This window comes from Staurois parvus, unplaced genomic scaffold (assembly GCF_062004578.1).
Source record: "Staurois parvus isolate SC_StPar_1 unplaced genomic scaffold, SC_StPar_1.0 ptg000114l, whole genome shotgun sequence".
NCBI classification, from domain to species: Eukaryota; Metazoa; Chordata; class Amphibia; order Anura; family Ranidae; genus Staurois; species Staurois parvus.
This window is the reverse complement of record NW_028317910.1, coordinates 2,339,114-2,627,471: the sequence shown is the minus strand read 5'-3', so window position 1 is coordinate 2,627,471 and position 288,358 is coordinate 2,339,114. Positions and strand designations below refer to the sequence as shown.

The 288,358-nt window shown below is 43.1% G+C and overlaps 5 protein-coding genes and 1 non-coding gene across 30 annotated transcripts; 2 read left to right on the top strand and 4 right to left on the bottom strand.

Annotated features, from left to right (window-relative positions):
- Positions 1–5,986: 5,986 nt before the first annotated feature.
- On the top strand, positions 5,987–7,313 carry A4GALT (alpha 1,4-galactosyltransferase (P1PK blood group)). Its single transcript, XM_089671877.1, has one exon. It carries the CDS (start codon positions 5,993–5,995, stop codon positions 7,040–7,042), a length of 1,050 nt encoding a protein of 349 aa, XP_089528003.1. The 5' UTR covers positions 5,987–5,992; the 3' UTR covers positions 7,043–7,313.
- Positions 7,314–20,338: 13,025 nt separating this feature from the next.
- Positions 20,339–46,164, bottom strand: LOC149467367 (poly(U)-specific endoribonuclease-A-like). Of its 2 annotated transcripts, XR_016311935.1 has the most exons (8): positions 46,029–46,164; positions 27,139–27,238; positions 26,927–27,038; positions 25,626–25,747; positions 25,430–25,542; positions 24,171–24,324; positions 21,424–22,501; positions 20,339–21,260 (listed from the first exon to the last, which is right to left on the bottom strand). XR_016311935.1 is itself a non-coding variant. In XM_089671731.1 (7 exons), exons 1-7 carry the CDS (start codon positions 46,046–46,048, stop codon positions 22,238–22,240), a joined length of 885 nt encoding a protein of 294 aa, XP_089527857.1. In that variant the 5' UTR covers positions 46,049–46,164; the 3' UTR covers positions 20,339–22,237. The 2 variants fall into 2 exon arrangements, 1 of the variants encoding a protein (XP_089527857.1); XM_089671731.1 differs by having other exon boundaries at positions 20,339–22,501.
- A 108-nt stretch (positions 46,165–46,272) lies between these two features.
- CYB5R3 (cytochrome b5 reductase 3) lies at positions 46,273–76,472 on the top strand. Its single transcript, XM_089671730.1, has 9 exons — positions 46,273–46,420; positions 63,810–63,941; positions 67,795–67,867; positions 69,894–70,000; positions 70,944–71,073; positions 71,571–71,654; positions 71,944–72,029; positions 72,372–72,471; positions 74,593–76,472. Exons 1-9 carry the CDS (start codon positions 46,400–46,402, stop codon positions 74,763–74,765), a joined length of 906 nt encoding a protein of 301 aa, XP_089527856.1. The 5' UTR covers positions 46,273–46,399; the 3' UTR covers positions 74,766–76,472.
- A 4,396-nt stretch (positions 76,473–80,868) lies between these two features.
- REP15 (RAB15 effector protein) lies at positions 80,869–82,062 on the bottom strand. The gene has a single exon (XM_089671875.1). The coding sequence runs from the start codon at positions 81,970–81,972 to the stop codon at positions 81,250–81,252; it is 723 nt and encodes a 240-aa protein (XP_089528001.1). The 5' UTR covers positions 81,973–82,062; the 3' UTR covers positions 80,869–81,249.
- Positions 82,063–91,737: 9,675 nt separating this feature from the next.
- PPFIBP1 (PPFIB scaffold protein 1) lies at positions 91,738–259,392 on the bottom strand. Of its 24 annotated transcripts, none has more exons than XM_089671704.1 (30): positions 259,269–259,392; positions 185,225–185,312; positions 181,300–181,508; positions 156,193–156,279; positions 155,573–155,686; positions 153,468–153,599; positions 153,003–153,104; positions 149,936–150,028; positions 148,120–148,212; positions 143,319–143,433; positions 140,039–140,071; positions 137,436–137,497; positions 132,901–132,985; positions 130,697–130,848; positions 128,948–129,078; positions 125,194–125,247; positions 120,222–120,276; positions 117,940–118,114; positions 115,771–115,803; positions 111,723–111,864; positions 111,422–111,553; positions 108,686–108,836; positions 106,938–107,049; positions 106,480–106,568; positions 105,039–105,161; positions 103,205–103,330; positions 100,626–100,814; positions 99,057–99,236; positions 97,866–97,931; positions 91,738–94,873 (listed from the first exon to the last, which is right to left on the bottom strand). In XM_089671704.1, the coding sequence occupies exons 2-30, from the start codon at positions 185,286–185,288 to the stop codon at positions 94,787–94,789; spliced, it is 3,186 nt and encodes a 1,061-aa protein (XP_089527830.1). In that variant the 5' UTR covers positions 185,289–185,312; positions 259,269–259,392; the 3' UTR covers positions 91,738–94,786. The 24 variants fall into 24 exon arrangements, with proteins under 24 accessions (XP_089527830.1, XP_089527833.1, XP_089527832.1 ...); XM_089671707.1 differs by having other exon boundaries at positions 111,723–111,861; XM_089671706.1 differs by having other exon boundaries at positions 130,697–130,845.
- Positions 240,800–240,903, bottom strand: LOC149467364 (U6 spliceosomal RNA). The gene has a single exon (XR_016311945.1). It is a non-coding gene; the product is annotated as a U6 spliceosomal RNA (small nuclear RNA).
- Positions 259,393–288,358: the final 28,966 nt, after the last annotated feature.

Sequence of the window (288,358 nt, the reverse complement as noted above, 5' to 3'; positions counted from 1 at the left end):
CCAGCACTAGCTGACAGAATAACTAGAGCTAAAGGCTGCTCACTCAGCTGCTTCACAAGAACTTTGCCTATTGTTCATACTCCTTACTTCGCCCCTTCAGTCTTCTCTCGCATTACTAACCTACTAACTGACATATCGGCATGGATGTCACTCCACTTCCTCAAACTAAATCTTTCCAAAACTGAGCTCATACTATTCCCTCCAGCCCGTGCCCCCTCCCCTGACTTCTCCATCAAGATCAACAATACAACCATCAGTCCCTCCCCTCATGCCAGGGTACTAGGTGTAATCCTAGACTCCCATCCTAGACTCCCATCTGTCCTTTCTGTCCCAAATCCAATCACTGTCCAAATCTTGTAGACTTTACCTTCTGAACATTTCCAAGATACGACCATTCTTAACCTCTGAAACTACTAAGCAGCTTATTCACTCCCTTGTTATCTCTCTCCTTGACTATTGTAACTCCCTCCTCATTGGCCTACCTCATCGCAGGCTATCCCCTCTTCGGTCTATCCTGAATGCTGCTGCCAGACTCATCCACTTTACTAACTGTTCTGTATCTGCCATCCCTCTCTGCCAATCCCTCCACTGGCTTCCCATTGCCCAACGGATAAAAATCAAAACATTAACAGAAACATGTAAAGCCATTTATAATTCTGCCCCAAATATCACCCAAACCGTCCTCTCCGCTCCTCCCGCAACCTCCTGCTCTCTAGCTCCCTTGTTTCCTCCTCCCATGCTCATCTCCAGGACTTCTTCAGAGCCTCCCTCATCCTCTGGAACTCTCTACCCCAGTCTATTTGACTATTGCTCACTTTTAGGCAATCTCTGAAAACCTATCTCTTCATGGAAGCCTATCCTGACTTCAGCTAATAATCAAATCTTCTATTCCTCCTATCAGTTCATCCCCCACAGTTATTACCTTTTGTACCACCAGCCCCCCCCTCTTATATTGTAAGCCTCAAGGAGCAGGGCCCTCTGAACCCTCTTTTATTGAACTGTATCGTTGCTGTATTGTCTCCCTTTATATTGTAAAATTTGAGCAAACTGTTGGTGCTATATAAATTCTGAATAATAATAGTAAGAGGTACCTCTTTAGGGAGTTCTAGATTTCATTGTCGACTTTCAAATGTAGTGTGCACTCTAAAGTGGATATAGCCTACTGTTTACAAAGGGGTTATCACAACATTGATTATCATTGCTGTTACCATTTTCAAATGCTATTACTTATTACTGATTTGGGGATTGCCAAAAAAATTATTTTTTAAATGTATTCTTCAGATTTTTTTAACATATAAAGTCATTTTAACATATATTTTTAAAAACATTTGTAAATGCATTCCAAAAATGTAGATTTGTATTTTTAAAGACATACAGTATATTTGAAATTTATTTTCAAAAATATTTTTCATGTATTTGTAATAAACACATTTTAACATGCAGTATACATATATATATATATATATATATATATATATATATATATATATTGAAATATATTGAATATGGCCAAAGTTGTAGCATTTCAAATATATGGCAATATATCTGGGAGGAATATTTTAAAATATATTTCAAATATATTTTTCTTCCATATGGGCAGCCTGCTCTCCTCCATTGATCAGGCTTGTGCTGACACTTCCTTCCTGTACAGTCTTTCACTGGGAAGATCAATATGCTGCTGTTTCTCATCCTCCAGCTCTTATGTAGCTGAGAACAGAGCTTGTGTGATACAAAAAAGAGGGAAAAGGTGTATATAATGTTTGTTTATCTATACACAAATGTTTTACCTTTAATTTCTATTTTAAAATGAATGGGTTGTTTTACTTTTCATTTCTTGGCTGATGTATTACTAGCTAGTACAGGGTGGTTATTGTTACATTGTTGAAACAGTCAATACAACACACAGAATGTTGCATTCCCAATTACTACCAAAAATAGCTTGCATTCTCTCTAGCACAAGCATTTCCCTTGTTTTTTTTTTCCTGACAAGGTTAGTTTTTTTGTAGCTTTTGTAGTGATTACAGAATACAGTTACAATTTCTATTCCATCAGGGCCAAAATAGGTAGCAGACAAGGCATAATTGAAGTAGGCCTTTCTATAATGTACAAATGAACACATTCTTGACATGTTACAATATGATATAATATAAACAGTCTAATATAAATATAAACAGTATCATCTATAACATTATTGTTCATAACTTTGTAGCAAGTCACAAAGTGAGAGGCTGCTTTAAGGTGCAGATCTATGGGCTTTCTGGTAAAGTGGTTCTAAAGGTATGACATGTTTACAGTAATGCATTCCCTGCATCAGGGTAAAAAAAATCCAAAATCCTCTGTATTTGTATCCCCCGCTCAACTCCCTTAATACTTACCTGAGTCTTTTCTTAATCCAGCGCTGTGCACATCTGCAGCAGCCATCTCCTCTCTCTCTCTCTTTATTCCCAGAAGACAATAAAGACAGAGACAAATCCTGTGACAAGTGAGCAGAGGGGCATGGCCAAGCTGAGCTGTGTGCAGGGGCAAACTGACCATTCAGGCACTCGGGCAGTGCCCGAGGGCCCGGGGTCGGTAAGGGGCCCCATGAGATGCCCCTGGTACCTGTCATAGGCTTTTTTGAGTGTGGGCAAGGACACAGGGGCCCCATGATTCCCTAATGCCCGGGGGCCCCATGAGTTGCCAGTCTGCCCCTGGCTGTGTGTGTCAATAAATACACACAGCCCGGCTTGGGAGTGAGCTGCACGATTACGGCCGTATAAGAAGCTGCTTTCTATGAGGGCGCACAGAGAAGAGGAGGAGCCTAGAGTGCCGGCGGGGGCCCCAGAAGAGGAGGTTTGGGGACGATCTGTGCAATACCATTGCACAAAGCAGGTAAACATAACACGTTTGTGTTTTTAGAAAATAAACAAAAAAACTATTGTAAAGGCCCCCATTCCCCCGTGCTCACATGCACATTGGTCCCGCACAGATATGTAAACTGCGATCGCACCACATATGTGAGGTATCGCCGCAAACATCAGAGACTGATAACTGGTAACCTGTAAAGGCTTTTGAAGCAACGCCTATGGAGATTTTTAGGTTTCATAGTTTGCTACCTTTTTATGGGCATATGCAATTTTAAAGGGTGACATGTTTGGTATCTATTTACTCAGCATAGTGTCATCATTTATATTTTATCAAACAATTGGGTATTATATTGTGTCTTTGTGCATTAAAAAGCATTAAAGTGTATTTTTTCCCAAAGATTTGCATTTGACACATTGCTTTACACATTGCTTATGCTAGGAGGTACCTGTCAGTGGACATTGCACCATATTCTTCACATTCTCCTAGTGTGCACTGTAGACTAGTTATAGTATTATTATTCACATTGCAGTTCATTTATTCCAGCCTAGTGGTACAGAACTCTATTCTATGTTACTTTGGCATAGTGATTGTACTGTCTAGCAGCCTGTCTCTCAACCTACCTTCTTTATGCTCATTTGTGCTCAAACCACCATTTATTCAAAAAGTACCAATATTTACCACTAAACGCTCTTGTGTCTATTTCCAGATACTAATTCACAGTTGTGTTAAAGGGTATCCACACTTGTGGTCCTAAAAGTGATTGCAGCAGTTTTCATTTAACCAGGTGCATCAGAGGAGATGAGGGTTATTACAGAGTTGGAGCAACACAACAGAGGACCCAATCTATCAAGCAGCTCCTTTGGGGGTAGTGCTAAATTAATATAATCACAACATCTAAGGCAGTACTGAGACAAGGTCATTTAGCTCTCAGGGTGAAGATGCTCACTTTCCCTCCCTTCAAAATATATGAGCATTATGTGTCAGAAAAATCCCCTCCCTCCCCCCAAAATAGAAATCAAGCACTAATCTGTATCAATCTAAAAATGCCCCCTCTTCCCAGGATTACAAATGCACCCCTGATGAAATCCTCCCCTCCCAGCACAAATTTTTGGCACCCATTACCCCAGCAACCCTTCTAGCACAACCCCCCAAATTCCCCCTCCCAGCACAAATCCCTACTATCAGCACAAATCCTTCCTAATCCCCCCACCTAGCACTAATCCTCTTCTTCCTCCTGCTACTAGCACAAATACTCTTATCCTCATCTCAAATGTTTGTTACTTTGCCCCCTCCCCATGCCCTCAGTGCAATCCCCCCTGCTGCCAACACACATACCACAGACACAGTGCTGCAGAAGGCTGTGGGATGTCCTTCCTCCCAGGTTTCTCCTGATTTTGACATGTTATAGTTGAGAAGGAGCCTAGGAAAAGCTGACTTCTAACACAAATGACAAGCAGCTGGCAGAGAGAAATGCACATGTTGCAAGGGATCGAGGCTCGGGGGTACCACAGGCTGTTAGATTGGGACTTTAGGGTTTGCTTACCTTCCCACTACCTACATTCTTTTCTGGGAGGAGAAGGGGATGGGTAAACAAACCTGAACAGTCTCAATCTGACAGTACTTATCCAGGAGAGCTGCAGTGGCAGGACTGTGGAGCTGGAGGGGAGAAAGAGCACAGCCCGCACCTCCTCCCGGCTCTCTCCTCCTCTCCAGATCTGGCTTGTCATGTGCAGCACTAAGCTGGCACAAGTAGTGATGCCAATGTCACTACTTCTGTCACCTTTTAGAAGCATTAAGTCTCCTCATAGTGACCCCCCCCCCTCACATGATACCAGCTCCCTGGGCAGCCACTGCTCCTGCCCACCCATTTTCCTGACCCTAATCTAAGGACTGGCAATATATTATACTTTGTGTTTTTGGATTTAGATATGCTTTATGGTTGCTTGAGTCTATGTCTGCTTTTAAACATGAATAAGATAGTCTACACTATATTGCCAAAGGTATTGGGACGCCTGCCTTTGCATGCATATGAACTTTAATGACATCCCAGTTTTAGTCCGTAAGGTTCAATATTGAGTTGGCCCACCCTTTGCAGTTATAACAGCTTCAACTCTTCTGGCAAGGCTGTCCACAAGGTTTAGGAATGTGTCTATGGGAATGTTTGACCATTCTTCTAGAAGCGCATTTGTAAGGTCAGGCACTGATGTTGGACAAGAAGACCTGGCTCACAGTCTCTGCTCTAATTCATCCCAAAGGTGTTCTATCAGTTTTAGGTTAGGACTATGTGCAGGGCAGTCAAGTTCCTCCACCCCAAACTCACTCATCTATGTCTTTATGGACCTTGCTTTGTGCACTGGTGTTCAGTCATGCTGAAAAAGGAAGAGGCCAGCCCTAAACTGTTCCCACAGGGTTGGGAGCATGAAATTGTCCAAAATGTCTTGGTATGCTGATGCCTTAAGAGTTCCTTTCACTGGAACTAACTACACTTGGCACAATGCAGGTAGGAAAGTATCGTTCTCCTGGCAACCACCAAACCCAGACATGTCCATTGGATTTCTAGACAGAGAAGCATGATTTGTCACACCAGAGAACACGTGTCCACTGCTCTAGAGTCCAGTGGTGGTGTGCTTTACACTACTGCATCTGACACTTTGCATTGCACTTGGTAATGTAAGGCTTGGATGCAACTGCTTGGCCATGGAAGCCCATTCCATGAAGCTCTCTACACACTGTTGTGGTGCTAATCTGAAGGCCACATGAAGTTTGGAGGTCTTTAGCTATTGACTCTGCAGATAGTTGGCGACTTCTGTGCACTGTGTGCTTCAGCATGCGCTGACCCTGCTCTGTCATTTTATGTGGCCTACCACTTCCTGGCTAAAATATGGAGTAATTGAAAATACACTTAAACCTCTGATATTCTTGAGTGACCATGAAATCTTGAGCTAAAGTCATGTAAGATAGGTCAGTATTGATTGGCATAATGAAGGACAATACATGACTGGTTGAAATGGGCTATCTCACCTTGCATACCTTAAGTTTCACAAACCATTATTCTTATGTTAAGTTGAATGGTCACCATGTATGCTTGCTTTACATTTTTTTTTTATCTTTCAGGTTCCTGAAAATGTATTGATGTCAAAGTAAAATGGGCGCTACTAATGTTTTTTCCCCTTGCTCAGCTGTGAACTTCAAGTCCTGGTTATTCTCTTTGACTACTTTTACCTCGCTATCTTTTTTTATACTTATGATATACTTGAAAAAGGTCTATATCTCTGAAGAAGAGGCAATAATTCACCTTTTACCAAAAGAGGTGGTGTGTCCAAATACTGTACCCTTGACACTAAATATGTCTCAATCCATGGGATTTCGTGGTAGAATCTACTTTGTGGAGACCTCGAACAGGACCAACCCAACCTTCCAAGCCATGTGCGCTGTGGAATCTGCAGCAAGAGCCCACCCAAAGGTTAAGGTTATTTTCCTGATGAAAGGTTTAAATGGCCACGTAATGCAAGAGAAAAATTTTGGCATTTCCCTTCTTAGCTGCTTCCCCAATGTAGAATTTTCACCTCTAGACTTCAAGAAGCTCTTTAACAATACTCCACTAAACACATGGTACTCTAAAGCAGAAAGTCAAAGGGAATTATTAGACTATCCAACACTTTCTGATGCTTGCCGCTTGGCCATCCTTTGGAAAGAAGGTGGCACCTATTTGGACACAGATTTTATTATCCTCAAAAATTTTGAAAATATCACAAATGCAATGGGTATGCAGTCTTTATATACACTTAACGGAGCTTTTCTCAAATTCCGACCACAGAATAAGTTCATCGAGCTTTGCATGAAAGACTTTGTTGGCCAGTACAGTTACTGGTTTTATGGTCATCAAGGTCCTCAGCTCTTGACTCGAGTATTTAAGAAGTGGTGTTCCATTCGAAGGTTACGGGACAAGAATAGTTGCCGAGGAGTCAATGTGCTTCCAAAAGAGGCCTTCTACCCTGTCGACTGGCAGGATTGGAGAAAGTATTTTCAGGTTATTGAACCAACTGAAATGGGAAAGGTTTTGAAGCACAGCTATGGTGTTCATTTATGGAACAAAAAAAGCCAAGGGCAGTCACCAGAGGTGGGAACCTTTCTGGAACAACTTCAAGACAAACACTGCCCAACAACAAACAGAATAATGAAGATGTATGTCTAAATCCAAGGCCTCCAGAACTGGATATGTAATAATGTTGACATATTGCTAAATACATGGGTTGACTTCTGAGATGTTGCATTTTACAAGACTGAATAGGAACAAAGATGAGCCAATGTGGCCTACAGTGTTTGAAAATGCATTTAATCCATTCTGTGGGGAAGGTTTACCAGCTTTACCATTTTTGCCCATCAAGGTTATGTGGCTGGTTGCTTATGATCCTCATTAAATGTTATTCACAAATGAGAATAAATTCCAAGGTTCAGAATCCAAATTTCACCTTTCTGATTAATATAGAATAATATAGAGAAAGAAAAGAGAGAAAAAGCAATTTGGTAACCCCTTTTCTATGTCTGTGTCCTGTCAAGAAGGTTTCACTTCCTTGCCTAGAAACACAGCAGCAATTGAGAGGAATAAAAGCAAGAGAATATCCCATCAAAGACTGTTGTCACCAGAACAAGTGAAGATTTCCTCTCTATTCCTGTTCTGGTGACAGCTAAAACTTCTACGTTCCCACTCACAGTTCCAGTGACAATAGTCACCAGGACAAATAAATAGGGCAAATCTCCCCAGCTCCCCAGTGCTATCAAACACGGCAATGAAACTTTGAACATTGCTCTATCAAAACCAAACAAAAATTCTGTATCTGTTCCCTGCCGGCTCTGCACAGACAACTGAGTGATCAAACACCGTAATTGCTCAGTTCTCCCCCTCCGCTCTGAGCAGAATGCCATAACTGTCAGTCTCTGGCTCTCTGCTCTACCCCTCCAGCCCTCACCGGAATGCTGAGCCGGGTAGGGGGCAGGAGGGGCTGGCTCACGCTCTCAGCAGATCACTGAGAGGCTAAGCCAGGTGCTGGTTTAGACTTTTGGGTGGATCCCGACCATATGGTTGGGATCTCTTCAGAGCTTGGACCGGCTCTGTGTGACGTCAGCCGACAGCGGGCTTTAGCTTGCTGTTGGCTGGCTGTAAATGGGTCAGAACTAACTGCACTCCTGTGATCCATAGGAGAAGTAAGCCAAAATAGCTTTGGCAATACTTCTCCTTTAAGACGTTCATCTCTAAACTTGTAAAATAACATTTTTTTTTTCTTTTTTTAGCATACCTAAACCTTGGCAGGGGCTATGCTCAGTATTGGCCCCAGCTCTCAAATGTAAATTTGTAAAAAAAAAAAAAAAAAAAGTTACATAATACTAACTATCTACCTATTTGATCCCCTGCAGATTTTGTAAGTTTGCCTACTTACAAAGAAATTAAGGGTCTATCATTTTTATCATAGGTGTATTTTAAACGATAGAGACAGAATATCAACCAAAAATCCAGAAAAAAACACATGATAAAAATGTTATAAATTGAGTTGCAATTCCATGAGTAAAATAAGTATTTGATCCCCAAGCAAAACATGACTTAGTACTTGGTTGACAAACCCTTGTTGGCAAGCACAGAGTTAAGATGTTTCTTGTAGTTGGATGCCAGGTTTGCACACATCTCAGGAGGGATTTTGGTCCACTGTTCATTACAGATCTTCTCTAAATCCTTAAGGTTTCTTGGCTGTCTCTTTGCAACTCGAAGTTTCAGCTCCCTCCATATATTTTCTATAGGATTAAGGTCTTGAGCCTAGCTAGGCCACTTCTTGACCTTAGTGCACTTCTTCTTGAGCCACTCATTTTTTGCCTTGGCGGTATGTTTTGGGTCATTGTCATGCTGGAAGACCCATCCACAACCCATCTTCAGTGTTCTGGCTGAAGGAAGAAGGTTCTCATCCAAGATTTTACAATACATGACCCCGTCCGTTGGCCCCTCAATGCGACAAAGTCAGCTTGTACCTTTAGCAGAGAAACAGCCCCAAAGCATAATGTTTCCACCTCAGTGCTTGACTGTAGGGATGGTGTTCTTAGGCTCATAGTCGGCATTTATCTTCCTCCAAACACGGCGAGTCAAGTTAATGCCAAAGAGCTCAATTTTGGTCTCATCTGACCACAGCACTTTCTCCCAATCCTTCTCTGAATTATTTTGATGTTCATTGGCAAACTTCAGATGGGCCTCTACATGTGCCTTGTTGAGGAGGGGGATCTTGCAAGCGCTGTAGGATTTCAATTCATGGCGACGTATTGTGTTACCAATGGTTTGTTTGGTGACTGTGCTCCCAACTGCCTTGAGATCATTCATGAGTTCCTCCTGTGTAGTTTGGGGCTGACCCCTCACTTTTCTCATCATCATCCTTACCCCATGAGGCAAAATTTTGCATGGAGTTCCAGACAGAGGGCAGTTAATGGTTATTTTGCATTTATTCCATTTGCGAATAATCTCTCCAACAGTTGTCTCCTTCTTACCAAGTTTCTTGCTGATGGTCTTGTAGCCCATTCCAACCTTGTGCAGATCTACAATTTTGTCCCTGACGTCCTTTGACAGCTCTTTGGTCTTGCCCATGGTGGTGAGGTTTGAATGGAAGAAAGAGATTCTGTGGACAGGTGTCTTTTATACACATAAGTTGTCGTTAGGAGCACCTTCTTAAATTGACAGAACTAATCTGTGTACCACATGAGCACATAGCCAGTCTGTGGGAGCCAGAATTATTGTTGATTGGTAGGGAATCAAATACTTATTTTACTCACTGTACTGCAACTCAATTTATAACGTTTGTATCATGTGTTTTTTCTGGGTTGGGTTTTTTGGTTGATATTCTGTCTCTATCATTTAAAATACACCTATGATAAAAATTATAGACCCTTCATTTCTTTGTAAGTGGGCAAACTTACAAAATCTGCAGGAGATCAAGTAATATTTTTCCCCACTATATAAGTGATGGGAGTTGACTTTCTGGAGAAAAAAAACAGGCATTTTTAGTGGGAGTACTTTGAACTCTGTGAGAGGTAATAAATGTTTATAAATGTAACATTTATACAATACATACTTAACATTCTGTAGATAACATGAAAAATATATTTGATGACAGTTCCACTTTAAAGAATAAGTTCACCTTTGGGAACATGTTACATGTCCCACCCGTTTTTAGGGTGGATCATGTAACATGTTCCCACTGCTGCAGCTGCTGTCTGCTGCCCTCTCTCCCTGTGACAACAGTATGGGGAGAAGTTCCCTGTACTAGCTGTCACTTTTTGAAAACAGAGTGGCCATGCGTGTCTCCGCCCACACGGCCATTTTGGCTGTCGGCTTGTAGTTCTCGATAAACTACCACAGCACTGTTGTAGTTCATTGAGTCTTCCTGTCAGTTTGCTTGCCCATACGGGATGTACGGGCACAAAGATACACTGACAGGTCTGTGGGGGGTCCTGCATGGCATCAGCGATAAGTGAACTTACCCTTTAAATCTTTCTCATTGAATACACCTTGTCTGGTCTCTGATGCCTCCTACTGGACAGACTAAAGTGTAACACTCATTCGAGAAGTTTTCAAAAGCCAACTAACAGGCTGGGCAAGTTATTTACAATACCTCTCAGTGCATCTACGTTTACATATTTTTCTATTTGAGGTTTACAAAAAACAGTAATACAAACAGTCACTAAAGATAATAATATTTATAAATATAATAATATATACGGTCTTTTGCATTTGGCTTCTTTCGTGTTTGTGAATTAGTTTTGGAAGGATCTGGAATACAACAGGTTACTTTACTGAAGGAGTAAAGGGTTTTTTTTATGTAGTAAAGTGAATTGTTACTTAGCTTAGTAAATAGGGTGAAGCTGTGTTTATTTTAATACCCAACCATGTGCAAGGAAAGCAAACAAAAACAGGATTTTCGCTCACGCGCTTCAGCAAAAGCCTTATTTGCCAGGCTAAGTAAACCTTTAGTATTTGAAAGTTTATAGAGCTATGTACATTTGTACCGTTTCTGTTTTGATGCGTAGCATTGGTTTGTGTTTACTTCTCTATACAAGTTACTGTGAATACCTCTTATTCCTCGGAGCGTGATGCTAGCATAGGCCAAGCCTCAGTGGACTTTGTGACATCACTTTCAGAAAGTGATAGAAAAGTGGCTCTGAGGATCTCATCAATGAAAGTTACCCAACTCGAGATAGGACTTTACGCTGCATCCTTGTATTGTATAATCTGACAATTACATTTTTTACGTGTGTGTTTGTGTGTTATACATGCATCAGAAATTTTCCAAAAACCGATATGATACAAACAACTGGGACATTTGTAAACCAGTAACATATGGCTTTCACCAAACATTCCCTGGTAGGGAAATAAGCACTGAAAACACGTGAACCTGGATGATTCACCCACAGTGAATGTCAGAATTGCTGCTTTATAAACATACTCTGTGTATGTAAGTTTGTTTTATAGAAAAAAAAAAGCCTGAGTTCAGTGAAAATGTATTTCATCAGGCAAAGACAGCTGAATTCACAAACTAGAAAACAATATAATAGACATTGCAGTCATTTCAACTAGCTTTTTTATATGCTTTTTACAAATGCCGACACCCTTAATTAAAAAAGCTTCCTGGGTCATTATTATTGGTGCAGGAAGCTGTCAGAATTGGCGGGCACCACATTAACTAAGCATATAGACTTGCTTCAGGTGTGTCTGGGCCACCTAGCCAGTTTCTATTTCAGAGTGAAAAAGATAATAACGTAGGCCTGCCCGTAATTTAGTCTAGGTTCACATCTATGCGTTTTCCGCTGCGTTTTGTGGAAACGCACATCAGATCATTTAACATGATTTCCTATGGGACAGGTTCACATCTCTGCATTTTCACCCGGTGCGTTTTTTTTGGAAAGGGTCAGGGACTTCTTTAAATGCAATACGTTGCGTTTTTTGGTTTTATAGACTTCAAAGGAGATGATGCAGAAAAGCATGTACTGCCTTTTTTATGCCTTTTTGATGTGTTTTAATCTGCCCAGCAACAAGTTAAAAAAACGCAAAATGCATCAAAAACACAGCAAAAATGCATGTGCAAAAATGTAAAAGTATCGCAGAAATGGATCAAACTCAAACTGCACAGGTGTGAACCTAGCCTAAAACAGGGAATACGTCAGTTTTCCTCCAGGTGTGACCAGTTGTATGGAATGTGAGCTGTCTCATACCTCTCTCTACACCTGTGCAGTGAATCCACTACGTGAGTCTGCAGGGCAATCTTAGAAGAAAACCTGTTAGAGTTTGCAAAAAGACACGAGACTGGGGTGGAGGTTCACCTTTCAGCAGGACAACGACCCTAAACATACAGCCAGAGCTACAATGGAATGGTTTAGATCAAAGCATATTCATGTGTTAGAATGGCCCAGTCACAGTCCAATTGCTGTTCACAGATGCTCTCCATCCAATCTGACAGAGCTTGAACTATTTTGCAAAGAAGAATGAGCAAAAATGTCCCTCTCTAGATGTGCAAAGCTGGTAGAGACATCCACTAAAAGACTTGCAGCTGTAATTGCAGTGAAATGTGGTTCTACAAAGTATTGACTCTGGACACCTGAATACAAATGCACTCCACACAGATGTTTTTCAGATATTTATTTGTAAACAATTTTGAAAACCATTTATCATTTTCCTTCCACTTCACAATTATGTGCCACCTTTGTGTTGGTCTATCACATAAATTACATTTACGTTTTTGGTTGTAACATGACAAAATGTAGTAGCTTTCAGTGATGTATTAAAGTGGAATTAAAACTAATAAGCAAATATTTATTATATTGCAGCCTACTAATTCTTAGATGTGATGGCTGCATTATTTTTCTGGTTTTTCCCTTTCTTTTATTTATCCCTGGGGATCTTGCCAGCAAATATGTTTTTCAAAAGAACAGGATGCAGATGTAGCAGTTAGAGGGTTGAGACAAACCTTTTACTACTGACAAGGATGCCTTTAAATGATCAGCTTTTATTTGTGAAAACTTTTATCCCAAAAAGGTAAAAAAAAACAGTTTGCTGTAACTGCTTAAAAAGTCTGGAGTTTGGATTCAATTTGTTAGTGTATCTACAGTATCTCACAGAAGTGAGCACACCCCTCACATTTTTGTAAATATTTTATTCTATCTTTTCATGTGACAACACGAAAGAAATGACACTTTGCTACAATGTGAAGTAGTGAGAGTACAGCTTGTATAACATGTAAATTTGTTGTCCCCTCAAAAATAACTCAACACACAGCCATTAATGTCTAAACTGCTGGCAACAAAAGTGAGTCCACCCCTAAGTGAAAATGTCCAAATTGGTCCCAAAGCATCAATATTTTGTGTGGCCACCATTATTTTCCAGCACTGTCTTAACCCTTTTGGGCATGGAGTTCACCAGAGCTTCACAAGTTGCCACTGGAGTCCTCTTCCACTCCTCCATGATGACATCACGGAGCTGGTGGATGTTAGAGACCTTGCGCTCCTCCACCTTCTGTTTGAGGATGCCCCACAGATGCTCAATAGGGTTTAGGTCTGGAGACATGCTTGGCCAGTCCATCACCTTTACCCTCAGCTTCTTTAGCAAGGCAGCGGTCATCTTGGAGGTGTGTTTGGGGTCGTTATCATGTTGGAATATTGCCCTGCGGCCCAGTCTCCAAAGGTAGGGGATCATGCTCTGCTTCAGTATTTCACAGTACATGTTGACATTCATGGATCCCTCAATGAACTGTAGCTCCCCAGTGCCGACAGCACTCATGCAGCCCCAGACCATGACACTCCCACCACCATGCTTGACTGTAGGCAAGATACACTTGTGTTTGTACTCCTCACCTGGTTGCCGCCAATCACGCTTAACACCATCTGAACCAAATCAGTTAATCTTGGTCTCATCAGACCATAGGACATGGTTCCAGTAATCCATGTCCTTAGTCTGCTTGTCTTCAGCAAACTGTTTGCTGGCTTTCTTGTGCATCATCTTTAGAAGAGGTTTCCTTCTGGGATGGCAGCCATGCAGACCAATTTGATGCAGTGTGAGGCGTAGGGTCTGAGCACTGACAGGCTGACCCCCCACCCCTTCAACCTCTGCAGCAATGCTGGCAGCACTCATATGTCTATTTCCCAAAGACAACCTCTGGATATGACGCTGAGCACGTGCACTCAACTTCTTTGGTCGACCATGGCGAGGCCTGTTCTGAGCGGAACCTGTCCTGTTAAACTGCTATATGGTCTTGGCCACTTTGCTGCAGCTCAGTTTCAGGGTCTTGGCAATCTTCTTATAGCCCTGGCCTTCTTTATGTAGAGTAACCATTCTTTTTTTCAGATCCCCAGAGAAATCTTTGCCATGAGGTGCCATGTTGAACTTCCAGTGACCAGTATGAGTGAGAGCTTTAACACCAAATTTAACACACCTGCTCCCCATTCACACCTGAGACTTGGTAACACTAACGAGTTACATGATGCCGGGGAGGGAAAATGGCTAATTGGGCCAAATTTGGACATTTTTACTTAGAGGTGGACTCACTTTTGTTGCCAGCAGTTTAGACATTAATGGCTGTGTGCAGGGGTGGACTGACCATTTGGAAACTCAGGCACTGCCCGAGGGCCCGTGGTCAGTAGGGGGCCCCATGAGATGCCCCTGGTACCTTTTTCATAGGCTTTTTTGAATTTGGGCAAGGACACAGGAGCCCCATGATCCCCCATTGCCCGGGGGCCTCATGAGTTGTCAGCAATTGTAGCAAAGTGTCGTTTCTTCAGTGTTGTCACATGAAAAGATAGAATAAAATATTTACAAAAATGTGAGGGGTGTACTCACTTCTGTGAGATACTGTAAATCTGCTAGTTCATCTGTCACTCCCCTTCCTCCAGACTGTCCAAAGGTGTCTCTTTTGCCCCTTCATCCAGAGTGTAGGCACTCTAATACAGGAGGCATGTTACTAGTTAGATCAACAGGTGAAAACAATAGGGGAAAAAGCCTAAAGAAAGAAAATTATTGCAGTCACCACATCAGATGACTGATAAGCTACAATATATTACATTTTAGTTTTGGGTTTAATACCGCTTTAAAACATGTGTAATCCCAACATTTCATATTCCTGATATGTGCCTGCTGTACCATTTACTTGTATGAAAAAGTACCCTGTTCTCTTTGTTTTGCTTCCTTTGTGTAAAATCCTTGGTGTTCCTGCCAGTCCCTCTGCTTTCCTATTATAAACTGACCACACTAGGGAGAATGCACCATGGGCAGTTCTCTAGCTATGCTGGGAACTTGGCCCGCTCTCCTCCAATGATCAGATTTGTGCTAAAACTCTTTCCCTGCACGGCCTTTCACTGGAAAGATCGATGTACAGCTGTTTCTCCTCCCCAGCTCTTATTCAGCTGAGAATAGAAGGTATGTGCTCGCTTATTTAAAAAAAAAAGGGTAAAAAGGTGTTTATAAAAAAAAATTTAATCTATACACCAATGTTTGCCTTTAATTTATCTTTTATATCTTTTAAACTGAATGGGTTGTTTTACAAGGTGAGGATTTTAATACAAGCAATGTAAATATCTGAATGTGACACGGTTAGCCTCTTCCGGCCCCTGTACAGCATGACTGGTACATGAGAGGAGAAAGGAGCAGTATAATGCATCTTTCACATGGGCATACTTAACAGGTAGTCCATGCATCCCATCACATTCATGTCAACTAGGATGCAGCGGCTGCACAGACATAGCCACTTCTCCCAATTTGACATCCGTATTGGTCACACTGTCTGCGTTTGGGACCGGTCTAATTGAGAGTAGTGGCTGTGTCCCTGCAGTTGCTGCATCCCACTTGACATGAATGGGACTGCCTGCATGTTGATGTATGGAAACACCTGTACATCCCCATGCAGGTAATCATGGCCCTTCATGGGTGTACGCTTAAGTATGCCCTTATGAACGAGGCCCAAGAGGACAATCAGTTCATGTGCTGAAAAAAAGCACACTGATTGGAGAAGACAGCACAGTGATAGGGGGATGAGTTCATCACTGTGCTGCTTCTCCTTTCACTGTCCAGGCAAAGGCTGGGATGTCACAAGGATATCTAGGAGTAAAAAAAAAACAAAAAACAAACACAAAAAAACATAAAAAAAACTGCAGGTGAAGTCTCGAGATTGAGGGCTAATAATGTTGGTTTTCTTATTTTATCAGTTAATGAGCTATTAATTTTTATCTTATTTATGGCTGCAGTTCTGTTCTTTATTTAATGAATGACAGTTTATCAGTTATCAGAAAGTGTCAGTATTAAATCCCTAATACTTGTCCCTAATATATGTTCTTTTAGAACCACTGAAACTCATTCTAGAAATGTACATTTTTATGTTGAGTGACAGAAAATTATTTCAGTTACAAAATTTGTATAGCAGATTGTTGATTCATAGTCAGTTTGTGCTGTAGCTATTTTTTTTTTATTTTACCACGAGAAAACCAACATTCATTTATTAAAAAAACAAAAACAAAACACCACACTATTTGTAGAGATTTCTCGTCACTTCCTGTAGATTCGCTGGGATGAGAAATGAAGGCAAAAAGGCAAATCTCCCCAGTGGTACACAAAGAGCAAAAAAACCCCCAAAAAACCCAAGAGCTTAAAGTCTTCTTTTCTCTATCCAAAACTAAGACTTGGCTGTACATGCACTTTAATTTTATGCCCTGTTTACCCTTGGATGTAATGGAAACGCGGGCAGAAACGCACATTTTCTGCAAACGTGCAATGTGCCTATGGTGCCATTACTTCTTATTGGCACCTCAAATGTGGATAGCAGTTCTCCATTATCCATGCAATAATAAATGAGCTTTGCTCATGTCCAAAGTTTTGTACATGAGCTTCTGTAGTATATTCTAGAAGTGAAGGGAGACCCAGTCAAAAGAATGTTGCAGCTCCAAACTAAAAAGAAAATAAATGCAACACAGTAGCGTTGCACAAGTGCGAATGGGGCCCTAGTTCACACAGTTGAGTGACACCTTGCGCAGCATTTTTGGGTTTTTTTTTTATGTGTTTTTAGAGCGACACCATTTATTTCAACAGGCCTCCCTCCACTCCCAAAACATGCTAAAGAAGCCCAGGTACCAAATTTTGGACATGAGCTAAGTGTGTTTTGTGTGCTTGTGTTGAAAACGCATGGCAACACGCAAGATTACTACTTACATTTGGGGTGCCATTAAAAAATAATGGCACTGCAAGCGTGTTGCGCATTTGCAGAATGTTTCCACCATGCCCAAATGTGAACAAGGCCTAACTGAAGTATAGCATTATATGTATGTACTATTATGTTTTGTATGGATTGGCTAGTTGAAGTTTCCTTTCTTTGCACACTTATACATACCATTTATTAAAAAAGGATTGTGTAAGTGGTATGTATTTTATTACATCTGAATACATTAACATCAAAATAGATGATTAAATACACCAACTTCTATCATTTCCATTTAGTGTTGTCTTTTCTTTGACCCATATCTAAACCCAAGAATGAAAATGTAATCTAATGCATTTTACCAGTCTTTAGATGTAGTGGCTGCAATAGCTTTCCTTTTTCAGGCCTTTTTGCAATTCCTATCATAGGGTGACAAAGCTCATGCAATGTACTGTATCTAAGAAGCAGCAATGTTGTTACTCTAGGATGGGACTACAATAATCTTCCACCTTGCCTTCTCCTAAACATAGAAGGGAGGGGTTCTATAGTCCACAGAGATAGCCAAGAACAATGTTACGAATATAAGTGCAGCAAAGGAAGACAGCACAGCTCACTGGATTTTTGATATGATTAACAGGTATTTTTTGCCCTTGTCTAACTGACAGAACAAAACTGTTTCAATTGTATGTTTAAAAGACCAAAGGGGAGCAAATTAGAGAGGTTTATTGTTAGGCTTTACATCCTGTACACAATGTAATGTCAGTTTCCTACCTCTAGGTCAGAGGTTCTCAACCTGTGGGTCATGACCACTTTGGGGGTCACGACCCTTTCACAGGGGTCGCCTAAGACCATCGGAAAACACATATTTCCGATGGTCTTAGGAACCGAGACACCGCTCCTCTATCCGTCTCCAGGCCGGTCCGCCCACATGCAGATAGAATCTATGAGGTAGTGGTGAGGGCGGCTGGAGGGTCTCGGCAGGGTGCCCCGCACTCCCGACTTGCTGCGAGCCTCTCACGCAGCAGGCCAGGCTGGAGGCTCCTCTCCTGCAAGGGCCGGGTCGGTGGTACCCCGCTGACGCCCATTGGCTGCCCTTGCACCTGCTGCATGTTTCCCCGGGTGGGCAGCTGCTCACAACAGCTGGATAGATGTGAGCCGGGCCCCCCTTTGTCTCCAGGGAGGGGGAAGGGGGGATCTGGTTACCCACAGAGCATGTGTCCTACAGCGGCTCACCTCCCACGGAGGCTTCTCCTCACAGCACTTGTACGAGGGCTGGCACCAGGGCACACGGCTCGCTAGAGGGAAGTACACAGCAACCAGCAATCCCAAACTTTCTGGGGTCATACAAGGAGCCTCAGGACAGACAACTTGGTGAGGGAGAGGGCTGATATCACTGGGGGGGAGGGGGGGGAATACTGGCCATACACACTTCAATTTTACTATCAGATCCAATTGGCAATCAGATTGACTTCCGTTCCCATCAAATTCCTTCAGTTGATTAACCAGGGCGCAAAATGATCGACCGTTTTGCATCGATTGGCCGCACTGACATGCTTTTTCCATCAATTGTACCATATTTCCATCAATTTATGAGATTGCATGGTGAGAACAGAGATGTGGTCCATAATCTGAGATTGTATCTTCCAAATATCGATCGAAATCCACGTCACCGTCCGTGGCTGATCAATTGATCGTGTTATTTGTAGTGCTGCACCGAAATGAAAATTCTGGTACTGGAAAAAAAACCGCTTTCTGATAATCTGATCGTTAGTACTCCGCTGTCAAGGGCTGGTCATGACAGTTCATGCGAAAATATCCAAAGGCACAAGCACAAAAATGTTCTCGTACAATCACGGAAGGAACTATTGAAAATACATCCTACATATCAGATATTTACATTACGATTCATAATAGTAGCAAAATTACAGTTATGAAGTAGCAACAAAAATAATTTTATGGTTGGGGTCACCACAACATGAGGAACTGTATTAAAGGGTCGCAGCATAAGGCAGGTTGAGAACCACTGCTCTAAGTAAAGCAGACAGCGCCCTCTGCTGCCAAATAATGTGGCTAACATTTTTACATCCTGTCAACTTTACACACAATATTCTGCCCATAGATGAGTCTTTTTTTTTTCATTCAACCAGCGAGTTGAATAAAAAACAAAAAAACAAAAAAAAGGACTTGACTTCCCCATCCATACTCTTGATGCGGATAAAGGAATCTTCCCACTGAGCTATTTTATTCTGACAGCAAAGAGACCACACCGTCAAAATACCTCAATTAACACTGCTGGCTATAGCCAGTGGCACTGATCGAGTGGGGAAAATCCAACAAGGTGGCTGTACAGAAGTCAATTGGTATATCAACTTCTGTGCAACCTCCCTGTCCATACAAGGAACTAAATTTGGCCGGTCGCTGCTGAACTGGCTGAATTTGTGATGCACATATGGACTGCTCAAAGTGGTTCTAAAGGCAGAAGGTTTTTTTTACCTTAATGCATTCACTGCATTAAGGTAAAAATCCTTCTCCATGCATCCCCCCTCTCCCCAGCCCCCTAAATATGTACCTGAGCCTGATCTTGATTCAGTGATGCGCACAAGAGCATTGGGGATCTCTACTTCCTTGTTGAACAGATAGGCAGCAGTGGGAGCCATTGGCTCTATCTGCTGTCAATCATAACCAGTGATTTGAGAGCAGGGCTGAGCTGCATTATGTGTGTCAACGGACACTCAGAGCCAGCTCAGGCGCGAGCATACAGAAGTGCCGTGCTAAAATGCAAATAAAAAACAATAAAAACTCATATATGATAGAAATTCATGTGTTGAATGTAGTCATGAGTTGACGGGCCCCTTAATGATAATAATAATGAGTGCTGAAGTGACAGTTCTGTAATAGATTCCAGTGCGGTATCCAGTGAGAAAATTATAAGATTGCCCACTAACCAGAAGCACAAGCACAATCTTAATGTCTTTATTTTGCTTGCTATTGAAAGGTTTTGTGGTTCCTTTTTTAGTGCATTTAGCTGCTCACATATGCGCTCGCTAGGCCTCTACACATTTTGATACACAAGTGCCCACAGAGCAAGTGGCTTGCTAGGGGGGCACTCAGCAGGGTGGAGGAACCAGGAGCACTGGTGCAGGAGGGGGGACTGCAAGATGCGAGAGGAAGATTGGGGCTGCCCTGTGCAAACCCATTGCACAGATATAACAGGTTTGTTATTAAAAGAAAAAAAGTTACCTTTAGAATCACTTTAAGTAGGTTTTTAACTACACCAACTCAATGAATACATTTGCATTTTTTATTGTTTTTGAAATGTATATTGTTTTTTACAAATAAGGTACTTCGCAATAAAATCCAACACTTCACATTACATCTATGATTCACGGAAATTTCTTCATTAGAAAGCAATTACCGTTTTAAACTTTCTGAAATGTTTACAAGGCACGAGGTGAAAATCTTTGGTCTGTAAAGAAATTCGTCAAATAAAAACAATAAGAAAAAAACATTTATATATATTTATATATATATTTAAAAATACACACTGGCAGTGACTCATCATGCTATTTATAAGGGTTCTAAATTGTCCTTAAGGCATTTTGAAAATGCTAGAGAATAATGTTGGTTGAAGACCTCTTTGCCATGCCCTATGTTTGAATTATTTCCTCTGTTTTTATTACTGTAATCTGATAACAACAATAAACAGATGACACTGAAAGTGGCAGTGTACCTCTGCAGGCTTTCATTTTTTCCAATAAAACCTCCTGTCAGCATGTGATCACACTGTCAGACCTGACAAAGTGGTTAAGCGATAAAGAATCACAATGATTGGTCCCCAGGCCTCCGTGACAGGTGTCACTGAGACCCACCAAAGGATCGAAGTCCTCCTGCGCTATAAAGGAAGAGTGCCTAACCTAAAGCTGCCAACACTCAAAAAACTGATACCCAAACAGTGTTAATCATTAATATAAATAGTGTAGCGCTCATAACAAATAATAAATACAAAATAGAAAATAAAATAAAAATTCATATAGTGGAACTCATCACTGCGATAGTGCTAAACATGTATAGTGTCAAACCCAGATGAATAACAGTATCTGTGCCCCTCGCTTAAAAACATGCACACACATAAGGAGATCCACTGGAGGAAGAAGGTTGCTGGCCCATATGATTTAAGGATCCAGGGTGATCCTGCAAGCGTGTTGGCCCCTAGGGGTCACAGGGAGGAGGTGAGGAGGCAATTCAGCCGCAAACAGAAGAAGTGTGTTGGCACAATCACAGAATTGTTAAACACCATTGCACATTGCATGATTTTATCCATCACTTATACACTGTTTTTGGACATTGAGTATAATTTTTGAAGTGTGGACACTTTATTGCACTGTAGCACTTTTTGTTTAGCCCCTTGTTTTGATTTGAGGGGTTGTTGATATATTATTTAATATATTTTATTAAGTGTGTGTGCACGTTTTTTTTAAGTGAGAGGCACGGTTATAGATACTGTATTTATTTGGTGTGTGTGCACGTTTTTAAGCGAGGGGCACAGATACTGTTATCTGGGTTTGACACTATACATGTTTAGCACTATCGCAGTGAAGAGTTACACTATATGAATTTTTATTTTATTTTCTATTTTGTATTTATTATTTGTTATGAGCGCTACACTATTTATATTACTGAGACCCACCAGCTGCTTTGTTAGCTTGTGGCTCTCAAAGGGTGATTAATAAATGTATCCCCAGCATGAGACATGTTTGGAGAGGTTTACATGCAAATGGTGGGCAGGAAGGGGTTAGACACTACTGTAGCTTGATGAATCAGTGCCAGTGTGAAAAAATGAAATGTTTCACACCATTCCCTATTACAGCACCCTGATAAAATATAGTAACTGGCCTCACTTTTCTCCTTGTTTAGGATACATCTTGAATAGTACTGTCACCTGAATAACATTCAGGAACCACATGCCACTACCAAGGTGTTAGACCTGAAACACCTCAATAATATCCCTAGTTCCTAGTGAATTTATAGATTATTTTTGTATGGTTATAAAATAATGTCTGAGCGCAATCATGGCTCCTGTCATTTAGTTCAGGTGACAGTAGTAACTTGTAACAGTCTCCAAATATGCTATGCTACATTATATTGCGTTTCCTGAGAATGGCCACTAAAGGGCAGGACACAGGTTTTCAGTACAAATCTGGATTGTTACTGCTTAGCAGAGCTGGGTAGGCTGTTCCAATGTGCCGGCCATGGCGGTTGACAACAATCTGCAGCTCGTACTCCTCCACCCGCACAAGTTCCTTAGTGACCTTCTCCTGCGACTTCAGGAACACGATGGTGTAAACAGCGAATTCAAATTCAGGACTGACTCCAATGAAGCTGCTGCCCACTGGTTTTACCATGTCCTTCCAGCTGAACTGCAGGTTTAACACTTGGTCATCTTCATCAGGCTGATAGAAGAAAGACAAAAAAGAAAGACCCAACAGTGAGTTCGAGGACCTTGACATGACAGTCCTGTTGATGTCACAGGGGGCTTACCATTGGACCACCTAAGCCTGTTTGGATCCTTTAATTTCTTCTGCTTCTTTCTTTAGATACTGTTTGGTTAGAGGTTAGGTGTCAGGTGTAAACAGCAATTTGGTATATTAGGATATGTTACAGATATATAGTTTGGTAAGGTGGCTCAGTGGTTAGGCATTTAGCCTTGCAGCTCTGGGGTCCTAGATTTAAAGAATATGTAAACCCAATATTCCTATGCCTGATATGTGCCTACTGTACCATGTACTTGTATGAAAAAGTATCCTGCTCTCTATATTGCTTCCTTTGTGTGAAAACCCCGGTGCTTTTGTTAGTCCCTCTGCTTCCCTATTAAAAACTGACCACAATAGGCATGAGAGCTCTATGTGGTCAGTTCTCTAGTTATGCTTGGAACTCAGCCTGCTCTCCTCCAATGATCAGACTTCTGCTGACGCCCCCCCCCCCCATTAACTGGGAAGTTCAGTGTACTACTGTTTTTCCTCCCCCCAGCTTTCTGAACTCCTTATGCAGCTGAGAACAGTAGGTATGTGTTCACATATGAAAAAGGGGAAAATAAAAAATAAAAAAAATAAAGGTATTTATAATTTTATTTATATCTATACACAAATGTTTTGCCTTTAATTTCTATTTTAAACTGGGTTGTTTTATAAAGTGAGGGTTTACATATATTTTAAATCTTACCAGTTACATTAGCAGCTTTCTAATTTCTTCCTCCCTCCCAGCCCTGCTTCTAATGGCTTGCAAGATTTCAGAAATTTGTGCTTCCTCCCTAGTCTAGGGAAAGACTGCGGACTTCACACATCCAATGACCAGCAGTTGTTTGCTTGAGCTGTCCTCACACTTTAGCATTATCAGAATGCTTAGCAAAGTCATCAACATGGAGAAGGTGGCTCCAAGCACTTAAAGGGTATGTCCAGGGATTACCCAAATTTACCCCTAAACCTCCCTTGATCATGTCCAAGCATTATTTTTTTTCCCTACCTTGATTTTGTACCTTTTTTACCATTAGCAAGAACCATTTTCCATTTCTCCCCATGTCCACATCACCAGGCTTGTAAAATTCTTGCAGGGACAGCTGCTGCTAGCTCTGTTTCAATTGACGTATGCATGCCTCCAGAACTACATTTCCCTAGAGCTCCCGAAAACCCTTTCTTGACATACAGTGTGAGGGCAGGCTCTCAAGAGTCAAAGCAGCAGCATTGCTTTACTGGGAAAGGAATTAATGTATGAATGTGGGGTTATACACAAAAAGGCAAGGAAAGGTGGAGAATATTGCTTGGGATTTCACAGCAGATGTGTTGCCAGCTCACTACACAAAGTAAGAAGCTTAATGGATTTCTGGCAGATCGCCAGGTATTTTCCTGTACTGCAGCTTTTTAAAGGCATAGAACATGGGGAAATGTGTGCCTACAGCAGATATGTAGTACTGCATATTTTTGTTTTTGCTCAGATACACATGTTAACAACAAACCGTAACGCTTAATCTGATTAGAATTTATTTTTTTCCTGTTGGTTTAACTTTTGGAACACATACCATAAAAATCTGGTCCCCCCCCCCCTTTTTTTTTTTCCAATTCTTACCCGGTTTTTGTGCTGCCGGGCCACAAAACCCTTGTAGTCTATGTTGTTTCTCTTCTCCTGCAGGTAGAACTGAACCCAGTTGTGAAGGCCCATGATTTCCTGACCACGCTTTGACTCGCCCACAAACACGTGTTCAAACCCGCAAGAGTCTTTTCTGCAGTAAACATAAAAAAAGCAATATTTGCTTGAAATTCCGAGTAAAACTTTTACATTTTTAAAATCAATTAAAAAAAAGGTAAAGATATGACCTTCGCATGTTCTTTTATATTTTTCTCATTGTGGTAAATCTACAGGTTTGTAAATTACTTTCTTACAATGCAAGTCTATGAGTCAGCTGACTCACTGAAAACAATGCACTCCCTGGGCAGCTTATATCTAAACTCATCAGAGGTGATGTGACTGCAACAAGAACTCCCTCTAGTGGCCAAACTACATATCTCTATATTCAATACATAGAAACGTGACAGCAGAAAAACAGACCAAGTGGCCCATCAAGTGTGCACTTTGTTTTTTCTTTTTTATTGTTTTTTTTAATTTATACATGTTTGTTTTTTGTTTTTTTATTTGGTAACTTTTTTTTTTTTATAGATCTATGTTTGTCCCACACATGTTTGAATCCACTTACAGTTGACTAACGCACCACCTCTGCTTTAAGTTTGTTTTAAGCATTAACTACCCTTTTGGTAAATTAATATTTTCTAAGACTAGTTTTTCCTCCTGCTAGTTTGAGGTCATGTGCCCGTATTCTTGATCTTGGCTTCATATTAAAAATACTGCCCTACTGAATACAGTACCAAAAATGTGGTAAAAAGGGTTCTGAAAATGTGAGTCATATAGAACACTGCAACAATAACTCTGAATGTATCACTTTAATTATATATATGTGTCTTGTTTATTAAAGTAAACGTGAAATGTATTGGTGGCATTTTTACAGAACGCAATTCTCTAGTATTAAGTCAGTTTATAACAATGATATTTAGTATATGGATTGTAAGTAGGAAGTCCAGATAGCAGGGGCGGACTGACCATTTGGAAACCCGGGGTCAGTAGGGGGCCCCATGAGATGCCCCTGGTACCTTTTTCATAGGCTTTTTTGAGTTTGGGCAAGGACACAGGGGCCCCATGATCCCCTATTTCCCGGGGGCCCCATGAGTTGTCAGTCTGCCACTGCCAGAGAGTCAATAATAATGATAATATTGCAGAGTTATGTACACTGTTCAGTACTGTGTATGGCATGTGGTGTGTAAATCCCGGCTCACCCTTTCCCTGGTTCCCGGCTGTACAGCTGAAACCAGATGTTGTACAGCTGAGATCTGAACTCTTTTTGGCTCGGTTTTGCCAAATTCTTCTTAACCAGATATTCATGAGTAAGCTGAAAGGCCAAGAAAACAAATTTAAGTCACCTCTGCCACAGGAGGTGGGACTAACAAAGAAAAGCGTGTCTTGCTGGTTTACCTTCATCACCTTCGTTTCCAAAATGGCATCCAGGAAATGGTTTATTTCTGCCACTTCCTCTGCCGTGACCACTTCTGCCACACCAGTGGACATCTCATAATTGTCCAAAAGAGAGATGAATGCTAAAAGGTGAAGAAAAAAAAAAAAAAGGAAGATTTAGACCATAATCAACATTTGCTTGTCTCAGATGGACATTCAGGGTTCGGGTTAAAGTGAACCTGTTCAAAACCTGCCAAAATCGAAAGAAAGCATGTGAAGAAAAAAACAAAAACAAAAAAAACACCGAAAACAATAAACAGAGGTCACCAGGTATAAGCAGATCTCTATCAGTACACTTTATGTAAGGGGGTACTCTGATAGGGAAATCTGATGTATGAGGGGACTATGATGGGGACACATTATGTAAGGGGGCATCCTGATGGGAACACCAGATGTATGGGGGCACTCTGATGGGGACACTTTTAATGGTGCACTCTGATATAAGGGGGCACGCTGATGGGGACACTTTATATATGGGGGCACTCTGATGGGGAAATACGATGTATGAGGGGACTGTGATGGGGATACATTATGTAAGGGGTTATCCTGATGGGAACATGGGGGCACTTTGAAAGGAACACCAGATGTATGGGGAAATCTGATGTAAGGGGGCACTCTGATGGGGACACATGATTTAAGGGGGCACTCTGATGTCATGATGTAAGGGGGCACTCTGATAGGGGACACATGATGTAAGGGGGGCACTCTGATAGGGGACACATGATGTAAGGGGGGCACTCTGATGGGGGCACATGATGTAAGGGGGCACTTTGATGGGAACACATGATGTAAGGGGGCACTCTGATGGGGACACATGATGTAAGGGGGGCACTCTGATAGGGGACACATGATGTAAGGGGGGCACTCTGATGGGGGCACATGATGTAAGGGGGCACTTTGATGGGAACACATGATGTAAGGGGGCACTCTGATAGGGGACACATGATGTAAGGGGGGCACTCTGATAGGGGACACATGATGTAAGGGGGGCACTCTGATGGGGGCACATGATGTAAGGGGGCACTCTGATGGGGACACTTTATATAAGGTTGTTCTATTTTCTTTTACTTGAAATGTGGATGTGATTGGCCTACCTTCATGTTTACCCCTGATGTAGGACATTGACCAGCAGGAAATTGAACCTGCCTTATAGACAAACCAATGTCCAATCAGACAGGCCAAAGTAACCATCTAACAATTCACAATTTACCTTATGCCACTTGAATATGTGTCTGAAGGCCTACAAGAACCTAGAGACTTACTGGCAAATGTTTTCCTGCTTTTCAGCTTCTCTTCATCCACACACTGGAAGAGCGGGAAGTGGGCACTGTCTCTGGCCTGTTTGCTCCCGGCTGGTACATATCCAGCTTTCCCCTGTAGCAGTGACAGTACAGATATCAACAATAATTTGTACAGTGAATGTGTGGTTTACGTGTGTTACTTTTATCCTACATTCTGACATCAACAAATGTACCTGCAATGAGATGCGGTAATCTTTCCCAGGATTCATGCGATTCACATCGGCATCCCAAAGTTGGTTGAACAGTTTGGAAAGCTCATGGTTTAAACTACCCCTAGGAAGTAAAAGAGAAGCAGCAGTTAAATAGACCTTGGATCAAAGCTGACTCTACCTTTCAACCTACCATTGTGTAGTCCTACCCCCAAGGACAGTAAACTGGCCCTTTGCTTACAACGTTTGGCAATCCCTGTTCTAGACAACGCCAACCCAGAGATGACATCTAATAATGGCCAGGTTTCAGCACCAGCTTCTGTATTCTGATAGAGGGAGGACAGGGTGGCAGGAGGCCACACGCTCACCCAGAGGGTCTTTGTGTAGCTACTATATTACAAGAGGCAAATCATGCTTAGTCGGCATGATGTGTACAGTAAAGCTGCTGTATAAGCTGGATTCCTGCTTTAATATACAGTTCAGTTCAAACATTTGTTTCCTTTGTGTAAAAGTGCCATCACAGATATACTAAGGGGCACAAATGACTTAATCAGATTACCTTTTGTAGTCTATAATTAAAGCCTGAAGTGCAGTAACCCGGTGACCCCCATACCATCAAGGCTTGTCACACAAAGAGGGTCAACGCCAGTCACACAGTTAAATAAACAAATACATGTAGAATTAACACATGTACAGTGCTCAACATAAATGAGTACACCCCTTTTGAAAAGTAAGATTTTAGTCAATCTCTCAATGAACACAAGAATAATTTCCAAAAATTTGACAAAACTGAGTTTTATAGAACATTTGTTTAGCTCATCACATGAAAGTAAGGTTAATAATATACCTTAGATGACAAAATCTTTAGTTTTACTCAAATTAGTTGATGCAAAAATGAACACCCCCCACAACAAAGACTACTACATCTAGTATTTTATATGACTTCCATGATTTGTGAGGACAGCATCAAGTCTTCCGGGCATGGAATGAATAAGTTGGTGACATTGCACCATCTATTTTTTCCATTCTTCAAGAACAACTTCTTTTAGAGCCTGGATGCTGGATGGAGAGTGTTGATCAACTTGTCCCTTCAGAATTCCCCATAGGTGTTCGATTGGGTTCAGATCAGGGTGTAGCAATTGTACGTACAGAGATGGATGTGAACCTCCATTTTGCCAAAGGCCCTCCATCTTGTATCATTTCTACTCCAAGTCAGCTCCCCCCTCCCTCTCTGTTGAGTGACACGTGGTCCCTGTGTGCTGGGTTCAGAAGTGCACAGGCATCAGACACAACAGGACAACTTCATGGTTATAAATCCCAAATTAGCTGGTGCCCAGGTGTCTGTTAGCTTCTCAATCTGAGATAATCATAAAGCCATAAACCAGTCCTTCACTGGACTTCAAGCGCATTCCGAGATATCCGTAAAACAGACATCACATTTAAAACCCACTTTCCCGTATAAATTCTTATCTTAAGATAGGAATTAATTACCAGAAAACCAAGCATATATTCGGATAGCTCAGTTTAATGCGAGTCGTCTGAAATCTTACACCCCTAGTCTACAGGAGAGCAGAAAGCCATATAGTTCTAACTGGAATAGTGAAATATGCCATATTTGATGTCTAGACATTCAGAATATCGTTCTGCATATTAATCTACTAGTGGCTAGGCTGCTACATGTCCCTAAGGAAGGTTATTGACCATTGTATAACTTGTGAGGGATTTGGTCATAGCCTACAGGAGAGCAGAAAGCCATATAGTTCTAGCTGGAATAGTGAAATATGCCATATTTGATGTCTAGACATTCAGAATATTGTTCTGCATAATAATCTACTAGTGGCTAGGCTGCTACATGTCCCTAGGGAAGGTTTTTGACCATGGTATAACTTGGGAGGGATTTGGTCATAGCCTGAGTTACCCGCCTACAACACCCCTCCCCAAATGAGGCGATTGGTTCTCTGCTTTAAAGAGACACCCTGCTGAGTTCCTAGAAAAGAGGTTGTCAGATTCGGGGAAGTTGAAGAATTCTCCCCTTTTAACATCAGGAACCAACTTGGGAGACGGTACCCTTTTGTTCAGGAAACTTGATCTGCTTTAACCAAGGCTGACAGCAAGTATTCTACCTCTCTAAACTTATTTCTGTTATCTCTCTGTTGTGGTATTGCTCTCTGTATTTATATATAGATTGGCTACATCTTTGTCTGTAAATATTTTGATTGCACCCTTTTGACCTTTTTAGTAATAAATCCTGTTTTCTGAAAAGTGTTGAACTGTTTCTAAAGCTCTTTAATGCAAACTAAGAATCCCTGTCTCTGAAGAGCGCTACTGTTTGTTTTTAAACTTCTGCATACATCTGTCTGCGGTGACATTGTGTATACAGACGCTTATTCAAACATCATAGTGTTATTGCTAATATTGGCGAGTTTCCTCCTTTTCTCTACAAAAAGGCGGTGGTGGCAGTGTGAAGGGTTAATTGCGTAAATAACCTGACCCAGTAACAATCGCTCTCAGGCTGCAGGTACATAGAGTGTGGTTCATTAGCTGGAAAATCTTTGTGCAGGGTGCAGCTGAGCGTGGCATTGTTACGCACGTGACAGTGCGGTTTTAGATTGGCTAGTCCTTCGGTCATGAGTTGGTGAGAAGGGCTGGGGGTCTGACGCCACAACCGTCAAACAGGGGACATACTTGGCCACTGAATCACTTCCACCCTGTTCTTCAGAAATGCAACAGTGGCCTTAGATGCGTGTTTTGGATCATTGTCATGCTGGAAAAGTGCACGTGGACCAAGGGCACGGAGTGATGGTAGCATCTTCTCTTTCAATATAGAGCAGTACATCTGTGAATTCATGATACCATCAATGAAATGCAGCCCCACAGAAGGACACCCCCACCACCATGCATCTTTCTTTATACTCCTCACTTTTGTGACGCCATACAGTTTTGAAGCCATCAGTTCCAAAAACATTTATCTTGGTCTCATTACTCCAGAGTGCAGAGTCCCAGTAGTTTTCTTATTTTTCAGCCTGGGCCCTGGCTATGGACCCCACGGGTTTTAGGAGAGACTTCCTTCGTGGACGACACCCATGAATGCCATTCCTCTGCAGTGTACGCCGTATTGTGTCACAGGAAATAATCACCCAAGTTAGCTTTCTACTTCTTTAGCTAACTGCAGTAAACTTGCATGGCAATTTTCTCTTGTCAGCAGAAGACGCTCCTGTCGAGGTGGTAACGGCCTGGACGCCTCTGTGAGATGGTTGCAGTTCCATCATTGTTAAATGTTTGTATCACTTTTGCTACAGTATTCTGACTGATAAGTAAAGCTTTGCTGATCTTCTTGTAGTCTTCACCTTACTTGTGTAAATAAATTATTTTCTTTCTCAGGTCTTGTGATATTTCTCTTCCATGTGGTGCCATTGCTGACAGCATGAAATGGGAAGGGGTTTTCTTTGTTAAGTAACACCCTTTTATAGTCAACTGTCTGCTGGACACCTGTTTAATGAATAATTAGACTCACCTAAAGTTGAATTCTTAATAATTAGGATTTTTTGTTTAAAATTTAGCTTTGCTCCTAAGACTTTGGGGTGTATTCATTTTTTGCAATATGGTCTTGAATGAGTTTGTTAGGAAAAATACTTTTCTGCGAAATGCAAATGAACAAATCTTGTTTGCAATCAATAGCCCGCATTTGTCGAAGTATTTTGTAGTATAGTGTCTCATAGAAAATGTTAATTCTGAAAGGAAAGTAAAAGGTTTTGACAAATCTGTTGGGGTGTACTCATATATGCTAAGCATTGTACTCTCATAATCCTTTCTCCTCTGTTGTGTCATATAGCAGAATAGTAAATGAGGCAGTAATAATTTTCAGACCTTCTTCAGGGTTTATGCCACTGCCCTGCCTTCTGTCATCACCACATTACCCATCTGAAGCGCACTTGTGCACCTCACCTTCAGAGAGGATCTCTGTTCAGAACAAGCACTTTGAGCTACCAAAACATAGTCCATGTATTTGAACAAGAAGATCTAAATATCTAGATGAACTAGAAGGTGCTTAGTAAAGTAAGAAAAATGGGAAACAGATTACAAAATGAGAACAGAGAAAGAGAGGAGACGGTAAAAGGGAAAAGAATAGAGGAAATGGAGGAGTGTATGAAAAGGTAAAGTGAAAAATGAAGGGGGGGGGGGGGAGTTGAGGAGAAAAAGGATGGAAGGAATGGTTGAGAAGGAAGCAGAGGAAAAGACAGCCTAGAGGAAAAGGGAGAATGGAGAACAGAAACAGAGACCAAAGATGGAAAGGAAAGCCGACAAAAAGGACCGGAAAGCAGAAAACTGGAAAACAGAGGAAGACCAGAAATTAAGGAGGAACAAACAGCAGAGACAAAGTGCAAAAGGGGAACAGAGAAGAGGACTGGATGGCAGAGAAGAGGACTGGAGGGCAGATGAGTTGAAAGCACAGATCAGCACTAAAAAGCAGAAGACTGCCTGCAGCAAGCAGGAAAAAGATAGCAGAGGAGAAACAGGAGTGCAGAGAAGGGGACCGAAAAGCAGAGAAGGGGATTGGAGGGCAGAGACGAAGACTGGAAAACAGAGAAGGACTGTGAAGCATAGGGGAACAGAGAACAGGGAAGGAACAGTAGAGGAGGAAGAAATGGTGTGAAAGAGGACACAAAGGAAAGCAAGCAAGAAGAAAGAATGGATCCAGAATGGCTCCAAAGGGATAGCATAGGAAAAAGTAAGAAGGGAAGAAAGAAGAAAAAGAAAAAGCAGAGTAACGGAGAAAAAGAAAAGTTTAAAGAAAAGGAAGCAGCAAATGACCGAAAGGACTGCAGAAGAGGAAGGGCAAGGGAGTAAAAGCAGAAAGAGAGATCAGAGAACGTCAGATTAGGGACCACAGGTTAGGCTATGGTAAACACAGGGACATTTCAACAAAGGAATAAAGAAGGGAAAAAGACCATGAAAATGAAAAACAAAGTACAAAAGAAGATCCAGTAAGCAAAATATGGACACATCCATAAGAAAAATCACACAGTAAGATAAACAACTATGCCTGAAAAGGCTTTTGCTGCACATAAGATGAAATGAACTGGTCACCAGCAGGCTGCAGACCAAACCTGGAGGTAGAAAGTCTGATGGACTCTTATGTAAAAAGTTGCTGGGTTGCTAATCCTATTCTACAAAGAAAAGGGACTGGGACTCATTGGGACCGAGGCAAGAAGAATATCAGTATCTGGTCCCTAATGACATGGTCATATTTTTCAGTGTGATCTGCAAAGGGTTTGTGGCTGCCACTTTTATACAGCCCTAAGCATGCTATTCAAACGGGTCCAGAACCATCCAGATGTCAACTAGTCAAAAGTAAAGTCAGGAAGGGCCGATAGCCCCCTACTTATCAGAGTTAATAAGTCCTCTGACTGCCAAGTAGAACACCTGTCCAAACTTTAAATTATTACATTTTAAACTTCATTTACACAGCCAATGACATACACATTCTATGCATGAAGGTAAAAAACCTTCTGTGTGCAGCAGTGCGCCCAGCTCCCTCAATACTTACCTGAGCCCCATCGTGATCCAGCGATGTGAATGAGAGCCTTGGCTGTCCCGGATCTATGCCTCCTCATTGGCTGAGACAGCAAGAGGGAGCCATTGGCTCCCACTGCTGTCAATCACAGCCAGTCAACCAATGAGGAGAAAGGGGCGGGACCAAGCAGTGGCTCTGTGAGTGAATGGACATGCTGCTTGCTGTGGGGGCACCCGACAGAAGGGAGGGGCCAGGAGAACCTGTGGGGGACCCCGGAAGAGGAGGATCCAGGCTGCTCTGTGCAAAACCACTGCACACAGCAGGTAAGTATAGACATGTTTTATATTTTCCAGGAAAAAAAAATGAACCTTTAGAATCGCTTTAAATGGATGTCCTTTAACTACAGTTCTGTGACTCTTCCTAGGCTGGGATGATGTTATTAGTCTACTGCAGGCAGGAGGAAGCATTTCCTCAGTCTCCTCTCCCCCAAAGTTCACACTGCAATATTGTAACTTTGTAGTAAACCACAAAGGGGCTGATCTGTGTCAGGCATTTGTGAACACATAAGAACTGCACAAACACCAGGGTTTACGTGACTGTGTCATCTATTATCTGGCATCAGAGCCCATGTTTTAGATGGTAACCCTGGATGATGTCTGAACAAAGATGATGCCATCCTTTTAGAAAGAAAAGCAGAAGGCAGCATTGTCAGCGGGGTTTGGGATCTCCGTGAGAAGCAATAAGACCTGGAAGTGTTCCACTGGCATTACTGAGCATGCATTCACTTAATATGACAAATATATCCAATGACAGGATCACGTTAAGGGTTCATGTACACTGCAGCTGATAAACTGACATTCAGGAGCTTTTCTGCAGTTGTTCAGCAGCCCCTGAACTCTCCCTAATGTTTTCCTATGTGTCCATGTTCACTATGTCATTTTACAGTCGTTTACAGGCAGTTGAGTTTACAGTCAATTTTTTGAATGCACCAAACTTGTGTTCAGTAGATTTTACCGGCGTTTCAAATGCCAAATGCTTGTAAACGCGTGTAAACGCGGCTAAACGCATTTATAAGCGTTTGCGTTTAAAAGCGTTTTTTAACTGTTCCATGTCCAGATGCTGTCCAGAGCCTTTTTTCATCATCAGAAATGCATGCAAAGCATTTTCCATGTATTCAAATGGACCCGGTACACCAGCGCAGTCAGTTTCAGGTTTTGCGTGAAGGAAAAAACAGTAGAACGTTCCGTATTATGCTCATGATTGGATCCATAGTGAATACAACAGAAAAGACAGGTCATCTCAACACATACTGCTGTCTCTGCTTCTGCTCTCTCTATTTATCTCAAAATGTCTGAAATAGTTAATTTATTTTACTGATTTTCAGTACATTTTGGGCATTTGGGAAGGTCTCCTCAGGTTATCTTTTAAAAACGCTTCTAAACGCAAACGCTCATAAATGTGCATAAACGCAGAATGCAAACGCGGCTAAACTGACGTTTTTTAACCTACGTTTTCCAGCAGTCAGTTTCCATCGTTCAGAAGAGTTTTCCAAATGCCCCGTGTACATGAGCCCTAATAGTTTGAGTAAAAAAAGTATGTTTCCTGTCTTTACAGTTTAGAAAAGAAAGAACTTGTGAGAACACAGGCTGTAGTGTAACCAAGTCAGAAAACAATGACACAACACACATGTGCAGAGACAGGAAGTGCCAGGGCGGTGTCAGCAGCTCTATAAAGTAAAAAACCCTCAAAAACCACATAAAGAGTGGCAGGAGCTCCGGTCATGTGAGCCTTCCACACTGTGCAGCCATTAGGAGGGGACAGCGGAATGTGGAGAGCTGCAAGATGAAGGCCTGTGATCAACCGGCTGGTCTGTGTCTGATTAGAGAAAAGAAAGTCATCAGACAAAATCCTGCACATTCTAAATGTGGCCATACATGCATCCATTTATGATTTCACCAACAAACCATTCGTCACTGATTGAGATAACGAATGATACGTTATATAGCGAAAATAGCATCTGTCAGACATGATCTATGCAAAATGGACATTTATGTCCTGTTAACACTGAAAAACGACCCACATTAGATTGCTTTTAAGGCTCTCTTCACATCTGTGCATTCTGTGCGAAAGCGAATATTTTCTTGCATGTTAACAGAACACGTGGAAAACGCGAGTTGCCCTTGTGGTGCCATTCACTGTTAATGGCACCCCAAACGCGGCCAGCAGACGGGCATCTTTGCAGATGACAAAAGGCGCAAAAATGTGCAAAGCTAAATGCCTGAAAAGGCGCAGGAGCTTTCTTAGCACATACGTCGCATGCAGTGCAGCCCACTCCAATGAATGTGCTGCCCTAGGCGTGTCACACAAACATTCCAAAAATAAAAAATAAGCGTGAAACAACACATGTTCATACAATGATCAGATGTGAATGGGGCCTTAGAGGGAATTTGGCAAGCAGCGAAGGGGCATTATGTTGCATCTTCAGCCTGTTTTAACTCTTAAAAACCCACATCACTGGGCTGCAACCATGTAGTCGCGGGGCAGCCCAATTCAGCTCAATGGATCGTGTTCGGAAATGAGTGCAGGTGTGTTTTGGGCCCAAGAAAGTTTAATGGGAGCACCTGGAAAACACAGGAAAAAGGGTTTTGCTTAGGAACTAATTTTCCATAATAGTTTTAAAAAGGCAATGCTCAAAAAAACCCAAAACAAACAAAAAAAAAAACCCAAAATGACCAAAGATGTTCAGCTGCTTGTTACAAATAGCCGCATGCAGACTTTCTTTGTTTTGACACTAGGAGACACCAACCTTGTAGGAATTGGTTCACCTGCCAAAGTATTTTATATCTCTGTCCATCCAGTCTGGAGATTTATACAGGGCTGCCACATAGCACAGCTTTGTCTAACAGGGCAGGAGACCTGATTTTCTCTGATGCAGCTCATTAACACTTACAGGTCTTGTCCCTCCCCCCAAGCCTATGAATGGACAGTGAAAAGACTGATGAGCTCATCTGTCGCTCTGCTCTCGCCTCCTATCAGCATGCTGAACAACTGATTAGCTCCTTGGGCTGCTTCCACCTCACCCAGCCTGAGCTCTATTGTACAGGAGCGGCAAGATACCGACACCAACTCACCAATCACTAGTTCCATTTATTCATTCAAGTAAATCCATACACGTATACCAACAGACAGATCAATCACCCACTATGGCCAATAACAGTTGGATTGGGAGATGGCATTCCTGGAAGAATTAGCTTGTATCTGTATTATCCAAACTTGTCCTTGAAAGAGAATCTGAGAGCAAAGAAACCAGTTTACAACAAAAAACACGGAAATGGCCATAGGGGAGGGAGAGCCTGCAGAGCAGGGTCTAACAAGACAATGAGCCCAGGCCCCCTCCCCCCCTCGGTCCTGACCAGGGAAAAGACCTTATTTGCTAGCTTCATAGGAGTTATAATGAAGAGGAATGGAAATAAACATTTCTATATACAGTCAGCAATGTGTTTTGGGGTGACAGCACAGCGGTGGCTGGAGTTTTCTTGCTTAGGAACGAATTTTCCATAATAGTTTTAAAAAGGCAATTCTCAAGCCTGAAACTTGTAAAAACATAAAAAAAAAACCAAAACAAACAAACAAACCAAAACAAACCCAAAATGACCAAAGATGCTAAGTTTCTTGTTGCAAATAGTCACATTCAGGCATTCTAATGTTCCACATGCCCACCATCCAGGGGTGGACTGACCATTTGGAAACTCGGGCATTGCCTGAGGGCCCGGGGTCAGTAGAGGGTCCCATGAGATGCCCCTGGTACCTTTTTCATAGGCTTTTTTGAGTTTGGGCAAGGACACAGGGGCCCCATGATCCCCTATTGCCCGTGGGCTCCATGAGTTGTCAGTCAGCCCCTGCCACCATCATTATTTTGTGTCTACTTACTGTAGATGTTAAAGGTTATCTGGAGCTGATGTTAGATTGTAAGCTCCCAGGATCAGGCCCTTCTAACCCTCTTGTATTGTTGCTGTATTGTCTCCCTGTATATTGTAAAGCGCTGAGCAAACTGTTGGCGCTATATAAATCCTGTATAATAATAATAATAATAATGGTAGCCTGCCATTTACCTCTGAAGTATCATTACGCAGGACACATTTGCTCCAAAGCCCTAATGAAGTTGATGTGATGCCTGAAATGCGTTAGAAACTCTCAAAATAATATTTTATCATACAGTGAAGGAAATAAGTATTTGATCCCCTGCTGATTTTGAATGTTTGCCCACTCACAAAGAAATGATCAGTCTAAAAATCAAATGGCAGGTGTATTGTAACACTGAGAGACAGAATAGCAACAAAAAATTCAAAAGAAATGTATGTCTAACAAATGATGCACTGATTTGCATGTTCATGAGGGAAATAAGTATTTTATCCCCTATTATTCAGCAGGTGTCTTTCATGAAGGTAACAAGCTGAGATTAGAAGCAGTCTCTTAAAGGGAGTGCTGATAATCTCATTTTGTTACCTGTATAAAAGACACCTTCCACAGGAGCAATCAAACAATCAGATTCCAAACTCTCCACCATGTCAAAGACCAAAGAGCTGTCCAAGGATGTCAGGGACAAGATTGTAGACCTACACAAGGCTGGACTGGGCTACCAAACTATCGCATAGCAGCTTGGTGAGAAGGTGACAACAGTTGGTGCAATCATTCGCAAATAGAAGAAACACAAAACAAGTGTCAGTCTCCCTAGGTCTTGTGCACCATGCAAGATCTCACCTCGCAGAGTGTCAATGATCATGAGAACAGTGGGGAATCATCCTAGAACTACACGTGAGGATCTTGTCAATGATCTCCAGGCAGCTGAGACCACAGTCACAAAGAAAACAATTGGTAACACACTATGCCGACAAGGATTGAAATCCTGCAGTGCCCGCAAGGTCCTTCTGCTCAAAAAAGCCCATGGCCAGGCCCGTCTGAAATTTGCCGCTGAATATCTGAATGATGTAGAGGAGGACTGGTTGAAAGTGTTGTGGTCAGATATGACCAAAATCCAGCTTTTTGGCATCAACTCAACTCGCCGTGTTTGGAGGAGGAGGAATGATGCCTATGACCCCAAGAACACCATCCCAACTGTCAAACATGGTGGTGGAAACATTCTGCTTTGGGGGCGTTTTTCTGTTAAGGGGACAGGACAACTGCAAAGCATCAAAGGGACGATGGACGGGGCAATGTACCATCAAATCTTGGGTGAGAACCTTCTTCCCTCAGCCAAGGCATTGAAAATGGGTTGTGGATGTGTGTTCCAACATGACAATGACCCAAAACACATGGCCAAGGCAAAAAAGGAGTGGCTGAAGAAGAAGCACGTTAAGGTCCTGGAGTGGCCTAGCCAGTCTCCGGACCTTAATCTGATTGAAAATCTGTGGAGGGAGCTGAAAGTTCCAGTTGCCAAACGTCAGCCACCAAACCTGAATAACCTGAAGAGGATCTGCCAAGAGGAGTGGGCCAAAATCCCTCCTGAGATGTGTGCAAACCTGGTGGCCAACAACAGGAAATGTCTGTCCTCTGTGATTGCCAACAAGGGATTTGCCACCAAGCACTAAGTCATGTTTTGTGAAGGGGATCAAATACTTATTTCCCTCATGAACATGCAAATCAGTGCATCATTTGTTAGACATGCATTTCTTTTGAATTTTCTGTTGCTATTCTGTCTCTCAGTGTTACAATACATCTACCATTCGATTTTTAGACTGATCATTTCTTTGTGAGCGGGCAAACATTCAAAATCAGCAGGGGATCAAATACTTATTTCCTTCACTGTATCTGATCACCGTATTGATCTGTTGAGGTGCTTTGTGATTTGTTGTATTTCCAGGCTTCCTACAAAGTTTGTAGAGAAACTTTAAAAGGTGCTGCTCCAAGCTGGAGACAAAAGAAGATCAAATCTTTTTCTTTAGTAGAGGATGGGAAGGTTACAACCCCGTCAGATATTTTTTTTTTGTCTGTGTACCTGCTGCAGATTTTCCCTCACTTCCTGTTGTCACCAGAACAGGAAATGATGGTAACACCCCGGTAACACCGATCCGACTTTGAAATCATGTGACCTCCACTAAAGTTGCACGATTTCAAAGTCGGATGGTATTCCGACTTGCAAGACATCTGCGGCTTGCAAGACACAGATGTCTATGCAAGTCGCACCTAAAGTAACGCATGCACTTCTCTAGAAATTAGTGCGGCTGCAAGTCAGAATTGCACCGATATGACTGCTGTAATTGTGCACAATAGGGTGAGACGTGCCATGCGAATTGCAAGTCTCATGGCATGGCAAATCACATGCCAAGTCACACGTGGTATGACCGGGGGTCTTAATTTCTCTTATGGAGCCCTGAAGAGCAACAAAAACCCAGCAGGAGTTGAGACCCTTCCCCACTCCATCAAACACTAGATACGTTTTTGCTTGGAACGTACACTTTTCCTCTTCTAATGGCAGCTAGAGGTGGACTGATCCTTTAAGCACATAGTTGCTGCACTGCCCGCAGTATCAACTAGATCATAAAACGTATGAAAAGTATGACAACAATGTATGGAAATGGATTTTCATCCAAGCCACCAGCACTTACTGAAAAACCGGAAAGACCAGTAATGACTATAAAGTACCCGGATGGCATTTACTGAGGAAGAAAGGTCTTGGCAAGGGCCCAACACTGCGCTGATCCCAGACTGTTATTCTAGTAATAAATCACCTCATCTCCTCCTTTATTAAACAATCCGCCAGGACCGTGCTGAGAACACGCTCCCAATGTAATGGCATCATTCACAGGTCCCCAATGTTGCACACTAAAATAAAGGTCATGTTTGGACCCAGTTCAGGGGATAATGCTCTGCTCTGCTTGTCCCAAGAGCTTGCACTTCGATCTTTAAGGCCAGTACAGAAACATGTACACTATATTGCCAAAAGTATTGGGCCAGCCCTCCAAATCATTGGACTCAGGTGTTCCAATCACCTCCATGGCCACAGGTGTATACTGTACAGTCAAGCACCTAGGCATGCAGACCGCTTCTACAAACATTTGTGAAAGAATGTCAGGGCCACAAAAAAAAAAAAATAGAGAAGTGGCCCCATAGGGTTGTCACCCCTATCACCCATTTGTTTTTTTAATATAGATTTCACTCTTAATAGAGGGCTATGATGGTTGTTAATTCCATGTCTCTCTATGGCTGTTTCGCTGCTTCTTTCTGCTTTGTGTTTTAGGTAACAAGCTGCCTGCTGTTGCTAGGAGGATTTACCTCAGCTGCTGAACACTGGATTAGTGACAAATCTTTAGGCGGGAAACATCTAGCCAATGAGTGTAATCTTTCACTTCTCTCCTCTCCTGTCACTGGGCGGAGTCAGCATTTACTTCAGGTCTTCCAGCTAGACCAGGGGTGGGCAAACATTTTGACTTGAGGGCCGCAATGGGTTCATATATTGGACCCGGGGGCCGGACCAAGAGTAGATGAATGATGTGTATGTGTCATCCATAGTAAGTATAGTAATATTCCCCCATAGTAAGCATAGTAATTAATCCCCCATATAGTAATTCATCCCCCATAGTAATTCATCCCCCATAGTAAATCATCCCCCATATAGTAATTCATCCCCCATAGTAATTCATCCCCATAGTAATTCATCCCCCATAGTAATTCATCCCCCATAGTAATTCATCCCCCCCATAGTAATTCATCCCCCATAGAGTAATTCATCCCCCATAGTAATTCATCCCCCATATAGTAATTCATCCCCCATAGTAATTCATCCCCCATATAGTAATTCATCCCCCATAGTAATTCATCCCCCATATAGTAATTCATCCCCCATATAGTAATTCATCCCCCATATAGTAATTAATCCCCCATTGTAATTCATCCCCCATATAGTAATTCATCCCCCATAGTAATTCATCCCCCATATAGTAATTCATCCCCCATATAGTAATTCATCCCCCATAGTAATTCATCCCCCAGAGTAATTCATCCCCCATAGTAATTCATCCCCCATATAGTAATTCATCCCCCATAGTAATTCATCCCCCATATAATAATTCATCCCCCATAGTAATTCATCCCCCCTATAGTAATTCATTCCCCATATTAATTCATCCCCCATATTAATTCATCCCTCATGTAGTATTTCATCCCCCACAGTACTATTCCCCCCCAAGTAGTAAGCCAAGTCCCCCCTGTGTCAATTCACTTACCTTTGCTCCGCGCGTTCCTCTCGCCGTGTTCCCGCGCCGTTCCGGTCTTCAGGGCGGACTGTGAGAGGAGCCTAGCTCCCCTCACGTTCGTCACGCTGCCCCACCTACACATCCTGACAGCCAATGTATCACGCTCCGCGGGCCGGATTAAAGGGTCCGCCGGGCCGTAGTTTGCCCATTGCTGAGCTTGACTCACCTCTGGATTCTCCTCAGCCAGGGGCGGACTGACCATTTGGAAACTCGGGCACTGCCCGAGGGCCCGGGGTCAGTAGGGGGCCCCATGAGATGCCCTTGGTAACTTTTTCATAGGCTTTTTTTAGTTTGGGCAAGGACACAGGTGCCCCATGATCCCCTATTGCCCGTGGGTCCCATGAGTTGTCAGTCCGCCCCTGTCCTCAGTCTTCCTTCTGGATCTTTTGATGTGCTCTTCCACCCCTTTGTTAATGTTTCCCTCGTCACGCTCCACCATGTGGGTCATGTCGCTCACTCTGTGGGTGTACATTGGTTGGTACACGGCTTGTTGGTTGGTATGAGATATTGCTGCTTCAGTCTAGGTGACTAAGCATGTTGGTCTGTTATTGGTTAACAGCGGTTCTGTTTGATATTGAAGGTCCATCTTCATGAGGTAATGTTGCCCACTTTGTGGGTGGACAGTGGCTGGTGAACTGTTATTTGTTTGGTATAAAATATTGCTGCTTTTGTCTTAGTGTCTAAGCATGCTGGTCTGTTAACTATAACAGTGGTTCTGTTTGGTGTTAAAGTTTATTTCATAATTAAAATTGTATTTAAACCCAATAAAGGGGCCTAAACTTTTCCACAATCCTTGTTGCGTGTTTATTTTATTATTTAGGTATGATGGGTGCTAATGGGGTGTACAATCCCATGGGTCGCTCTCAGGAGCTCAGTGAACTCAAGCGTGGTACCGTGATAGGTTGTCACCTGGGTAATAAGTCCATTTGTGACATTTCCTGGCTACTAAATATTCCACGGTCAACTGTTAGTGGTATTATAACAAAGTGGAAGCAACTGGGAACAACAGCACCTCAGCTACCAAGTGGTAGGCCACGTAAAATGACAGAGTGGGGTCAGGGCATACTGAAGCACACAGAGCGGAAAAGTCCCCAAATGTCTGCAGAGTCAATAGCGAAAGACCTCCAAACTTCTTGTGGCCTTCAGATTAGCACAACAGTGGATAGAGAGCTTCATGGAATGGGTTTCCATGGCCGAGCAGCTGCATCCAAGCCTTACATCACCAAGTGCAATGCAAAGCGTCGGATGCAGTGGTGTAAAGCACGCGCTACTGGACTCTATAGTAGTGGAGACGTGTTCTCTGGAGTGACCAATCACACTTCTCTGTCTGGCAATCTGATGGACGTGTTTGAGTTTGGCGGTTGCCAGGAGAACGGTACTTGCCTGACTGCATTGTGCCAAGTGTAAAGTTTGGTGGAGGGGGGATTATGGTGTGGGGTTGTTTTTCAGGGGTTGGGCTTGGCCCCTTAGTTCCAGTGAAGGGAACTCTTAAGGCGTCAGCATACCAAGACATTTTGGACAATTTCATGCTCCCAACTTTGTGGGAAGAGTTTGGGGATGGCCCCTTCCTGTTCCAACATGACTGCACACCAGTGCACAAAGCAAGGTCCATAAAGACATGGATGAGCGAGTTTGGGGTGGAGGAACTTGACTGGCTTGCACAGAGTCCTAACCTCAACCCGTTAGAACACCTTTGGGATGAATTAGAGCGAAGACTGTGAGCCAGGCCTTCTCGTCTGACATCAGTGCCTGACCTCACAAATGTGCTTCTGGAAGAATGGTCAAACATTCCCATAGACACACTCCTAAACCTTGTGGACAGCCTTCCCAGAAGAGGTGAAGCTGTTATAGCTGCAAAGGGTGGGCCAACTCAATATTGAACCCTACGGACTAATGCAGGCCATAGATGGGTTGAAAATCGCCCACTTTAAAAAAAACAAACAAACGAAAAATCGGTCGTTCAATCGGCCGACATTACCACCAACGGTAAAAAAAAAAAAATCGACCACTTTTCGTCCCGTCTACATCCGGCATTTTTACTTCTGTCCTTTTCAGAGAGCTCCGCTATTATATTTTACATGAAAAAGTCTTGCAGTTGCAACAATGTATCTATTTGTATCCATTTCGGATACAGATGTTTTTATTTGGATACAAATAGATACATTTGTTGTAACCGCAAGACTTTTCATATAAAATATAATAGCGGATTGGAATTCTTCTTTTTCTTCTTCTTGCAGGTCACGGCTCATGCACAGATTTTTTTATCGGTAAAACGATCGGCCGATTTGCCCATCATTGCCGGGAAAATCGGCCGATCGTCAAAATCGGCCGTGAATTTTCCAACTTTACCAATAAAAAAATGTACCAAAACCCCGAAAAACGGCCGACCAATTAAATCAGCCGAATTTTTTTCCGGACGATTTTCGACCCGTCTATGGCCTGCATAAGACTGGGATGCAGTTAAAGTACATGTGCGTGTAAAGGGAGGCATCCCAATACTTCTGGCAATATAGTGTATGTGTAGATAGATTTTGCTTGCCCACACACATACAACTTGATAACAGCAGGAGATGCAATGACCCAGCATTTGTAAGGAAGACCGGGCAATGATCAGGCTGTACAAAGTACTGTTGCATGTGTGAAAAATGCAGCAGGGTCCAAATAGCGTGTGGGTTTACACTGTGTACAAATTCTTATAAATCACTATTCAAGGGGGAGCCGTGGTTTATGTATGTAAAATACTGACCAATAAGGTTTTTTTTTTTTTCACTGATCTAAACGCAGTGTTAGTTTATTGATATTTACACGTCTGTGTGTACAGGTCCATTGAAAGCAATGAGCTGCATTCAGATTAGTAAAAAATAAATTAAATAAAATGCCTACAAATGTTGTGTTTTTGGCGCCTGTGTACAAGAGCCCTAATGCTGGACTCCATTCCAGTGTGACATTAGAGTGCGACTTTCATCCGACTTTACACTCTCTGGCGCTCAGTCGCATCAAAGTAATGCAGGGACCTTTTCATAGTCGCTGAGATTTTAAGTCACAGATCCAAATAGGTGCCATTGAAATCAATGAGCTGAGACTTGTCGTGCGACTTTATGGGGTTTATTTACTAAAGCTGGAGAGTCCAAAATCAGACTCCCTTCTGCATAGAAACCAATCAGCTTCCAGGTTTCATTGCCAAAGCTTCATTGAACAAGCTGAGGTTAGAAGCTGATTGGTTTCTATGAAGAAGGGAGTCTGATTTTGGACTCTCCAGCTTTAGTAAATAAACCCCTATGTGTCCAAAGTCGCATGACAAGTCACACAAGTGTGAATGGAGCCTTAAAGTCAGCATTTTTTTCCCCCTGCCAGACCTCCAGAAAATTCCTGTCACTTCCACATACAGAGACCATGTGACCTTCCTCCATTCCCCCAATGTATGGTGTCTAAGCAGCCAATCTCCTTTAGATCTCCCATCAACTATACAGTGCACAGATGTGCCTGACAAGATGCTGATTGAAAGGATTGCTCAGGGTTGTCTTCATATTACATACTCTGGGGAAATCTAAAGGAGATTGTTCGATCAGATTGTAAAGTGTATGATCAGCTTTATATCAGATGGAACAAAAAGGTTTAATAACCCGTCTGATCACCCCCCCCCCCCCCAGATATTTGTCTGCCTTCAATTAGTTGTAAACCCTCACATATACCCTGTGGAGTGACTGGCCTCAGGTGATACACAGAGATGAAACAAATCCTCCTACATAAGTTGCACCTGTTTATCTGTCGTCTTCTCTTCTCAACATCTGTTTAAAGTACAGAATTTATAACGCTTGTTTGAGCCTTCAGACTAAAAGGGGTGGAGAGCTGAAGTCACACTCTGCATAGCTCAGTGAGGAGAGCTCTGAGAGCTGATTGGAGGGAAGAGACAAACCCCCTGCACACAGGAACAGAGCTGAAACTGTCAATCTGCTGGAGGTCCCTCCCCTGTCACCATTTTTCTCTTGGTGTCAGGAAAACTTGTCAGAAGTGATTCATGCTGATAGGAGAGGAAGGAAGCAGCAGAGATGAAATGACACTTAGTGCTCTGGATTGAGACAAGCAGACACTATAGAGGGATAAGCTTTGTTTGTATTTCATGTCTGAGGTTTACAACCACTTTAAAGCTGACCTTCCCCCTAAGACTCCATTCATACCTAGAGGCAATGCGCAAACATGCCAAAGAAGCCCCTGCACCTTTTTCGGCATAGAGCTTCTTTCAGGGTTTCATCGTGAGCTTCTAGTGTGTTTGCCGTGTGCGAAAATGTGAATCTGCTGGCTGCGCGTGGGGCGCCATTATGAATTTTCACCCATTTTTCACGTTCCTGGAATGCACAGATGTGAAGTGGTTCTGCCTCTGCCTCCTCCTCCTCCTCCCTCTCTTACCAATGAACTTTTTTTATTTGTGTAAAGCAGCATTTCCACTCTTCTCTCCCAGTTGAGGAGAATTTGCTAATGGGGAAGATGGAAGCCTTCCCTGTCTGTGCGCATGCCTGGCATTTACATGGCACATGTGCTGACGGACTCTGCCAGGACCTAAAGGCTAGGGCCAGGGTGGTGGAGGCAGACTAGAGTCCTGCTTTAAGTTGGTCATACACTCTACAATCTAATTGTACAATCTATTGCACATTAAGGCCCCTTGCACACTGCAGCTTGAAAAAGCTCAGTATACAGTTTTTAACTGATGTAAAATGCAGCCTATTGTTTACAATGTGCCTGTACACACAGGGGTGTAAACAAGCACTGCGTATTCTTGAGTTAAAAAACTATGTAAAATCTGCTTTCCTGGTCAGTACTGTGCATCGATACAGGCTTATGAGCAGAAATCTCCATGGATTTCACATAGGAGTGTATTACACAAATGTGCTCATAAATGCACACAGATAAGTGCAAAACAAACATCAGTACCTTGTACAAGAGGCCTGCATCAAACAACCCTGGACACTCCATTTATACTGGAATAAACCAGGCAGACCCCTGCACTATACAGTTGTTGGGAGATCAATAGGAGATTGTACAACCAGATTGTATGGTGTATGGTCAGTATACCAGCACAGACATGGGACTGTCACCAGATCATGTATACCATCACTTCCAGGGATGAGCGGATCACCCCGGGCACTCACCTGACTGCATCAGTTGCCATTCTGCTCCTCTGATCTCCCCGGAATAATCACACAACTGCCAGACACTGCGCTACTGTGCCAACTCATCCAGCCAATTACAGCACGCATCCTGGACCCGCCCAGATGCAGGGAGAGGCTCTGACAGACATCCAGGCCAGCGAATCACTGACCTGGCCCTGCCTCCCCTCCCTACTCTATAGAAGGGCGTGGTCTAGGACTGACGGATACGCCTCCGTAATTTGATTGGTGTTGAGGTACAGAATAGGCGCTGGGTGGGCGGGGAAAGCTGCCATTCCAGACTGCGCGTGTGGTAGGATTGCTGGGTGCTTCTTTTCCAGTGCGAGAGACGGGGAGCCGAGCTCACCGGCCACATGGGGGCGCACGTCAGTACGGTAAGTTGGGGGTATCGCTGAAGGAGAGGTGTGCGGGGGAAGTCGGGGAAGACATGACACAGCATGGTGGGGTCGGTGCTGCCCTCAACCGCCGGGCCTGGGATGGGCGTGACTCCTGCCAGGAACTCCGAAGAACTTTCCCGACCAGGATTCGCCCTTATCCCCGGTCTGCCCCCCCGAATACCCCAGGATATGGCTTCTACCGGCCGAGCTTCACTGGCCCTCTGACCTCCCGGACCTTCCACAGCAGGCGGGGGCTGCAGAACAAAACTCCCCAGGTGGAACTCACTGACAGGTATGCAGGTCATGTGATCGTTCAGAAACGACTGACAGGTCTGCAGAACCTGAGTCATGTGACCTTCCAGAAGGGACTGAGAGGTCTGCTGTATAGGAGGTTCTGCAGCAGCTGCTCTGCTCCCCTCTCCTGGGCCCGACTGTCATTCCATTCCGGCAGGATTGACAATTTATGAGCAGTCTCCCCATCAGAGCCTCATCCCCCCCCCCCCCCCTCCCCAATCAGTGTCATATACTTCCTTCACTCCCCCCCCTCCCCAATCAGTGTCATATACTTCCTTCACTCCCCCCCCCTCCCCAATCAGTGTCATATACCCCCTTCACTCCCCCCCCCCAATCAGTATCATATACCCCCTTCACTCCCCCCCCCCCCGATCAGTATCATATACCCCCTTCATCCCCCCCGGTCAGTGTCGTATACCCCCCTTCCCTCCCTCCCCCCGGTCAGTGTCGTATACTCCCCTTCCCTCCCTCCCCCCCGGTCAGTGTCGTATACCCCCCTTCCCTCCCTCTCCCCCCCTCCCCCCGGTCAGCGTGGTATACCCCCCTTCCCTCCCCCCCCCCCCCGGTCAGCGTGGTATACCCCCCTTCCCTCCCTCCCCCCCGGTCAGCGTGGTATACCCCCCTTCCCTCTCCCCCCCCGATCAGCGTGGTATACCCCCCTTCCCTCTCCCCCCCCGATCAGCGTGGTATACCCCCCTTCCCTCTCCCCCCCCGATCAGCGTGGTATACCCCCCTTCCCTCTCCCCCCCCGATCAGCGTGGTATACCCCCCTTCCCTCTCCCCCCCCGATCAGCGTGGTATACCCCCCTCCCCCCCGATCAGCGTGGTATACCCCCCTCCCCCCCGATCAGCGTGGTATACCCCCCCCGATCAGCGTGGTATACCCCCCCCCCGGTCAGCGTGGTATACCCCCCTTCCCTCCCCCCTCCCCCCCGGTCAGCGTGGTATACCCCCCTTCCCTCCCCCCCCCCCCCCGGTCAGCGTGGTATACCCCCCTTCCCTCTCCCCCCCCTGGTCAGCGTGGTATACCTCCCTTCCCTCTCCTCTCCCTCTCCCCCCCCTGGTCAGCGTCGTATACCCCCCCTTCCCTCCCTCCCCCCGGTCAGCGTCGTATACCCCCCCTTCCCTCCCTCCCCCCGGTCAGCGTCGTATACCCCCCCTTCCCTCCCTCCCCCCAGTCAGCGTCGTATACCCCCCCTTCCCTCCCTCCCTCCCCCCGGTCAGCGTCGTATACCCCTCCCCTCCCTCCCCCCGGTCAGCGTCGTATACCCACCTTCCCTTCCTCCCTCCCTCCCCCCTGGTCAGCGTCGTATACCCCCCTTCCCTCCCCCCCTTCCCTCCCCCCCTTCCCTCCCCCCACCTTCCCTTCCCCCCCCTCCCCCGGTCAGCGTCGTATACCCCTCCTTCCCTCCCTCCCTCCCCCCGGTCAGCGTCGTATACCCCCCTTCCCTCCCTCCCTCCCCCCAAATCAGTGTCGTATACACCCCCCTTCCCCCGTGTCGTATACCTCCCTCCCCCCCCCAATCGGTGTCGTATACCCCCGTTCCCTCCCCCCCCAATCGGTGTCGTATACCCCCGTTCCCTCCCCCCCCAATCGGTGTCGTATACCCCCGTTCCCTCCCCCCCCAATCGGTGTCGTATACCCCCGTTCCCTCCCCCCCCAATCGGTGTCGTATACCCCCGTTCCCTCCCCCCCCAATCGGTGTCGTATACCCCCGTTCCCTCCCCCCCCCAATCGGTGTCGTATACCCCCGTTCCCTCCCCCCCCAATCGGTGTCGTATACCCCCGTTCCCTCCCCCCCAATCGGTGTCGTATACCCCCGTTCCCTCCCCCCCAATCGGTGTCGTATACCCCCGTTCCCTCCCCCCCAATCGGTGTCGTATACCCCCGTTCCCTCCCCCCCAATCGGTGTCGTATACCCCCGTTCCCTCCCCCCCAATCGGTGTCGTATACCCCCGTTCCCTCCCCCCCAATCGGTGTCGTATACCCCCGTTCCCTCCCCCCCAGTCGGTGTCGTATACCCCCGTTCCCTCCCCCCCAATCGGTGTCGTATACCCCCGTTCCCTCCCCCCCAATCGGTGTCGTATACCCCCGTTCCCTCCCCCCCAGTCGGTGTCGTATACCCCCGTTCCCTCCCCCCCAGTCGGTGTCGTATACCCCCGTTCCCTCCCCCCCAGTCGGTGTCGTATACCCCCGTTCCCTCCCCCCCAGTCGGTGTCGTATACCCCCGTTCCCTCCCCCCCAGTCGGTGTCGTATACCCCCGTTCCCTCCCCCCCAGTCGGTGTCGTATACCCCCGTTCCCTCCCCCCCAGTCGGTGTCGTATACCCCCGTTCCCTCCCCCCCAGTCGGTGTCGTATACCCCCGTTCCCTCCCCCCCAGTCGGTGTCGTATACCCCCGTTCCCTCCCCCCCAATCGGTGTCGTATACCCCCGTTCCCTCCCCCCCAATCGGTGTCGTATACCCCCGTTCCCTCCCCCCCCAATCGGTGTCGTATACCCCCGTTCCCTCCCCCCCAATCGGTGTCGTATACCCCCGTTCCCTCCCCCCCAATCGGTGTCGTATACCCCCGTTCCCTCCCCCCCAATCGGTGTCGTATACCCCCGTTCCCTCCCCCCCAATCGGTGTCGTATACCCCCGTTCCCTCCCCCCCAATCGGTGTCGTATACCCCCGTTCCCTCCCCCCCAATCGGTGTCGTATACCCCCGTTCCCTCCCCCCCAATCGGTGTCGTATACCCCCGTTCCCTCCCCCCCAATCGGTGTCGTATACCCCCGTTCCCTCCCCCCCAATCGGTGTCGTATACCCCCGTTCCCTCCCCCCCAATCGGTGTCGTATACCCCCGTTCCCTCCCCCCCAATCGGTGTCGTATACCCCCGTTCCCTCCCCCCCAATCGGTGTCGTATACCCCCGTTCCCTCCCCCCCAATCGGTGTCGTATACCCCCGTTCCCTCCCCCCCAATCGGTGTCGTATACCCCCGTTCCCTCCCCCCCAATCGGTGTCGTATACCCCCGTTCCCTCCCCCCCAATCGGTGTCGTATACCCCCGTTCCCTCCCCCCCAATCGGTGTCGTATACCCCCGTTCCCTCCCCCCCAATCGGTGTCGTATACCCCCGTTCCCTCCCCCCCAATCGGTGTCGTATACCCCCGTTCCCTCCCCCCCAATCGGTGTCGTATACCCCCGTTCCCTCCCCCCCAATCGGTGTCGTATACCCCCGTTCCCTCCCCCCCAATCGGTGTCGTATACCCCCGTTCCCTCCCCCCCAATCGGTGTCGTATACCCCCGTTCCCTCCCCCCCAATCGGTGTCGTATACCCCCGTTCCCTCCCCCCCAATCGGTGTCGTATACCCCCGTTCCCTCCCCCCCAATCGGTGTCGTATACCCCCGTTCCCTCCCCCCCAATCGGTGTCGTATACCCCCGTTCCCTCCCCCCCAATCGGTGTCGTATACCCCCGTTCCCTCCCCCCCAATCGGTGTCGTATACCCCCGTTCCCTCCCCCCCAATCGGTGTCGTATACCCCCGTTCCCTCCCCCCCAATCGGTGTCGTATACCCCCGTTCCCTCCCCCCCAATCGGTGTCGTATACCCCCGTTCCCTCCCCCCCAATCGGTGTCGTATACCCCCGTTCCCTCCCCCCCAATCGGTGTCGTATACCCCCGTTCCCTCCCCCCCAATCGGTGTCGTATACCCCCGTTCCCTCCCCCCCAATCGGTGTCGTATACCCCCGTTCCCTCCCCCCCAATCGGTGTCGTATACCCCCGTTCCCTCCCCCCCAATCGGTGTCGTATACCCCCGTTCCCTCCCCCCCAATCGGTGTCGTATACCCCCGTTCCCTCCCCCCCAATCGGTGTCGTATACCCCCGTTCCCTCCCCCCCAATCGGTGTCGTATACCCCCGTTCCCTCCCCCCCAATCGGTGTCGTATACCCCCGTTCCCTCCCCCCCAATCGGTGTCGTATACCCCCGTTCCCTCCCCCCCAATCGGTGTCGTATACCCCCGTTCCCTCCCCCCCAATCGGTGTCGTATACCCCCGTTCCCTCCCCCCCAATCGGTGTCGTATACCCCCGTTCCCTCCCCCCCAATCGGTGTCGTATACCCCCGTTCCCTCCCCCCCAATCGGTGTCGTATACCCCCGTTCCCTCCCCCCCCAATCGGTGTCGTATACCCCCGTTCCCTCCCCCCCCAATCGGTGTCGTATACCCCCGTTCCCTCCCCCCCCAATCGGTGTCGTATACCCCCGTTCCCTCCCCCCCCAATCGGTGTCGTATACCCCCGTTCCCTCCCCCCCCAATCGGTGTCGTATACCCCCGTTCCCTCCCCCCCAATCGGTGTCGTATACCCCCGTTCCCTCCCCCCCCAATCGGTGTCGTATACCCCCGTTCCCTCCCCCCCCAATCGGTGTCGTATACCCCCGTTCCCTCCCCCCCCAATCGGTGTCGTATACCCCCGTTCCCTCCCCCCCCAATCGGTGTCGTATACCCCCGTTCCCTCCCCCCCCAATCGGTGTCGTATACCCCCGTTCCCTCCCCCCCCAATCGGTGTCGTATACCCCCGTTCCCTCCCCCCCCAATCGGTGTCGTATACCCCCGTTCCCTCCCCCCCCAATCGGTGTCGTATACCCCCGTTCCCTCCCCCCCCAATCGGTGTCGTATACCCCCGTTCCCTCCCCCCCCAATCGGTGTCGTATACCCCCGTTCCCTCCCCCCCCAATCGGTGTCGTATACCCCCGTTCCCTCCCCCCCCAATCGGTGTCGTATACCCCCGTTCCCTCCCCCCCCAATCGGTGTCGTATACCCCCGTTCCCTCCCCCCCCAATCGGTGTCGTATACCCCCGTTCCCTCCCCCCCCAATCGGTGTCGTATACCCCCGTTCCCTCCCCCCCCAATCGGTGTCGTATACCCCCGTTCCCTCCCCCCCCAATCGGTGTCGTATACCCCCGTCCCTCCCCCCCCAATCGGTGTCGTATACCCCCGTTCCCTCCCCCCCCAATCGGTGTCGTATACCCCCGTTCCCTCCCCCCCCAATCGGTGTCGTATACCCCCGTTCCCTCCCCCCCCAATCGGTGTCGTATACCCCCGTTCCCTCCCCCCCCAATCGGTGTCGTATACCCCCGTTCCCTCCCCCCCCAATCGGTGTCGTATACCCCCGTTCCCTCCCCCCCCAATCGGTGTCGTATACCCCCGTTCCCTCCCCCCCCAATCGGTGTCGTATACCCCCGTTCCCTCCCCCCCCAATCGGTGTCGTATACCCCCGTTCCCTCCCCCCCCAATCGGTGTCGTATACCCCCGTTCCCTCCCCCCCCAATCGGTGTCGTATACCCCCGTTCCCTCCCCCCCCAATCGGTGTCGTATACCCCCGTTCCCTCCCCCCCCAATCGGTGTCGTATACCCCCGTTCCCTCCCCCCCCAATCGGTGTCGTATACCCCCGTTCCCTCCCCCCCCAATCGGTGTCGTATACCCCCGTTCCCTCCCCCCCCAATCGGTGTCGTATACCCCCGTTCCCTCCCCCCCCAATCGGTGTCGTATACCCCCGTTCCCTCCCCCCCAATCGGTGTCGTATACCCCCGTTCCCTCCCCCCCCAATCGGTGTCGTATACCCCCGTTCCCTCCCCCCCCAATCGGTGTCGTATACCCCCGTTCCCTCCCCCCCCAATCGGTGTCGTATACCCCCGTTCCCTCCCCCCCCAATCGGTGTCGTATACCCCCGTTCCCTCCCCCCCCAATCGGTGTCGTATACCCCCGTTCCCTCCCCCCCCAATCGGTGTCGTATACCCCCGTTCCCTCCCCCCCCAATCGGTGTCGTATACCCCCGTTCCCTCCCCCCCCAATCGGTGTCGTATACCCCCGTTCCCTCCCCCCCCAATCGGTGTCGTATACCCCCGTTCCCTCCCCCCCCAATCGGTGTCGTATACCCCCGTTCCCTCCCCCCCCAATCGGTGTCGTATACCCCCGTTCCCTCCCCCCCATCGGCGTCGCATACCCCCCTTCCCTCCCCCCCCCCCCCCCATCGGCGTCGCACACCCCCCCTCTCCTCCCCCCCCCCCATCGGCGTCGTATACCCTCCCCCCCCCAATCGGCGTCGTATACCCTCCCCCCCCAATCGGCGTCGTATACCCCCCCTCCCTCCCCCCCCCAATCGGCGTCGTATACCCCCCCTCCCTCCCCCCCCCCAATCGGCGTCGTATACCCCCCCTCCCCCCAATCGGCGTCGTATACCCCCCCTCCCCCCCAATCGGCGTCGTATACCCCCCCTCCCCCCCAATCGGCGTCGTATACCCCCTCCCCCCCAAATCGGCGTCGTATACCCCCCTCCCCCCCCCCCAATCGGTGTCGTATACCCCCCTCCCCCCCCCCCCAATCGGTGTCGTATACCCCCCTCCCCCCCCCCAATCGGTGTCGTATACCCCCCTCCCCCCCCCCCAATCGGTGTCGTATACCCCCCTCCCCCCCCCCAATCGGTGTCGTATACCCCCCTCCCCCCCCCCAATCGGTGTCGTATACCCCCCTCCCCCCCCCCCAATCGGTGTCGTATACCCCCCTCCCCCCCCCCCAATCGGTGTCGTATACCCCCCTCCCCCCCCCCAATCGGTGTCGTATACCCCCCTCCCCCCCCCCCAATCGGTGTCGTATACCCCCCTCCCCCCCCCAATCGGTGTCGTATACCCCCCTCCCCCCCCCAATCGGTGTCGTATGCCCCCCTCCCTCCCTCCCCCCCCCAATCGGTGTCGTATGCCCCCCTCCCTCCCTCCCCCCCCCCAATCGGTGTCGTATACCCCCCTCCCTCCCTCCCCCCCCCAATCGGTGTCGCATACCCCCCTTCCCTCCCCTCCCCAATCGGTGTCGCACACCCCCCTTCCCTCCCCCCTTCCCTCCCCCCCCCATCGGTGTCGCACACCCCCCTTCCCTCCCCCCCCCATCGGTGTCGCACACCCCCCTTCCCTCCCCCCCCCCATCGGTGTCGCACACCCCCCTTCCCTCCCCCCCCCCATCGGTGTCGCACACCCCCCTTCCCTCCCCCCCCCCATCGGTGTCGCACACCCCCCTTCCCTCCCCCCTTCCCTCCCCCCCCCATCGGTGTCGCACACCCCCCTTCCCTCCCCCCCCCATCGGTGTCGCACACCCCCCTTCCCTCCCCCCCCCCATCGGTGTCGCACACCCCCCTTCCCTCCCCCCCCCCATCGGTGTCGCACACCCCCCTTCCCTCCCCCCCCCCATCGGTGTCGCACACCCCCCTTCCCTCCCCCCCCCCATCGGTGTCGCACACCCCCCTTCCCTCCCCCCCCCCATCGGTGTCGCACACCCCCCTTCCCTCCCCCCCCCCATCGGTGTCGCACACCCCCCTTCCCTCCCCCCCCCCATCGGTGTCGCACACCCCCCTTCCCTCCCCCCCCCATCGGTGTCGCACACCCCCCTTCCCTCCCCCCCCATCGGTGTCGCACACCCCCCTTCCCTCCCCCCCCATCGGTGTCGCACACCCCCCTTCCCTCCCTCCCCCCCCATCGGTGTCGCACACCCCCCTTCCCTCCCTCCCTCCCCAATCGGTGTCGCACACCCCCCTTCCCTCCCCTCCCCAATCGGTGTCGCACACCCCCCTTCCCTCCCTCCCCCCCCCCCCCCCCATCGGTGTCGCACCCCCCCATCGGTGTCGCACCCCCCCCTTCCCTCCCTCCCCCCCCAATCGGTGTCGCACACCCCCCTTCCCTCCCCTCCCCAATCGGTGTCGCACACCCCCCTTCCCTCCCTCCCCCCCCCCCCCCCATCGGTGTCGCACCCCCCCATCGGTGTCGCACCCCCCCTTCCCTCCCCCCCCCATCGGTGTCGCACCCCCCCCTTCCCTCCCCCCCCCCCCATCGGTGTCGCACACCCCCCTTCCCTCCCTCCCCCCCCCATCGGTGTCGCACACCCCCCTTCCCTCCCTCCCCCCCCCATCGGTGTCGCACACCCCCCTTCCCTCCCTCCCCCCCCCATCGGTGTCGTACACCCCCCTTCCCTCCCTCCCCCCCCAATCGGTGTCGTACACCCCCCTTCCCTCCCTCCCCCCCAATCGGTGTCGTACACCCCCCTTCCCTCCCTCCCCCCCAATCGGTGTCGTACACCCCCCTTCCCTCCCTCCCCCCCAATCGGTGTCGTACACCCCCCTTCCCTCCCTCCCCCCCAATCGGTGTCGTACACCCCCCTTCCCCCCTTCCCTCCCCCCCCAATCGGTGTCGTACACCCCCCTTCCCCCCCCCCAATCGGTGTCGTACACCCCCCTTCCCCCCCCCCAATCGGTGTCGTACACCCCCTTCCCCCCCCCCCCCCCCAATCGGTGTCGTATAACCCCCCCCTCCTCGTCAAATCGGTGTCGTATACCCCCCCCCCCCCTCGTCAAATCGGTGTCGTATAAATAAATATAAACTAGGGGTGTGGAAATTTTTTTGATAAACTTCTTCTCCAGAGACTACTATATCGGGGGCCCTAATCTACTTGTCCAGATAGATAAATAAATTTTAACCTAAACTGTATTTAAATTATAGGTGATATTAGGAATGTCTGGGACATCATAATGTCACTTCCGGGTCAGGACAAGGAGGGGAGCGGACATGTCCTAGCCGATAGTGGTAAGCTTGGGGGGGGGGGGGGGGGTTGTGGGAGAGAAAAGAGAGGGTGGCACTGTGTGGAAGCATTGGGGTTTTCTGTGTCTGATACCCGCATACGCTCCCCCCATTTTTTTTCAGGGAAGTCTGAAAAACAGTCTGATATCCAAAAATAAATGCAGTTTCCAGTCCTAGAATTTTGTACTTTTATTCTATAAACTGCAAAAGTCGCTTGACTTGAACACCCCTCTTATAATGGAAAGATGCTGAGTGGGAGCCGAGTGATGACTCATAGAACTGGAATTACTGCCAGGAATTTCCTACCAGGCCGTCCCCCATCTCAGAGGAATCCTTTACTGAAAGAAATATGGAGGAGGCCATTACTGACCTTCTGCTGAAAATGTAATGTCCTCTGTTGTCTCTAGATTGACTATTTTGGAATCCTCAACCTGGAACAGGTATGAAGATGAGGAAATTCTTTCCTCCTCTGAAGTACTCTACACTGCTGGAGGACTCTGATCTTTCCTCTCTAAAGCCGGTCATACACAGGTTGAATTTTGAAAGCATTTTCTTTTGAAAATCTTTTCTAAGAATTTTCGTTCAAATGTTGCACCATTGGTGGGCCATAGAAATGGCCGATTTTTGTGTGACCATCGAATTTGAGTGATTGGGCATGTTGGAAATTTTTTGAAAAACAAACTAATTTTGAATCAATGATTGGAGAATCGTGCAAGAAACATAAAGCTGTGACCTGGAAAGAAAAGAAAATTCTTGGCCACAAATTCTTTTCTGTAGCAGCATGAGGAGAAGTTGTTGTAGGCTTGGTTGGTTAAATTACGAAATCAATGGTGGCACCATTGGATTACAAAACTCACAAAATAGCCATTTTTCTAAAGAAACTTTGTTTGGAATTCGACCCGTATATGACCTGCATAAGGCCTGCACACTGCAGCTCCTGAACTCGCATTTTCGGAGCATTTGGCATTTTTTGCCAAAGATTATTGTGGCCAATCAAATGAATTACCGCCCAGTCACATGACGCAGCTAAGCACGGTACACATGTTTATCTGTATCAAGTGTATTTCTGCTGGCAGGAGAAAGGCAACTGGGAGCGTCCAGTGTGCATGATCCTAGGCCATACATGGGTCGAATTCCGAACGATTTTTCGTCCGAAAATCGAAAAAAAACGTTCATTCGCTAATCCGATGGTGCCTTCAATGATTTTGAAAATGGGCCAACCAAGTCATAAAGTTCACCCCATATAACAGGCGAAACTTCTGTTCCTTCTAGGTCACAGGTCATGCGCATATTCTTTTCAGAAAAATGATCGTACGATCATTGAGACGAAAATTGGTCGGTTTTCACAAATTTTCCTACATGCCCGATCACGGAAAAGGGGAGGAACCACGAAAATCGTCCGGTGCCATTGACCCACTAACAGAGTGAAAATCGGCCGATTTTCGGACGAAAAATCGGCCGAATTTCGACCCATGTATGGCCAGCATTACTTTCCTCTCCTGAAATAGTTAGCTCTGCTGGAGGGCACTAGATGCTGGTATTCTCTGGAAGCGCCCGCTCACAAATGAGGATTGGATGTGGTTTGAACCGCATCCAATCCGCATGACGTGAAATACCATTGCTTCCTATGGTGCTTCTTCACATGCCCGGTGCGGATTCAGTGCGGTTTTAAAGAGTCGCCTATGATTTTCTGAGCAGTCCGGTTCAGGTGCGGATTACAGGCTATTGACTTCTATGGGAACCGCTTCTAAACCGCATATGTGTGAACAGGATAAGATCCTGACCTAATCCTGTCCTGAACCTGATGTAAACCTGACCTGAACCTGTGAACTACTACTGTATCTTAGCTGTGAAACCTGAGCTTCAATCCGTACCACACATGTGTGAATCAGCTCTTACTCTTCTCCTCTGAAATGCTCTACACTGCTGGAGGACTCTGCTCCTTCCTCCAAATCTCCTCTCCTGAGTGAGCCTCATCAGGACCATAAATGCCACAAAATCCTACTTTTTGGGTTTGGACTGTAAAATAGCCTTCAGAAGCAATGCAGTTCCACCCACCCAGCAGTGTCTTCTTCCTCCATTCTCCATTGAAGGAAAAAAAAGCTTGTTATTTGCAGCCCCATAAAGTAAGCTTTTTGTTGAATTGTCATTTTGCCCATGTACATTGACAGCTGTAGTGCAAGGAGCACAGACTGGCAGTTCTGGAAATATTTGGCTTCTATATATGTATAGATGCCAGCTGTGGGGAGGTCTCTTCAGGCTCCATTCACACTTATGCCACTTGTCATGTTTCCCAATGGGTACCATTCATATCTGTGCGACTTCAAAGTAGTTCCTGTACTACTTTGTTCCAACTTTCATGCGACTTGATAGCCATAGACTTCATGAAAACCCTCCAAAGTTGCATGAATGTTGCACCTGAATGCTGTACATGCGACTTTGTACAGCAGAAACAGTTATCCTTGGTCAAAGCCAAAGTTGCACTCATCCAAAGTTGCATTAAAGTTGCATCAAGTCACACTGTAAAGTCGCAATGAAAATCACACAAGTGTGAATGGAGTCTCACTGTCAGTTTCTGTTTTGGAAAGACGGTTATTCCCTTGGGATCCATCATTGGCAAAGGGACTTTGCAGAGTGCTGACAGCAGGGACGTGATGTTGCTGCAGGACTTCAATTGCAGCAACCTCATGGCCCTTCTGTCAGCACTCTCTGCAAAGTCCCTCTGCCAATGATGGATCCCAGGGGGAATAACTGTCTGTTCAAAATAGCAACTGATAGTGAAGATACATCTCCCCACAGCTGGCATTTCACACCTGCAGATGTCTATACATATATAGAAACCAAATATTTTCATAACTGCCAGTCTGCTCAGTGCGCTTCAGTTAATAAGGTTAATGTACATGGGCAAAGTAAAATTCCCCAAAATTTGCAACACACGGGCTCTTGCAGTGTTTAACCTTAGTCCATGGCCATACTGATCTTGGACTAGGGTTAAACACTGCAAGAGCCCATGTATTGCCCCCATGATGCACTGATCACTGCAATGCTCTGCAGGTATCAAGAGGGGGGGGGGGGGAAACTTTATCCAATCACTTTGACTGTGTTGTTGAGCTGTTTTGCAGATTGTGAGATATTGTAAAGCTTAGTGTATTTAAAAAAAAAAAAAAAATATATATATATATATATATATATATATATATATATATATATATATATATATATATATATATATATATATATATATATATATATATATATATATTATAATTTTTTTTTTTTTTTAGTTTTGTACAAAGGAGAAAAGAATTCCATCTCCTGTAATGTTTTTGTCCCACCAGGAATATTTTCACCCAACTTTCTGTCCTAGAGCCACAACAGGAGGTTAGGAAAATCCCTTATGAGACATTCATCAGTGGGACGTGTCCCCAATGGAAGATTCTTCTCACTTCCTGTACTGGTGACAGTAGTGAAATTTTGTATTTCCCAACAATTTCTTTTCTGGTGACAACAGTCAACAGTGGTAGAAACCTAAAAGGGCTTTAATTCTACTTTCAAAACTAGGGGGAAAATGGTTTTGTTTTGGATATTAAGCCAGAGAAAATTGAGGATACCCAAGGTGTGGGTCTGGGATTTGAAGGGCTTCTGGGTGCCAGACACATGGTGCATCTATTTCAGTATGTGACAGATACACTTTATTTGATTGAGCCTCACCTGTCAGGAATGGACAGAAGCTCTCCAATATATAATCTCCGTATGTCATGTACAGGGGCTAAATATACACATTGTATGTAGGTGGAAAGTCCCATCTAAATCTGGATGTGTGTGCCTGTTGCTGGGTGAGCAGGTTATATTCATCACAACACTTGTCCTGTAAAACAGATGCAGCTCTTTATCTGTCCGTTGTGTGACAAATGCACAAATCCCAATGATGTCACCTCTGAAGAGATGCCAGTGATAGCCTGATTTCGGTGGCACCTTTACATGACCATGACAGAGCAAAATTGGAGCATTAACCTAAAGCCACCTAGAAGCTTTGGAAAATGATTGGTTGATGAAGCCTTGTGAGATCTCTTGCCAAAATTCCTACTCTCCTTGTATGTTCCAACCGCTGTTACATTCCCCATAATATAAAATGCAAACCCAGCAAGGATGATGGGAGCCCCTTGTAATGGGCACGGCATCTGTATGGCCCTGGGAGTCAATTCACAAAAAAGAAAAGAAAAAAAAAAAACATACCACACTGATGCTCGTGGTATTTACCGCATTTTTTGCTCCATAAGATGCACCTAGATTTTAGAGGAGGAACACAAGGAAAAAAATATTGTGAACCAATGGACTGCGGACCTAGCGCAGGCGAGGACCAGGGACTGTGGACCTTTGGGGAGGGGGGGGCCTGGTACCCAACTTTCACAGGTACCCGCTCCCACTTTCGCAAAGTTGTCCTCCCGCTGGTCTTGTGGGACACATGACAGGTCCCAGAAGACTACAGGTGGCCATTCACAAAGCAAAACGCTTCTCGTGCATGCGCAGTGGGCATCCGGCTGTGAACCTGCAACCTGTCACAGCCGGGTGCCCACACTGAAGATGCTGGGGAGAGAAGATTGCCAGTGAAAGCAGGACACCGCTGGACCGAGCAGCAGGTTCTTCTGCACAGTAGAGCCAAGCAGCCGGCCCAGTATTCTAACACGGCGGCAAGAATACCAGTCTGGCCGCTCCATAAGATGCACAGACATTTTCCCCCATTTTTTTGCAGGGGAAAAGTGTGTCGTATGGAGCGAAAAATACTGTAATTCTTAGTGAACGAGTTGGGGTATTATCTTTTCACAGTCAAATGGTGGGGGGGTGGTGTCTGTGGCCCCCCTCATTAAAGGGGGCTTCCAGATTCTAGTAAGCCCTCTGCTTGCAGACCCCCAAAACCACTAGGCCAGGGTTGTGAGGAAGAGGCCCTTGTCCTCATCAACATTTTAGTGGTTTTCTTGTCCGTGAAAAACTTACTAGTGTTCTTGTAGATGCACATAAATTCCTCATGGTATAGACCCGTTGATTACTATATGCCCACCCCTCGATGCCCATAGTAAGCATTCATCTTTGTAGGTGCCAAAATTGGGGTCCTGACCGGAGTGTTTTTTGAGGTCATTCTCCTTCTTCCCTTTCCTCTCCTCTTCTGATACCGCTCTTCACCTCCCTAATGTAGAGGTTCTTTTACTTCTTCCTCTCCGAAGTAAACTACATCTACTAACTGGATCCAGCAGCACATTCTGACTAATGTCTGGTCAGTGATCTTACTCCTTTCCAGATGGTTGGTTCTATACAACCTTTGCAGCATTCACTTATCGCATGCACATTTATAGACTCTTGATATGATTGTAAAGTGAAAACACAGCGCACAAATTAATAAATACAATACGTGAAAACTTTTTTTTTTTTTTCTAAAAAATTATAAAAAGTGTCCAAATAAATGTGTAACAAAATAAGAAGCCCCAATCCAAGAAAATAAGATGTTCAAAACCAACATGCTCCAAACTCTGCAGAACGGTGTTGTATAAAGAAACTTCTTCAATGTGTTCACACCATCCGTGACATGCAACATATACCGCACTCACCAAATATATTGGACTCTATAGGATTAAGAGTCAAATGTGCTTTGTGGATATTCAATATCCTCCACAATCGGGATTTCCACTGCTCAGAGAACTCCAAAAGGATCTCCCACACAACTCATATATTATGGAACATATTTGATATATCAGTGCCCTTCAGTCATGCAAATACTGAGCAAACAAATAGATGTACAGTTGCAAGAAAAAGTATGTGAGACCCTTGGGATTACGTGGAGTTTTGCATGAATTGGGCATAAAATGTGCTCTGAACGTCATCTAAGTCACAACAATAGGACACAGTCTGCTGAACATAATACTACACAAACATTAGATGTTGCCATGGTTTAATTGCACATAACATGTAAACCTTCACAGTGCAGGGAGGAAAAAGTATGTGAACCTTTGGCCTTAATAACTGGTTGACCCTCCTTTGGCAGCAATAACCTCAACCAAACGTTTCCTGTAGCTGCAGATCAGACCTGCACAACGATCTGGAGTAATTTTGGACCACTCCTCTTCACAAAACTGTTTCAGTGTAGCAATATTCTTGGGATGTCTGGTGTGAATCGCTCTTAAGCTCACGCCACAGCATTTCAATCGGGTTGAGGTCAGGACTCTGGGCCACTTCAGAAGGCATATTCTGTGCTGTTGCAGCCATTGTTTTGTTGAATTACTTGTATGCTTTGGGTCATTGTCCTGTTGCATCACCCATCCTCTGCGGAGCTTCAGTTGGCGGACAGATGGTCGTACGGTTTCCTGCAAAATGTCTTGATAAACTCTGGAATTCATTTTCCCATCAATGACGACAATCCGTCCAGGCCCTGAGGCAGCAAAGCAGCCCCAAACCTTGATGCTCCCTCCGCCATGTTTTACAGTGGGGATGAGGTTTTGATGTTGGTGTGCTGTGCCTTTTTTTCTCCACACATAGTGTTGTGTGTTCTTCCCAAACAACTCAATCTTGGTTTCATCTGTCCACAGTATATTTTGCCAGTAGTGCTGTGGAACATCCAGGTGCTCTTTTACGAACTTCAAACGTGCTGCAATATTCTTTTTGGACAGCAATGGCTTCCTCCGTGGTGTCCTCCCATGTACTCCATTCTTGTTTAATGTTTTCCTTATTGTAGATGTGTCAACAAAAATGTTAGCATGTGCCAGAGATTTCTGTAGGTCTTTAGCTGACACTCTGGGATTCTTCTTTACCTCATGCAGCATTCTGCGCTGTGCTCTTGCAGTCATTTTTACAGAACGACCGCGCCTAGGGAGAGTAGCAACAGTGCTAAACTTTCTCCTTTTGTAGACAGTCTGTCTTACCGTGGACACATGAACATCAAGGCTTTTGGAGATACTTTTGTAACCCTTTCCAGCTTCATGCAAGTCAACAATTCTTGATCGTAGGTCTTCTGAGAGCTCTTTTCTGCGAGGCATGGTTCACATCAGACAGTGCTTCTTGAAACCAGTAAACCCAAAACAGGTGTGTGTTTTTTAAGGGCAGGACAGCTGTCAGCAACACATCCAATATCATCACACTGATTGGAGTCAAGGTTGGCTCACTCCTGGCTCCAATTAGCTCTGGGAGAAGTCATTAAGCTAGGGCCTCACATACTTTTTCCTCCCTGCACTGTGAATGTTTACATGTTATGTGCAATTAAACCATGGCAACATCTAATGTTTGTGTAGTATTATGTTCAGCAGACTGTGTTCTTCTATTGTTGTGACTTAGATGATCAGAGCACATTTTATGCCCAATTCATGCAAAACTCCACGTAATCCCAAGGGGTTCACATACTTTTTCTTGCAACTGTATATATGGACCCCCTTGGTTCTTTCTTTGATAGTCTTCTTATGGTTCCTTCCTGCTCAGACAGCAGGAAGGAACTATAAGAAGACTCAATTGATGTAGCACTTTCTTCCTGGAAACCCTCTGCCCTTAGCTCAGGAATGTAGGCAGGAGGGTGTACTTAGCTGATAAAACCCCTCCTGAAGACACCTGGGATATGACAGAATTTGCCTAGGCCTAGAAACCAGGAAGTTTAAAACTGGAAAGTATACCATATTTACTTATCGGTTTACTAATGCAGCATAAGGCTTTGAAATGGTGTTGAATGAGAGGGTGAAGTTCCACTTTAAAGCGGAGCTCCAATCAAAAGGGGGAGTTCCGCTTAAAAGGACTGCTCCCCATTAAGGATTGGCACCTGCGAGGGGGGGGGGGGGAGCAGGTACCCAAATTTGACAGGTACCTGCTCCCACTTCCAGTCCGATCGCCTAGGCGATCGGAAGCGGAAGGTGTCCTTCTCCCTCCCTGTAGTCTTTTGGGACACGTGACAGGTCCCAGAAGATTACAGGACTATTCATGAAACGCAGAGCTACTCGCACATGCGCAGTGGGAACCTGGCTGTGAAGCCGAAAGCTATCACAGCTGGGTGCCCACAATGAAGATCTGGCCTCCTGGAATACAGGACGGATGGTGAAACGGGCTGTGGGGGAAACACAGCGGGGTCAAGGGACAGGTAAGTAGCTGTTTTTTTTTTTTTAGTCAGCAGCTACAGTTTTTGTAACTGCTGACTTTAATTTTTTGACGGGGTGAGTGGAACTCCGCTTTAAGTATTCATCAGGCTGTGAAATGTGCATTTTAATGTGTACAAACAAAATGTAAAAGGTTCTGGCAGTGACAGGGTTGGGTTAAATGTTTTTATTTGTCTACGAAAAAAAATTCTGCAACAGATTTGGGTTGATGGCCATGATCTGTCAGTTTAGTCACATGATCAAATTATCACAAATTGTTATCATTCTCGTGTCACAAGCAGCGGGGGAAGTTATGTGTCACTTCCCCATCAAGTGTAAGCAGTGATCATCTGTGGGTAATGGAGTCTGAGCCCTGTGATTGTGTTTTTTTGCAGTTGGGGAGGGTCGTGGTGTACCCCTTCTACCTCATCTTCGCCATATTCAAGAGGCTTTTTGGAAAGTCTGCGCCTGCCATCACCTTGGAGTGCCCTGATATCAAATATCCGCTGAGACTTGTCTTCAAAGATGTGAGTCCCCAACCACCTAATTATTGCTTTGTACGATTTACCTGTTTTATATAGTGGTGGTGTTTTTTTTTCATCCACAGCTCCTTGCAGTCACAATAGAACAGTCTGTTATGGGTGGTGCTGTGCTTTTAGCATCTTTTAGAGAAGTACTACTTAATGTGTAATGGTGTTCAAATTCCAAACAGGACACCATCTGCATGGAGTTTGTATGTTCTGTCTGCTTTGGTGGGTTGCCGCCAGAAACTCTGGTTACCTTGCACAGTCTGAAGACAGGATGGTAGGTTAATTTGCTCTGTGTGTGAATGCATGTCAGATGGGGACTTTTAATTGTAATCTCATTGAGGGCTGGGACTGATGTGAATATACATTGGGTAAAGCACTGCTTAAATTGTAGAAAGATCAGAAAGATCATTGCTCTATAGTTTTGTTGGTGGACCTGAGGCTGCAGATTACAGTATGTATGGAGGTCAACTCCAAGCAAACCCGTGCTTTACCCATCCATAACAAAGCAACATGTTTGATTTTCCCCTGCCAGCTTCTCTTCCCCAGCATCATATACTTGCCTTTCCTTTGCTCCCCCATTCAGTTCTGGGAGCCAAAGAAAAAACTTTGGTATGGTGGAAGGTACAACGTGCTGCGTATGACAGTGCTGGGCTGATTGGTACTGTCACAAGGGAAGGTCCATAGCCTTGTTTAAAGGGGCACTAAACCTACCAACTTAATAGTGTAAAAAAAAAATTAAAGTATACTTGCTGTCACTTTTTTGCTTGTTCTCTCGACCAAACTATCAGACGATCAAATGGCTGATGTCCTAACTGATCACATGTGCAGCACCATGGTAGTTAAAAATGAAACCGAGGCTAAGCTGGAAAATGATTGGAGGGTTTAGTCAGTCATTGATTACATGGATCTTTCCTTCACTCCTGGGTGCTGAACGGAGCAGCAGGGAAGGCAAATGTATGGTGTTGGGGGAAAGCTAGGCTTAAGGACCCATTTACATGATTGTGATGTGATAACACACAATTTGTCAAGGTAGGCACCCTGAAATCTGTAAGCTGCTAATATACCAAAACATCGCAATGGAATTCCCATCCCATGCCACATGCATGTGCGATGCAATGCCATTCAAAATTAGGTGTGTGTTTAAATGGGACTTGTGTGTATATAAACCCTAACTATGAACTTGTCTTGTACCTGTTCAGTAAGTGCAAAAAAAAAAAAAACCTGCAGATCCTGCCGGACATCTTGTGAGCTGATGGCTTAGCTCTGCCTGTACTGCACTCTTGGGCTCCATTTGCACTGGCATTTTAGCTATACTGCAAATCCCAATGGCAAATATCTACTGATTTTTATGAGGTTTGTGTGCGTCCAGCGACGATCACCACAGGTAATCACTGGCTGTGTGAGCAGCACTAATAACTGGCTGCTGACAGCCTGTCATTGTAGGGTGCTCAGTGCTCTGCACGCAGCTGTCAATCCCTGCCACAGGAATCGGCAGGTTCTTGGCGCTGGGATCTGCACCGTGGCTTGCCTGTGCAAATGGAACCTTAACAGCAATGTTTCCACTTCTTTGTAGACTACAGATCCCCTCTCCTTAATCCCTTGACGCTGATGTCACACAAATATGCGGCCTTATGGAACTCTGCTTTTTTCCGTGGGGCCGCATATTTGTGTACCTGTCTTTGTCCTGGGAGCGCGCCGCTCAGCGCGCTCCCAGCACAGAGACCGCAGTGTCACTGAGAGCCCTGGGTCGCGTTCTAACGATCGGGACCCGGGACTCCTGATTCTGGGTCACGTGATTACTGTGATTGGCTATCACAGTGATCAGTCACTGTGCAGCCCAGCCCCCTTGTTTTTTCTCTCTATGAATGGAGAGGAGAGATGCATTATATCTCTCTCTAACTCCTGACATAGATAACAAAAATGTTTGTTAAAAGAGAGAATAAAGAAAAATACCTAAATCAAGGTTTGATCCAGTTCAGTACCAGGGTTAGTGTTTGGGTCAAGGTCAACAGTCAGGATTTAAAAAAAAAAAAAAAAAAATTGGTATCCGTGTCAACGATAATGTCAGTGTGTTTTTAGGTAAAAAAAAAAAGACAAAAACATAATGCGCACTATTGTTTCTGGGCTGTACTACGGGTACAAATAACATACACATATATGGTATCGCTGCGATCATCAAGAGCTGGAAAATTTATTTTGGGTTCTATGGAGGTAGGTTATGGGCGTAACACACAGCTAAATAAAAAAAAAAATTAAAAAAAAAAAATTTATTTTTACTATTTTGGGCCAGTTTTTTTCCTTTTGATAAAAAAAAATTAAACTATCAATTACCATTTAGCACCAAATGAAAGCCCAATGTGTTCTGAAAAAAACAAGGTATAATCCACCTGGATGTACAAAGTAGTTGTGATATGTACGGTGTTACTAACACGTCAACGTTGCAGAATTGTGCTTGGGCATTTAGATTTGTTTTACCCTTAGGCATGAAGGGGTTAATATTATGGAGAGGAGTAGAGTGACCGCACTGCTTCTCCATATATACAATGCAGTGAGTGAGCGTTACCACTCTAGGACAGAAAGTGTTACTGGCAGGACCATCATGTGAAATTTAAAAGTAAAAAGCCTGAAAAAGGAGAACTAATGCAATCACCACAACGAAGGTCTGGCGAGACACTTATATTAGGATTTTTGTTTGAAAGCTGGAGTTAAGCTTTAAAGTGTATATAAACCCCATTTAACTTTTTAAATACTGTAGTATGCTTGGATCAAACTGGTCCAGAGAAACTATTTCCTTCACTAATAAATATGGCAGCCATTTAACTTTTATTATTGAATACATGGTTTCCCCTTACTGGTTGAGGTAAGGATTGTGACGTCATACGCCCATCTCTCCACCTCAGCTGAACGGAGGAAGCCTTGTATGCTTTCATAAAAATTCAAGGCTTCCTATGAATGGCTCAGTAGAGCTTCAGCCCAATTTAGGAAGTCCCCGTACCTCTACCAGAACACAGCGCTGTATGTAGCTGATGCCATATACAGTTTATACAGTGCTGATATCAGTTCATAAAGGAAATAGTTTGTTTGGGTCAGCTTGGCTTGTACATTGATAGTACCGTATTTTTCGCTCCATAAGACGCACCTGACCATAGGACGCACCTAGGTTTTAGAGGCAGAAAACAAGAAAAATATTATGAACTAATGGACTGCGGGGACAGTGCAGGGGATGACCAGAGACTGCGGGGACAGTGCAGGGGATGACCAGAGACTGCTGACCTTTGGGGAGGGAGGGGGAGCGGGTACCTGAATTTGACAGCCGGGTGCCCAGTGCGCATGCACGAGAAGCGTTGCGCTTTGTGATTGGTCTGACACCTTCTGGGACCTGTCATGTGTCCCAGAAGACGCCGTACCATTCACAAAGTGCAGCGCTTCTCGCGCATGCGCACTGGGCACCCGGCTGTCGAGCAGAGATCCTACACTAAAGAAGCCAGCGCGGGAAGACTGCACAGGTAAGGTCCTGCTGCAGAGCTGAGCGGCCGGCCCGGTATTCTGACGCGGCGGTGGAAATACTGGACCGGTCGCTCCATATTTGCTCTATAAGACGCAATGACCTTTTCCCCCCTTTTTTGGGGGGAAAAAAAGTGTGTCTTATGGAGCGAAAAATATGGTAATTTTTGGAGTTGGGCTTTAAAGGTGGATGAAATCTGAAGCTAGGCTTTAAAGTGAGCCTGTTGTTTTCCCTGCATGGACTAAGCACTTTAAGGCCTACAATACCCATGCAGGTCTCCTGTAGATGATACAATAGTTCATTCATTCTATGCTGTGTATTCCAAATAGTGTATTTTAATTCCAGAAAATCAGCCATGACACGAGGATGTTCCGCTTCGCTCTGCCATCTCCAGAGCACATCCTGGGTCTCCCCATCGGTGAGTTACAGAACCGTTTACATACCGATAAACGAAAACTGTTCAACTTTTTGTTTTCTCTTTTTGCCTGCTCAAAACAAACAAGTGGAATGTAAATGGCAGATTGAGGTAATGACTTTGTAGTCCCCTACAGGTCAGATATCCCTGCCTGTGGGTATGAGATTTATGAACTATAAAGGGCTATTTTGATACAAATCAGGTGAATCCCAGATCATTTGGTTTGCCATCTGTGCTCTCTATTCATCCTGAAGGTATATGTTCTGGTGGCCACAATCTAAGAAGAATTCCCATGTTTTGGAGAAATTTCTTCTCATTGTTTTCTCCCAGACAGGAAGTTAGGATATGTTTCAGAAGGGATGGTGGTGGTGCTTTTTTGGCAACTAATCTGTCGTGATTGGTGAGCAGGCATTCAGATTCAATGTACCGTAACTATATCTGCAGCCCCTGAGCTCATATTGTATCCCCTTGTTTTAATCTCAGTAAAATCCTTTGGTAACTGAACTGAAATCCAGGTAATGAAAGGAGTTTGCCAGGGACAGGTCAGTCTGTGGGGAAAGGGCTAGATGGCACTGGTCATCAACCAGAAAATGAGGTGGGTTCTGACTTGCTGCAGCTTCTAATGCACACTGTAAAAAGCTCAGTGTGCAGTGAAATTAGAGTAAGCTATTTCAGTATAGGGAGGAGCTGGTACAACTGCAAGACTGAAAGTGAAAATTTGAGTTCAGCTTTAGAGGCATAATGCACTTTCAAATGCTTTAATTGTTTTTAAGTAGGTATTAATGTAGTTCTATTCCCTTTGTTGGCCTTGCTTTGTAACGATGGGCTCACATGTTGTGGCTGCAGTTTGTAGTGTCGTGGCTGATCAATTCCCCTATGTCCATGTATTCAGCTTGCTTGTCCCTATTTGCCAAAGGGACAGGCAACCTCTTGTTCCTGGTCACACAGCATCTAATACATGCCTCGCCATTTCTTGTGTTGCATCACAAATGTGGAAGTGCTAGTGTGATGAAGAATTACTCTGCCTGCTTGTCTGTTTCAGATCTAATTACTGTTTGGCTCTAACCTGCAGAACACTAGACTAAGACACAGGGATTGTGAGATATCTAGTTTTCTTAGAGGAAGTGTCAGGTCTGATGCTACAGACAGAGGTCATGCATTAACTGTTGTGGTACCATGCCACATGTTTGAGCAGAAACCTCTGACACGGGAATGTGAAGACTTGTTCTACTATAGACTATGTACAGGGCAACAAATGACACCATAAAACTCCATGATCAATGCACATCTTTTGCAGGTGAAGGTAGCAAAGTTTTTATAATGCCTTTTTAAATTATGTAAAGATATTCACTGGAAGTTGTGAGCATTGTTTGGCCCTGCAGTTGAGTTCAAATAATAACCAATTCCACTGTGTATATACATAGTCTGGCTGACAAAAAGACAAACGTCCATCCAGTTCAACCATAGAAAAAAGTTATAATCCTATACCCACAGTTCTTCCAGAGGAAGGCAAAAAAAAACACCCAGCAAAGCATGATTCAGTTTGCTCCTGCAGGGAAAAAAATTCCTTCCTGATCCCCCGAGAGGCAATCAGATATTCCCTGGATCAACTTTACCTATAAATGTTAGTAACCAGTTATATTCTGTGTATCTAAGAAACAATCCAGGCCTTTTTTTTTTTTTTTTTTTTTAATTTTTAAGCAGTCCACTGAGCTGGCCAGAACCAACTCTTGAGGGAGTCTATTCCACATTTTCACAGCTCTTACTGTGAAGAAACCTTTCCATGTTTGGAGATTAAATTTCTTTTCCTCCAGACGTAAAGAGTGCCCCCTTGTCCTCTGTGATGACCTCAGGGTGAATAGCTCTACACCGAGTTCACTATATGAACCACTGATGTATATAGTGACACTACAGAAACGTTGGCTAACATAACCAAAATCCAGATTTCTCTTTCCTTCAAATCTATAATTATAGATAATGGTATTAGAAAAGTGTGTTTTTAATTACCCCTCTTTTATTTGATATTTAGGCCAACACATTTACCTGTCTGCCAGGGTAGATGGGAATCTGGTGGTGCGACCCTACACTCCAGTGTCCAGTGATGACAACAAGGGCTTTGTGGATCTGGTTGTTAAGGTGAGGATCTGGTGTGGATCTGGTTGTTGTGTGGCTTAGCTGAAGGCAGCGAGGGGCAAACAGACCAGTATGCAAAATGATGCAGCTGATGGCTAATAACACACCCTGAACACAACCTCATACACTATATGGCCAAAAGTATGTGGACACCCCTCCCGTTGACTGAGCCAATGTGTTTCCGGTGTAGGGTGCTGCAAGTACTACAGCATTCAAACACATTTTGGGCACTTGTGCATCCTCAACCCTACTGAACACGTTTGGGATGAATTGCAATGCCAATTGTGAGCCAGGTCCTCTCATCCAACCTCCGTACCTGACCTCACAAATGTTTTGGCTGCATAGGCACAAATTCCCACAGACAGTCAAAAATCTTGTGGAAATGCTTTCCCAGAAGATTGGAGGCAGTCGTGGGCACAAATGGGGGCAATGCCATATATTGGTTTTGGAATGGTATGTCCAACAATCCCCTATAGGTGTTAGTCACTGTTCCACAAAGTTCTGCCGATATAATGGTGTACTACTAGTAATTCTTACCCTTTGTGCATTATCCTTGGAGGGTCATGCACATGGGCAGTGTTTGTTTTGGGGGGGCGGCAGCCATAAGGCCCAGGTGCAGTGTACCACTCTTATCAGTAGCTTGTTAAAATTGGGCAGAAATACACAGTGGTTGGGCACAGTTTTGAGGAGTACTCACATTTTAGGGCCATATGCATTCAGGGATGTATGCCCACTCAGAACAGTGTGCAGCTACCGTTTATTTCAGCCTCAGTGATTTTGACAGGCTGTGTGCTGTACCTGTGTCGCCTTTTGCATTCCAGAATGTCAGGTTTTTGATTTACAAGTAAAGCAACTATGTGCATGAGCTTTTAAACTGGGAAACCTTCTCTCCCTCCTCCCCCAATTTTATTACTTTTAATAAAAAAAAACAAAACTTCTATTTCAGATCTACTTCAAAAATATTCATCCTAAATTCCCTGATGGAGGTAAAATGTCACAGTATTTGGAGGCACTAGAAATAGGGGACACCATTGACTTCCGCGGACCCAGCGGTCTTCTGACTTATGGAGGGAAAGGTAACACTTTTTTTTTTTTTCATTGCTCCTTTTTGCTTCCTTCTTTTTTTTTTTTTTTTTTTTTTTCTACTCTTGGACATTGTAAAACTATTTGTTTTTTGCGGTAAGTTCTAGGTGGAGTGTAGCATGTTGAAGTTTTTTGGGTGTTTTTATGCTTGCTTGCTCTAACCCTCCTGTTAAATTGGCAGCTCTGTACAGATCAATTAAAAGTCCGTCCTTCCTCTCCTGGTGTGCTGTACACAAATTATCAAGTTTTAGACTAGCTTGATTTCAAAGTACAGTTGATGTTTTTAGGTACTACATAACTGGATTAGTGTTTGTTATATCTGTGTGTTTGTTAGATCTACGTGTTTGTTCTTGGCACTAAGTATCCCTTATTGCAGATTATAAATAACTTTTTATATGGTTTAACTATCATATAAGATTATTTAATGACCTGTCTGGGAATGCCAATTACTAATTTTTTTTTTTTTAATATGATGAATTGAATTTTTCAGGAAGTTTCAAGATCCAAGCGGACAAGAAATCTGCAGCAGTTACGAAGAAGGCGACACACCTAGGAATGATCGCTGGGGGGACAGGTACAGCTGAGACCAGGGGCTTTACTTTCCTTACCTTGACCCTCGTGCATTACAATCCCACTGAATCCAATAACAGAGTGTTTTGTGTTGTGTAGACATTTAGTTTTTTTTTTTTTTATAGTTCTCCATACATGAGACCTAGAGGATTGCTGTACTTCAGTCTGTGCTATGAGTTCTACTCTATGTAAAGGTTTATCTGACCGTCCTGACTCTCCAACTGTCCTCAGACTTCTCTGTTCCCTTTCCAATCCTCTGACCTAATGTCCTGTTTTTTTTTTTCCCCTCTTAGGAATAACCCCAATGCTACAGCTCATCCGCGCTATCATGAAGGACAAAGCTGACCCTACAGTGTGCTATCTGCTCTTTGCTAACCAGGTTTGTAAAGTACATGACTTGGGCTCCCATAAGTGACTAACTGAGAGTGGGGATCATGAGAAGTCTGTAACTTCCCCACAGTGTTCTGGGCAGTAATGACTTCCTGAAAGTATCCAGAGTATAAACATTCTCACATTATATCCCACAATGCAACACCTTGCCCTTGAGAGACTTATGGAGAGACCCCTCATTGGACTTTAAGACAGTCCATATAGGGCTCACCTTATGATAGCTGTGTTTGTGCTATTCTGGCTTTGATATAAGCTCTGACATTTTATTAATCTAAGGTATAGTAATTACATTGCTGTCCGTGATGGTGTTGGTGTTTGTGTTGTATTGCAGACGGAGAAGGATATCCTTTTACGGGATGAGTTAGAAGAAATCCAGGTCAACCACAGCTCCCGCTTCAAACTATGGTACACGTTGGATCGCACTCCTGAGAGTAAGAAGCCTTTATTTCATATACTCCATATACTACACTGCTCAAAAAAAAACACTTTGAAAACACATCAGATCTCAATAGGAAAAAATGTCATGCTTGATCTCTATACTGATATGGACTGGGTAATGTGTTAGGAACGTAAGGATGCCCCATCATATGATGGAAATGAAAATTATCAACCTACAGGGGACTGAATTTTAAAAATCAAAGTGAAAAAATGATGCAGCAGGCTAGTCCATTTTGCTGAAATGTCATTGCAGGAACTCAGAGTGGTACTCAGTAGTTTGTATGGCCCCCATGTGCTTGTATGCATGCCTGACAATGTTGGGGCATGCTCCTAATGAGACGACGGATGGTGTCCTGGGGTATTTCCTCCCAGAACTGGACCAGGGCATCACTGAGCTCCTGAATAGCCTAAGTTGCAATCTGGTGGCGTCGGATTGACCGAAACATTATATCCCAGAGGTGTTCTATTGAATTTAGGTCAGGCGAGCGTGGGGACCATTCAGTGGTATCAGTTCTTTCATCCTCCAGGAACTGCCTGCATACTCTCGCCACATGAGGCCAGGCATTGTCGTGCACCAAGAGAAACCCAGGACCCACTGCACCAGTGTAGGGTCTGGCAATTGGTCCAAGGATTTCATCCCGATATCTAATGGCAGTCGGGATTCATTGTCTGCCTGTAGAGGTCTGTGCGTCCCTCCATGGATATGCTTCCTCAGACCATCACTGACCCACCACCAAAACAGTCATGCTGAACAATGTTACAGGCAGCATAACAATCTCCATGGCTTCTCCAGACCCTTTCACGTCTGTCACATGTGCTTAAGGTGAACCTGCTTTCATCTGTGAAAAGCACAGTCCGTCAGTGGCGGACCTGCCAGTTCTGGTGTTGAATGTCAGATGGCAATCGAACTGCTGGGCAGTGAGCACAGGGCCCACTAGAGGATATCGGCCCTCAGGCCACCCTCATGAAGTCTTTCTGATTGTTTGGTTAGAGACCTTCACACCAGTGGCCTGCTGGAGGTCATTTTGTAGGGCTCTGGCAGTGCTCATCCTGTTCCTCCTTGCACAAAGGAGAAGATACCGATCCTGCTGATGGGCTAAGGACCTTCTACGGCCCTGTCCAGCTCTCCTAGAGTAACTGCCTGTCTCCTGGAATCTCCTTCATGCTCTTGAGACTGTGCTGGGAGACGCAGCAAACCTTCTGGCAATGGCACGTATTGATGTGCCATCCTGGAGGGTTGGACTGCCTGGTCAACCTCTGTAGGGTACAGGTATCGCCAAATTCTACCAGTAGTGACACTGACCCAAGCCAAATGCATAACTAGTGAAAAACGGTCACAAAAGATGAGTAGGGAACAAATGTCAGTAGCCTCAACCTGTAAAACCATTCCTGTTTTGGGGGTCATCTCATTGTTGCCCATCTAGTGCACCTGTTGCTAATTTCATTAACACCAAAGCAGCTGAAACTGATTAACAACCACCTCTGCTACTTACCAGACTGACTGATCTAACTGACCAGATCAATATCCAGGAGTTTCACTGACTTGATGCTACACTCTGATTAAAAAGTGCTCCTTTAAATTTTTTTGAGCAGTGTATATACACCAAAGATTGGTAACCCAACGATCATCGTATTCTACTTTGACTTTGGCTACAGAGGTTGAGCATCTGTAATTTTGTGGACTGATCTCCTCAGGGTTGATTTTGCTTAAACAGACCATTTTTCACCCAAACCAAATTGTTAGACTTTTTTGTTAAAGTGAAATTCTGTCCTATTTAAAAAGATGGACTGCGTTTTTTTACGGGTATTGGATAGAGGTTACAGTATGTAAGGAGGGGAGGTGTGGAGGAGCTGGGGCAGCAAAGGCAGTAAATAGACACTCCCAGAAGAAAAGATTGCTATGACGTGCAATGAGGGAGGGGGCTGTGATGGAATTGACTCTAAATTTTCTAGTTCAAATACACATTGCAATTACTCCAAGAAAACTAATTTAACAAAAAAAGGTGCAAGTAAGGAATTTTTAAAATATTTGATTTTTCTGTGCCTTTTAACTGTAATCTTTTGAAGTTGATGACAAGATCTTAAGTGTAACACTGCTTCTAATGTTGTTTCAGAATGGGATTACAGCCAGGGATTCGTAAACGAGGACATGGTAAAGTCCTTCATGCCACCTCCTGGGGATGATGTTCTGATTTTGATGTGTGGTCCCCCGCCAATGGTCCAGTATGCCATTAACCCAAGCCTGGACAAGCTGGGCTACCCCCAGGACAGGAGGTTTGCCTATTAGCCCTTCTATGTCCAGCCCCGGATCGCTAATATGGGAAAGACAAAGCCTGTGTCAGACCTGGAGCAAAGAGCAAGTGTATCGTCACAAGCCTTTTGCAATCTGCCGCCTTGTCATTGTATCCGCATATTCAGTGTTTGTATTGCTTTATATTTTTTTCTTGGTTATGAAACAGACACCAGAGCAAAGCTAGCAGTCCATCCCAGATGGTAACATGGTGGAATAAGGAAGGGTATCGTATATGAGAGGCACCAGAGAGAAGTTGGGCATCAACTCGGCTACATGTTCAGTCTTTAATTACTTGGTAACATGAGACTTAACTGCTTCTTGTCAGTTGCTGATTGGCAAGTAGTTAAGTAGCAAGAGATTAAAAATCGCCTGTTTTAGCTTCAGCCGAAAGTTTGTTGTTTTTGGGTAGGTTAAAAAAATTCAGTGGGAGCTGTATGAGGGATCGGATTAAGCTATAAGGCTGAAGGTTTGTGAAACATGTATTTTATGTCACATTTTCACTTTCAAGGTATTACATTTTAAACCCCTGCAATCATTTTTGATCCACAAAGTTTGGGTTCCTTTTGAAGTGTATGCGTGGACCCTACATTTATTTTCCAGTATGTTAGGCAATGCCTCACTGTATACAGCTGCTTAAGCAAATAATTAATTTTTTTGTGATTTTCGCAACATGTCTTAACTGGAGATCCTGCCTATTGCAGCACTTCCTGTTTCAGACTGTCAGTCTTTGCCTATTGAGCGAGGCCCCTCAGGTGGCCATTGGGCTACCTATCTGATAAACCTGATAAGCAGCTGAATGAGCAAAGGCTGACAGTACTACTAATTGCAAGGCAATGGCATTTTGTTTGGCTGCAACAGGAGGTGCTGTTGCTGGCAGGATCTTTAAGTAGAGATGACTCACAAAAAGATTTGCTTAGGAAAACTGTACACAATGAGACATGATGGTAAACAATGAAAAATACATTTTGGGTTTTCATACACTTTTTTTTTTTTTTTTTTTTTCTTCATTGGTTTAAGTTTGTTTTTTGGATACTTGCAAATTTGTTTTTGAACAGAAGTTTGTTCCTTCATGGTTTGCTCTTTTCTCTCCAACTGTTGCTGAACTACTTAGACATGCATGCTTTGCCAGGCAGCTTGGTATGCTGGGACTTGTAGTTCGTAGAAGGAGAGATCAAGGCTGCACCTTTTTTCTGACATGTCTAAATGACAGTGTTGGTTCTCACCAATAAAGTGTTAACACTAGCGATAGTTCTAAAATAGCTGATGTTTTTTGGGGTCAGAGTTACACTTTAGCTCTTGCAATGAATTTCCCCTTTCAGGCAGGAAATGTTAAATCCGTCTCTTGTGTTTTGCTGTGTACCCCAAAGTGTGCACTACGCTTAACCCCCTTTTATGCAGTTGTTTTGAAGAACTGTTTGTCCTACCCAGAGCCACCAATCAGGCTGTACCAACTACATTCCATCTATTGATATCTGAATGTTTAAGACTGCTGGGCAACACAGACAGTTCATATTTAACACGCCTGAGGTCAGATCTCTCAGCACAAAGCCGTTGTCTTTCTATTTGCACTATGAAAGTTCTCCTGTCCAGCCTGCAGCCCCCTTGGACATCCTCTTTGCAGCATAACTTTGTCTTTCTGGAAGCCTGTGTACAATGTATTTTTTATTATCTTCTCATAAATATAAATCAATTTTGAGAATGCGTTTGAAATCTGAGTCTTATTATTTTGGTTTGCAGTGGCTGTGAGAATGAAGGAATGTTCAGTTGGCCACACAACTGATTTGACAGATCAAAATCTGATAAGTTTTGTACAGTGAAGGACTAAACCATCTGTTCACATTCTATCCAATTAGGGTGCCTTATAGTACAAGAAGCAGCTATAGACCTCAGCGGGGGCTGAGACATGTAGGCTCACCTCCCTCTCCTGGGCTGCGAAGGGGATCTTTTGGGTGAAAGTGAAACTGCGAAAAATCAGGTTGCCTGCCTTGCCAGACATTAAACTGTGCAAGTCCCATGGACTGAAATCCAAACCCTTTGGCAGGTGACACCACTTCCATTTATGTATATCATGTATGTATTTAGCTGTTGTCCTGTAGATCAGATTTAAAGTTTAATTCTATTATTCATCTGCTAACTACATTCAAATATCTTATTTACAGAAAGTGGGAGACTGTAGTTTCTCAAACTAATGAGGTGTGTGTATAAGATGAATGTAAAATGGCCTGTTTTGGGTGGGATTGTCGGAGGGGCTCTGCATTAAAACTGACAGCTTCATAATACATGATATGAAACATAGGTGACAACTGACCTGAGGAATGTTCATTTAACTTCTGTCACCTGGCTGGCAGGGTTTATGAGGTTCCAACTTCTTTCAAGTTCTTTCAAAACTATCTTATCTTGATTAGGAGGTGTGATATTTTACACAGGCCTTGGGACAGAGTCTGCTGTCTCTATGGGGGGGGGGGGGGGGCTTTGTAATGCTGGGCCCCCTGCTGCTCCAGCCTGCCAGCAACTTTTAACACTTACACATCTGTCCCTCTCAGGAAGGGAGGGGGTAGGGAATAAAGGATTGAGGAGTGCTTCTAATAAAAAAGGGGAACTCCACGTCCAACTCTGATGAGCAAGTTTGCTACAGGGGGGTGTAGTGGGTACCTACTTTTGACAGGTACCTGCTCCCACTTCACCTCAGTTCGTCGTGGCGAAGTGAGCCTGAAGTTTAGCCACCTCCTTCCTCCCGCAGTCTCCTGGGAACTTTCACAGGTCCCAGAAGACTGCCGGACTAATCGGAAGACGCAATGCAACTCATGCATGTGCAGTGGGCACCAGGCTGTAAAGCCACAAGCTGTCACAGCCTGGTGCCCACAGTTGAGATGCCGGAGCCATGGAGGAGAGAAGGGACAGCGTGGGTGAGAACATTGCTGGACTCTGGAACAGGTAACTGTGTGTTTTATTAAAAGTCAGCAGCTACAAAAACTGTAATAAACATAAACGGCTGGAACTCTGCTTTAATAAGTGCCCCCAGGTCTTGCCGTCTTTTGGCTTTTTGTGCCACTATATTTGGCAAATTGACATTCATTCATCTGTTGTCATAAATGGGGGACACTCTTATGTACTTGATCTGCTACATTTGGGAAGAGGATATGGCTAGGTTCACATATGTACGGGTGAGGAATGCATGTATAATCACGTGTGTTCCTGGCCTGCAGGCCAAACACACAACATTCGGTTCTGTGTGGCCTGTTTTTTTAATAGTCAGGACTTCTTTCCCTGTGTCAGCAGCCCACTTAGATGAATGGACTGCTGTATCCTAGACGCGTGCACCTGGGGCAAAGAGACAGTATAAACATGTTCTAGAAGTTAATTGTCACAAGATGTATTATGTTTTAAAATGGATGCACTTTACACTGAGTGATAAATACAATTTCTCAGCAATCCACTGGGTGTCAGCTGTGTATATCAATGAACTGTATGGAGTATGTACAGTATATCGCTCTTATTGTACATTCAAAATGAAGCCCTGTCTGTGGTTTTTTTTTTTGGTATAAAATGGCAAATTAAAATGATTTCTAGTTTAAATAAAAACAACTTTACAGTCCACTGCTCAGAATCTCTCGTCACTGAACAGGGAAGGGTTAAAAATGGATGTCCCCTTTAAGGCTGGGGGTATGAAACCTGCACTTCAGACAAGGTGAGGCAAATTTACTGAAGGATTTAAAAAAATCATCACTAAAAAGTGACTCTTGATGGGAGAAGCTAATTCCTGTTCACTTGAAATATCCAATTAGGCATAGATTCCTTTCAGCTGATAAAGGGGAACACTCATCTCATACAATCTTTGAATAAAGAGTCTCAGCTCCTTTAGGAAATCCGTTCAAAGTAGCTTTACTAATAAATAATGAACAGGTGGAGGCAATGTCAGTCTCAACATACAACTCTCAAGGGAACATCTTGTAATAAACGTATTTGTAGTGGTATTTAAAAAATAAAAATAAAAAATTAAACTGCACACAAAACAGATATTAAATGTATAATAAGCAGCCAGTTCAAATTCACTATTAAAAAGGAGCTTTACATTTCCGTCTACAGAAACACTGCCTTTCTAAAATGCACAAAAATGTAAATGTTGGTTTTCTTCCATCCGAGACTGCTTGGAGCTGTTCTGAGCCACACATTCCCTCATCTTCTGTCTGGGGAAAAATCAGTGAGCCAATCGATCTGCACAAAATGTGAGGTTAAATAGCAAGCATGCCCTGCTCTTCTTTCCATATGTCTGTCATGTTGCTGATTAGCAGAACACCGGGACTGGTTAAGTGAATATAGCAGTTGGACCTTTTTCACGGACTAGTATGTTTGAGGAAGCGTAATGATCTTTCTCTGGATTTACACAATGTGTGCAGGTAAGAATCTGCAATGAGATGTGAAAGTTATTGCAATGTATATGGCAAAACTGGAGAGGATTTCTTTATTTTCAATGAAAAGGGAGTTTTGAGTTTAAAACTGTCTGCCAGATTGACAGCTTCCTGAATTCTTTTTTTTTTTTTGTCCAACCTTTTATACTACAATCATTACAACCAGACTGGTCTTCGTGCTCACAGCAATGAATGGGGTTCTACTGCACACATGTGGGTGGACATAATGCGATGGCCGGTTGCATGTACACATTGCAACAGAAGCCCAATGGAAACCTGTTGTCACAGCTTAATAAATATAGAGAGGAGGTTAGATTTTCACAAGGGGTGTTTAAAAGTTGGGGTGTGTTGTAAAAAAAAAAAAAAAAAGTGTGTACTTTTTATATACATACAGCCCAAGAGGAGAGGGGGTCCTGGAATAGCTGAGACTCCAGTACATATCACTGGATTGAGAGGAGGCTTAGGAGAGTAATATGGGAAGCTACTGCACACAGAAGGTGGTGTTGTTTTTTTTTGTTTTGTTTTTTCTTTCTTTTCATAGAATGCATGAAGGTAAAAAAAAAAAAACTACCTTTACAACCACTGCCCTATTGTAGAAATAATGCTACAGCGCGGCACGGGTGTGCAAAGTCACGTGTATATGCACGTGATTTGGGAGTTCCAGGTAGGGGTCGTGTGCGTGCGCCCTACCCGCACCTCTATTCGTGGCCTCGGCCGGCAATCACCGGGTCCCGGCCAGTGATTACTTGGTGGCACCCGGTGATCGCTGAGTATCTCCGCTGGGGGGGGGAAAATCTGTGCAGAAACACAAATCTCTCCCGTCAGCTCCTGCACACTGCTTTGTATGGCTCTGCATGCTAACCCCTTCCTGTCCAGTGCCATTAGTACAGTCAGTGCTTTTTATTAGCACCCATTACTGAATTGGTGTCACTGGGGCTGTCAGTGATACCAAGTCAGTTCCCCCCGTGTCAGAATGCCTGCCACAGTCCCACTATAAGTTGCTGATTGCCACTAGTTTAAAAAAAAAAAAAAAAAATTCCAGTATATACTCCGCCATTTGTAAACGCTATAACTTTCATGTAAACCAATTTGTTCACACATATTGAGATTTTTTTTTTTGTTTAATAGCAAGAAGTCAAACATTTTTTTTTTTCCTTAAAACTTTTTTTTTTTAGCACAAAAAATAAAAACTGCACAGGTGATCAAATACCAGCGAAAGAAAGCTCTATGTGTGGGGAAAAATTGGACCCAAATTTAATTTATACACAGTGTTGCATGACCGTGCAATTGCCAGTTAAAAGAACGCAGTCCCATATCGCAAATAATGGCCTGGTCAGGAAGGGGGGGGGGGTAAATCCTCAGGAGGGCAAGTGGTTAATAAAAGCTGAGCATTGTAAGCACCTGTCAACCATAGACTTTGTCTTAACCCTCAAGCAGACCAAACTGTCCAGAAAGTATCACTAATGGAAGTTGAAAAATAAGACTTACTGGTTGGATCAACAAATGATGATTGGGGGGGGGGGGGGGGAGAAGCAATAAAAGGGAAACAAATGCAGCCACCACATCTAAGGATTAGCTAAGTGTGCTATATTACATTTTTGTTTTAGGTTTAATACCTCTTAAAATCCCAGTTCCAGCTAATTCTTTTTAATGTAATTTCTGATATTGATGACTTTTAAGTCAAATAGTTTCTAGAAGGGAAGCAAAAAGCTAAAATTTTTAATTTTCTATTAAACATATCATTAAGAATAATTTCCTACTTCAAACCAAACATCATTGCTGGGGTGTTTGGCAGTGGCACAATGTTATAAGCGGGCAGTCAGGTGACACAGGTTTCATGTTGCCAACAATGCAGGAAATCACTTCCAATGACTCCAATTCAACTGAAAAGCACAATGTTGTTGAAAACAAGGTTCTTTAAAGTCCAAAAATACAACCTGTTATCTCTTTCATTACCTGTATCTGGCAGGTCCATAAATAGGAAACATCATTTAAAAACATTGGATGTATCTCCATTGTAAACCAAATGTTTCCACTCAGCATCTTGATAAAACATCCTCCACCAACAGTTATAAAAAGTTGATATATACTTTTCCAATGTTCCTTTGCCCGTTCCTCTTGGACATACAAGTGTCCAACAACTCCTTTGTGGGAAGGAAATTGTCTGTATTCAGGATGAATTGCTGCAAAGCTGTCTCGGCCGGTACTGAATTCTTTTTATTTTCCCTGCTGACGCTGTCCAATAGGATACCTCGCACATCCTTGGGTTTTCCTGGCAGGCCGAAGATGATGAAGAGACCTAGACAATCTGAGCCCACCAGCCGACAAAACTCCTCCAGCTTCTCATATGGACTCTTGTGTTTGTAAAATGTGTCAGTCAGTTGGATTTCCTTGCAGGGGCCGTACTCTATTGGGTCTCCTCGCCCATTTTCCTTAAAATCGGACATCTGTAAGGCCTGGACAGCTACCTGGAGCCTCATGGTTTTGTCGGGGCCAAGCAGACTCCATATCCAGTCCACACCAAACAAGACTGCTTGCTGCTTGGTCATTTTGCTGGTAGCAATTCGTTCTTCAACTCCCTTTTCCGTGCAGAAGGTGATGAAGTTGACCAGAAAGATCTCTGTTAGGGTGTCTGTGCTGGGACGGAAACTGCCATGGGGGTCTTCGAATCCAAGATAGTCCTTTAGTTTTTGGGAAGCATGCACCACTCCCTGGCTGAAGATCTCACAGACAATATCTGACTTGTCTGCTTGGGTGACAATGATCTGAGCAGAAGAGGTTTGACCCATCATGGAAGGCTTACATGGCCATCAAGATTTCGGAAGCCCCACACCATGTATTGAAGGTCAGTATGAAGCAGCTGTAGGCTTACACTGCGATGTATCGTGTTCTTTGACGTGTGACTTTGTTATAATAGAGGGCTGGGCTTCTTATTGTGTCTCCAGAGCTGCTAAAACTGGCCGGACAACTTCCACAATCCTGTAACTGAAAACACATCCTCATTCGTAGCTAAGGGCAAAGTCTGTCTACGCTATGTAGAGGATTAAAAAAAATACATTTAGGATGCTCCTTGACTGAGACTAATCAGTGCTGGTGTCTTGGTCCTACAGGTGTGGTGTTTTTTTTTTTTTTAAAGTTCCTGGATGGTTTTGCATCACATCCTGGTGCAGGACATTTAGATATAACAGGGTGGGTATGGCTTTGTAAGGATTAAGGTTTGAATTTAGGGTGTTGGGTTAAATGATTGGTCCACCCTGAAGGTATATTTTAGCTATAGGAGGAGCCTGGTAGGCTGAGTCAGCCCCTGGCTTATTAGGTCTTGTTGCACCCAACAATGAGAGCTTCCTGCCATAATACTGGACTCTGTCCCCATCCAGCCATTGTGTGTCCCAGTTGTGCCTGTTGTATTATTTGTAATATAAGGGGCTCCCACCATTCCTGCTAAATTTTTATAATGGGCACACCAGATGTGCAGACCTGGCAACTCACCAATAGAGTTTTAATGCATGTTAACTAAGCAGTCTAACTGTGCCCTTTTGTTGATTGAGTTAGGTGTGAAAGCTAACCATAGCAGCTGGTTAAATGGACACAATTTTTTTTTTCTTTTAATAAAAGTTTAAAATATATATATATATATATATATATATATATAATTTTTTTTTTTATTTTGCAGCTGTGATCCGACTTTCTGTTGGAGGATGGCTATGCTCATTCTACATAGTTCCACTGTATGGAAAGGATGTAGCAACCTTCTCTTGCTCCTGAGATGGACTATAGGATCTGTAGTGTGCATAGAGCAGAGCACATGACTGCTACTTCCATGCAGTGCTTGGTTCAAACAAACGGACATGAGAAGGGAAAAGGAGAGGTTTGGGAGTTCACTGAGGATGTTACAAAGAGGAAGAAAATGAATTTCATGAAAAATAGATTACAGGGCAGTGAATGTGTATGGAATATTTTTGAAGAATACAGATGGTGTTTAGCATCCTTTGGGGTCCTGTGGACACTTTTTTTTTTTTTTTTTTTTAATGGTGTTAAACCCCACACTACCTAATTCCAGGTTCTCAATGCCAAAAACAGCAATACCCTCAAGTAGGCAGAATGACACCCTACTCTGGACTGATCTGTTAAAGAAGAAGGGCGCCGGACTAAGTGCAGCATTAAATGTACAATTTATTAGTAAAAATGGCAATTGGCAACTCACAGGAAGAAAAAAGAAATGAGCATGTCACCAAACGTAGTGTGGGCTCCTGGGAGGCAATGGAGAACAAGTAGTACCATGCATCTGATTTTAGCTGGAAGGGTATCCTGGAGCAGCCGGCTTCTGCAGGGAACCAGTGTGGAATGCAAATGGCACTGGAATGAACGTGCTGGTACCAGCAACTGGTTTATTTGGGCTGGGTCTGAGGAAGAAGCTCTGCAACTTGTTACCGCCCACCCATGTCATCACACTCCTACGCAGACGTCACGCCCGCTCTGGTACCATTTGCGTTCCATGCTGGTTCCCAGTGGCGACTGGCCATTCCAGGATACCCTTCCAGCCAAAATCAGATGCATGGATACCACTCGCCCTCCATTGCCTCCCAGGAGCCTGGACTACATTTGGTGACATAATTGTCATTCTTACTAATAAATTGTACATTTAATGCTGCAGTTAGTCTGGCTTCCTTCTTCTTTTCCACAGAGTTCAGCTTTGCTCTGAGGGTGCTGCCACTGATGCTGCTGTTTGAAAACATATTGTCATTGTGAACACTAATGGTCCCGCACATGGACTTTTTGATGGACCGTATGGACTTTCGTGTAGCTTTATTATACCCCTCCAGTGCCAAATTTTGTATATATTGTGTGGACTGATCTGGTACACTGCTGCACACAACAGCAAGTGTGGCTAGAGACCAAACAACTTAGCAGGGTGCCCTACTGGGAATACACTTTGACCTCAGCGCTCCAAGGCAGGTATACTGGGACAGCACTGGAATTTGGACAGTTACAAATAAAACACTTGTGACCCTTGACATTTCTATAGTGGAAATGATATTGCCTTGCATTACTACACTGGTTTCCAACACTGGGCTTTGTTTACGCTCTAAACCCACGTAATGAAGCTTTGCTTTAAAAGGAATTCTGATAATTGCACAGTAATTTATAATCGTCACTCCTTCTAAACCATACCTGAATGAAGTCATTTGTTCTGTGTGCTGCGTATTATAATCAGTTACCATGTTTTGTCAACAAAATCCTTGTTCACCTTTTTTCAGTCTTTGATAATGTTTGGTGCTGCTTATCCTCTGCAGCCTATTTTCAGCCACTTCTGGCTCACACGCATAGGTATGAACCAGACCTAAGGACCCATTTACTTCTTTGCACTGTGTTAACATTCGTTATGTTGTGCATTAATGGGTGTTGCATTATTGTAGTTCATTGAAATGGATGGACTGTCAACACATCACAATGAGCCAAAAATCAGATGGGATCTTGCATTGGGGGTGTAGCAATTGTATGTACAGAGATGGATGCGAACCTCCATTTTTCCAAAGGCCCTCCATCTTGTATAATTTCTACTCCAAATCAGCTTCCCCCCTCCCTCTCTGTTGAGTGACACATGGTCCCTGTGTGCTGGGTTCAGAAATGCACAGGCATCAGGCACAGCTTTATGGTTATAAATCCCAAATTAGCTGGTGCCCGGGTGTCTGTTAGCGTCTCAATCTGAGATAATCGTAAAGCCATCAACCAGTCCTTCACTGGGCTTCAAACGCATTTCTAGTTAGCCATAAAACAGGCCTCACATTTAAAACCCACTTTTCCCTATAAGTTCATATCTTAAGGTAGGAAATAATTACATAAAAATGAAGCACATATTCAGATAGCTCAGCTTAATGCAAGTCGTCTATCTTGTGCCCCTGGATTATGTATACAGGAGAGCAGAAAGCCATATAGTTCTAGCTGGAATAGTGAACTATGCCATATTTGATGTCTGGACGTTCAGAATATCGTTCTCCATATTAATCTACTAGTGGCTAGGCTGCTACATGTACCTAGGGAAGGTTATTGACCATTGTATAACTTGGGAGGGATTTGGTCATAGCCTGAGTTCCCCGCCTACAACACCCCACCCCAAATGAGGCGATTGGTTCTCTGCTGTAAGGAGACACCCTCCAGAGTTCCTAGAAAAAGGCTGTTATGCTTGGAGCAGTATTTTGAAGAATTCTCCCTTTTAACATCGGAACCAACTTTGGAGACAGTACGCTTTTGCTCTGAAACTTGATCTGCTTAACCCAGGACTTTTGGCAAGTACTCTACTTCTCTAAATTTCTTTCTGTTATCTCTTTGCTGTGTTATTGCTCTCTGTATTTTTATATATATATATATATAGGCTACATCTTTTTCTGTAAATACTTTTATTGCACCATTTTGACCTTTTTAGTAATAAATCTTATTTTCTGAAAAGTGTTGAACTGTTTCTAAAGCTCTTTAATGCAAACTAAGAATCCCTGTCGCTGAAGAGCACTACTGTGTGTTTTTAAACCTCTATATACCTCTGCCTGTGGTGACAGTGTGTATCCAGACGCTTATGCAAACATCATAGTGTTAATACTACGATTGGCAAGTTTCCTCCTTTTCTCTACAAAAAGGCGATGGTGGCAGTGTGAAGTGTTAATTGCGTAATTAACCTGACCCAGTAACAATCGCTCTCAGGTACGTAGATTGTGGTGCATTAGCTGGAAAATCTTTATGCAGGGCGCAACTGAGTGTGGCACTGTTACACACGTGACAGCGTGGTTTTAGATTGGCTAGTCCTTCGGTCACAAGTTGGTTGAGACGGGCTGGGGGTCGGATGCCGCGATTGTCACAGGGAGATCATTTAAAAATGAAACCATGATGCAATAACTCATGTTACAACAACGCATTCATACAATGCAAGCAGTGTAAGTACCTGAATGTGACTTGGTATCAGCCTTGCAGCCCCTGTATAGCAGAGCTTAGTCTGGAAGAGGAAAAAGCAGCATCTGCAGCCAATTAGATGTGTGGTAGTGCTCATATATGCTAAAAGGGACATTCTGATAGGAGGTAAGATAGAGATGAGCTCATCAGTCAGCTGCTTCTCCTTTCACTGCCCAGTCACAGGCTGGGGGAGGGACAAGAACTGGAAGTGTTACTGAACTGCAGCTGAGAAAGATCAGGTTTCCTGTCCTGTCCTGCCTTACCAAACAGGGCTGTACTGTGTGTCAGAGCTGTGTAAATCTCAGGACTGGCTGGATAGAAATACAAATCCTTTGGCAGATAAACAAAAAGGGCTAAAAACACAGATGAAATTCATATGTAGAAGCTTTTTACCTGGAGTTCAGCTAAGAGTGTGCAATGGTTACTTCTACTGATGTTCTTTGTACAAGAATTTTAAGAATATGAGAAATCTGTACCAGAGAACTGATGAAATGTATTCCTGGGAGGTGATGCGCGTGTGTGGGAAAATAAATATATATATATATATATATATATATATATATATTTATATATAGACTCAGCGTGCTAAAGTCAAATCCATGCAAATGACAATATACAAATAACTCAGCTAGGTAGTCAGGAAAAAAAAAAAAATCTGTGAGATGAGATTTGTCTCTTGAAAATGAAGTCAGAACTACTTGAACCCTGTTGTGTGTTGTGGACTCCTCCCTAGAATTACGATGTCATGCCTTGCACCCCTCCTGGTGAATCTTGGCATTGTGACACACATTCTCTGTACAAGATCCAGTGCAAGTTCCCTCACTGGACTGGCCCAATAAGCAATCAAGTAGATTGCGGGGAGCTGGAGATATCTAGATTATACTATAACAGAGATCTCAATAAGGCACGGCCATTTTACCCTGGAAATCCCCTTTAAGGTGAAACTCTAGGCACATGCTTAATAGCGTGTAACACTTCCAGGTATGTATTGCCTCTTAGAGCACAGTATGACCCCTAACAATGCCTTCATCTGCTTTGCTCTCAGAAAGGACAGAGCCATCTTTGCTCAGGCATCACAAAGGGTCACCATCTACCTACTGGAGTGAGACGCTGGCTCAGAGGTGATACAATCATGTAAATCCTGGTGTCTGTACAGATCTTACCTGTGTTCACAAATGCCCAACACAGATCAGCCCCTGCTGTAGCCTCTCACCTTGTTATAATGTTCATATACAATTAAAACCAAGACTGTGCCTGTGTTCAAATATATATAGACCTAATTGTATTACACACAATTTTAGTATTTTTTCAGGTATTTACCAAAACATATTAAAGCTATAGTTATATAATGGATATGAGCTGAAAGTGCACACTCTCAGGTTTAATTTGAGGGTATGTACAGCCAAATTGGAGGAATGGTTTAGGAATTACAGCTCTTAAGAATAGCTATCCCCCCCCCTTTTTTTTTCTTTTTTTTCAAGGGACCAAAATTAATGTACTGCAGTATGTAAAAAAGAAAAAAAAAGTGACTTTTTTTCCATTTCTTTATTTTCCACAAAATCATGACAAAATAATTACAATTTCAAAAAACTTGCCATGCCTCTTATGCAATACCTCAGACTGTCTACTTTCTGAAAAGCAGTCATTTGGGGGGTATTTCTACTGTCCTGCCATTTTTGGGCCTCAAGAAATGAGATCAGCCACCAGTACATCAGGATTTATCCATGTTTAGATATACAGTATACCATAGTTTGTGGACTCTACAACATTCCTACCAACTAAATAATAAACACGGATTTGGTTTATTTTCACCAAAGACATAGATGAATACATTTTGGCCTAAATTTGTATAGAAATATTATTTGCAAAATGTTTAAACAGAAGCTAAGAAAACAAATTTTTTTGAAACTATTTGATCTTATTTAGTTTATAGCGCAAAAAATAAAAACCCCAGTGGTGATTATATACCACCAAACGAAATCTCTATTTGTGTGAAAAAATGATAAACATGTCATATGGGTACAGTGTTGCATAACCGTGTGTCAAGTGCAGCAGCGCTGAAAGGTGAAAATTGGCCTGGGCATGAAGAGGGTAAAAGTGCCGTTACGTTGGTAAAGATGGAAGAATGACGACATGGTGCCCTTCCTCACCTAAACACTATTGAGAATTTGTGGATCCTTCTTTAAACAGAGGAGATTTACGGTGAAGGAAAACAGTACACCACTCTGAACGGCCATCCTCCCTCATTCCTCCCACCACTTCATCCCCCTCAGCCACTTCCTACTGTACCTTTACCCCCTCCCTCCTCGATTGTAAGCTCGTAAGAGTAGGGCCCTCTTACCCCTCGTACATTGTTTGTTGTTGTTGTACTGTGCCATGTATTGTCCCCCCTATTGTACAGCGCTGAGCAAACCCTTTGGCGCTATAAAACTCGTAGTAATAATAATAATAACAGTGTCTGAGAGGCTGTGGTTGATGCTGCACAAAAAAATTGATCAACATATTAAGAAACTGACAGACTCCATGAATAGAAGGCTTATGGCTGTTACTGAAGAGAAAGGTGACTATAATGGTCACCAATTTATTTATTTATTTTTTGTTGAATAGTCAGAAATGTTTATTTGTAAATTTTGAGTTGTATGTTATTCTCACTTTAACAGATGAAAATAAACAAGTGAGATGGGAAAATGTTTGTTTTTAGTTACATAATAATTCTGCACACTAATAGCTGCCCAATAGTGATGGGCTTGATGTCCGAGTTGAACACAACTTGGACTTGAACATCGGCTGTTTGCCCATACAGTTCGTGTGTTCGCCAAACAATCGGCAGACTGTTCGCCTAACACACAATCGGCAGACTGTTCGCCTGCCATGGCCCACAATGCACTGCGCTCTGACAGTGCATTGTGATTGGCCAAAGCAATGCACCTAACCAAAGGTCAGGTGCAATGCTTTGGCCAATCACAGCGCAATTGGGCGGAGCTAGTGATGATGTCACCCAGGGTTGCGGGGAAGAGGCACTTGTTCGTCCCCCGCATTCTTGGCCTGCGCTCAGATCAAGGGTCTGGTAGGACTTTAAAGGGGAACCCCCCCCAAAAAATAGGGGAGAAAATGCGTGGGGTCCCCCCTAAAGTCCTACCAGGCTTTTAGGGGGAACCCCATGCACTGTTTCTTCTCATTTCTGTGGGTGGGTTCCCCTCAAAATTCTTACCAGGCCTGAAGGGCCTGGTATGGCTTTTTAGGTGGAATCCCTTGCACTTTCGTTAAAAAAAAAAAAATTACTGTGGGTCCCTCCTAACCTTCCTACCAGACCTAAAGGATCTTGTATGGATTGGGGGGGGGGGGGGGGGGTAAGGGACCCCACACTGTTTACAAAAAAAAAAAATATTAAAAAAAAAAAAAAAAGTCAGTCCTGCTGCAGCAGGTTCTATACATTGTAGAGATGTGCAACTTTGCAGGTAGTTTAAGGGGACCCTTTAGGTATATTTAACAACTTGCCAACCGCGCTATAGCCAAATGACCGCTACAGTGCGGTTGTCCAGTCCTGGGAGGGCGTCATATGATGTTCTCCCAGAATGCGCCCTCCCGCACACCCCCGGCAATCTCCGTGATCACTGTGTCCTATGGACACAGCTGATCACGTGATGTGGTAAAAGGCTGCAGCGGCCTTTTACCATGTGATCAGCTGTGTCCAATTACACAGCAGATCAGCTGTAAATACAGTTGCCGGTTATCGCCTGCAGTTTCCGCACGCTGTCACAGCGTGAGGAAAGTACTGCTGATAACTGGCAATTGTCAGAGGACGGATCGGCACTGACGTCATATGACGCCCTCCCAGGACTGGACAACTGCGCTGTAGCCTTGATTCGGCTATAGCACAGTTGGCAAGTGGTTAAATATGCCTGGAGGGTCCCCTTAAACTACCTGCAAAGTTGCACATCAGTGCCACCCAACAGTGCCACACACCTGTGCCCAGCAGTGCTGTCAGTCAGTGCCCATCAGTGCTGCCTATCAGTGCAGCCTCATCAACGTACATCAGTGAAGGAGAAAAATTAAGTTTGCAAAATCTTTCAATAGAAACAAAGAAAAACTTTTTTTGCTTTTTTTTTATAGCGCAAAAAATAAAAATACCCAGTGGCGATTAAATACCACAAAAAGAAAGCCCTATTTGTGTGAAAAAAAATGATAATTTCATATGGGTACAGTGTTTCATGACCACACAATTGTCGTCCAAAGTGCACCAGAATGATAGCTGAAAATTGGCCTGCGCAGGAAGGGGGTATAAGTGCCCGGTAGGCTAGTGGTTAAAGGAATTTGTTTTTTTTTACTTTAAGCAATAAAAATTGACTGCCCCTTTAAAAACTGTACTTTTTGAAAACAATTTTTTACTGATTCACGCTCTCAGGGCAGTGCCAGAGTCCCCATACCCCTTTTATGGCCAATAACTTGCATATAAAAGTCTTCAAATTGGGCACTTTTGAATTTACAAGTTCGAGTTCCATAGATTTGCATTGTGTTCGAAGTTCGCGGCCGAACCTTTGTTAGGTTGAAATGGTCGAATGCCAGCTGAACAGGGGGGTGTTTGTGTGCACAATTATTGGGCAGTAGTGATGGGCATTCTCCTATGAAAGCCAAAATCTCACTTTTACTTTCTTAAATATTCAGGTTTGAGGTTTATGAACATTTTGGATTGAGCGAAAGCACTATAGTTGTTCAATAATTAAATGAATCCTTAAAAATACAACTTTCCTAATAACTGTGCAAAGTGTACAGAGGACACACATATACAGTATGTGCATTGTATATGGGTGAGGGAAAAAAAAACTTCCATATGTATTCAGGGTGCTTAAAATAACGAAGTATGCCAGAGGTCTACCTCTAAGGTGAGGGATAAGTCCAAATGTTATATGTAGTATCACATCATAAATGAGTAGCCAGTGTATCGGGGTAGTAATCAAAACGTATATATTCAGATAGCAACAAGAGCTCCTAGTCCATGCCCATGAAATGGACAGATCTAAAAATTATATAATATATAGGAGTAGATAAACAACTACACTTCCCAGTGATAATAAAGATTGCTTACAAAAAGTGTTTTATTTTCTTTCCAAACACAAAAGAAGCTTACCTACAAGTCCTGCATTGTCCACATCATTTCAGCATATGTGTGATCTACTCTGGATTATCTTCATAATCAATCAGGCCGGAGGTACCACCCCCATACCCCCCTGATCACCATGGGGGTATCCAGACATTGCAGCTGCAGCCTCTCACCTTGTTACAATGTTGCAGTCTGTACACTGGGGTAGAAGAGACTAAAGAAATGCTTCCTCCTGCCTGCAGCAGACTAATGACATCATCTCATCCTAGGCATAATTGCTGGACTGGTGCTTATGGAAAACCTTTTAATGAGAAAAGGTTGAGCCTTTCTGAAAAGGTATACTGTCCTGCATATTGTGACAGGTCAGCAATTTACTCATGTAGACTTGCCAGGATAGCATCAAATTCTCTTCAAAGGAAGTGAACCTTTCGTTTTATTTACTGGCAAGAGATGCGGCCAAATTTTTGTTCTCCAAAAGGAACTTATGACGACACAATACAAACCAGAGAACGCCTTCAAGTTAAACATAAGCCTTTATTAAATCAAATATATAGACTGACACAATGACCATCTGCTGTATATTCTATAACAAAGTCATAGTGTTATATTAACTCTTGCAACAAACTAAAACTTTTATAAAGGCAGATTCCAGGAGGGGCTTATGGAACCTCGGTTCACAGGCCCGCAACACCCCAAAACTGGTGCCATTCATAAAACGTATAACTGAACAAAAACATGGCTATATGCCAAACAGTGAACACTGGAGCAGGTTTATTCTGTGAGGAAAATGCATTTATTTCTAGCAGCCAATATTTAAAAACAAAATATTTTTAATGTGTGATTTCAGAAACACGGAGATCGTATTGGCTGCTGTAGGTTAGGGGACACTACACTGTAACTGATCTTGACCCCACCTTAAAACCAAACTTCAGGCAAATATAAAACGCATAAATAATACAGTTCTGTAGTCATCATTACATAATTTTTTTTTTTCACCCAAACACAAGCAGTGTGAGTACCTGATTTGGTATCAGTCTCTTGCACGCCCTGTACAGCAGAGCTCAGACTGGGGGAGGGAGAAGCAGCACAAGGATCCAGTCATGCAAGGAGCATGCTGACAGCAGGGGAGGCCAGAGTGACAGGAATGTGCTTATCAGTCTTCTGCTTCTCCTTTCTTCACCCTGTCACAAGCTGAGGGAGGGATGAGACCTGTAAGTGGTACTGAATTGCCGCAGATAAAATGTAGGTATCCCACCCTGCCAAACAGGACTGTTGTGTGGCAGAGCTGTGTGAATATCAGGACTGGATCAACAGGAACACAACCCTTTGACAAGTACAACAGCTCCCTTATTTGTGTTTAATGTGTTTTTTTTTAGCGGTTTGCCTTGAGTTCAGCTTTAATAAATAAGCCCACTAGATAGAAGAGGCAGCTTACATCTCTCCAAAAGCAATGGAACTACAATTCCCAGCATTCCCTGACCAAACATTCTTGCATATGCAATTCCACAGCTCCTAGAAGGATACAAGCTGCTAGTCATACACCTTACCGGTTAACCAGTGCACATTATATTTATAAAATAAACCCCAAAACCTCCCATTAAACCCTCCTGCTCCATTTACCGCTGTGTTATCTGCAATGCTTGCATCAACACTGTTATAAATAAAACGTACATAAAAATACATAAATATTAGCAAAGGGGGTAAATAAAGCCACAATGGAAGAGGACAAAACATACAGAATTAAGCAGGTTGGCAACTGTGCTATTAAACATGATTTTTTTTTTTATTTTATTTATTTTTTTAAACAACTCTAACAGTAAAAAGGAAACCCGCCAAAAGGCTCAGCCCTGCCCATGCCAGAATCCAGCTGGGGTGTAAACTGGAATCACATAGAAAATTATAAACTATGTTGTGACCAGAGACAAAATATTTTTTTTTTTTCAATAAACTTTTTTTCTTTTGTATTTTAAATAGAAAACTTTATATAAAAGTAACAGTGTAAATAGGAAAAAAAATGGTTTTCGGCACAAAACGAAAACTAAACGTGAGTGCTGCTAAGAGGGAATTACAAATACATTTCTTTTCTCTTAAAATCTGCAAATATTAAAAACAAAACATCCCACAAATTTAAGTCCACCCAAAACAAATATTTTAGACTTTGGTGGCCATCAGCTGGTTAAATCACCCCCCTTCAGCTTCTTATATTCCTCCAGCAACAAGGGTTCTCAGCTCTGCCTACTTGCTGTGGCTACTGGATTCTCTTTATTTTACATTTTGGCAAATGCAGGAGGAGAAGTGAGACCTTGTCACAGTGAGCAATATAGGAATTCCAGTAGGTGATTCAAGGCACCCATGGCTAAAATTTCAGTTTTGGGTGGTGTGACCCTTTAAATACAAGTTAAATAGCAGTAGATGCAGAATAAATTCAATGTAGTTGAACATTTGAATAGGATTAACATGAACAGAACTTAAATGGATCAATAAATGGTTTTCTTTCACCACTATGAACTGACGAAGATCCTTTGCTGAACCGAATGCAGCTGAAAATGCTTCTTTGCCAAGTAATCATACTGTTGGTTGGAAACAGGTTTGCATCAAAACTATTTTTGGTTGGATAATTGTCATTAACAACTAACAATTCTGGAGGAAGATTTCAGATGGAGTATTAACCCCTTATGTGCTGCAATGAAAGTTTTAGCCAGACTACAATGGGACCAACGTACAAGTCTCAGAACCATCTTGCTACATTTTAGGGGTTCCAAATATTTAGAAAATTTACTCCTTCGAATTCACAACCTCTTTTTCTGGAGAGTGACAAAACGAAAATTATACTTTTAAGAGAAACAAATATTTATTATCTGTACATAAAAGAGTAAATCCACTTAATATGGAAGCAAACAGATCCTGCCCTATTTATGGCTCTTTAGGACCCTGACAATGAGACCCTCACCCCCCCCCCCCATGAGTGGAGGTCACAATCTTTAATGATTCTCCACATATTCCTAAAGAGATTAAAGTACATTATGCAGGATATTGCACTACGCTCCCTCTAGGGAATTCATTTATTTAGTCATGTGACAACGGTAGCTCAGCTCAGCTTGTTAGAGCCACACCAAGGTAGTAGAGGGCATAAGAATCTACTTGCTTTGGTTCCATCATAAAAAAAATGGGGCTAAAATCTGCTTCCCTACACCCAAAAACAGAATATCTATTCAGGGTAGAGTGATTCTTTAAAGTAGGCAAGTTCTGCAGAAAATTATTGATAGAATGAATGGAGCTCATCAGTTTGCCAGTGACAACAGAGGTTCAGTCCTAGTGGATGTGATGGGCCCCATTCTCTTGCCCTGTTTCGGTTAAGTGCAGAATACAATTATGGAATTATCAGAGCTGCACTTTAAAAATGAGGTTAGTTTTTGTTACCACTTTAAAGAAAAGGCACATATCCTCCACTTCTTCAACCTGAACACTGCGAATAAATTCAATATTCAAAAAAAAAAAAAAATTATATATATATATTATATACTTTGACACAAAAAATAATGTTACAAGCGTTTGCATATTTGTCACACGTTTGAGTCGTCATCTGTAATACTGGCACTCGGCGATCTGGCGGAGAAGTCTCTGAACATTTCGTCTTCTTTAAGCATGTGCTGTGGGGGCAGAGAAGGAGATTGAGGTGAACAACATGAATCACATGCAAATTCAGAGCCAAACAAATTTACAGACCCCTCACCTATATAGTTCATATGGACCAGCCCCATGCACCTATTTATACTTTATGGACCAGCCCTCTGCATCTACCAACACCCTACAAACCAGCCACCCCAGCACCCGTATCCTGCTTATGGACCAGCTCTCGTACTTAAATACTGCTTACATATAAACCTCCGCATCTGTATATCACTCCCCCCCCCACCACACACACACACACACACACCAGTAAACCCATTATGGACCAGCACTCGCACCTGTATACCATTTACATATCACCCTTTCCCAACTGTATATCCCTCACACACCAATCCCATGTTACCACCTGTGTACAAGCACTTGCCACCTGTGCACCCCCTTATGGACCAGCCCCTGCTCCTTGTGTACCATGTAAAGACCAACCCCCTTGCCACCTGTAAAGCCCGTACCCACCAGATCCAACAACTCCTTACAGACCAGCTTCTGCTCTTGTATATCAGACTTCCCGTCTGTTGATCCCTTAAGGATCAATCCTGCCACCTATGTATCCCTTACAGACCACTACTTGCCTACTGTGTACCCCTTACGGATCAACCTCCTGTACCTGTCAAGCCCTATGGACAAGCCCCCTGCACATGGAAATCCCTTATTAACAAGTCCCTTGCACCTGTATACTGTTTGCATATTACCCCACCCCCCCCCATTCTGCACTTGTATACCTCTTAAAAGACCAAACCCCACCACCTGTGTACCTCTTACAGACCAGCCCCCTCCACCTGTGCACCCCTTATGAGCCTGTTCCCACCATCTTCGTACCCCTTAAAGACAGCCTCCTGTACCTGTGTGACCCTTATGGACCAGTCCCTTGCACCTGTGTACTCCATATGGACCAGTCCCTTGCACCTGTGTACTCCATATGGACCAGTCCCTTGCACCTGTGTACTCCATATGGACCAGTCCCTTGCACCTGTGTACTCCATATGGACCAGTCCCTTGCACCTGTGTACTCCATATGGACCAGTCCCTTGCACCTGTGTACTCCATATGGACCAGTCCCTTGCACCTGTGTACTCCATATGGACCAGTCCCTTGCACCTGTGTACTCCATATGGACCAGTCCCTTGCACCTGTGTACTCCATATGGACATGTCCCTTGCACCTGTGTACTCCATATGGACATGTCCCTTGCACCTGTGTACTCCATATGGACATGTCCCTTGCACCTGTGTACTCCATATGGACCATGTCCCTTGCACCTGTGTACTCCATATGGACATGTCCCTTGCACCTGTGTACTCCATATGGACCATGTCCCTTGCACCTGTGTACTCCATATGGACATGTCCCTTGCACCTGTGTACTCCATATGGACATGTCCCTTGCACCTGTGTACTCCATATGGACATGTCCCTTGCACCTGTGTACTCCATATGGACATGTCCCTTGCACCTGTGTACTCCATATGGACCATGTCCCTTGCACCTGTGTACTCCATATGGACCAGTCCCTTGCACCTGTGTACTCCATATGGACCAGTCCCTTGCACCTGTGTACTCCTTATGGACCAGTCCCTTGCACCTGTGTACTCCTTATGGACCAGTCCCTTGCACCTGTGTACTCCTTATGGACCAGTCCCTTGCACCTGTGTACTCCTTATGGACCAGTCCCTTGCACCTGTGTATTCCTTATGGACCAGTCCCTTGCACCTGTGTATTCCCTATGGACTAGCCCCTTGCAGTGGTAAACTCCATATGGACCAGCTCCCTGCACACATGTATACCACAAACATAGCAGCCCCTCCCCCCGCTGCCACAACTGTATACTTTTTGAGCCGGCCATTGATGGCTTGAATCTTGGCTGGTTCAGCAGGGACCGGACGCAATTCGATTCATCTATGAACAGGCTGGTTATACCCATGTTGATTCATCGATCGAATTGGGTACAACCAGCATATCAGATGTTTTATATGTGGTGTGGTTACTGCCAGTGGCTATAGCTGCAAGCAGTAAACATTGAGTTCTGATGGCCAGGAAGGCTCCTCAGCAGCAAAACACAGTTGTGCTGCAGGAGGGATTCCCCCATCAACACTGATTTGGAATCAAGCTATTTTCTTTTGGTTGCAGGAAAGAAAAATCATGTAGTGTATGGACTGCTTTACAGACCAGTCCCTCCGCCTGTACTACCTTTTCCTAGTTAAACTGTAGCTAGCAATTCTATATGGGAAGAGTGAAGGGCAAGTTGATAGCAATGATTCAATGATAGGTCAATTTTAGTGCAGCTGGTGGCACTGAATCACAGCAACAAACTTGTGCACTTATGATACCTTCCTTTTGGAGGAGCTTCAAGTCATAATCACCTAGGACTAACAAATTCTAATCCCTAATGACCAAATATCATACACAGTCCAAAATGCATCAGTTCATAGAGATCCGACGAGAGGTATCCAGTACCAAATAGTAGAAATGGACTTGTGTTGCTGGCCTACCTTTTGAATTAAAGGTGACTGAGGATCACTCTGTAAAGCTCCTCAGGTTTAGAAGACAAAAAAAAAACAAAAAAAAAAAACAACCATAAGATTTCTGGTACAGATGGAAGCACTTTTGTAATTGGTCGGTTTAAAATTTCCAGCAGATAAAATGACATTCCCATTTTTATACCAAAATTCTTGTTCTACAGTCCTTTTTTTGTACTCACGTGAAGATTTTAATAGTTCATAAGGACACCGGACAGACAGATAATCTTAAACTATGTAGTATAAGAAACTGCCTAAACTATCCAATCAATCTGCAGCCAGTCAGACAGGCCCTTACACTACGTAGTTGAGGATCGGTAAAAAGGATACTTTACATTTGAATTGTAAGGATAATGTGAGCTTTGTGCATTTAGTATGCTGTATGTATGGCGGGAACAATCAATTTGTGGTTTGATTTATACTCATTTTCACACACTTACTGTCAGATTGTTGATGCCTTCAGAAAACGCCCCGATTTGTCTCACAGTCCCTTCTGAATCTTCCATCTGAAAGTGTAAAGCAGTTTATTCAACCTTCAGCTACTCAACTCAAAGTGGATGTAATGATAAACTCAAGGCACACTTTCCAGGTGCGCACACTTTTTCTGACATACAAACAATTTTTGACAAATTTCAGTTAAAATACAGCACATACTGTTTACACCAACACGCTGTTCCACGCATGCTCTAACACTGTTGTCTGCCATCTTGAGTAACCTCTTCCCGACTGCCCTGTAGCAGAAATACTGCTACAGGGCGGCACGGGTGTGCAGAATCACGTATATATACGTGATTTTGAATTTCTGCGGCCATCAATCACCGGGTCCCAGCCGGTGATTACTCTCTGGCGCCAGGTGATTACCAAGGATCTCTGACAGGGGAGGAAGACCGTTTTGTTTACTAACAGTTCTCCTCCTTGTCGGCTCAACACTGCGTTGGATGGCTGTGCATTACACTAAAGCATACTGACACCGTCCCTATGTAAAACACTCCCAGCACACAGTTAACCCTTTGATCACCCCTCATGTTAACCCCTTCCTGCCCAGTGCCATTAGTACAGTGGTAGTTTTTTTTTTTTTTTTTAGAACTGATCACTGTATTAGTGTCACTGGGGATGTCAGTGACACCAAGTCAGTTCCTCCCAGTGTCAGAATGTCAGCCGCAGTCCCGCTATAAGTCGCTGATTGCTGCCACTACTAGTAAAAAAAAAAAATTCCAGTATCTATACCACCATTTGTAACAGCTTTCACGTAAACCATTTAGTTTACACATATTGGGATTTTCTTATTTATTTAGCAAAGACACGTAGCAGAATACATTTTGGCTAAAATTTATGATGAAATTAGATTTTTTAAATCTGCGGTAACTGTGCTGGGAGCTCACTTCCAACACAGATTTTTACATTTGAGAAGCATACATGTAGCCTCTTGGCATTGCAGCTCACCCCCCACTGAGAGGCCGCATATATGCGTATGTGGGCCTCTCTGAAAATGCATTCCTCTTCACTACTAGCAGCTTGAATTCACGGTTGTCAACTACCCCCTTCTCGTTCAATCAGAAAGCCTTGGTGGTCATTGCCACTCCTAATGGATAAGGAATGTCACACTACCACTATATATATTCTAAGCCTACCTGTTCCAGTCTGTCTAAGTCCTCGTCGTCCAACATCCGGAGGTCCAGGCCGGCCCGGAAAGGTTTGATAATATTGTTGGCAGAATTCTGCCCAAGCTCCATTGGACACACATACTCTTCATTGTCTTCTTGTTTCTTTTTCCGCAAAGTTCCAAAGTTGCTGAATGCAAGTTTCCTTGGCTATGTGCATGAAGGGAATGAAATAAAATCACACAGAGAAGTGAGTTTTTTATTGGCCAAATCAGATCTCAAATGGCAGTTTTACTGTAATTTATTCTTAGTTTCCTCTATTGTAGTAACTCTATGCTACTCTGGATCAAATTTTCTATCTGATTAGCAGCTAAAAAATTGAATTTTGGAAACCTTTAGAAGAATTATCTTTGCCCCCTTTCTGTTCTAGACTCACAAACCATTATTCAGACAGATATTTGGATAGTTTGTTACCTTGACCGACACCCCAGCTCTGCCTTGTAAGAGTAGGTCATAGGCAATGAGAGGAGACTGGGAGAAGGTTATGGAAACTCCATCTCTTTTACAAAGTCATGCCTTCTAATAATAAGAATACCACTGTTCGGGACACTGGGACCTTGATCCACATGTTGTGGAAGTGCTCTAAATTACTTCATGCCGTTCAATTACCCTTTGATCCTAAAATTGCTCTCCTGGGCAATATCCCTGAAGACTGGTTGCCTCCTGCACACAGAATACTACTGATCTGCTTACTGTTCCTGCCCTCAAACAATTCGCACAAAGTTGGCTCTCACCCAACACTCCTACTTTTGTACAGTGGTGTAACACCATAAATGCCATTTTAGAGACGAAAAAAAATTAACCTACCAACATACGGTGTGCCCAAAAAAAAAAAAAAAAAAAAAAGTTTCAAAATGTTTGTTGCCCCTGGCTGTCCTCCCCAGGATTGGCTCCATCCACTCCTACATTTCTTAACTGAACTAACCGATGATGCTACTGCTCTACACGGATTGTTATGTTCTGAAGTTTTGTAAGGCTGGGCTTCTGTAAATCTATATCCACCAGTCCATCTTTTACATTTATTGGTTGGGATGAGTCACATATGATTCTGACTGTACTTGTCTACTGTACAATAGTCTCTATGGACTACTGATGCCTGTAATTTGTCTGGGTTTATGTGCTGGAATGAACTGTGTTATGGTAATTGGATATCTATTATGTACTTGTCAGTTGTTAAAAACAAAACTTTAATAAAATTGACTATTTAAAAAATAAATAAATAAATCCACTATTATCAAATATAAATAATAAATCTATATCACACATCTTGGACAGCCTGAGAACACTAAAGGATGATAGAATATGTACTTTTAACAATGGAATAATAAGCATCTATGCAGTGCCATTTGGCCTTCATTTTTTAAAAAAGGATGGCAGCCTGGGCAGTTTTTGATATTTTTTTCAGAAAACAAGCCCACAGGAATTATATGTTTGCTAAACATCTTGGGATATATGAGAGTGGAGGAGGGTTTAAACAAATTTGGAGTTTCCCTTTAAATTCATTTCCTGCCTCCATGTGCCAGTCGGAAGGCTCCTCACCTTGACCTTGGCTGTTGCGGTCAACAGCACATACTCCGGAGCTGACAATGCTTCCTGTTTCTGCAACTGTGATGGCTGACCCACCAGGAGGTTGAAGTGGGTGGCCAGATGTCGCCTTAGGAGGGTCTTGTTTGGTGGGATGTTCAGCAGCTGTGCCATCGTCTCTACGTTAAACCGAGGCTCGAGCACCTGGAAAAAAAATCATCACGGATATAGCAATGTTACAATTTTCTTAAACTGGATTAAGATGCTCAGTTAAACCCCAAACATCAATTTGGATAATGTGCAAATAGCACCCCCCCCAATTTAAGATGATATGCAATTCACCATGATCTCTCTCTAATATATATATATATATATATATTTATTTATTTTTTTAGATTTTTTCAGGTATTTACCAAAACACATTCAAGCTTTAGTTATATAATGGATATGGGCTGAAAGTGCACACTCTCAGGTTTAATTTGAGGGTATGTACATCCAAATTGGAGGAAGGGTTTAGGAATTACAGCTCTTAAGATTAGCCATCCCCCCTTTTTCAAGGGACCAAAAGTAACTGGACAATTGAATCAAAAACGGTTTCATGGCCAGGTGTGGGCTACTCCTTTGTAATTTCTTCATCAATTAAGCAGGTAAAAGGTCTCGAGTGGTATTTGCATTTGGAATCTATTGCTGTGAACCCACATCATGCGTTCAAAGGAGCTGTCTATGCAAGTGAAACAGGCCATTGTAAGGCTTCAAAAACAAAACAAATCCATCAGAGATAGCAGCAACATTAGGAGTGGCCAAATTAACAGTTTGGTACATTCTGAGGAAAGAACGCACTGGTGAGCTCTGCAACATAAAAAGGCATGGACGTCCATAGAAGACAACAGTGGTGGATGATTGCAGGATCTATGGTAAAGAAAAACCCATTCACAACATCCAGACAAGTGAAGGACACTCTCCAGAAGGTGGGTGTATCATTGTCAAAGTCTACAATCAAGAGAAGACTTCACGAGAGCAAATACAGAGGGTTCACCACAAGGTGCAAACCATTCATACGCCTGAAGAATAGAAAAGCCAGATTAGACTTTGCCAAAAAACATCTAAAAAAGCCAGACCAGTTCTGGAAAAGCATTCTTTGGACAGATGAAACAAAGATTAATCTGTACCAGAATGATGGGAAGAAAACAGCGTGGAGAAGGCTTGGAACAGCTCATGATCCAAAGCACACAACGTCATCTGTAAAACATGGTGGAGGCAGTGTGATGGCATGGGCATGCATGGCTTCCAGTTGCACTGGGTCATTGGTGTTTATTGATGATGTGACAGAAGACAGAAGCAGCCGGATGAATTCTGCAGTGTTTAGAGATAAACTTTCAGCCCAGATTCAGCCAAATGCAGCAAAGTTGATTGGACGGCGCTACACAGTACAGATGGACAATGATCCAAAACACACTGCAAAAGCAACCCAGGAGCTTTTGAAGGAAAAGAAGTGTAATATTCTGCAATGGCCGAGTCAACCACCTGATCTCAAGTAAATTGAGCATTCATTTCACTTGCTGAAGGCAAAACTAAAGGCAGAAAGACCCACAAACAAAGAACAACTGAAGACAGCTGCAGTTAGAGCCTGGCAAAGCATGAGAAAGGAGGGAACCCAGTTTTTGGTAATGTCCATGGGTTCCAGACTTCAGGCAGTCATTGCCAGTAAAGGATTCTCAACAAAATATTAAAGATGAACATTTTATTTATGATTATATTCATTTGTCCAATTACATTTGAGCCCCTAAAAATGGAGGGACTGAGTATAAAAACGGTTGCAGTTCTTAAAATTTGTACTTGATATTTATGTTAAGCCCCTTGAATTACTGAAAGTCTGCAATTCAAATTTATTTGGATTCTTTCGTTTTAATTTATTCTGGTGGCATACAGAGACAAAAGAATGAAACTTGTGCCTGTATCCAAATATATATATATAAATAAAATCTCCTTAGGTGTTACTAAACCCACAACAGTAAAATCAGTCTGTATATGCAGTAAAGCATGCTTGTTCTACTCATTGTGGAACCTAAGGGGTTAATCCTCCTCTACATTGTGTAAATAGGATGTTTGATCCTGTCTTCTCTGATCCTCCCCTTCTTTTACTGTTCCCAATCCATCTACTGATAAAACAGAGCCTTGGGGGGCGAACTGCACATGCTCAGTTTGATGTGTATTGCTAGTGATTTTTTTTCTTCTTGGGAAGTGCATGTGATAAGCACAGGGCCAATCAGCACTGTCCAGACAGAGGGTCAGGGACCCTGCAGTCTCATAGGACAATCAGGGGAGAATGAAAACTCCTCCTATAGGCTTTAACCAGTGCACTGCTGGACACTGATAGAAGTCACAAGACTGCTCTAACTGCTGATGAGAAAAGATATTTAGACAGTTTATATTTACTAAAATAATTCAATTTCCATGTTGTGGGTAGTGTGGGAGACCAGATATAGTGAATGCAGGGTCCTGGGTTTAGTAACACTTTAAAGAGAATCCATCACTTTGCCTATTTAGGGCAATCTTTTTTTTTGTTTTCCATGTTACCAATTATCGGTACTTACCATAAGACCGCCATGTACCCCACTACCCCTTAAGTTAGGGGCATATTCTGCTAAATCCACAGACCGCAGCCACTCCATGACTCGATGATTGGTCCACTGGGCCACCTCTGAGGGAGTGATGTTACTCTACAAGAAGGTGAAACAGAACCAAAAATTTACCAGCTGTCAGATGTATCTTTAAGAACTAGTATAAGTACCTAAATTGGTTTATGCACAACAGGACTCTGCAGCAGGTGATGGAGGCTGCCGGTATCTGAGCCAATGAGGGTTACTACAGCTTTGCATATTGTATTGTGCAGTGCTGTCAGTCCAACACTGAACATGCTTACAGGAGGGGGAGCACTGAGGTGACTTCATTTGTGTGCTGCTGCTTATTCATTGTCCAATCAGCAAACTGTTTTAAAGGAAGCAGTCTTTCAAGTTGAACTCTGCTCTCCTCTCTTCCTGAGCACCTGCTGTTTTACATTAGACACTAGAAGGCTGGCAGGCTGCCACATCACTGCTGTGAGGGACAAGCTGAGCTACTAAGTCACTGCTGGGAGGGGGTTAGGAGTATGGGGGCCTGAGCTGCTGCGGCAATGCCAGGAGGGGAGAGCATTAGGAATGGGCTGCTGAGTCACTACTGGGAGGGGGAGCTGAGCTTCTAAGAAAGCGTTGGGAGGAGGTAGCATAGAGAACTGGACTCTGGAGTCACTGCTGGGAGGGGTCAGCTGATCTGCTGAGTCACAGCTGGGAGGAGGCATAGGGAGCTGAGCTGCTGAGTCACAGCTGGGGGGGTCAGCTGAGCTGCTGAGTCACAGCTGGGAGGAGGCATAGGGAGCTGAGCTGCTGAGTCACAGCTGGGAGGAGGCATAGGGAGCTGAGCTGCTGAGTCACAGCTGGGAGAGGTCAGCTGAGCTGCTGAGTCACAGCTGGGAGGAGGCATAGGGAGCTGAGCTGCTGAGTCACTGTTGGGAGTGGTCAGCTGAGCTGCTGAGTAACAGCTGGGAGGGGTTAGCTGAGCTCCTGAAACAAAATCCAAAATACTTTGTGAGATTTGGTTAGTGGGGGCTTGTTTTAAAGCTCATTTATTGATGACTAAAAACCTGTAAATATCTGAAATCCATAGCCTGTCCACAGTTCATCTTAAAGTACAAGTGACAGGTTTATCCAGTTGCAATTTTTGCATCGTGCATATTGTACCCCTCAGAGGTTATCTATCATTAACCCTACAGTTGCTAAATATTGTTCTATGTGGACACATTTATACTTGGTCCTGTTCTTCAATCCTTCTGCAAGGTGTGCTGGAAGATGCCAATACTATTTTAGACCTACAGATTCCACTGGATCCGTTTTTTCTTCTGCTGTGTGTCAGAGCAAATTTGGATGTTTCCCTTCACCAGCGATGCTTCCTTTTTTATGCTGCATTCTATGCATGGAAACTTACTGTTTAAGTGGACGTCCTCTGAACTGCTCACAGTCAAGTAGTAGAGAACTACTGTAAATCCGGTGCTCCCTCTATATAAAAAAATTGATCTAAATGGGTCATAACTGTCCAAAAAAATTCTATAAGAAATGGGGTCCTTGGGTGGAAGCTAGAGGTTTGTCTTGAATACACAAAACAAGTACTCAAAGAACTGAGATGCTCTTACTAAAGGGTTATACTAAGACTGAATTTCAGCTTAACGCCATAGAGATTCCCCTCTTACTTCAGGAACTACTACCCCCTTTTTATTTTTTAAGGTCATTTCCTCCTTCTATATCCCCTGTCCCTGGCCATCCTTTGCTCACACTCCCCACTTGTCAGGGAATAATTTGAAAGTCACAGATCAGCAGATATTAAAGTCTGGATCACCTCATCGGAGGGTCTCCTGCGGAGGCAGTTGGGTTCGAAGCTGTTGATCCGCAGAACCTGTATGGCACGTTTAATACTGAGGTGGTGGAGCACGCTTACAACTTTCAAAGACAGCAAATCATCCTGGGAAAGAAGAAGACACAGATCAATAAAGAACTGATAAAACTGTACACTACTACAGATGAAGAAAGCAGTTTAGTAAAAAAAAAATTATACAAGATCACCAAGACTCTCTATGTAAAAATATTTGAACACCTACCCATTTAACATCTCATTGTAAAACCAATGATATTAAAGTATCTCATTAAAACCTCACATAAGAGTTTATATGTTGATATTGCAAAAATCATTTTTAACCTTTTAAAACTTGCAACTTTTGTTACGATAATAGCTGGTGATCCTGCCATGAAGGTCCTTAGCCAGTCATCCCTGGAAAAGGGTTGCAACACTGTCCCCTTTGTCCTGTCACATGCTGTACCTGGTGCAAACTACAAGTGCCACGCCAACACTCATTGAGCATGCATGGTCCACCGCTGTCACCATCAGGAATCTGCACCAGGGTAATAATGTACTATACAAACTATATAGCAACCTAGGCTGTTTGTTCTGTGCACCGCTGGTGAACATTGCTGCACTAGCGGATTAATACTCTGAAATCTCAGCCGGGGTATGCAACTCCCTTTCCTGACCAAGAGTTTACAAACCTGTCACCCCTACACTAAGCCTTTTCTTAACTCAACTTATAGCTGATATACACTATTTCAGCATAAGGACCTGATCATTTGCAGAAAGTCATGACTTTTGCAGAAATACATAAGTTGACTTTAAGCCATGTTATACACCTGTTTGGGTAAACCAGCTACAGAGTGGGAAGGGTGTCACTGGGTGGAAATGCCACTTCACAAGCATGCTGCCAAGGTAAGCAGCAGTGTTTACACTGAGATTAGGATATTTGTTGGAGAAACACCTTAGTAAACACTTTCAATGGCTGAACCTCAACTGAGTGAACACGGTTCATCTCACCAGATCATAATAAGCAAGACTCATGCGAGACAGGGTAAAAAACAGGATGGAAATAGTTGTAGATTTTTTCATGGTTTCCATTTTCTCCTGTTGTAAAAGTCTGGTCTATTCCCCCCCCCCCCCATCTTATTAAGATTGAGAGGGAGGTGTTCTGCAGTCACACAAAGGAGAACACAGGGAGGGCAGGCAGAACGGACAAATATTTCAGTGCAGCAGATCACCATTGTCAGCTCACTACAGGATGTTAGGAGGTCAATGAATTTCTGGCAGTTCAACAGGATTTTTTTAGGTACTTTCAGTGAGTGAATAAAGCATGGGAAAACGTGAGTGTATTGCAGAGATGTTCTGATGAGATTTTTAATTTTTTTTTTATTTTGCCCAGACACACACTATAAATCTAAGAGGTGAGGAAACTTACCACTGTCATATAATGCAGCATACGTCCATCGACCTTTGCCTCATCAAACTGTGTTTTGTACTGAGGGAGCCCTATATCATCCAGCCACCCTAGGAAATCCACAAATATCATTGTCACCAAGTTGTAGTATCAGAAAGGAAAAACAATCTGATGTCTGACTATCTTAGATGTTACAGGGTCTGTTAAAAGCCATATTCCTTCTTTGCAGGAGATCACACTACACTACCCTGTGTCATGTCACCAAGACAGAAAAAACAGGGGAATCTCCCCAACAAGGACACATGCAAGAAGGAAAACCCAAAAGAGGTGCCACGTGCTCACAACACCATTCAAATATTTCTTAGGTGGCTATTCTAAGAAAAGAAAGGGTAGCACAGGATATGGTCCCACCAAGTAATGCCAGGATGCCTCCAGGACATAAAAAATAAAGACAAGTCAATTAAAATTACTTTACTTACGTGTGACCCACTTGTAGTCCAATTTTCCATAGTTACTGTCATCTTCAGATCCCAAGGACTGCAGAGCCAGCTGGAGCTTCTTCCGATGTAATGGGTGTTTAATACCCAGTTCCTAAAGAGATAGTGGTGTTGAAAGAGAACGCAAAGTGTTTTTCATAGATTTCTTTATGTTCAGGGTTAAACACTTTTTAAATTCTATTTACATTAGATGAAAAGGAAAGGCTACAAACTAGGATTTCATCATCTACTAAAAGGAGCGCCGATGTATAGTTGATCAGAGACATTTCCACTGTTAAACAGACCTTAAGGCAGGCTATATATGAATATTCTTTTTATTCCCTGCCATCAGAACACATTGATCAGCACTGCCGGCTGTAGCCTGCGGCACTGATCGTTCAGGAAAAACCCAACAGGCTGGTTGTACAGAAGTCAATCAGTAGATCCACTTCTGTACAACCAGCCTGCTCATACATGGATCAAAATTCAGCAGATCCCTGCTGAACAGGCTGAATTTTGATCCATGTACGACTGTCTTAAAGGATAAGTTCACCCTTCAAAGCATGTTACACCAATAATTGGGGTGTAATGTGAAACATGCTCCAGACCTTAGATCCCTTCTTCAAGCTTTATACTAAATTGCACAAAACCTGAAGAAGTGATCCACGGCATATTGAACGTTTGCATCTCTAAAAACTTCAGTTAGTTAATAAATGGTATCACCTGAAGTTCAAACCTTTTGCATTAAATTAATGGTCAAGACAAGAGACTAGTCTACTACTACAAAGTCATCATAAAAATAGATTGTAGGTCATTATAAAAAGTATTAAAAATATATTTTAAAGAGAAATCCCAGCTCAAGCCAGTTTTTATTTTTGTAGCGTATGGAAGAGTTTAAGCTGAATTCTGAGCACAAATACTTTAATTCAATAATTCCTCAATTGCCACAACTGATATAGATCCACTTTGTGTGCAGCAAATGTCCTTGCAAACCCAAATAATACTTTTGTAAAACTAGCCTGTGAAGAGAACAGAACTGTGGGAGGGATCCAGCAGACTCCACCCACTTTAGACTGCCTGCAAAAACCAACAGGAGAGGGCGGAGATAAAACCAGTCACCCTGCACAAGGAAAGGGAGAAACAGGGATTGGTCTTTATTACAGGAAGCTCCTGCACACTATACAATGGACTACTGCACAGATCTGGAAAAAATACACAAAGCACATTAAGATCCAAGTAAGAATACTCATGCCTCCTGTATTTATTTTATAGTCTATACTGGCATTCAGCTTTAAAGTTTCTATCACGCATTTTTTTGGCTATGACCCCAATGGGGAGATTTTTTCTCACTTCCTCTCCCTGTGACACTCCTACAAGACAGACGGGGAGTGGCTCTTACTGTCCTTTATCCAAAGCAAAATAAGTTTTGACTAGAGCTGTTTTTTAAGACATAGCTAAACTAAACTTTGTATTTTTGCTTAAAGGTCAACTTGACATTATGGATACTAACTATGGAACAATAGACACATTAAGTGGCCTTTTCCATCATATAGCTTTGCAGGTAGGTCCCAGCTGGTGTGTGTATGTATATATATATTATACATATATATATATATATATATATATATATATATATATATATTATACACAAAAATATATTTTGCACACACACACATACATATATATATGTACACACATTATGGCATATTACTGACAAAGAGGACCTCTGCAGAGACTTGGCCCGGCCTCACCTTTTCCAGGTCTTGCTGGGACGCATGCAGCAGTGTTTGGCCTGAGACAATCCATTGCTTGCAGCTGTTAACGTAGCTTCCTAGCCCTTGGTCCCTCAGCCAGGTGCATACCTGTTCCTTCGACCACTTGGCAAATGGCGTGTCCAAATCACTGCAGCATCAGAACAGCATTTACAAAGTTCAACACATTACAGCTCTGTACTATAGTGCATCATACAGTAAAGTGAATTCCAGGCCACTACTTATCAAATGCCTTGTGCATATAAATGACAGCCTAATACGTTAGTTAGGAAAACAATTCTCCAATGTAAAGAAAAGCTGTCCACACTGAGGACTTATTTACCAAAGTGTTCAACCCACACGGCACATTATTAAAGTGCAAAACAAGCAAGCGGCAGAAAGTTCAGGTGCATAATCCCTCATGTAAAAGTGCAATGTTTTGAGCTCCGTTTGGGCTATTTTACAAACATGGAGTATTTTATATGGAGGTTTAGGCACTTTAATTTTTTGCATCTTGCTTGTTTTGCACTTTAATAAACAACAAAATGGATTGAACACTTTGGTAAACAAACCCTTGATGCGGACACCGAAATTACAATTTATTGCACAGATGGAGGTAGGTCTGTGCTTCAAGCCATTTAACAACTCTTTCTACTGTATTGTTAAAGGGTAACTCCACTTTTGAATGGAAAAAAAAAAATCACACACACACACACACACACACACACACTTGTAATTGAATGTCATTAACCACCTGCCGACTGCTTGCAGTAAATATTCTGCGAGCTGGTGGCAGATGCAGGCATGATCACGTACATGTACATGATTGGCCTTCTTCCAGGTTTGGGGTGCATGTATGCGTGCCCCCTGCCAACCCATGCTGTGACTGGACAAAGCATGAGTTTGGCAGCGGATTACAGCCAATGAAGCACATATTACACCCATTATACATTGTTAGGCACACAGGTAATCCTTTGATTGCTTCTAGATGTTAACCCCTTCCCAGCCAGTGTCATTGGTACAGTGATAGTGTACAGTATTACTACTGATTACTATATTAGTGTTGCTATTGAGGTCTGTGCCAGTTACTGTACCTCCCAACCAGCAGCAGCAAGCACCAGATTGCCTGCCACACTATCACAGTCCCACTACAAGTCGCCGATCACTGCCATTACTAGTACAGTGTCGAAGCTGCACAAATTTCAAACCAATTAATGTACAATTTTTTTTTACCAAAAGACATGCAGCAGAATATATTTTGGCCTAAATTTATGAAGAAATTTGCTTTTTTTTTTAATTGGATGTTTTATAACAAGAAAGTAGAAAATATATTTATTTCCCAAAATGTTGTCTTTTTTCATTTATATAATAACTAAAAAACCCAGTGGTGATCAAATACCACCAAACGAAAGCTCTATTTGTGTGGGGAAAAAAAATGATAAAGATTAATTTGCGTACAGTGTTGCATGACTGCACAATTGCCAATTAAAGTAGTGCAACGCTGAATAGCAAAAATGCTGCGGTCATGAAGGGGGTAAACCCCTCTGGCGGTCAAGTGGTTAAAATTTACCTTTCTTTTCAATTTTCAGCGCTGTAAATTTCTGTAAAATGCAATACAGCAACCTGGGAGTTTTTTGAATACAGATGGTGTACTGAACAACCCCCAGAAATGTAATTTCCTGCTTCTATGATTGGCTTACCGATTTTCCCAGAAGTCTTCACTAAGATATAAGTCAGATTTTGGGCATCCCCTTAGTTAGATACTGCCAAAGGTAAATCCCATCTAAAGGGATTCAGACCCTGCCACTTTCCTCATTAGTACCCTGCAAGTGCAGCAGCTGACTGATCATTATAAAATCACTCCCATTCTCCTTCACTTTGCATGCGGACACAGACAAACAGCTATTTCTTCAGAACAACAAAAGGTAGGTATCTGCAACAAAGTTTGTTAAAATCCTTGCAATGTACATAGATCACTCAGAGGGGAAAGTTTTGTTCTCAACAAAAGTCAATTATTCTTTAAACTTGTTGTGTAGAAGGGAAACCTTAGGAGTATCACCCAAATATTCCCAAGAGTCCATTCCTGAAGAGGGCTGCGATTTATTTTACAATTGCATGGCACCATCTCTAACTGAAGAGCGGAACTCCGATCGGAAGAGAAAGTGGTCATTATTGTACCAAGACCATTTCTGTGTGGCGGGGTGCATGGATTAGAAAACGCTTAGATTTTTTTTCTCTGCAGGTAAGATAGTTTACACGCATTCACCTGGCAAGATATTTAGTCCTCTTTGGGAAACCAGCAGTGAGATCTCCACAGCATAGTCCTGGCTCTGTTCTTGCCCATTTTGAAGTTTTCAGTGTTCCCACCCACCATGGAGAGTTATCTCTTCTCTGGTTTACATAAAGTAAAATAAATAAAAATATGGGAGGGAGGAACCCTGAAGTCAAAACTACCTTCTTTTAATTAACCCCAAAGTACTTTTATGTCTTGGTAGGGTTCATGGCCAAATATACGTCCCTATACAGACCTGTGTGCTTGACCAAAATCCCTGGATCCTCCCAATCTTTGCCCAACAGTAGACCTGGTCCCTCACTGCCAGATGCATAACAATATATAAAGAAAAAAAATACAAATTTAACAGAGAGAGTTTCTCCTGGAGTCGAAACTACCATATCTTTCAATTAACTTCAAAACCCTTTTATATTCACAGCCAGAATGTATGCCTCCGTACAGACCTGTGTGCTTGACCAAGATCTCTGGACCAACCCAATCTTGGTCCGGCAGTGGACCTGGTCCCTCCCCTCTTGAACTCCTCCTCCGGAAAGTCATCATCTTGGTTTAAAGTGGTAGACTGACTTCTCTTCAGCCTGAAACAAATAGAGAACATTTCAATCTTGCAGATGAATTTAATCACAGATTATCGAAGAAATCTGGGTGGTTCCATGGTCAATCATAGTTTATTGAAGAAATGTAGACTGTTCCGTGATCAGTTTATAAAAATAATCATTTCTGAGCACTGCTGCAAAATTCACTTACCTCCCAAATAGCTTTTTGATTCCCCGAGGCTTCTTTTTGGAATCGGGTGAAGATGGAGAGCTATGGGTGCTTCCTGAATCTGGTGAACGAGGGGAGGAAACTGCCAAGTCCAAGGCATCCGCAGACCCCTTCTCTGTCTCTGCTATGAGATTTTAACAATCAGTTTCAACTGTAATCCAGAATTTCACACTTATCTTTTCTAGAATTGCTCACAGTTGAAGCATTTCTGGTAGACCAATGATTCTGTAACTAGTATCCTGGGAACTCAAGGCTTATGATTACATTTTTTAGCTCTTGAAGCTCTCCCTGGCCTTGCCCTTAGTGTAGAATGGAGATAATGGGAGGAGGGCCCCACATCAGGCTTCTCACTATTAACAGCAAAACAGCCCAACATGGAACTCAACGGCTCATATCATCACTGACCACTAGGGTGGGTGCCAGGGACTGCTTCAGAAATTGCAAAATTTAAACAGAAGCATTTTATTGCAGGGACATGGATTTTTGACATCTTTGAATTTTGAAGAATTACAGAAAATATGTTAAAAGACAAAATGTCAAAATATATTAGCTGTTTTAAGTATACAAAGAAGCGTTATAATCTCATACCTCTTCCATTGTGCAGCTTACAATCAGTTTGTTGTGAGACCAGAGCTGAAAGCTCATCGGAGCCATAAATGAGAACTTGTGTGCTGCAATGCACTCATGTAATTCTAGCAGACCACAAACTACTAAAATAAGGAAACACCTGAGTTTAGCTCCAGTATAGACAGCACATGTCTCCAGAACAGATCTAAGTGATCAGAAAGAATTTAGGCATCAGTCTCAATGTGCATTTAAGCCCTACACAGTTGGCTGTGTTGAATAATATGATTTGGATGGATTGGCAGAACATTTGTTATCTCCAGTGAATACAAGAGTGCAGTGCAACACATTCATAATGTATGGCTCTTGGCAGCAAATGCTTTGAATCAAACAGGCTTTTGGAGAAAATGCCATTCTTCTGCTCAGTCCTGGTCTGCAGAAGCAGAGTGGATGGCAAACAGGCTGAATGTAAACAGCGCAATGTTTATACCAGACAGGGCCTGTGATGACAGTCCTCATTACACAAGTAAAGAGGTAGGAGGTTAGATTTTCGAAGCTTTCTAGTGTCCCTGGATGGATTAAAACGTAAAGGTTTCAAATTTATAAGCCAATAAGATGTAACAAACAAAATGTGTGACTATTAGATTTGTGGGTAATATATACATTTGCAGCTCTGTAGCAACCAAATAAATCTTGGAAGAAAGTTTCATGGTGCTATAATACTAAAGCAACCATCTAGCTGGTTGCTACGTGAATCTTGCACAACTTTTTTTTGCATGTTGCATCTGGCACTGAATATATAAAACATCCCTTACCTTTTGATCCTTATCAGCAACAATTACACCAAACGCTTAATAAATATTATTTTGTTTCTTAGTATGTCATGAGTTAATAGAGGCACCAAAAACCACAACTATAAGGAGGTCAGAGAGAGAGAGTCAGGAGGTTCTCCTAAATGGATACACAGAATGGAAACCTACTAACAAATGTCCGTTTACATGACACTCCAAAAGGAAAAACATTTATAGAGTAATAGGATAACTTTAAATCTCTCTTCCTCAGCTCCAAATAAAATTAGGGTTATGCTTACAAAACCAGCATAGGACAAATTTGGCGAACCAAGGAGCCAGTGACAAAAATGGCTCCTTTTCTAGTACATTTTCTACAGTTGCCAATGGAAGATGCTGGTAAATGGCCTTATACCAGAGAGCTGGCCAGCTTTGGAATTCAACACAAGTTTGTCCATTCTCCAGTCAAATTAAACAGTTACTGTGCCCACTAAACTGATTTATAAACCGGCTAAATCCAGCAATTCATTCATTTTCAGATTTAATAGTGAATAATGAATTTACCCTAAATATGCAAATCTCCATCTGTAAAGTAGCCCCAAACGAATCTGGGCAGTCAATTCACGAAATACAGCATCTGCTGCAGATTGATCACATGCGCACTGTTGATCCCCCCCAAAAAATGAGATTTGCTGAATTTACCCCATTTTGCAAATAGATTTGTTAACCTTTACACACAGCCAAAAAGGTTAGTTTTGTATCCCAGTAAAGGGTTAGCGCTAGAAACTGTACGGAAAGAAGTTGCTCCTCTTTAAAGTGAACCAGAGACAGTAAAGGACAGCCAGACAGACAGGGGTGACATCAGATGAGGCCCCTAGGTTCAGCTTTATAAATACTCAGGTTGCTGGACACTTCAGTGTCACTTTATCTTGGGAGAAAAACAATAGCAATTGGACAAAGTTTCTGATATGGTTAACATCTACCTGTCTATGGCCTTCATAAGCAATGTGATCTCAATTTACTTTAGTCAGATCAATGGAAGATAAATTATTTTGCAGTTTTGTAACATTTCACTGTTTATTTACACTCAGTTCACACCAGTGCGGCTTTGACGTCGTACTACTCCAGCGCAATTTCAAAGCCAACGATCAGTGCGACTTGCCGACATCTGAGCGACTTCATTTATACAGATGTTAATGCAAGCAGCACATGAAATTGCAAATAGGATGCGACTTTGATCTGTCAAGTTCAATGACAAGTTGCACCAGTGTGAACTGGAGCTGAGCCCTACGGACATAAATCTGCAATTCCGGTGTTCAAACAGGTCACAGTACAAGAACAACAAATCACAAACATCTATATAGTTAACTCCGTCAAAAACTGAGGTTCCAGCTCTGGGTGGTTTACATCACACCTGGTTTCTTAAAGTGGAGCTATAAGAAATTAAAAAAAATAGATTTATGATGCAGTCTATATTAAAACAGCAATTTTTTGTTTTTCAAGTTCCCCCATGGAGTATTTTTATTAGTAGATCAATTATTTTCCCACTTTCTATAACAGGCCAAGCTGTGCAGTAAAAGTGAAAGTTACAAGGATTAGGACAAACCATATAACAATATCAAGGGGCTGCTACAAAAATCAGTTTCTATTCACGCAGTTTAAACATTTTTTCACAAAGAAAAGAAACCTGTTGCTGTTTAAAAGGATTAGCTGGATTTCAGCTTTACACTTGTTATGTAAAGCCCATTTGAAATGACTTGTCCACAGGGTGACAATGCTGGTGTGTGATTTTAATACAGAACAAAATGTTGTCACCCTGTTACGGGAAGAGGGAAAATAATAGATATACTGCAGGTGTAACGGGTTAAAACAAAAAAAACTATGTTAGAGGGGGGACTCAAAAACGAAAACTGATAAAAAAAAGGATATTGACAGACTGCATCTCATACAGTATCGAGTATGTCATTCTCAGCTTTGCCTATAGTTCCACTTTAAGACTCTTGAAGACTTCAGCAGCAAGCCTCCTGTACAGTGGTTTGCATATTGGTACTCTTCAACAAAATCATAAGGAAAAAGTCATATGCTTACAACCGGACTCCCAAATTATTAATTCGCTCTACATTGTGGAGTGTCCATTAGCGGAACATAACACACTAAGCATTTAGGTGAGGCTAATTGCTGGATTCTCCAAGAGGCTAAAAGCAATGGCACCCCAACACATTAAAGCAATGTACTTGTGTTTCTCTGCAAAAAAGGGTCACTTCTTATTTTCAGCATATCAGGGTGCACTGGCCTCCCATTCACGTCAAATTGCTGCCTTAACAAGTGTTAAATGTGCTGCAAAAATGTAAATGCGCCCAACCACACATAAAAGGAACATCAGTTTTGGTGGAATTGCCCTAAAGCAACAAATATTACAAATACAAAACAGCTCAGCAAATTTTCATATTGGACACAAGATGTAGCTAGATTAGCTGGGCAGCTAGGCATGTAAGTGTACTGGAGACTACTAACATCAACATTAGCTAAAGGCTTCAAAACACACATTAGTGATGGTGTAGGGGGTGGTTTGATTTTCTAGTTGGGTTTAGCTAGGCGGCAAAACGATAGGGTTAGGGGATGATGGAAACACAGCACAGAGGGTTTTTTTTGTTTGGAGACATGCAGTTTTACTATACCTAAGGTGGGGGCGCTGGCACTTCGGCTGCGATCTTCAAAATTCCATTAAGTGTGCAAAATCGTACGCAGCCCAGAGGAAGAGAGTATGTAGAGAGATGTTTAAAAATACTGAAAGAGAACAGTAGGGGGAGCAAGAGACACATACAAGAATCCTTTGCCTATCCAGGTCTTAGGATGTATAACTGTCTGTACCAACCAATCAAAAAACAATCAGATTCAAACAGCCAAGGAAAATGACAACTGACGTTGGAATCAAATGTTTGGCTGTAGGCAATACAGACAGTTTTTACTACAGAAAGCCCAAAAGGCAGAAACACAGAAAGAGACAGGCAATTTAACTTGAACACAGCTCCACTCTCCCCATTTGAATAAGAACTACTGCTCAAAGAATGCTCTTTTAACACCCACACAGACATTCACACATAAATTTGAATTTCACAAGAATGTTTCACACGGTGCTAAATTGTACTTTTTTTTTTTTTTTTTTAAGCCGTATTGAACTTTCGGTTTAAATTAATCAGCCAAATACATTCCAGGTGCGTCAAAAGAAAAGTATGAGAAGTCTTGCATTTCCTTTTCCTTTAGAAAGCATCAGTTGCCTAAGTGAGACAAGAATGTCCCCTGCCAGCATGTTGCAGGCATTGACCTTTGATCAGTGTGGAAGCAGGGGTCTCTCTGCAGATCACAGCTAGAACTCTTTAATCAGTAAGCTGATAAGCTTTACTATGACTTAGCAGGGGATGCGTGGAACCTCTGCAGAGAGACCACTGCTTCCACAAGAGAGCAAGTGTCCTTCTCGGCAGTATTCTAACAGGGAAAAAGCTCTTAATACTCTTTCTACAGTCTATGGCTGCTTTCTAAATAGGACTGTAAGATATTGAGTGCCTTATGTTTTGCTGCACCTGTAATGTATTTAGCAAATTTAGACTGAACATTCAATTGGACTTTAAGATAAAAGGTGTTAAAAATAAGATACTAATAAAATACAAGGAAATACTGAACCCACTACATACACTGCACAATTTCCTTACAATGAGAGTGACCAGTGTGCAACTTAAAAAAAAAAAAAAAGTTCTTTCTGCAATGTAAAGAGCTAATAATTACCTGTCTCTGCTGTCAAAACAAGATACAAGAGGCTAAAAAATGTGAGGCACCTGACACACTTTGGGGAGTGTCGAATGCCTGGTTCCCCACTGAAAGAAACCACAGAGCTCAGAGGGGAACCAGACACCCGGCACTGCTGGAGGTGTCAGATGCTACAGATATTTCAGCCTGTGTAGCCCTTAAGCCCAGTATACACGTTTAGAATATCTGACGAATGATCATCCGTTTATTTCTGCATGCTCTGAAGAATGTAAAGAATTTGTATTGTATTTTCGGGTGACTACTGTACTGGTTAAGTGTGACTACTGTACTGGTTAAGTGTGACTACTGTACTGGTTTTCATGCTTGTCCTTTCTATTTATTTTTGGATGATTGCCGTGTACAAACGATCAGATAATCGTACAATTGCTTTAAAAGCGTCATTTTCCGTACAATATTCTGATCGTGTATACAGGGTTTTACAGATGTTGAAGATTGACAGAGCGGGTGGAGCAGATAAGTGCTATTGTTTTTATTTATAGGGAATGCTGCACAATTTTTGGTGTGGTTCACAGTAAAACACACCTTCTATATGATAAAATGTGCTGCATTAGAAGAAAAGAAAAAAGCAGATGTGTGATTATAACCTACATGTTATACAGTAATGGAAGTGTGGTACAACAAGCATGGGAACATCCTAAAATCATACAAAATGTTACAGAATAGGACTTGGCCAAAACCACACAAAGCTTCCATGTAAAGTCTTCCCTGGACATAGAATGAACCAGCTCTGGAGTGTAATCAGAGGCTCGTTGTCACAGTATATGAACATCATGCTACACCATGGAACATTTTTAGTAAGAAGACAATTCACCGCACTGATGGATGGAGTTAGACAGAGCTACTGTTTTCTACGAAAAATAACCCAGATGATGGTGAGGTGGTGTGTCATTATATTGACTTGTAGGTTTTCGTTTCTGGGCTATTCCACGAGACAATTCTGAAGAACTACAAGTCTCAGCAAATGTTAATCCCTGTCAGCAGTTAGGCTGCAAAATTAACATGAAACACAGTTAGTTGCCTACCTAGATTTGGCGTGCTGGCAGTTTTTTTGGTGTTGCTTTTCAGCTTGAAAAACCCACGACCAAATGATGACCTGGCTTTACGGGTGCCAAAGACCTCTTCTTCCCCTCCAGTGCTGTGTCCAGGGGGTCTCGGCGGGAGGGTCTCAAACTTTCCGGAATCTGGAGAAGCCAGCTTCTAAGGGAGGCAAAGCAATTAAATTATTACAGATGTCCATGCGAAAATGTAGTTTCAACTTTAACGAGAGAGACACACATATATAAATACATATATATATAGTGGGTCAAGAAAGTATTTAGTCAGCCACCAATTGTGCAAGTTCTCCCACTTCAAAAGATGAGAGAGGCCTGTAATTGGCATCATACGTAGACCTCAACTATGAGAGACAAAATGAGAAAAAAAATCCAGACAACCACATTGGCTGATTTGGAAAGAATTTATTTGCAAATTATGGTGGAAAATAAGTATTTGGTCACCTACAAACAAGCAAGATTTCTGGCTCTCACAGACCTGTACTTTCTTCTTTAAGAGGCTTCTCTGTCCTACACTCATTACCTGTATCAATGGCACCTGTTTGAACTTATCAGTATAAAAGACACCTGTCCACAACCTCAAACAGTCACATTCCAAACTCCACTATGGTGAAGACCAAAGAGCTAGACCTGCACCAGGCTGGGAAGACTGAATCTGCAATACGCAAGCAGCTTGGTGTGAACAAATCAACTGTGGGAGCAATAATTCGAAAATGGAAGACAAACAAGACCACTGATAATCTCCCTCGATCTGGGGCTCCACGCAAGATCTCACCCCGTGGGGTCAAAATGATCACAAGAACGATGAGCAAAAATCCCAGGACCACACGGGGGGACCTAGTGAATGACCTGCAGAGAGCTGGGACCAACGTAACAAAGGCTACCATCAGTAACACACTACGCCGCCAGGGACTCATATCCTGCAGTGCCAGACGTGTCCCCCTGCTTAAACCAGTACATGTCTGGGCCCGTCTGAAGTTTGCTAGAGAGCATTTGGATGATCCAGAAGAGGATTGGGAGAATGTCATATGGTCAGATGAAACCAAAATAGAACTGTCTGGTAGAAACACAACTCGTCGTGTTTGGAGGAGAGAGAATGCCGAGTTGCATCCAAAGAACACCATACCTACTGTGAAGCATGGGGGTGGCAACATCATGCTTTGGGGCTGTTTCTGCACAAAGGGACCAGGACGACTGATCCATGTAGAGGGCAGAATGAATGGGTCCATGTATCGTGAAATTTTGAGTGCAAACCTCCTTCTATCAGCAAGGGCATTGCAGATGAAACGTGGCTGGGTCTTCCAACATGACAATGATCCCAAACATACCGCCCGAGCAATGAAGGAGTGGCTTCGTAAGAAGCATTTCAAGGTCCTGGAGTGGCCTAGCCAGTCTCCAGATCTCAACCCCATAGAAAACCTTTGGAGGGAGTTGAAAGTCCGTGTTGCCCAGCGACAGCCCCAAAACATCACTGCTCTAGAGGAGATCTGCATGGAGGATGGGTCAACATACCAGCAACAGTGTGTGCAAACCTTGTGAAGACTTACAGGAAACGTTTGACCTCTGTCATTGCCAACAAAGGATATATAACAAAGTATTGAGATGAACTTTTGATATTGACCAAATACTTATTTTCCACCATAATTTGCAAATAAATTCTTTCCAAATCAGCCAATGTGATTGTCTGGATTTTTTTTCTCATTTTTGTCTCTCATAGTTGAGGTCTACCTATGATGCCAATTACAGGCCTCTCTCATCTTTTTAAGTGGGAGAACTTGCACAATTGGTGGCTGACTACTTTTTTGCCCCACTGTATATATAATCTCTATCTATCTGTATATCTAAATATCACCCCCTTCCCAAAATCAACCTATTAATTGCTTTGGTAATGATATAATACATCTGCAATAAAGCGTATCTGAACTGAAAGAGAGAGGAGAGTGGGTGAGAAGGGGAATGGAAAGAGAAGATGGAGAGAGACAGAGAAAGGAAAAGAACAGAAAAAAATTAAAAGCAAAGAAAAAAAAGCCAAAATTAAGAGGAGAAAAAAAAGAAGAAATTAGAAAAATTACTTGGATAAATAAAATTTTAAAAATGCAAAAGGGTGAAAAAAACCGGTCTTTGTGATGAAAATTTAAGTATTTGGTGCTCCTTATAACAAACTTCTCTTTCCCATTTTCTAATCTGGAAATTTAAACCACATAAACGGATTGGTTTTTCATGCAAATCCCTTTGGACTAAATAACTCTCACCTTTTCCGGCGTCTTTTTAAGGTTGTCTAAACTGCTTGATTTCTGTACAGGTGATCTGAAAGAAATGCAGAGAGAATTGTAGACAATACATGGACTCTCCGGAGTGACACCTTACATTGCTATTATTATTTATACTTCGACATACACAAGTTTCTGCTAGGAATCAAGACAGCAGGGAGAATTATGCTGGCCAAAAAAACTAAAGTTGAACTCCAGGCAAACAGCTTAAAACACAGATGAAATGCATAGATGGGAACTGTTTTACCCGCTAATCCATTTGTATTTCTGTCCAGTTCTGAGATTTACACAGTTCTGCCACACATCGCAGGCCTGTCTGGCAGTGGTCGGAGACCTGGTTTTCTCTGCTGAAGTCAAGTAACACCTACCTTGTCCATCCCCTAGACAAGGGGTGGGCAAACTTTTTGACTTGAGGGCCGCAATGGGTTCATATATTGGACCTGGGGGCCGGACCAAGAGTAGATGAATGATGTGTATGTGTCATCCATAGTAAGTATAGTAATATTCCCCCATAGTAAGCATAGTAATTAATCCCCCATATAGTAATTCATCCCCCATAGTAATTCATCCCCCATATAGTAGTTCATCCCCCATAGTAGTTCATCCCCCATAGTAGTTCATCCCCCATAGTAGTTCATCCCCCATAGTAGTTCATCCCCCATAGTAGTTCATCCCCCATAGTAATTCATCCCCCATAGTAATTCATCCCCCATATAGTAATTCATCCCCCATATAGTAATTCATCCCCCATATAGTAATTCATCCCCCATATAGTAATGAATCCCCCATAGTAATGAATCCCCCATAGTAATGAATCTCCCATATAGAAATTCATCCCCCATATAGAAATTCATCCCCCATATAGTAATTCATCCCCCATAGTAATTCATCCCCCATATAGTAATTCATCCCCCATATAGTACTTCATCCCCCATAGTACTTCATCCCCCATAGTACTTCATCCCCCATATAGTAATTCATCCCCCATATAGTAATTCATCCCCCATAGTAATTCATCCCCCATAGTAATTCATCCCCCATAGTAATTCATCCCCCCTATAGTAATTCATCCCCCCTATAGTAATTCATCCCCCCTATAGTAATTCATCCCCCCTATAGTAATTCATCCCCCCTATAGTAATTCATCCCCCCTATAGTAATTCATCCCCCCTATAGTAATTCATTCCCCATATTAATTCATCCCCCATATTAATTCATCCCCCATATTAAGTCCCCAAGTCCCCCCTGTGAGAGGACTGTGAGAGGAGCCTAGCTCCCCTCCCCTCACGTTCGTCACGCTGCCCCACCTACACACATCCTAACAGCCATCCTGACAGTATCATGCTCCGCGGGCCAGATTAAAAGGTCCGCGGGCCGTAGTTTGCCCATTGCTGCCCTAGACTATGACTGGGTATTTAATGGAAAAGATGCAGACTAAGGAGCTCATCTGTCACTCATAGCTCATACCAAGTCAAATTCAGGTACTTACACTACCCAGATTTAAAAAAAAACCAAAAAAAAAAACATAAACATATGGATGAATAAAGAATTGTGTATATCTGCCTTGAGTTCAGTTTTAAGGGAAAAGTGTCTTTTTATTGTACAAATGCCATCTCATGTTTTAAGATGGTTTGTATCTGTTGTTCCTTTTCAGTGACTTCTCTTAATTTTCATCTTTTTTTGTACGATGGCTCATTTGCTTCACAAAATGTGCCAAAATGTTGAAAGGGGAACTAGAACACTTATGTTTATGTTCGATATAAAATGTAAATAATCCCATCAATAAGTGTTAAAGCTGCAGTTTAATAGGTTTATATGTAGTGGTCGCTGGGTCCTCCCTCCCTATGATCAACATGCTGATGAAATTATTATTAAAAAAAAAAATCTGTTATTATATACCTTATTTTAGATCCAGTGACATCATGACAGGGTTTCTGTACTTCCCTATGCAATGCAGGAAGATCACGGCTGGTGGGAGCTGCCAGCATAGCTTCCTTAAAGGTTAAAGAGTTTGTAAACCCAGCATTCCAAATTCCTGATATGTGCCTGTTACACCAAGTACATATATGAAAAAGTATCCTGTTCTCTTTGTATTGCTTCCTTTGTGTGAAATCCCTGGTGTTCCTGCCAGTCCCTCTGCTTCCTATCAAAAACTGACCACACTAGTCATGAGAGAACAGTGTGGTCTGTTCTCTAGCTATGCTGGCAATGCAGCCTGCTCTCCTCCAATGATCAGATTTATGCTGACATGCCCCCTCTGCACAGCCATTCACTAGGAAGTCATTACATATAATGTTTTTTATATGTATACACAAATGTTTTGCCTTTCACTTCAGTTTTAAACTGAATGGGCTGTTTACCAGGTGAGGTAATACATAAACTGTAATGTCAGCTTTAGCACTATGTTACAAGCAACCCCACCCCCTTCACAATGCACTCCCCCCAAGTTACAACAGCCAGTGTCACTTTATAATTCTGCAAGAGATTTGTGAAAGAACTACAAGTCCCAGCAGCCACCCATGGCAGACGGACTTATAGTTTTCACTGGAATACGAGTGCAGTAATCAGCACACTCCTAGTCTATTCACACTTCCCAGGCTCTACAACTGAAAGCCCATAAAAAGGTATGGGCAGAAAGCTGTAGGAACAATGTGCAGAAGCCTGACATTGCACCCACAATCCACTATTCGCATGCAGTGCTTTTTGTATACTGTATATTGCATTATGAACTGTTCTTGTGGCACTCATTTTCCCATAAAGTCCGCGTGCACGATGAGGGAGAGGGAGTCTATTGTTCTCAGTGTCATGATGCTGATATTTTCACAAAGCATGAATGGACATGGGAGGCAGAACCAGCATTCTTATAGGGTGTTGCAGTTCCCCCATCAGGTCCACTCTAATGGCCGGTGAAAGGAGGTATTAATTCTGGTGTATAAATTGACTGGGGCCAATCAAATACATCTCTCACTTACAAAAAATGCCCATGGGATTTTAGAGAAACTACACTTATTTAAACAACACCAAAACAAAGAATAAAAATCCAAAAAATTATTCACATGAATAGATGATTAAAAACATAATAAAATGCCAAAGGGCATATCAAAATATGATGGTTAGTGGCATGATTGTGTATACACAAGCTAGACAAATGATATCCTGACACGCGTTTCGTGACGCAGCGTTCACTTCCTCAGGAGACAGTAATGTTCCATAGGATATTAAACCAAATTCAGTCTGTATACATCAAAGTCAGACATCCTTTTCTGGGAAAAAAAAATGGGAATACAATGGAGAAGACAACATGGGACAAGATTAGCCCAGGAGCTGTAGGGAAGGCAGAGAGCCATAAAACAAGAGCTACACCAATGGAAAAGTGGGCCAAGTTGTCAAACATGTAACGGATGGTTGAAATAGACATAGACTTTGGTAGTCTAACCCCAAAGGCCCACAGTGTACACAACCATTGCTCAGTAAGAGAAGCTGAGAGTCAAATACAACCATTCTGTCTCCACCCCCCATGTCAGTTCATGCATTGTCAAAATATCAGTGTCATGAAGCTAACAGCATTAGATTCTACCCCACTTGTCCCTGATTCAGACCTTGCTGCCAGCAAGATCCTGCATAAAAGCTGCTGCATTTTTATCTGGCCATGTGCATGAGCCCTAATTGGTGACTTTTGTTCCAGTGACAACTGTCTAAGATGCAATTTCCTTCACTTTTGACTGATTTCATGCTGTAAAAGGAAATTTTCCCAACGGGACACAATCATCAAAACAGCTGTCAGAGAATTTAAAGACTCCCTACTCTATCCTTAAAAAAAAAAAAAAAATTGTTTTCCCCCTTTTGACATGGTACTGTCAGAATGAAAGAGTGCTCTTGCGTAAGGCTGACTGAAATTCCCCTCCACTCCTTCCTCCAATGGAGCAGTGACAATAGTCTATCAGAGGGAACCAGCTGTGTGCTTATCTGTCATCTACAACAGGCTCCCATGTCCGGGACGCTTGGTGCTTCCAGCAGACACAAAATCTTCTGAGTGTCTCCACGCACATGTATGTGAAATATTTAATTGTTAAATACAGGAAATAAGCTTCTCTTGGGAAAACAGGCTTTTCCTCTTAGTATGGAGGAACTCAAATCTTTTGTAACACACCAACAAATTCTATATCTATACTAATCCTTCTTTAACTTCCACCACAGCTCAAAGATGTCAAAACTAAAATCACACTCCTAACCTTCTAAAAATGAAGCCAAAAAAGGACACGGAGCAGATCTACTGCGGCTGTTGATGTAGAGCAAGGCCACTAGAGAAACTAGAAACACCTTCCTCTCAACTGTCAGAGCAAGGTGTTCCCAATCCCACCTACTGTGAAGGCTATAGGAAGACTAGAAGAGGAGTCATCAAGCCATTTCGGTCATCATCTCTCTATTCTGCCCGCACTGACCTATTTTTACCCCACTGCCCCATGTACAGACTAATCAAGACCCCATCTGTAGTCATAACCAGTCCCCATCACCCATAAATAACCAATAACCCAATGCTTGAAACACTTACCTGGAGGATAATGCTGCTCCAAGAATCCTCCAGGGCTCTCACTCCACCAAAAGCCTAGCCATTCAAACACGTCATCTTCACTAAAAAGGAAGGCTAAAATTTCAGATTGGTGGAAGCTCTTCTTCAGCAGGGTTCAGCTGACCACATTTGAAGCTTTAGGTCAAGTGATCAGCAATGGAGGGAGTCTGGAGCAGCGTTTTCTCCAGGAAAGGTAAATATTTCCACCCACAATTACTCTATTTATCCATCTCACATTTTATTGTCTCTTCAGTTTCAGCGTTGCAATGCAATTCTTTTTGCGCTACGGATCCTTGTAAAGGGTCACCTACTTATTTTTTGTAAACTGGGAGTTCTGAGGGGTGTGTGTGTTACAAAATCAGGGTCAGAAGATGTGACACTTACACAGGCTGCTCTTCTGATTTGTCTTCAGTTGATATACTGCTGGTTTTCACTTCACTGGAAAAGAAGATTTAGTTGGCATAGAGTTAATGGTGTTAGAGTGGAACTCCAGGTAAAGAGCTTGACACACGGCTAAGATACAAATGTATATATACAAACATTATCATCTGCCAAATTATCTATATAGCACTGCGACACACACCCCTGCCCCAATGTGTAGCCAGGCAGGAGACATCACTATTGCCTACTACAGCTTACTGTGTCACTGGACAATGAGCCAGAAGCTTGATATTACCCTTTCATTGGGCAATGAGCAGCCAGATGACATGGGAGCTGTTTAACCCAGAAAAGTGAGTTTCCTGAGTCTGCAATCCAATGGTGGCACATTTACAGGAAAACTCTGACCAAACAGCAAAATGCTTAGCTGAAGCTCATATATAGGAAACATTTGATAATTAAAAAAACGTACAGCAATGCACACACGCCTGTGGTCTGGAGGACAATACGTGCACCTTACCCTCTGAGCTCTAAAGTGAATAGGAACAAGTACAGGGTTCCTTTAAGCACCATCATAGCAAAGCCTGCCATTAAAAGGAGTGAGATTTTAAAATGTTCACAGCATCACCGTTTGGTGAATAGAAGCTTTGTAGGTCATAGTGTCTGACCCCTCAGTCAAGCCTGGTTAACCTGTGGCCCCCAGTTGTCGAGGACTGACAAAGGCACTCCGTAAAAACAGTGGAGGCGTTTCCTGAGCCAAGATGGCAGATGGGTGCAGTCAGGCAAATAAAGGGCATTAAAATTGCAGAAACGACATGCCAGTCCACTGTAGGAAGAATGAGCCTTAATAGATACTTTTTTTTAAACAGAAATATCTAGCAAAATGAATGCTGCACAGGGAAGATATGTCTGTAATATGAACAGGAATGCAAACAGATGTACTGAAATGGTGAGTCCTTTTATTAAGGTATAACTAAAGGCAAAACGTTTTTTTTTTTAATCTTTGCTTAGAGTGGAGAAGGATTAGAACCCACATCAGTTTTTATTGTTTTCTGTTCCCCCCCCCCGTTAGAGAGATTCACCCTCTCTATTTGCTCTGTTTACCATTACAATTGAAAGTGAGAGTAAAAGAAACCCCACACTTTGGGTTGTCCCCAGAAAAGTAATAGAGGGGAAATTTTCCAAAGGGGATACTAGTTTTGGTGACCTGCGGGTCCTGATGGAATTTCTTTTACTTCCTGTTTTGGATGTGGGACAGGATATGAAGGGAAATGTCCCCTGGGACACAGATGGCAGAAAATAAACTAAAGGGGGTTAAAACCCTCCCTGAGTCTATCCATGATAAGAAAAAGGTTTGCTTATAGTTCTACTTATTTAAATAATAGGGCTAGGCTAATATGACTTTTCAATATAAATTCTGGTTCTTTTGCCTGTTTCTAAAATATATATAATTCCACATAGGCTGAAAAAAAAGAAGAAGAAAGAATCCTATAAAATCTGCATACAAACTACATTTATAAGAACCGTTTACCCATTTTTTGATGGGATCTTTGATAAAATGTACAAAAACACACAATCCATTAGCATTTTCAGTAAAGGGAGATGGAGATTCCAGTTATCGCTTTCTTAATGCAAATTTACAAAATGAAAGAAAAAGATTATTGGTTTCTAAAGAGATACCAAGAAACACCAAGTACTCTGCTACAGTCTGTATAGGTGACACTTACACTTGTGTGCTCATAGTAACACATCGTGTGTATTGAAAGGCACCTCATTCATTTCTAATGGGCCCCAAAACATATAGAAATGAATACAAATGCACTGGGGCAACAATGGCAAAAAAACACCCAAAAAACAAAGCTTGTCAGATTGTTTAAGCTTTTTCTTAAAGCAGAGTTCCACTCACCCTGTCAAAAAATAAAAGTCAGCAGCTACAAAAACTGTAGCTGCTGACTTTTAAAAAAACAGCCACTTACCTGTCCCTCTGTGTTTCCCCTGCAGCATGTTTCACTGGCCGTCCTATATTCCAGGAGCCCGGCATCTTCAGTGTGGGCACCCGGCTGTGATAGCTTGCGGCTTCACAGCCAGGTACCCACTGCGCATGCGCGAGTAGCGCTGCGCATCATGAATGGTCCTGTAGTCTTCTGGGACCTGTGACGTGTCCCAAAACACTACTGGGAGGGAGGACACCTTCTGCTTCCGATTGCCTAGGCAATCGGACCGGAAGTGGGAGTGCGTACTTGTCAAATTCGGGTACCAGCCCCCCCAAAAGGTGCCAATCCTTAATGGGGAGTGGGGGAGCAGTCCTTAAAGCGGAACTTCCCCTTTTGGGTGGAGCTCCGCTTTAAGCTCATGAAAGCCCAACTCAGCTTTCAATTCATATCAGTTAAATAAATTCCAGGTACACCAAAACAAAAAGGTGTGCAAAATCTTATAGTCTCGCTTTAGAAAGCAGCCACATTCTGAGTAGAAGAGTGGAACTCTTGCTCTGTGTGTGGACTCATCAGTCTGTACTGTAAATAGCAAAGCTCCTGCTCCCTTCTAATTGGAGAGATACAGCTCTAACTTATCAGGAGGCATGCTGGACCTTTGTAGAGAGACCACTGCTTTCACATGGATAGCAAGAGCTTTTTCCTTTCAGTGTGCTGTCAGGAGACAAGCTTGGCTGCATTATAAAGCAAACAAACTGTAAAGACTTTACTAAGCTTTTGTTTTAGTGTACCTGGAATGTATTTAGAAGATTTAAACAGAAAGTTGGGGTGTGTGGCCAAGAAGGTGATCCAAATGGATGCATGGACAAGGAGCTCTGCTGCAAATTCATGCTCTCTCTACACACTATTCTTGGGATCATAACCTGACAGCGAGTCTTAGAATTACATATCCAGTAATGCCCAAGAGGAAACAATTGCATGTTCCTGCAGGATTGAATGGCTCTGACTGTATAGTGGAAGAGGTAGGAATGGTGGTTTTATAAGTATGTATCATAGCCTCTCAAACACAGCCTGAGGATGATATGGAGGGAACCCCCTTGGGTCTACCGGATGTTATGGCAAATCACAAAATGTGTTCAGCTGGATACTGATTTGATTTGCCAGGACAGGATCAGATCCAGGATCACTACAGCAGAATAGCAAATTAGTCAAGTGGCAAGAATTGATTATTTCCTCAACAATTGGTACTCAACTAAAATTAGGCCTTAGAATACACGGCTGAGGACAGAAAGTTCACTTGGACTTTAGGGGGTCCATAGGAAATGAACAGGCAAGGGCAACATACATTAGGGTGATTCAACCCTATTTAGGCCTCAAGCATCGCCGGATGCTTGTAAAAGTGTCTAATGCTTTTATAAGCGTTTAGGCGCATTTACATGAATTAAGTGCTTGGGTGTTAATTCATTTCATTGGCCAGAATAAAAAATTTATTCTGGCCATTGAAATAAATTAGCGCTCGAGCGCTAAACATGCCTAGAACTTAGGCACATTTACACATGTTTAAGCTTGTTAAGTGTTTTTTTTCGTCCAAAACGCTGCTGCTCCAGGATGCCCTGGCAGTGGGTTTTTTTCTGCCACTAAATTCTCCTGCCACAAATCTCTGCAAATAGCCTATGTGTGCACAGACACTTAGGATAACAGGCAGGGGAGTTTAGAGGCACGAAAAAAAAATTGCCTGACGCCCATAGCAGTGTCAAACATGCCCAGTATGCATGAGGCCTTAGAAGTAAGAATGATCTTTTTATGTAGCAGGAGTGTCTCATATTTACCTTGTGACCGGCGCAGTGGGTTCCTCCTTTTTAATGGTTTTTGTGGCATCAACTTGTTTCTGAAAAGCTCCAGACGATGTAAACGATGGGATGGAAACTTGTAGGACACTTGTATGTACTTCCACAGAAGGCTACATGGAGGCAGAATATTTGTTAGAATCATCACCAAAGTTTTGTCTTTTTAACATTTTTACATATTTAAACCCTTGTAGCAATTCCCAAAATAAGCAGTGTAAATGAAGAAGACAATACAAACCGGAGCCATCACTTTGCACAAAACAATCGTGTAGTGTCAGCAGCCAGGCCAAAAGGGCCATTACACCCAAAGAGGACTTTTCAGTTTCAGGTGGAGACAGCTGGTCTGAATGGTATGTTTCAGCAGAACTCCAAGATATTTTCTCCAGATCTGTGCAGTAATCCAGTGTGAAGGTTTACCTCTGTGCAGGAGCTTCCTGTCATAAAGACCGGTCACTGCTGCTCTCTTCTTTTTGTGCAGGGAGACTGGTCTAGTCTCCGCCCCTCCTGTAGTTTTCTGCAGCTAAGCCTGTAGTGGGTGAGGCCTGCTGGGTCCCTCCCACAGCTCTGCACAGGCTATGTACGGCACAGTGATGTGATTGCTACCTGGATTTCGGCTTTAAATTAGTTTTTTTTTTCTGCACAGGCTACATCTAGGGCCAAAATTATTTTTTTTTTTAAACCATAGGAATGTTGCATTGACATGCATTGTTTTGTCTTATAAACAATGCAGACATGTTGCATTTTATGCAATGCACCTGTATGGTGTGAACAGGTACACAAAAAACAGTTTTCCATGTGTCCTTGTGTTGAGCCTGTTTTCTGGTGTAAACAAGCCCTTAAGCGAGTACTTCTTTCTTCGCAATAAATGGGAAAACAAGAAAAAAAATTGAAGGATGTGTTAAAAGTGAGGTTGGTCAACAATTGTTTGGAGATACGAGTTTAAAAAGTCTGTTTAGCTGAGTAGCTTAGCAAAAGACAAGGAGGTAGGGCCGACACCACTCAGTCTACAAAAATGCTGTGTTTCCACAGCTGGAACTTAAAGCGGAGTTCCACTCACCTGTCAAACAATAAAAGTCAGCACCTACAAAAACTGTAGCTGCTGACTTTTAAAAAACAGCCACTTACCTGTCCCTCGGTCCCGTGGTGTGTACCCTGCATCCCGTTTCACCGGCCGTCCTGGATTACAGGAGGCCGGCATCTTTAGTGTGGGCACCTGGCTGTGATAGCTTGCGGCTTCACAGCCGGGTTCCCCCTTGCGCATGCGCGAGCAGAGCTGCACTTCATGAATGGTCCTGTAGTCTTCTGGGACCTGTCACATGTCCCAAAAGACGAAAACAGAGAGGGAGGGAGGACACCTTCCGTTTCCAATCACCTAGGCGATCGGACCGGAAATGGGAGCGGGTACCTGTCAAATTCAGGTACCGGCTCCCTCCCGCCCCCCAGAAGGTGCCAATACTTAATGGGGAGCAGTCCTTAAAGCGGAACTTCCCCTTTTGGGTGGAGCTCCGCTTTAAGAGCAGAGATCCTTACTGGCAGATCACCAGGTATTTTTCTGTACTTACAGGTTTTATTTTTAAAGGAATAAAACATGAAGATGATGTGCATTTATGGCAGACACATACTGATTTTTTTCTTTTTTATATTGCCCTGACATTAAAAGGTAAACAATGCTTTAGCTTTTTTAATGATCTATATTTATTAAACAGGTTTTAAAAAATGAGAAGCCATTACCTGGGGGCTTGCAGGCACTTCTTCTGGGCTTGGGGTGAATGATAATGGGGGAGGAGAGGGAGACTTATCCGTGTCACTTAACAGAATGCCATCAATCACAAAAGAATTCGAGCCGGATATCACCGAATCATCACTTTCCACATCCTTCACTGCTGAAAGTGACAAAGGTTAGTAAAATGTAACGAGTTCCACTTTATAAGGAACAAGACAGATACACAGGTAATGAATATCAGGTTCCACCAAGGTGTCATTTTATGAATTTTTGCACAGGTGTGTGGCTTTAACAGGGGTAGACACCCCATAAAAAATAGAAGCACATGCACTAGTTTAATCTTTACCAACAGAGTAAACCAGCAATCTGTTTGCTTAAATGGATTTCAATTTACATTTTTTAATGCAGCGGACCACAAGACAGCGCACACCGTGCTGCGTTGCAGCCTACTACACCAGTGTGCTGAAGTCATTCAAAATGAATGAAACCCTAGACACACCACGGTTACGCATCACTGTGTGTTATTGTTTTACCAGAGATTGCCAAAGAGATTAATCATGTTTATAAACTTAAAAAACTGATTCCACATCTCAGTTTTATTTGCAGTTTAGTTGTTCTATTACCTAGACATTATTGATGGAAATAGGGTGTGGGATGTTTTTTGTTTTGGGGAGGCATGAGGGTAAGAGTCCAAACCATAAAGCTCTAGCCAAAGTTGAAATTAGAGGTGGTAATAATTCAGTTCAGCCAGTGTACTGGCATTTCTAGGTTAGTGACCTCACTCTGCTCTACTCCAATAAAATAAAAAAAAAAACAAAACAAAAAAACAACAAAAAAAAACAGAGTTTAGTCACTAGCTCACCTCCAATCTGCTAACTGGGCAATAAAGGAACAGTGCTCCAATAAAGTCATCTCTCTACTTTCCGCCACTGTCAACATGTTCAGGAAAACAAATGACAGCATTGTACAATGCAGTAAAGTGTGAATGGCTTAGAGGACTGTATTTCCTGTCCCCAGTTGAAGACCTACTGTGCAATATATAACTGCAAGCTGAACAGTTTTAAAGCTGAACTCCAAGCCAATAGCTACCTACTCAGATGAAATAACATATATAGGATTGGTTTTATCTGCCAAAAGATTTCTATTTTTTTCCATAAAGTCATGGGATTTACACAGCTTTGCCACATGACATAGTCCTGTCTGGCAGTGCAGGACACCTTATTTTACAACATAGTTCAATAACACTTAATGGTCTTATTCCTTCCTAATCCTGAAACTGCACAGTGAAAAGTGAAGCACAGAAATTATGAGCTCATCACTCTACTCCAGGCATCACTAAATGGCGGACCGTAGTCCAGATCCAGACCAATTCAGTGTCCAGTCCAGACTGCTGTGGTCATGCCACTTAAAGAGCTGTCTTCTTCTTTCAGCTGCTGTCATTCTCCTAGAGCGGAAGGCAGAAAAGCACTGGATGGGGAGGGGGGTTGGCCAGGAGCCGCCTTCTCCTCCCATCCTTTGCCTGCGGTCATTCTAGACCGGAGAGTGGGAAGCAGCAAAGCACTGGATGGGGTGGGGACAGGGAGGGGGGTTGGGTGGGAGCTGCTTTCTCCTCCCAGCCTCTGCCCGCTGTCATTCTCCTAGAGCGGGAGGCAGCAAAGCACAGGACAGGGCGGGCAGGGATGGCGGTTGGGAGAGCGCTGCCAAAGCTAACCTTTTCGGTTAACAAGCTGGTGATTGGTTGCTTGGACCACCGAGCAACCAATCACCTGCTGGTTAACTTGAAAAATTAACTCCAGAAGCTCCTGTTCCCGCCAACCCCCTTCCAGTGCTGTGCTTCCTCCCGCCTACTGCCCAGAGCTGTGTGTAAGGCTCTGCATCTTTTAACTGTTTGCTCTCAGAGTCCTGGGGGGTGGAAGACATGGCTGTGGGGGAGGGGGGTGAAAAGAGGTGGAAAACAAGGCTGTGGAAGAAGTCGGTGTAGAAGACATGGCTGTAGGGGAAGGGGGTGTAAAAGGGGGGGGGGGATTAGAGGACAAGGCTGCATGGCTGTGGGGGTGTGTGAAGGGGGGTAAAGGACATGGTTGCAGGGGGAAGGGGGTGTGAAGATATATAGATGGATGGATAGATAGATGCACTCAGATAGATAGGTAGATAGACTAATTTATGTGTAACTGCCTGGAGTTCAGCTTTAACTTTGGTGACAACTACATACCTTTCTTACCGTGTGCCATGACCACCATGTCCTGGACTTTCTTGTACCTGTTCAGAGACTGTCTAAGTTCTTCAATCTTCCTGTCCTGTAAATAAAGAAACTTCAGTTTTCACCTAACCCATGTCCACTGCTCCCTCTCCTACTGATCACGTTACTTTACCTAACCCATGTCCACTGTTCCCTCTCCTACTGATCACGTTACCTTACCTAACCCATGTCCACTGCTCCCTCTCCTACTGATCACGTTACTTTACCTAACCCATGTCCACTGTTCCCTCTCCTACTGATCACGTTACTTTACCTAACCCATGTCCACTGCTCCCTCTCCTACTGATCACGTTACTTTACCTAACCCATATTCACTGCTCCCTCTCCTACTGATCACGTTACTTTACCTAACCCATGTCCACTGCTCCCTCTCCTACTGATCACGTTACTTTACCTAACCCATGTCCACTGCTCTCTCTCCAACTGATCACGTTACTTTACCTAACCCATGTCCACTGCTCCCTCTCCTACTGATCATGTTACTTTACATAACCCATGTCCACTGCTCCCTCCCCTACTGATCACGTTACTTTACCTAACCCACGTCCACTGCTCCCTCCCCTACTGATCACGTTACTTTACCTAACCCACGTCCACTGCTCCCTCTCCTACTGATCACTTTACTTTACCTAACCCATGTCCACTTCTCCCTCTCCTACTGATCACGTTACTTTACCTAACCCATGTCCACTGCTCCCTCTCCTACTGATCACGTTACTTTACCTAACCCATGTTCACTGCTCCCTCTCCTACTGATCACGTTGCTTTACATAACCCATGTCCACTGCTCCCTCCCCTACTGATCACTGTACTTTACCTAACCCATGTCCACTGCTCCCTCTCCTACTGATCACGTTACTTTACATAACCCACGTCCACTGCTCCCTCCCCTACTGATCACGTTACTTTACCTAACCCACGTCCACTGCTCCCTCTCCTACTGATCACTTTACTTTACCTAACCCATGTCCACTGCTCCCTCTCCTACTGATCACGTTACTTTACCTAACCCATGTCCACTGCTCCCTCTCCTACTGATCACGTTACTTTACCTAACCCATGTCCACTGCTCCCTCTCCTACTGATCACGTTACTTTACCTAACCCATGTCCACTGCTCCCTCTCCTACTGATCACGTTACTTTACCTAACCTATGTCCACTGCTCCCTCTCCTACTGATCACGTTACTTTACCTAACCCATGTCCACTGCTCCCTCCCCTACTGATCACGTTACTTTACCTAACCCATGTCCACTGCTCCCTCCCCTACTGGTCACTGTACTTTACCTAACCCATGTCCACTGCTCCCTCTCCTACTGATCACGTTACTTTACATAACCCACGTCCACTGCTCCCTCCCCTACTGATCACGTTACTTTACCTAACCCACGTCCACTGCTCCCTCTCCTACTGATCACGTTACTTTACCTAACCCATGTCCACTGCTCCCTCTCCTACTGATCACGTTACTTTACCTAACCCATGTCCACTGCTCCCTTTCCTACTGATCACGTTACTTTACCTAACCCATGCCCACTGCTCCCTCTCCTACTGATCACGTTACTTTACCTAACCCATGTCCACTGCTCCCTCTCCTACTGATCACGTTACTTTACCTAACCCATGTCCACTGCTCCCTCTCCTACTGATCACGTTACTTTACCTAACCCATGTTCACTGCTCCCTCTCCTACTGATCACGTTACTTTACATAACCCATGTCCACTGCTCCCTCCCCTACTGATCACTGTACTTTACCTAACCCATGTCCACTGCTCCCTCTCCTACTGATCACGTTACTTTACCTAACCCATGTCCACTGCTCCCTCTCCTACTGATCACTGTACTTTACCTAACCCATGTCCACTGCTCTCTCTCCTACTGATCACGTTACTTTACCTAACCCATGTCCACTGCTCCCTCTCCTACTGATCAAGCTACTTTAAGATTGTGGACATTGGAAAGGATGCTTCTGGGTTTTCTTGCGTACTGCAATACAGGCCATGCCACCCCAGACATTAAACAGAACCAGTCACAACTGGGCTGATGCAGTAATCTGAATATAATAGATTATAACACAGTTATCTATGAAGGAATTACAGCTCATTTACACTTTGCTGTCACAGTAACACACATCTCAATAGCACACCATTGCATCTTGCCAACAGACATGTGTTATAGGTCCGCACATGGCAATGCACCAATGTGTGGTGTACTGCCAACAAATGTGCATACGTGGTTTGTTAACAAGGTACACTGGGATGCTATTCAGAAAAATGGCACCTCACTGCATGAATGCATTTATTGGGAGATGCCTTGCATTGTAGTAAAGAAGCACAGCAGCGGCCCATTCACACCAGCAAGCATGCATTATGGGGCATACAATGTGCACATGCTGCATGTTGCTACAATACTTTGCAGTGTTCAGTTTTGTTTTGTTTTCCCGTTTACACTTTATTGAAAGTTACAAAAAACCACTTCATTCAACTATACACTATGGTACGTTGTAACACACTGCCGAGTAATGTAACACATTGCTGTGTGCTGCATTTTTATGCAACACACTTATTTGGTGTGAACAGGGAACAAAAAAAACTGTTCTTTTGGTGTCCTTGCATTGATAATGGTGGATTAACGCAGCTCAATCCACCTGATATGAACAAGCCATAACGTGTGCATTACCACAACACAACGCACAGATGCGGCTGTGCAGGATTCCCTAGATTTACCTAATTATTTAACCTCATACTATGACCTGAGTATCAAAGTCACCTCAAGTCTAATGGCTACTACCCTGCCCACTGGCTGATCTCGCATGCTGCCCGAGGGAGCACAGCAGCACCAACGAATAAAATCCTACTGTATAGTTAAAGTGGTTCTAAAGGATGAAGGTTTGTTTTGATCTTTGTGCATTCCCAGCCTCACCTTATACTTACCTAAGCTCGATCCAACAATTTGCAGGAGAAGAGCAGCTCTCCCGGGTCTCTCCCTCCTTACTGGCTTAGACAGCAGCAGCCATTGGCTTCCTCTGCTGTCATTCGCAGCCTGTGCCGGAGCGGGGGGCAGGATCGAGTCACGCTCTGTGTGTCTTATAGACATACAGAGGTGGCTCAGGAGCAAGTGTTTTTTTTCTTTTTCCTAAATACCTTTATTATATCCGGATGGCACTTCCTGTCCTGGCTGCCTAGGTGATGACATCATTAGGCATTCTCATGGATTCCTGGGATATTGCGGTCATCTATCCCAGGAGTCTTCGGGAAGCCGAATAGTTAAATCATAGTATTCATATTAGTATTTCGATACAAGAAACGATACGATTGGGAGGAGTTAGTTCTCTTTTGATTGACAGGTTGCCATAGCAACAGGTGGGAACGTCCACTGACACTGCCATTACTATGACAACCTATATTCAACAAACTGTGCCGCGCAGTGTCATTACTGAGCAGGTGCGAGATCGGGAGGTGCATGCTGGGTAGCCAGCTGCACCTAATCCTGGAAATACACAGGAGCGGGCTTCAAATGCCCACATCCTCAGTGGCTTTTGCCTGCTCTTCCGAGGTCATGTAAGATATTACAGATTTCAAAGTAACAAGCATGAAGACAGGACGGTATCCAAATATTAATGTACAAGTACTAACAATCACGGGGGAGCTTTTCTTTTTTTTTTTTAATTGTATATGGGGATTGGAGCTCTGCTTTAAAGTGGAGCTTTCATTTAGTATCTCTGCATGAATAAATTCCTGGCCTGTCAAAACTTATAGTAACATTATCATCTTTTATCAGTAAAAAGTTATCCTTATATTATTATTATTATACAGGATTTATATAGCGCCAACAGTTTGCTCAGCGCTGATATTCCAGCCAGTGACTCTGCCTAGGATGAGATGATGTCAGCAACCTGCTTCAGCCCCCCAGCCTCTGCTCCCCACCCCCCTCCAATGTTTAAAATGCAACACTGTAACAAGTCACAAGTAACAAGTCAGAGGCGGTAGCAGGGGCTGATCTTTGTCAGACTATTGTAAACACAGGCAAGAACTGCACAAGCACCAGAAAATTACAAGAATTTGTCATCCAAAAGAAGATTTGTTGAGGAAAGTGGAAAGTACTGGACCCATAGGTTTATCTTGCTAGTATTATCTTTCAAGGTGCTGATGCAAAAGTTCCTGGGCAGGCAACTTATACACCCCAGAGAATCTCCACAGTCTCCTTGGGTCAGCACACCACTGTTAAGAGGTCCAGATACATCTTTTTCCATTGAAAGTCAGGGGTACAATCCAAAAAGTAACCAACGCGTTTCAAGGGTCCAAGAGTGCCCCCTTCATCAGGGCTTGATTGATAATAATGTGAACAAACCAGAAGTGAACTGAACATAAAATTGGTAATTTTCCAGTGTGAATTACAAGCACAGGCCGTGTCAGCTGCTTGTTTGGGCCAGTTGTCTCAGTTCTCTTTAAAGTACAGGTCACCTAAGCCCAAAAGAGCACCTACCTTCTCTTCATTGGCAGCCATCAGCGACTCCACGGCTTTCTTCATTTTCTGCACTTCCATATCTAAAAAAATGGAAAGCACAACAAGAATATGAAACAAATCCCTGCCCAATAGGCAGCAATCAAACCTGTGCTAGAACACAGAGCCTGGATGGTGAAAGCATATGTCTCTTACAACACATTGCTAACCAAGGTCCCCTGCGCACAGTTCACATAGTGGCGTGACCAAATTTACAAAACATATGACAAGACTATACAAACTAGTGCAAAATATTTATATACAAGCTGGAAAAAATGAGGAGCTGCAAGCAGGGGAGGAACCTTCGTGTCAGTACAGCAGAGGGGTCCGCAATTAGAGGCAACATGGACATCTCCTTTAAGTTAAAGGAGAACTCAAAAGGACAAAAACCACTATGATTTCAGAACTACTTAGTTCTTGCTATAGATACCCTTTTAACAAGTATATCTCTTACTTGGAACTGACAGCAAGCAAATGAGCTGATCTCTTGCACTAAAGGATAATTATACAAAAGTTATCTGGAGGTGCGATGCGTCTGTCCCCACCTCCACCTCTGCATCATCACACAGAATGAAGAGCTTCTATTGGATCCAGCTTTCAGGCTGCCTGGCACAGGCTTGCTATTGGCATGGGGAAAAGGGCCTATTTTTTTTTTCAAATTCTCAAACACGTGTACGAGTGCTAGAATATAGGCCTCCAGGCCATTTCATGTGGCCCCTGCACCTCTCAGGCAGGTACCCCCTGGTCTCCGCTTCCACCTTGTCTCAGCAGTCAAAAAGCAGAGAGGAGACTAGAAATCCTCTGCCAAATCCTGCACCTCTCATCTCTGCCTGCCCTGGTCTCAGCATTCAGCAGACTCTGGTAACTGACTACTCCTCCTCTGGCCCTCCTCCAGACCCTGCACTTTCTATATTCCAGCTCTGCCCGCAAAAGGGAGTGCACAGTGATGTTCGGGAGGGTGTAGGATTCTTGACATCTGATGTAAGGGGTGGGGTGCTTTGGACATCTAGTCTTCGGATATAATCGGCCCTTTGAAGGCAACCACAATGCTGATACGCCCCGTGATGAAATGGAGTTTGACACCCCTGATATAGGCCATAAAAAAAAAAAAGAATTTGATAAAAGCTGGTGCACATTCACTGGCATGTTCCCTACAGACTTCGATCATCAGCTGAGAACAAGCAGGACACTGCAGCCTTCAATACTAAAGCAAAGCTGTCAAGAGAGCACCAAGTAGGCTGCCATTGCTACCTCCTTCTGAACATGCTAGTTGCCTGGCTGTCTAATATGCTTACAGACAGGAATATCATAGCTACATTACAACGCACAGCTTTGTTCAGTTTAAAGCTAAAGTTTATATTTTGTCTTCCCAGGTTCTTCCCGGCCCTCATTTACATGCAAATGACATTTTTAAATAAAGCCATACATTTTCATTGGATACACTATTTTATACCTAGTGATGTCATCATGGGGTCTCTGTGCTGCTCTATGCAATACAGGCAGATCAGAACTGGTGGGAGGGCCTGACAGGGTGCTTAGGGAACTTTGTAAAAAGATCTAAGCACCCTGCCTTAGTACTCCTCTAAAGAGCCCTCAGACCTGATACAGCAGTGCAGGTGCATGGACAGTGTGCATTAGGGGCCATGCATCGGCACCCACACGGCTCTCTAATTGGGAGCAGCAGCTGTGTCCATGCATCCACTGTGTCCCAATTGACAGGAGTGGGACTGTGTGAATGGGAATGTGCAGAACACACGTAAATCCCCATACAGGCTAAACACGACCCTTAAGTACACCCTAAAGAACAAGGCCTTATTTGCATGTAGACCATCTCAGATATCATCCATGTGTGAGGCTCAGCCTTCATGACTTGAAACACTGAATTCGAATGAAAGGTATGGGTCATTTTATATGAATATAAAATCGTACCTACACTTCCCTTGGCTCAGGTCCCCTGTAAAGTATGTACTGCAAACTAATTCTCGGTCCTCCCCAAACGTTCCTCATTTAGCTTTTTTGGCCCTACTTCTCCTGGGGGTCACAGGGGTGCGCTTAGTTTTGCAGTCCTGTGATCTGTATTCAGCCCATAGTGGGCTTAAGTCCGCTATCGGCTGACATCACTCAGCTGGTCCAGGCTATAGAGAGAGCCTGACATTATGGTCAGGATCCATCCAGATGCCTGAACCGGCAGCTGGGTCAGTCTCTGCGTGCGCAACCCTCCAACCCCCTCCCCAGCCCTGTGCATTAGTGAGCGCTGGAGGGGCAGAGCAGACAGTCCCCAGCTCTCTCACTGAGAACTGAGGGATCAGTGGTCTTTAATCACTCAGTTCTCGGTCTTCGAGGACAGATGCAGCATCAGACTGATGCTGCATCCAACTAAGTGAGTATGTAGGTTTGTGTTATTTTTTTTTTTTGTCCCAAACTTCTACTTTATATTAAAAAAAACAAACCAAAAAAAAAATAAAAAAAACACATGACAACCAAGCAGCATAAGGTAAACAAATAGGGGATGACGGCATGCAAATGACTAGCCGTAAAAGTGTCAACAAGTATCATTATTGGTGGAAAAGTTGCAAACTTCTTACTTTTCTCCTTCAGTGTCTTTTTTAGAGTTTCATCTGTGCAAAAGATGTAAAGATGAACTTTAATCTGCTTATAATTTGCTCTTTTTGGTTTCTTCTTCCATTTTCCCCAACATATTCATTACATTTTTAACCACTTCCAAACCAGAGCCAATTGTAAGATTTTTTTAAATCTGCATTTTTTTAATAGAAATTTACTTAGAATCCCTAAACGTGTATGAGTGTGTATAGTGTTGCAATTTTATATGTGATATTTGTACAGCACTTTATCAAATGCAAATTTTCAGGAAAAAATAGCAGAGAACCAAAAACACAATAGAATACTAAATTTTTTGGTAAAATAAAAAAAAGATGCTGTTACACCAAGTAAATAGATACCAAACATGTCATGCTTTAAAATTGCGCACACCCATGGATAAGAGACAAATGAAGGTACATTAAATTATCCATAGGTAACACTTTAAAAGCCTTTACAGGTTACCAGTTTAGAGTTATACAGGGGTTCTGGCCCTAGAATTATTGTACTCACTCTGACGCTAATGGCGATGTGTGGTGCGATCACTATTTACATATGCATGCAGGAGCTATGTGCGCTTTCTGGCTAGCACGTGAGCACAGGGTGAGCACAATGTGTTAGAAGTTGCAGCAAGTCAGATAGAGCTGCCTTATTTCCTATTGAGGTGGTTAAATACCACTATTTTCCTTATAGAACTTTTTAAAATCCAGTGAAGTCATTATTGTGAATTTCTCAAGAGCCCTCATTCCTGCTGCAAGCAGTGGACTGGCTCCTGGGAAGGAATGATCAAAATATCAAATGGCATTGACTTAGTACTTGGGTGTAACTTTAATTTTTTTACACTTTAATTTTTGATTTTTGGTGACAGGTTCTCTTTAAATGAGCCGACCCCTGGTGTCCTATACCATACTGGCTGGGGAAAATTACTGCAGGACCCGGAAATGATGTTTTACATGTCGCTTCCAGGTCATTGGCAGGAAGACATTCTTTCAATGATCCACCCTCCCTGTCCCTTGCCTGATCAAAAAGAAGTCTATAGGAAATTGTGGGTAATCTGCATGAAAACTGAAGGTGCACTGTGCCTTATAAATTAAATTGTTTCCCAGCTACGGTATCTCGGTGGACTACAGAACACACCCCTCTGTTATGTAGAATATGAGAGGGTGGAGCTCTGTAGTTCGATCTGGTTTCTTTTGCCCTGATACAGTGAGTGAGAGTTGTCATCCTAAGACAGCAGAGTTTTACTGGGGGGAAAAAAAAAAAAGCGTGAAAGAAGAAAACTAATGTAGCCACCACACCTAAGGACTGGCAAGCTGCAATACGTTACATTTTTGTTCTTGGGTTGAGCTTTAAAACCATGGAGGAGGGAGCAGACAGCTCTTCGCAAAAATAGCTTTAGACCTCTTTCACACAGAGTCCGTGTATGTCCGTTTTTCATCTGTCCGTTTATGGATGAAAAACAGACACCCATATATTTCTATGGACTAGGGGATGTAAACAGATAAGCATTTGTTTACATCCGTTAACATCAGGTTTTTTTTTTGTTAAAAAAACCAGAACGGACAAAAAACGGATGTAAACGGACAGAAACCGGATGTAAACTGATGAAAAACTGATGTGAACTGATCCGTTTTTTGCGAATGAAAAAAAAAAAAAATGGACCGTCTGTGTGAAATGGGCCTCAAGTTAAAATATGTTATGTACAATTTACAGTCACATAGTTGTTTCAGATAACAATGTTTATAAAAGACTGCAATCCAAAAGGAACTTTTCAGAATGTTACATTTGTTACAGTAAATTCAATTTCAGAGCAAAGTTGTTTTTTTTCCTTTACATTTCTGTTATTTTAGTCTGCGTTTTGCATGGCTTTTTTACATTTTTTTTTTTTAGAAGTGTTACATTTGCCGAAGGAAACACTTTATCATCACAATTCCTTAGGGGTTTCCAGGGCTCAATATTGTTTTGAGCTGACAGACGTTGAGACAGGCAGACTCCAGCGGCGGTCACACATAAACGCGGCCCATTGTCCTCTAACACTTATATAAAAGTGTTCATGTGATGCTTGGCCCGGAGTCACAGGGGAGCTGGTCCAGGGTAAACAGGCCATGTTTACTTACAGAACAGCTCCGGGGGTCTCCTGCAGGTCACATGTTCCAAACACCAAATTCAGGAATATGCACGCAGTGGCGATACAAGATAGGGCCCATTAAATGTAATGTCAGACGTCAAAAGATTTACAAAATTAGATGGTGAAAGTACAACAACTGGACTAATGCAGAGCAACAAATCATATCTTGGCTTTCAATATTTTAGAGCAGTTTGGTTTTCTTATGACACCCGAACAGATATTACATTACAGAACCCCTTAAAGAAGCAGAAATGACCATGCATGGGTTTTGAAAATCTGTTACAGGAACAGCTGTCACTGAGATTCATAGATCTTTTATTTCAATTATTTTCCCATTACCTGTAAAAGCCTCAACTGTGTATACATCTTGGATGTGATGTCAAGTGACATGCTATAGTATGCTTCATTTATCCCCTGGCAGCTACATAAAATATGTATAGAGACAAGGGGAGGGGCAGAGGAGCTGGGCTAGCACAGGCAGTAATAAGACAATCCCAAAAGAGGAGAGCTCAAAGACAAGCAAGGGGGCTGTACTGGGCAATTGACTCTTATTGGGATAGTAAAATCTCCCGCCAAGTTCAGAGGCACATTGCAAGAAAATAAAGTAAGGATTTAAAGATACTGATTTTTTTTCATGCAATTTTGTTCAGTTTGTGACAGGGTCTCTTTAAAGCTGGCCACAGATGGATTGAAACTCAGCCAGTTCATCGGGGAGAGGATGAATTTTGATTTATCTATGCCTTCTCCTGTTCCAGAGACGTCATTCTAATTATCAACGTCTCTTGAACTGGCTTGTTGGAAAATACTTTTGATCAGTGCTGCAATGCTGACCAATGAATTCTGCCAATGGATGGAATCCCCACTTTTAGTATACAATAACACAGCAGGGAGAATTCCTCCATCCACTTTGCTTGTGTGGATGGGAGAATTCATTCTGTTTTTTTTTTTTTTTTAATTTTATTAGCCCGCTGGTTGATTGAAGAAAAAAAAAAAAAAAAAAAACAATTCAAGTATACACAGCCTAAGTAACCACTGGAATGCACAACCAGGATTCACAAAACAAAATGATGTGCAATGCCTACGCCACCATCCAGGCAGGCTGCAGGTAGTTTGACATGCAAAGACTTGCAGTCCCTCACCTCTGTCACCTGTTCCTCTACTCTCTGTCCCCAGCGGGGCGTTCACATTCTCTTGCAACTTCTTAATGTCAGCTTCCTTCAGCTCCAGCTCTTCCTTCAACATTGCGAGCTCATCCTGCAACAGGACAGATTTGTATTTACATGCCTGACAATGATTCATGTCTTATTTCATCAGCTCTTCTCTGCATGGACTGTGTTCTGGTAAATTTAGAACCTGGTCACACCACTGCATTGGAAAACACATTCACATTTTTAATGAACTGCATTAAAATATTACAAAATGCATATTGCATTTTAGGGCATTTTCAGTGCATTTTTCAGGCATTCTCATTGACTATAAATGTAACATGTTATTTTTATCAAAATGCAGAAAAGATGCCACACCAAGTATTTTTCTAAAATGCAATACAGTGAGTGAGGAAGTTGATAGATTATAATGACATTTAGTTTTCATGCACTTTTAGAAGTGAGTGATAATATTGTAGAGCCATTGTGATGGCTTGAACAGGCCCTTATCCAACAATGGGGCTCTCACTGGATAGTAGGGCAATGATTATTATTGGATAGCAGGATGATGGGGTGAGTGATCCCATTGGACAGATAATAGGGTGATCTGATTGGAGCTCTCATCGGATACTAGGAAGATGGAGGGCATGCTCTAATTGAAGAGTAGGGTTATGGGGTGGGTGTTGTCATTGGAAAGCAGGATGACTGTATAAGAGCCCTCGCTGGATAGAAGGGTGATGGGGTGGGCAGTCTCATTAGGTGGTAGGGTGGGCATTATTATTGGATAGTAGGATGATGGGGTGAGCGCTCTCATTGGATTGATAATAGGGTGATAGGGTGGAAGCCCTCACTGTTTAGTAGAATGATGGAGTGTGCATTCTCTTTGGGTAGTAGGTAGGGGAACTGGGCACTCTCATTGGATAGTAGAGTGATGGGGTGGGTAATCCCATTGGATAGATAATAGGGTGATCTGGTGGGAGCTCTCACCAGATATTAAGATGATGGGTGGCGTGCTGTAATTGAAGAGTAGGGTGATGGGGCGGGCGTCCTCACTGGAGAGTAGGGTGATGGGGCGGGCGTCCTCACTGGAGAGTAGGGTGATGGGGTGGGCGTCCTCATTGGAGAGTAGGGTGATGGGGTGGGAGCCCTCATTGGATAGCAGGATGATGGGGTGAAAGCCCTCAATGGATAGTAGGGTGATGGGTGAGTACTCTCATTGAATAGTGAGGTGATGGGGTGGACGCTTCCAGTAGATATTAGGATTTTGTGGTGGGAGTTTGATCTGAACATGAGGCTTTTCTCTTGAGTCTACCCCAATAGTGGCAGAGTGTTCTCAGTAGGGCTCCCCGAGTGGACAGAAAAAGTTTTGCTGGTTCATAAATAATAGCAAGCACCAAGTATAAAACAGGCTGATGGGGAAAAAAAAATTCAAAAACACAAACACCAAACAAGCATGCTACAAAAAATGGAAAATTGGTAAACATAAGGGTGCCTGAGAGAGAAGCAGCCAATCCTTTCTCAAAAACATTTAGGGTAGACCTAAACCCAATCACTTACATCTCATAAAACCTTTACCATGTTAATGTCATTTCAAAAGTAGTTACACTTTTTCAACAAAAAAAAAAAAAACGAATTACCTGGCAATCTTGCCATGAAGGGCCTTGTTCAGGTACTACCTGTTATAGGATGACAATTTTCTTCCAAATGTAATTCTACACTGTCACCCTGTCACATGCACCCTGATGGAGACACATTGCCTCCATAGTCCACTGTCATCCCTATCAGGAAGCCATTCCAAAGCAATGATATGCAGCAGATGCTGGAGCGAGTGTATGTACACAGGAAATGGCTGAAAGAAGCAATACTGAAATACTGAGCGGCAACAATGGAGGGGAAAAAAAAAAAGGCAAAGAAAAACATGGCAATTCTTTATAATACACAGTGTAAAGAAAAAACAATGTTACATAGTTAGGACTTGCACCTGCTTCAAAAGGTGACTGTTCTATTAGGCCAACATGACGAATACAACCAGTGCCTACGCGATCTCAAAAGTTTCTGTAAACTTCAGACATGAAATATGACCAAAGTACATCCCTTTACAGTGCGTACTTGTCTCAATTAAAAGCACCAAGTGTCATTTCTATATTCTGCTTCTTTCCTCTGCTATCAGAAGTGTCTGACAAACTTTCCTGAAAAATGGAGACAGGGGAAGGACCTCCAGCAGTTTGACAGCCTCAGCTCTGTTCTTGTGAGCTGTGTAAGGGGGGGGCTGTCTCATCCCTCCAATCAGCTCTCAGAGCTCTCCTCACTGAGTTCTACTGAGTGTAATTTAATCTCCCCCGTTTCTTCTGAACATCAATATATTTAAAGGTTTACAACCACTTTAAAACAAATATTTGTTTTCACTGATCAACTGAACAAAATCAGGAGAGAAAAAACGGAATGGGACTGCTGACTTGTTTTTAAAGGTGTATGCTCCTCAGCTGTCATCTTGCTACTGGATTGCTACCTAGTAAGTTACAGAGTTGGAAACAGCATGCAGCCAGTAAACACAGGACATCTAATCCACATGCTTGTTTCGGGGAAGCACCACAAGGATCAAGCTGCAAGAAGGACAAGCCAGTAATGACCTCAGCTCTATTTCTTGACAGGTTTCCTTGAATTTATTTAGTTTTAAAAAAATCAACCTTCTACCATTTCCTTGGTAGATGAGAACCTCCCATACAGCAAAGCTTCTGCGCCTCAGAACATACGGTTCTCAAGGCATTTTTTAATGATCAGTGAAGTGCTGTGTAAGCATTCCCAGTTAATTAAAGTATTACATGGGGAGAAAGTTGTGATGCAAAAGAACAAAGAAAAGTAAAAAAAAATAGAGAAAACAAAAAATATTGGTAGAGTCCTGCAAAGTAAAAAGCTTTACTTGAGAAAATTTGCTCTGGTTTCCCTCAACAGAGGATAAGGGTCTGTGCCTGCAATGCTTTGCAAAGTAAATGTGGAAAGTGTTTATAAAGTAGCAAAAGCTATCCATAGAACATATTTAGTAGCCTGAGGCTGATGTCACATGGGCAATTCTGCTGCTGGAATCACAATGCCAATGGATGGGTCTCTAAAAAGGTTGTCTGTTTGTCCCTATGGAATCACTCCCTCTCTAGGCAGATGAGGTCGCTGGCCCAAATGCTGCTGAATCCCAATTTTCCTGGTGATGGGAACGACATTTCACTGCTTTAGCAACAGAGGGCGTAATCCCATAAGGACAAAAGGCAGATTCGTCGTGATCCAGCTGCTGGCAATTTTGACAAAATCACCAGTGAAAGGATCGCTAGCAGCAGTCGCCTGTCTGACATCACCCATGGCAGAATCATGGGTGCTAGCGGTCCTACCAATTACCGCTGTGAAATTGCTCCCTCACTGATCTCCAATGCGCAATTCTTGCTCGCTAACAAGGGGGCAGGGAGGATGTGACATTGCAATGGCCGGCTAGCAAGGTAGCAATTCTATAGTGGCTCCCAGGCAGTTTCTTAGCGATCCAAGAAATTGCCAGAGTCAAGACTGGCGGTGTGACATCAACTCTAAGGACCATGCTGGACAGGTGATTTTTTTCAGCAATGGTTAATCTTTGGTGAAAAAAAAAAGGCTAATGCGAGCAATCAACAGTTTTGTTGCTTGCAATTTCATCAGAGTTGCTGGTGATTTGCTACCATTGTAAGTTTAACCAGTGCTAGATTGTTGAGCTGGCGAGCTCTGCTACAAATGGCTTACCTTCAGCTATTTGTAGCTAAGCCATGGAAGTTTATGAAGATTGATCGTTGCTGGTGAATGGGTCATTGACTTAAACACTACTCAAAGTCAACCACTGAACAACTGAAAAAAGGATTGCTGCAAACAAACAGCTCATCTAACATGGCCCTAACACCCGTGTCACATTGGTAGCAACAATTTGTAGTAGCTTCATCATATCTAGCTTATGTTCGCAGTTTTCTTACATTTTGTATAGCTCAGATCACACTGCACCCGCACCAAAAAGGTGCAGGACCCTTTCTTTGGTTCGCATTAGAATCAGATCGCATGGGTATTCACACCTATGTGATCCAATCCTGCAGATTGCACTGCGTTTTGTGGACTTAACATACACATCCGCTGTGGTTCGCATGAACGGGGTGCGATTGCGATGCGGTGCGGAATTCCGCATCAGTGTGAACCCAGGCTAAAAGTGGTTCTACAGACTTTAAGGTTTTTCACTTTAATGTGTTCTATGCATTAAGGTGAAAAAACTTCTGTGCTGTAGCCTGACCTGAGCCCAATCTGATCCAGTAACGTGCACAACAGCAGCAGATCAGCAGATCTAGCCACCGTCTCCCTCCTCACTGGGCAGATTGATTGCAATCAATCAAATGCTGTAACGTGGGAGCAGGGTCGGGGCTGAGCCGCCCGCTCTGTGTCAATGGAGGCAGGGTGGCTCGGGAGTGAGCCTGCACGGGTGCCCCCATGGAAAGCAGCTTTCTGTTGGGGCACCCACCAAAGAGGAGGGGCAAGGAGCGTGGCCGGGGGACCCCAGAAGTGGAGGATCTGGGCTGTTCTGTGCAAAACTATAGCACAGAGCAGGTAAGTATTGACATGTTATTTTAATAAATTGAAAAAAAAAAAAAAAACCACACAAAACAAAGGATTAATATCACCTTAAAAACTTGTGATATGGGAGAACAACACAGCAAACATGCTCAAATGCAAGCACCGCAAGGCCGGAAAACAATCAGACAAGAATTATGGGCTGCAGGCAATGGCAGTGGTACAGCACCTTAAACGTCTGGCACTTGTGCTCCATCCGCTGCTTCTCATACTGCATCTGCCCAACCTTGATTTTCATGCTAGAAAGCTTGGCCATTAAAGACTGGTGACAGAGAAAGCAATGAAAGAGAGAAAGGAAGAGCAAGAGAGAAAGAGCAAACTGGCACACAACTCCTATGACCTGTATTAAGCCTGGATCTACATGGTAGAGAATTTATTGCTGTATGAACGCCTTAACTGCAACACATGCTGTCTACTAGCTCCTGAGTGTGCATGACAGCATCAAATAACAATCCTGTAATTTAAAGTGTATGTCCAGTCAATTTTTTCCCAGGAGGCAACAGGTCACCAGACAGGAAGCAAATGCATATCTCTAGCACTAAAACAGATTTTATATATATATGAAAGTTAGAACTCCTATCAGCTTTCTATTGCTGTCTATGTCCCTGCTGCAGATTTCCCTTTACTTCTTGCCTGGCGAACCTGTTGTCATCATGATCATGAGTGGAAATCTTCCTAAAAAAGCTCTGATTAGCTGTAAAAGCTCAATAGGGATTTTCACCCTTCCTAGCTTTAAGGGTCTTTTCACACGGGTGTTCCGTTTTTTCGTTGAAAAAACGTGTTAAGTTTACATCCGTTTACATCTGAATGTTAAAAAAAAAAAATTGCCGGGGGGAAGGGGGGTGTCATCGTAATTGACATTGGATCTGCTTTGGACGACATTCTTTTATTTTCTTTCTTTTAATAAAAATTTTTGTCAGACTGTGTCATTTTTCACACTACACTTTATTTTTTGTAAATGAGTAGCAGTAACATGTACCCCATACTCACTCACATGGGTGGGGGGCCGGGATCTGGGGGCTTCCAAATTACGATAAGCCCCCTGCCCGCAGACCCCCACAACCACAGCCCAGGGTTGTGGTGGGGAAGAGGCCCTTGGGGACAAGGTGATTTGGGGGGGGGGGGAGCACCCCCCAATGTTGAAGGCATGTGGCCTGGTATGGTTCAGGATAGGTGGGTGCGCTCGCTTGTACCCCCCCCCCCTTCATGACCTGCTGGGCTGTAAGCAATCTGCTGCATCCGGGTTTTTTGGGGGAAGAAAAATAGGGTTTTCTTCCATCAAAAAAAACGGATGTTAACGGATGCGGACAATAGCGGATGTAAAAAGATCATCCGTTTACACCCGCAAGTCCATAGAAATACATGGGGATCAGTTTTTCATTTGTAAACGGACAGATGAAAAACGGACCTACATAACGCCCTTGAGAAAGAGCCTTTTAAAAACAAAAAAAAACAAAACAAAAAAAACAGTGATGTAAACAACTGTGAAAGTCAAACCCAACCTCTGTTCATCACTTACAAACTGGTCTGTGTCCTTCTCAATTCCCCACAATCAGCTGGGTGCCAAGGCTCTGGAGTCCGCTTCTTTTCCACTGTAACCCACTGTCCATGTAACAGGACATTAAATTCCAGCCAAGATTCATTAAAAATGACAGCACACTCACCCAAAAGCTACATCCCAACAAGATTTAATCATAGGACTGTGAAAGTCGGTCATTATTATGCTGTCATGCACCCACAGGAGCTGGGAGACCGCGTGTGTTATGGAAAGAGGCTAGCAGTTAATCAAGCAGCCACTGTCACAGGGCCTGACCCTCAGGCCCAAGTCAAAGTAAGAAAAGCTTGATAAGGGAGCACATTACAATATTTCACAAGCAATCTTACACTCTAATAGTTTAAGATGGAATATTCAAAGTCCTACATAAGCCCAGCGGACACTGGTTCTCTTTAAGGTGCACACAGGGGACTTAAAGCTAGTAACTTGCCTTGGTGGATTTTAGCTTCTTCTCATATTGGGTCCGTTCATTCTCCATTTCCACCACTCTGTGTCGCAGTTCGGTCATTTCCTGTACCAGGCCCTATGGGGACAGATAAAGCCAAAATTCACTCAGAAACTTGTATCGCCATAATGGATAATACAACAGTCTGAGCTTTCCCAGCTATACCCATATAGGCCTTAAAAAACTGCAACTTGCTGAGACTCCACCACAAACACACAAAACCTTTTATAATGGGCAAGCCAAGCAGAGCATGCCATTTGTTTTCCTTGTTTAATAACCACTACTGCACAGCACCATTTGTCATATCCAGACCACTGCAATGGGGTCACTGAGGATTCTTGTCACCACTGCAAGTCGTTTAAAATTGTCAATATCACACTCAAAAATCAGACAGAAGGCAGGAAACAGTAGGAATGGACAGTGTGTTGGATCAACCTTGTGGAACACTGGGTTGGCAACCAAATCAAATGGACAATATGAATATGCTGACCATATCAGCCAGTCCAATTTCAACAATCTTTTTTCTAATGAATGTAAGTAAATAGAGTGACTGGGGGACAGAGAGAAAGAAAGAAGTAAATAGAAAAGAGAGAGGGTGAAAGAAAGAGAAAACGTGAAGGAGAAAGAGAGAGGGAAATAGATATTATTTGAATTAAGTTAGCTGGGCAGAATCCCGACTGCTTGCGGTACAGCTGCACAATATATGTTACAGCATGTCACAGACTGAGAGGGACATTAGAAACTGGACTTCTAAATCCCTGGACTTACACTCTATGGACGCGAGAGAAAAGGAGAGAACGAGACCGAGAGGGAACGAGACCGAGAGGGAAGGAGACCGAGAGGGAACGAGACCGAGAGGGAACGAGACCGAGAGGGAACGAGACCGAGAGGGAACGAGACCGAGCGGGCGACACAGCGCGAGAGAGCGGGCGACACAGCGCGAGAGAGCGGGCGACACAGCGCGAGAGAGCGGGCGACACAGCGCGAGAGAGCGGGCGACACAGCGCGAGAGAGCGGGCGACACAGCGCGAGAGAGCGGGCGACACAGCGCGAGAGAGTGGGCGACACAGCGCGAGAGAGCGGGCGACACATACAGAGACAGACTAGACAAAGATAGATGTATTAGAGAGCTATAGACACAATAGATAGATACATAATATAAGACAGGACAGGCAGGGGAGCTAATAGATAGACAGGTGGGAAAGACAGACAGAAAGCCATATAGATGGAGTTATTTTATATAAATGAAGAGAGGGAGTTATTGGCCATCACACAACGGCATATCATTAATATGTAGGATATATCACGCCACAACAATCTACAGGCTGTGTGTTATTTTCAGCACACAAAGAGGAGGAAGAGGCAGTTAAATTGGCATCCACCATACAATCCACAGTAAATCAAAGACGAATTCTCCTGCGCTCTAGGGCTCAGACAGGTGGCGAACAGATGGAACCAGGCCTGGAGGGATCGTCCACCAATGCATAAAGGGCTGTGCGGCTCCAAAACAAGGCTGGGGAAGCCCAATCAACACTGCAGAATGAAATGAAAACGAGAAGCGCACCAACCTTGCGCATTACCTCAGTAACCAAAATTTATTAATTGTAAAAAATATACTCACAAACAGCGAATAGAATCAGGCATGTAAGTCCTCACAGGGACTTGAAGATAACATGAGTCCCATCAGGGGAGTGGGTGTTCAGTACAGCTGACGCGTTTCGAAGGGGGTCCCTTCTTCCTCAGAGCTCTGAGGAAGAAGGGACCCCCTTCGAAACGCGTCAGCTGTACTGAACACCCACTCCCCTGATGGGACTCATGTTATCTTCAAGTCCCTGTGAGGACTTACATGCCTGATTCTATTCGCTGTTTGTGAGTATATTTTTTACAATTAATACATTTTGGTTACTGAGGTAATGCGCAAGGTTGGTGCGCTTCTCGTTTTCATTTCAATCCACCATACAATGGCAGTTAAATTGGCATCCACCATGCAATTTGCACACATCAGTAGCAGATATTTCTGAACTCCAGCAGTATCAGTGAGTTCTATTCCCTAGCGCGGTGACACTGTACTATTTCTGAACTTGCAGATAATCCATGAGCTCTGCTCCATAGTACAGTGACATGAAGAGTGAAGGACAGATGTAACAAAACTATGCCTTTCTGTATCTTCTCTACCACACAACACGTATGCTGGAAAGTTAGAGGTGGCACTTAATAAATACCACTTTTACAAAACCCGATAACTACCAAAAAACAGACAGTTGAGAAACTGCAAGCCTGGATTTCAGCACCTACAACATGTTAGCAGTCTGACAATAAAGAAATGACAGACTATACTGGGACATGTGAACTAAAGGTGGAGATGTAAGGGGGGAGACTAACCTTTGTGACATCAAAGAAAAGAAGCTGGCAACACAGCATTCAACGCTTGTAAAGTTTTATTGTTCCAGAAAATAAAACACAAAGCCTCTACAATAAGCCCAGTTTTCAGTGAACCACATTAGCAGAAGAGGTCCGGGCAAGGCTTCATGTTGTATTGTTGGACTTTACAGTGTGCAGCCATTTTTTAAGGATCTGACAGAAAAGTTCTAACCCTCCTCCATTGTGTTGCTGTCTGTGTCCCCACACTGGAGGGATTTACCAATTTTTTCTACTCATGACAGGCAGAAGATGCAAATGAGGAGGATGGCATAAATTTACACTAGATCCAGTATATATGTATTAGTCTTGATTAAAAAAAATTATATATATCACACAGTACAGCCAATGTATTTTGGGAGCTCACAACCCCCCCTTCAAGAGTGAAAAAAAGGGAGAGTCCAGTTGGCTGCATAGGGCAACAGAATCTGTTCTTTTACGTCTATGCAACAAGTCAACACGGGGGGAAAAGCAATCACTGGTCATGCATGCACAATGGCTGCCTTGTGAATTCCACAGACCACTCTTTACGGCACCAACATGGCAGCATTAAATTTAATTAAACATTGAATTTATAACACCCTTGATACTCCTTTCCAACTCCATGCAACAAGCCGCCACATCATCAAGTCACCTCTTGATCCCCATACTGTAACCTTTTTTCTTGAAACAATGCAAGTTCCACCTCCAGCTTCTCCATCTGCTGCCTCAATTCTGCTATTGTCTTATGGAGAGACTGAACGACAGAGGAAAGAGAAAGGGGGTGAGAGCAAACAACGGGGGAGTCAGGACAACAAGAGAAAACCATGCCTGCCTCATTAAAATATCTACTAGGAGAGTCAATGAGACCCTGTCACCAGACAGTTTACACCAACAATAATCTTCCCATAAGATATGTGCATTTAATGTGTTTTAGGCATGCTATTTACTTGTGTAGACATCCAAAACTGTGAGGTCAACAGACTCGGAGTTGTCAAAACAAAGGACTCTATAGTATCCCTCTTCACTTCTTCTCCAGTGGCTACATAAAATTATATTAACATATATAGATTTTGGCTGGGTTGTTGCACTCCAATCCACGCAGTCAGTCTTTGCTTACCTCTGAGTCTTTGAATCTGTCTTCAAAGTCCGTGTGATCCTTCTCCACTGCAGTCAACTTCAGTTTCAGAGTAGAAATCTCCGCCATCAGATCAAGTTTCTGTGTTTCTAGTGTAGTTCTGCTCAGGAGTTCCTAAACATTAATCAGGAGAGTTACGTTTTGCAGCAGACCATAAAGAGACCAGGGTCTTACAGGGAAACCAGTATGTGACCCCCCCCCCCCCAAGATTATGCATCTGTAGCTACACCTGCACTAGACAGCAAAAACTGATAACAATGCAACATGGGAGAGGAGTTCTTCTCTGGCAACATGACTGTGGGGTAAGGATGTCTGGCCATTATACTTTTAAGCACTGAAGGATTTCAGGTGTGGATGGGACTAAAATACAGAGAAGTGTATTTCAGAACTTTTTAGGATAAAAGTTCATTGAAAGTTTTCTAGGTCACAGAGATGCCTCAAGCTCCACTCTACACAATTATTCAGAATGGCTTCAGGGAGAAGCTGACTGCAGAGAAAAGGATGGCCTCCATTTGGAAGAAAGATAGTCTACCCGGGTCTATTCAGGAATGTGCTTTGTGCTGCCTGTCACTGTCAGTCTGATCATAGTATTTAACGGCTGTGTACTCCAAGTAAGGGGTCCAGTTGTGCTGCTAATGTACCACTTGTTTGCATTTATTTTGTACAGTGTTTACATATTTTACCATTTGGTTTTGAACAACCCACTCCAGGCACAAAGAAATGTTTCTATCAAATAAAAAGTTTGCACAAGGACCCTTCAGTGATCACACATACAAGCTTGAGCTAGTTTTGTATGTTGATATTCATGCCAAGTACATGATAACAGTCAAAGCACGCAGGAAAGCTAGATTTGTAAATGTGGTTAAGTTGTAACAAACTGAAAATTATTAGTCCCCTCCAAGGTGGCGGCAGTCTCTAGCAGTCTCTTTCAGGGTGGCAGTTGTCGCTAGCAGCCTGCTTTAGGGGGTGGCAGTCTCTAGCAGTCTCTTTCAGGGTGGCAGCTGTTGCTAGCAGCCTGCTTTAGGGGGTGGCAGTCTCTAGCAGTCTCTTTCAGGGTGGCAGCTGTCTCTAGCAGCCTGCTTTAGGGGGAGGCAGTCTCTAGCAGTCTCTTTCAGGGTGGCAGCTGTCTCTAGCAGCCTGCTTTAGGTGGTGGCAGTCTCTTTCAGGGTGGCAGCTGTCTCTAGTAGACTGCTTTAGGGGGTGGCAGTCTCTAGCAGTCTCTTTCAGGGTGGCAGCTGTCTCTAGCAGCCTGCTTTAGGGGGTGGCAGTCTCTAGCAGTATCTTTCAGGGTGGCAGCTGTCTCTAGTAGCCTGCTTTAGGTGGTGGCAGTCTCTTTCAGGGTGGCAGCTGTCTCTAGTAGCCTGCTTTAGGGGGTGGCAGTCTCTAGCAGTCTCTTTCAGGTTGGCAGCTGTCTCTAGCAGCCTGCTTTAGGGGGAGGCAGTCTCTAGCAGTCTTACAAAAGTTGGCAGAAGTCTCCAGCACTCTCCTGCAAGCTGGAAGCAGCGTCTAGCACTGCTTTCAAAGTGGTAGCAGTCTCATGCAAGTTAGTAGCAGATCCAGCAATCTCCTACAAACTGGCCATGGTCTTTAGCAGTCTCCTGTAACTTGGAAGCGTTCTCTTGCAGGATCCTACAAGCTGGTATCTGTACCTAACCTTCTCCTCTAAGCTGCCAACAGCTACCAGCATTCTCTACAAGCAAACCACTTTCTTTACAGTCTCCTGCAAGCCAACAGAAGTCTTCTGCATATTGGCTGCTGTCTTGCACAAATGCCAGCAGTCTTCTGCAAAGTTCCAGCAGGATCTAGCCGTTGTCCATACCATAACAGCATTCTCCAGCAGATTCCCTAAACCTGGAATCACTATTTACCATACCATTTCCTTTAATATACATCTAACAAGACAGATGCTTCTACTGCAAAATAGCATCTTCACCATACAAAAGAAAAACCATGTTTCAGGTACAAGAGAAAGCAAAACATAGATGTGGATTTGAGTTGGTATAAACAAACCTGTACAAGTCTCTTGTGTACTGGTGTCCTTTTATATAGTATATATCTTTAATCCCCGGTAGGGGGCGCCTTCTCACCTGCTGCAGCATTTCCTCCGTAGCATTCAGCTTATCCCTGTGTTCCTCCAGGCAAAACTCTAGGTCTCGTATCTTCTCACCCTGAGCCTCCACCTGGTCTGTCAGCACGCTCACCTGTTTAATGAGGAGATGGGAAAACTCAAAATATTTTTAAATACCTTCATGGTAAATAATAGGAAATGAGCATTTTTCTGAGGACTAAACTGCCATTCAGATACTAAGATTTCAAAGCGGTTTCTATGGCAAAAGAGACCTATTAAACAAGAACATGTATAATTGAGTAGCCCATGGCAGTCTGGGCCCAGGGTGGCAGGGTGGTCCACGGCCTTACCCTTGGGTCTGCCTGAAAATATCACCACCATGGCCGACTGCAAAAGCCAAATCTACTTCCATTGGCTACAGTTAACATGGTTGGTACCTTGGTGATCTGGCTACAGTTGACAAGAGAGGTTTCACCCAATGTCCTAGGAAAGGACTCTGCAGGACTTGGAATAAAGAAACTAGAACATGAAGAAGGAGCCCAGAGGAAACTAGTGTGTAATTTCAGATCCTGATGAAGGTGGGAGGGGGATGTAGGGGAAATTCTTCACCAGATACAGAGCCATTGCAAATCTTCATACCTGCAGCACTAGCGACTCTTTGTCATTCTCCAAGCGAGCCAGCCGCTCCTGGTAGATATCAACAGTACCCGAAATATGTCCATTAACCTGCAAGACATGGGATATATCAGAAATTGGGTATAGCAGAACATAGTTAGTAAAGTCTCATACTAGTAGATCTAAACCCAGAATAAATATCATATAACTCCCTTAATTTGCAGGGATTTCCTCTTACTTCCTGTGTAGTTGTGGGACAGGATGTGAAGAGAAATCTGCTCAGTGGGACACAGTGAAAAAAAAAATCTCACAGGGGTTATAACCTTCACTATGTTTTTTTAATGCTCCAGATAGCAAATAAATCACAATGATGTACCTGAATTTATTTTTTATTACATAATGCAAGATAAAACACCTACTACCGCTTGAAAATGATTCTGATAATCATTATATTGGTGTAACCAAAGCAACCCTCTATAATTTTATTACATTAGAAATCAAAAGTAACCAACTGACCTGTCCCAAAAGTGGACCATATAATGTATAATGTGGTGCGCAGTTAGGCTCAAGAAGGAGGGGAAAAGAAGGGTCACCGATGATCTCTACGCGTTTCGCAGCCAAAGCTACTTCGACAGAAGCAACACATATACATACATATACATCAGGAGCAATATTCATGCATGTATATAAATACAAATGGAACTTTATCAAGTTTTTTATTTTAAATATGATAAAGAAAATATGATGTATATTCATATTTGTAGTTATATTTTTACTGTATAAATTTACTGCTCTATATATCGAATTACAGATTCTCATATGTATGTAAGTATGCATGCACGCATGTATGTATTCTGATAAGTGGCCAAAAGAAGATGGGGAAGAAAAGCAACACTGAGATGAGGAAAAACAGGACGAAAAAAACCACAGAATTTCAAAAAATGTCAACTGGTGATGACACACTGAGCAAACATTGTCATTCAGGAACGGTTTATTCACACCATAAGGCCTCACACACAGGATGTCAAAAACAACCTCTCCTAGAAACCTTCCTTCTGGCAGCAGTGTTTTTGAATAAAAAAAATGCCTGACGCTTGTAAAAGTATCTAATACTTTTACAAGTGTTTAGGCGCGTTTAAAAGCGCCAAGCGCTTTGGTGTTAATTCATTTAATTGGCCAGAATAATAATTTAGCATTAACATGCGTTTACACATCTGAAACATTTTTTTCTGTCAAAACGCTGCAGTTCCTGGAAGCACTGGCCCTGGGTTTTTTTCCTGTCTGTAAACGCTCCTGCCACTAAAAGTCTATGTGTGCATGGACACATAGGATAATATGGAGGGGTTGTTTACAAGCAGTAAAAAAAAAAAATGCCTGACGCCCATAAAAGTGGCTGCAAAATGCCCTGTGTGCATCATGGTTTCCATTATTGCGACGCTTGGTGACCTGTAGTTGTGTATTGAGGTGCATTTTGACACAAAGTTAATTACACCCCAGTGCACATCTAAAGTGAGTGCATTGTAACACACAGACGTGAAAGAAAAAGAAAAATTGCAAAGGGCCTATTTTTCTGCACATTCACAGCCAATTATTTTTAAATGGATTCTTCATGTAATGCGCCTCAGTGCATAAAAATACAATTTAGATTTACTTTAACACAACAAAAAGGAAAATAAATATATATCGCCGGGTCTAGCGGTTAATCTGCCTTTTTAAAATGTAAATGACAATTCGCAGGTCAGTGTGCTCCCAGTTCTACAAAGAGCTGCTGGGCATTCAGGGTGGTGTGCGTGGAGACACATAGCAGCAAAGACACATGAATACAATGCTACGTCACATACACCATTCCCACAGACAGGTGGTCAATCCGCAGCAAGTGTTTCACTGCTGGATGAACCCAATAACCAGATGGATGTAATGTTTAACCAGAAGCCGGTTATGTGCCCAACATCTGTGAAATGTAAATACAAACTACACACATAGCGGAGTCACCCAGCACACAGACGCACAATTATACTGGCCTTCCCACAATGTACAGAGACCGTGCAATGTATTCAATACATTTTTTACTTACATTGGTTCTAAAGTATAGAAATAATAGAAAATGTCAGAATGTAATATTTATATATATAAAAAAAAAAAAAAAACCACACACATTGTATGTATGTATATACACACACACATATACACATATACACACACATCTATATCCCTGGAGAAGAAAAGAAAATCAAGAACCTCAGTAGGTGTATGTGTACAGTATCTCACAGAAGTAAGTACACCCCTCATATTTTTGTAAATATTTTATTATATCTTTTTATGTGATGACACTTTGCTACAATGTGACGTAGTGAGTGTACAGCTTGTATAACATGTAAATTTGTTGTCCCCTCAAAATAACACAACACACAGCCATTAATGTTTAAACTGCCGGCAACAAAAGTGAGTCCACCCCTAAGTGAAAATGTCCAAATTGGGTCCAATTAGCCATTTTCCCTCCCTGGTATGGAATCATGTGACTCGTTAGTGTTGCAAGGCCTCAGGTGTGAATGGGGAGCAGGTGTGTTAAATTTGGTGTTATCACTCTCACTCTCTCATACTGGTCAATGGAAGTTCAACATGGCACCTCATGGCAAAGAACTCTCTGAGGATCTGAGAAAAAAAAAGAAAAGAATTGTTGCTCTATATAAAGATGGCCTAGACTATAAGAAGATTGCCAAGACCCTGAAACTGAGCTGCAGCACGGTGTCCAAGACCATACAGCAGTTTAACAGGACAGGTTCCCCTCAGAACAGGCCTCACCATGGTTGACCAGAGAAGTTGAGTGCATGTGCTCAGCATCATACTGACCTACTGACCCCGGGCCCTCAGGCAGTGCCCGAGTTTCCAAATGGTCAGTCCGCCCCTGCGTCCCCCATTTACCCACCCCCCCTCCCTCCCCAACCTGAAACTTCCTGTTCCACCACTTTCATTCATTGGATTTCAGTTTTTTCATTCAGGGTGGCTCAGCACTGCATGGTGGCATTGCCTAGGGCACTCAATGCAAATGTGGTCTTCTTAGAAAAGCCCTCTCCTCCAGACCAGATATCACCCATTAAGGTATTTTGATATTTGTATAACTCCTGCCAAGGACCATCAAATTGCTTAGATCAGGAATCTTGAGAGGAGTACTGTGCCAGGTTGCTGTGATGTTTAAAGGTAGCTCAGCATAGCACCCTGTTGGCCATGCCCACCAGCCATGATCTGACAGCATTTCACAGAGAAGCACAGAGACCCAGTGATGTGTGCATAGACACATAGGCTAACATGAAGAGGAGTTTAGAGGCAGATAAAAAAAAAAAAAAAACAACCCCCCCCAGACGCCCCTAAGAGCAGCATTAAAAACATCTAATGTGCATAAGGCCTAAATGCTTCAAAACACAAATTTTTTTTTGACAACCTGAGCTACGGAACTTCTGACATTTGTCCAGCCCTGGTGTAAACAAAGGCAACAGTTGGGTGATGAACAGAGCTCTCACAAATATTTTTATTTCTTTCATGAAGGATGATCTGAACGCACAGATTAACTTTCAACTTGCTGCTAGTGCTGTGGGGTGTAGCCGGGACACAAAGCCAATAAAAGGTAAGTGATTGCTTTTATTGGAGAAAGATTAAAGTCCCTCTACAAACCCCCCCACGCTTCAGATGTCATGTTTGTTCTGGAGGAGAGTCAGCAACACACATCTATAAAACCCAACAGCAAACCATGTCAGAATGCAGCAACAAACTATAAAAAAAAGTAAACTATTAAAGTGCAGCTTCAACCAAACCGCTAAATACACAGCTGGTGTGGTGACTTGGGTGACAATACTCACTCTCTGTACTGTATCTATGAAATCGCTGCATTGTCTACCTAGGACAGAGGTGTGTTTGGGCTACAGCACACCACCCTCTCTCCTAAGCTCAATAGCATAAAGGGAAGGTGTTCTATAGTCCACAGATGATAGCTGGGAAAGCTGACAACATTGTTTAAGAAATCAGTGCATTTCTGGCAGGATCAACAAGTATTTTCTATACTTGCTGAAAATGTACTTAGCCTAAAAAAAAAAAAAAAAATGGGACAATCAAATCAAATGACTGGAGATAAGCTGCACTACATTTTTATTTTTGGGAGAAGAAAAAAAAAAAGAAAAAAAGAAAAAAGAGAGAGCAGCTGATCTGGTGCAAAATCTTCATCAGGATTGTCCAATGCAAAATGTTCGACTGGATCACAGTGTGGAACTTCAGTCCACCTACCGGTCAGCTTTCCGTTGTGCATAGAAGATGAAAGTGGACCTGTGTTGACTATATTTTTTTCATACCAAGTGCACATGTCAGGAAATGCATCAGTGTAATATTTTCAGGTATTTCTCTCTTCCAGAACCACAGTACTTCCCCTGACAATGCCTTCATATGTGTTTTCTTTTCTCCAGAAGGATAGCACCATCTTTGCTCAGGCATCATCCAAGGCCACCTTCTATTTATTTTTTACAGGTACTTACATAGCACCGTCAATTTACATAGTGCTATATATATATATATATATATATATATATATATATATATATATATATATATATATATATTTATTTATTATCTCCATTCAGTCGTATCCGACCCTTGGCAATTGCATGGATCGTTTTTTTTCCCCATGAATTCTCTAAGCAATTATTTTACAGGGTAGGTTGCCAGGTCTTTCCCCAACCCCTACCATGCAGGAGATCCCACATGGCCAGGGATGAAACTAGGACAATTTAGACAGGAGCCAATTAACCTACCAGCATGTCTTTGGAGTGTGGGAGGAAACCGGAGTACCCGGAGGAAACCCACGTGAACACAGGGAGAACATGCAAACTCCATGCAGGAGGCGCCATGGTTGGGAATCAAACCCATGACCCAATTACTGCAAGGCAATATATATATTTATTAATATTACATTCACATCAGTCCCTAACCCTCAAGGGGCGTACAATCTAAGGTCCCCAACTCACATTCATACATACTAGGGACAATTTAGACAGGATCCAATTAACCTACCACTTTGGAGTGTGGGAGGAGACCATGCAAACTCTAGGCAGGTGGTGCCGTGGTTGGGATTCAAACCAACAACCCAAGTACTGCCATTCAGAAGTGCTAACCATTTAGCCACTGTGTGCTGCCCTAACCTCTACTACCTGTATAGAGATACTGGCTCAGAGATGACACAACCATGTGCATCCCAGTGCCATTTTGTGAACACAGTAGCTGTGTTCACAAAAAGTCTGACACAGATCAGGCTCTGCTGCAGTCTCCCACCTTGCGACTTGCTACAAAGTTACAATATTGCAGTCTGATGACTGAGGGAGAAGAGACTAAGGAAATGTTTCCTCCGGCCTGCAGCAGACTGATGACATTATCTCAGCCTTGCAAAAGTCACGGGACGGAAGACCATGGATGGCCTTTTTTGTGAAAATGTGGAGCTTTTTCAAAAAGTGATATGTTTTTGTAGATTGTATCATGTCAGGACAGGAGAAAACAGAGAAGATGGAAAGCAGAATATACAAATTTTAAATCTGCAAAGAACAAAAGGAACAGAAATACAACTTGCAAACACCAGACAACATTTCTAACAGGCTTCAGTAGTGCTATAAACTGCAAATTTGTTCACCTCCAGATGTCTGAGACCTACAGAGGTACAAAGACTAGTTTTAGGCTGAATTCACACCCGAGTGTCGCGTTTTGTTACAGCAATTGATCTTCAGGTGTTTTTGTATTGGCCTATAGAGAACAATATAATCTGTGACATCACTTGTTGCTTTGTGGACCTAGCTTAAAAATGCACATGAACGCATGACATACCATGTGTATTGTGCATTTGTTTGGCGCACCAATAAAGTTCTGCCAGTCTGCTCAAAACTTTTTGGAGCTTCAGGCATTTGGGAGGGAGCGCCCTAAATGCTTTGGAGCTTCAAGTTTCATACTACAGGTGTGAATGGGGTCTTAAAGTGGAATTAAACTCTGCACAATACAGCCAGAAAATGTCTGCACTTTTTTCACACAACAAAACATTATCACCCTGCATACTTTGTTATCGGATGTAGACTTTTTTTTTTACCCGGCCACCATTTTTTTACCCGGCATTTTCTGCCCTTAAAGAGCCATCTGGCCTCAGAGCATGTCGTAAATCTGAGAGCAGAGTGCCTTGCCGGAGATAGCTGCAATATAAAACAAGAAAAGGGTGCTCTGCCAATCTCGGCATGGCTGGGATGCCAGGAATTAGCGATACAATGCACATGTGCGTGTGATGTCACAGCATATTATTACACTGATATCTACTAAAGGGAAGGCATTCGGAGGATTTTATTCTGGTCTATATTAAAGTATATGTGAACCCTCACCTTGTAAAACAATCTATTCAGTTTAAAATAGAAATGAAAGGCAAAACATTTGTGTACAGATATAAAAAAAACATTAAAAAAAAAGGGAAAAGATATTTGTCATAAGCGATCACATTTCCTGTTCTCAGCTGTATAACGAGCTCAGGGAGAAGCAGTAGCACACTGATCTTCCTAGTGAATGGCTGTACAGGGGTGCATGTCAGCGCAAGCCTGATAATTGGATTAACTCCCAGCACAGCTAGAACACTGACCACACTGTGCATTCTCCTGACTAGTTTGGTCAGTTTTTAATAGGAAAGCAGAGGGACTGGCAGGAAACCAGGGGTTTCACATAAAGGAAGCAATACAAAGGGAACATGATACTTTTTCATTCAGGTACATGGTATAACAGTCACACAATCGGGAATGTGAAGTGTTGGGTCTACATATTCTTTAGGCATGTAATATGATGGTGCTGACCAATCAGATGCCGTCTAGCCCATACTGTCATCGCTGCAAGTAGAGGAGAGGAGAGATAGCCATGGGGATTTCAAGTTCCCAGACCTGTAAAGCGGCTTTCTCTCTTCTCCTTGCAGTAATGACAGTATGGGCTAGACGGCATCTGATTGGTCACCGTCCATGTGATGGTGCTGACCAATCAAGAGCCCTCTAGCTTGTACTGTCATTCCTGCAAGGAGAGAAGAGAAAGCTGCGAGGACTTTCTCTCATCTCTGTGAGGAGAGACAGTGGCAGGGATTTCATATCACTGCCGCTTTCTCTCCTTTCCTACCACTGAGAATATGGAGCATCTACTTCTAGTATACTCTCCACTGGGGGAAACCTCCCTGCACCGCTCCTGTGTAAACTATGACAGCCTGGGTTCACACAGGAGCAGTGGGGAAACTACATGTGATTTGGACAGGAATCACACTCCATTTCAAATCGCATGATGTTCTTTGCAGTGGAATTTGCGTCCATGCATTTTGTATCAGTAATTGGCGAGTACTTGACCGAAAGTATGGGTACTCGCCACTGAAAAAAAAAAAAAAAAAAAAAAAAATGGATATAGGTGCATCCCTGGCAGTTAATATTAGGTTGCCATTGATGCATTTTAAAATGGAATTTTCACCCTGTGTTTGCCCGATTTCCTCGAGGTATGCCGGTTTTCTCCCACACTCCAAAGACATGTCAGATGCTGAACTGGTGCCTGTCTATACTGGCCCTAGTATGTGTATGTATATGAGATAGAAACCTTAAATTAAAAGCTTATTGAGGACAGGGAATGATGTGAATGTACACTTTGTAATGTGCTGCATAAATTGTCTGTGCTATATAAATACCTGTAATAGGAAATAAACCATTCTGCTTTCAGAAAATGAAATGTCAATATACTGCTTGTACTACAGACAAGAAAAACAGCAGCCAAATATCTTTGCCAGAATGGGAGCATTTATTACTAAATCTCCCTCTCTCCAAAACACACTGCCAACATATTTTTGTGATTTAACATTTTGCTTCTTGTAGACGGGTACAGGAAAAAAAAAAAATTCTCCCAGTTACATGGAAGACTGACCTAGGATTCTGCATCCTGGCTCAAACGTCTAGCGAGAAGACTCAATACCAGCACAGTTCAGCCATCTTTCTACTAACTTCCAGCGTAACAATATGACAAATAAAGACATCTGCCGTTGCGGGCATAAAACATTTATAAATACCCTGCAATCACAAGTCAAATAGACATAACAGATATCAATATATTATGCATGATTAAACTGCAGTTGCAGGGCAATGTCCAACACAGTGTGCACAGCTGCAATAAACGTGGCACTAATGCTCCTGTATTGTATAGGAGAAATCATTGTGCAACTAAGAAGCCAAATTATTTACTCCCAGAACCAGGGAAAAAGGGTTTCAATTGGCAATGTACAAAAGGCGCACAAAATTCCAACAAAAATTCCAACAAATGCATGACTGTAGGTTTAAAGTTTCCCCAAGCATTCACCAGTATCAGGAAGGTGTTCAAAATTATTTTCAGGCATTCTGTAACAAACTCGTACCCCAATCACATCTCTGAGATATAACAGAAGTGTTCTACTGAAAGCAAAGTAAATTATACATTTATTGTAAGGAGGACAGGCTCAACTGGTAGTGGCAGCAATAAACCATGCATGACGCAGGGATACCCAGGAAAAGTGCTGCAATTATATTCAATAAGGCAGCAAACAGAGTTCCAATGTATGATGGCTTTGTACAGTAAGTCCATAATAAAAAGCAAACAAACATCTGCTCGCCCCAGCTTAAAGCCAGGTCAGCTCCTGCTTACCAGTCCCCTAAAGGGTTTAAAAAAAAAAAAAAATCAATCAGCTCTCCTACATTTTTAGTGTTCTGTCAGCACTCAGCAGTAGGATCCTACAGTAGAGAAAGAGACCTGAGCATAAGTTAACCAACATATAAACACAGGGGTGTCAAATGTGGTCCTCCAGCTGTTGTGGAACTACAAATCCCATGAGGCATTGCAGGGCTGACAGGTAAAAGCATGACTCCGAAAGGCAGAGGCATGATGGGAGTATACCAACAGCTGAAGGGCCAAAGTTTGACAGCTGTGATATAAAGGGTTGCACACAACTGGGACTGATAATGAAGTCTGGCTATCAGGTAAGATGTAGATCTAGGATTGATGGCACTCTCCCACCCAAAGCTATACAACACCAGCAGGCTCTAGGACCAAGAACAGGACTTATTAAAAGCCAACTCTGCCTTAAAAAGACCATGTAACATCCATTTGTTTAGGGTGCAACATGGTACCAAGCAGACCCCCACCTCCAAAACAGCTCTGACCTACGACAGTGTGCTGGGGCTCTCCTGCAACAGCTGCCAGATTTGAAATTGGAGATCTGTGAATAAATAAACTAAGTCCAGTATGCCACTTGTAGATGAAGAACTTGTAGTTCTCATCTGTGATCACTGCATTTGTAGTCCAATGACATGTCCTCCAACACACCAAGACTTTGTATCGCAGTACAAAGTGGGAAGACAAGTCTGTGGGCACTGGGCATTTCACCCATCATCCACCAATTGCGGTTGCAGTGCTTTCCAGGCTCATTTGCAAAAAATTATAAATTAACATTTTTTTTTTATCTGCAAATATGTGCATTTATGATTTTTTTTCGTTTTTTTGTCCTTTACCATACTGAGGACTTAGACCCGGTTCACACTTGAGTGTTTCTTAGCTGAAAAACATTCAAGTAAAATCCCATCCAATGGCCCCTGTTCACACTTGAGCGTTCCGTCGCCTGTAGCTAAACGTCTTTCGCTCAAACAAGTACTTGCACTACTTTTCAGGCAGATCCGAGTGTTTTGTCCCCATAGACTTGAATGGAAAACGCCTGAACAGTGGAAATAAATGTTTTTTTCCAAGCGTTTTTTTCAGCTCAAACAGCAACTATTTCTATTGGCCACAGCAAAAACACCTGAAAAAAAATGCTCAGTATGCACGTAGCCTTTTCCTCAGAATGGTAAAGTGTTCTCTCTACATCAAACCTAATATGACATATTCACAATGCTGTCATCCAGTAACTATCTCTATCCAAAAAGGTTTTCATGAATATAGGATAGGGAATGGTTAGAACCCATGTCCGGGATTTAAATTTGTTCTGCTGTCTGTGTCTCATGGGGAGATTTTCCTTTACTTCCTGTCCCAGAGACAAAAAACGGGAAGAGAAAATCTTTTCAAGTTTAAGGAAAATACCCTCTTGAACAGTTGTCACCTGAGCAAGTGGAAGATTTTTTTCATCCTGTTTTGGTGACAAGTGCAAAATGCTGGTCTTTCATTACTTTGGCTCTCTGTGACAATGTCACTATCAAGACAAATACAAACAGTAAATATCCCTAGCGGGGACACAGAAGTAAAAACCTGTTAGTAGGTTCACCCCTTCCCTACTCCATCCAAAACTAAACAACTAAAAAATACTTTAAACTGCAAACTAAAACACAAAAGTTCCCCACACCATTAGCCAACAAATGAAACCTAAATGAGACCTGCTGCAAAAGCTGCAATAAAAAGAAAAAAGAACAAAACAGAAGTCTTAGCTCCTAGATACTTGCATATTTATAGAAAATTAGCATGCTGGAATCATAGCCACAACTTAACTTCAAAACCCAAACATAAAAGCTTCCCAGCGCACTTAACTTGTCTGCAAAAGCAACCTAGCTAAAGCCTGCTGTAAACATTGCAATTTAAAAGGAAAAAAAAAAGTCTTCATTTCCAATTGTTTGCAGATTTATTTTATAGATGCACATTCTGTAGTTAGATTCTAAGTACTTGAAACAAATAAATTAGCAGTATGACATTACCTGAACTTGTCTGATGGTAAATGGTAGCAAAGTGGAAGAAAAATGAAAAAAACCAATATAGATCCCCCCCCTTTTTTTATTTTAGGAATCTCCGCGCATTGCAGGATGCCGAAATCCGGATCTTGTTACATCATTGAAGAAGAATCTGAATTGCTGCTGGTCCAATTATTAATTCCACACAGTCGCATATACAAGGTGTTCCCAGATGCAGATCGTTAAGCTACCAGAGAGATGTTGGTAAACAGCCGCACACTCCGGGATGGAGTACTCTACACAGACGAGGTGACAGCCACTCCAACCACTGATCTTTCTCTTACACAAACACTATCCATTGGGTTGAGCTTTGTGACTCAGCCTCATCAAACATGGAAAAAAAAAATCATAAAACATTCAGCTTAGCCACTTTCTTGAAAGGAACATGAAAACTTCAGAAGTGCTTTCAACCTCTTTGTTGCCGTGGATAAAAAAAAAAAAAAGTTAAACGTGTGTCCCAAGGTACCCACACAAACTGTTCTAAAAGTAGACGTAAACCCTAATCGAATGACAAATTTACTAAAGCAAAATAATTTTTTTTTTCTACCACAATATCTCCAAAATGATCCTGTTTATTGGACCAAGTCCTTCCTCTCACTGCCCAAATCAGACATTCTTAGTGTTACTAATCCCACAACAGTAAAATCCATCTGTATATGCAGTAAAGCATGCTTGTTATACTGTTGAACCTAAGGGGTTAATCCTTTGCAGGTATAAAAAGGCTGTTTAATCCGGTCTTCTCTGATCCCCCCTTTCTTCAAGTGTCCTCCTCTTATCTCTTGATAAGACACATGGAGTCGCTCTGCACAAGTTCAGTTTGGTGTGTATTGCTAGAGAGGTTTTTTTTTTCTTGGCAGAGTGCATATGAGCAGGACAGGGCCAATCAGCACTCTCCAGACAGAGGTCAGGGGTTCTGTATCCTCCTAGCAAAATGAAAACTCCTCCTACAAGCTTTAACATGTGCTGTGCTGGACAATGATAGAAGTCACAAGACTGCTCTAACTGCTGGTGAGAAAAGGTATTTAGCAGTTTATATTTACTAAAATAATTGCACTTCCATGTTCTGTGTACTGTGGGAGACCAGATATAGTGAATGCAGGGTCCTGGGTTTAACAACACTTTAACCAAGGTTTCATGGGACCCTAAAGTTCTTCCAGAGGTTAGTAGAGGTTCCCCGAGCAGTGGCTAACTGGCCTCTCATCTGATGGTCATGGCATAGCTCCAGATCTAGTGCCACTTGGTAGAGCCAGCAACATGACCCCAATAATCTTTTTAGCTGAATATAGGACTGGAATTCTTCCCACATACCACCAATATAAGGGTCACCTTCCCACTGGCCCCAGATTAGACTAACATTAGCAGAAATGTAAAAAATGCCAGTGGTCTCCTGTGCATTCTGCTGGGTTGTTGCAAGCAGTGTCATCAATCATGCCCACTTCAGCCTTGAAACCCCCCCCCCATGTTATCTGCAGACATCTCTTCTCTACATCCGTTTTAAAGTGCTGAATTTATAAAGCTTGTCTGAGTTCAGAAAAAGGGGGCGGAGAGCTGAAATTACACTCTGCAGACCTCAGTGAGAACTCTGAGAGCTGATTGGAGTGAAGAGACACACACCCCTCTACACAGCTCACAGGAACAGAGCTGAAGCTGTCAATCTGCTGGGAGGTCACTCCCCTCTCACCATTTTTATTTTCATGTCAGAAGTGATTCATACTGATGTCAGAGGAATGAGGCAGCAAAGAGAAATGACACTTGGTGCTCTTAATTGAGACAAGTACAAACTATAAAGGGATATGCTTTGCTCAAATTTCATTTTTACAACCACTTTAAGAACTGATAAGCTACAGGAAAGGCCAAAACTAAGCTTAGTAAGTATTATTTTACTATAAATAGAGGATGCCTGGCACAGGCCTCCAGCAATAACCCCCCCCAAATTAAAAAAGGACAGAGTCCATGGACAACTTGATCTTTATCTGCTATAACCATTTGGGTTTAGTTATGCATTAAAGTGAAAATGTTGCTTAGGCCTGCACAGACCAGAGTTTGATTTCAGTTTCAAAAAAATGTTATCAGTGGAAATAAAATAAAACGTTTCTATTTACAAGTTAGAAAAGTGCATTATTCAGAGAGAAATTTTCAGCATCAGCTTCACAGCTTTGAGCCAAGATTGCTAGAACACAACTCACAGAAAAACTTGGCAGGGGAGACGGGATTAAATAGACCTCATTCCCGCTCACAAAGCGAGCTCTGCGTCAGCACTTGGATGTGATAATTAGAACGCAGTGATCAGCTGCGACTGTTACAAAAGTTTACTGACGAGAAGACAAGTGCGAGCACATCCAAAATGAGACATTCAGAGCCTCGGTAGTAAGTTCACTCCATAATATTCCTGGAGGTTACAGAGAAAACTGTGAACGCAGCGTACAGCTTGTTACAACCTGTTTGTACGGCTCATCGAGAACAAAGATTTTCTTAGGACATGGCACTCGCTGTGCATGCATGGGCAGAACGAATGAGCAATATTATCCATTTATCAATTTAAAGTGGACTCAGCATCAAGCACAGTCATGGCCAAAAATATTGGCACCCCTGCATTTCTGTCAGATAATGCACCACATCGCCCAGAAAATTGTTGCAATTACAAATGTTTAGGCATTCTCGTGTATATTTCTTTTGTTTGTATTGGTATGACACAAAAAAGTGGAGAAACAAAAAGCCAAATCTGACACATTACATGCAAAACCCCAAAAATGGGCTGGCCAAAATTATTGGCACCCTCAATTTAATATTTGGTAGCACACCTTTTGGAAAAAATAACTGAAATCAATTGTTTCCTGTAACCATCAATGAGTTTCTTACACCTCTCTACTGGAATTTTGGACTACTCTTCTTTTGCCAACTGCTCCAGGTCTCTCAGATTGAAAGGGTTCCTTTTCCCAACTGCTGTTTTTAGATCTCTCCACAGGTGCTATTCTTGTAGCAAAACGCCTGTTGCAGAAAAAAGTACATGAGCTACTTTTCAGGCAGAACAGTCCCCATAGACTTCAATAGAACCGCCTGAAAAGCGCGACGAGGTTTTTTCAAATATTTTTTCACACATTATCCCAAGCTTTGAACATCTCACAGAGCACTGTTCAATAAATCATCCGAAAATGGAAAGAGTATGGCACAACTGCAAACCTACCAAGACATGGACTTCCACCCGGGCAAGGAGAGCATTAATCAGAGAAGCAGCCAAGAGGCCCATGGTAACTCTGGAGGAGCTGCAGAGATTCACAGCTCAGGTGGGAGAATCTGTCCATGGGACAACTACTAGTCGTGCACTCCACAAATATGGCTTTTATGAAAGAGTGTCAAGAAGAAAGACATTGTTGAAAGAAAACCTTATGAAATCCTGTCTGCACTTTGCGAGAAGCCATGTGGGAGGACTCAGCTAACATGTGGAAAAAGGTGCTCATGTTAAATGAGACCAAAATAGATATTTTTGGCCTAAAAGCAAAAAGCTATGTGTGGCAGAAAACACCACACATCACCCTGAGCACACCATCCTCACCATGAAACATGGTGGTGGCAGCATCATGTTGTGGGGATGCTTTTCATCAGGGACAGGGAAGCTGGTCAGATTTGATGGGAAGATGGATGGAGCCAAATACAGGTGAAACTCGAAAAATTAGAATATCGTGCAAAAGTTCATTTATTTCAGTAATGCAACTTAAAAGATGAAACTAATATATGAGATAGACTCATTACATGCAAAGCAAGATAGTTCAAGCCATGATTTGTCATAATTGTGATGATTATGGCTTACAGATCATGAAAACGCCAAATCCACAAATCTCAGAAAATTAGAATATTACATGCAATCAATAAAACAAGAATTGTACATAGAACAATATCGGACCTCTGAAAAGTATAAGCATGCATATGTACTCAGTACTTGGTTTGGGCCCCTTTTGCAGCAATTACTGCCTCAGCCTGTGGCACTGCTGAGGTGTTATGGAAGACCAGGATGCTTCAATAGCGGCCTTCAGCTCTTCTGCATTGTCCGGTCTCATGTCTCTCATCTTTCTCTTGGCAATGCCCCATAGATTCTCTATGGGGTTCAGGTCAAGCAAGTTTGCTGGCCAATCAAGCACAGTAATCACACGGTCATTGAACCAGGTTTTGGTGCTTTTGGCAATGTAAGCAGGTGCCAAGTCCTGAGGGAAAATGAAGTCAGCATCCCCATAAGGCTCGTCTGAAGGAAGCATGAAGTGCTCCAAAATCTCCTGGTATACGGCTGCATTGACCCTGGACTTAATGAAGCACAGTGGACCAACACCAGCAGATGACATGGCTCCCCAAATCAACACAAACTGTGGAAACTTCACATTGGACTTCAAGCACCTTGCAGTGTGTGCCTCTCCATTCTTCCCCCATACTCTGGGTCCTTGGTTTCCAAACGAGATGCAAAAGTTGCTCTCATCAGAAAAGAGCACTTTGGACCACTGAGCAACAGACCAGGTCTGTTTTTCTTTAGCCCAGGTAAGACGCTTCTGACTTTGTTGTTCAGGAGCGGCTTGACAAGAGGAATACGACATTTGAAGCCCATGTCCAGGATCCGTCTGTGTGTGGTGGCTCTTGATGCACTGACTCCAGCCTCAGTCCACTCCTTGTGAAAGTCCCCAACACTTTTGAATGTCCTTTTCCTGACAATCCTCTCCAGGTTGCGGTCATCCCTGCTGCTTGTGCACCTTTTTCTTTCACACTTCTTTCCCTTCCACATAACTTTCTATTAATGTGCTTTGATACAGCACTTTGGGAACATCCAACTTCTTTTGCAATTACCTTTTGAGGTTTTCCCTCCTTATGGTAGTGTGTCAATGATGGTTTTCTGCACAACTGTCAGGTCAGCAGTCTTTCCCATGATTGTGATTCCTACTGAACCAGACTGAGAGACCATATAAAGGCTCAGGAACCCTTTGCAGGTGTTATGGCTTAATTAGCTGATTAGAGTGGGACACTTTGAGCCTAGAATATTGCACCTTTTCACAATATTCTAATTTTCTGAGATTGGGGATTTGGGATTTTCATGAGCTGTAAGCCATAATCATCACAATTATGACAAATCACAGCTTGAACTATCTTGCTTTGCATGTAATGAGTCTATCTCATATATTAGTTTCACCTTTTAAGTTGCATTACTGAAATAAATGAACTTTTGCACGATATTCTAATTTTTCGAGTTTCACCCGTACAGGGCAATCTTAAAAGAAAACCTCTTAGAATCTGCAAAATAATTGAGACTGGGGGAGGAGGATCACCTTCCAGCAGGACAACAACCCTAAACATATAGCTAGAGCTACAATGGAATGGTTGAGATTAGTTGATAAATGGTTAGAATGGCCCAGTCCAGACTTAAATCCAATTGAGATTCTGTGGCAAGACTTCAAAAATTGCTGTTCACAGACGCTCTCCATCCAATCTGACAGAGCTTGAGCTATTTTGCAAAGAAGAATGAGCAAAAATGTCACTCCCTAGATGTGCAAAGCTGGTAGAGACATCCCCAAAAAGACTTGCAGCTGTAATTGCAGCAAAAGGTGGTTCTACAAAGTAATGACTCAAGGCGGCTGAATACAAATGCATGCCACACTTTTCAGATATTTATTTGTAAAAAAAAAAATGTTGAAAACCCATTTATCATTTTCCTTCCACTTTACAATTATGTGCCACTTTGTGTTAGTCTATCACATAAAATCCCAATAAAATAAATTTAAGTTTTTGGTTGTAACACAACAAAATGTTGAAAATTTCAAGGGGTATGAATATTTTTTCAAGGTACTATACGTTCGAAGCATATGCACACCTAAGCGTCACGTTTCAAGCATTTTTTTTTTCCAAGAGTTTCCCCCCCAAGCATTTTTGAGTGTTTTTTTGGGGCAGAATTACACGGTTTTGCAGCTTTTGTCAGGTTTTTTTCAGGTATTTTTCAACTAAAAGGTGTAAAATGTTGCTGAAAAAGGGACAGAGAGCTTCTGTTTGAGCAGAAAATGCATCACAAAATGCTTGAAAAAGGGTTTGAAAAACAGCTCATGTTGCACTTTTCAGGCAATTCTATTGAAGTCTATCGGGACAATTCCGCCTGAAAAGTAGCTCATGTACTTTTTTCCACAACAGGCATTTTGCTGCAAGCAACAGGACACACAGATGTGAACAGGGGCTATTGAAAACAATAATCATTTTGCTTGTTGAGCGTTTTGTAGCTCGAAGCTCAAAAACGCTTAAGTGTGAATGGGGCCCTACTGCCACATCTTCTAATTCTTTTCAAATGGTGGCTATATGCGGCCGTGTGCATGAAACCTCACCTACCACCCATCTTATATAGAATAAGAGATCTCCCCATCCATCACCCATCTTATACAGAATCGGAGATCTCTTCTCCATCCACCACCCTTCTTTTAGAATTAGAGGCCTTTTCCATCCACCATCTATCTTATAATAAGATCATATCTCCTAAACACCCACCACCCATCTTATATAGAGTCAGAAATCTCCTCTCCATCCACCACTCATTTTATACTGAATCAGAACGGCACAGAGTTAAACACTATCTTCGGTTTCCCCCACAGGAACCTCTGCAAAGTGCAAAATTCAGAATTTTATCTCAGCCTGAAATTCAAGACTTGTGTTGTCTAGACAGCTTTATTATCCAAGTAATTATCTGTTTTAGCGACCTTTCAAATCATACATATAATTTGTGTTTATAATAAAGTTTCAACAAGGCTGCCTAATCTTGTAAGAAATAATAAATTCTGAGAAGTGCTTTGGTCTAAACAAAATCTTCACAAAAGTTTCCAGTGGCCAGCTGTTCAAAAAAACAAAAACCAAAAACAACAAAAAACCTATTAAGTTTTGTCCCTTCATATATAGTAAAAAAAAAAATAATATGCAAATCAGCTCATCTCAAACATGCACAATGGCACCGATTACTAAATGTAATTATAACAATAATTGAAGGTTTAATTTGAGAGTTTTTTTTTGTTACATTGAGAATAATGCTATCAGCTTAAAGTGGTTATAAAGGCTCAAGGCTTTTTTTTACCTTCATGCAGTCTATGCATGAAGGTAAAAAAACAATAAAAAACAAAACAAGCATTCTATGTGCTACAGCCCCCCAATACTTACCTGAGCCCCATATTGCTCCAGCGATGTGCCCGAGAGCCTCGGCTGTCCCAGCTCTCTCCCTCCTTATTGGCTGAGAGAGCAGTGGGAGCCACTGGCTCCCACTACTGTCAATCACAGTCAGTGAACCAATGAGGGAGAGCAGGGGGCGGGGTTGAGCCATGGCTATACGTGAATGGACACACAGAGCAACGGCTCAGGAGGGAGCCTGCTGGGGTGCCCCAGTAGGGAGGGGGACCTGAGAAGAGAGAGATAGGGGCTGCTCTGTGCAAAACCACAGCACAGAGCAGGTACGTATGACATGTTAGTTATTAGAAAAAACAAAAAACATGCCTTTACAATCACTTTAATGTAAATCAGGGGTCTCCAAACTTTCTAAACAAACAGCCAGTTTACAGTCCTTCAGACCTAAGGGGGGGCAGACTCTGGTGAGTAGGAGTAGACAATGGCCCAGCGTTAGAGAGAATAAACAATGTCCAATGCCAGCCATAGATGCATTGAAATTCGTCCAGTTAAGCAGGGACCAGATGAATTTTGATCCATCTATGGGCATGCTACTGTACAGAAGTCAATCTCTCAAAATACTTCTGTACAACCAGCCTGTAGGAAAATTGTTGCTCGATCTGTGCTGCCAGCTATAGCCTGCCTCACTGATCAGTGTATTCTGGTGGTGGGGAAACCTATTCCTTTTCTTTTGTTCAACCCACTGGTTAAATGAAAGAAAATGAATCAAGTATGGCCTGCTTAACGCTTGGTGGTGCGTGGGAGAAAAAAAAAAAAACAACAACATAGAATCTGTGGTCATTAGGAGGAGGAATGAAGCCCCATACCATTAGTATTATTGGGAGGAAGAGTGTCCCATGCATGTCAGCGGGAAAGGAGGGAATAGATCTCCATCAGTGGTAGTTATTATGTCCCACCTATTGGTGTCAGTAGAAGGAATAGTGCCTCACCGTTTGTCAGTGGGAGGAATAGTGCCCAAGAATGCATAAAAGGAAAGAAAAGGCAACATCAAATCATCCAATCCCTGTATGAGAATATTTAAAAAATCCTGTTTTTGTTATACAAAAAAAAAAAAAAAAATCCTGTTTCCAAGATAAATTTTTATTGTCATTGTTTACAAGCAACACAATTTATCAAAACACTCTTTACAGTTCTCAACACAACTACTAACCACAAATCTGTTTTTAAATATTGTAAAAATATAACCTTTTTTTAAAAAAGGAAATATTCACATAAAATTCCTACAACTGTGCACTTGGTAGGTTTATAGACAATACAGCCCTAGATGAAAAAAATTACACTTCAAACTATTCGTGTGTGTTTTAAGTATCATATCTTTTCCTTGGTGGCTTGCGTACACTGTATCCAAATTTGTTAGATCTGTACCTATGATCCGCTGTGCGGTTTTTGCCACATGAGATAGGCACTTCTTACCCTCTACCCTGCAGCTGACATACCAGACTACAGCACAGAGGAGAAGAAAACTCTCAATGGTGCAAGGACAGAAATTGAACAAAAGCTGTAAGGACAATCCAGTCTGTTTCAATCTCCTAAGGAATAAAAAAAAGTCTCTGCTGTGCTCTTTTTTACTAGAAAACAAGTATTTTGAGACCATGACAACTCCCACGTAATATGCACTCTCAAAAATTTGGCAGTGTCCACCTTTTCCACTTCCTCATCATATATCTATATCTTAGGCAATGGTTGGTCTTTCTTGATCTCCTTTAATACACCATTATTGCTTTAGTTTTTGTACTATTATGTATTAAATCATTTTCTGTACAATTTCTTGCCTATAAGCTGTCTCATCATTATCTCATGAGTCCAACTAAAGTGGTGTCATCAGCAAACTTCACTATAGTATTTGACGCATGTATGGGAGTACAGTCATGTGTAAACAATGTAAACAAGGCCAGACTCAACACACATCCCTGTGGAACCCTTTATTTAGAATAATAGTATTAGACACCTGATCTTACAATTTGTTAGGAAATCCATAATCCAAGAGCACAGCTGTGGGTATACACCCAAAGTATTTAAAGAAGAATTCCACGATAGGCAAAAAAAAAAAAAATCACCCACTAGTACACCCCTACACAAAACACTAAACAGTTAATAACATTTTGAAAATCACTACTACTTAGAAGAAACATTTAATTGAATTTTCATGACCATCTCTGTAATTCAAAAGATAATAGCATCTGCTCTGCCAAGTAGGAGGTTTAACAGCTGGGATTACATCCCATCTCTCTCTCTGCAGTAAAAGGAAACTACAGTTCCCATCAACCATAGGGAATTGTGGTGAATGTGGGTAGGTACACTAGGCCTGTACATGTTGAATGTGTCTGAGAGTCTCGGTCCACCAACCACTGTAAGTGGAGCTGAATGACATCACCGCTTCCTGGAGAAAGAACTACAGAAGGGATGTGCCAAGACCAGTGGCTTGGGGAATAGGAGGCATAGCAGCCATTGCTGAGTGAACCAGAAGATGAATGACATCCAGTGAAGGTAGGAAATCAGCAACAAGAACATGTAAAGAGGTGTTTTGCCCAAAGTTCTGCTTTAACTTTTTCACTCATTTGTCAGGAACTACTGTATTAAATGCTGAGCTTTATTTGTTATAAGGCCAAAAGTGGGCACCCCTCCAATGACTCATCACATCAGTCTCAATGGACTGCAATGGAAAACGCTGGCCAGCTCAGTCTCAACTAGTGATGATATTAGTGGAGTACAAACACCAGTCTCAACTCGCCTGAGCTATCGCACCAGGAAGCTGTAAAGCTGACAGCCAATTGCAGGTGGTGAATGCATTCATCGCTCTTTGCATACATGCCGCTGTGAGCCAGGGAATGCCTTGGCTTTGACAGCTTTCCAGCAGGATAGCTCAAGCAGGTTTGGACACCCCAGTGGACATCACCGTGCGGTGTTTGTGTGCATTGAAAAAATTATACATTGTATTTTTGCACAATACGTTCCAACATGCTATAATGCACCACAACGTGCTGATGTGCATAAATATCAAGTTTAAAATTAAATGAAATTTTAGTGAAAAACAAAAACTGGCAAAAAAAGCCAGCATGGTGGTGTGTTTTAACACAACGCATACAAGGGTACATACAGTATGCAGTTTGCACATAACGTGCACCCTCTGGTGTGAATGAGCCCTAAATGATCAACTTTATGTTTTTCCACTGAGGGGTACTTTTATTGCTACAACAAAGACATTTTTGACAATATTGCTCTTCCAACCTTGTGGTAACAGTATGGGGAGATCCTTTTTTGTTTCTGGATGATTGTACTCCCATGTATGAAGATGTACAAAAACCACTACATATAGACATGGTTTGACCAGTTTGGTGTGGAGGAAGTGGAATGTCCTGCACAGAGCTCTGACCTCAACCCTACTGAGCACTTTTAGGATGCATTGAAACGCTGACACTGATCCGAATCTTCTCCTCCAACATCAGTACCTGACCACACAAGTGAGCCCAAATTCCCACAGACATACTCCAAAATCTTGTGTAAAGCCTTCCCAGAAGGGTGGAGGCTTTTACAGCCACAAAAGCAGTTAAGTGGAATGTACAGATAGCACTGAATTCCTAAAAACCACCCTACATATTTCATTATCAAAAAGATACCCCTGACATCTTTTTTATGACAAAACGCGTAGGATAGAGTCATGGTGTGTGACGTCATCGTGCACCGCGGCCAACTTATTTGTTGGAAACACTCTACTGGCATGCTGGCTTTGATCATAAAGAATTTAGGTGTATTGCTGCGAATACATTTTGGTTTGCGGTTTTACTACACTATGAGCTGGGTTTTTTTTTTCTTTTGTGGTGTTTGTTGCCCTACGAGAGATTTGGTACCTAAGAGCTTGGAATCAGGAGAAGCGCTGCACGTAAAGTGGATCAACTAAGAAGTCTTATTTTGCTTGCCATTGTTTGGTCCAGATAACAGTTATTTGACCAATCCTTCAGGTGGTCAAATCCTGTGGTAAGAGGCTGTGTGATTGGTTGGATGTTGGAGGATTCTTCTGTCTATGTTTCTCTTTTTCCCAAGCACCAGCACCTGCAGACTTATGCGGACTTTGCATGGACTAATATTTATATTTGTCTGAATTTGAACTCCTAATTCACTGTTGGTGAGGCTGTTCATTTATAAATTTGTATGTTTACAATGTATTGTTAGTGCTGCACTATTTACTATATGTATAATTTAGAGATGGTGTTCCTATATGGCGTCTGGACACTGCACCATTGGTTTCTGCATACCAAAAGGCTTCCACTGTCAATTTGGGCTGTAATTGGAATGAGTAAAGCTGGTCATACACTAGCAGATATGCAAATTAACACTTGTACAAAAATTCATATGAAAATTCTCAGTACATTCAATGACTTCATGAACATCATTTGAAAGTACTCCAAGGTTTCATCTCTTTTTGACATTCGATTGTGGAATGAATGGATTTCCCTGAACGAAAATCACATTCATTGTTAGAAGTTCATTTGTTTGAGAAAGTTTTCATCCTGCTCCTTAGAATTCCCTAGTTTCTGTTGGTCAAAATGATACAGATTGGACCCCACTAATGATTTGACAAATTGGTAAAACAAACTTTTTTTAGAATTTTGTTCAAAAAAATTTGCTGTCAGTGTATAACCAGCTTTGGCAGTAGGATTATAATCCAGATAGAAGTTTATTCCAATGTGAAATCGAAGATCATACACAAAGCCTAAGAGTCTGTACAGATTTTTCACAGAAAACTGTCTGGAGCCCTATAGCAAATACCATTGTGAGTTAAAGGGAGGTCAGGACTATAAGGCTCCGTTCACACCTATGCAGTTTGCTTTTTGTCCATTTTGCAGTGCTTTTCACAGTTAGTTTTGTGTTTTTCTACACACATTTTTGATGCGTTTTGTTTAGCTCTTTTTTTTTTTGTTAAAGTGGAATTTTTTTTGTTGCTGGGCAGAATAAAAATGCAAAACACGGCAAAAACACACTACCATGCATGTCAGCAGCTTCTCCATTGAACTCTACTTTCCAAAAATGCAGCAGCTCAAAAAAGCATAGATGTGAACATGTTCCATAGGAAGCCATGTTAAATGGACTCTAGTGCGTGTCCGCAAAAAGCACTAAAAAAACACACTGGTGGGAATGGAGCCAAACACTCCAACCTGCTGCTACTTATATGCTCTATAGCAGAGATCAGAGGCACCGGCTTAAAGTGGTCATTAACCCACCGACAAAATTAAACAATGGGCCTTCCTGCAGGTTTAGGTCAGAATGTACTAGTATGCACCTAATACTAGTACATTATAACAGACTTACCTGTACACAGAGCCCTCCAGCGCCGCCCTGTCACAGCTCCCAGCTGCCACAACTCCCCGGCGCCACCATCTTCACCTGGTCTTCCTTCTGGGTTTGTGGGCTCTGGCAGTATGAATGGCCGCAGCCGCAATGACGTCATATGTGCACGGGAGCCCTCGGCTGTGGCACGGAGCTCTTAGGGATGGCATCATCGGCTACATTTTTTGTGAATATCTCCTAAATGGTGCTAGTTTAGTGATATTCACTGTACCTAAAAGGTAAGCCTTCTTATAGGCTTACCTATAGGTAAAACTTATAAAGTGAACTTTACTTCCACTTTAAAAGCTAATTCATGACTTCCCTCCACCAACCAGTTTAGTGCTGGAGAGGAGGGGAGTATTGCACCCAAAGCTGGAGGTTTTTTTTTTTTTTTTTAAGAATAGGTTTTAATAGGTTTTTAGCGTAATACACAAAAGAACACATTCACAATTTGCACAGCTGGGGAGGGTTTCTGTTGGTGGCACTTGTAGAACCTGGAGCCAAATACCACAGAAGGGAAATCAGGGTTACCCAAGAGAGGGGTTAGGAAGCCCACTAGTAACCAGATATTTTATTTGCGTATTGCGTAGCCCAGGTTTTCAATTGAGAAATTACTAGGGGGGAAGAGCTTAAGAATGTGGCCTATAGGCCTGGCAACTTCAAAGAGTGGGATGGATGTAGTGTGTTGCTCCATGGACACCTACAACTGAGCATGAGAGAACAGATCCATAATATGGCTAAGCAGAGAGTCTCAAACTGCAGATTTACATTTGAGATGACATGTCCTAAAGTGGAACTTTACCCATACCAGCTTGATTAAAATAATGTTCTATATCAAGAGGCATACATTGCACATTAATAATTATGCTAGTAAAATTAGTGTGTGCTGTAAATTGCCTCCAGTATTCTTCAGGTTTCTTCTTGATACAGGCTACCATTTTGCTGAAGCCCAGAGCCCCTGAGCAGCAGTAAATCTTTAGGCTGTCGGCAGATCGGCCTCTACAAATTCAGCACAGTGCCAAAAAACAGAGTGCAACTAAGCATGTTGAGAACAGGGTGAGACAGTGTATTACTTAATTTTAAACAGCATAGATACTTATTTTTTTATGTTTTACATAGCTATACCTGCAAAAGGGGCCAGCCTGAAGTGATCTAGCAGGATTTGATTCTCTGACCAAAGTTCCACTTTAAGCTGGTCTTCTCCATTACCTAAGGTACAGGGGTTGTGTAATTCACAGAAGATAGCTGGGAAAGCTGATAATACTATTTGAGATTTCAGCTTAGTACAGTTTAGTTTAAAATGTTATAAGGAAGTATGGATTCTGGCAGAAAAAATTTCTGCAAAAAATGTACATAGGCTGAAAAAAAAAAAAAATAAATGGATGCAGCCACCACATAGGACAACTAAGCTGCAATATATGAAATTTATGTTCTTAGGTTTGGGCAACTTCAAAGTCAGCTGCACATACTTTGGTTCCTTGTATTTTCCAGACTTATTTTCCCTTTATTTTCACCTGGTTATCCTGTGAATAACACTTCCTGTCCCCGGGTGGCTACACGTACACCATATCTGTGTACAGAGACATATTAGCCACCCATGGTGGACTTCAAGCAGGTCTTTGGTGTTCTATATCCAGAGATAAGTAAGAACAATGCAACGTATAAGAATGCAGCACAGAGTACAGGAAGTTCACAAGATTTGACAGGTATTTTCTTGCACCCATTAAATATAACAAGATGCTTTCAATGATGTATTTAACAGAAAATATGAGGGGGTGCTCACACTAGAGAACCTGTCTATTTGTCCCCAATGGGCAAAGTAAAAAAACTATTTCCATTTGATGCCCAGCAAAGTTCTTACCACCATCTGGCTCTGCAGCCACTCCACCAGGGACTCAGCGGTGGAGTCCGGCACCTGACACCTCAGGCCATCCCTCTCATCAGTATCCATCATCTCCAGCATTCCTCGCAGGTCCTCGATAAGATGGAGGACTCGTAAGCTCCCCATGAAGGGCGAGGTTGGTGACTGACAATCGAAAATGCCATTGGAATATTCTAGGGCCTTGGAACCTGAGGAGAAGACAAAATATTAGGTAAATGGCTATGGTCAATACTAAAAAGCTGGAGGATGAAAGGTTTTGTTGGCACTGTTAGACTGTTGCGCTATATACCCTGCTAATTGCCAGGCTGCAGGACCAAGTCTTTAACTCAAGGAGGCAGGCAAATTAAAAAAGCCAGAGTGAAATCAGTATACCAGTCTGGGTGATTTCATCAGAAACTACTGAAGCCATTGGAGCAATACAACAGCCAGGCAATAAGTGTTTTCACTAGCAAATATTGACAACATGCTCCATGTTTTATCTCTTAGGTCAGATTTCCTCTAAGGCCTCACACACAGGACGTTTTCTAAACTCTTCTAGAAGCCTTTCCTCCTGGCAGCAGAGTTTTGGCAGGAAAAAAAAAGCCTGTGGCTTGTAAAGCATTTAGGCCCATTTACAGGCATCAGATGTTTAGGTGTCATTTCAATGGCCAAAATAAATGAGTATGACCAATAAAATAAATTAACACACAAGCACTAAATGCACCACGCGTTAGCGCACATCAAGCATTTTTTCTGCTCAAACTCTGCTGCTCCTGGATGCATGGCAAGGTTTTTTTTTTCCTGCCTCTAAACTCTCCTGCCACTAAACACTACTAAAACCCTATGTGTGTATGGACACATAGGATAACATTCCGGGGAGTTTAGAGGCAGGAAAAAAATACACACCCGGCACCCCTAGAAGCAGCTGCGAAAAAAACACCTAGCAAGCATGAGGCCTAAAGGCAACTCAAGTCCTAAAATAATTGACTTAGCCCGTGAGATCACATGGTGACCAGTTATTCTGTCATTATAGAATCCTCCCAGTCATTCTAACTCCCTAAAGCCATAAACTTATAATTGCAGAAAAAAAAGTCACATGACCAAATCCCATAGGCATTAAATAACACGATTTCTGTTGAAGGAATTAATCAAAGTCCAAATCGACCAAATCTTCCATTTATAAGAAATTTGTCAGAACTTACTTAGGCCTCTAATCAAAAGGCTGAAAATGACAGATCCTGCAGGATCCTGGGAAGGCAAAACATATAAACAGAAGAAACTTTGACTTTGACTGTCCATGCTGCTAATCTGTGACAGGTACTTTCATGTCCTGTGTGGAAGGGGTGACAAACTAAAGCAGAACTCCACCCAAAACATACCTTTTGAACAGAGTGTGATAGTGTTAGAACCCCTGCCAGGTTTTAATTTCTGTTTGTGCCCCCGCTGGGGAGATTCACCCTCTGGATTCATACTGGTATCCATAGTTACTGGGACGGTTGTCCATAATACAAAATTAGATGGTTGTCACTAGAAGAGAGGGGAATCTTCCAGTGGGGAAACCTGTGCCAATGATATACAAGTGGGGATTTCCCTCACTTTGGGGAGATTTCCTCTCACTTCCTGTTGTGTCTCAAGGACAAAAAAATTGCTCCAACAGGACACAAACAGCAAAAAAAGAATAAAAAAAAAAAAGACAGGGACTTTAACAATTCCAAACAGTATCTAAAATTAAAAAGAAAGGTTTTGGCTTTGACCATTTCACAGCTGTCGGTGTGAGGCTTACATTGGCTGCAGCACAGGGTTTACACACACAGCAGTCGGGACTGTGTTGACATTTGTTAAGCTGTCAGCTTTCTTATGGAGAGGATTTGGGTGGCTATAAAGTCACCCAATCACTTCAACACCTCTGGTAAAGCACCGCCTCCCTATGTGATTACAATAAAAAGTTAAAAAAAGTTTAAAAGGAAAACAAATAAATAAATCACAGTCCCCAACCTCTGTGTATACATGTAACTGGATGTGTTGGGTGCCACAAAAAAAAAATGAAAGGTTTATGGCTCTACACGTTACATATCGCCGTGCAGGCTTAAGTGAGAATAAAAATTCTATGGCCTTCATTCACAATTAACTCTAACCTACATAACTGTAAAGGCTTTTAAAGTGTCACCTATGGAGAATTTTGAATACCAAGTTTGTCCCCATTTCATGGGCATGCACTGATTTAAAGCTCGACATATACAGTGTCCATTTACTTGATGAAAGCTCATCTTTTCTATTAAAAAAAAAAAAAAGGGATATTTACTGCATTTGTGTGCACTAAAAATGATTCTGACGAAGAAAGGTTAAATCACACTATCTATATCTATAGATCTATAGTTATATATGCATCTCACAGTGAAATCTCGTTAAGGGCCAGTTCACAACATGCCCGCACAGGAATACGCAGTGCGTTCCTGTGCAATCCATAATGTAAAGCGATGAGCAAACTGTTGGCGCTATATAAGTCCTGTATAATAATAATAATTTACACCACATGCAAAATGGACTACATTTGCGATCTGGAGCGGGTGTCCATACAAAGTGAACAACACTGCAAAAACAGTGCATTTGCCCACACCGGATTGCATGATACTTTGGTTGCAGTTTACGTCTGAAAAAGCAGTGCATGCACTACTTTTGGTGCGGTGGGATTTTACCCCTTTCAAAGTGAATGGGCTGAAATCGCAACGCACAGAGCCACATATGAAGCGCACAGGAACGTACAGCGTGTTCCTGTGCGATTCATGTACGGGCATGGTGTGAACTGGCTCCAAATGAAGTCTGTATATCCAGTATAAACCCTGCTCAGTCAAGTAAGCCAGTATGAGGCAGGATAATATCTTTTCCCAGCATTGAAGGAATTGGTAGCAGCTGCTCTCACACTAGTTCTGCTCTGTGGCCGACAGCCATGTGTTTACAAGTGGAAATGTTGAGAATTTTATAGATCACCTGCTCAGATCTGAATCTTACAGCTGAAAGTACAACTTAAAAGGCAAAACCTTTTTGTTTTCAGTTTTGGACAGAGTGATGATGGATTAGAACACCTGTCAGTTGTGATTGCAGTCTGTGCTCCCGTTAGGGAGATTCACCCTCTCTTTGTCCTGTTTACCATTATCATTGAAAGTGAAAGGAAAAAAAAAAAACAAAAACAAAATTTGGGTTGTCCCCAAAATAGTTATAGAGGGGAAATCTTCCAATGAGGACACTAGTTCTGGTTACCTGGGGGTCCCCTAGGGTTTTCCTTTAATTTGCGGGGATTTCCTCTCACTTCCTATTTGGCTATGGGACAAGAAGTGAAGGGAAATCTCCCCAATGAGATTCAGATAGCAAAAAATAAAATGAAAGGGGTTATTACTGAGGAAATGAGAAAAAACAAAAAAACATAAAAACAAAAAAAACAAAAACAAAAAAAAAAACAAAAAAAAAAGGTTTTTCCTATAAATGTATTTGAAGTTTAATCGGATTATATTTTGCTTTCATTGGTTCAGCATGAAAAAAATAAAAAAAAAATAAAAATCACCTAGGAGGCAAAACTTGCAAAGTGCATGCTTCTTGGTAGATCAAAAAGAACTTATACAACCAGACTGTAATGTGTGTGGTGAGCTATATCTTTGGTAAGTGTGAAGCAGATTGAATAGTCAGACTGTAATGTGTATGGTGATTTTTAGATTTAATAGACAACTATGTGAATACAGAGGTCTACACAATTTAATAAAAGCTGAATGAGATGGTTGGGTAGACCCTCACACATAGCGGTCAGTGAATGTGCTCGAGATTGTACAATGTGTTCGCAAAATATCACAAACATTAAAACATGGAAAGGCGACCAAATACCCTTCATAGACAGATGTCGCGTGTCACATTTGACGCTTATTATAGGACTCACCAGCTATAATCCCGTCCATCTGCTCCAAAGCTGCCGCCAACATCTCACTTGCGTCGGTCATCATTCTTTAACCTCCCGTTCCCGGGCCCTGAAATCCAAAATAAAAATCAACAAATTATTAATCGTGTGAGAATGAAAGTGAAAACACTAAAATGAACAGAGGATATATTTATTGCAGTAAGGTGACTTTTATTATGAATTGTAACAGTGTAATAATGTTTGCAGTCATCAGGATCAGTCCATGTTACTTAGAGTTTTCCATAGCTTCAAGCCACAGGTGATCTGAACGCGGGAGACAAATGGTCAATGTCAGGATCACTGCTCCTCTGTCCCTATGGAATAGCTCTTTCATTAGTGGATGTCGATCCCACCACTAGAGATCGAGATTCAGCAGCATGGGCAAGGGAGTGAATTCACAGAGGTAGAAGAAATGCAATTTCTCACTAGCGGCAGAGTCACCTGTGTGCCATGAAGCCTTAAGACTCAACCACAGCAACGCACAGTAAAATACTGCATGTATGACAGTTCAGTGTGCTGCATTACCAAAAACGCTGCAGGTCCAATTTTCTGTCCATTGAGAGGCATTAGCAGACCACTCAAATCAGAAGGCTCCATTAAAGAGGACCTGTTACCAGACCATTCATGTCAACAACAATCTTCCCACAAGATGCATTTACCATAATTTATACATGTTATTTGCCTGTAAAAGCCTCCCTTCTGCGGACACCCAAAATCCCTGAGGTGCTGCCATCATGGATATGACATCAGCAGCCCAAACAGACTCAGAGCTGTCACTAAAGTGACACCCTATAGTATTCTCCTTCACTCCATCCCCAGCAACTACATAAACATTTATAAAGGATATGAAACGAGGGGTGGAGGAGCTGTGCCAGCACAGAGAGTAATCATACACTCCCAGAACAGGAAAGGGCTATGACATGCAAGGAGGGAGGAGGATATGCCAAGAAACTGACTCCTCCTGAAGTGGTTACATTTTCTAGCAAGTTCAAAGTGTGTTTTTACCTGCAAAAGTTCCTTCAAAGCAATGTGTATTAAATTAACTTGTGTGAAAAATAACATAGTAAAAATGTCACATGACATTAGAGAACAAAAACCCATACATACATACGTACGTACACACACACACACACACACACACACACACACACACACACACACGTACGTACACACACACGTACGTACACACACACACACACATACATACGTACACACACACTATATATCCTAGATAATTGACACATAACCTGTAGCAAAATTGCACAAGAGACAAATCTTTCTGTGGGAACAGTGAACACGATGACAAAGTGAAGCAGGCTGTCCTAGGATGGTTCAGGCGTTCTGACAAATCTTTCTATGTTGAAGCTTTCCAGGCATTAGTTAAATGCTGGGATAAGTAAATAAATGTAGCAGGGGAAGATGTTGAAAAACAAATGCAGCTTCCACTCCTTGAAATCTGTTTTTATTCTATAAAATCAAAAGTTCCAGTTTGACTTGAACAGTGTGTGTGTGTATATATTTATTTATTATCACATACATGCAGTTGTGCTCAAAAGTTTACATACCCTGGCAGAAATTGTGAAATTTTGGCATTGATAGTGAAAATATGACTGATCATGCCAAAAAAAATGCTTTTATTGAAGGATGATGATCAGATGAAGCCATTTATTATCAAATAGTTGTTTGGCTCCTTGTTAAATCATAATGAGAACATAAATCACTCAAATGGCCCTGATCAAAAGTCTACATACCCTGGAGTGTTTGGCCTTGGTACAGACACACAAGGTGTCCCACATCTGTGGCTTTTTAAATTGCAATTAGTGTCAGTGTATAAATAGTGAATGAGCTTGTTAGCTCCTACGTGGAAGCACTGACTAGGCTAGATACTGAGCCATGGAGATCAGAAAAGAACTGTCAAAAGTCCTGCGTAACAAGGTAATGGAACTTTATGATGGATAAGGAAATAAAAAGATGTCACAGGAAATGGGAAGAGGCAGCAATGAAAATCTGATAGATGTCTGTACCCTTCCTCCACTTAAATTGACTACATTTTGTCTGAGGTCGAGCTTTAAAGTAAACCAGTGAAGTGACTGGCCTCAAGTGATACACAGAGAAGAACCAAATCCTCACACATGAGCTGTACCTATTTATCAGCAGCCTTCTCTTCTCTACATCCAAAGTACTAAATTTATAAAACTTGTCTAGGAGTTCAGAAAAAAAAAAAGGAGGTGGAGAGCTGAATTTACACTCTGCAGAGCTCAGTGAGGAGAGCTCTGAGAGCTGATTGGAGGGAAGAGACACCCCCCCCCCCTCCTCCACACAGCACACAAGAACAGAGCTGAGGCTGTCAATCAGCTGGAGATCTCTCCCCTGTCACAGTTGGTGTCAGGAAAACTTGTCAGAAGGGATTCATGGTGATAGAGGAAAGAGGAAGCAGACAGAAATGACACGAGACAAGTAGACACTATAGAGGGACATGCTTTGTTCATATTTTAAGTTTGAGGTTTACAACTGCTTGAATGTTTTCTGTGGCTCCAATAAAGGAGATTACATATAAATCAGAATCCAGATGGATAAGCCAGGAGATTGTGATAACAGAGGAGCCCTGTACAATCCAGAGGATGCAATAGGTATGCACTACTGACATCAGTGGATGGAGTGACCCTTTAGATAAGCAGGATACTAATAAGATGGTAGGACAAGAGTCCTGATCCAAGGAAACTCATTTTTACTAGAGTGGTTATTCTGAACAGGATGGCCCTACAGATATGAGCTGTGAATAGGACGAGGTTTATATTACAATCTTGTAAACCCGAGCCTAGATTGTGCTCAGCAGGATAAATAGAGCCATATATGGAGCAATAAGACCAATTGTGGGCAGAGGAGACGGGAAGATGGATCTGCTGCTGGAAGGAAATATCACGCTGTGCACGGAGAGGGGAAGGCGAGGGAAGGGGTCCAGGGCCACAGGACATGTATCAGGTGCAGGAAGGGGCACTGTGCACAGTGGAAGCACAAGAACAGATATGAGACTTACACCCGGAATACAGGACACAGGCGGCACACTGTGATGCTGATCATTTGTAGCACTGTGTATTGGGCTCATACTTTAATGCTAGGAAAGTATTCAGAAACTTGTTAAAGAGCGTTATACATGGAGCTGGAACAGAACATTCATCTTCCAGCGACATTTATGGTGGAGTAGGAATTCTCACTAATCATCCATGGCAGGTTAATTCCCCTCTCATTTTGCCTGGTTAGGGTTGTCATAACAGTTTGGGATAAATCTTGTCACAATGGAAGGGGTTGCTCTTCTAGAATTCTGTCAGGATACATGGTTTCCATTACAAGGGAGCATTAAACAAATTAAAATCCCAGCGGCAACCTAATGAAGGGTCAGATTTCAGGTGGGGTTTGGTGGGTCAATACATACTGCTTTTCTACATGGGCTTGAGGCCTCTAACAGTCCAATCTACTAGCCCAGCTGTGGCTTATTTTTTAGGATTTTTTTAGTTGTTCCCAATCAACTAGTTACATTCTCTATAATATAGCATAAAAAAATCAAGTAGGGATTGTGGGAATCTCTTGGGGTTGAAGATGTCAGGAATGCAGATGCAGGGACTCCACACAAGGATGTTGGGAAACCTTCATAATGGACACAATATTTAGACTTGGGACCACAGGCCTCAGCACAAGGATGGTGGGAGCTCCTCGTAATAGGCATAGCAGGTGTACAGATCCAGGAATTTTTTACATGAATGGTGGGAACCCCTCATAATTGGCACAACAGGTGTGCAGACCTTGGACCCTAGCAAAAGGATGGTGGGAACCCCTCATAATTGGCACAAGTGAGCAGACCTTGGACCTCAGAAGGATATTCTTTCCAATCTACTAATGCTAGCAACATAAGGATTAAAAGTAGTCAATGTTGATTGAGAGACGGACGTTCAGCTTTTCACCAGCATTTACCAAAAGACAAAAAGTAAAGTTTTGGGTGGGGAGGACTTTTCAAAGAGCCAGTCAAGGCAAATCTTCGTTTTGGTTAGAGACCGATGAACCAAACCAACCATTAGATTCTTATACGTTTCAGAGATCATAGTGAATTCTGTATGCCTGGGTTCCCAGCTCCACCCACTCTAATGAGCCATCATAAAAAGGGTCTCAACCTCTCGACAAGGTTCTGATGACTGTGCCGAGCTTGGCTTGTCCACCCTAAAGAGGGCGAGAAGAAGTGAAGGCCTACAAGGAGATTTTGCTGCCACATTCAAGGGAAATATAGGAAACCAGCTAGAAATTTTCCAAGAATCCTCTCATAACTAAAATGATAAGAACTGCTGATGTCTCTGAGGCACGAGGTACAAATAAGCTCATATCTTAGCTATTATGGACTTTCCTTGAACCAATAGGGTGCATTCTCTATCATACTGAGCAAAGCAACTGGATGCATGCGGAGATCGAATTTATAAAAGCAGCTCGTGGCACACCCAGAGACTGATGAACGGGCGTGACACACTCACTCCATATAAAAGACAGTGAGTAGGGGAATGTTTATTACAATATTTTTAGCATCAAACAAAATTCTGAGTCAGGAAGCTTCTGAACAGCCTTTAATTAGCTGGAAGACACATTTTAGGTAGGATATCCTTTAAAGTGGACCTGTCAGTAAATATATAAGCCTGAGCGGATATATTCTGGACATGTCACAACATATAGCATTAGTATCACTTTTCAGAAAAAAACTCCCACCTTTTACTTCTCAAAACTGTCCTTGAGCCCTAGACCACCTTTTACTTATCAAAACTGTCCCTGAGCCCTAGACCACCTTTTACTTCTCAAAACTGTCCTTGAGCCCTAGACCACCTTTTACTTCTCAAAACTGTCCCCGAGCCCTAGACCACCTTTTACTTTTCAAAACTGTCCCCGAGCCCTAGACCACCTTTTACTTTTCAAAACTGTCCCCGAGCCCTAGACCACCTTTTACTTCTCAAAACTGTCCTTGAGCCCTAGACCACCTTTTAGTTCTCAAAACTGTCCCTGAGCCCTAGACCATGGAATCTGCTAAGGCTGAGATAATGTCATTAGTTTACTGCAGGCAGGAAGAAGCATTTCCTCAGTCTCCTCTTCCCCAGTGATCAGACTGTACATCATAACTTTGTAGCAAGTCACATGGCAAGAGACTGCAGCAGAGGCTGATTTGTGTCGGACATTTGTGAACTATATAGGCACCAGAATTTACATGATTCTGTGAGGTAATACAAGCCTGGTTACAGTGTCCCTGCCTAGTCTGAGAAGATTCACACTCTCTATCCAAAACTAAGGCTGAATTCACACTTGAGAGTTTTGTAGCTTGAAGCTCCAAAAACGCTCAAACTCAAAAAAATCAATTGTTCTCTATGGTGCCTGTTCACGCAATCAGGTGTGAACAGACACCATAGAGAACAATTGATTTTTTAAGTTTGAGCTTTTTTGGAGCTTCGCGCTTCAAGCTACAAACCACTCAAGTGTGAATGCAGCCTAAAAACTACTTTTAACACCATGGACACATCGGGTGCGACTTGAAAATCGCATGCCAAGTCGCAACCTATTGTCCGCTATTACAGCGGTCATATCAGTGAGGTTCTGACTTGGTTGGTGCTGCACCGATTTCTAAAAGTAGTACATGCACTACTTTTGGTGCGATTTGCATAGACATCTGTGTCAGATGTCTTGCGAATCGCACCTCAAATCGGCATGTCCCCCGACTTTGAAATCGTGCGACTTCAAAATCAGCTTTGATGTGACTGGGGGGGGGGGGGGGGGGCAAGGGCTCTTTTAGACCGCAGCAGTTCCAACCAGTCCCACCTGCACACAGATCCTTCATGCTGAAACCAATAGCTTCACAAGAATGGAAATAAGAATGTCAAAATGAGAAGTCTCAAGACGTGCAATCCATAAAGGATAAAAAAAAAAAAAAGACAAAAAAAAACAAACAACAAATGATTGAAATGTCGCAATCTACATTAATTTGTGATTTTTGTAACCAGACCAACTTTTGTTCCTCGCCCGCAGGGTCACAGCGCTAAGCTTCCCAACCAGCAGTCACCACATTAACGCGCAATGCTTCACTAGACATATTGGACAGTCCCCAGCCAAAAGTTCATCCAAACATTCCGCGCTCACTGCGCCGGTGATTCGATTACCCGTCAGCGCTGCGGGACACACTTTACATTAAAAAGGATGACACTATGCAGGCACCAGCCAAACCGGTCGGACGAGCGGGATAATTCAATAAAGAGCACGGGGAGAGGCGGCATCTGCTCAAGAGGTGTGCGCAGCGCCGGAAGGCGGCCATCGGTTTAGGGCGACTAAAAAGGCCTCTGAGCCGAGAGGTTAAAATTCCAGGCGACTTAACGAGGGCTACTGTCTGTGTACTTGTATGCTGGAGTAGCTTTAAGGTCTTTAAATAACAGTGATGTCATCTGTAACAAGACAGAGCATGGCGGCACACTGCTAAAAGCCAAAAAGCCAAAAAAAAAAAAAAAAAAAACACACAAGACAAACCGCAGGACAGGTTTCTTAACCACTTCAGCTCTCGCAATTTTTAGATTTCCAGTATGGGCCTTATGAGAAAGTAAAAAAGTAGTACATTATCATTTTGGGGAAAAAACTTAATTTTTTTTACGATGTTACTTTTGCAACAGTAGTTTAGGGCCTGTTCACATCAAAGCACGGCGCAGAAAAGACATGTTTCTGTAAACGCTTTTAGCATCGCACAGGAACACGCTGCCCTTGTTAGAGGAGCATGGATGCCATTATAGGTCCAAACGCAGCATGCCTGCAGCCAACTAAGCGCATGGTATTGCACTACTATGCAGTTTGGTGTGGCAAAATTTGTAAAAGTAGTGCCTGCAGCACTTTGTGCACATAAACTGAATGTACAGAAAGGTGCAAAATTCACGTTTTAGTGTTAACTGGCATTTAGGCCTCGTTTGCATGGATGTACTACAGCATATGCCTGTGCGGGGGCCATGTTTACCTGCAAGGGGATGCACAGGGGTTCCATGCATCCCCATGCAGGCAGTTGTATTCATGTCAAGTGGGACGTAGCAGCTGCTCCCAATTTGACATTCATGCGAGTGCCCATTTCTGAACGCACACTGTCTGTATTCCCACACTGATGTCAAGTTGGGAGCAGTGGCCATGCAGCCTCCGCATCCCAACTGACATGAATACAACTGCCTGCATGGGGATGCATAGAACACCTGTGCATCCCTGTTTGGGTAAACATGATCCTCGCACAGATGTACACTATTATGCCCCTGTGAATGAAGCCTTAATGCGAAGAAAACAAAAAAACAAAAAAAAAAAAACAAAAAAAAAAACAGCAAAAAGATAAAAAAAAAAAAAACATGGGTTTCGACTGAACCCCTAAAGGAAGCTGTCACTGCCACCTTATTAACTGCGACCGCAGCATTCCCTGCCCCTCAGCTGCACATACGCATGGGGGCGAGGGTGCTTGTGACATCATTCATCTAATATGGCCGACTGCAGTTGGCTGGGCAGGAATGGCAGCTTCCTCCAGGATTCAGTTTGAACCCAAGTTTTGGCCAAACCCGAGTTGATCCGCATTAAATAGGACTATGTTTATACACGTATTTCTGTTACTTGTAGGTGTATTTAATGCCTTGTGAAGATTAAAGGTCACACCCTTGATCCATGTATAAATTTAATAGTAATTACAATGTAACAATTTATTGTTATGTTGTATTACTCAATGCCAGTTGCAGACTATATACAAGTGTCATTTTATACAGGAGTGGCTGCATTTTGATAGCTGCTCCACTATGTACTTTTTGATAGCCAATAATTGGCAGTAATTGCGGCAGGGGAACACAATGGCCGGGGAAGAGAAGGACCTAGGAGATATGTCCTTGAAATGTAAAATTTAATTTTTTTCTTAAACTTTAAATCGCCTAGGCTTAACCACTTTACGCCAGCCAACGCATATATGCGACCTCTTGACAGGTGGACCTTAATGCCTAGCGGCCGCATATACAGTCAGGTCCATAAATATTGGGACATCAACACAATTCTAACATTTTTGGCTCTATAGACCACCACAATGGATTTGAAATGAAACAAACAAGATGTGCTTTAACTGCAGACTGTCAGCTTTAATTCGAGGGTATTTACATCCAAATCAGGTGAACGGTGTAGGAATTACAACAGTTTGCATATGTGCCTCCCACTTGTTAAGGGACCAAAAGTAATGGGACAGAATAATAATCATAAATCAAACTTTCACTTTTTAATACTTGGTTGCAAATCCTTTGCAGTCAATTACAGCCTGAAGTGTGGAACGCATAGACATCACCAGATGCTGGGTTTCATCCCTGGTGATGCTCTTCCAGGCCTGCAACTGCCTTCAGTTCCTGCTTGTTCTTGGGGCATTTTCCCTTCAGTTTTGTCTTCAGCAAGTGAAATGCATGCTCAATCGGATTCAGGTCAGGTGATTGACTTGGCCATTGCATAACATTCCACTTCTTTCCCTTAAAAAACTCTTTGGTTGCTTTTGCAGTATGCTTTGGGTCATTGTCCATCTGCACTGTGAAGCGGCGTCCAATGAGTTCTGAAGCATTTGGCTGAATATGAGCAGATAATATTGCCCGAAACACTTCAGAATTCATCCTGCTGCTTTTGTCAGCAGTCACATCATCAATAAATACAAGAGAACCAGTTCCATTGACAGCCATACATCCCACGCCATGACACTACCACCACCATGCTTCACTGATGAGATGGTATGCTTAGGATCATGAGCAGTTCCTTTCCTTCTCCATACTCTTCTCTTCCCATCACTCTGGTACAAGTTGATCTTGGTCTCATCTGTCCATAGGATGTTGTTCCAGAACTGTGAAGGCTTTTTTAGATGTCGTTTGGCAAACTCTAATCTGGCCTTCCTGTTTTTGAGGCTCACCAATGGTTTACATCTTGTGGTGAACCCTCTGTATTCACTCTGGTGACGTCTTCTCTTGATTGTTGACTTTGACACACATACACCTACCTCCTGGAGAGTGTTCTTGATCTGGCCAACTGTTGTGAAGGGTGTTTTCTTCACCAGGGAAAGAATTCTTCGGTCATCCACCACAGTTGTTTTCCGTGGTCTTCCGGGTCTTTTGGTGTTGCTGAGCTCACCGGGGCGTTCCTTCTTTTTTAGAATGTTCCAAACAGTTGTTTTGGCCACGCCTAATGTTTTTGCTATCTCTCCGATGGGTTTGTTTTGTTTTTTCAGCCTAATGATGGCTTGCTTCACTGATAGTGACAGCTCTTTGGATCTCATCTTGAGAGTTGACAGCGACAGATTCCAAATGCAAATAGCACACTTGAAATGAACTCTGGACCTTTTATCTGCTCATTGTAATTGGAATAATGAAGGAGTAACACACACCTGGCCATAGAACAGCTGAGAAGCCAAATGTCCCATTACTTTTGGTCCCTTAACGAGTGGGAGGCACACATGGAAACTGTTGTAATTCCTACACTGTTCACCTGATTTGGATGTAAATACCCTCAAATTAAAGCTGACAGTGTGCAGTTAAAGCACATCTTGATCATTTCATTTCAAATCCATTGTGGTGGTGTATAGAGCCAAAAATGTTAGAATTGTGTCGATGTCCCAATATTTATGGTCCTGACTGTATATGGCCCTGTATAAACAACTTACCCGCACTGAGCGCACGCTCCCTGCACAATAGCCGGCAGGGATCGGTATGGTTCTGATGCATACTTGCCTTCAGGAGCTTTACAATCATACGACCGCTGCAGTGACAGCCAATCACAGCGGTCACATGACCTGAATGCCCTCCTCCACCTCCCGGCATCTAGAAGCTCTTAAAAGGGCCATGAGTCGTCGGCGCGAAGGGGGTAAAAACCAAAAGTGGTTACGATTATAAACAACTAAAGCAACAGGTTCATTGTAAAGGTGGATCCGCCAGCTGCTAATACTCTCCTAGCCTTCATTCCTCCTCTTCCAGTACAGGCGTACCTCGGTTTACGAACGCCTCGGTTAACGTAATTTTTGGTTTACAAATGAAAATCCGTTGAAAATAATGCCTCGGTTTACGATTTTTTTTTGCAATACAAATGGATTAATTGGTTTTCAATGCATTTGCAAATTGTTTTTTAATCATGTCCCTGTACAGTATTTATGCCCTTAAAGTGCACTTTGTAAAGAGCTTTGAACAGATAAAAGACTTTTTTTTTTTTTTTACTTTGTTCTGACCTCCGGAATGGATGAATTGGTTTTCAATGCATTCCTATGGGAAACCGCGTTTCGGTTTACAAATTTTTCTCAATACAAAAAGTTAAATTCGTAATCCGAGGTACGCCTGTACTTCCATATATCGGGGAGTAAGCGACTCACTCGTCTTCCTCCCAAGTGACATCACTGGCGACCAATGATCAAGCACCAGCGCTGCCACATGGGGGTGGAGTGAGGCTCCTTGAGTCTGGGAACTTTGAGCTTCTTCTCCTCACTCTTGCGAATATATGCAGCTGTGGGGGTTGCCAATAAAGAGAACCTGTTGGTGCAGCTTGGTTTTACCTATACACAGTGAAGTAGCCTCAGGTGAAACATAGAAATGAAACAAAGCCTCCTACATAAGTTGTACCTGTTTATCTGCAGTCTTCTCATCTCTAAATCTGTTGAAAGTGCTGAATTTATAAAGCTTGTCTGGACATTCAGAAAGAAAAGGGGCAGAGAGCTGAAATTACACTCTACAGAGCTCAGGGAGGAGAGTTCTGAGAGCTAATTAGAGGGAAGAGACCCCCTCCCCTTCACAGAGCACACAGGAACAGAGCTGAGATTGTCAATCTGCTGGAGGTCCCTCCCCGTCACCATTTTTCTCTTTGTGTCAGGAAAACTTGTCATAGGCGTTTGTGGTATGATTTTTACGCTTGGAAAACGCCTCAAAAATGCGCATAGGGCGTTTGGAGAGCGTTAAAAACATTTCCTAAATGCCTGTCTGACACTATAGGGGCGTTTGGGAAGAAGTGAAGTGTGAACAAGCCTTTAGTGCTCTGGACTGAGACAGGTACACACTATAGAGGGATATGCTTTGTTCATATTTTATGCCTGAGGTTTACAACCACTTTAAAATAGAACTCAAACATATTTAAACTAAAACTGACCACTTGCAAAACCCCAACACTTCCATTTTGTGCGTGTGCAGGGGTGAATGTTCCAATAAGGCAATGGCAATGATAATCCTCACAGAGGTTTGAGACACTGTCCAAATCTAAAACATTTAGGCTGGAATGACACTTTCACCTTAAGGTCCCATGCACACAGGGCGTTTGCTTTACTCCACTGAACGCCATAACTCCTGGCAGGCTGCTTACAAAACATGCCTAAAGCGACGTATTGTACACGTTTAGGCACGTCTGCAATATGCAGCTTTTAGTGGGCAGTGCAGTGACTAAATGGTTAGCACTTCCACCTACCAGTACTATGGTCGCTGGTTCGAATCCCAACCACGGCACCACCTGCCTGGAGTTTGCATGTTCTCCCTGTGACTGCGTGGGTTTCCTCCCACTGTCCAAAGACATGCTGGTAGGTTAATTGGATCCTGTCTAAATTGGCCCTAGTATGTGTATGTATGAATGTGAGTTAGGGACCTTAGATTGCACACCCCTTGAGGGTTAGGGACTGATGTGAATGTACAATAAATGTATGTAAAGTGCTGTGTAAATTGATGGTGCTATAGGAGTACCTGAAATAAATATTCTGACTATTGGAATGCATGAACATTCACACATACTTTGTGTTTAGATGGCCTTACATGCGTTTAGGTGCATCAAGCGTTTTTCTGCTTTTTTCTTTTCCTAAACATGCTGGTGATTTATTTCAGCCTGTAAATGCTCCTCTTCTGTAAACACCTGTGTGCACATAGACGCATAGATCAGCATAGAGGTGCTCTTACAGCACCTTAAAAAAAAAATAAAAAAAAAAGGGCATAGTTTTTATTTAAGCCTAGCATGCATGAGACCTATACCAGCAACTCTGACCAAGTAAAGAAAAAAAAAATCAAGAGATCAATAACATAATGCACTCTCTTATCCTGCTGTCCCTGTTGTGATATAAGCTTTGCAGTTTGAGAAGGGAGACCATACCTTTTCATAGCAGGTAAATAAGCTCTCTCTGTGCCACTTCCCCGCCTTTAGTCAGTCCTTTGGACCAATACTGAACATCAAAACGCTAGAGAAACTTGGCTTTAGTCTGTAAAAATCACTTAAACAGCTCCACCAACTGCCTGTATACACCGAGAAAAACATTCCATTGCAAGCCTGATTTCAACATTCAGCTGCCAAGTGTCAGTTCAGTATAAAAGACAGATGTCACACAACTGAGCCAGCTGTACAGCAGAAATGGGTTTATGTGTCTTCTGACAGAATATAAAAAGGCCAGTTTATATCTTCTTCCAGAGGCTTGGAAGGAGCCACGAGACTCGTGGAAGAAGGTCCGTAAAACATAAACCTGACCAATCGTAGGCCACGCTGCCCCCTCTGTTCCCCAGCACGTAGGCTGCTGCTAATGTGACAATGTTCAAAGTTCACTCTGGAACATGGGTGGCTTCACAGCCATATAATACTATAAAACGACTCCACAATCCACCGCAACATTCGTCTGTAATTTGTAGCAGCTGAAAGCCGTCATCAAAGAGTTCCCCTCCTCCATCTGATGTGCAATAATCCTCATTCAATTAACTGCTTTACAAGAGTAGCGCAACGTGCGCCAGATCCAGCATGTGAACGCATAATGGCACTTTTCTGGCCTCCGCCAAGAACCTGTCTCTAATTATACACATTTATTTTTAATGCAACTCCAGGCCAAACTTAATTTAGGACAGAGTGGGAAAGGGTAAGAACCAGCCTCTCTCAAATGGGTTTTCTCCAGAGGTTGTTGGGGGTTCCTTGGAAAATCTGCAATTTCAGACCTTTACATAATTAACCAGTGGCACCAATTATCTTTTTACATGTATGGAAGAAGTTATTTGTCCCAATGACCACCAATAAAAGGAGCATTTTTCCTACTGACCAGCAGTGTAATGGGCCCCTTCACTGACCACCCACGTAAGGAACATTTTTCCTACTGACCAGATGTGTAATGGGGCCCATCACTGACCACCAAAGTAAGAAACGATTTTCCTACTGACCAGCAGTATAATGGGGCCCATCACTGACCACCAATATAAGGAGAATTTTTCCTGCTGACCAGCAGTGTAACGGAGCCCCTCACTGACCACCAACTTTAGTAGCATTTTTACTGCTGACCAGCAGTGTAACGGAGCCCCTCACTGACCACCAACTTAAGCAGCATTTTGTCTACTGACCAGCAGTGTAATAGGGCCCGTCACTGACCACCAACGTAAGAAAAATTTTCCTACTGACCATCAGTGTAATGGAGCCTCTCATTGACCACCAACATAGGGAGCATTTTTCCTGCTGACCAGCAGTGTAATGGGGCCCGTCACTGACCACCAACGTAAGAAACGATATTCCTACTGACCATCAGTGTAATGGAGCCCTTCACTGACCACCAACATAAGGAGCATTTTCCTGCTGACCAGCAGTGTAACGGAGCCCCTCACTGACCACCAACGTAAGAAGCCTTTTTATCTAATGACCAGCAGAGTAATGGAGCCCTTCACTGACCACCAATGTAAGGAGCAGAGACTGAGGAAATGCTGCCTCCTGCCTGCAGCAGACTGATATCATCTCAGCCTAAGCAAAGCCACTGGACTGGAGTTTAAGAATGTCATTTACATGATAAAAGGTGGAGAGTTTCCAAAAGATGTATATTGTGACACATGAAGAGTTTATGAAGACCTGCAAAGTCCCACGCCCCCCTTTAGGTTATTGCCTGCATGGTAACTTGCAATATTTCATTCAATAATGTGCAGTGTGCTCTTTTTAAATGGCTAAAAAAAAAACCAAAAACAAAAAAAAAACAGATGGATACTCTTTGTGTTTTGTAGTGCGCTGCAAAGCTGGAGCGTGTTTGCAAAGTGCTTTAGGGTACAATTCCACAGGAATGACAACAAAACACAATACCAAGTATTATCACAGATTATTGTCAGTTTCTATGATGTGCAGTAAAATGTGCATTCTACCTCGTATTACTGCTCTAAAATGATATGCTCCAACCTGAAGGAGAAAAAAAAAAAAGCAGAAGAAAAAAAGATGGCTGGCTGATATCCGCAAAGGTTTATGAAAGCAGACAGCTAAGAATTCCAGCACTTGATGTCCAACATAACCCATCCTACATGCTTCCCCCAGATCCTTCTATACATGGCGTGCCGATTGGCGTTTACAAGCAGTCCCCGAGACTACACCCTTACACCTGACCCCATGTCTCCAGACTCACCAAAACAGCAGCTGAAAAGAACTAATCTCTGCAGGGAAGTTAGAGATGAACTTTAGAGCCGATGCTGAAGCAGAGAGTGCCGTGACCTCCTCTGCCATATGGAGACAATCTGCTCCCCTCTGCCAGGCGGCCAGCGGGCAAAGCTGCGTGGGAGAATACAGACGCTGCTCCGCACCTAACATACAATTTACAAAATGACAGAGCCGGGCAGACAAACTGACTTTAAAAAGGGAAATGGTGAGCACACGATAGCGAGATGCAAGGATTACAAGCTTTAGGGCCAGGGAACACCACAAAAACGCACTCCGGAGGCATTCCAAATGCCTTTTTGCTTACAGTTCACATAACACTCCGTTCTGGTGCATTTTTGATACGTTTTGCTGTGTTCCAGTACAGTTTTGTGAAGAAAAAACCAAGCATGTTCTACTTTTTTTTCTGCATTGGAACTGACTGCACTTGTGTGAACTAGGGCCATTGGAATACATGGAAAACACTGTGCATGCCTTTTTGATGCAAAAAAAAATGCACTAGACTGCATTTAGTGTGAACTGGCCCAAGTGGAACTCCAGGAATATGAAAACATTACCTTTGCAGCAGGGCTCCCCATACACAGCATGGGTAAAGTGTACATTTTTTGTACAGAACACTGTTAGAAAGCACTTTTACTCACCTTATCTGCCACTACCCCAGCAGTCGCGGCTCACCTCTGCCACTCCGGGTGGGGTAGGCCCCCCGTGTCCTCACTTACAATGCAGGACTGTGTCCTCACTTACATGGGGACTTCACAGCTGCCACCACCAGCAATAGCACCACAGTGAAGAGCATTCAGGGAACCGGTCAGGTCAGACAACCCTTGTGTAAGGTGACAATCAGCGCAACAATAGCTATGATCTTCCAGGTCCTGCTTTGAGTGGCTTCTTCTTTACACCCTGGCCACAGGGGGTCACTTGCTCAACACTGCTACCATTCACAGAACACCTTGTTTTTGTATTGTTATTTTTGCAAGGTATTCTGTGATTGGGTGAGGTAGAGAGGAGGGGTGGTGGTGACGTCACAATCCCTACCGCACTCAGTCAGAGAACGCCTTGTAAACATTAGGGGAAAAAAAAAGGCATTCTGTGAACAGCGGCAGTGCCGAGCAAGTGACTCCCTGTGGTCAGTATGCAAAGTATAAGCAGTTCAGAAAGCCACAGCCATCAATGTAGTATTGCTAACTAATACAGTGATTGCCAGCTTCCCCAGCAGCCCCTCATGCATGAGATTTGCACATTGGTCCAAGCTGGAAGAAAATAATTGTGCAATAAAGATCATACCTGGAATTTAGCTTTCTAATTTAAATCTGCCAAATACATTTCAGGGGCCTCACAACAAAATATCTATATATATATATTTTGTATAAGTCTTAGAGTTCGTTATCCCACGGTAGCCGTTTACCTGAATGCCCCACTATGGCTTAAAGCAGAGCTCCACCCAAAAGGGGAAGTTCCGCTTTAAAAGGACTGCTCCCCGCTCCCCATTAAGAATTGGCACCTTTGGGAAGCGGGTACCCGAATTTGACAGGTACCCGCTCCCACTTCCGGTCTAATTGCCTAGGTGATCGGAAGCAGAAGATGTCCTCCCTCCCTCCCTGGACACGTGACAGGTCCCAGACGTCGACGGGCCATTCAGGGAAGCGTAGCGCTGCTCGCACATGCGCAGTGGGTACCTGGCTGTGAAGCCGCAAGCTGTCACAACCGGGTGCCCACACTGAAGATGCCGGCCTCCTGCAATACAGAACTGCCGGTGAAACGAGTTGCGGGGGACACACCATGGGACTGAGGGACAGGTAAGTGGCTGTTTTTTTTAAAAGTCAGCATCTACAGTTTTTGTAGCTGCTGACTTTTATTTTTTTAAAGGTTGAGTGGAACTCCGTTTTTAATCCTACCTTGCCCCATGTCTTCCTGTTACCTAAGCCACATGCCTGGACCAAATTTCATATCAAAAACTTCACAAATGGTCACAGGTTCTGTCCTTTCCTCTTTGTCTACTCTCTCTTCTACTTATAACATTCCTACGTCCTATTTATTCTGATAAATTACAGCTTTCCCATGCCTTCCGTACTCAATTCCCTCCTTCTACCCTTCGACTCACTCAATCGGCCCTGGAATAGGTTTTGCTATCTGATTGCTCGGTGAAGCCTACTTCCCATCTGTACTCACACCTGTTAAGGGTTTCCCTACCCACTTTGGGTGGCCTGCGGGAGAGATGGTCACGGATGTTCCAAAATTAGATGATGATGACTGGGATGATATTTGGAACTTGCCTTTTCGCTCTCTGGTCTCTCTAAGAGACCGTTTGATTCAGTTCAAGCTTGTACATCGGGTCTATTATATAGGCTTCACAAAATGAGCTCCACACACTCCCCCGAATGTTGGCGTTGTGGGGGCTCACCGGGAGATTTCGCCCATGTGTTTTGGCATTGCTCTGCGTTGTCTGATTTTTGGAAGGAGGTAATATCATTGTGCAATAAGTTGACCTCGGCCCCCCCACAACCTACCATGTCGGTGTGTTTGTTAGGTCTAGTTAGTGTTCTCCTGCCCACAATAGCTGAACGTACTCTGATTAGCCTACTGTTGTTCTATGCTAGAAAGGCCATAGCTCTGAATTGGAAATTAGTTATTGTTAATTTACCACTTTAGAAGGATACTTACATGCACAGGGGATGCCCTAAGATATATGATAAGAGTATGGTCCAAATGGCTGGCTGAACCCTCCACTGCCTCTGACATGTCAATACCCAGAGTGATATTGTAATATTGTATTTTATGATGTTTTTTGTATTCCTCCTGGTCTTGCAGACATAGTACACGCCATAATGTACACTAGGATGGGAAACTTTATATCCACACATTTATTTTTTGGTTGATGGTGATATCCATGCAAACGTTTTGGAGAATCTTTGGATGTAGCCTTTTGTTTTCAATTTCTCTGGATGTATGATTGACCTTCTTCACCCCTGCAAGGGTAGGACATATGTGAACCTTTGTTTATGTTTTTTTTTGTTTTTGTTTGTTGTGTTTATGTCTTAAATATATTAAACAGTTCAATAAAAAGATTAAAAAAAAAAAAAAGTCTTAGAATTGGTTTCCTTTACAAGGCAGTCATAGACCGAGTAGAAAGGCTGCAGACAAGGACCCCTGCATGTGGAAGCAGTGTCCTCTCTGCAAAGGTCCGGTATGCCTCCTACTGAGTCAGAACTAGACACCCCCAATCGGTAAGGAGCGTGAGGCTTTGCAGATCACAGAGTTATAGGTTCACGGCAGGTTCAACGGGCATTTTTTAATCGAACAGATATAACAAAATATTTTCAATGGGATAGTTAACAGACCAAAATATACAAAGTTCGCTGTTGAGGTTTACATCCATTTGAAGTATTTGTACATAACAAAAGTTATCACTGACCCATCATCACACTACAAGCAAAAAACAGATACAACACAGCCTGAAGTCAGGTGACTGAAAGAGTCACGCCGTGCACAATCTGTCACCAGTGGCCCTTCTGCTACAAACTGTCCGGTAGGGAACACTCACACACTTACCGTCTTATAGACTCCCATAGCAGGACAGCAATGCCGACGCATCCATTACATTGTATGGATTGCACAAAGGAACAGGGAGGCACACAGAGAAGTGTGGATGGCCAGAGGCTCAGCAGTTATTACCCCCCTTCCAGTAAATGGTCAAAGACTCGGGGGTAGTTTCACATGAGTCTCCAAGGACGGCTAACCCTCTGGAGCAGTCGGAATCACAGACACTCTCCCTGCGCAGCGACACGACTGACGAGGGAGAGAAACAAAGTGGCGATTATACGAGCAGCTAAATAACACAGCAGCAGAGGAAGTGAGGCTAAATTTGGATGCACGAGATGCTTTGTAATTTGAAAGACGTACAGCGACAATGCTGGAAGAAAGCTGCGAGGGATCCTCTAAAGGGCAAGGAAATGTATTTTCATGGAGCACAGAAATTAAAGATTGTTGCGGTTTACCTTGAAGTAGATCTAAGTTGTAACTGGATGACATTTAGATGGCTTGGTGGCCTGTGTATCAAACATTTTTTTTTTTAGTAATAAAATTCAGTTTCACTTGCTGGTCTCCTCCAGTCTCTTTCAGACACTTCTGGTCCTACAAGCATCCACTCCAGCATTACTGTGGCTGAACATCACTGACCAGGACTGGCTTCCAGACAGTGACAGCCATGGACCATGCCTGCATGATATGTGACAGCACAGCAGCTTGTAGTCTCCACCACGGCACGTACATGTTAGGGTGACAACACAGGAGCTCAATTGGGAGACAGGCACAGATTGTTTTCACCCTATTAAAAGAAATGCTCCAACAAGGTCTTTCATGGTAGCATCATCACCAGGGAGTTATTTTTAATGAACACAAAACAAAAGAAAAAAAAACAAACACACACCACAACAACTTTTGAAATGACATTACTATTATGTTGAAGCTTATGGATTTTGGTGAATGGAATTATTATTATTATTATACAGGATTTATATAAAGCCAACAGTTTGCGCAGCACTTTACAATATAAGGGAGACAGTACAATTACAATACATTTCAGTACAGAAGGAATATGAGGGCTCTGCTCATGGAGTTTACAATCTAAAGGGACTGTAATTGGATCTACTCAGGGGCATATCCAGCCTCCTGCTCCAGGGGACCCGTGCAGCGCCCCTGAACACCTGGATAGGAGGGACGACATAAAGAGCAAGCGGGGAATTGCAATAGCAACTCTATTATTCTAATTGAATTATAGTAAGATTTAAAAAAAAAAAAATTAAAGTGTTACTAAACCCAGGACCCTGCATTCACTATATCTGGTCTCCCACAGTACACAGAACATGGAAATGCAAATATTTTAGTAAATGTAAACTGCTAAATACCTTTTCTCATCAGCAGTTAGAGCAGTCTTGTGAATTCAGCAGAACACTGGTTAAAGGAGTTTTCTTTCTGCCGTAGGAGGATGGAAAACCCCTGACATCTGTCTGAAGAGTGCTGATTGGCCGTGTGCTGATCACATGCCCTCTCCCAAGAAAAAAAAAAACCCTCTAGCAACACACACTAAACTGAGCATGTGCCGAATGACTACGGTTCAGTCTGTCTTATCAGGAGATAAGACGTGGACATTAGAACAAGAGAAAGTGCAGAGAAGTCAGGATCAAATGGCCGTTTTACACAATACAGAGGATTAACCCCCTAGATTCCAAAGTGAGTATAACAAGCATGATTTACTGCATATACGGACTTATTTTACTGTTGTGGGCTTAGTAACACTTTAATTTTGTATTAATATTTGTAAACATATATATATTCGTTGTACTGTTAAGCTATGTATAGGTTTCTGTAGACTATCCCCGCAAAGATTTTGAAGAAGCAGATGTGGACTGTGAAACGTGTCAGCGCTAATACATGGAATCGTCAAGCTCAATTATATGAACTGTTGGTTATGTTTTAATCATTTACTACTTGGTGGAGTAGTTGGTCCACCCTTTTAATGGACTTTAATAAATGAACTTTTATATTATAGCTATGTATATTGTCTAGCACAATGCCTGAAAAGTCCCTTATTATTTGGAGGTTTACTCCCAGAATTAGTATTACAAATGGCAATTGTTTGACAAACAGTGCACAGAGCTAACTAGATATCATCTAGTTCAGAGGTTCTCAACTTTTTAAACAGGAGGCCAGGCCAGTTCACTGACCTTCACACTGTTGGGGGGGGGGGGGGGGCAGACTATAGTTTGAAAAAAATATGAACAAATTCCTATGCACCCCACACATATCTTATTTGTAGTGAGAAAAAAAAAAAAAAATCACAGGAAAAAAACAAATACAATATTTAAAATGAAAAATATGTAGAGGCCTAGCGAGCGCACACGTAAGCAGCTAAATGCACTGAAAAAAAGGAACCACAATACCTTTCAATAACAAGCAAAATAAAGAAATAGAGTGCAGCGCTAAAGTAATAGAAAACTAATGAATATAGTCTTAGGTGGGCAGGCTCCTTAATTGATATAAGGAGTGCTGATGTGACAGTTCTGTTATGAAATCCAATGCGGTATCCAGTGAAAGAATGGTAGGATTGCCTACTAACCAGAAGCGCAATCAATATGTGCATATAGGAATCCAAGACCAGCTGGAAGTCTGATGTGGGAACGGCAAGGTGGAATATTGATGTCCTTCAGGGGGTCCCTCAATCAAGTATTGGGTACTGGTCTATCCTATCACCTCTCTCCTCTGGTCCGAAAGGAACACCAGGGGGTCCCTCAATCCAGTAGTGGGTGCAGGTCTGGTCTATCACCTCCCTCCTCTGGTCCGAATGGAACGTCTGGGGTCCTGGACTGGGGTTAGATGCTCAGAGCTGTAAATAGTCACACTGAAACACTGTGCAAATTACGTCAGTACGAATATACTAGGCTAGCTAAGCCAATAAGTGAAGCCGTGGTTACCACCAATCCAGCGGAGAACTGGTTCAGTTCTGGTTAGTAGGCAATCTTACCATTCTTTCACTGGATACTGCATTGGATTTCATAACAGAACGGTCACATCAGCACTCCTTATATCAATTAAGGAGCCTGCCCACCTAAGACTGTATTCATTAGTTTTCTAATATTTAAAATGCACTGTACACTAACGCACTTGACACTAAAATGCACTGTACACTAACTTGACACCGCCACGCACTGCACACCGCAATGCACTCTACTCTAACACACTTGACACCACAATTCACTGTATCTGGTGCGCTCTCCTCCTCCTCTTCTGTTGCTCTGTTTTTTTTTGTTTGTTTGTTTTTTTTTTATTTTTGTTCTTCACAATTTTCTTTTTTTTTACCCAGCGGGCTGGGTAAATGAGTTTGGCGGGCTGTATGTGGCCCTCGGGCCATAGTTTGGGGACCCCTGATCTAGTTAATATGTACATATACAGTAGTCTTAATCTAAAAATATTCTAAATCCTCTATAATATCCCTTTAAAGACTAGGATATTTATAGCTCACACACTGAATGGTCCTCTTCCTAGGATGACTGCACATCACATCATAAAAAATATACAAAGAGGCTGAAAAAATAAACAGAAAATAGAGGAGAAGAAAGAATGGGAAGAAAGAGTTTCCTGAGGCCATGATAACCGCTGCAGACAGCAGTCAGCGAAAGGTCAGCAAAAGTCAATTCCCCAATGAGAAACAGCAGCTCAGCTTCCTGCATCCATCGGATGCAGAGGATTCCGCAACATAGACTCCAGCCCAATCAACATGCAGGAATCTGATGAATAGCTGGGGTTACAGTTTACTGCACTAAGGCCTTATGCACACTGGGAATACAAAATGCTGCTTATACTGGCGTTTGGCATTTTAATTTTCCTGTAGATGCAACTCTATGTTCGCTTCTTTGTCCATGTGTATTTGGGCATATTTGTAGGAGCGTTTAAAGGGAAAAAAACCCCAAAAACCATCACAAGTATGTTTTTGAGAAAAGCTGTTAGGCAGAAAAAATGGTTGATGCGCCTAAACACGGCATTTAGACTAGTCAAGCATTTTTACGTGTAAATTGTTTCTAGTGTTTTGGGGAAAAATGCTTATAAAACATATGTACAATATGCTCAATAGGAGTGTTCTTTTATACATTTTTTTTTACCTGCCAGCAGTTCTGGCAACTTTGTTGCTGCCTACTGTATAGTCAAACTTTAAAATCATATATTCATTTCTATTGGATTTCAATGATTTCTAGCCTACTCCCATTAATCTTGAAGTCTGTAAACTTGCTTTGTGAAGACCCCCACACATTTACTTCCTTGAATTCTGTGACCTGTAGTCACTATGCTCTGTGAGTAGGCACTGCTGTGTCACACATTTCACAGAGCTGCTGAGAGGAGGAGTCTCAGGAGGCGGAGTCAGTACAGGAATCAAAGATTACAGGAATGAAGGTGCCATGGGATATGTAGTCCTTAGAAATGGAAAGTGGAAAGATGGACAGCAAACAGGCAGCCCTCACAACATGAAAGGAGATTTTTCAAATACACTTACATTGGATTATCAGATACAAGTATTGTTTGCATTGTTATTACAATGCTCATGTTATAAAATTAAAGTGTATGCATAAAACTCCATTAAATTTAAAAAAAAAGTGAAAAAAACAAAACAAAAAACCCCACACAAAAACACAAGAAAACCGAAAGGTACCAAGGAGAAAAACTGGAAACTAACAGCTCCCACTAATCTATGCAGTGTGAAGAGGAAGAAATGTGTAGAAAGGAAATGTGATAATGAACCAGAGCCCTACAAAGAACATAAAGATAAAATGTACACAATGCAACAGCCAATCCAGTATGAAAGATTCTGCGGAACAGATTTTCAGTTGATGCCTTGCAGTGTTTTGTAAAGGAGAAAATGCGCACACACATACACACTTAGTAAAGAGTATGGATAGTGCCAAAACCCCCCCCCAAAAATTATAATAAATCCTAACACAAAAAGCAGCTAAAACCTCGCCCACAAACAAGGTAAAAGTGACAGAATAGAAAAAAGGTAGTGCTCGAACCAAACAATCTATATTCATAAACAATCAAGAAAAAAAAATACAAAACAAATACATACATACATACACACATATCATATATATATATATATATTATATATATATATATATATATATATATACACACATACATACACACACACACACACACACACATATACATACACACACACACAAAGTGAGAAAAAGTGTATCAAAAACAAAAAACTATAATCTTAATTGCAAATATAAACTGATTAATACATAGTCCAGTGTCATAATATATATATATATATATATATATATATATATAAATCAAAAAGTGTCCAATAATTATGTCCTTAAATGTAAAAATATAAAAAAAATTATATATATATATATATATATATATATATATACATATACACACACACATATACACACAAATACATACACTACACAATTTTGCACCCTTTTTATCAACCTCCATTACAACTCACCTAAGGCTGCTGATCTCCTGCATCCTCCTACAACCACTTTAGATATACTGTAGCCACATGACCTTTCTGCAGGTCTGGATTCCTGATAGTGACAGAGTTCAAAGAGCCATAAGTAGGCTCTATCGGAGTGAACTCTACCAAAAGGGACTTTGTAGGAAGTATATTGTGTTATACATTTATTATTCAACTTTTTTTACCCCATAACTCCCTTGATATGCCTTACAGCTTAAATCAGAATTAAACCCAAAAACAAAATTTAAATCAGCTCACCGATCTGCCTCCACTAGGTTTCCTTTTATAGACTTTTTCCTTTAGTTTTCGCCTAATGATCCAGGCAGGATTTCTGTTGTCTTTCAACTTCCTTTAAGTTACACTTTTGCTGGACAGCTTGATCTGTGTTGAGCATTTACCACTGACAGGAGTGCTTAGGTCTCATGTTCACTGCTGCTCATAAAAGTTTAGGAGCTTTTGGTGTTTTTTTCGGTAAAGCCACGGAACTCAACTCAATTAAAGCCTATGTGTCCATGTACACATAGGCTTTTAGCAGGTTTTAGGAGCTGCCGTGTTTAGGGGCAGTTAAACGTTCATCTCTTGAACGCAATTCTTCTGTGTTCAGGAGAGAAATATTTTTAACAGAAAAACAAACTGCCGCAAAAATGGGCATAAACGCGCCTAATCACTAGTTGCATATATCGCTTTTGTGTTTATTCAGAGTACTTGCCATTGAAATGAATAAACATCAAAAAGCTAAACATGATACCGCATTTTACACACATTTTTGCGGCATTTAGCATATTTCAGCGGCCAGTAGAGCTTGGCGTCCAAGGGAACCTCAGTGTACATGTAGCCTTACAATGATCAGCTTTTATTCATTTCTGTACAACCTTTATCCCAAAAGGAAAACAAAAAACAAAACAACTGGTTCTGTAACTGTCTAAAATGTGTTAGCTGGTGTTCAGCTTTCATTTGTTAGTATCAGATGCAAATTTACAGTAAGTGAACGTGACTATCTTCTTCCCAGATTGACAAGAGGTGTCTATGTTGTTCCTCCATCCAGAGTGAACACACCCTAACCCTAGGTTCACACCTAAGCGTTAAGCAGAAATGTAGTACAGTCCATTTAACATAATTTCCTATGGGACATGTTTACACCTTTTTTTTGGAAAGGACCAGGGTTTTGGAAAGTTGCATTTTTGTTTCTACAGACTTCAGTGGAAATGCTGCAGAAATGCATGTATTCTGTTTTTGCTGCTTTTTGCATTTTAAATCTGTCTACCAACAAGAAAAAAAAAAGTATCAAAAACGCTACAAAAACACAAAGCAGAAACAACTCAAACGCAACCTGCATAGGTGTGAACCTAGCCTTAGATTGGAAGTGTGCTGCTGGTATAATTACCAGATGAAAATAAAGGAAATAAAGCCTATAAAAAGAAAACTAATGCAGCCACCACATTGAATCTGTAAACTGCAAAATATTACATAGTTACATAATCTGGCTGAAAAAAGAGAAAAGTCCATCCAGTTCAACCATTAAAAAAAAAAAAAAAAAAAAAAGTTATAATTCTAAACCCACAGTTGATCCAGAGGAAGGCAAAAAAAACCCCCAGCAAAGCACGATCCAATTTGCTCTTGCAGGGGACAAAATTCCTTCCTGATCCCCCGAGAGGCAATCGGATATTCCCTGGATCAACTTTACCTATAAATGTTAGTATCCAGTTATATTCTGTGTATCTAAGAAAGAATCCAGGCATTTTTAAAGCAATCCACTGAGCTGGCCAGAACCAACTCTGGAGGGAGTCTATTCCACATTTTCACAGCTCTCACTGTGAAGAAACCTTTCCGTGTTTGGAAATTAAAGTTCTTTTCCTCCAGACGTAAAGAGCGCCCCCTTGTCCTCTGTGATGACCTCAGGGTGAATAGCTCTACACCGAGTTCACTATATGAACCACTGATGTATTTATACATGTTGATCATATCCCCCCTTAATCTCTTCTCAAGAGAGAATAAATTCAGTTCCTCCAATCTTTCCTCATAGCTGAGCTCCTTCATGCCTCTTATCAGTTTGGATGCCCTTCTCTGTACTTTCTCCAGTTCGCCAATGTTCTTTTTGTGAATTGGTGCCCAAAACTGCATATTCCAGATGAGGTCTTACTAATGATTTGTACCGGGGTAATATGATATCTCTCTCTCTGAAGTCTTTTAATACAAGAGAGGATTTTGCTCGCTTTAGAAACCACAGCTTGGCATTGCATGCCATTATTAAGCTTGTGATCTACCAGAACTCCCAGATCCTTCTCCACCATTGATTGCCCCAGTTGTACCCCCCTACTATGTATGATGCATGCATATTCTTAGCCCCCAAGTGCAGAACCTTACATTTATCAACATTAAACCTCATTTGCCACATAGTTGCCCAATTAAACAGTGCATTGAGGTCGGCTTGTAAATTGGAGACATCCTGTAATGACGTTATTCCACTGCATAGCTTGGTGTCATCTGCAAATACTGAAATGGGATTTGTAATCCCAGACCCTATATTGTTTATAAATATATTAAAGAGAAAGGTTCCCAACACTGAACCTTGGGGTACCCCACTGACAACCATAGACCATGCAGAGTATGAATCATTAACCACTACTCTCTGAATACGATCTTTTAGCCAGTTTTCTATCCATTTACATGGTGATTTTTCCAAGCCTGTAGACTTTACCTTACACATTAGCCATGTGTGGGGAACTGCGGCAAATGCTTTTGCAAAATCCAAGTATACCACGTCCACCGCCACCCCTCTGTCCAAGTAGACCGCGTCCACCGCCACCCCTCTGTCCAAGTAGACCACGTCCACCGCCACCCCTCTATTACATTTTTGGAAGTGAAAATATTACTTTGCAGTAGGGCTGCCCCCACACGGCAAGGGTTAAATACATGTTTTGGCCTAGAAACAGCAGACTGCACCCCCCGCCCCACAGCATTGTCATGTTTGAATGTATAGCTATGAGCTCTGCGTTGGACTTTAGGGTGCCAGAGCACCTCCAACTTCTGGAGCATAGGGAAGAAGAGGCTACGGGGATCAGTCCTACAGACAGGAGAAATTCTGCAGGAGCGAAGGATCAGGCAAGTAAATGCTTTTTGAGGCCAACTGGACCTAAACAAGCATTTAACCCTTGCCATGTGGAGACAGCCCTACTGCAAGGGAACATTTTTCCTTTCCCTGGAGCTCAGCTGTAAAAGAAAGCCTCGTTATGTGGACATTTTACATGCAGATGGGGCTTAGGCTGGCCATAGACAAGTCATTTTTTGTTCAACTGCAGCAGGGGTCCTCAAACTTTTTAAACAGTTTGATAGCCTAGCTATTTGCTAACACACCATTTTTTTTTTTTTTTTTTAAATTCGGGTAAATGTCTTTGGAGGGCTGTATGTGACCTGCGGACCGTAGTTTGAGGACCCCTGAACTAGAGGGTTGAAGGAAAAAAAAAAAAAGGATTTGATTTCCCCATCCACACTTGATGTATATGGAGGAATCCCTCCCTCTCCCTAAACTATTGTATTCTGACAGTGGAGAGATTTTCCCACCATCAGCGTACACTTATCAGCACTGCTGGCTATAGCCAGTGATGCCAACAGGCTGGATGAACACAAGTCCATCGATTGATTGACTTGTGTACAACCCGCCTACCCATACATTAATCTAAATTCGAACCGTCCCTGGTGAAATGGCCACATTTTGATCCATGTATGGCCAGCTTTAGTGGAGTTCTGTATAACTAGCTTAGACCTGCTAGCTTCCCTAGTCGTGTCAATCCAATATCTGCATTAGAGTAGAACACAGGGCAGTCCTGCTGTGAGTATAAAAACACACATCCACCCTGGGAATCTGGTGAGAACTTACAAAATTAAAAAGCTATTTTTGGTTTCAACAAGGAAACAGTAAATGTTTTACATGAAAAGCCACAAGAATCAACGCCAATACCCAAAGACCAACTGGCTGCAAGATTTCAACACAGTTCCCATACAAAGCAACATAAGCAAACTAGAAGATATGAATACTGTAAATCCCAGGCAGTGGATAGAAATAGCACATGTTAAATGAAACCTGTAGGTACTACCAAAGAACTACAGGTTTTCTTTACAAACTATTGATGTCATTCAAATAGAAATACCTCTGTTGTGTTATAACTACGGTACATGCTTTTTGTATGGTATTACTATAACATTTAGTAGTTTTTTTTTTAACTTATATACATTTTATTCATTTGAGCCTTTACAATATGAAACTGTATTTGATTATGTTATGGACTATGGATTATGGACTTTTATTTGTATAGTAGCCCTGAAGGCAGTGTCTGAACTCCGGAAAAGTGTCATTTAACCAATAATTTATTAAACAATTATCTGGACTATGGACACTTGGTGTGGCATCATTAATACTTTCAGCTCCATGCACACTAGCGTTTTTTCAAGCTCCTAGAAGCTATTCATGAGTTTTTTTCTGCTCAGAACCAATAGTGTTAACCTATGTGTCCATACACACTATTTTAGACTTTAAGCGTTTTTCAAGCGCCAGCTTCAAGGAGCAGAAAAAAAATCCTTTTTTTTTGCGATTATTGGGGCGATATGCCAGCAGAAAGAACATTAAAAAAAAAAAAAAAAAGCAAAAAAAAAAAGCAGATAGCTCCTAGAAGGTCATGATCACTATTAACCACTGGTTCCCAGTGTATTTTTTTCCATCTTAGCCAGCGTCCGCCGGCATCCTTAACCCCTTCACGCCTAAGGGTAAAACAAATCTAAATGCCTAAGCACAATTCTGCAACGTTGACGTGTTAGTAAAACCGTACATATCGTCACAACTACTTTGTACATGCAGGTGGATTATACCTTGTTTTTTTCAGGACAAATTGGGCTTTCATTTGGTGGTAAATGGTCATGGATAGCTCCTAATTTTTTTTTATTATTAAAGGAAAACTGGGCCAAAATAGTAAAAAAAAACATTTTTTTAAATTTAACTGTGTGTTTCTTGTTACGACCATAACCTACCACCAAAGAACAACTCAAAATACATTCTCCAGTTCTTGACGATCGCAGCGATACCATATATGTGTATGTTATTTGTTGTTTGTACCCGTAGTACAGTCCAGAAACAACAGTGCGCATTTTGTTTTTGTCTTTTTTTTTTATATAAAACACACTGTCACTGACATTGACATTAACACTAACTGACACTGATACCAATTTTTTTTTTTAAATCCTGACCTTTGACCTTGACCTTTGCCTTTGACCCTGACCTTGACCCAAACACTAACCCTGGTACTGAACTAGATCAAACCTTGATCTAGGTATTTTTCTTTATTTTTTTTTTTATTTTTTAATATTTATTTATCTTTTTTTTTTTTTTTTACAAACTTTTTTTTCTCTCTCTGTGTCAGGAGTTCGAGAGATACAATGTATCTCTCTTCTCCATTCATAGAGAGAAAGAAAACAAGGGGGCCGGGCTGCACAGTGATTGATCACTGTGATAGCCAATCAGAGGCTATCACAGCGATCACGTGACCCGGAATCGGGAGTCCCGGGTCCCGATCGTTAGAACGGGACCCGGGGCTCTCAGTGACACCGCGGTCTTGGTGCTGGGAGCGCGCCGAGCGGCACGCTCCCAGCACAAAGACAGGTACGCAAATATGCGGCCCCACGGAAAAAAGCCCAGGTCCGTGAGGCCGCATATTTGTGTTACGTCGGCGTCAAGGGGTTAACAACCAGATTATAGCTGTTGTCAGGGCAGGAGCCGAGGAACGGACAGGCAGGCCTAACAATGTAACGCACTGGCTGACGACAACCACCACCCACAGACCGAAGTCCCTCAGGGCGCGGAGTCTAAGTCCCAGGCTGCCCTTCACCAGGGCCCCTGATGGTGGGGATGGACTTGACGCAGCCAGGAACCAGGTCACGGCCCCCGAGACACCTCAGCTGCGGTAATGGCCGCCGCCAATGGCGTGTAGCTGGTGGAAGAGACAAAAGAGTAGTCAGACAGGCCGGGGTCAACAACAACAGGACAAAACAGTACAAGACAGCAGACGAGAATCACAGGTCACGAGCCGGGTTCAGCAACAGAGGGTCAGATCAAAGGAGAATACAAAGAATAGTCAAATCACAAGCCGAATCAGAATACCAGGAGAGTCACGAGAGTCAGAACAGAGTAATAGTAACACCAAGACACAAGACACAAGTGCAAAGAGCATGTGCGGGCCACAGGCTTATATGTCATCAGCCACGCCCCTCTGGGGGGTGGACCTCAGAGACCTGAAGGCATAAAAAGGATTCCCACCATGCACAGCAGAATCCAAGATGGACGCCAGCACATGGAGTAACATAACCTCAGGGAAAAGGTAGGACCTTGACAGCTGTGTAGGGCGCTCGCCATACCAGGCCGCATGCCCTCAAATGGGGGGAGAAAAGAAAAAAAGTCTTTACCCGACGCTGGCTCCCGCCGTCTGACAGGTCCGCCATCTGACAGTTCTTAACTAAGGGGGGCCACCCAGAGACATCACGGTGTGGCCCCACCCCTTGTGACATCAACTGGGGCATGCGGTTTTTTTTTTCTCAATTTTTTATTGCAATTGTTTTTTGTTAGTAATCCGTTGTTAAGGACGTGGTGGCCTGGTTGTTAAAGTGATTCTGAAGGCTTTTTTTTTTATAAAACATGTCTATACTTACCAGCTGTGTGCATTGGTTTTGCACAGAGTTGTCTGGATCCTTCTCTTCTCAGGTCCCCTGCAGGCTCTTCTGTCCCCCCCTCCTATCAAGTGCCCCCACAGCAAGCAGCTTGCTATGGGGGCACTCGCTGCTCCATGTGTCCATTCACACAAGGAGCCGTGGCTCGACCCCACCCCCTCTCTCATTGGCTCACTGGCTGTGATCACCAGCAGTGGGAACCAATGGCTCCCGCTTCTATCTCAGCAAATGAGAAGAGGGAGTCCCGGGATAGTTGAGTGACAGTCGAATGCACATCGCTGGATCAAGAGGGGGCTTAGGTGAGTATTAGGGGGAGCTGCTGCACACAGGTTTTTTTTTTTTACCTTCATGCATAGAATGCATGAAGGTAAAAAACCTTGGGCTTGTAGAACCACTTTAACGACGCCAGCGGCCACCCGCTCCTTGACAAGAGAGCTTTTGCTCCTAAACACTGAAAAAACGCTGGCAAAAAAATATTTGCTAAATATTAGCGTTTATTTAATCCAGTGTTTTTGGAGCATCTAGTGTGAATGAAGCCTTCTAGAAATTTTGACTTCCCTCTGGACTCATCCTCATCCTTGTTGGGGGTAATCTGATTTATATGAGCAGCCTCAGTGACTGAAGTGATCCAGCTTAATCAATAAATTCACAACATTGGATATCAAACACAGGAGATCCTTAACCTATTATCCATGTATCCCAACAATAAAAGCTTACAGAGGTTCTAGCTTCCCTACCCTTAACCCCTCTGGATGTATCTAGAACGTCCAATATCTAAAGGGGTTATATAAGCTTACTGAAGCCAAAAGCTTGTTTCTATTTTAATTCAGCAGGCACCTGGCTTTACTGTAAAAGTGATCCAGGGGTGGTTGTAGAGCCATCTAAATCACCTCTAAGTGACATGCAGAGTACTGTTTTCTGCTGTTGGTGCTCCCCCTTGGTGGTTCCTGGGATTTTCCGCTCCTCCTAGGAGCCCTGGGCCACAAAAAATTTCAGGCGGGTTAGCAGGAGTCTACTGACTGTAAACCCAGACTTGCTCAATGCTTCTGGGTCTGTCAAAAATCGCAGCTGAAAAAGCAGGTAAATAGCTGTTCAGGCACAGTCCTGTGCTTGGTCGATGGGGTAAGAGGCATAAGGGGTCTAACAGACCCCTGATGTCTCCTAAAAGAGCACCTGCCCATTGCCATCAGATAGGGGCTTTGCTAGCCCCCTTGTAATGGCAATAAAGTTAGGTATGTAAAAAAAAACCCAAAAAAATAAATAAAAATTGACATATTACAATAAATACAACAAAAGCACACATCTGAACATAAAAGGCACATATAGGGTGCACACATGTAAACAACTGAACACCACTTATTTGGTAATGCCACAAATGCCAAAATGAGGGAATGAATTATGCGTCTCTCATTTAAAGATAATTATAAATTGAGTCGTTTAAGTCACGCAAATATCGTGCACCATAAAAAAAATTTGCAACTATCACCATTTTATTCTACAGGGTTTCTGCTTCTGGAAAAAAAATATAATCTTTTGGGTATTTAAGTAATTTGCTAGCCCTACAAAATTTTACCATGTGCATGAAAAATGCTCCAGAAGGGAAGTGGTTCTGTCTACCTTGATGTTAGAGAGAGTTCCCTTCACTTTCTGTCCTAGGGACAACCTTTTTATCAGACAGGAGAAAGAATATCTGCAATGGCAGTAAAACCAGACACAGGGATTCTAATCCTTCTGCATTGTATCCAAAAAAACTTAAAAAAAAAAAAAAAAAACACAAAAAAAAGACATCTTCAAGATATTGAACTTTTGCAAAGCAGAGCGGCAGTCATCCACTACTATCTTATCCACCCAGCTCCGGACCACAGATTTTTCATTCATTAACTCACAAGACTCATGGCTGATAAGTCGAGGTTTGTGCAGAAACAAAAACTCTTTTTAGAGCTCTAATGTGTTTACGGAGCCTGTGCTGCTCATGTGACCCAACGGCTAAAAACCATCATGTGCTTTACAATGTATAAAAAGACACACATACATACGTACATACATACAGGGATATAAAGGCAACATTTTACAAGGGTCCAGAGAGCAGAATTTTAAAGGACTATAATAATTTTACATTTTACAATACAACTTTATAGATGCATATTTTACATGGTTTAGCGTAAGCCCTGATTCTCACATATGCAGTGCGGGAAATGCAGTGATCCCTACATTTTCCCACACTGCACTTGCACTGTGTTTGCAATCCTCTGCGGGTGTCAACCCAAAGTTAATGACACCCCAAAACGCATAGTAATTGCAGTGTGGCTTGCCTGCACTGGATCACATGGTACAAAATTACGTGATTTGGTTGGGGTGCGGCTGCAAAAAAGGTGCCTGCACTCAAAATGAATGGGCTAAAACCACATCGTACTACATCGCATGTGAATTGCCCAGGAATGCGGCGCAATTCCTGTGCGATTCATAGTGTGAAACCTAGGCTAAAAGGAGAACTAAAGGCAAAATGTTTTCCCCCCCATTTTGGATAGAGTAGAGGAGGGGTATAACCAATGTCAGTTATGTTTTGTCATCTGTCTCTCCTTGGGGTTATTCCCCTTTCCTTCCTATCCCATAGCCAAAACAGGAAGTGAAGGAATCCCTGGTTGACACCAGTGTCCCCATTGGAGGATATTTCCTTTCGTCCTGTTCTGAAAACAACCCAAAATGTGGTATTTGCTTTCCCTTTCACTGTTCTTCATGATAAAAGACAAACTGGACAAAGAGGAGGAATCTCTCTAATCCTGACAGATGCTCTAATTCCTCTCTAATTTCCTTTACTTATAATTTAGCCCATTCGCTGCCAGAGCAATTTTTGCATACGTTTAAAAAATAATTTTAGGCCTGAAGACTACACAAAACCCCCAAACATTATACACTGATCCAAAACAATTATGGGAAGACTTTGAAAACACATCAGATCTCAATGGGGAAAAATCTCATGCTGGATATCTGTACTGATATGGACTGGGTAATGCATTTAGAAGGTAAGGATGCCCCATCATTTGATGGAAATAAAAATTATCAACCTACAGAGGAGTGAATTCTAAGACACCCCAAAAATCAAAGTGAAAATATAATGCAGCAGGCTAGTCCATTTTTTGGTAGTTTGTATGGCCCCCATGTGCTTGTATGCATGCCTGACAACATTGGGGCATGCTCCTAATGGGACGACGGATGGTGTCCTGGGGTATTTCCTCCCAGATCTGGACCAGGGCATCACTGAGCTCCTGGACAGGCGGGGTCAGATGGACTGAAACATGTTATCCCCGAGGTGTTCTATTGGATTTAGGTCAGGCGAGTGTGGGGGGCCATTCAATGGTATCAATTCCTTAATCTTCTAGGAACTGCCTGCATACTCTCTCCACATGAGGCCGGGCATTGTCATGCACCAGAAGGAACCCAGGACCCACTGCACCAGCGTAGGGTCTGACAATGGATCCAAGGATTTCATCCTAATACCTAATGACAGTCAGGGTGCCATTGTCTAGCCTGTAGAGCTCTGTGCGTCCCTCCATGGATATGCCTCCCCAGACCATCACTGACCCACCACCAAAACGGTCATGCTGACTGATGTTACAGGCAACATAACATTCTCCACGGCTTCTCCAGACCCTTTCATGTCTGTCACATGTGCTCAGGGTGAACCTGCTCTCATCTGTGAAAAGCACAGGGTGCCAGTGGAGGACCTGCCAATTCTGGTGTTCAATGGCAAATGGCAATCGAGTTCTATGATGCCGGGCAGTGAGAACAAGGCCCACTAGAGGATGTCAGGCCCTCAGGCCACCTTCATGAAGTCTGTTTCTGATTGTTTGGTCAGAGACATTCACACCAGTGGCCTGCTGGAGGTCATTTTGTAGGGCTCTGGCAGTGCTCATCTTATTCTTCCTTGCACAAAGGATCAGATACCAGTCCTGCTGATGGGTGAAGGACCTTCTATGGTTCTGTCCAGCTCTCCTATAGTAACTGCCTGTCTCCTGGAATCTCCTCCATGTTCTTGAGAGACTGTGCTGGGAGACACAGCAAACCTTCTGGCATTGGCACGTATTGATGCGCCATCATGGAGGAGTTGGACTGCCTGTGCAACCTCTGTAGGGTCCAGGTATGGCCTCATGCTACCAGTAGTGACACTGACCCTAGCCAAACGCAAAACTAGTGAAAAACTGTCAAAAAGAGAAGTAGGGAAAAAATGTCAGTGGCCTCCACCTGTAAAACCATTCCTGTTTTGGGGGTCATCTCATTGTTGCCCATCTAGTGCACCTATTGTTAATTTCATCACCAAAGCCGCTGAAACGGATTAACAACCCCCTCTGCTACTTAACTGACCAGATCAATATCTCAGGAGTTCAACTGACATGATGCTGTACTCTGTTTAAATAGTGTACCTTTAATTTTTTTGAGCAGTGTATATTTTCTGAAAGCAGGGAATAAAATAGTGGTAGATCCAATTTTTTATGTCATACGATATTTCCGCAAAAGTCTAGGAAACGCAAAATTTCAGGGGGAAAAAACAAACAAACAAAAAAACCCACAATTTGAGGGCAAGCAAACGCAATAAATTACTCTTTTTTTAAAAAATATAAAAGATGAGGGTGTGCTGAGTAAATAGATACAAACATGTCAAACCTGAAAATTTGTGTGCATCTGCGAAATGATGACAAACTTCCATACCCTATATCTTTCTTTAAAAGCTCCTACATACCTGCGTATATGTGGGTGCCTCCATTTTTTGTGGGGAATGTTATGTGCTAGGGTGTAACCATTTTTTTTTGTAATATAAAAAAAAAAAAGTTTTTACTTAATTTTTTTTCCATCACATAGGGGACACAAAGTCCTGTATGTGATGATTTATAAGTAACAGGATCTCTGTAATGGGACATGCTGGGTCTAAATAACCCTGATGTCTCCTCTGGACTCCACTGGATGTATTGCAATGCAAATCGCATTGCAATACATTCCTCCGGGGCTAGCAAAGTGACAGCAGTGACCTAGAAGTGACATTATACTATGGGGACATCAGTTCTGGCAACCCTGGGGAATACCAGGGATTCCCTCACTTTGGAGGGATTTCCTCTCACTTCCTGTTTTTGGCTATGGGACAGGAAGTGAAGGGAAATATTCCAAATGGGGGGGAATTGCACATTTCTGCGCGTATTTATGAAACACACGGAAACAGCATCTTTCATTTGCAGTACCATTTATGGTTAAAAAAACGCGGCAAACAGACACGCAGTTCTCCATACAGTAAAAAGCGCAAATGTGTAAAAATTCAATAAAATACAATGCATCAAAAAGCTACATGAGCTACTTTGCTGCATATAGAGAGGTCCACTGACATGAAGCATGTAGCCCAAGAACATGCACAAATGCGGTGCGATTTTGCATGCATTCTCACTATGTCTAGGTGTGGATGAAAGGCAGAGGAACGCATGACCCAAGGGTAAAGTATATGAAATCTTGTCAGCTAATAACTTCCTGTGTTCTCCGCCCCTTGATGACTTTTTAGTTATTGTTCACACAACACCTTTACTTCTTTGTTGTGGGCTGAGGAAGTAGGGAGGTGTTTGTAGTCCTCTTCTGTGGCAACAAACCTCCTGTAAAGTGAAACAAAAAACGCACACCAACCTTGCGCATTACCTCAGTAAAATGTGATTTTAATAAATGGAGAATAATACTAACAAGCAAAGAAGTATAACAAGCGTATAAGGTCCTCAACGGAACTTAGGAGCGTAGAGCCACATCACGAGGGTAGACTCTCAAAGTGAGGCTGCCGTGTTTCGAAGGGGGCCATCAGCTGAAGAAGGGACCTCCTTCGAAACACGTCAGCTTACTTTAAGAGTCTACCCTCGTGATGTGGTTCTACACTCCTAAGTTCCGTTGAGGACCTTATATGTTTGCTATACTTCTTTGTATTAGTCTCTATTTAATAAAATCACGTTTTACTGAAGTAATGCGCAAGGTTGGTGCGCTTTTTGTTTCACTTTACAGTACTGGTCGGGCTTCCCCAGCCTTGTTTAGAGCTGCACAACCTTCTATGCATTGGTGGTCAAATTTTCTCAAAGTTCCTTTTCCATCCTTCCACCCCTGCTTTGAGTCGTGGAGCACAGGAGATGTTCTGTTTCACAGTGGCTAAATGGTTAGCACTTCCGCCTGGCAGTACTAGGGTCGCTGGTTCAAATCCCGACCACAGCACCACCTGCCTGGAGTTTGCATGTTCTCCCTTTGCCTGCGTGGGTTTCCTCCGGGTACTCCGGTTTCCTCCCACTCTCCAAAGACATGCTGGTAGGTTAATTGGCCCTAATATGTGTATGTATTTATGTGAGTTAGGGACTTTAGTCTGTACACCCCTTGAGGGTTAGGGACTGATGTGAATGTACAATATATATGTAAAGCGCTGCATAAATTGATGGCGCTATATAAGTACCTGAAATAAACAAACCTTCTCCTCCATAGTACAGTATGCATGGTCGCCCCAGGGCAGGAATTGTGCTCCTGGCAGAATCATTAGATGGAAATAAAGTGAAAAAAGCCTGAGAAAATAAAGAAAACTAACACAGCCACCACATCTAAGGACTGATTACATTTTTCTTGGTTTAGATGTGCTTTTATTAAAGTTGTTCCTGTGTAGGGAATTCTGGGAATAAAATCATTGCAGGCTGTATGTGAGCAAGATAGACTACTTCTCTGGGTTCTGGCCAACTACCCATCACACACAATGCAGTTCAATCCATCACTAGACCTCTCCCATCAACCACAAGAACCACTGCTCAGCTGGAAAGAGCGTCACGCACAGTTTAAATATAACTGAACAGAACACTAGAGTGGGTATAAAGTTCCCCGATACGTGTTGTGAGGATCAGCCATGTTCGGGCCCCAGGCGGCACGGGCGGACAGGCCCGCACAAGAGTGGGAGAGACAGACTTGCAGGATTGGATAATAACAGATTTTTTAGCCCCTTTACCATCTATTTCCCTGATGTGTCAGCGAGGAGCTTCTTCTCATCAGATAATTATACTGCCATCGCAGACAAGTCCCTACGTGTCAGCTGAGAGAATATACGTAATACATCTTTTAATAAACAAGAACTCCCTATAAATGTTATTAGTATGTGTTTATTTATATAGTGCTCGCCTTTAAATACTTACAGCAATTCACAGGAGACCTAAATATAAACCGTGCTAACATTTTCTGTACATGCATGGTACACGTAACTTTCCCTAATTAGAGAGGACCTAGCATCAGATATATAACTTCATATTAAGGGCAGAATGCCAAGTCACATGTCAATGTAGCATTTCCAGGTTTTTGTTTTTACCTCTCACAGAGATCACAGTACTCCCTGTGACAAGGTCTTCATCTTCTTTTCTCCCCAAAAGGAAGGCACTATCTTTGTTCAGGTATCATTCAGAGTCACCATCTACTTCCTGGACCGAGATGCCAGCTCAGAGGACGCAATCATGTAAATCCCGGAGTTTGTGCAGTTTTTAGCCATGTTCACAATTGTCTCGACACAGATCAGCCTCTGCTGCAGCCATTAACCTTGTGACTTGCTACAAAGTTACAATATTGCAGTCTAATCACTGAGAGAGAGGAGACTGAAGAAATGCTTCCTGCAGCGGACTGATGACATCATCGAAGCCTAAGTAAATTTACTGTGAAAGCTCTTTAAAGCCCAAGTTTAGATGAAAATCAAATCAGCACAAGAGACATACTGTAGCTCACAGTTAGTATATGTCCCTGGTGTTGATGCTTCTTCTTTCAGTAGAAATCTTCCTCCATAGTGGTACTGCTATTGCTTTCCGATGCAACTCAGCCAGTGAGCTCCTCATCTGCCTTTAGATTCTGGATCAACAACTCAAAGAACTGATTGGAAGAGGCAGCAAGACTGACAGGAAAATTGCATTTTCATGAAGGTATTAGCAGTGGCTACCTCCACATTTCCATGAGTGAGAGAAGAGGAAAAAAGAAAAAAGGGGGGGGGAGGAAAAGGGTGGGAAGGAAAAGATGGGGGTAAAAAGGAAAGGGGGGGGAAAGAGTGGAAAAATAGGGGGAAAAAAGGAACAGAAAAGGGGGGGGAGAAAAAAAGGAACGGAAAAAGGGGGTGGGAAAAAAAGGAACAGAAAAAAGGGGAAAAAAAAGGAACGTAAAGAGGGGGGAAAAAAAGGAACAGAAAAAGGGGGTGAAGAAAAGGGATGAAGAAAAGGGATGGAAAAAGGGGAAAAAGAAAAGGGATGGAAAAAGAAAAGTAAAAAAAGGAAAAAGGGGAAAGAAAGGGAACAGAAAAAAGAGAAAAAAAAAACAATGGAAAAGGCAAAAAAGGAAAGGGGGAAGGAAAAAGAAAATGGAAAGGAAATGAAAAAAGGAAGGGGGAAAAGGAAATGAAAAAAGGAAGGGGAAAAAGGAAAGGGGTGGAGGAAAGTAAAAGGAAAGGGAAACAGGAAAAAATAAAAAAAGAGCAAGGAACAGAGGAAAAGGAAAACACAAATGGGAAGGAAACCGGAAAGAAAAAGAAAAAAGTAAAGGAAACAAAGAAAACAAAAGAAAGGGAAGGGTGGGTGTGTGGAGAGTCCTAAAGAAAGAGAAGGGGGTGGGAAAGAGCAAGAAAGATACAACTCAATATGAAAACGTCACTCCAAACAAGGAGCACAAACTCCATTGTTCCCTCTTGCTGAACGAAGACAACATCTGGAGGGAAGTAGAGGATGGCGGGAGAGATGCGGAGATAACAGGACTTATTCCCACGCTTCAATCCCTCACTGAACAGTAGGGAGCAGATTCTATTTAGTCTCAGCAGAGATGTTTGATACAAAAGTTGTTATTTTGTAATTACATTTAAAAGGGACAAAACCTTCAAAAATGTTTCTACAACTGTGTATCTTGTGTACAGTGAATGACCCTCCGCACAGCTCCCACATATACCCCAGAAGTATAGGCCACACCCCCAGCAAGATCATCTTTTGTTCCTGCTGGGGAGATCCCCCTGTGTTGTCACCTGCACTGAAAGTCACCGGCAGTCTGAATCCTCCCAGCTAAGTGTGCATGTATTCTGCAGCTTGTTTCCTTTGCCCAGACAGACACACACTTTAAATAACATTTTCATTTCAAGTGCTGATTTACAAGCAGTGATCCCACTGATGGCCAACAGTTTATCTGATCTGCAGACTAATTTGTAGTCATATCCGCTATGAACAAGAGATATCAGTGTTACAATGAATCAGACCCGGCTCCACACTGACTCAGTGCTGAGTGCTCTGTGTACAGACCAGTGACCGGTACAGAAATACAGCAGCCTACACACAGCTCACATTACTCCTGACATAGAACAATCTATACAGGCCCACCCTGCAATATCGGTTTATATATAGCCATATAGAAAATAAATTTAAAAAAGTATTTTGAAAACATCAATCGTTATAGTGTTACTAAACCCCGGACCCTGCATTCACTATATCTGGTCTCCCACAGTGCACACAACATGGGAATGCAATTATTTTAGTAAATATAAACTGCTAAATACCTTTTCTAATTAGCAGTATATACCAGTCTTGTGGCTTTATCAGTGTTCAGCAGAGCACTGGTTAAAGCTTGTAGGAGGAGTTTTCTTTCTGCTGTAGGATGATGCAGAACCCCTGACCTCTGTCTGGACAGTGCTGATGGGAGAGTGCATGTGACCAGCACAGGGCCAAAGAAAAAAAAACCTCTCTAGCAATACACAGAATGCTGAGCATGTGCAGTGTCTCCATACAATATGTCTTATCAGAAGATGAGAGGGGCAATGGAAGAAAGGGAGGATCAGAGAAGTCAGGATCAAACAGCATTTTTACACAATGCAGAGGATTAACCCCTTAGGTTCCACAGTGAGTATAACAAGCATGCTTTACTGCATATACAGACTGATTTTACTGTTGTGGGTTTAGTAACACTTCACTCCTCCTAGAGCAGAAAGAAAACTCCTCCTACAAGCTTTAACCAGTGCTCTGCTGGACACTGATAGAGGTCACAAGACTGCTCTAACTGCTGATGAGAAAAGGTATTTAGCAGTTTATAGCTACTAAAATAATTGCATTCCTATGTTGTGTGTACTGTGGGAGACCAGATATAGTAAATGCAGGGTCATGGGTTTAGTAACACTTTAAAATTGTTTACTGAATGTCATAAAACACACAAGAACATCTGTAAAAGCTTGGGCGGGAGTTATAAATGTAACCACATGTTACAATCCGAAGATACCTTAAACTCAGTAACGCAATGGTCCACTGACTGTATATAAACTGAATGGATTTACAGACAGGCCATCACGCCATTGTTGGGGGACTGCACAGACCACCATGTGTCTTGCCAACTTTAAGGACCATAATAACATCATACATTCATTTATGGTATAAAAGCAGAACTAAACTGTACCGGAGCATCACAAACTGAAAATGCTATATAATTCATACCACTAGCATTTCTGGCCCTGGCCATTTTGAGTAAGGGCAGATGATTCATGTAGCATTCACTTCCTGGAATCCATCCGCCCTTAGCTCAGGCATACAGGAAATGTGCTTAGCTGAGAAAGCCTCTCCTCCAGATGAAATTAAAAAAAAAAAAAAAAAAAAAGCACCAAGGAAGACTCCTGGGATGTATGACATAATTTTGGCCTTAATATACACATAACATGTACCAATATTCAACCAACCAAAATTCAGAGTCTTCTAAATCTTTAGGTTATAAACAAGGCTGATGGCTGATGCCGTGCACTTTATTTCAAAGAAAGCAAAAACTTTCAGGAATTACGCCACAGATTAGAGCTTTGAAGATTAGTACAGCTTGCTGGTCGATGCCTTTGGCCAATTAATTGTTCCTTATCCAGCTTGGCTGGACCTCCCTGCTGGAGGACTCCTAATATCTCCAGGCTTGTTCCAAACTTTCCTGCCTTGGAGAAATTCTGATTGTTCATGCGAGATTTATTGGTGAGGGCCTCGGCTGCTCACACATGGAACCCTCTGCTTTTCTGAACAGTTGTAAGAACACAGGCTGAGTTGCTCTCAAGTTCACAGCACCTCCCTCTGTATACCCCAGAATCACAGCATCATCTAACAAGAGGCCACAGCACCAGGAGAAGCTTTCTGAAACTGAAGCCGTTCTGAAGCCCCCTTTAATACTGTTGCCATTATACACTGGTAGAAAAACCTGCTGTAAAAAAATAAATAAATCTTGCCCAAAGTACAGTCCTTAATGTCATAGACACAGTATCATGTAACATGAGGCTACAGTGCCATATAGAAGTGCTAAAACTGGGTTTCCCTTATGGATGACCTTTTACACCCCCTTTTCACAGTACCTTCTTGCCACTCCACATGCTAAAAACTGGAGTAGAATACCAGACTGTGCAGGAAGATTGTTAAAAAGCTCATTAAAATGACTGTTTAGCCAAACTTTTTTTTTTTGTCTTGGACAGAGCAGGTAAGAATTAATGTTGAAGAACCTGCTTATATCTTGTATGCTCTGTTTTCTTCCTCCCCAGTCATCAACAAATTAATGGCATTTTTAATCACTTGCTCACCACCCTATAGTAGAACTACTGCTACAGGGATGCGCAAAAATCCTATAAAACACACTTTTTATATATATCTCTATCTATCTATATATCTCTCTATCTATACACACACACACACATTAATATATACATATATATATATATACACACACACACACACACACACACACACACACACACACACACACACGATTTGCATTTCCAGGTAGGGGACACACGCACACCACCCTACCCGCGCCTCCATTGGTGGATATGGATGTCAATCACTTGGTCCTGGCTGGAGATTCCCTGTCTGTACCCAGATGAGTAACACCGACAGGGGAGAGACCTGTGTGTAAACACTGGTCTCTCTCCTGTCAGCAAGAACATGCTGCTGTGTATCTCTCTGCTCTGCAGAGAAATACACAGCAGCATGTCTCCCTAGTAAAACACAACACAGCACACAGTTAATCCTATGATCTCCCCAGATGTTAACCCCTTCTTGCCCAGTGTCATTAGTACAGTGTCTGTGCTTTTTATTATCACTGAATTAGGATCATTGGGATGTCAGTGGCAGTTAGTCAGTTCCCACCCAGTGTCAGTCCTACTATAAGTCGCTGATTGCTGCAATTACTAGTATAAAAAATAATTTAAAAAAATCCCAGTATATATACCGCCATTAGTAAATGCTCTAACTTTCACATAAACCAATTAATTTACACGTATTGGGATTTCTTTTTAGCAAAGACATGTCGCAGAATATATTTTGGCCTAAATTTATGGCAAAATTTGATTTTTAATGCTTTTACTGGATATGTTTTATAGCAAAAAGTAAAAAATATTGTCGGTCTTTTTTTGTATATAGCACAAATGTTTATTTTAAAAAATGCAGAGGTGATCAAATACCACCAAAAGAAAGCTCTATCTGTGGGAAAAATGGACATAAATTTAATTTGCGTGCAGAGTTGCAAGACCGCGCAATTGTCAGTTAAAGCAACGCAGCGCCGTATCACAAAAAATACCCTGGTCAGGAAGGGGGATAAATCCTCTAGAGGGCAAGTGGTTAAATAAAACCAGTTTTTATTACTTTACATTTTAGATCAAGTGATATCACTGGGTCCTTGTTCCTCACTGTGCAATGCAGGCAGATTATGGCTGTGGGTGGGGCCAGAAGGGTGCTGTAAAACAAAGCACCCTGCCCCAGTACTCCTCCCCAGAGCATTCAACCCTGATGCAAGCAGTGGGCTGGTTCTAGGGAGGAGCTATGCTAATATCAAAACCCCTATTGGGTGAGGAGAGGGTGTTCCTAGGGAGGCAATATTCGCATGTAGACCACCCTAGGTAATGACCACATGTGATGCTGAGCCTCCATCACTGAAGTAGCTGAAATGCAATGACTGAACAAAAGGTGGGTCAGGGTCAGATTGGGGAGGAGAGGGCTGGATAACGCTGGAGGTTCTCTAGCCAAGAAATGAAGTCGGCACTCTCTGACTTGCTGCAGCTTCTAATGCACATTGTGAGAAGCTCACAGTGTGCAGTGAAATCAGGAGAAACTATTTCAGTACAGTTGAGGAGCCTGTACAACTTTTATGGTTTTGTTTTTATGACGTTGCAGTAGAGTGTGTAATAATAATGTCTGTTTTTCAGAGATGCCCAGAAGAAAGGTCTGAATTTTCACCAGGTCTGATGGACGTACAGGCCGGTCTGTTTATTGGAAGGCCTGACACAGAGCGTAAACTGTATATCCCAGACAAGGGCCCAGAATGAGGAGCAGACAAATCTGGAGGTTTCTGTATATTGTTCATATGAACAGATGCCGGGACGGCTATACATAGAGCAGAGAGCGCCACTATTTATGAAAGTGAAGGCAAAGTCATAAACCATCAACTGCACAGCTTTTTATAGTCACCCCCAGCCATGTCCCCAAGCCGTTTTAGAAATAAATATTTGTCTAGACGGCTCACCCATCCCCACCGGATCACTCAGGCGAGAAAATCAAAATCTGTTGTAAAACTTAAAAGCGGAGCTGGCATCAGATATAGGTTTTCATGTTGGTGTAATGCTACTTCTCAGAGATCACAGTACTCCCCATGACAATGCCTACATAGGCTTTTCCCTCCAGGACAGAGCCATCTTTGTTCAGGCATCATCCAGGGTCAGCAGTTACTTCCTAGACCGAGATGCTGATTCATAAATCGACACACATGTAAATCCTGGTGCCTGTGCAATTCCTGGCCGTGTTCACAAATGTCTGACACAGATCAGCCTCACCTTGTGACTTGCCACAAAGGTACAATGTGGCAGTCTGATGCCTGTAGCAAACCGATGACATCTCTGCCTAGGCAAAGTCACTAACTGGAGATCAAGGATGGCTTTTCATTGATTTTTTTTATAATAGATACAGTTGTATATTGTGACATGTCTTATAAGTATTCATGCAGACTTGTAATTTTACTGAAAGGTCCATGGTAAAGGCCAACCCTTCCCACCTTGTGCTAACCCCCCTCTGGTACCTAGACGTGCCTTTATCACCAATACCCCTTTGATCTCTGCTACTAGAGCAGGTGTAGTTGTCTTTATTGTTGTAAAGCGCTGCACAAACTCTTAGTGCTAAACAAGAACAAAAAAACCCCCCAAATATATTATTTATATATACATACACACATATATATATATATATATATATATATATATATATATACACATATACACACACACACACACACACACACATACATACATACACACACACATATATATACACACACGTGAAACTCGAAAAATTAGAATATCGCGCAAACGATCATTTATTTCAGTAATGCCAACTTAATGGGTGAAACGAATATATGAGATAGACTCATTACATGCAAAGCAAGATCGTTCAAGCCGTGATTTGTCATAATTGTGATGATTATGGCTTACAGCTCATGAAAACCCCAAATCCACAATCTCAGAAAATTAGAATATTACATGCAATCAATAAAACAAGGATTGTACATAGAACAATATCGGACCTCTGAAAAGTATAAGCATGCATATGTACTCAGTACTTGGTTTGGGCCCCTTTTGCAGCAATTACTGCCTCAATGCGGCGTGGCATGGAAGCTATCAGCCTGTGGCACTGCTGAGGTGTTATGGAAGACCAGGATGCTTCAATAGTGACCTTCAGCCCTTTTGCATTGTTCGGTCTCATGTCTCTCATCTTTCTCTTGGCAATGCCCCATAGATTCTCACTGGGGTTCGGGTCAGGCGAGTTTGCTGGCCAATCAAGCACAGTAATCCCACTGTCATTGAACCAGGTTTTGGTGCTTTTGGCAGTGTGGGCAGGTGCCAAGTCCTGCTGGAAAATAAAGTCAGCATCCCCATAAAGCTCGTCTGTGGAAGGAAGCATGAAGTGCTCCAAAAGCTCCTGGTAGATGGCTGCGTTGACCCTGGACTTAATGAAGCACAGTGGACCAACACCAGCAGGTGACATGGCTCCCCAATTCAACACAGACTGTGGAAACGTCACACTGGACTTAAAGCATCTTGCAGTGTGTGCCTCTCCATTCTTCCTCCATACTCTGGGTCCTTGGATTCCAAATGAGATGCAAAAGTTGCTCTCATCAGAAAAGAAGAAGACTTTGGACCACTGAGCAACAGACCAGGTCTGTTTTTCTTTAGCCCAGGTAAGTTGCTTCTGACATTGTTTGTTGTTCAGGAGCGGCTTGACAAGAGGAATACGACATTTGAAGCCCATGTCCAGGATCCGTCTGTGTGTGGTGGCTCTTGATGCACTGACTCCAGCCTCAGTCCACTCCTTGTGAAAGTCCCCAACACTTTTGAATGGCCTTTTCCTGACAATCCTCTCCTGGCTGTGGTCATCCCTGCTGCTAGTGCACCTTTTTCTTCCACACTTTTCCCTTCCACAAAACTTTCTATTAATGTGCTTTGATACAGCACTTTGGGAACATCCAACTTCTTTTGCAGTTACCTTTTGAGGTTTTCCCTCCTTATGGTAGTGTGTCAATGATGGTTTTCTGCACAACTGTCAGGTCAGCAGTCTTTCCCATGATTGTGATTCCTACTGAACCAGACTGAGAGACCATATAAAGGCTCAGGAACCCTTTGCAGGTGTTATGGCTTAATTAGCTGATTAGAGTGGGACACTTTGAGCCTAGAATATTGCACCTTTTCACAATATTCTAATTTTGTGAGATTGTGGATTTGGGGTTTTTATGAGCTGTAAGTCATAATCATCACAATTATGACAAATCACGGCTTGAACTATCTTGCTTTGCATGTAATGTGTCTATCCCGTATATTAGTTTCACCTTTTAAGTTGCATTACTGAAATAAATGAACTTTTGCATGATATTCAAATTTTTTGAGTTTCACCTGTAAAATATATTTTTTTTAATACATTTTTTAAATATTATATATACGGTATGTGTGTGTGTATATATATATATATATATATATATATATATATATATATATATATATATATATATATACACACATACACACACACACACATACATATATATATACACATATATACACACATATACATACATACACACATATACATACATACACACATATACATACATACACCTATATACATACACCTATATACACCTATATACATACATACACCTATATACATACATACATACACCTATATACATACATACACACACACAATTTTATATTTTTTTATTATTAATATATAAACTTTTTTTAGGATATATATAATAATAATAATAAGCACCAATAGCCAACAGGAATAAATGACAACAAACATAAGGCACATTACGGTTTGCTGTGTAAAGTGTGAACAACTGGAAAACAGACATCTTAAAATACTAGACTGAATGTGCCTGAGGTACTGGATTTGACTCATCAATTGGATAATGATTGAATAAGGTGAACCAAAAGTATATGGAGACCAATAACCCCAACTAGGCTCTGAGCACAGAGGGTACCTCTAAAATCGAGGGGAAATACAAGCATAAGTCCAAACAGAGTACCAGAATGGAAAAATGAGAGTTCAAAATCTAAAGATGACGATCAATCACAAGACAACGCGTTTTGGGGTCCTACAACCTCTTTCTTCTTCTTCAAGGCTAAAATATTGTTTATATTCTGTTGACTCAAAAAATGACAGACCCCAAAGTTCATTTTTAGATATGATCTATAAAACTGCCCAGAACAAAATCAGCAGCACACTCTTAAAATACTGAACACCAAAATGATCTACAATCATGACATCATCAGAACACAAAGTACTGAACACCAACATGATCTACAATCAAGACATCAGAACACAAAATACTGAACACCAACATGATCTACAATCATGACATCATCAGAACACAAAATACTGAACACCAATATGATCTACAATCATGACATCATCAGAACACAAAATACTGAACACCAATATGATCTACAATCATGACATCATCAGAACACAGACTCCAAGAAACCTTTATATCCCAACAAAGGAAACACTACATCCCTTTTTGTATTGGTTCTCAGGCATTGGAGCGCTAGGGGCGGAGCTAGAACTTATTGCAATCAAATAATCAAAGATAACATAGCTACAAACTGTTTATTAGCGCACATCATTGGAAAAAAGTAGGAGGGGTTAATCCAGCTGGCAGTCGATTTTAATGTCGATGGCCTCATCCACACTGGCAATGACATATGTGTGTCCGTAGGACATTTCTAAACATTTATAAAATAAGGGTAATAATTTTAAGGCCTCATGCACACTGCAGCTGGCAAATGCCCATTTTACAAATATTTGACCTTTTTTCTGCCTCTAAATGCCTCTTTACGGTAGCCTATGTGTCCATGCACACAGAGGCATTTAGAGATAGGGGCCTTTAGGGGCTGAAATCTGAACATACCAAAACCTCGCTCAGGAGAAACTTTTGGGCAGAAAAAGTGACAGACCGCGTCTAAACGCTAGGCATTGAGCATTTATTCATTTCAATGGCCAGAATAAACTCATATTCTGGCCAATGAAATCAACGCACAAACACTTGACACGCCTAAACACGTTTGCAAAAATGCAACTTAGGTGCCTTTTTTTGAAGCTGCTCATCTCCTACCAGGCGAAAAGTGTTTACAAAAAGCCACAAGTGTGGATAAAGACTACATATGTGTTTAGGTGCAGGAAGTTTAATTGCATTGACAGAGCAGAAGCCATGCGCCTGTGTTCAAAGGCAGGTGAGATATTCTGAGTGCATCTAAATGGATGTAATGCACATAAACGCATGTAGACAGGAGAACATGGTCTGAAAACCATAAAGTGTGCTTGTACTTCCCAAAACATTTCTCCTGCATTTAAATAAACCAAACACAGGGTTAGTGTGAATGTAGGCCAAAACTTTGATGACAACGATGGCATGTCAGTGCTTGGAAATGGAGGGCCAATGTATAAAATTTCTTTACATCATTTATACTGCTTCAAAATGTTGAGATAGTTTCCCAGTTCAGCCAGAGTCATCATCTGAAGTCTAAGGCTAGGTTGACACCAATGCAGTTTGCATTTGATGCGTTTCCGCAGTGCTTTTTGTGGTACGTTCTGCATTTTTGACGTGTTTTGCAGGCTTTTTTCAACCTGTTGCTGGGCAGAATAAAAATGCAAAATGTGTCAAAGATGCATAAAAAAAATGCACTACATGCTTTTCTGCAGCATCCCCATTGAAGTCTGTAGAACCTATGCAGGTTGTGTTTGAGCTGTTTCTGCATTGCGTATGCGTTGCGTTTTTGCACGCATTTTTGATACATTTTGCTTCTTTTTCTTGTTGCTAGGCAGATTTAAAATGCATCAAAAATGTGGCAAACACGCATCAAAAACGCAATACATGTTTTTCTGCAGCATCTCCATTGAAGTCTGTAGAACCAAAAATGCAATGTTTGGAGTTTAAAAATGTCCTTGACCCTTTCCAAAAAACGCACCGGGTGAAGATGCGGAGATGTGAACCTGTCCCATAGGAAATCATGTTAAATGGTCTGCTGTGTGTTTCTGCAAAACGCAGCAGGAAACGCATTGGTGTGAACCTAGACTCAGTGGATGCACACTAGCTGAAAGCTTAAATCAGGCTGGCAATAGAAGGAGCTGCCCCATAAGATGGGTGGAGGGAGGTGATGTTCAAGTAGGCTTTTGAGGGCAAAGTGCTCAGTATCTTCTTTAACCCTAGGTTCCCACCTAAGCGTTTTCTGCAGCGTTTTGTGTTTTGCAGAAATGCACTACAGTCCAGTTTTTGTTTTTATAGACTTCAATAGAAATACTGCAGAAAAGCATGTATTGTGTTTTTCTGCGGTTTTTCTGCCTAGCACCAAGAAAAAAAGCAAAAACGCATCAAAAATGGCAAAACCACTAAACGCAATGCAGAAATGGTTCAAACCCAACCTGCATAGGTATAAACCCTGCCTAAATCATAATCCAAAGTGATGTCAGGGATCAAACTAGTAGCCCAGAGTCTGTGGAAATGCAGATTTTGAAATGTGTTGTTCCTCTTGATTATCAGCTGATATCAGACTGGCAGTTGCTCTGATGAGAGGGGGAGGTGTTCAGGTAGTCTTATTAGATTTTCACTGCTGGGTTGACATATATGCAGTGCGGTATATCGCATGTGATTTGCACAGGAACCGCACCACATTCCTGTGCAAATCACATGTGATTTGTGTGTTGTGTGATTGGAGCCGTACATTCTGTAAGCTCTAATCGCACCACCCCCCCAACAAAAAGGTGCAGGACCCTTTTTTAGGTCCGCACTAGAATCAGATTGCATGGGTATTCGCACCTATGTGATCCGATTTTGCACATCGCACCGCGTTTTGCGGACTGCTTTCGGGGTGTTGTTAATTTAACATACACACCCGCAGCGGTTCACATGAACGGGTTGCAATTCTGATGCTGTGCGGAATTCACACAGAAAATGCTGCTGCAAACTCCGCACCACATCAGTGTGAACCAGGGCTTCGTGTAGTGGCCAAAGATTTGTAGAAATGCAGATTGTGAGAAGTGTTGGCCCCCTCCATACACTGTGCAGCCACAGAGCACTTCGGGGGACAAGGATCATAAGAGGGGGTGCTTTATGTTCAAAATTTTCTGGCAGGTAAAAGCATCCCTTTACGTTTTTTTTGGTTTAATGGCACGCCAGCTGCCCTTTGAGGCGCAGTGTTCTCTGTGTCTGTCTGCACGCCACACCAGCTATCTCCACGCTCTGATGCAAACAGACCGAATTCCTGGAGTCTTTCTGCTATGAAGTTATTCAGCCTTATGCAAGAATGACCAGTATTTTTGTGGAATGTGAAGGGCATAAAAAAAAAAAAAGAAAAAAAAAAAAAAAAGAAGAAGCAGAGGACTACACACGCTTAACTGTTTCAGGAACAAATGGCGGATGGCAGTCCGCCTTGCACAAATTACTAAGGTCGTTGACCCACGGATTACCAGCACAAAGTCAAATTAACGCCACGGCGGTTGTTGAATTACAGGCATTAAGTGTAAGTAGTAAAATAATTCAGAGGAAAAATTATTTCCAGGAAAAAAGGAAAAAAAAAAAAAAAAAGCACTGTGCCGAAAACAAAAACATCTTATCACCTTTTTAACCTTTTATGTAATATTTATAAAATCTCTAGGAGCCAGATTGAGCAGGCTTTTCATAGTGCTTGTGGAAGGAGAAGCCTCATGTCACATGATTCTGAAGTACATAATCCATCAGTAAAGCTGGCCATACATTAGTAGAATTTTTAAAGGTTTTTGTTAATGGAATGTTTGTTTGATTTCTAATTCTTATGCAGACCATAGACGGGGAGAAAACCGGACGTTTTTTTTAGAAAAACGAAAAATCGGTCGTTCAATCAGCCGACGTTACTATCATTGGTAAAAAAAAAGTCGACTGATTTTCGTCCCGACTACGGCCGGCAATTATAAAGACTATGAATAAAAAGAAGAAATAGAATATGAATAAGAAAAAGTTGCAACATTGTATCAATTTGTATCCATTTCGGATACAGAGGTTTCTATTCGGATACAAATAGATACAATGTTGCTATACTTTTAAATGTCAAATATAATATCGGACTGAAATTCTTTTTTTTTTCTTCATATGCTATTTCTTCTTGTCATCATCTTCTTCATATTCTATTACTTCTTCTTATTCATATTCTATTTCTTCTTCATATTCTATTTCTTCTCCTCATTCATATTCTCTTTTTTTCCTTTTCTTCTTTTCTTTCATGTCACTGCTCATGCGCATTTTATACAATCGGAAAAAGATCGGCAGATTTGTCCATCATTGCCGCGAAAAATCGGCAAAATGAAAAATTTGGCCGATTATTTCCCAGCAGGGACGATAATCCAAAAGGTCAAAAATCACTAAAAACGGCCGACTGATTACCACACTAATGATCCGAAAGTCAGCCGAATTTTTTTTCCGCCGATTTTCGGCCGTTTTTCATCCCATCTATGGCAGGCTTATGTGGGGTCAAATCCGCGTTTGTTTTTGACTGCAGCAACGAGACAATTCAATGGAAAATCTCGCTCAAGCAAAACAAATTTCTAACAGTGAATATGGTTTTCATTCTGGAAAGTCAATTCACCCCAAAATCAAATATTAAAGTAAAATAGGCAAAACTTTTTTTCTTCGAGTAAGGAAGGGTTATAACCCCTGGAAGGTTTATTTTGGCCATCTTTGACTCCTTGGGGAGATTTACCTTCACTTCCTTTCTTGCAGCGAAACAGGAAGTTATAAGAAATCCCAGCAATTTAAGGTATTTCTCTTGGGGACCCCCAGGTCACCAGAACTAGTGTCCCCAATTGGAACATTTCCCTTCTATTACTTCTCTGGGGAGAACCCACAATGCGGGGTTCTTTTACTTTCACTTTCAAGGATAATGGCAAACAAGGCAAACAGAGAGGGGGACTCTCCCTAATGGAGGAGCAGACAGCAATAAAAACTGACAGGGGTTCTAATCCACTTCCACTCTATCCAAAACTGAAAAAAAAAAAAAAAAAGTTTTGTCTTTAGGGCCGCTTCACACTATAGAAACGCAGTCAAAATGTGTTCCAGATGCGTTTTTGGCATGTTCCAGTGCGTTTTTTATGCATTCCAGTTCATTTTTTCCCCTCTCTTACTTTAAATTTAAATAGGGACATGTGCATTCCAGTGTGTTTTTCGTGTGTTCCAGTGCCTTTTCCGCATTCCAGTACAGTTCTGTGCAGAAAAAATGCAGCATGTTCTACTTTTTTTCTGCAACTGCAAGCACTGATATGAACTTTGACATTGACAACCATATAACCTACTTTCTGTGAATGAGGCAGCAAACAGAAATGACACTTGGTGCTACGGGTTGAGACAAGTACACACTATAGAAGGATATACTTCGTTCATATTTTCATGTCTGAGGTTCACGACAACTATAAAGGGATACTGATCCGTTTTTTTTACCTTAATGCATTCCTTGCATTAAGGTAAAACAAACCTTTTCGATTTCCCTGCCCCCCCCCTTTCCTGTGTGAGGGGGAAAAGAAAGGAGAATAGATCCAGCGCTGTGCATGGCTGCATCTATCCCCCCCTTGGTGTGTTTTGGATGCAGAAAAAAAACAAAAAAAACAACTGAAATGCATGTAGAGTGAACTGGCACATACTTTAAAAGCAACATACTGTCAAACAGCATGCGTCGTTATCGAATGTCCTGATGAGATTTTTTTGTCTGAATGTGCTGAAGATCAACAGAAGGCGGAGCCATGAATCAAGAAACACTCCTTTTGCATTTTTACCATGGAAAGTCTAATCTATAGAATATGTATCTATCTTTCTCCATCTCTACATTTATTTTATTATATTTTTTTTCCCTATCATTAAATAAGTTATGCTTTCTGCTGACCCTCCCTTAAAATCAACCAGACAAGGTCTGTCCGATGGAAAAGACTCTTTGCAGTCTCTGAGGACATGAAACACCCACAATGTTCCTGACAGCTGTACATCATGTGATTCATTCTGCCTATGCTCCATGTCATATGGCAGAGCTTAGTAACCATGTTTATTGATGGTAAGAAAGAGGAACTTTCAGAATTCGAAACAATGTGACTTGTCAATCACATGAATCCATATGGTACAAGCCATGTTTGACTGGAGTGCTCCTTTAGGCCTCATGCACACAAGGGAGTTTTTGCAGCCGCTTTCACCCTAGGTTCACACCTAAGTGTTTTCCACAGCATTTTGCAGAAACAAAGTACAGTCCATTTAACATGATTTCCTATGGGACAGGTTCATATCTCTGTTTTCACCCGGTGCATTTTTTTTGGAAAGGGTCCGGGACTTTTTTGAATGCAAAATGTTGCGTTTTTGGTTCTATAGACTTCAATGGAAACGCTGCAGAAAGGTAGTGCATTTTTTGCTGCGTTTTGCATTTAAAATGCACCAAAAACGCAAGTTGCAGTGCCAAAATACATAGGTGTGAACCAAGACTTAGAGGCGTCAGGCGTTTTTTTTTTTTTTTTTTTTACAACTTCCAAATGCCCCTCCATGTTATCCTATGTATCCATGCATACATACTGTGATCAACATTTTTTGGCTGGAAAAATAAGCTTCTAGGAGGAGCTTTTTAGCTGTAAACACTGAAAAACATGGCAAAAACGCAGTAAATTGCAGCTTTGGACTTTTTTTGACCCCAAAAAAACCCTCCAAAAAATGCTAAAAACGCAGCTAAACGCTAAAAAACTCATGGGACTTTACACAGCTAATGTTACCAGAGTAATTAAAACGCCCAGTGTACATGGAGTCTTAGGAACTACTTGACTACCCACTTGACTACCCTAGATGCGTATTTACGCTAGGCACTTTTAGCGCTTGAGATTTAGGGCTAGTTCACACTAGATGCAGTTCAGTGCACTTTTTTCTGCATCAAAACTGCATGCACAGTGTTTTCCATGTATTCCAATGGCCCTAGTTCACACCAGTGCAGTCAGTTCCAGTCAGTCGGAGCAGAAAAAAAAAAAAAAAGTAGAACATGCTGCATTTTTTTTGCAAAGAATCATACAGGAACATAGCAAATTGCATCAAAACTGCACCAGAAGTGCGTGTGGTGTGAACTGGAAGCAAAAACGTATGCATTTTTGTAGTGTGAACTGGCCCTTAACTCATTTCAATGACCAGAATAAATTATTATTCTGGCCAATTAAATTAATTTACGCTCAAGAACTTGACATCTATAAGCACACCTAAATGCTTGTAAAAGCATTAGACACTTTTTCAAGCTTCAGGCGTTTTTTCTGCCAAAACACTGCTGCCAAGAGGAGCGGTGTTTTTAAAACGTCCTGTGTGCATGAGGCCTTAATGGAGACTCTGCACACTACTGCAGTCGGGGATAAAATAAGTGAGCGGAAACAAACAGAGCAGAACATCAGAGATCCTTATCTGCATACGAGTTCTGGGATGAAGGTAGAGGTTCAATATAAACAGCCAGGCACCTAGCAATTAAAGGAGGAGAGCTCAGCAATAAAACCTCTATTTCTGGAGGGTGCTAGGTTTTAGAGTGTTGACTTTCTGGCAGATTATGTATCGATGATCTGCGATTTTTCATCTGCTGATAAACCCTTTATGACAATGTTACGTAGTGTAGAGTGCAAGGGCGGACTGACCATTTGGAAACTCGGGCAGTGCCCGAGGGCCCGGGGTCAGTAGGGGGCCCCATGAGATGCCCCTGGTACCTTTTTCATAGGCTTTTTTGAGTTTGGGCAAGGACACAGGGGCCCCATGATCCCCTATTGCCCGGGGGCCCCATGAGTTGTCAGTCCACCCCTGGTAGAGTGTAGACAGTGTATGATGGCAGAGTGGATGGGCCTTAAAGTAGAACAAAATCTAGCATTTAGAACACTACAAGCAGGCAGTTCTTTATTACAGGGCAGACATACTATACAACCACTTGCCTGAAAATTTTCTAATGATTGTACACTGCGCTGAGCATGCGCAGCTCAGCATGTATTCCCAAGGCACTCTGGCTGTGCCAAAATGTGCATACACAGGAAGACAGTCTACTGGCCAATCAAGAGGCTGAAAACCCAGCATCCAGGGAGAAAATGACAGCAGCCAACAAAAGAAGTAGCCACTGCATCCCTGGAAAGTTGAGGAGAGAATATTGTGGAGTTTAGTTCCGCTTTAATACATATGTGCAGCTTTGCCTTGCTCCACAGTCCTCCACCAGCACCCCAAGAACTGTGTCAATCTGTCACCAACAGCTCACAGTCCTATCAAACATCCATTTCACACAATGCAGAGAATTAAAAAGCGTTACGAAACCCAGGACCCTGCATTCACTATATCGGGTCTCCCACAGTATACTTATTTTAGTAAATATCAACTGTTAAATACCTTTTCTCATCAGCAATTAGAGCAGTCTTGTGACTTCTATCAGTGTCCAACACAGCACTGGTTAAAGCTTGTAGGAGGAGTTTTCTTTCTGCTCTAGGAGGGTGCAGATCCCCTGATATCTGTCTGGGCAGCTGCCTGTGCTGATCACATGCACTCTCCCAAGTAAAAAATAAAAACAAAAAAAAAAAACCTCTCTAGCAATACACACCAAACTGAGCATGTGCAGAGTGACTCCACACGGTATGACAATTCAGGAGATAAATGGGGGACACTGGAAGAAGGGGAGGATCAGAGAAGTCAGGCTCAAACAGCGTTTTTAAACAATGCAGAGGATTAACCCCTTAGGTTCCACAGTGAGTATAACAAGTATGATTTACTGCATATATAAACTGATTTGACTGTTGTGGGTTTAGGAACACTTTAAAGTGCTTTTTTACATTTTTTTTTTTTTTTTAAATATGGAACACTTTATGAATTTGCATTTCATCATTGCGCAGGGGCCATGCAAAGTGCTTTATTTTATTCAAAGGTGATAAAAAAATGGGCACTCACAAACAGGAAGAGGACAGTACATATAAAAAACCGGATGTTTTCCCATAGTACAGGGGCCCAGCACTTTGTGGAGGATCCAATAACAGCCCAGCAGAGTGCAGGGAGGAGTCAGCCAAAGATGTCACTGTGGAATTCCAGAAGTAGGAGTGTCTACGCGTTTCAGGAGACACCCCCTTTATCAAGCCTCAGGAGGGAATACTACATTGTCACTTGAATGACAGCTCTGCGTTTTCTGGGGCTGCTGACATCACATCCAAGATGGTGGCACATGGCAGCAGTCTCGGGGCTTCTAGAGCTTTACACAAGGGAGGTTGTTTATAATGTAATCACATGAATAAATAATGAAATGCACATTTTTGTTAAAGAGACCCTGTCACCAGACTAGTCGGATCAAGGACATATCCTCTATTGGGTACAAGTCATAGCAGCCGATTTACGCCGTGTTTCTCAGGGTGGATGTCGGAAAAGCAGAATCATATTCCCCTATTAAAAGTTTTTTTTTCTCTCTGCCGCCGAGTGCAGAAAACAGATGCATTTTGGGTTAAATTTAGAAGTCATAACATTTTTTTTTCGGAAGATAATCCGGGACAAATATGAACAGCTGTTCTGTACCTCGCCATAAACCGTTCAAAGGGGGAAAAGAACTGTAAAGCGTTGATTGTAGGAGAGGAAGGTGTCATTATTTCCTAGACAGGAATTTTCCCCGGGAACAGGCCAGTCACAGCACACTACAGCTGGAATTTACACAACACAATTACATGGCAATAAAGAACTCCCAGGAATCCACTCAATGCTCCACTTCACACATTACACCACAGCTCTTAAAGGGGATGTAAACCTTCATTGAATGATGGCTAATTTGCACTGCATGTAGCGTATCATAAACATCAGACTTTTTTTTATTTTGTTTTCTTCTTTGTTTTAAATACTTTCCATCCTCTGCCAACATCTCAGTACTACTGCGTATTTTAAATGTAGAAAAAAAAAAATTATATATATATATATATATATATATATATATATATATATATATATATATATATATATATATATATATATATATATATAGTATATACTCGAGTATAAGCCGACCCGAATATAAGCCGAGGTACCTAATTTTACCACAAAAAACTGGGAAAAACTGTTGACTCGAGTATAAGCCGAGGGTGGGAACACCAGTGGGAAGAATCGTGCCTCATCATTGGTATCAGTGGGAGGAATAGTGCCCCATCATTGGTATCAGTGGGAGGAATAGTGCCCCATCATTGGTGTCAGTGGGAGGAATAGTGCCCCATCATTGGTATCAGTGGGGGGGAATAGTGCCCCATCATTGGTATCAGTGGGAGGAATAGCACCCCATTATTGGTATCAGTGGAATAGTGTCCCATCATTGGTGTCAGTGAGAGGAATAGTGTCCCAACATTGGTGTCAGTGGGAGGAATAGTATCCCATCATTGGTGTCAGTGGGGGGGTGGAGGAATAGTGCCCCATCGTTGGTGTCAGTGGGAGGAATAGTGTCCCATCATTGGTGTCAGTGGGAGGAATAGTGTCCCAACATTGGTGTCAGTGGGAGGAATAGTATCCCATCATTGGTGTCAGTGGGGGGGTGGAGGAATAGTGCCCCATCGTTGGTGTCAGTGGGGGGGAGGAAAAGTGCCCCATCGTTGGTGTCAGTGGGGGGGAGGAATAGTATCCCATGATTGGTGTCAGTGGGGGGTGGAATAGTGCTACATGATTGGTGTCAGTGGGGGGTGGAATAGTGCCCCATCATTGGTGTCAGTGGGGGGTGGAATAGTGCCCCATCATTGGTGTCAGTGGGGGGGGAGGAAAAGTGCCCCATCATTGGTATCAGTGACACCAATGATGGGGCACTATTCCTCCCACTGACGCTTGCTGACCCCTGTTCCAGTATGGTGCTGCTGCAGCCAGCATATGTGGTTTTAGCAGCACCTAAGCACGGCACACTTACCTGCATCTCCTTCACTCGATTTTCGCGGGGCCGCTCAGCTCCGCCTCCTCGCCGGTGATTGGCTGCCTGTGTGCCTTTCCTGAGCTACAGTTCTGGCGGCCAATCACCGGTGAGAAGGCGGAGCCGAGCAGCCGCGCGAACATCCAGTGGACGAACCGAATGAAGGAGCAGCCGCGCTTCCTGGACCGGATCGTCGTGGGACTGGAGCCAGGTAAGAGACAGCAGCCCCCTGCCCACCCCTGTACTTAGTTTCCCTTCTGTTGGAAGGGGGGGGGGGGGAGCCATCTGCAGACGTTGACTCGAGTATAAGCCGAGGGGGGCGTTTTTCAGCACAAAAAATGTGCTGAAAAACTCAGCTTATACTCGAGTATACACGGTATATATATATATATATATATATATATATATATATATATATATATATATATATATATATATACACATATACATACATACATACACATACACATACACACACACACTATACAGGATTTACATACATATATATATATATATATATATACACACACACACAGTAATACCTCGGTTTAAGAACGCCTCTGTTAAAGTAATTTTCGGTTTGCAAATTAAGATCCACTGAAAATAATGCCTCGGTGTACAAAATTTTGTATGAATTTTTTTTGCAATACAAAGTGTATGTCAGTGCTGATTTTTAAATGCAATTGCTGACTCTTTTTTTTCTTCACTATAGCTCACAGAATTAGCTGTCACTTTCCCCAAAGTTAACGGAAATGTTGTTTAAGAAACTAAAAAAACATTGTTTGCTCCCCCCCCCCCCCCCCTTTCCTAACCTGCCAAGCTGCATGCTCTAAAAAGGATCTGGTAAGGATTTTGGGGAGGACCCCCATGCCATTTTGTTTTAAATTTTGGCGTGAGAGTTCCCCTCAAAATCCATACCAGACACGAAGGGCTTTGTATGGATGGGAAGGGGGACCCCATGCAGTTTTTTAAATTATTTTTTTACTTGCCGGCAATTCTTTTACATTCAGCTGTCAGTGGGGAACCCCGCTGACAGCTGAAATATTAACACATGGTTGTCACTACTAAAATTCTGCATGACTTGCTAAAATAACTCATGCTGTATTTATTAATGTTTACTTTTTTCTGATCTCCGGAACAGATTAATTGGTTTTCAATGCATTCCAATAGGAAACGGCGTTTCGGTTTAAGACTTTTTCGCTATAAGAAAAGTCCTGCAGAACGAATTAAATTCTTAAACTGAGGTATTAATATATATATATATATATATATATATATACATATATATATATATATACACATATACATACATATACACACACACACACACATACACATATATACATATACGTACACACACACATATATACACACACACATACACATATATATACACACACACACATACAAACACACACATATATGTTTGTATTTATTTTTCACCTTTTTAATCAACTTCTGTCACATAATCTGCAAAGGCTGCTGATCTCCTGAAGCTTTGTTGGGGCCACTACCTTTGTAGACTCACCTGAACACAACTGGTAGACATGAACAGAGCGTAGTCACCCAAGACCTTCATGACAGGATCACCATGGATTATTTTAAAGTGGAACTTTAGGCTAGAAAATGAAAATGGGCGGACAGGCAGGATTTATAAGGCTCCCTGTACACTTCTGAATGATGGAAACTGACTGCTGGAAAACGTAAGTTAAAAAATGTCTGCTTAGCCACGTTTGCATACCTCGTTTATACACGTTTGAATTTGGAAGCATTTTTTAAAGATAACCTCAGGAGACCTTCCAAAATGCCCTGAAAAAAACAGTAAAAAATTAACTATTTCAGACATTGAGAGAAATCAAGAGAGCAGAAGCAGAGAGAGCAGTATGTGTTGAGATGACCTGTCTTTTCTGGTTGTATTCACTATGGATCCCATCATGAGCATAATGCGGCGCGTTCTACCATTTTTTCCTTCACGCAAAACCTGGAACTGACTGCGCTGGTGTACCGGGTCCATTTGAATACATGGAAAAAGCTTTGCATGCATTTCTGATGATGGAAAAAGGCTCTGGACAGCATCTGGATATGGAACAGTTAAAAAACGCTTAAACGCAAACGCTTATAAATGCGGTTAGCCGCGTTTACAAGTGTTTGGAACACTGATAAAATCTACTCCTGAACGCAAGTTTGGTGCGTTCAAAAAAACGACTGTAAACTCAACTGCCTGTAAATGACAGCGTACATGGACACATAGGAAAAAATTAGGGAGAGTTCAGAGGCTGCTGAAAAAAAATGCAGAAAAGCTCCTGAATGTCAGTTTATCAGCTGCAGTGCACATGGAGCCTAATTCAGAAGAGATATGATCTGTCTCTTCTTTATTAAAGCTACTTACCTGCCAGTCCGGCCCTGAATAGTAAGCTGCGCAAGCACAGCTCACTGCACAAATTTGGCAATGCCAAAGCTGACGGAACTCCTGCGCATGCGTGGGAGAGACGTCATCTTGGCCTGGCCAATGATAGTGACCAGAGATCAAGACCCAAAAGCTGGCTGTCTAAAGATGGTCAGCGGGGGTTGTTCCGGGATGGTGCAATGCTGGATTCAAGGTATCGTTTTGCTTTAATGAAAGATAGACTTTAAAAAATTAAAAATGACGTTATATGAACACGTTGAAGCTTATATGAGAGTTTATCGATTGGGCCGACAGCTACCGGTACTTTAAACCTTGAGGTCGCAGTGATCTCTTGAGCTGAATGAGCAGCAAAGTTGCTTCTTCCAATCAAATTTGGAATGACAAGTGTTTTCCCATCATGACGAAAATCATCTTCTCTTTGAAAAAAACTATAGAGTATATTTATAAGGTAGTGTACATTAAAAATGGTGAATCTTCCTGGTACACGTGTTTTAGGCCTTATGCACATTAAATCTTAGGGCCATACAGTGTGAATTTTGGGTGCATTTCCCCACCCGGGAGCTACAGATGCTGCGTACAGCCACCCATAGAAATCAATGGCTGCACTCAGATGCATGTGCGTACTTGTGTAAAAAAGAAAAAAAAAAAAAAAGTGCATTCATGTAGACATACACCCCTGAATGCAGTCTGTCTGCATCAAGGTGCATATGCATCAATGCATACCCACGTACAGCCATTGATTTCTATGTGTGGCTGTATGCAGCACCTGTGGCTCCTGGGCGAAGAAATGCACTCAAATATGCCCCCATGTGATCAGGTATAGAGATAATGCATTCAGGAGCGCTGACTATGCATTTTTCACTAGGGTTTGGAGTGGACAGGGTTAACAACCATTGATCAAGGCTTAGCAGTACCTGTTACCAGTGCATCAAAACATACGTTGCATGATTTCTGATGTGATGCCATTGACATCTGTAGAGTAGATTTGTTAAAAGCAAATAGACTGTGCACTTTACAAGTGCTGGCTCCAGAGTAAATGAGGTGAAGCTTCACTTCGCAAAGAATACCCAATTACACGCAAGGAAAATTAAAAGAAGAAAAAAAAAAAAAAAAGCATTTTTTGCTTCCACACTGGATGATGGAAGTCAATAGCGCTTCCCCTCATTTACTAAAGTGGTATTAAAGTCCTACTAAACCCGGGACCCTGCATTCACTATATTTGGTCTCCCACAGTACAAGGAACATGGAAGTGCAATTATTTTGGTAAATATAAACTGCTAAATACCTTTTCTCATCAGCAGTTAGAGCAGTCTTGTGACTTCTATCAGTGTCCAGCAGTGTACTGGTTAAAGCTTGTAGGAGATTTCATTCTCCTGTAGCAGGATGAAGAACCTCTGACCTCTGTCTGTACAGTGCTGATTGGCCCTTTGTTGATCACATGCACTCTTCCAAGAAAAAAAACAAACAAAACAAAAAAAAAAACAACCTCTAGCAATACACACCAAAGTGAGCATGTCTAGAGTGACTCCACATGTCTTATCAGGAGTTAAGAAGGGGCACTGGAAGAAGGGGAGGATCAGAGAAGACAGGATCACACAGCCTTTTTACACAATGCAAATGATTAACTTCTTAGGTTAGACAGTGTGTATAACAAGCATGCTTTGCATATACAGACTGATTTCACCGTTGTGGGTTTAGTAGCACTTTAAGCTCAAAACCAATAATACCAGTAATATTTTGCAGCTTACCAATCTCTAGATTTGGTGGATGCATTAGTTTGTTTGTTTTTTCATCTGGAGATCTAGTCAGTAACACACCTCCTGTATTAGAATGCCACAACCCTGGATGGAGGAGCACAGGAGGCACAGCAGCATTGTCAGTTGGGGGGGTTAGGGGAGGATCGGAAGTGTTACATGTATTAACAGATTTAAAAACACTAACAAATTGAACCAGAGCTCCAGATAATACTTTGTAAAACATACTGTATACGGCACTGTAGCACACAGTTTTTTTCCCCTTTTGGAATAAAGGTTTCCCTTGAATAAGTAGTCGCCCCTGCCTGTGGTAAATAGTTTGCCTCATGTAAACTGATACACTCCGCTGGAGAGCTTGTGCATTGGGGGGGGGGGGGGAACAAACAAAAACCCCAAAAACATACTTAGGCCAGGTTCACATATAGGTGAAACTCGAAAAATTAGAATATCGTGCAAAAGTTCATTTATTTCAGTAATGCAACTTACAAGGTGAAACTAATATATGAGATAGACTCATTACATGCAAAGCAAGATAGTTCAAGCCGTGATTTGTCATAATTGTGATGATTATGGCTTACAGCTCATGAAAACCCCAAATCCACAATCTCAGAAAATAAGAATATTACATGCAATCAATAAAACAAGGATTGTACATAGAACAATATCGGACCTCTGAAAAGTATAAGAATGCATATGTACTTGGTACTTGGTTTGGGCCCCTTTTGCAGCAATTACTGCCTCAATGCAGCATGGCATGGAAGCTATCAGCCTGTGGCACTGCTGAGGTGTTATGGAAGACCAGGATGCTTCAATAGCGGCCTTCAGCTCTTCTGCATTGTTCGGTCTCATGTCTCTCATTTTTCTCTTGGCAATGCCCCATAGATTCTCTATGGGGTTCAGGTCAGGCGAGTTTGCTGGCCAATCAAGCACAGTAATCCCACTGTCATTGAACCAGGTTTTGGTGCTTTTGGCAGTGTGGGCAGGTGCCAAGTCCTGCTGGAAAATGAAGTCAGCATCCCAATAAAGCTAGTCTGTGGAAGGAAGCATGAAGTGCTCCAAAAGCTCCTGGTAGATGGCTGCGTTGACCCTGGACTTAATGAAGCACAGTGGACCAACACCAGCTCTTGATGCACTGTGGTGGCTCTTGATGCACTGACTCCAGCCTCAGTCCACTCCTTGTGAAAGTCCCCAACACTTTTGAATGGCCTTTTCCTGACAATCCTCTCCAGGCTGCGGTCATCCCTGCTGCTTGTGCACCTTTTTCTTCCACACTTTTCCCTTCCACATAACTTTCTATTAATGTGCTTTGATACAGCACTTTGGGAACATCCAACTTCTTTTGCAATTACCTTTTGAGGCTTTCCCTCCTTATGGAGGGTGTCAATGATGGTTTTCTACACAACTGTCAGGTCAGCAGTCTTTCCCATGATTGTGATTCCTACTGAACCAGATTGAGAGACCATTTAAAGGCTCAGGAACCCTTTGCAGGTGTTATGGGTTAATTAGCTGATTAGAGTGGGACACTTTGAGCCGAGAATATTGCACCTTTTCACAATATTCTAATTTTCTGAGATTGTGGATTTGTGATTTTCATGAGCTGTAAGCCATAATCATCACAATTATGACAAATCACGGCTTGAACTATCTTGCTTTGCATGTAATGAGTCTCATATATTAGTTTCACCTTTTAAGTTGCATTACTGAAATAAAATGAACTTTTGCACGATATTCTAATTTTTCGAGTTTCACCTGTATGTGCGGCCGTGCTTTGCGCGGGCACTAGAGCCCATTCATTTGAATAGACTCCCATGCCCCGGGACATACAGGGAAGAAGTCCCTGCACTTATTTGGAAATCGAGGTTCCTAGTACGCTTGTGATTTCCAGGGCAGGCAGCGTTCCATTAGAATTAATGGCACCCGCCTGCGGGTCTCGCATTCCTCTGTGTGGGTGGTACGGCTGCAGGTATTTGGTCGGGTCCCGCTGCGGCACCACCCGCACAGATGTGAACCGAGCCTTTCTGGCTAGACCACCAGATAAAAATAGAACAAAACCTAAAAAAGAAAAATGCAGCCATGACATCAAAGAATTGGTGAGCTGAAATATCATAAATGGTTGCTTTTGGGTTGATTACCGCTTAAAGTGGTAGTAACTGCAACCATTTTTATACACAGTCCCTCCATTTTCAGGGACTCAAATGTAATTGGACAATTGAATATAATCATAAAATGTTCATTTTTAATATTTTGTTGAGAATCCTTTACTGGCAATGACTGCCTGAAGTCTGGAACCCATGGACATTACCAAAGACTGGGTGTCCTCCTTTCTGATGCTTTGCCAGCCTCTAACTGCAGCTGTCTTCAGTTGTTCTTGGTTTGTGGGTCTTTCTGCCTTTAGTTTTGCCTTCAGCAAGTGAAATGCATGCTCAATCAGGTTGAGATCAGGTGATTGACTCGGCCATTGCAGAATATTCCACTTCTTTTCCTTTAAAAGCTCCTGGGTTGCTTTTGCAGTGTGTTTTGGATCATTGTCCATCTGTACTGTGAAGCACCGTCCAATCACCTTTGCTGCATTTGGCTGAATCTGGGCTGACAGTATATCTCTAAACACTGCAGAATTCATCCGTCTGCCTTCTGTCACATCATCAATAAACACCAATGACCCAGTGCCACTGGAAGCCATGTATGCCCATGCCATCACACTGCCTCCACCATGTTTTACAGATGACGCTGTGTGCTTTGGATCATGAGCTGTTCCAAGCCCTCTCCACACTTTTCTTTCCGTCATTCTGGTACAGATTAATCTTAGTTTCATCTGTCCAAAGAATGCTTCTCCAGAACTGGTCTGACTTTTTTTTTAGATGTTTTTTGGCAAAATCTAATCTGGCTCTTCTATTCTTCAGGCTTATGAATGGTTTGCACCTTATGGTGAACCCTCTGTATTTGCTCTCGTGAAGTCTTCTCTTGATTGTAGACTTTGACAATGATACGTCCACCTCCTGCAGAGTGTCCTTCACTTATCTGGATGTTGTGAATGGGTTTTCTTTACCATAGAGAGGATCCTGCAATCATCCACCACTGTTGTCTTCCGTGGATGTCCATACCTTGTTATGTTGCTGAGCTTATCAGTGCAATCTGCTTTCCTCGGAATGTACCAAACTGTTGATTTGGCCACTCCTAATGTTGCTGCTATCTCTCTGATGGAATTGTTTTGTTTTTGAAGCCTTACAATGGCTTGTTTCACTTGCATGGACAGCTCCTTTGAACACTTGATGTAGGTTCACAGCAATAGATTCCAAGTGCAAATACCACACTTAGAATCAACTCCAGACCGTTTACCTGCTTAATTGATGAAGAAATAATGAAGGAGTAGCCCACACCTGGCCATGAAACAGCTTTTGATTCAATTGTCCAAATACTTTTGGTCCCTTGAAAAAGGGGGGATGGCTACTCTTAAGAGCTGTAATTCCTAAACCCTTCCTCCAATTTGGATGTACATACCCTCATATTAAACCTGAGAGTATGCACTTTCAGCCCATATCCATTATAGAACTACAGCTTGAATATATTTTGGTAAATACCTGAAAAACAAAAACTAAAATTGTGTGCCTGTCCAAATATATATGGACCTACCTGTACATACTGACAGCTAAATCTTCAAGACAGAAGCAGTCCTGGGACAGATTTACACTGAGGAAGAGTAGCCCCACAATTAATTTGCAATATTTATGCTCCCTGCACTACAAGTTTGCAAAAACCTCACTCTTTAGCCCCCGGTTCCTGAAACATGTTCAACAGCACGTCCTAAGATAACAAAGCCCAACAGGCTCCCACTGCCTGAAACATTAAATAGGCAGCATTTCACAGGGCAATTTAGCCCAATAGGATCCAAGTGCCTAACCTCGGACTCTGCCACGATTTGTGAGCGCTGAACATGTTGGAAGAAAACAGACAGATTTTAGGCATTGGTGCTGGCATGATGTGATATCTGAATAATCACATCATTTGAGCAAAGGAAGCTTTCCTTTTATAAATATTAGCCCAGAGTTCTGCCCAATAATCAGGCCTTTAGTAAATAGATTAATTTTTCAGCTTCTATGGAACTACAAAGCTCAGCATGCCCTTTACTCCACAGCGGCTGCAGAACATGCTGATCCAGCGATTTCCTTCTAGCGATTTTTTTCTCGTACTTTCAAAAAAAGATTTATTGAACAAACACTTTACTGCCAAAGACTTTTTCATTCACAAGCCGTAGGGAAGAATAATTCACTTATCTCCCATCGTTTTACGCAACCCAGCAATTTACAGGGACGGAAAGCTGGGTACGAGGAGGCGGCCAACAGAGCGTGCAAAATCGCAGCATCCGGACAATTCAAGGGAAGGTTTTCAGGCAGCTGAGAGAAAAGGAGAAGAGCTAAAATAAGCTGGGGAGGGGGGGGGGGGGACTGATCCTCGGAGATCCTAAATATACAGCATAACTCAGAGTTTACACCCAGCACAGAGCCATGTGGACTCCTCAGCAATAAATCAAAGTGGATTGGAGAGGGACAGTGCTGGCTCCCTGCTGAGCCTGGCATGAGCTCATGAAGGACAAGGAGATGGCAAGGAGCGAGGGCAGTGCCCCTGCCAGCCTTTGTCATACTAAAAAAAGACTCCATTACTCTGGGATAGGAATGCCCAGGCTACTGACAATGCCTGCACTGGCATATTTAGTGCCGTATTAGGCTAGGCTCACATCTATGCGTTTTGAAGTGCATTTTTGAATTTGCAGAAACGCACTACAGTCTATCTAGCATTATTTCCTATGGGTCAAGTTCACCTCTGTGCGTTTTCAACCAGTGCGTTTTCTGGGAAGGGTCAGGGACTTTTTGCCTGCAATAGATTGCATCTTTGGTTCCATAGGCTTCAATGTAAATGCATCAAAAACGCATGAACATACATGCATTTTTGGTGGGTTTCCTGAATAAGGTAGCACAGTGGCTAAATGGTTAGCACTTCCTCATAGCAGTACTAGAGTTGTTGGTTCGAATCCCAACCACAGCACCACCTGCCTGGAGTTTGCATGTTCTCCCTGTGTGGGTTTCCCCCAGGTACTCCAGTTTCCTCTCGCACTCCAAAGACATGCTGGTAGGTTAATTGGCTCCTGTCTAAATTGGCCCTCGTATGTTTATGAATGTGAGTTAGGGACCGATGTGAATGTACAAAATGGGGGGCGCTATACAAGTACCTGTGATTAATAAATAAATGACAACAATAACGCATCAAAAACACATAAAAAAAAAAAACTAAAAGCAAACTGCACCGTAAAATGTACTGAAAAAACACATCAACTGTGACCTGCATTTCATACCTATGCAGTTTGCATTTGACCCGTTTCTGCTCCATTTTTGCCGCTTTTTTTATTTTTCTTGTTGCTAGGCAGATTTAAAACAAAAAAACGCTGCAAAGAAAAAAAAAACAAAAAAAATGCACTACATGCTTTTCTGCAGCATTTCTATTGAAGTCTATAGAACCAAAAACGCAACTGTGTTAAAAAAAAAAAAGTGTCCCTGACCCTTTCCAAAAAAATGCACCGGGTGAAAACGTGGAGATGTGAAATCATGTTAAATGGACTGTAGTGCGTTTCTGCAAAATGCTGCGGAAACCGCTTACGTGTGAGCCCGCGGTCCCATTTATACTACTACAAACACTCATAAAAAAAGCACTCGCAGGCAAAAAAAAAAAAAAGAAAAGAAAATCGGACGATATTCACACTGTTAGTGGATTAATTGGTTGGCCGTTTTTCGCACATTTTTTTTTCGGTCATGTTGGAAAATTCACAGACAATTTTGACGGTCTGCCGATTTTCCCGGCAATGATGGGCAAATCAGCCGATCGTTTTACTGATAAAAAATCCCCGCATGAGCCGTGACCTGCAAGGGACATAAGTTATGGAGTGAACTTTATGATTTAGTCGGCCAATTTTTTTAGCTTTGGTGGTAAGGTCGGCCAAACGAACGACCGATTTTTTGGGCCGAAAAATCGGCAAATGTTCAACCCGTCTATGGCCTGCATAAGGCATGTTTCCTCTAGCCTAATTGTCTGTGCGAAGCATGCTGCAGTGCGATATTATGCAAACATGTTGCATAAAATCGCACAAATCTGGAACACGGAGAAACACAGCATTCTGATGTGAACATGACACATAGAAAAAAAATTGTTTTTAAAGTGTTATTGCAGTTATCATGCAGAAAAACGCAGGTAACTGCTCATAGTGTGACCAGGCCCCTCGGTACCATCTCCGCACAGTGAGGCCCTTACTCCATTAAGCTGACCAATAGCCTTCCCTTCAGTCTTTCACACTTGTACAGACATAGCTGGCTGGAGGAAGTCCAGCATTATCTAGTCTCATGGAGGCTCAGCATCACATGTGGTTCTTGCCGGGGGCAGTTTGCATGCAAATACAGTCTACTGCTCCTGCAGACTGACATCCACCCATCAAGGCAATTTTATACTGCAGGCAGATCTAGGCTAGTGGAGGGGCAGGGTGCCATATTCAGCTTCCTGAAAAAAGTACAGCAGCCTGCTGGCCCCTCTAAATAAGCCATGATCTGCCTGCCTTGCATAGAGAGGCATAGAGACCCAGCAATGATGTCACTGGGTCTAAAACAATGTATATAATGAACATGGGAAGGTTTTATGTAAAAATTGAATTAGTGCATTGATTGGAGGAGTGGAAGGGGGAAGGAATCAAGGAAGGCAAAGGCAGATTAAATGTTCATCATTTATGCTGGCTATGATACCAGTCTTACTGGGACCAACAATTTGAGCTGCTGGTTCCAGCACTGTAACTGTTAAGTGCCAGCACCCCATAGCATGCAAGACTAGATTATATTAGAGTCATAGGTGCAAGCCTGCCTAAGCCAAGTAACCAGGATGTCTGGCACCCCAAAGGCAGCAGCCAGATACTATGGGCTACCTTAGCGAAATAATGAAGGCACCAAAGTCACCAATGAAGTTCCATATTGGACATGCAATGTATCTAAGACTACCAGTCTGTACCAATACTGCACTAAATGGCATCGCACTGCCCAGGGTGCCATCCTGTCTGAACACTGTGCTGGGAGGGACAGATTTAGCACTGAGCCCACAAGTGCCAGCTTTCTGGCAACCAGCAGTGGCAGTCGGCAATCACTGTGTATCCAGCAGTGCCAATCAGCCTGCCAAGCACCTGGGAATGCCAGCTTACTAAAATATGTGAGCTTAATGGCTGCATCCAGGACTACCAGTCTTAAAACCAAGCCAACATTCTGCTGTTCTGCTTTTATAAAGCACCAACTGTTGGCAAGCCAAGTGTACCCAGCAACACCTTCCTGCCCAGGCCAATTTCCAGCTTTCAGCGCTGTTGCAATTTGAATGACAATTGTGTGGTCATGCAACACTGTACCCATATCAATTTTTTATCATTTTTTTGTGACAGATAGAGCTTTATTTTGGTGATATTTAATCACCTCTGGGGTTTTTTTTTTCTTAAACAAAACCAAAAACGACTGAAAATTTTGAAAAAAAAATTTTTTCTTAGTTTTTGTTATAAAATTTTGTAAATAAGTGATTTTTCTCCTTCACTGATGTGCGCTAATGAGGCTGCAGTGATGGGCACTGATAGGCTGCACTGATGGACACTGAAAGGCAGCTCTGATATATAGCACTGACTGGCACTGATGCACACTGATAGATGGCACTGATTGGCAGCACTGACTGGCACTGATGGGTGACACTGAAAGGCAGCTTAGATGGGCACCGACATGCGGCATTGATGTGCACTGGTAGGTGGCATGGATAAGCACTGAGAGCTGGCATTGATGGACACTGAAAGGTGGCACTGCTGGGGCTACACTGATGATCAGTGTATATGTCCCCTCCGAGGAATGCCGATTACCGGCTCTCCTCTCCTCACGAGCTGTCAGCGTGACAGCTCGTGAGGAGAGAAATTCCGATAACCAGCATTTCCCTGTTTACATGTGATCAGCTGTGATTGGACACAGCTGATCACATGACCGAGCCGACATCTTTGGCTCGGTGATCCGCAGTGTCCGAGGGACACAGAGCACCGCCGATCGCCGCGTTGCGCGCTCCCGGAGCCGCGCATGCGCAGTGAGAATGGGAGGACGTCATATGACGTCAGGGGTCCTGCATCTTCCTAGAGTAGAATGAAAACTCCTCTTACAATCTTTAACCAGTGCTCAGCTGGACACTGACAGAAGTCACAAGACTGCTCTAACTGCTGATGAGAAGAGGTATTTTGCAGTTGATATTTACTAAAATAATTGCATTTCCATCCTCTGTGTACTGTGGGAGACCAGATATAGTGAATGCAGGGTCCTGGGTTTAGTAACAATTTAATGCATTCTCCTGCTGCGGTCAATCAAATGCTGTGACGAGGGAGCCGGAGGAGGGGCTGAGCTGCCTTATCTGTGTCAATAAATGCAGACAGGTCGGCTCGGGAGCAAGCCCACATAAGTACCCCCACTGAAAGCGTCTTTCCATGGGGGCACCTGCCGAGAGAGGAGACTGAGGAAATGCTTCCTCCTGTCTAAAGCAGACCGATGACATCTTCTTAGCCTTGAAAAAAATACCCAAACTGCTTTGGGACATGATTGCATGTTTTGGACTCCATCTGCATGATTTTACACCTAACCACCATCTCGTCCTCCTAGTAACAAGCTGGCTAAGGCAAAGCACAGAGGATTTGATTTTCTTTCTTGCAATGACGGGTTGTAGAATAGAAAACAATTCTATTTGACTACGTTGATGGGGGAATCCCTCCTGCAGTGCTATTGTGTTCTGCCAGGAAGAAGCCTTCCTGGCTGGCAGCACACAATGATTACTGTTAGAGGCTATAGCCGCTGGCAGTATTTACATGTTGAAAAAAAAAAAAATCTAGCAGGCTGCTTGTACCAAAGTCGAATGATGGACTGACTTGGGTACAACCAGCCTGCCCATGGATGGATCCTATCTCAGCCAATCTCTGCTGATCCATCCAATATCCAATCCATCTATGGCCAGCTTAAAGTGATACTTAACAGAAAAATGTTAATTGCAAGGATTCATTCACATAAATCATATACATCATGCCCGTTTATTTATTTATTTATTTTTAATCCTCAAAGTACCTTATTCCCGCAGTACTGCTGTGTGGTCACATGATCTCTCCCTGTTTTTTGGCATCTTCAGGGAAAGATCCTTAAGAGGGGCTTCTATTGCCTTGCTGAATGCTCTCTATAATGCGAGTCTGTATTTGGCCAGCCCTAATTGGTCCTGTGCCAGTCACATGATGTCTTTCAGAAGAACAATTCAAATTAAATTATAAATATTAAAACAATTGTTTCATAGCTCCCTATAGTTCTTCATTCTAGATTGTAAGCTCGAAAGAGCAGGGCCCTCGATCCCCTCATGTTTTGCATTGTATTGGTATTGTTCTGTCACATGTTCTGTCCCCCTTTGTAATGTACAGCGCTGAGTGAACTATTGGCGCTTTATAAATACTGTATAATAATAATAATAATAATTGAACATCAAATGTGTATTTTATGGGCATTAACATAGAGTAGGCGGAGTCAAACATGACTGACAATAGCCTTCACTTTGTTCAGATGGCATCTGCATCCAAGTTTTTTTTTATACTTTACAGATATTAGCAATTACATTTCATATATTTAATACTGATTTATATTGAAATCTTTTTTGTGAATTTCTTAGTGAATGAAATCAATCAGCATATTATATCCCACCTTTGTAGTGTTTAGCAATAGGAGGAAATGGAGGAGGGAGGGGAGTGTCATTTACCACTGTGTATACACCCCTCATGTGTGACTCTATAGTCATGTCGGCTGCACAGATAAGAAAAAGGAGGAAATAAAGAGCTGAGAAGGGAACTGGAGCATGCTCAGTATAGGACACTAGCTGGTCTCAGGCTGCAATGGGGACACAGAGAAGATGGGAGGGAAAACTGAAGACAGAATCAACCAGGTATATTTCACTATACACAAGACAAATGCTATATTGGCTTTGAGTATGCACACTCTGTTACATAGCATGTAATGAGAAGTTTTCAAAGTCTGAGTTTAATTACATTTTAAGACAAAAATGCTCAAGCCTTAAAATGTCTGGGAAAAAAACACTCCAAAAAAATCACATGAAAATGTGTGAATCCAGCCTCTCATCTGTAACCAGCTACAAAGTTACAATGTACAGTCTGATCATTTATGGAAAGGAGACTGAGAAAATGCTTCCTCCTGCCTCCAGCAGATTGAGGACACAGTCTCAGCCTAGGCACAGCCACTGATACAAGGTGGAGCTTTTCTGAATGGGATATTGTTGTGGTATAGTATGATAAACTTCTACAGTTCTACTTTATGTGTCCTGGGAAGTGAGCCCAGTTGCTGTATGGAGAGCCTTCATCCGGTCCTGTTGTCTGGCTAGGTTCTGAACCCATCCTTTGCCTCAGAGGCGGATCCAGAAGCAGTACCAAGTCTTGGACTATTCCCCACACATGCTCATCTGATACATTTTTAGCTCAGGATGCTATCTGGGCCGTGCACTCATTTTCCAGAGCCTGCCCCGTCCTGCCACCCTGCGGCTCCAGGTGTTTTCATTACTGATCTGAGGACAAGGGACCGATTGTTCCCCCTCAGTACAGGGAATTCTCTGCCCCCTCACTTCAGGTTCCTGTCAAACTCTCATGTATCAGCCTGGAGGAGACACAAGCAACAAGACGCTTTGGCTTCCACCCTCTGCTATAAATACTTCTACAGACGGTGGGTGCAGAGGTAGTGAAGCCTGGAGGGGCCAACCAGCTGCCTCCTTCCTTCATCTGAAGCCCCAATCACGTCGGAACGTTCCGAAGCACCCAGCGGATTCCCATTTTATTCTATGGAACCCGTTCACATCTGACCGATGTGCTGTCACTTGTTGCACCTAAGAAGTACAGGAGCTTCTTTTGGGGCAGAAAGGCGGGTTTTGGCACCATAGACTTTAATGGAAGCACACTTTTTTTGTTTGTTTGGGAAGCGCCTAACAACTACTATCTCCTCCAAGTAAACTGCTTTTAATTGGCCTAAACAAAAACACACACAAAAACACACACTAAAAACACACACTAAAAACACACACTAAAAACACGTGTACACATGCGCTCAATGCGCAAGAACTGAACAAAGACGCCAATGCTCAAGCGTGAACCTAGCCTTTAGCTTGTATGGTGAATATGAGTAACAGCACAGCCCGTCCAGTGTGGAACTACAAGTCACAGCAAGTTCCAAAGAGAAACCGTTTTTTCTGGCTGTCTACTATTGCTTCTTGTCCTGTTTAGCAGTTGGAGGTTTATGAACCATTGTTGGCCCTCTAGGACACAATGCAGAATCACTTTCGGGCCATTGTGGCCAGGCTGGCATTTCTCATCCAAACCACCATCCTCCGAAGACCATGTCACTGTTTCTGTCTATTGTTTTCTTGTCTGATTGACTGTTATGACTTTTTCTTTTTTTGGGAATATAAATATTTTTGCCTTTTAAGTCTCACACAGTCTCATGAGCACAAACATCAAAAACAACTTTAATTAGCCATAATAATTGACTTCAATACACAACTAAAGAACGTCTATGGATCACAGCAGAATGGGTGGGTCGGACGGACTACAACTCCCAGCATGCCCAGAGTTAAAGTTTCAGCTTTAGATAAAATTTAAGCTCTACAAAACAGAACTACAAGTCACAGCATGGACAAAGTTAGAGGAAAGTTTTGCGGAGTGTTGAAGTTTTCGCCTCGGACGTCCTCCAGCTGCTGAAGGAAGACGATCTGGGACTCCCAGCTGAGGGAGGACTACAAGTCACAGCATCTACAGAGTTATTGAAAAGTTTTCAGCAAGTTTTTCACTTTCCATCTGTGAACCAGAAGGGGAATATATCATCCTGTGGGATACAGGGCAGTCAAAAGGAAGCAAGCCTGGGATGGGGGGTCTGCAGCTAGAGGAACCACAAGTCCCAGCATCCCCCCAAAAAAGTAAAGCCATGCCATGTGTCCTGCACAACACATGCCTTTTTTCTATGTCCTGAGAGAACACCAACCACTGCCTGCGATCTCGATTCACAAAGTGCCCCCAGTTAAGACCGTGGCCCCTAGGGGCCCCTGGCACATGGTTGACAGTTAAAGAAACACTCACTCTTCTCCCTCCCAGCTCCAGCCTGGGTCTCTCTCACGCTTACCTGCCTGTTGGTGTCCAAAGTGCCGTTCCGGAGCCACCGATGTGCCCCCCACCGACGTCTACAATCCGCTTCCCTCCGTCGCCTCCCCACCCGGCTCCCCTCTGTCTCCCCCGACTAGCCCGGACTCCTCCTGACGTCACTAGCTCCGCCCCCGGCACTCGCAGTGTCCTGATAGAAGGCGAGGAGGGGCAGTGGAGCACTCGGATTCCTATGATTGGCTGCGGGGACTGTCAGTTCCAAAGAGGGAACATTCCAAATTTTCCAGCAGATCATCCTGATGTGAGTAACAGAGGAACAGGAAGAGGAAAGGTGGATCCCGGAGAGACAGATCACTGGAATCACTGGGGAAAGAGAGAAGGACACAGATCAAAGTACTTCATCCTAAAAGAGATGGATCAATAGAGCTCTGGAGCCCAGGAGAGGGAGATCAGATGGATGACGTTCTGGATCCCATGAGAGATGGATCAGATCAATGGACTTCCTTATGCCAGAAGAGTTAAATCAGGTCTTTGAATCCCTGGAGAGATAGATCACATCACCAGAACACTGAATCCCATAGGAGTTAGAGCTCAGGAGAGGGAGAGGGGGATGAGATGGGTGAAGTTCTGCATCCCAGGAGAGATCATGTCAATGGACCTCCTTATCCCAGAAGAGTTAAATCAGGTCTCTGGGTTCCAGGAACGATAGATCAGACCAATGGACCTCCTTATCCCAGAAGGGTTAAATCAGGTCTCAGGGTTCAAGGAACGATAGATCAGACCAATGGACCTCCTTATCCCAGAAGAGTTAAATCAGGTCTCTGGACTCCACGAACAATAGGCCAGATCAATGGACCTCCTTATCCCAGAAGAGTTAAATCAGGTCTCTGGGTTCCAGGAACGATAGATCAGACCAATGGACCTCCTTATCCCAGAAGAGTGAAATCAGGTCTCTGGGTTCCAGGAATGATAGATCAGACCAATAGACCTCCTTATCCCAGAAGGGTTAAATCAGGTCTCAGGGTTCAAGGAACGATAGATCAGACCAAAGGACCTCCTTATCCCAGAAGAGTTAAATCAGGTCTCTGGGTTCCAGGAACAATAGATCAGACCAATGGACCTCCTTATCCCAGAAGAGTTAAATCGGGTCTCTGGGCTCCAGGAACAATAGGCCAGATCAATGGACCTCCTTATCGCAGAAGAGTTAAATGCGGTCTCTGGGTCCTATGAAAGATAAATCAGATCAATGGACCTCCTTATCCCAGGAGAGATATATCACATCACCAGCACACTGAATCCCATAAGAGCTAGAGCTTTGGAGCTCAGGAGAGGGAGAGGGGGATGAGATGGATGAAGTTCTGGATCCCAGGAGAGATCATGTCAATGGACCTCATTATCCCAGAAGAGTTAAATCAGGTCTCTGGGTTCCAGGAATGATAGATCAGACCAATAGACCGCCGTATCCCAGAAGAGATAAATCTGGTCTCTGGGTCCTATAAAAAATAAATCCAATCAATAAACCTCCTTTTCCCAGAAGAGTATAAGAGCAGATCTCAGGATCCCAGGAGAAATAAATCACATCACAATAGCAATGAATCCCATAAGAGCTATAGCTCTGCAGCTCAGCAGACGAGGATGAGATGGATGAAGTTCTGGATCCCAGGAGCGATAGATCAGATCAATGGACCTCCTTTTTCCAGAAGATTTAATTCAGGTCTCTGGGTTCCAGGAACAATAGGTCAGATCAATGGACCTCCTTATCCCAGAAGAGTTAAATGTGGTCTCTGGGTCCTATGAAAGATAAATCGGATCAATGGACCTCCTTATCCCAGAAGAGTTAAATCGCATCACAATAGCAATGAATCCCGTTGGAGCTAGAGCTCTGCAGCTCAGGAGATGAGGATGAGATGGATGAAGTTCTGGATCCCAGGAAAGATTTGTTCAGATAATTGGACCTCCTTATTCTAGAAGAGTTAGATCATACCTCTAGATCCTGTGGAAGATAGATCACATCACCAGAGCACTGAATCAAATAAGAGCTAGAGCTTTGGAGCTCAGGACAGGGAGATGAGATAGATGAAGTTCTGAATCCAATGACAGAGATCAATGGATCTCCTTATCCCAGAAGAGCAAGAACAGATCTCTGTATTCCAGGAGAGACAGATCAGACCACAAGAGCATTGAATCCCATAAGAGATGAGATGGATGAAGTTCTGAATCCCATGACAGCCAGATAGATCAATGGACCTCCTTATCCCAGGAGAGTTAGACCAGATCTCTGGATCCTATGGGAGATATATCACATCACCAGCACACTGAATCCCATAAGAGCTAGAGCTTTGGAGCTCAGGAGAGGGAGATGAGATGGATGAAGTTTTGGATCCCAGGAGAGATAGATCACATACCCAGAGCACTGAATACCAGATCAGATAGATCAGAGTGATGGAGCTCTGGATCCCAAAAGGGATAAGCTGGGCATACAGTAATATAATTTTGAACGACAATTCTCACATTTGAATGTTCAAAAGTAGTTCAAGATTTTCTTTGCTTTTATCGTTTGATTTTTGGAACGAATGGACTTTACCAGATGAAAACCACATATAGTTAGAAACCCATACATTCCAGAAAAATGTTTCATCCTGCTCCTTCAAATTTATTCATCACTAAGGTAAAAAATTAACGTCAATTTGACCCACTAATGATTAAAAAATGATCAAATGGTCTCATAACATTCTTACAACAAAAAATAGCAAACAAAATCGTATATATGTATACCCAGCTGAATAGATTCTTCCATCCACATAAGCAGGGTGGATCCTCCCCGCTGTGCTATTGTGTTCTGACAGCAGGACTCCTCTGCCGTCAAGATACACTGATTGGCTATAAGCCGCTAACTGAAGGAGATTTTCCAGCAGGACCATTTGACATAAGTTGAACTAATGGTTGCCTTCTGTTGAACTGGGGAGCTACACACATCACATTTCGTCCAGTACCTGCTGAACTGTCCAATTTTTTAACCCAGGTATAAATCATATGGATAGAGTTCTGAATCACATGGCAGATAGATAAAACCTCTGGATCCCATGAGAGATAGATCACGTACCTTGATCCCTGGAGAAATAGATCAGATTAATAAAGGTTTGAGTGCCAACAGAGATAGATTAGATGCCTGAAGCTCTGGATCCCAGGGGAGATACACTATATTGCCAAACGTATTGGGACACCTCTCGAAGTCATTGGATTCAGATGTGCCAATCACCTCCATGGCCATATGTGTAAAATCAAGCACCTAGGCATGTAAACTGCTTCTACAAACATTTTGAGAAAGAATGGGTCGTTCTCAGGAGCTCAGTGAATTCAAACGTGGTACCATGATCAGTTGCCACCTGTGCAGTAAGTCCATCCGTGACATTTCCTTGCTACTAAATATTCCACGGTCAACTGTTAGTGGTATTGTAACAACATGGGAACAACAGCAGCTCAAAATGACAGAGCGGGGTCAACGCATGCTGAAGTGCACAGTGGGCAGAGGTCATCAACTGTCTGCAGAGTCAGTAGCTAGAGACCTCCAAACTTTGTGTGGCCTTCAGATTAGCACAACAACAGTGCGTAGATGGGTTTCCATGGCCAAGCAGTTGTGTCCAAGCCTTACATCACCAAGTGCAATGCAAAGCGTTGGATGCAGTGGTGTAAAGCACGCCACCACTGGTCTCTAGTGCAGTGGAGACGTGTTCTCTGGAGTGACGAATCACGCTTCTCTGGCAATCGATGAACGTATCCTGGTTTGGTGGTTGCCAGAAGAATGGTACTTGCCTGATTGCATTGTGCCAAGTGTAAAGTTTGGTGGAGGGGGGATTATGGTGTGGTGTTTTTTTCAGGGGTTGGGGTTGGGCTTGGCGCCTTAGTTCCAGTGAAAGGAACTCTTAAGGCGTCAGCATACCAAGACATTTTGGACAATTCCATGCTCCAAACTTTGTGGTAACAGTTTGGGGATGGCCCCTTCCTGTTTCAACATGACTGCGCATCAGTGTACAAAGCAAGGTCCATAAAGACAGGGAGACGTGAGTTTGGGGTGGAGGAACTTGACTGGCTTGCACAGAGTCCTGACCTCAACCCGATAGAACACCTTTGGGATGAATTAGAGTAGAGACTGCGAGCCAGGCCGTCTCCTCCGACATCAGTGCCTGACCTCACAAATGCGCTTCTGGAAGAATGGTCAAACATTCCCATAGACACACTCCTAAACCTTGTGGACAGTCTTCCCAGAAGAGTTGAAGCTATTATAGCTGCAAAGGGTGGGCCAACTCAATATTGAACCCTACAGACTAAGACTGGGATTCCATTAAAATTCATGTGTGTGTAAAGGCAGAAGTCCCAATACTTGGCAATATAGCATACAGTGGGGATCGAAAGTTTGGGCACCCCAGCTAAAAATTTGTATTAATGTGCATAAAGAAGCCAAGGAAAGATGGAAAAATCTCCAAAATGCATCAAATTACAGATTAGACATTCTTATAATATGTCAACAAAAGTTAGATTTTATTTCCATCATTTACACTTTCAAAATAACAGAAAACAAAAAAATGGCATCTGCAAACGTTTGGGCACCCTGCAGAGTTAATATCTTGTACCGCCCCCTTTGGCAAGTATCACAGCTTGTAAATGCTTTTTGTAGCCAGCCAAGAGTCTTTCAATTCTTGTTTGAGGTATCTTTGCCCATTCTTCCTTACAAAAGTCTTCCAGTTCTTTGAGATTTCTGGGCTGTCTGTCACGCACTGCTCTTAAGGTCTATCCATAGATTTTCAATCATGTTGAGGTCAGGAGATTGTGAAGGCCATGGCAAAACCTTCAGTTTACGCCTCTTGATGTAATCCCCCATGGATTTCGAGGTGTGTTTGAGATCATTATCCATTTGTAGAAGCCATCCTCTCTTTAACTTCAGCTTTTTCACATATGGCATCAAGTTACCATCCAAAATTTGCTGAAATTTTATTGAATCCATTTTTCCTTCTACTCGTGAGATGTTCCCTGTGCCACTGGCTGCAACACAACCCCAAAGCATGATTGATCCAACCCCATGCTTAACAGTTGGACAGAGGTTCTTTTCATTAAATTCTGTACCCCTTCTTCTCCAAACGTACCTTTGCTCATTCCGGCCAAAAAGTTCAATTTTAACCCCATCGGTCCACATAACTTGTTTCCAAAATGCATCAGGCTTGTCTATATGTTCATTTGCAAAGTTCAAACGATGATTTTTGTGGTGAGGACGTAGAAGAGGTTTTCTTCTGATGACTCTTCCATGAAGACCATATTTGTACGAGTATCTCTTTATAGTGGAATAGTGTACCACAACTCCAGTGTCTGCCAGATCTTTCTGGAGGGATCGTGCAGTCAAACGTGGGTTTTGAATTGTTTTTCTCACAATCCTGCGAGCTGTTCTGTCTGATATTTTTCTTGGTCTTCCAGATCTTGCTTTAACTTCCACTGTTCCTGATGACTGCCATTTCTTAATTACATTCCGAACAGAGGATATTGACATCTGAAAACGCTTTGCTATCTTCTTATAGCCTTCTCCAGCTTTGTGAGTGTCAACTATTTTCAGTTTCAGTTTTCTAGACAACTGCTTAGAAGAACCCATGGTGCTGATTGTTGGGGCAAGGTCAGATGAGTCTGGGCATTTAAAACCTTTGAGATTGACATCACCTGGTCTTCCCAGACGATGGTTGAGAACAATCCATGACACTGGCAGGTCTCAGCTTTGCAAAGGGGGCAGTGCATGCTATAAATTCTGCAGGGTGCCCAAACTTTTGCAGACGCCATTTTTTTGTTTTCTGTTTTTTTGAAAGTGTAAATGATGGAAATAAAATCTAACTTTTGTTGACATATTATAAGAATGTCTAATCTGTAATTTGATGCCTTTTGGAGATTTTTCCATCTTTCATTGGCTTCTTTATGCACATTAATACAAATTTTTAGCTGGGGTGCCCAAACTTTCGATCCCCACTGTAGATCAGATCACCTATTTTCTGGATTAAGAGATTAAATTTATCACCAGAGCCCTGCACATCAAAAAGATAGGTCTTTTGAATAGGGTTCTGGACTCCAGAACAGATGGATAAAATCTCTGGAACTCTAGGTTCTAGATCAGCAATGGGCAAACTACGGCCCGCGGGCCGTATACGGCCCGGCGGACCTTTTAATCCGGCCCACGGAGCTAGGCTCCCGCAAGGCCAGTGGTCGGCAAGCCGCGGCTCTTTACAAATTTAGATGCGGCTCTCCTGTGTGCCGGGTGCCCGCTCCCCTCCCTCCTCTCCCCTCCTCTCCTCTCGGATGGCCGCCCCCCCTCTCGGATGGCCGCCCCCCTCCCTCCTCTCGGACGTCAGGACTCTGCAGCTGTCAGGATGTAGGCGGGGCAGCGTGACGAACTCCTCTCACAGTCCTCCCTGAAGACCAGAACGGCGCGGGAATACGAGAGGAACGCGCGGACCAAAGGTAAGTGAATTGACACAGGGGGGGACTTACTATATGGGGGACTTACTATATGGGGGATGAATTACTATAGGGGGGACTTACTATATGGGGAATGAATTACTATATGGGGGACTTACTATATGGGGAATGAATTACTATATGGAGGACTTACTATATGGGGAATGAATTACTATATGGGGGACTTACTATATGGGGAATGAATTACTATATGGAGGACTTACTATATGGGGAATGAATTACTATATGGAGGACTTACTATATGGGGGATGAATTACTATATGGGGGACTTACTATATGGGGAATTAATTACTATATGGAGGACTTACTATATGGGGAATGAATTACTATATGGGGGACTTACTATATGGGGAATGAATTACTATATGGGGGACTTACTATATGGGGAATGAATTACTATATGGGGGACTTACTATATGGGGAATGAATTACTATATGGAGGACTTACTATATGGGGAATGAATTACTATATGGAGGACTTACTATATGGGGGATGAATTACTATATGGGGGATGAATTAATATGGGGGATGAATTAATATGGGGGATGAATTACTATGTGGGGGATGAATTACTATGTGGGGGATGAATTACTATGGGGGATGAATTACTATATGGGGGATGAATTACTATGGGGGATGAATTACTATAGGGGGGATGAATTACTATGGGGGACGAATTACTATATGGGGGACGAATTACTATATGGGGGACGAATTACTATATGGGGGATGAATTACTATGGGGGATGAATTACTATATGGGGGATGAATTACTATATGGGGGATGAATTACTATATGGGGGATTAATTACTATGGGGGATTAATTACTATGCTTACTATGGGGGAATATTACTATACTTACTATGGATGACACATACACATCATTCATCTACTCTTGGTCCGGCCCCCGGGTCCAATATATGAACCCATTGCGGCCCTCAAGTCAAAAAGTTTGCCCACCCCTGTTCTAGATGATACAGATCAGATGCCTTGATCTCTGTAGCGAAAGACCAGATTGATAGATGTTCAAATACCAGTATAGATCAAATCTCAGGAGAACTGGATGTTAGATTAAATACATCAGAATCATAAAGCTCCCAATCCCAGGATAGAGTGATCAGATTCAGGCCTTACTGGGCATACAAAATGCTGCTTATACAGGCGTTTGGCATTTTTTTTTTCTTCAGCCTCTATAAGCAACTCTAGGCTAACTTGTTTGTCCATGCACATTTTAGTGTTTAAAGGCATATTTGCAGAGGAGCGTATTCAGAATGAATATAAATAAAACATCACAAGTGCATTTTTGAGAGATTTCTGGCAGAAACACTGCTTGGTGCGCATAAATGTGGCGGTTAGGCACGTTCAGCATTTTCAAGTGAACCTTGATTATACTGAAAAATTAGTCGAGGAGAATGTTTTGGAAACAAAAAAAAAAAGCTTATAACATCAAACACCCATAAACGTTCATAAACTCTTGTGCAGACGAGTCACTATGAGTATTTTTTATTTTCCTCTTTCTGCCAAAGGTTCTGGCATTTTTTCAGCCACCTGGTGTGCATGGACCCTCATGGTGCTTTGGATACCAGGGGAGATAGGTCAGATCAATAGACCTCTGTATCCCAGAAGAGTTAGATCTTTGGATCCCAGGAGAGAGAGATCATATTACCAGAGCATTTTATCCCAGAAGAGACTGACCTGAGCGATGAAGCTCTGAATCTTACGAAAGATAGATGATTACCTTTAATTCTAGATCCTAAAAAGACTGATCATGTCACCAGATCTGTGGATCCCAAAAAGAGATAGGTTGTATGGATGGAGCTCTGGCCCCCATGAAAGACAGATAAAATCTCTGAAGGTCTGAGTCCCAGGAGAGATAGATCAGGTATCTTGATCCCTATAGAGATAGATCATACTGATAGAAGTTTAAATACAAGTTGATATAGATCAGGTCCCTGGAGAATTGGATACAAGGAAAAATACATTGGAATTATAAAGCTCTCAATCTTCATATTCAAATTCATGGAGCTTTGGATGCTAGAGAAAATAGGTCAGACCGAAAGAGCTCAGGATCCCAGGACAGATAGATTAGATCAATGGACCTCTGTATCCCAGGAGATAGATCAGATCAATGGACCTCTTTATCCCATGAGGGATAAATCAGATCATTGGATTCCTAGATCCCTGGAGAGATAATTCAGAATGTTGGAGCTCTGGATCCTAAGAGACAGATCAGATAACCTATATGATGGATCCTACAGAAATTGATCATATCACCAGCTCTGGATCCTAAACATGATATGTCATATGGATACAGTCTTGGATACCAGAACAGATAGATCAGATATCTTGATCTCTAGAACAGTGGTCTTCAAAATGCGTCCCTTTCCTTGCTTTTATCCGACCCTTGGGGCACTATTTATACCAACGATGGAGCACAATTCCCACCAATGATGGGGCACAGTTCATCCCAATGATACCAAGAATGGGGCCCAATGACACCAATGATGGGGCTCAATTTCTCCCAATGCCACCATCAATGGGGCACAATTCCTCTCACTAACACCAAAGATGGGGCATTGTTTACTCCCACTGATGCCCAGACATTTTCCAGTCCAACCCCCCTAAAGTCTGTAGGACAGTAAACTGGCCCTTTGCTTAGAAAGTTTGGGGATCCCTGCTCTAGAACAACAGATCAGACCGATAGAAGTTTGAATACCGGCAGATCCCTGAAGCTCTGGATCTCATAAGAAATAGATCAGGTCCCTGGAGAATTGAACCACAGGAAGTATACATCAGAGTGATATAACTGAATCCCAGGATATTTATGTCTGAGCACAGAAAAAAAAAAAAGATTACAGAATTCACTGATATTCTTTATGAAGCAATAAAGATATGGGCCCAGAGGAGTAAGAAATAAGAGATTACTGAATCCAGGAGCGAGTATGTGAGGTCCAATCACTTGATCTCTGAAACCTGGGCCCAGAAATCGAGACAGGAGATCACTTTTTTATTTTCCAGAGTCATTAGCCCTTTAACAGAATTCTTTCCCTGCTGGCAGCAGAGCGGGGGATTACACAGGAGTGCTGCAGGGGATGAGTAATGTCTGAGTCTGCACACTGCTAGCAAACACATCAGAGAAACTCTGCACATTTCTCCAACATTCAACAGTAGAATGAGACCTGAGATTACAGGACCTTCCAGAAGCTGAATAAACACAAGAAATAAGCCTCAAGAATTACTGTTATAAGGCAATTTAAAGCTGAAGTTTAATCTGCTTACATTGTACCTTCCTACAACACCCCCCTCCCCACCCCATGAACACACTAATGAAAACTTAAAATGAAACCTGTTTGCATTACATACCTTAGACCCAGTGATATCACTCTGTCTCTGTGCTTCTCTATGCAATTCAGACAGATTATGATTGGTGGGAGGGACTTGACAGGGCGCTGTACATCGCTTTCTGAAAACATCATAGCAGCCTGCCTCAGTACTCCTCTCAACCTGGGTTCACACTGATGCGGTGCGGAATTCACAGTGGTTTCTGTGCGAACTCTGCACCACATCAGAATTGCACCCCGTTCTTGTGAGCCGCTGCGGGTGTGTATGTGAAGTTAAAGCAGACCTCCACTCAACCTATCAAAAAATAAAAGTCAGCAGCTACAAAAACTGTAGCTGCTGACTTTTAAAAAACAGCCACTTACCTGTCCCTCAGTCCTGTGGTGTGTCCCCTGCAGCCCGTTTCACCAGCCGTTCTGTATTCCAGGAGGCCGGCATTTTCAGTGTGGGCACCCAGCTGTGATAGCTTCACATCCGGGTACCCACTGCGCATGCGCGAGTAGCGCTGCGCTGCATGAACGGTCCTGTAGTCTTCTGGGACCTGTCACGTGTCCCAAAAGACTACAGGGAGGGAGGACACCTTCCACTTCCGATCGCCTTGGCGAACAGACCGGAAGTGGGAGCGGGTACCTGTCAAATTTGGGTACCCGCTCCCCCCGCCTCCCAAAGGTGCCAATCCTTAATGGGGAGCGGTCCTTAAGGTGGAACTTCCCCTTTTGGGTGGAGCTCTGCTTTAACAACACCCCAAAATCGATCTGCAAAACGCGGTGCGATGTGTAGAATCAGATCACATGGGTGTGAATACCCATGCGATCCAATTCTAGTATGGACCAAAAAAGGGTCCTGCACTTTTTTGGTGTGAATGCGGTGTGATTTGAGCCATAGAAAATGTATGGCTCAAATCACATCGCACAGAATTTGCGTGTGATTTGCACAGGAATGAGGTGCGGTTCCTGTGCCAATCACATGCGGTATGCCGCACTGCACACACGTGTGAACCCAGGCTCAAAAGCCCTCAGACCTGATAAAAAATATGAGCTGCTCTTGGGAGGGTTTAAATATCAAAATAACTTGATGGGAGAATGAATCAATCCTCAATCTGGAGGAGTGGGTGTTACTAGGGTGTTCTCGTTGCTGTATGTGTCCCCGCTAGATAGATTCACCCTCTCTATTTGTCCTTGTGATCATCATCGCTGGAACAGAGAGTGATGGGAAATCTAAAATGTTACAGTTGTCATTAGAAGAGGAATAGAGGTGAAATCTTCCAATGGGGACTCCTGTTCTGGTGACAACAGTTTAAGAGAAGAATTCTCATTTTGGGGTGAATTCCTCACACTTCCTGTTGTGTCCAGGACCAATCTTCCCAAGGGGAATCTTTAGAGAGTGTCAGGCTTCATTCAAATGTGCAGTGGGGGGGGGGGGGGGGGCAAAAAAGGCACTGATGAGCCAAGTTTTTGCCAACCGCCTCCCCTTAAGCAGTGATAGGCAGTGGATGGGGGTGTTTACATGCCACAGTCGTGATGCTTCGCACCCATGGTAACGTTATCCAACATGCAGCGAGCAATGGGCAGCGCTGATCGCTACACACTCAAGGAAGGGCCATAAATGCCCCGCAACCGTGTGCAGTGTATGCAGCTGTGGTGTGTTTGTCAACAAAAAGGGGTTAAAACAGGTGATGGAGAGGCGTTACATCTCTTCCTCACCACCTGTCTGCAGCCTCTGAAGTGTGATCCAAATCGGGCTTCAGAGGAAAGGGAGATTTAGATGCACATGTAAATCTACCCTTACCCTAGGTTCACACCTAAGCGTTTTCCGCAGCGTTTTGCCTTTTGCAGAAATGCACTACAGTCCATTTAATATGATTTCCTATGGGACACGATCACATCTCCACGTGTTCACTGGTGCGTTTTTTTTGGAAAGTGTCAGGGACTTTTTTAAACGCAAAAAGTTGTGTTATTGGTTCTATAGACTTCAATGGAAACGCTGCAGAAAAGCATGTAGTGTGTTTTTGCTGCATTTTGCATTTTAACCACTTACCTACCGGGCACTTATACCCCCTTCCCGCCCAGGCTAATTTTAAGCTTTCTGCGCTCTCGCACTTTGAATGACAATTGCGCGGTCATGCAACACTGTACCCATATGACCTTTTTATAATTTTATTCACACAAATAGAGGTTTCTTTCGGCGATATTTAATCGCTGCTGGGTGTTTTATTTTTTGTGCTATAACCAAAAAAAAAAACAAAATTTGAAAAAAAAAAAGGTTTTCTTTGTTTCTATTATAACATTTTGCAAACAGGTAATTTTTCTCCTTCACTGATGTGTGTTGATGAGGCTGCACTGATGGGCACTGATAGGCAGCACTGAAGGGCAATGATAGGCGGCATTGATGAGGTGGCACGGATAGGCAGCACTGATGGGCACTGATAGGCGGCACTGATATGCAACAATGATGGGCACTTATAGGTGGCACTGATGGGTGGTACTGCTGGGCACTGACTGGCGGCACTGATGCGAGGCACAGGTGGGTGGCACTACTAGGCACTGATGGGCACAGGTGCGCAGCACTGATGGGCACTGATCATCAGTGCCCTGATGATCGTTGCCAATCTGTCTTCTGACAATTGCCAATTATCGGCAGTACTTTCCTCACGCTGTGACAGCATGAGGAAAGTGCAGCCCATAACCGGCAACTGGACACAGCGGTCACGGAGATCACCGGGTGCACACCACCGGGGGTGCGTTCTGGGAGGACGTCCTATGACGCCCTCCCAGAACTGGACAACCGCACTGTAGCCGTCATTCGGCTATAGTGCGGTTGACAAGTGGTTAATCTGCCTAGCAACAAGAAAAAAAAACAAAGACACTGCAAAACGCATCAAAAAGCAATGCAGAAACGGATCAAACGCAACCTGCATAGGTGTGAACCTAGCCCTACTGTTGTGCAGTAACACAGCCAAGCAGAAATATTCTATTTTTGACAAACTATATATATTTATATATACAATGTACAATGTAGATATGAAATCTAAACAAACCTGTAATACAGAGTCCACCCATGACATATGAGTCACAGAGCCTCATCACACCTAATGAGAATCCTGTACTGACACTCTGCTCTTTGGGAAGTCATATGACCATTATGTCATCACAAGTCCCATTATGTAAGTGCAGGTAAGGATGAAATAATAATAATAGCATACTACACTGGGAATAAAAGGAAGGGAGAAACCAACATTTTGAGTTTACACCACAACAGGAATAGAGGAGAATTTGTTTCAGTGACAACTGTGTAGGACAGAATTTCCATCACTTCCTGTTGGCTTCCTCATAGGCAGGACGTAAAGGGACATTTCTTTAAGTCTAGGTTCACACCTATGCAGGTTGTGTTTGAGCTGTTTCTGTATTGCGTATGTGTTGCGTTTTTGCACTTGTGTTTTTTGGCCGCATTTTTGCCACATTTTTGATACGTTTTGCTTCTTTTTCTTGTTGCTAGGCAGATTTAAAATGCATCAAAAATGTGGCAAACATGCACTACATGCTTTTCTGCAGCATCTCCATTAAAGTCTATAGAACCAAAAATGCTAATTTTTGTGTTAAAAAAAGTTCCTGACCCTTTCCAAAAAATGCACCAGGTGAAAATGCAGAGATGTGAACATGTCCCATAGGAAATCATGTTAAATGGACTGTTCTGTGTTTCTGCAAAACGCTGCAGAAAATGCTTAGGTGCAGGGGCGGACTGACAACTCCGGGCAATAGGGGATCATGGGGCCCCTGTGTCCTTGTGCAAACTCAAAAAAGCCTATGAAAAAGGTACCAGGGGCATCTCATGGGGCCCCCTACTGACTCCGGGCCCTCGGGCAGTGCCCTTGTTTCCAAATGGTCAGTCCGCCCCTGCTTAGGTGTGAACCTGGGGTAAGGCACAGATAAAATACTGACAGCGGTTTTCTCCATTCTGTACTCTACCCAAAATCAAAAAAAAGTTTTGGCTTTAGATATGCTTTAAGGTCATTGCAAATGACAAGCGGACATTATTTGCATCTGGAGGAAAAGCGGTATAACTAAAGGCAAGTCTTTTTTTAGCTTTTAATGGAGGGTAAATATAGCACGGTCATGTTTTTTATTGTTGTCTGTGTCCAATCTCTTTATTTGTCCTTTTTAATGCTATTACTGAAAGTGAAAGAAAATGTCAAATGTTGGGTTGTCACTAAAACAGGAATAGAAAAGAAGTCTTCCAATGGTGACACTAATTCTGGTGACTCTGGGATTCTCACACTTTAGAAGGAGCTCCTCTCACTTCCTGTTCCGTACTATGGGACAGGAAATGAAGTTAAATCTCCATTTTGGGACACAGATGGCAAAAAAACTGACGGGTTATACCCAGGGATGAACTGACAACTCATGGGGCCCCCGGGCAATAGGGGATCATGGGGCCCCGGTGTCATCGCCCACACCCAAAAAAGCTTATGAAAAGGCCAATTAAAGGTACCAGGGGCATCTCATGGGGCCCTCTACTGACCCTGGGCCCTTGTGCACGAATGGTCAGTCCGCCCCTGGTTATACCCCTCCTTTCCTCTAACATAAAAAAAAAGGTTTTGCCTTTAGTTCTGTTTTAATCTCCACATATGAATAGACATCTTCACTGTAAGAGCTGTGAAAATGTGGGATAGAATTTCATGAGAAGGTTGATTAATTGGAAGCATTCCTAAAGGCACCGATTAAAACTGGATATTAACATTTCCAAGTAACAACACCAGAAATTCTTGATCCAGGGAATATCTGACTGCCTTAGGACTTGTTTTCCCTTGCATTTGTCTTTTGAAGAGCAGTCCACAGTGGATCACTTTGCAGAGGGCGTTTGGCAGGTGATGAGGAGGTTTTATGCCACCTCCTTCCCTCCTGTTCTAACCACTAAAAGCCTGCACCACACAATGTCTGTGATTGTGGCTTGGTCCCATTCTGCTAAACATTGCAGCCACAGCATCTATATACATCCATATGGCTGCCATTGCAGCTTAAGGAGAGCAGTTCGGGGTGGTGGTAAAAATGTGGCTCAACCAAGTGTTTTTTTTTTTTACCATCCCACCAGCTGCAAAGTGTAAACTATGCCTTAAGGGGTCATGAAAGAATTTCTCCATCCAATACTTCTCCATCAAGATCATTATCACAGTTATCAGTCCCTCCCCACATGCCAGGGTGCTTGGTGTAATCCTGGACTTTAATCTGTCCTTTTAGCCCATATCCATTCACTGTCTAACAAGAGGTATTCAGGAGGCACCAGGATCGCTTCCTGAATGCATGACAGGAGCTTCTGAAGAGCGATCTACCCTGCATCACTTTTCAGAAGATGCCCATCAAGAACCTAGCCTAACATTGTTCCAAAAATGTACTATTTTCACAATACTTACCCTGACAATGTTTTAATCTGCTACTGCTTTTAGAAATATGGTGCCATCTTTATTTAGGCATTGTCAAGGGACACGGTCTACTTCTTGGATTGAGATGCCAGTTCAAAGATGCAGCGGTTATGTGCATCATGGTGTCTGTGCAGTTCTTGGCTGTGTTCACAAATGTCTGACACAAATCAGCCCCTGCTGTAGTGCTGCATCCTCACACTGTGTGACTTCCTACAAAGTTACAATGTACAGTCTTATCACTGTGGGAGAGGTGACTGAGGAAATGCTTCCCCCTGCCTGCAGCAGACTGATGACATCATCTCAGTGTATACACAGTCACTGGACCAAAGCTCAATAATTGCTTAATAATAATAAAAGGTAAGCCTATTTTTGATACAGTTACACTGTTGCTGTATATTGTCACATGGGGAATGTATTCATTCACGCTTGCAAAGTTATTAAATGGTCCACCTTAAGAGCTGGTTTTTGTAGCATAGTCACCATATTTAAAGTGGTATTAAACTCAAAACTAACAATGTAATATATTGCAGCTTACCAATCAATAGATGTGGTGACTGCATTAGTTTTCTTTGTTTAGGCTTTCTTCTTCTTGTTTTCACCTGGTGATCTGGCCAGTAATATACCTCCAGTATTAGTGTGCCCCACTCTCGATGAATGAGCACAGAAAGCAGCATTATCAGTGGCTAAATGGTTAGCACTTCCGCCTGGCAGTACTAGGGTCGCTGGCTTAAATCCCAACCCTGGCACCACCTGCCTGGAGTTTGCATGTTGGTAGGTTAATTGGCTGGTAGGTTAATTAGCTCCTGTCTAAATTGGCCCTAGTATATGAATGTAAGTTAGGGACTTTAGATTGTACACCCCTTGAGGGTTAGGGACTGATGTGAATGTTCAATATATATGTAAAGCGCTGTGTAAATTGACAGCACTATATAAGTACCTGAAATAAATAATAAATTATCAGTCTGGGGGGAAGGAAGAGTTAGATGTGCTAAAAGAGGGGTCTCCAAACATTCTACACAAAGGGCTAGTTTACTGTCCTTCAATCTTTAGGGGGGGTGGATGAACAATATTGCAGGCGATAGCCAGCATTGTGCACTGTATCAGCTTTAGAAAAACATGCTGCTAACGTGGTTGTTTTGTCTTACACAGAGATCCAGCCATTGCTTCAAATAATGGCTATTGATAAGACTTACAATGAAAATAAATTATGATGTGTGTCAGAAAAGGGAGAAGAACACAAACTGGCACACTAGAACAAAGCTAATAGAAAAAAGTTCCATTGGTCTATGGTCTATGCCAGGGGTCTCCAAACTTTACTGTCCTTCAGACTTTAGGGGGGCTGGACTGTGGCCAGTGGGAGAAGAAAATGTCCTGGCATCAGTGGGAGCAAACAACTCCTCAACTTTGTTATCAATGGGAGGAATAGTTTCTCATTGTTGGTATCAGTGGGAGGAATAGTGCCCCATCATTGGTGTCAGTGAGAGGAATAGTGCCCCATCAGTGATGTCAGTGGGAGGAATAGTGCCCCATCATTGGTGTCAGTGAGAGGAATAGTGCCCCATCATTGGTGTCAGTGGGAGGAATAGTGCCCCATCATTGGTGTCAGTGAGAGGAATAGTGCCCCATCAGTGATGTCAGTGGGAGGAATAGTGCCCCATCATTGGTGTCAGTGAGAGGAATAGTGCCCCATCAGTGATGTCAGTGGGAGGAATAGTGCCCCATCATTGGTGTCAGTGGGAGGAATAGTGCCCCATCAGTGATGTCAGTGGAAGAGTGACCCATCATTGGTATCAGTGGGAGGAACAGTGCCCCGTCAGTGATGTCAGTGAGAGGAATAGTGCCCCATCATTGGTATCAGTGGGAGGAATAGTGCCCCATCATTGGTGTCAGTGGGAGGAATAGTGCCCCATCATTGGTGTCAGTGGGAGGAATAGAGCCCCATCATTGGTGTCAGTGGGAGGAATAGTGCCCCATCATTGGTATCAGTGGGAGGAATAGTGCCCCATCATTGGTATCAGTGGGGGGAAAAGTGCCCCATCATTGGTATCAGTGGAATGAATAGTGCCCCATGATTGGTATCAGTGGGAGGAATAGTGACCCATCATTGGTATCAGAGGGAGGAATAGTGTCCCATCATTGGTGTCAGTGGGATGAATAGTGCCCCATCATTGGTGTCAGTGGGAGGAATAGTGCCCCATCATTGGTGTCAGGGGGAGGAATAGTGCCCCATCATTGGTATCCGTGGGAGGAATAGTGCCCCATCATTGGTGTCAGTGGGAGGAATAGTGCTCCATCATTGGTGTCAGTGGGAGGAATAATGCCCTATCATCCGTGTCAGTGGGAGGAATAGTGCCCTATCATTAGTGTCAGTGGGAGGAATAATGCCCATATTGGTGTTAGTGGTGGGAACTATGCCCCACTATTGCTGATGGGGGGAATAATGCCCCAAGGGTCAGATAACAGCAAGCAAAGGGTCGCATCCGGCCCCCGAGCCACAGTTTAGAGACCACTGGTCTATGCAACACAGTCTTATTTATCAATTGTACTTCATGTGAAAAAAAAAATGTCACAGTAGCATCATCTAGTGGCCAGTTTGCATATTACCACCTGCATTGCATATTACACTCCAGAAAACTTGCCTAACCAAAATATTGACTTAAAGGATAAGTGCCCTATGGCCAGTCCTGGCCTGTTTATTTATAATGGTAAACAGAACTAATAAACAGGGAAAATTGCCCTAAGGGGGGCACAAACCACAGCAAAAACCTGACAGGTATTCTTATCCATCTCCACTCTATCCAAAATAAAAAAAAAAGAAGTTTTGACTATAGTTATAATTTAACAGTAAACATTTGCCTACACAGGGCAAAGCAACAGGTTCACTTTAATTCTGACCTTCCTTCATCAGCACCTGTTTCTTTAAACTACCATTAGTAAAAAGAAAGTCACGTGTAAGTTATGAATCATTGGAATCATATTTTACATGGGCTATGACTCTTCATACCGGGGAACTGTTGAAAATCATGATTCCTGAGAAGGCAGGGCAGAGTGGTAAATGAGGCCAATTGACAAATGGTGGGTGTGGCCAAACGTGGGAACGGCTTAAAGTATAACTAAAAACTAAACATTTTTATTTTTATTTATTTTTTAGAATTGAGAGGAATTAGAACAGCTTGCAGGTTTTTATTGCGATTTGTGTCCTTTTTAGGGAGATTGACCTATTCTCTATTTGTCCTGATGACAGATACTGTATCACTGAAAGTAAAAGAAAACCCCAAATTTTGAGTTGTCATAATAACAAGAATAGAGAATAAATCTTCCAATGGGGACATCAGTTCTATTGCCTAAAAAGATTTACCTCATTTGGAGGAATTTCATCTACCTTCCTGTTTTTGGCTATTGGACAGGAAATTAAATCTTTTCAATGGAACATGGATGAGAAAAAAAAAAAATGTAAATCCTCCTTTACTCTATCAAAAAAGTTTTGCCTTCAGTTCTATTTTAAAAATGTGGGCATGTGACTGACTTGAGCACAATCATAATGTTTCCATGCTGTAACTATTATCTAAATAAATGTTGCAATTAATGAAGCAAAGTATAGAAATATAAAGCTGCAGACAGTAAATGGTACTACTGCTTAGCACTGCAATATTTTAGAAATACTGTGGGTGACAGATGCAAAGTCTTGCTCTTAAGTGGAGACCCATAGTACATAGTAACTCCAATAGATTCCAATCCTTTGTATTGAGGTCAGTTAACCTCCCTGGAGGTCTAACTAATCAATATTTTCTAATGTCAAAGCGGTACATTCTTTTGCATGGAAATTTGTTGTTTTATATTGTAGGCCTGTAATTCTTAGCAATAACTAACTGAAATCTGTCCAAACAAGAGTCTAGTAAACATCCCGGGTATGATAACGTTTGAAACACGAAATCATAATATTACAATATAATAAATAATTATTAAAATTAATAATATATTAATAATAAATTTAATTCAATAATGTAATCAAACCAAAAACACTGAAATTTGAAATAGAGCACCAAGTTCGCACATCACTGAGCTCAGTCGCAGAATCGTCTCTGTTGTCACTGTGAGTGTCTGATGATAAATTTCCCCACGAATCACTATCTCTCAATTCTGCCATTGATTCTAATTCACTATTGTTTTCTAGCTGGTCTAAAACCACTTTTGACCTAAAGGGACGCTTTTTGGATGCCATGAACGTTTCTCAGTTTCCAGGCAGAAAGAATGTTAAAAGTGTAGGCAGGGGACAGGACAAAGCACTAGGGACAAAATTTAGGTGAAATTGTATGATACAGTAATGTAATACTAAGAGATTACAGTGTATTGTGTGTATGTCAAATTTTTACTTTTTTGAATTTCCGTGGGACAGAGCAGGAGGACCTCACAGGACACGGTAAGGCTCGAGGGATCACTGTAGTGTAATCCCGAGTGTTGCTCGGGGTTACCGCTTTTGGTACTGGAATTAACCCCAAGCCACACTCGGGATTACCACCAGGAAGGTTAAGGAAGGTTCTCACTAAGTCTGTTTCTCCCCCAGTAGCTCGGGGTACATCAGTCATCATCCTTGTTCCCAGGCAGTCTTTGCAGCTAGCCCAGGATCTGCCCACCCTCTAAGTCTATGACCCCTGACAGGGTAATGTTCCCTACCTCTCTGCCCAGCATGAAGGTGCAGGAGGGGAATTATTTGTCATCCAGCTCCACAGGATACTGCACCTGTGCCCCAGGTAAAAGAGGCTGACTGCACCAGCTGTTTGAGGGTTCTGAGACCCCCCCCCCAAGAGCCCAACTTCTTCCTCCTGATCGATTGCAGCATGATCAGATATGTCTCCTCTCCCAACAGCATCAGGCAGGCAACATGTGTGACTCAGGAGACTGACGTCACACATCTAGGCTGGCTATGCCAGACCTGTACAAATATTACATAGCTACACAGTTCATGACTGCTCACTGGTGTCTTCTCTTGGACTTTAGTAATGTTGCGACAGCCCTGCAGGCCTCTATGCTGATATCTGTGGAGGCTCTTAGGTTTCTTCTAAACTGAGGCCCTAAAGCTCCTTACCCATTCAGTATTCTGGTGCACACTATCCAAAAGGCATCGAAGGTGGGGAATCAATGGTCCTCAGGAGCTGCCCAGTCTTTATCCCCTGCATGTTTATTGGAGAGGATATCCCCCATAAGTTTGGGCTAAATTTGGTATTAGAACCCCCCGAGATATTATAAGCCAACAACAGTTTATCCCATTTCACACTCTTTGAGAGCATTTAAAACCTCCCAGGCTCGTTTCACTTCCATTATCTTCACATTGCACACACATTTAGCTGTCATCTAAAAGTGAACTATTTGTCTTTTGTAGAGAGTGGTCTGGAGTTGACTTGTTGTACCACTGCCTTTTCTATTCCAGCATCTACAATATATTATCAAGTTATCCATACTACCTCTTCAGAGCTCCCCACCTTATGACATAAGTGGCAAAAGGACATAACAGATCTTGATGCAAAATGGGACTGGGAAGACTTTTATTTTTTTTTTTAGCTTAGTTTCTGCAAGAGATGAGCTAATGCAATTAAAACTCCTACACTGAGCTTAATTTACCCCTCACAGGTTACATCAGTTGAATTCAGCCTTCTCATCTGTCGGTTGGAGGTTTTGGGAGGAAGTTCAACAACCTTTTCATATCTTCTGGACATGTGCTTCTATTTTCCACTTTTGGCAGGAAGTAGTGCACCTACTAAGGGCTCGTCTACATATGTCTCCTAAATTTTGCCTACTAAGATTGGTAATGGACATTGCACCGATTAATGCTGTTAAGAGTCTCTCTAACTAAAAAATTATATTTCATCATTATTCTTTACCAAAGAAAAGAAACTGCCTGGTTTGCTATTTGCGTACAGAGTAATTTGTGGTAAGAATGAAACACATCTCTGAACAATTGGGTGATCTTATTCACACACACAATTGACACTGTTGGGGCTCATTTACATTTGGTAAAATGATACAAAAAAGGAACATCACTGTTTCCATGTTATATAATCATATAAGAAAAGATGTAATCAGGATGAAATATAATATTATCTAAAAAGGACTAAAAAAGAAGCTATAATTGTATCATATTTTTGGTTAGTCAATATTGTTCAACATATGTGTGTTATAATGTAGCCATACCCAAGTAGTGGTTTAAAGTATGCCATTTTTTTAAAATGTATATCATTAATATTGAAATTTGGATTACTGTGCCATCTCTGTAGCTAAAGGTTTCCATTTAAAATGCTACTACCCCAAAATGATTAAATACCACAAATTAAAAGGCTGCCAGGCCCTCAAAGACATTTTATATTTTTAGGTAAACTAACATAGTTAAATCTTTATAGAAAAAGATTTAATTATCATATAAATAATTACCGTATTTTCCGGCGTATAAGGCGACTGGGTGTATAAGACGACCACCTAATTTTCCAGTTAAAACATAGGTTTTGGGCTATACTCGCCGTATAAGACTACCCCCCTTCCGAGGCAACACCATTTAAAAACATCAGATTTTTTTATTGAAATGGTTATGACTTACCGGTACTTAAAATCCTTCAAAATCCTCATGTTCATCCTCTGACATCATAAGTTCATGAATGACATCTATGAATACAAAGCCTGCTTGGATTGGCTGGGGTTGTGATATCATCAGCCCACCTCTCTGACTTAGCCAATCCGAGCAGGCTTTGTATTCATTAGTAGAATATATCACTCGCCGTGATTGGCCCAGTATATACTGTATGTAGCCTCAGCTACCGTACATACGGGCATCCAGCTGGCTGATTACAGTAGGGGCATACCGGTACGTTTTGAAACTGCTTGGCTCAGAGCAGTATACTGTATATACCGCACATCCAGCAGGCTGACAGATTAATCTGTCATAGGGACATTTGTTTTGAGCCAGCTTGGCTCAGCGCGGTATACTGTATGTACAGTATTACCAAACATCCAGCCAGCTTGACCCAAACAAACTCAAGGTTCACATTTTATACCCGGCGTATTAAGACGACCCCCAATTTTTGGGGTATATTTTTAAGTATAAAAAGTAGTCTTATATGCCAGAAAATACTGTAGTTACTACAAGATTTAGATTTCCCCCAAAAGTCCCAGGGTGCCAACTAGTGGTCAAGTCAGTTATTGATTATGTACGCAAAACATTGATCTATAATCTGGGCTAACAATGAGAAATAAGGATACAACTTCTGGGCCAGGTTTCTGGGTTGCATTGTCTTCACTGAATAAATAGCAGACTCAAGATCAGAGTGGAAGATTCAACATCATTGACACATATCATTCAGGACATCCCATCAAAGACAGCTCATCAGGACTACACATCATCAGACATCCCGGGACCCATATCTTCCAGTATACCTAGAAGGCATCTTGGGAAGACAAACTCCACCCATTGGTAAGCAGAAATCTTTAAGGGTCTGGTTAGTAACCATTTCAAAGGCTACAGTCACTTTTGGAGGGTAAATATATTTACTCTGTTTGTCTTGATCATTTTATTAATTTTCTGGTTGCAATAATTTTGTGCTGGCTGATTTGCTACCCCATTAGATCTGCTTACACCCTGTGAATTGGTCATTTTAATTTGTTGCATTGGCATAATTTAGACAGACTGCACCTGGGAATTTGACTGCAGCATGTTAATGTGCCAAGTGGTCAAATTGCAAAAACTTAGTGCCTGTTCATATCCCAATCTGTTATTTATGGTGTTTGTAAAACGACTACCAAATAAATTTTTATTTATTTTTATAGTCCGCAGTCCATACTTACACCCAATTTTATTGTGTTATCCAAAGAATTTCTGCATTGGGCAAAGTAGCTTGGGAATAATTAGTCAGCTTAATTATTTTTAATAAATTATTTTTGTATTGGAGACACTGTTGTTCATTGATCCAATAAACGATCAATATAGGTGAATATGATAATGTTCAACATTCTTGACAATGAATTGCGCACCCTTATTGGCTTACTTTATTTGAACACTGGAAAGGCCATAGCCATGCATTGGTATAAAAGGTGCACCTCCTGCCATTTCTTTTTGGAAGCAAATTGTGAACAACAATCTAACATTTTAAAAAAGCAAACTGCAAAAGATGTGTAAAAAGAAATGATAAATTAAATAAGCAGCAAACACCAAAGAGCATATCCTCTCCAATAAACAGATTAAATAATATGTGCTGTGCTACTATATATGTGCACAAAATAAAAATAAATGAAAATGTTGTATGGTAAATTATCCAAAGAATTCAATCATAGATTACCATTAAAGTGCAAAAATATAAGACCAATAAGTGAAAAAAACAACAAAGTTAAAAATGTCCAAAAGTGTAAACTATATAACAGTCCCCTTGAGAAATGTACAATCCAAACTCCGTTATCTTCTTATTCTCACCAGTGACACCCAACACCACCGTAAAAGCAAGATGCAGGCTTACCAGACACACTGACCCCCTTATTCAGAGTGGTCAGTAAACACTTTGGTTAATGCACCAAAAGAAGAATCCTGCACATCAATCCAGACACTGAAGCTTCAAAAACTGCTCCCCAGATGTAAGGCGAATATAGGTTGTACATATACAATTGCATGGAAACAGAACATGCACCTCTCATAGTGTAAAAAGCTTAAAACACCATTTAATAGATTAGAGTCACACTTACAAGCATAAATAGAATAAAAGGTCTCAGTATAGTCACCAAACTGCTTCAAAGATCCGGACTTCCGGTAAACTTCTGCCCTTGGGCGGGGCCTTCCCTGTGACATCATCATGCAGGGCTACTGTTAGACATCATGGGGCCCCATACAGCCTACCTGATGGGGCACCCTTTGACCCCACCCACGACCAAACCCCTGGCCCCGCCTCAAAACAAAATGCAGCTTTGTCTTTAAGGGATCTACAATAATATAGAATAAGTATATATATATATATATATATATATATATATATATATATATACAGGGCTTTTTTTCTCAGAGGAAAGGTGGTGGAACTCCCCCACCCAAACCTGGCCACGCCCCCATCAAACCCTAGGACCACCCCTTTAGAGAACAGGAATGCAAGTAAAATTTGGGAGGGGCTTCCGATGACATCATTTCCCGTACATACCATATAAGGGAAATGATGTCATCGGACCCCCGGCTGCCTCTTGCATGATCTGCATGAAACACATGCATAGATATAAAATGACTAATGTACTGACACCAGAAACACATGCATAGATATAAAATGACTAATGTACTGACACCAGAAACACATGCATAGATATAAAATGAATACCGTACTGACACCAGAAACACACGCATAGATATAAAATCAGTACCGTACTGACACCAGAAACACATGCATAGATATAAAATGACTAATGTACTGACACCAGAAACACATGCATAGATATAAAATCAGTACCGTACTGACACCAGAAACACACGCATAGATATAAAATCAGTACCGTACTGACACCAGAAACACATGCATAGATATAAAATCAGTACCGTACTGACACCAGAAACACACGCATAGATATAAAATCAGTACCGTACTGACACCAGGAACACATGCATAGATATAAAATCATGGCAGGCCGTTTGTAAACGTCCAGCATAGATATAAAATCAGTCTAGCATGCATGTGTACCCTGTCTGGTAGATGTGCCTGCTCCTACAGGCTCCCCTAGGGTTGCCACCTTTTCCTCCAAAAAATACCGTCCATCACTGAATTTATCTTTCCTGTTCCTCATGCACAGGAGGGGCGCTCTCGATCGGCGCCGCTGAGCGCTGAGCAATTGCGTTCTGAAATAGTTTAGGTGGGCTCAGGTGGGTGAGGATAGTTTAGGTGGGCTCAGATAGTTTAGGTGGGCACAGGTGGTTGGGATAGTTTAGGTGGGCACAGGCTGGGGAGAGAGTAAAAATTTAGAGCAATACATGATACTGCAGTCAGTGACAGGGAGCCGAGCGCAGCTTACCTACTCCAAGCTGTACGGCCCCTGCGTCCACGCTGTCACTGCCGTTGATGTCGCCGCGCCGCCCCCGATGTTTACACGCCGGCGGGGGGGGGCGGTGAAGCGTGCATAGTGTCCTCGCCCATCGTCCGCGCCCCCGATGTTTACACGCTGGCGGTAGAGGGGGGGGGGGTGAAGCGTGCATGTCCCCGCTCACCGGCTGTGAGCAGCGGCAGTGACAGGTGCCGGGCACGCGCAAGCATGACATAAACAAGCCGCGTCCGGCACCTGTCACTTTCGCTGCTCTGCATAGCTTGTCAGCTCTGCAGAGGCAGTCGGTGAGCGGGGACAAGAAGAAAAAGGTGGCGGAACGCAGTACCGCCGCGTTCCGGCAGAAAGAAAGCCCTGTATATAAATATAAAGGTCCCCAAATATGAAAAATATTACAGCCCGAAATGAATGTGAAGAGATACAATATATATGTGAAAGTCCTCTATTCGGACCAACAAGTATGAATCAAAGATCCATAGAACCAAAAATTAACAAAGTGGGCATATCAAATATTATAATAATATTTCACACTTTGATGATTTTGGATCTATGGATTTGATTCATACTTGTTGGTTCCAATACAGGGCTTTCACGCATATATTGAATCTCTTCACATTAAATTCGGGCTGTAATATTTTTCACATTTAGGGACCTTGATATTTATATGCTTATCCTATACAATTCATTATAATAGCACTACACTACTACACTAAACAGAGCCAGCACCAGCCTAAGGCAGCCACCCTAGGGCGGCGTGCTGGAGATTCAGATTTCTATAATACCAGTCCCCAGCAGACAAACTAAAACTTCCATGCTGCTCCCAGTAGGAGAGAGGGCACAGCATGGAAGTTTTAGTTGGCCTGCACACAGCTGCTGCCAGAGTAAGTAGGCAAGCAGGGCAGTCTGCATGTCCCGCTGTCAGAGCGGATCTGCCAGAATGCAAAGGAGGGTGGAGTGGTGAGCAGATCCCAGGTGAGTGCAGCTATCAGTGGGCCTGCTGTCAGGAATGGTGACATGCATCCAGCTCTACGGGTGGTAGTGGAGGACCCCATGGAGGAGAAGGAAGAAGAGGATGAGGTCAGGGTGGAGGAGCCTTCCCCCTGCTCTTTTCTGATCTTCTCCTGTCTACCTGGGAAACAGCTACCCTCCTGACACCAGATCCTCTACATTGACACCATCTGGAGAAGCTGCTGCAGGATAGGTAAGATCTGGGAGGATTGGTCATTCCATAGCTGTGTGCGTGTGATCAAAGTAACAGTATCCCCTCCTGTCCTGCTGCCCCCCACATGTCATACTGCAGTGGGACAGGAGGGGGGCAGCAGAACAGGAGGGGGGCAGTGTGACAGGAGGGGGGCAGTGGGACAGGAGGGGGGCAGTGGGACAGGTGGGGGGCAGTGTGACAAGTGGGAGGCAGTGGGACAGGAGGGGACAGTGTGACAGGTGGGAGGCAGTGGGACAGGAGGGGGGCAGCGGGACAGGTGGGGGGCAGCGGGACAGGTGGGAGGCAGCAGATACCACTCTCCTGTCACAATGGCAGGTGTGGCAGGAGGATGGTGCGTCTGTGTGCATCTGTGTGTGTGTGTGTGGGGGGGAGGCAAAATGCACATTGGCCTGTGAAGACACACATGCTTGCACCGGCCCCAAAAGTTGCCTTTTCCTGTGTGTTCTCATCAGCATTACAGTCATCACACAGTACAGCAGGAGCTCTATCATGGCTCTCAGTGTCACATGGCTGTTGGGTGCTGACTTTATGGCTGCACTGCGTCACAATCCAACCTGTAACACACAGTACAGCCATAAAGTCAGCACCCAACAGCCATGTGACACTGAGGGCCATGATAGAGAACACACAGGGAGGATCCTCTCCAGATTGACTGTCACTCACTGTGTGCAGCCACGCCCCCTCCAGGATTAGTCCTCCTCCTGCCCATGAGCCAGTTCTGCTGTCCCTCAGCCGGAGCCCGCCCTTTTCTCAGCTGGCAGTGCGGAAGGTATCACTCCGCAGAGACTGTGAGCCGACTTTTAACCACCATATGCAGCACTGGATGTTGTGTGAATCTGCCTGTGCCGAAAAAGAAAAAAAAAGTCCCTCTATCTTACAGTGTCTGGGCCCCTCTGGATGAACTGATGACCCCTCCCCCCCAATTTACTACTTGGGAGCCAAAGGGGAACATTAGGGGTTCACATTATTCATGCACACCTGTACTAAATTATGAGGTTTAAAGCTACTGCTGGCCGGGCCCCGATGTTAGAGTGACGGGGCCGGGCCCCCTACAGAAGGCCTGGGGGTACCTCCTTATCAGCAGCCCTGTTGTCGTGTATAAGTTTACTGGAAGTCCAGAAGTATATAGCAAAAAATTAAAAACCCAGTAGTGATTAAATGCCACCAAAAGAAAGCTCTATTTGTATGGAAAAACAAATTTAATTTGGGTACAGCGTTGCATGGCCAAACAATTGCTAGTTAAAGTAGCACATTGATGAATAGCAAAAATGCCCTGGTTATTGTTGTCTTATCTCAATAAAGAGGGATGATGAGTGTATTTATAAATGTAATTTCCAGCAGCAACTTGTCCAACAGTTCTTTTCCAGAGAGAAGCATTTAATCAGTTCAGCGACAATCCATAAAACAGATCTACAGACAAGGCAGATGACAGATTCTGATGCAATCATCAGAAACCCTCATAGGACCCACTTTCTCCTGACCTCACTTTCTCCTGCCCCCACTTTCTCTTGCCCCAACTTCTCCTGCCCCCACTTTCTCTTGCCCCAACTTCTCCTGCCCCCACGTTCTCCTGCCCCAACTTCTCCTGACCCCACTTTCTCCTGCCCCAACTTCTACGTACCTCACTTTCTCCTGCCCCAACTTCTCCTGACCCCACTTTCTCCTGCCCCAACTTCTTCTGACCCCACTTTCTCCTGCCCCAACTTCTTCTGACCCCACTTTCTCCTGCCCCAACTTCTTCTGACCCCAATTTATCCTTCCCTAACTTCTTCTGACCCCACTTTCTCCTGCATCAACTTCTCCTGACCCCACTTTCTCCTGCCCCAACTTTTGATCCCACTCAACCAAAAAAACCTTCCCTAATATATACCTTTTGCCATTGACCAAAGTTTCGAGCAATCTGATTGGTTGGTTTTATGAGCATGCTTGATCTTAAGTGTTGCAAACAATGTGCCTAGACCTAGAACAGCTTTATGCGTAGATTTTATTTAAAAAGTTGAATTGATACTCCTTGTCTTGTTTATGGCAAAAGTGCAATCTTTAACATCCTTGTACAAAAGGTGGACAGGACACCCATGTTGAAATTCTCTTCACCATAAACAAGTACACTATGAATATTGAAGACCTTTCCAAATCTAATTAGACAAACTTGCATTTTACAATGCTGGTAGATTTGCAAATAACCTTCTCTGTAAACTCCCCCGGACTCTCCACATATTTATCCACAAACAGGTTAACCCAACATAACAAAGGTAAGGAAATTACCTTGTGCATAAATTAACATAGTAACATAAATTAACATAGTCCTTGGCTATCCTTTTGGTCAATAACATGAATATACACCATATATACTATATATATATATATATATATATATATATATATATATATATATATATATATATATATAGCGGAGGAAATTAATCCTATTTGTGACTGCTGTAACCTGCTGACTTGCATCTCCTCTGAACCCTGACACTTGCACAGTGAGAGATTTCAGCCCCTTCCTTCTCCTTTCAGACTGTAGTAGAGGGAGAGCCAATCAAAAGAGCCATTAAAGGAGCCAATGACAGGGA

Coding starts and splice junctions, on each gene's coding strand:
- A4GALT (XM_089671877.1), top strand. CDS start 5,993: ATGGGCGCTACTAATGTTTTTTCCCCTTGCTCAGCTGTGAACTTCAAG.
- LOC149467367 (XM_089671731.1), bottom strand. CDS start 46,048: ATGGCAACTGATGCAGTCAG. Junction 27,239..46,028: donor ATGGCAACTGATGCAGTCAG/GTGAGTGCCCGG, acceptor TTTACTTCCTAG/GGGTAGTTTAAACCATGAGC. Junction 27,039..27,138: donor ATTACCGCATCTCATTGCAG/GTACATTTGTTG, acceptor TCACTGCTACAG/GGGAAAGCTGGATATGTACC.
- CYB5R3 (XM_089671730.1), top strand. CDS start 46,400: ATGGGGGCGCACGTCAGTACG. Junction 46,421..63,809: donor TGGGGGCGCACGTCAGTACG/GTAAGTTGGGGG, acceptor GTTTTTTTGCAG/TTGGGGAGGGTCGTGGTGTA. Junction 72,030..72,371: donor ATCTGCTCTTTGCTAACCAG/GTTTGTAAAGTA, acceptor GTTGTATTGCAG/ACGGAGAAGGATATCCTTTT.
- REP15 (XM_089671875.1), bottom strand. CDS start 81,972: ATGATGGGTCAAACCTCTTCTGCTCAGATCATTGTCACCCAAGCAGAC.
- PPFIBP1 (XM_089671704.1), bottom strand. CDS start 185,288: ATGATGACCGACGCAAGTGAGATGTTGGCGGCAGCTTTGGAGCAGATG. Junction 108,837..111,421: donor GATCTTGGTCAAGCACACAG/GTCTGTACGGAG, acceptor CTGATGCTGCAG/TGATTTGGACACGCCATTTG. Junction 99,237..100,625: donor CCGCAACAGCCAAGGTCAAG/GTGAGGAGCCTT, acceptor TCATGCACATAG/CCAAGGAAACTTGCATTCAG.